The sequence below is a fragment of the Anabas testudineus genome, chromosome 18 (genome assembly GCF_900324465.2).
Source record: "Anabas testudineus chromosome 18, fAnaTes1.2, whole genome shotgun sequence".
NCBI classification, from domain to species: Eukaryota; Metazoa; Chordata; class Actinopteri; order Anabantiformes; family Anabantidae; genus Anabas; species Anabas testudineus.
Genome location: NC_046627.1, coordinates 18,152,095 through 18,440,452, shown reverse-complemented (window position 1 = coordinate 18,440,452; position 288,358 = coordinate 18,152,095). Strand labels below are relative to the sequence as shown.

Genomic DNA, 288,358 nt, shown 5'->3' with positions numbered 1-288,358 from the left:
CTGCTCTTTTATAAAAAGTCAGAGAGGTTAATCTTCTGAAGACAATGAATATCTAGACCAAATGTCAATCCATCCTTCAGTAGGTAAACTTTTTCACTTTAAAACGAACATGGTCCCTCTCATGGTGACAGTTGCGGAATAGCCAGTGGGCCATCAAAGGTAGGTGGCAATGCATGCATTTCAGCTTGTTTAAAGTTGTCTTAAAATGGCTTCCTTGCACAAGTAGCCAAATATGTTTGTTTCAAGCATAGCAAAGGAAGCTTGCATGTTTTTACATTTAAATTTGATTGGGCACTTTGGCAGGATACTGTAAGTTTGTGCTGTAGGGTGAATTTAAAATAGTCAGGACACAAAAAACAATGTCTATATGTACCCATTGTGAAATACTAAAAAAAAAAAAAAAAAAAAAAAACAGCCATCTTTCTCACCGTTCTTTCTACTTCCAGCTGCTTCTTCATGCAGACGTAGATGTTTCGCAGAGTGGAAAGCTGACGCTACTCTTCATATTTACAAATCCGATTCATTGAATCGATATTGAACACTGCGGGTGCTGCTAAAAGCCCCATTTACCGTAAACATCTCATTTCCTCCGCATCTAAGAGGTCGGAATTGGCGTTCCACGCGTCTGAGCTTGTCACTACCTTTGCGGTTCAAGCCCATCCACAGCACCTAATGCCTCGGCTCCTTCAATGGACCATTCAGATGTATTCACGTTGCTCTAGCAGGTGTCATTTACACCAAGCAGACAATGCTCAAAGGATGCAGAGAGCATTGTTAGATTGTGTGACTGGGTCATGTTGGAGCATGCAGATGAGGTAAAGTGTGGAGGTTATGTGAGGGGAAAATGAGATTTGTTTTCCTTGTGTTATGACTCAAAAGGAGATTTAGAACAGATGTAGAAATAGTTTGTGCTTATGGGACAAAGATAATACATCTCAAGATACTGAGAGAAAAGACACAGAAGTACAAAAGGCTATTACTGATACATTTTAGAAACCATTTCACAGTAGTCAGCTTTAAAAAAAAAAAAAAAAAAACGTAAAAACAAGCGAAAGAAATATGCTGTGAAGTGTCGTAACATTTTTGTCAAAGCATTTCTTGCAAATAGATTTCCAAGGGTAAATTCTTTCGCAGAATGGCTCCCACATATCCCCAGGTACACTCATTTGTGCAGAAGAAGCCATATGTGTTTTATATAAAGCAAACAGATTGTTAATGTACTTGAGATACTTACAGTTAAAACGATATAATGTGTGGAGAATGTATCATTAGCCTTTTTGTAACACCGCTGTCAACCTGTTTCTCAATGACAGTGTGCAAGTAATTTTAGACTCAATTTAGTCCAAGACATGTGCTCTTGTAACAAGACATCAGTTTCTCAAGACATCTTGTAAGAAGAGTGGACCTGAGACGCAACTGGAACAATTTGCACTGACTTGTGTTGCTTTTTTATTAGGACTCTGAGGAGTTTTAAAAAAAGTTATCAACTTGCATCAGGTTTGTTTTTTTTCCTCATGTCATCACATTACAGTGCCGGACACCTCCGATTCACCTGGCTTGTTTCCTGTTAAAACTTACACTAGGCAGCCGGTCGGCGTGCCCTCTTTCATGAGATCTTTACACACTGGTAGTGTCCTTTGTGATATAATAGCTGCAAAGCGGCATGTCACTTTAAATAAGGAACTATTTTGACACAAACTATGGCATAACCTCTTCAATGCAGTGGTAAATTATTATGAAGCACATCCTGAGTGTGTTTAATGCTAGCAGATATCTATCACAGATAACCTGTGTCTAGCTGAGGTAACATAGCAGAAAGCACAATGAAAGCCGAACCAAAACTCACATAGACATAGAATTAAATTCTTAATTGCCCCAAGCTTTCTGCTGTTGCAGACAATCTGTTCAGAAACGAACTAAAGATCCTTGAGCGGCTAGTTTTGTGACTCCAGGTCACACTCCCAGTAATTAATGGGGACCAGTAGCTCAATACTGCACCCACAGTGCAGAGGGGCGGGTGCTGGATAGAAACTTCAGATTACAGACACATTGATTTCTCCGAGGACACCAAGGTCCATCCACATGGGAGGATGTGGAGTTGGTGGTTGCCATAGCTACAGGACTTGTTTGCGAGAGATGTCTTTAATTGCTTGATTAGTCTTTGAGAGATCAGTGATAACAGCATGATGCAGCATTATGAACACATGACTTGTCTGCCAAGAGCACCAGTGATAGTCAAAGTCTGTATCAGTACTAATCTCCGACTTGAGGCTGTTGGCAGGATACCAATTTACTTGCCATGTATGTTTGTCAGGTTTGTCACACCATGCATGTATGAATGTTCACTGAACCCAATTTTGTGAAATGATGTGTGTATGGAGAGTGTGTGTGTGTGTGTGTGTGTAGGGGGTCTGTTATTGGGGAAAGTAGGACTTTGTAGCTGCTCTACTGTATGAAGGGAACTTGTTCACCCCACGCTGACCGACTCTGTCTGTTCTCCAAATACTGTTAAAACATAAAACACTGCTAGAAGCTAACGCTACTACTCACGACCTAAGTGATTTCCCCCGTCACTCGAAAACTAGCAGATGCTTTTATGCATTTATTCTCTCTACTGACCCTTTTTAGCACCTTGTTATGTTATTCGAACTCCTAATTCACAGACATGGCACTCCTCCAAAACATCCTCTCACACGTTCAACAAGTCTTTTTTTTTTTTTTTAACATTTGCAATTTTACCTGCACAAACAAAGTCTGTATATAACCACTATATAATGTGGTATATTTCAGCGATGTCATGTAAATTTAGTTCAAGCTCCTGTGTGCACAGTTTGAACACTGCTGACTTTAGCGTTTTTCCCCACCAGTCACGAAAAAAAGACAAGGTGGAAAACACTTAAGTATAACTAAGCCCTGAACGGCACACAATGAGATAAAAGTGCTGAGAACGTGTCCGTTTCTTTCCCACCAGCAAAAACACATGAGGATTCTCTAATGGCTGTTTTAAAAAAAAACACAGATCCACAAAAATCCACAACTTTTTGGTATTAGAGTAAAAAAAAGACATGACAAAACTGCCTAACTGTCATACTTGCAGAAATGCATTGTTTTTCCTTTTTACAATAAAGTCTACTGGCGATTTTTTCCCATTCCACCTAAGAAAGCACAGGTTGTATTTTTTTGCTGTAAAAGTCAACAAGCTATTGTTAATGTTTCCTACTGTGAAAATGAATTCTACTATTCGTTTCCTCTTAGATGATTAACATGTACACAACTTTTAGAAGCTTTAATATGATTTATAGCGGAGTCAGCTTCCTGTACGTACAGATAACGTGAACAGTTAGAAATAGTAGTTTTGCTTCACAGCTCTACTTTCCACATGAGGCGAAGAGCAAAACGAGTTTAACGTCTACTTACTAGAATCTCAGGTTTTTTCCTATTTTATGGTATTATACTAAAGATTTAAACTTAAAGCTGAAATATACAACCACTGGGAATCAGGGTAATCCGTAGTATTAGATATTAGGAAATTACAGTAAACTAACTACGAAAAGTCGCCAGTGAGGCAGAAATAAGTGCCCTTCCTTGATTGGTTAGAAGTGTGAGCCTTCCTCAGAAGACTTTAGAAGTGAATATGTCTGCACTGCTGCCAGGAAAAGACAGAGCTACAAGTTAGTAGTTGCTGATGGAGCAGGTTCTGTTGCATAACTCTAGCAGCAGCGTATTTGGATCCTGCTGAAATCTCTTACATCCTGCCCACTCTCAATAAATGACCTTCTGCTGCAGCTCCTATACATATATTCCAGCATTTGTCCAGAACAATGACAATGAGTCATGCGGGCGGAATAAGAGTCTCATTCAGCTGAATGAATGCATCCCCACTGAGCTTTTGGCTGCGGAGACATGGCAAACCTGAAGTGGCTAAGGCCTCTACTGTAAATCATAATGCCTCCCAGTGCTCTCTGCCTCCCTCGATTGTGTCGGCCCTGTCCGCTCTGCTACCCATGTGTCAGAATGGCTCACGTCCTCGGCATACAACATCTCTCCCCTGGCTGCTGCCTCTTCCTGTGAGCTTCACGCAGCTGTCTGTTTCGTTCCCTCTAACGCCCCGCATCACCTTCTCCCCTCTCTCTCTCACTTTGTCTTTGGCCATCAACCTCTCTCTCTATTCTCTCTCTCTCTCTCCCTCTTTTATTCTATTCTACTGCTCTCTTGCCCTCCACCTTCTAGTGATTTTCTGCCTGCTGAATATGCAGGGCAGAGTGACATACTGTTGTAATAATGTCTCATCACACGGCACTGTCTGTCCAGACTTAAAATGAGTCTGAAGAACAAGGTAGACAATCAGGGCTCGAGCAGAAGACAATGGAACATTGAATTGATAAAGATGATGTCATGTTTTTCCTGTTTTGTTTCGTTTTTTTTGTTGTTTTTTGTTCTGTTTTTTTGATGCATGTCAGCTCTTACTTGCAAAAAAAACTAAATAAAAAGAGAAGAAAAAGAATAAAGTAAAATTGCATGACTTAAAACGCAGCTGCTTTGTTTCATGTTGTTCGTACAGCCACTCTGCCCGAGTTTCTCCCTGCATCTTCCTCCCAAGAGATGATGTGTTCCACACTGTCCTCTTTTGGATGATTAAGAAACTGCATGCTCTGAGCTGAGCTCTCAAAGCCCACAGTGTTAAAAGCAGGAGAAGGAAACGGGAGAGATAGATGGACAGAGAGACAGCGAAACAATTCTCGCTCTCTATAGGTTCCTGATGTGTGCATCGCGATGTCAGCATTTGACTGTAACTAGCAGCATCAAAGCTAATTTTTTTTTTTCCTGAATGCACCCTTTTCATCTTCTTACACAGGATATAAAAAGAATTGTTTGTGTACAGTCAGCACTAAACAGATGGGTTTTGTAGCCTGGATTTCAACACTGTGACTGTCTCTGGTTCTGTAACTATAACAGACTGTTCCACAATATTGAAGCTCTGCTGTCTCGGCCTCATCCTGTGTATATATATCTGTGTGTGTGTGTGTGTGTGTGTGTGTGTGTGTGTGTGTGTGTGTGTGTGTGTGGCAAGTTGACCATATTATTGTGACCTCAGGATTTGTGTAGTCCTGCAAGGCAGTTGCAAGTGATAATCAGTGTCAGCGGAGATCATAGCGAAGGCTTCCTATCTGGCCGATGTCACTACCTTTCATCACAGCAGCAAACACTCTGCCTTGGCAGCATGATAAATGGCTCAGCAGAGAATAAAGAGTCACATCTGAGTCTTTGACTGTTTCAGCAGAATAGGAACAGAACTGCAGCTGTTTACAGTGCACTACACCTGAATGCAGACCCACGTTTGCGTTGTTTGTTTGTATATTATTACACTATTATTTCCATTTTACGTTATTTTATAATTCCACTTTATACAACTCACAGTCCAACACAGCACAATGAGGACTTATACACACAAAATGCAGGGAAACTGATTTATAGAAATCCATAGGTGGCTGGTTAGATTAAAACAGTAACATATCCATCCCCTGAGATAGGCTTGTATCCACTTTTACCCAACTAGATACTTCCTTTTTTTTTCTCGCTATTACCATTTTAGCTCAAGCACACATCCCTCATGAAGTGGCAGTAACAGCGGCTGACAGTGAAGGTGATGTCACAAACACACAGACAAAGCTTTTACCTAAAGCACGTAATCAGCGTCTAAAACATCTGTTGTGAAAAAGCAGTACTACAGTAGGAGTGAGCCAGTAAGCCAAAATAAACAAATCCGTGTGCAATCATTACATTGCCCAGCATGCTCCATGTCCATGTGCCCCTGGCTGGTAATAACCTTTAGCTAATTACTATTTCTCCCGCATCTTAATATCAGTTCATAAAGCAATGCAGTGCTAATTAGGGAAAGAGAGTGAGATGATATCCAATTAGGGGCTCGTCTCTTGTCTCAAAACAAGTAAGCTGACCCAATTCATCTTCACCTTGCATGCCCCAGAGCTACATGGTCGGAAGGCGAGTTTCTTTCAAAGGGTGCCCAGTGTTCCCTGAAGGTTTACACTATTAGCCAGTCAAAACATGTCAGCCAAGACAAAGTCACGGTAATGACGAGGACAATACTGACGGGGGGGGGGGGGGATCAGGGGAGCATCTTTTTTGACATGAGCCGAGGTCCTTCTTTTCAATGCAGGGAATCTGGCAAAGCATGAGAAGCTTTGTAGTGAAAACCTTGGATTTGCGAAATGTCGAGCTAGAGGAAGAAAGTTTCCCCATTGAAAATTACAACATACATTTCACAGAATCTGGAAGTCTCCCAGAGGACGGGGGACTTTGCAGTCATTCAATTCAAAAGCAACACAGCAGCGACCATCGCACATACTTTTCTATGGTCCTTGACCACCCTAATACCAAACTAATTACTTAAAATAATAGTTCTTCTTATTAAAAATCACCTCATCAAGTTAAGGTAATAAAAGTGAAATAAGACAAATTGCACACACTATAATTCTGTATGTGAACTCAAGGAGCAGAAAGAAAAATCCTCATCAGGTTCCTCTGTGAGTCACGCAAGGATGGCCTGCCCTTCTGGTCATTTCCTCTTTTAGTAGAGACTGGTGGGTGCAAAACAGGCCCTTTACAGACTAGAATCAGATTAGTGTCATGGGGACGGCTGCTGTGAATGGGAGTCATGTCGGTGGGTGTCGGCGAGGGGTCCGCCTGTCACCACCCTGTGTCATTTCAGCCTGATGGCCCCGTCCCCACAGACATCAGAGAGTAGCCGATGTAATCTGCAGTCATTCAGCAGTGACCTGAAGAAATGGAAACCAACGGTGGTGGTGAGAGGGAGGGCCGAGACAGAAAAGAGAGCGAGCAATCTGCTCAGCCCATGTATTTATCTACCTGACACTCTGAACTCTGCAGGACCTGCAGAATACCATCCCTCCTCCGCAAAAATTCAGACAGAATCCTAATGCAAGCAGCAGCAGCAGCAGCAGCAGCAGTAAAGATGTGAGATTGAAGAGCACTTGGCTAATTGACTGAAATGATACATTAAGACATATGCTTACCTAATTGCAGGAATCGCTCCAGCATTTTCTTAAATCACAGCATAAACACTTGAGATTCTGGTAAATAGTCAAACTAGCTTGGTCTGCTCCTGATCTGACTGATAATGAACTCATTTGAATAAATTTCTAGCCTGGTAATTACAATCTAATCGGAATTGATGGATCATTTGGGTCCAACCTGCATGAAACATTCATTATTACAAGCCCCAACACATGGTCAGAGCATTTCCCACATCAAACAGCAGCGTTTAGAATTAGGAATGGACTAATGAGGTGGACACACTATACAACTACATGAAAGTAGCTGCCGCATGTGTATTTTGAGCAGATGTATTGAAATTAAAAACATTTCACACCACAGTTTATGCATCTTCTGTATCTCTGCATGTTATTTTAAATTTTGTGCACACACTAAATCATCTATCATGGTACACCTGACCAGTGTATATATGAGTATATTTAACACAAACGCAAAGAGCATGGCACTGCTTTGAAGCCTGAATGTCTTATCTATTGACATATTAATGTATTCAATTTTCATCTGTTTTATTATTAGAACAAACATTAACATAATTCTCCTCTTGGCGGCTGTCCAGCCATCTCCAGTATCGAGACTGATGGCAGCTTGGCTTGGCTTTCTCCACATCCCTGACCTGCATTCTCAATGGCCTCGTAAAGAAAAAAAAAAAAAAAAAAGAAAAGGGGCTTAGGGCCTCTCAGTGGCAGAAGGGATTAGCAAGCACTTCCTCCATTTTGGAGATTTTGTTATTGAGTTGCACTTTGCCAATGCTAATTGCCTGAGCCCACGCAGGGTCAGAGAGGGCCACCTCCCCATTGGGATGGATCTCTCCACTTCATCTGGACATTATATTACCTCCGGCCATGATTTGCGTCAGCAGGCTTGAGTTTAATTCCCCTTAATCACATTCAGGCACCCTGGCAGAATCAATAAAGACACAACCGTCAGGGCCATCCTTTGTCCGACATTCCATTAAGCAGATAGGAGCCTCAGCACGCTGTGCCGGCAAACTTTATTGTTCAACGCTTACGTATGATATAAAACCAAGAATCACGCAATGTGAAGACTGGGAGGATGCTTTCTAATTTCTCAATGAGTTAACATGAAAATCGCTGACTTCTGGGTTTGCTTTGCGTTTGTGCAGTTGGCATACATATACAGTACATGTATCTATCCCCTGATCTTTGAGCAGTGCCAATACGTTCTCCATTTCATTAGGGAGAGACGATGATGATTTTTTTTTTCTTTTTCTAGTCTAAAATCTTAATAATTGCAACTCTAATTAGCTCAGAATAAAACTTTATCTCGGCATCTACACTTTAATGACAACCCATCAAACTCCATCCGCTAATGAAGATAATGTGATCACCCACAGAACGCTTGAACAGCCTCCAGCCTCGTGCTGAACCCTGAATAAAGCAGGTGGCTTACAAAACACGCAGTTTGTTATAAAGTTTGAAGAACACTGGATACTTCAGCGCTTCACGAGCACAACATCGCCTTGGCATTCTGAACTGGATCTGTCAGGAAATATTAGCTGCCAGAGATGCAGCAGGTAACGGAGACTTTTACAGGTCAAGGCCTCGGAAACTGACGCGTGGATGTGTATGTGCATTGCAAACAGTCAACATGTGAACTGATTTGTTTTGCTGATAATTAATGACAACAACATGAACCAAGCTGGGGGAAAGTTGAGAAGGATAAAGTCTACTTTATATCCACTGAGACCTACACACTGAAACATGCTGTCATTTGGCATTTTATCTTTCATTGTTGAGATGGTTTTTGGTATGCAAATTGCTTACTCATGGTGCTACACTGAATCACTATCAGCAGTTTGAGGAAAATCTAAATTAAAATTGTCTTGAAAAGAGTGTATTTTGTATTAAATCACTGGCCAAATAAATTGTTTTTCATGTTTCATGTTTTTCATGTGGTAAATAGCTTACAGTACCTTAAATACAGAGGTGCTGCACTTATTTAGCTGCGTTTTATGTGTGTTTGTGTATCAGAGTAGAGTCCATGCATATGGGAATGTCTTCTTATTGAAGTGCATGTAGGTGATTTATGTTCCAGAGGCAGTATTTTAGCAGTACAAGTATTTCCCCTTGTATTTATTCACAGTGGTGTCCCTGTGGTTCAACAGTGTGGCCAACCAAGGACTGGAGCACACAGCATTTTAATCCGTCAAAATGTCACCAGCTACTGGACAGGAGGGAAAGAGAGGGGGACAAAGTTTGGACGGAAAGAGAGAAATGACACTCAGTCAATGCCAGTGCGCCCGATTGTGAGAGTATCCACACCTGCACAAAAACACACATGAAGCCCGTCAGTCAGTCAGTCAATGTCCACTTGAGAGACTGGACGTCTGCCCTTTCTATCCCCACAGACATCTCTACACAATCCCCCGAGCCATACAACAGTCTGCTGGTAGTGCTCCACTTCATAGTCGCGGTACAGTTGTGAACCCGCGACCTCTGAGATGGTGAGTGGTGACTATGAGGTGTGGTGTGATTTGATAAGCATGGAGATCAAGTAAATTGACCTTTAAATCTAGATCAGCAAGCTTTACTCCGGTAACCTTTAATCAGCGTGAACGCTGCATCTGCTGTAACTTTAAAATTAAACTTCCCCCCTTTTTTCTCAGCGTCAGTGTTGATGTTTGCAGCTGAGGGGTTTTGTGGTAACAGCTGATTCCCCAGACATCTGCAGTGATGTTGTAGAGTGAGCTCTCGAACAGCTTTTATAGGCAAACATGCTAAAAGGTAAGATGTTAAATTACAACGTAGCTTTTAGCTTCAAGTTGAACCTTGTGTGTACAGAGCATTTGTGTACAGAACAAATAAGGTTTTCTCCTAGGAATACTCAAGACGGTATTCCTGGGAGATAACTCTCTTACTTCAGAAGAGTTAGAATGAAGAAGGCAAGAAGTGTTTACATAAACAACTTGGGCTTCTGTTGTACTGGATGTGAACTGACTAAGCACAGTTCTCCAGAAGTGAACTGATGGACACTTTTGTATTAGTGCTTCTTGTTTGATACTAAATGCATTACCAGGACCTGGAACAATAGCATATTTATGTCCTGCAATTAAACTAATTCCTGACTGCTTTGTGTGCGAGCATTACTTCAATAGATTAGTCTGATGAATATCCGAGCACACCCTTAGAAAAAGGTAAGATTACATTAGGTTGGGTACAAGTTACTCCTTAACCTCTTCCCTTTCTTCAACTCCATGTCCATGACAGAAGTTCAGTTCAATTCTCTAGTATTTACATCTAGAAATATCACACAGCACAGGATATAGCCTCTTTTGTATCAGATCACCCACATTTTTATCACTTAAGTGATAAAAAAGTACTGGAACATGTGACTGAATGGTGTTTCATGTTCACTGAGAATGATTGTTCAATTAATAAACATAAAAATAAATAATTTATTAATACATGTTAATTGCTTAGTACACCAGTGGTTTGTTTCTTTTTTTTTTTTTTTTATAAAGTATGTTTTTATATATATTTTTGTATCAGCCATTAATCATTTCCTCCATTTTATGAAATTCTAATGGATTCCTTTCTCCCATAGACAGCTCTTTGGTCTCAAATTGTTTTCATCACTTGAAAGGTCCCTTCCACTGCCTACAACTGTGAAACAAGCCACTAAAATGTATCCTTAATGATAAACACGCCGAAAGGTTAGAACAAGACTGTCAGACGGCACGACGCACGCTGTTGACCACCTCCTCGTCTGCATTCCCACATCAGCAGAGGAAACACATTTCATAGTTCAGTCCCTAAAGATGTACAAAAAAGAATGGGATTCACACAGTTCACACTGTTTTGCTATGGTTAGTTTTGCTGCTGACATCTACTTATAATACTTTTTTCCAGACATTATAATAAGGTAACAAGTAAGCCAGGTTCAGGTATGGCGCCTCATTATGAGAAAGCCTCATAGCACGGCGTGCTCTCCAACTTTTGCCTCTGCGCTTGCTTTGCAGATTATTCAAAATGAAGGAACTACTTCGTGCTACTAATTAAGAATCAATCTTTTCTTTCCTCAGGTAAAAGTGAAAGAACCACAGTTATCTCATGGCCCTCCTGTGCAGTTCCTGCGCAAGCATAAAGTTAGTGCTACCTGGAGAGAGAAACACTTAGATCTAACACTGGCCTCCATGCAGTGATAAATATATTACTTCTGAGAAGCGGTCAGCTTAATGGCTCAATGAGACATTAAATATACAGCAAATATTGACTGTCTGGGAATTTGAGTTGTGGGTGTGGTTAGGGGGGGTGATTTCTAAAGCAAAAAGGAGGTTTCAGCAACGCAGAGAGAGATTTGTGTGAGTGTGTCCACTTTGTTGGAGGCTCATCTCTAATGTACAGAGCTGATTAAGTATGAGCAGCGGCTGGGGCAGATAGACAGTCAGTTGAGTGGCGAGGTGCTGATAAGAATGAATGCAAATATACAGCAAGAGTGACAGATTAACCTTGGACAAGGTTGAGCATTAACGCTGTGAACAGGCAGGGAGCACTGTGATGCCCGCTGAGGTAAACCACACATATGTGCACACACAAAGACACTTTTTATGCCCACGCACTTTAAAGACAAGGGGTGTGGGCACGCATACATGAAGACAAAACTCAGTAATGCGTATGCGTACGCAAATCAATAACTGATGAATCACCAATCACTAGGTTAAAAATTGAAGTCCTGGACAACTCACTGTTTTAACGACAGCTTAAAGAATGAAACAGCAACTACTTGGTTTCCTCTCTGTATAATTTTAACAGCTATTTAACTAATATTTAGTGTCATTTGTATCTGTCCATTATAAACATTTCCCCTATAATAAAGTTTCTATTATCATTACCTATAATTATTATACTTTACTTTAATAGACTAAAAGTAAAGTAAACTTTAATAAAATCAAACTCCAGTTTTAACATTATTTATGGTGGGTAAATCTATTTATATTTGTAGGCATTTTTATTGGCGGTGGCGGGGACTGCCACACTTACCATCAGGAATAACTCCCAAAACATTCTTCAGTTTTAAAGGAAATAATAAGACAAGAAGAAGCAGTCGCAGTGATCTGTTAGATGAACAGTTGCAATGTCGTACACCTCCACCTGCTCAGCAAGGTAACAAACGTTACTGTGCTCTCAAAGCCTATTCACACTCACAGAATGAAATCAGATTGCGGTTGCAAATATTACAGACTGATGTCTTTAATAAAACAATGTACGTTTGGTTTGTTATGTTGCAAACAGATATGCAAGTGGCTCCTGTATTTCTAATAGTACAGCTGCTCCGTGAGTGTTTGCTGTATTATTAAACTGGGCTTGTTGTTGCCTCGGCAACCCCCGATGTCGCCAAGACTACAATCTCAAAGATTACAACTTTAAAATAGGAATTATGTTTAAATCTACATCCCTGGTGCATATGCAGCTGTGCATGCACAGAAATGAAAACCAATGTCACACGTAGGCAGTGACGGGCTGAGTTCATGCACAATAGCCACATTGTAATATATAAGTTCAATTTGCAGCAAGCAGTAAAAAGGCTGAGAAAAGGTACCATAATGCAATGCATTTACATTTGTATTAATCCCTGCTGTCATATGCAGAGATATGAGATTTAAGGGGCACATTACGATTTGACCAACATAGATCACGCTGTTACATAACTTCTGTTATAGACCACCGGCAGGCCCGACATGATTTTTACCCTACGCTTCATAATGAATTAGGTTTCAGCAGCACATGGTCTCTTTTCCAACACTCTGCCGTTCCATGCTGATTACTTTCTTGGAGGAATGACAGCAAATAGCTAGCTAACCCACACAGTAGATGAACGATAACATCTCTCTCCCTTTCTGTCGCTTCCTCTCCCTCCCTTGACGTCACATGCAGGGAGACAGTATCTAGGAGCAGGTAAAAATAGTGTGGCAGAGGTAGGAGACATCAGCTTGTGATGTGCAGAGCAGATGGAGAGAGGAAGCAGTGAATACCAATAAAGCAAATGGATTTGGCCTGGGTGGCTCTTACTGTACTGTATTTGTCATGTTGCTCAGTGTGGAGTCTTTCGAGGCCCCAGGATATGAAAACCTGGGCAAGTATGTGGAAAAAAAACAAAAAACAAATGGAAGTTAGGGAAGATGCTCCTCTTGTTTAGGTGACTTCATCTTGCTGAGTGTTAGCATGTTAAAAATAGCATCCCTATCAGTGATTGAACGCAACGTCAGAAAATGAGCCAGCAAACTGTCTCTATACATAATGCAGCACTGATTTGAGTGTGTGTGCTCTTAGACATGATGGCTGAGGAGAATAAAAAATGAAAATACATAGTTAATGCTGTCCAGTCATTCAATATGCAAGAAATGGATGCTACTGTAAAAGCCTCTCGAAAGATTTTGTGCAGAAAATATATTTGTTAGATAATATATACATATGTTTATTCTGACATACGCAGTCATGGGTTATAATAACATGCACGACGTATCTGCGGCGAACTCTGGATGATCTGATCCCAGTGCCTCTGTAGCTGCAAACACTCCAAAACTAGTCTTCGATTCGACATCCGAGCTCGCTCTCTGAGAGTGAGGAAAACGCGGTTCACGTACCGGGCCCGCCATGAAGACCCTTAGAACCAATTAGAGAACATTTTGCTCTCTGAACATTTCTCAGATCACTCCAGTTCAATTTGCGTTGAAAAGACACCACCCTAATAGGTGGTAATGAAGGAAAACAGAGTTTTCCACCGGTTTACCGTCCAGCTTAAAGATTTTCCTTACTGCTGATAAGAAGCTCACTGTACACGGAGCCAATAATAAAATTCAGCACGGAGAGATGCAACAGAATCAGGGAGAAAAAAACAACAACATGTTCACCCATTTGGATAGAGCGCCAATCCAGTTACACGCCGTGTCATGTACGACATGAAACTCACATCCAGACGCACCACAGAGTAAGGAAATCATAATTGGGATGACGGAGAGTGTGTTGAGCTCACATTCAAACCATGCAGTTTAATGGATCAAAACAGTGATAAGCGTTTGGAGAGGCTCTGCTGATGGGTAAACAAGATGGTACGATTAATTTATTAATTCTTAAAAAAAACAAACAAAACCGTGTTGTGACTGCTGAAGAGATGGAAATCAAAGTAAAAGGGCTGTTAGACTACCAGGGGGCTCGCATCATGTCACATTTAGCCTGAGGTAATGACACCAGCATTGCCGAGCCGGTGTTGAGGACGTGATGGCAGGCCGTTATCAGCTACTACACGGAGTCAACTATTAGAATCAGATGATCTTAGCATTTTAGCTGTCATTTCGACGACATCTTTAGTTTGTTTACATGTTTTGTGCCAGAAGTTCATTTTAGAAAGTTGATGGGTTCCATTCAGTCCAGCTCTGTTTGAAGAGGATTCCCGTGTACACTCCACATATTTTGATATCTTGACCTGTCTCAGAACCTCTGAACCGCCATGTCTCGGCTTGCTTTCTCATAATGCCTTGTGTTGACAGGTACATTTCCTGTCGTCATTGCACTTCCTGGCTCCATAAATGCTAAACAAACAATGGTTCACAGTGGTTTAATAACCACAACAGCAGGAGTGCAGCGAAAGAATAAACATTACTGCCAAGAGGGCAGACTAACTAGACTCACTGTCACGCAAACAGTGGGTAAAATAACACTGTAGAGGAAACATGCTATACTTACACTAAATAGGGCTTGCAAAATTACTACAGCCCTGATAGAAAACAAAAACAAAATGCATTGTCTGCTGATGAAACGTATTGATGCTATTCTCCGTTTTGAAGCTGTTGGAGGCCCCGGAGAGGTAAATTCTAATGTCAGCTGCGTTCAGGTTAAACTTCCGGGGACGATAAAACACGCTTTGGAAAACCAGGCAGATTCAAGACCACGGAAAGCTGGATCAACTCAATGACGCTGAGCGTAATCAACACCACAGGCGGCAGAGGCTGCAGATTTTTACTGTGTAGTTTTTCTGGTTATCTAATTAGCAAAAACTACAGAAAGGGGCTACATTTTTTTTCTATGGGAAGATTTATATAGTCAAGCTCTTTGCAGACTGACTTTTAAATCACTTTTCACTTTTTAGAAAACCACCTAGAAGTATCCTATCATGCCTCATTTATGATGTGTTACAAAACAAAACACTTTATTTAACCTCTTAAGACCCGAGCTCTACTTTGATATGCATTTTTTGTTTCTCTTTGCTATTTGATCTTATTGGAACCTGATAAGTATAAAAACTAAGCATCATCAACTGTTTCAGGAAGACATCATACGCCTATAACAACAAATTATAACACATTAAAAAACATTTTGCATTAAGAGCTACCAATGCCCTTTTCTTTACACACCTACTTGTGAAACGCTGTGTAACAGTTGCGATCAGCTAGAACGCACAAGAACCCAAAATGTGATGTACACGAATGTGTACGCCAGGTCCTAAGAGGTTAAACCTTTTGGCTCATTTTTCGAAGTGAACAAAATTGCCAGTTGTGACCTTACGCTGCAAAACAACACAGCAGAGGGTTGAAAAATTCAAATCAAACTATTCAGTAAACAAATAGGCACTTATTAAAAGGCATCTGCTAAAGGTTTGTTAACATGTAGGTTCAAATTCCTACATATTCTTTTGGTGACTCCTAATAATGTTGTCACTTCAACTTTTTAACAGGCAAGAAATAGAACTTGTGGGGTTTAGTTTGGTCTTTTTTCATGAAGGCATTTTTATTACCTGGACAATTTGATTTGGAGTGATTTGTTTATGCCAGAGCAGCAGAGGGTCTTTTTTAATAATCACAGGATACATCAGCACTTCATGGGTACACTCCACTTTAAACTCCAAGCTTGTGTGTGTGTGTGTGTAAGTGTGTGTTTAGGCAAACTGTGTAGGTGTGTATAATTATATGACTCAGAGAAGTGCTAGAGATACCGCTGCAGACAATATTATTCTCTCTCCAATGCTCCAGTTCCCCTTCGGCTGCTCGAGCGAGAGAAAGAGAGAGGGAAAAGGTTACACCAGCAAGGGTGGGTATTGAAATTCAAGACCACTTCACCTAGCCCAGGAGTGGCTGTCTGAAGATTAATGAGCTATTTGGGGAGAGTTCAGCTATTTCACATGCACAGGGTCCACATTAGTGATATAATTAATTTTACAACACTAGGGTGTTGTCACCCCTCAGTACCGTGCCATGCGCCTATGATAAGCATTCCCTAATTAAACAACACAAAAAAATAAATAAATAAAAATTGTCATTCAGAATCTTGGGAGAAAACACAGCTACAGTCAAGCTACATCTCAATCCATCGTTTCCTCCCATGGTGCCTTTGCATGAGCGAATCCAAACCAAGTAATTGTGCTAGTGGAGTGGTTGACCCCCACACACATGCATACATACCTCCCATAAACACACTCTTTAATGGCTAAAATCAAACTTAAATTAAAATGCATTTTTGCTTAGTATATGTTGTATACTGTATGTCCACCATTTGTGCTTTTGTTTCACATATTTCTATCGTGTGAAGTTGTCAAAGATTGTCAAATTAATATGAACTACTAGTGCGGTGGTCACCAACAGGCAGACTCCAGACTTCTACCCAGAATTAAAATGCTAATTGTTAATTTTAAGAGATTTTATAACAGGCACAGGATGGTCGACTCAGCAGACAAGCAAGTAAGTATGTATGGTGAACTTGAGCTCGCAAGACTCAAAAGCAGGCACGAGTAACTGGTTAGGTTGAGAATAAGGAAAGGATGAACACATTTCTATGGGAATACAGCACTCTCTTTCCATTAAAAAAATAATAAAAATCATTGACAGTGAGTGAGAGAAGCAGGTGGCTGATTTAAAATTAAGAAAAGTTCACACTGAAAAACATTCAAAAATGAATGGATACAAAAGCACTCTTTCATTTATTATTACAACAAACGCAGCAAGGCCAGTAAATCTGCTCTTACCTTGCTTTGCTTAGACAATGGTTTCAAAAAACGGTTTAATCAGCACCTGAATTCAGCAACAACAACACGGAAAACGTAGTATGAAAAGTATGAAATTCAATTCAATAAACATTACTGCCAGAGATTATTTAACATTGTCTGCACGAATGAGAAAAAAATAATATTGAAAGCAATGAAAAAAAAAAAGTTTTGACAGGTATTAATCTGGATTCTGACGAACACGTTGAGAAACGGCACATTCAGGAACTGGAGCTGAAGACCCCTTGTCTAGTTAGTGAGCCAGGGTTAACCTGAGTTTCATTAAAATATGTAAGCAAAGCTATGTGGAATTGTTAATAATGAGAAAAGAAATTGTGTAAATTGGTAAAATAAATAAATACAGCTGGCTGTACCTATAAATTATCGAGAGGTTAGCTGTTTTCATTTACTGTAGCGTGCTGCCGTGTTACACTTTAAAGGGGTAAACATTTTTTTAACATACTTGAATATTTGAGGCGCATACAGTCGAGGTTTTGCATAAACTGAACTTTTGTGGTTGTTTAATAGAAATGTAAAAAAACTACAAAAAAGCAAGCAGGACATGCCCTGAGAGGCGTTGCTCTCCAAATAAAGGAGGTATCCTACCTCTACGGTCTTAAAATGCCACGTGCAATAAGGTGCAAATAGAAAACAGAATTATTTATATTCTGCAGGATTTCAGCTTAATGGAAGTGTGTAGCGGCTGCCCGGAAGGAAAAACGTGGTAATGAAGAATTCATTTGTGTGTATAAAATACCATGGTGATTGGGTGATTTATGTTGCTATAAATTAGATGGAAAATTGCACTTTCTTTAAAAACTCAGCCTAATAACAAAACTGCAGGTCATACATAATCTGTATCTGGAAGCAAAGCTATTTTGTTTTCCAAGTTTCCTATTCGGTTGTGCTAAACAGGGAGTAAGCCACAGATATTGACTTCAGTTACATTAGATATTAGTTCACCCTCTATGCATTTACACATACACGATTACTGCACAGAGTTTCCAATTAACCTGAGATGAATCGTGCTGCGGTGATGCAAAAGTGTACTCCAGGATCCTGTGACATCACTGTTCGATGTGGACGTGTCACTTGGTTGCTTAGTAGTTCGAAATACGACTTTAAAAGCCAATTACTTTTCACAATGTTTTGACATCCTGTATATTTAATGTATATACACAGAGGGACATTACCACTTTTCTGCAGTTTTGCTGGGTGCATATATACCTTAAAAAGAATCAGGTACATGTGGAATTACTTTTGTTTCTTTCTGCATACCATCCATTACTATATTTAATTTTGCAAAATGTTCTGTTATGCTGCTTAGTTTTGTAACTTTACAGTGTAAAAAGTTTCACTGTTCTTTGAGTTTGAGTGTGTGTGTAATGATATGCAGCAGAACATGTTAACGAGCAGAAACCTATGTGAGAAAAAAAAAAATGCAATGCACAAGATTTACAAATTTCTTTCCTTGGACTAGACTCACAGTGCAAACCAGAAACTATGACTGCACTGGACATTCATCCACTGACAATGAGTAAAAGCAGAGGAACAGACAAATGCTGCACAGATTTGCAGCGACTCAATTTCACGGTCTTTTGCAACATTTCACACTAAGGGGTTATGGGCGGAGTCCATATTTATGTATTCAGTAGCTTTGAGACCGGTTTTGCTCTCAAGTTGTGCTTGTCAAATCTGTAGCTACGATGGCTGTGGGGAAAAATGACACTGTCTTTGAATTACACATTTTTGCATCAAACACCATGAATAATTTTGCATTTAAAGCCATTTTCACATTTGTCCTATTTTATGTGCAAAGCAGACTAAATACAAAATGTGAGACCTCAGAGATTGTGTCTGCACTTTGTTTTGTCCTTGTCATGCTTTTGAAGTTGTGCTAACGTGAAGTTTCTTGTTTGTGTGTATGTATATTTATGAGGCTATAAAGTGTGACCTCTGCACAATTACATTTAGGAGGATAAATGCAATTAAGTCGAATAACTGCATGGAAACTTGGTTTGATTCGGCCCACTTCCCCGTCAGCAAACCCAACATCCCTCCAAGTTTGTCGCTTTCCCTCACCAGCTCGCCTGATAGGTAACACAGTCAAAATGGGCAGAAGTAATGGGAGACAACACAGGCAGAGGCAGTGCCAACAGCTCGCGGGTCCTGCTTGTAGTGAGCTGTGCCCATGCGACAGATGGATGTAGTCTCTGGGCTGATTAATGTGCTCGCTAGCCTGTGCTTCAGTGGCCACAGCAATGAAGGAGTTCACAAAAAGTGGGCTGGATATTTGTTCTGTCTCCAAAACAGGTGTTACACTTGTTTGGTCTCCTCATTCCACCGTAGTTTGTATAGCTGGATGACCCAACCAAGCATGTCTGACATGAAGGTCAACCAGACATTATTCCCTACCAGAAATTATAAATGAATCTAAGGCGAGTCAAAACGCGTGTGTGTGTAGATTCATCATGAAACATAATGGAAAACTGCAACAAGATGGAAAAGAAAAATGCAGTCAGAGCCAAGGTTAAACTTATTTATAGGGCCTTTCAACAAACATCACTAAGTGCCTTACAGAGCACCAAATGACATAAACAGTGGTTTAAATTATGCAGGCTACACATGTGGTTTTTGCAAATCACAAACATGGCCCCACGGCATAGGCTTTGTTGCACAAAACACCACTTATTTATTTCTTCTATTTATCTGCTTTCCTTTCCTTGTTTAAATGCCACAGAGCTCCAGGATTTTTGTCAGTGGAATGCCCCCCCCCCCCCACTCTATTAGGGCACCATATATTAAACAGGGGAAAAAAAAAATGCATCCTTTCTCCCACGGCTGGACAAGCACTCCTCAATCACAGCACAGTGACACGGGGAGCTTGCCAGAGAGCCAGGACTAATAGTCATCAAAGCCAAGTGACAGTGAGGTTTATCTGTGGTGAGCCATATTTCCTCTGCATCACCAAAGATCTAGCTGGACAGTGTTTGTTATCCCTCCCTCCTGATAAACCTCTACTCCCACACAGGATCTATACTGAATGTCATATCCAGGCTATAAGCTGAAACCACTCCACTGTCCCCAAACAACAACCATGACAGCCATCCTCTCAGCTGGGAAAACCACTGTAGTTTTTGTTTATAGCCTAGCTAATACTCTGCTGACACACATTCACTCCCCCACTACCCGCTCCACATGCTTGTTCGTACATTTTATCCCATCTTTAAAGATCCCGTCTTCCCCCCTTTGAGATTAGCGGTGGGTAAAGAAGAAAAATAGCATTTTCAGCACAGTGACATCTAATCTGTTTGGCGAGCTTTAATTTCCCTTGACGATGTAAGTGCTGGTGGGCCACAAGCTCACGACAGACATTCTTTTGTCAAAGGACAAGGATGACACCCAAAGAAAATGTGGCAGAGTTTTTTTTTTTTTGTGTGTGTGATTCTATTTTCTTATCGTTGAAAGCGTCTTCATTTTCAAACTTAGATAAATTAGAAAAGGGAAGTTCAATTTGGAATCCCCAATTTTCAAATTTTGTACAGCCTATAATAAATTAATGAAAGTACGTGTTAGATATGTTCAGTTTCACATTCTTTTTATTGCCACGAATCCAATACTGACCTTATTAAGTGTAATACTGTAGGGAACAGATGTGACCAACGCACAAGCCATCAGCTAATAAACTTTTCTGATTTGTGCCAGACCGAAAGAGAAGCAAAACAACACGAGTAGCAGTCACTCTGTTTGTGGTCATTTTGTATTCATTTTCCATTTCTTTGACATGATTTTGTGTCTGCATTCACACAGGACAGTGTTCAGACCCCTCCTCATTTTGCACGTTAAACTGCATTTATTTATACATTTATTTTAAATTGGAAAAAAAAAAAAGTCAGTCTACACACAAAAACACATGACGTTTTTTTTTTGAAGTTTTTATTATTAATTTTGAAAATTAAATAGCAAATACTAAAACCTCTTACTTTTACCTTGTAATGTTTTCATTATTTTTCAGTTGTTAGCTGTTCAGTTCAGCTGTTATGTTCAGTTGTTTTTTTTTAGATCTCTAAGATTATTGAGGATAATTTGCAAAAAAAAAAAAAAAAAGAAAATGCAACAGAGCTCTCTGACTTTCAAACAAAAAGTAATAACAATTATCATGTTGCAAACATTTATTAACACATGCAAAACTTAAGAGACATGAGATTTAGTAGTAATTAATAAATGTTAATGTGCTAAACTGAGACAATCAAAACCTGCTAAACCTGCATGCACAAAGGTAATTGTTTACCTCAAGATGAGGGAATAAAGAAAAGAAAAACAGAGGAAACATTTTCAGATTTCCAGGATACTGTATGTATTGAGGGCATCAATGAGAAGGAGATTCATGGAACTTTTAGTCGTGGAGTCTGTTATTGGGTATTTCTTATTGTTGTAATGTTAGCTTTTTGCTAAACTCAAATATAAAGCTTGCAAAGAGGAACAGTCCAGGAGACAAAAGCCATTTTACATTTTGATGATTTAACAAGGAGCTACAGAAGTGCTTTACGGTCTGTCAAAGTACACGATACACAACAATAATGATCCAAAATCTGTCTAAAACACGAGCCAGGGTGAGGAATGTTTCGTTTTACTAAAACACAGGACATTACTTTTTTGGGATTCTCTTATTAAGTAGCACATTAGTGTGCCAATGAAGAGACTATAGCTTGCGAGGTTATTATTTATCTACACAAATAGAGGCTATTTTTCATCTTGACAGGTGTAAAATGGCCATGTCACTGGCATAATGTGTAAGTAAGATGAGGAACAAAACACAGAGTTTCTTATTGGCCAAGGTTGTCACTTAGGTTGAAATTAAATTATTGTGCCTGACACTTGGACATGAGAGTTCAGTCCCTCATTCCCATCTGCCCCAAAGAGTCATCTCTCAATTTTATGAAATCAGAATTCAGTTGTCAAATTGCTGCCTTGTCTCAAGATCCATCACTCTCTCCTTCATGTGGCAAGTGCCCACTGCCCCTCTGTGAAAAGACAGATTGAGTAATAGATTGATCTTAGCCAGAAATCAAGGTGGAGGGATGAAGAACGGGAAAGGGTGGCCAGAGAGGCAGGTGAGTGAATCAGAGCTTCATTTTCTACCACTCTGACATGTGTCATACTGGAGTTTTCTGCCATTACGTAACAGCGAGGACCAGCAGAGTTCAATGCCGGGCATCTGTGATATCTGCCTGATAAATACACTCAGGGGCCTCGAGTCAGGTACGCAACAAGGCACGTTAAAGGCCAGCGTCACATCAAGTGGTCACAAAGCATTAGCAGCTCAGCGTGTCCCAGGTAATGACAAGACAGCATCATGCACCGAATGTTACCATGTTCCACAAGCATTAAATATATGTCATCATAAAAGCTCACCTGCTGGTGAGATAATAAGTTCAGCTGGGAAACAGGTAAACCAATTTCATATGAACATGTGCCCATGGCTGGAATTTATAAATCTGGTGTACATACACAGAGAACTGACCAAGTTGTCATTGTCTTTAATACAGCAGAGGTCTGGTGCATTGTACATTGGGGAGTGAACCCACTGAATGGTGTGATAAGGTCCTAATCAGGCAACTACATAAAGCTTTCACATCCTAAAATGTACCATTTGCTGCTTTTATATGTTTTACTACATAGTAGATTTGATATTTAGACCACACAGCCAATTTTAAACATACCTCTGGATGACTGTGATTGGTATTTTTCACAACAGTACAATAATGGTCATTGATAAACAATCATGTGTAATAAAAATAATTATTAACTGTAGCCTTACTTCAGTCTCAAGTGCACAGAAAGAGTGACCACTTCATAAAAGCCCTATAGATTTGAAAATGTCTATGCAATTTTAAGAAAGTCCTCAGGGTTTTAATGGAACCTGCACGTCACTTCTGAATGGTCCAAGTCAATTCTGGATTCCTACAGCGTTGGAGATGTTGATGAAGGCGAGAGTGGTGCGATTGCCTCAGATTGGATACAAACGCTTCACCATCTCTGGCTGTCTGTCAACCAGCTGGAGACTGATGACCGGTTTCTGACGTAGCGCAGAGCATTAACCATAGCATGCATTTGCACGTAGCGGTCCTCCATCACCTCCCTGAGCACTTAGCCTGGGTGGTGGGGAGAGACCTGGCTCATCCCACCGATGAAGGCTGAGACTATTAGGATGATGCACGGCAGCCCATTCTTCATCCTACACTGGATGGTTGATGGATCCACTCTAGCCCTGGGCACCAAATGGGCCTACCCCATTTGGAACAGGAGGGTGGGGGAAGAGGTGTGGATGCCACTGTGACTGTATGATGAAGAGTTATGTGGTTGAGCCTTGTAAAAGGTGCAGAGGTACTTCCCTGCTGACCACCGGGGTCACAGGTTCAGCTCCTTGCCAAAGGACAATTTAAGATTTCATATTTATGAGCCGTTACGCTAAGAGATCCATTTTTTATGGTCAACATTGGGAGTAATAGATGTTGCGATAACGGCACTTTCATTTTAGATAAAGACTCTTTTTATATTTTATGATGATGGGAAATTAAACCATGCGACACAGAAGAAAAGCAGAGTAAAGAGAGTGGTAGAAGGTCTTGTAAAAAGCAGACGCCATCTGAATAAAAGACGCTGTAATGGACCAATTTTAGAATTCAAATCGGGCTAATGAGAGAAAAGTGATTTACGTTGTTAAACCTTTCCTGCATTGATAAAAATTCAATTAATCTGATTTGCTTACCCTCTCCCACTGTCTCCTCTAGGCTTTTCAACTGGAGTCTACAGCAGTAAGCATCCTGCATATTTGTGGACACTTAATCACCAAGGTGAAATTGAAAATAAATAAATAAATAAATAGCCAACAGTTAACGGCTTGTTAACACCAAAAGATGTCCTTTCAGCATAATCCCTCTCTGATAATGAAATATAAAATACTGCTTACTGTACATAGGCGCCGGCCAACACGCATTCTCATAAACATGTAGGCACGCGCACATGCACGCACTCAATGCACTATAATGAATAATCACAAAGTCATAATTACCTTCTAACAACCTTTTTCTCACTACAGTGCATCTTTGTGATTGAAGTCCACCCACATTGAGTTAATTGCATTTATTCCCCGATGCCACAAATACACAATTAAAATGCAGGCATTATACACAACCCTGCAAAATCATCAATACAGTACACAGTTAAAAATAGGGTCCGTGTTTGCCTCTCGAGTGCAACCTCAAATTAGTTTTGGAGAAGTGAGGACAGTCAAAGATGTGGCTCAGTGTTTGCACTCTTTGATGCATTTGTTTTTGTCTTCTGCATCAATGTGGCCGTGAATTTACTTCAGCCGACATTAAAAGGGTTATATTGTGAGATAAAATGAGTCTGGCGACGTGATAACACAGCATTAGATGTGGTTAATTTTGTTATCTAAAATTAGAAAGACATTACCTTTTTTATAAAAGTGTGTTGGTCCAAATACTCAGTTCAAGCTGAATACACACAAAAGAGAAAAAGTAGACTTCAGTCTTCTTCTATTATATCAAATTCCTTTCATCTTGTATTTGGACACTAGGCAAGTTTCTTTTTCAGCTGTGTTTTCACATCCCACATTTTTTTTTTTTTTAAACATTTGTTTAACTCAAGAATGTTTCCGCAGATGAAACCTAACAGGCTGCATTACATTCATCCTTCTATTTGTTCAACTGTTAAACAAGAAGATGGGGAGACGACTTTGATATCTCTCTTCTTACACTTCCTATTATGAGTGCGGCAGTGTCAGTTTACATTTTCAGTTTTACCTTTGACCACGATTGCCTCATAAACGGCGTAACCTTAAACAACAAAAGTCCCCTGACAGTAACAAAGAGCAGTGTGTACCCAGTGTATTAATACTACTGATGTAAAGTTCGGTTGTGTGTATAGGTAGCTGCATCAGTGGGATCAAAACCAAAAGCTCTCCCACCTCACTGAGATTTACCACCTCTTCATGCTGTAATACTAGACTTCTTTTCAGCTTGTACAAATTCTAGGTTTGCTCATTTTGAACATTCCTCACTATCAACCCACAACTCATCCGTGCTTTGCAGGACTTAAAACGAACACCCCCCCTTATGCGGATGCAGGGGGCGTACTTTAAACACAGCAACACTTACTTTTCAGACAAAACATATAGTCTAATTAATAAGAAATAATAAAAAGAGGGAAAAAACTCTGATGTTTGGCAAATGATGTGGTGTTGATTGGATATTGGATATTCAGCCTTATAAATCATACATCATGACATGTTCCCCTCCTTTACATGATAGTGTATTAACTGCTTTCAGCAGTAAAAAGTACCAGTATTGATTTGTTGCCACCACAAGGATAGTAAATTAGGAAATGCTCCTATGGGCTGTATCATAGGATGAGGACAAATAACCTATATGACCATTTATGTTGGAGGACTTGTTGACAAACTCCTATGGGAGAGAGACAGAGGCCAAAGCCAGAGCATAACTCCTCATTTCTTCTAATGAAACACAGTGTTTGTATTGATCAGAGTCAACCCCAAGGTCCTACATATTTGTGGATTTCTGTGTTTGCTGGAAAATCAGTCAAAGACAAAGACTTTGTGTATATATGTACAGCATGTGTCAGTGTGTGTGTCCACGGCTCAGTGTATGTACTGCGCTGTGTGTGTGTGCGCGTGTGAGAGAGCAAATACGGCAGACACTAGAGTTCGGAGGCAAAAACTCTTAATAATGCAGCGTGTCGAGCAGGTTGGCCCCTTCTCCATTCACTCAGGCAGGTTGAAAGAAATGCTGATGATGCAATGTGCTGACCCAAATACACTACCTGCTCCCAGCAGACAGTACCAGCTGGGGCAATCTCTGTCTCTCTCCCTTTCTCCCTCGGCCTCTTCCATAAACCCTTAACCCTCTTTTCATATTTTCTTCTGATTGTTAAAAAAAAGAAAGCTCCGTTCTTTCCTTATTGTCCTGCTTTTGCCCTTATCTTGCTCTCTGCTTAAAAGCACATCTCCATGCGCAACATGATCGCACTGAAAGGCCTTTGGTGTCTTCTTTCTGGTCTCATTTTTCCCCCTCACAATGCTGTCTGTAGCCTAGTCTGAAAAAGTGCCTATTGAGTGAGTAATATGCCATTGAGTTAGCCGGGAATCAAAAGCAAAGATGCTCGCTGGTGTAGTGCAAAAGAGCTGGAGACATAAAGGCTGATGAAACCTTTCACCAGCTCACTGACAGGGGGGAAAGTTGTGCAGAAAATGTATCACAGATAAAATAACAGAAGCCTTTTGATCAGCTACACAAGATAACGCAGACCAACACGCTGCCCGACCGTGCTCTCGCAGTGGTTAACTACAAATGTACCAGATGACCAATTTCTTGCTCGTTACTCTCGCTAGACAGGCAGATCAAAAAAGCCACTACAAAAACACACAGACCCGTTTTATATCGCCAATGTGTGCCCAGGGGAGCTGCTACAGTATATGGAGCTGCACCAGTATCCACACGTACACAGACTATATAGTACCTGCAGTGCATTTTACCACTGGGGGCGACACTGGTAATAAAAGTATATTTGTGACGGGAAAGTTTGAAAAGTCTCCACAGTGGACAAATGTATGCTGTAAATGTAGGTAGTTTTTTCAAGTAGGCAAGTTCAAATGAAATGTAAAGCCATCTGATACAGGTCCAAGTCACAATTCAAGACATTTGGGAGACAAATGCGTGTGACAAGGCACATCCTTTAATATCCCAAGCTAGACACATTAAATCCAATCAGCTGAGGCAAGATTATTTTTAATTGTTTTCAAGTCTCGATCAGTTATTAGCTTAATGTGACACTGAGTCAATTCTAAAGGTCTTGGTGGACATGATGTGTTGTTAGCAGTAGAGCTTGTGTTGTACTGGACATGTTTAAACTAACTGGTATTCGGCTGTTGCCACCGTGTTGGTGACTCTGGACATTAAAGCCCTGCATCCGTAAACCAAACTGAGTGTTGCCAGGATTCTAGCTGCACACACTTAATGCCACATTAGCTTCATCTGAAGATGGAAATGAAGACAAAGGACAGGTAATGGTTCATCTAACGCCTGCTCTGACTATATTTCCAGAGCGGTGGTTTCATCCCATACAGGCGTGACAGAGTACAGAAATGTATCATTGTCAGACTATCAAAACTCAAACTATACAGCAGAGATAATGCTGTGTAACCACAGCAGTTCTGAAACTTGAATCCTTTTTTGTGGCTGGATCAGTGTGGTTTTTAGCGAGGGGGCTTATGCGTATAATTACATAGACACACTTATTTTCTGCATGACAGCCTTCCTGCCATAATAGCTTCTGTTTTCAGGGGAAAAAGAAGAATGAGTATCAGGTAAATTGGAATTCTCTCATCATGTTTTTTCACTAAGCCTGTGTCCAAAATTACTTTCTCTTTCTTTTCTGAAAAGGATGATTGTATAACCAAAATGGAAAAAGGCTAAAAGGACAAGTTTATATGGGTTAGATTAGGACTACCATATCTTTCCTTGTAAATTTCCATGTTAGATGCTTCTCTAAATTCTCTGTATGATTCACAGTGCCATAGACCTCTGCATAGATGCGGGCTCCTTGATTCTCAGGCTGTCTGGCACCAGAATCAACTGGGTTAACAACAAATTATTTCGACATGGTGCATTTAATATCTTTATTTGCATATTTAATAGAGCTGGGAGTTTATTTCTACCTCACTTATTGACTAAATTTTCAATTTCCACTCTCCTTTCGGTATGATAACATTTACAGACGTGGATGGCAGCCGTTTGGTTTCTAAGGTGTTAATGAAATATAAAAAAAAAAAAACGTAATTAACATTTTGTTGTCAGGGACAACAAAATGTTAATTAATTTTGTTGTCAGTGACAACAAAATCTTCCCTGTCTTGGCCTGCATGTATGCTCTTACTAGAGGGGCAAAGGACATTATTAACACATTCAGTAGAAGGTCGTGGTTTACACTTATTATTCCATTATCGACCTTGATCTGAAATTTGCATCATGCTTTATTCTTATTCAGTGGTAATCGATGTGTGGTAGCCTGTTGAGTTTTAAAATTGGTGATTGACATTGATAAATGAAGGTGCTAGTTCGACAAAAACCTCTGCAGAGGAAACAAGGGGTGCAGAGAGGGAAAGAAAAATCAAACAGGGACTAAAATCATTAAAGCCAAAAGAGGAAACGTGGAGATGGAGAACATTTTATTGGAAAAGGAAAAGAAAATAGGGGATCCAAGTTTTTTGGGAGAAAGAAGAAAGCCTGGTGCTCATGTTGATGTGCAGACACCCAATCAGACAGCCCTTCATCCCTTAACCCCCAGCCAAGAGTAGAGTAGCAAGATGAGAGAAGAAAGAAGGAGGGGGAGGAATCAGCTTAAGAAAGTGCTGAAGCTGGATTTTTTTTTTCTTTCAGAGAAAGTAAGAACTATAGAGAGAAGGAAAGGGAGGAGTTCTAAGGAGAAAGGAGGTACAAGAGGTAATCTTCTAAAACAAGGCAAAGGAATGAGTCAGTCAGATGAGAGCAGGTGGAAATGTGGAGCTGATACAATGTGTTTTTTTTTTTTTCTTTTTCTCCTCTGCAGCCAAGCTTTCGAGCCTGTGAGACAAAGCTTAAAAGATTCAGGCTAGAGGATCTCAACACAATATACTCTGTGCTAAGCAATGAAGATTTCACTCCTCTAATTCAGTTGCACAGCTTGAGTTAGATTGAATGCGCAGAGGAATATGAAGGTCAGGTGCTGTACTATGTACACGCTCAATCTCGATGGCCATTAGTGCTTACTTATAAAGCCATTAATGTCCATTATCATAATTACCTTTACTAACTCGCTGAAGCCACTGCCACTGAGTGAAATCTGCACAAGTTGCAGAGTCTCCCAGAATGCTCTCTGCCAGCCATTAGAGCGGTTCTCCTGTCTCGCCGTCACTGGTTGTCTTCCGCTCTTCCACCTGACTGCCCTCACCTTCTTCCTGTTTTGTTTTTTTTTTTCTTTTCTTTTAAATACAACCCAGAGCCGCCTCATGCATATGTTCACTTGCCACGAAAAGGTGCGCCCATTAATATGCCAGTGCATGGCATGAATTAGTAATGCAGCCCTCCCTGCCAGCGTGGTGTATGTCAAGTTCAGTAAGAACATTGCAGAAGGAAGACATTTGGCGGGTTGTACCGATGCGCCTTCCTGCCGACCGTTGAACAAGCAGGGCTGTTGTTCCCCTTAAGGGGCAATACGGCGAGTTCCACCTGCAACTCAGCTCCCAAAGGGCCGCAGTTTCCAACACATACAGCACAATCCTTCCTCCTAAGAGAAGCGGCACAGAACTCACAAATAGAACTTTTCTCATTGTCTTTTTCCTCTCTTTTCTCACTAGCTCACTGTCATCAGGACAAATGTGGACTGTACAAGTTGTGCATTTTCAATGTTCTTGCTTATATTGCTCGGTGCAAAAAAAGAAAGAAACATCTCTCTATACATAGAATCCCTCCTAGACCTCATTAGTGACTGGCTCTCTAGTGACAGTGCGTCTCACTTTTCTTGCCCACGACGGACATCCAGTAGCACTATTTTATTTTCCCTTGAGTGAGTTTTCTTTTTCCCAGCTGCTGAATTCAACAAGAACCATAGTACTTAAGGTCAAAGGTTGATAATGGCCAACAATCCAATTTCACAGCGCCTGCCTCTGACAGACACCGTGTGATCTTGGGTGGGACCCCTCCCGATCCCCCTCTCTGCATATCCTCAAGAACACTTTGAACTTAATCAAACTTTAATTAGCCCTTTGCTTTGGTGATAATTGGCAGTCGAGGCAGGGCCGGAACTCTGCTCCTGCAAGACACAGTCTCTGAATGTATCCACGGCTAATCACCAAGGGAGAAATGTGGAGCCATTGGCCATATTTCTAAAACCCGATGAGATTATTGTATGAATGTTGGCATGCATAGTACAGTATGACTTAAATTACATTTAGATGAAAGGAAATGCATTCACACATACACAAACACTGATGTAAAAGTAACTACTCTGACTTTGCAAACAAAGAAAGTACACTTAAATCAGGCTTAATTTCCTTGATTGCATTCTTTCCATTCCTTTTTCCCCCCTTCATGAATTGCAGTCATGTGTCACTTTACACAGTGATTAGCATATCAGCAGCCATGCCAACAGGAAAGACAAATCAAAATCTGTCTTGAATGTTAACCCAAACCCTACCCCAACTCCAACCTCACCGTTCCTTTAATCAACATAAGTTACGCTGCAAGATGCAATTTGAGCTAATGCTAGAATCACTCCAAATCGATCCACTGTGCTCTGCCCACCCCTCCCTCTGCCTGCTCGGCTGTGCTCCACCACTCTCTGACCAGCACTATAGGTTGTTGTTGGAAATGAGTCTCTACTTTTAGGACTAGGCTTAAGACTTTCCCTTTTGATAAAGCTTATGGCTAGAGCTGACTCAGGTGGCCACCATTGCTTGCCATTCATTTTGTGTCTTCTGTCTGTGTCGTTCCCTCTCTCCGTGCTTTTCTTCAGGCCTCAGAGCTGTATGCTTTGTGCATGCAGTTACTGGCCCTCCCAATCAAATAATCAAATAAAAAGACATTTTAAAGGTACATACTGTGCTGTACCTTTAAGCATTTCCATAAGGCAACGTGACGAAACATCTAGTCGAGTCTGTAGAGCCAGTACATAAGCAAAGGAGTAAACAAATCATGATGCTCACCTGATGTGCTGAAAACCTGTCAGTGAGGTAAAAAGCCTGCCCTAAGTGCCTCGAAGCTTAAGGGCTTTACTTCACATGTGATATCTGCCTGGGCAAAACAAAAAAATACCATTCAGTGGGCACCTCCAGTGCACTTTATCCATTAAAGGTTCATGGCTAATCAAATAGAGAGTTTCTCAATATAAGACAGCAGTAAAGGTGTTGCATAGAAAAAAAACTGACCTAAGTGTGCATGATATTGAGCAGTAGTCAGAAACATGATACATGGGTGTGTTTTTAAAGCCAAAAAAGTAATAAAAAACAATTATGCTCTAAGCCTCTTTGACCTGATGGAGAAAATCCATGCCAAACCAATCTTGTTGTAGGTGCTATGATCTTCTGAATCGAATGCCCTGTGAAACAAAATCAATGGAGTTACTCACTCCAGAGCCACATCAATCTGCTGAGATTGTGGTGCCTGTGGATTTAGAGGCCTACTGTACCTCGTAAGAAGACGTGGGTCAATAGCATTAATGTGAAAAGTTTGAGAATAACAACAGGGCACATTCCCCTGTCAGGCTGGAAGACATTTCAAGTCAGTATTCAGTGTTTAACACCGGCAGTGGTGGGTGCTGAAATGTAGTAAGTAAGCAAAAGAACTCCAAGGTAACAATACTCAATTCACTTTTACCTCACAGTTAGTTACAGTAAGTGGCTGTTTCCACAAACAGAAATGAGAGAGAATGCAAACAACAGTGTATGTCTGTCATGATACCTATTGTTGGAAGAATAAATAAGTGCGACAGATGATTTTAAGACTATTTTATATCAATGTTGGGGAGCGTCTGAAGCATAAATAACCTGGGTTCTGGAAGGAACCCAAACACATACTGTACTGTAATGCTGCATATATATTATATATATATATATATATATATATATATATATATATATATATATATAATTTAATGATAACACTTTGTTGTACCTTCACTGACTTTAAAATGCAGCATATTTCATGTATTAGATAAAAAAAAAGCAGTGCTTGGTTAAAGTAAGCCCTAGCCAGGCTTTTGTAATTGCAATAATTAGAATTACATTCCATGATGATAGTTGGGCACTTCCATTGCTAAGTTAACATACTTTTCATGCACACGTGGGAAATCATTGGTTAACTGCTTTGTGTTGAGCCTTCCATGTTAATGTTCTGCACAGCAGTGGAGGAAGCAGGCGAGTGTTTGTCACAACTCATCTCATAACCACTCTGTATCCACATGTGTTCAACACAACGTGACGTCTTCACCCACTGTATTATGTTGTTGTGGGCCTCTCGTGACTAGACATGAAATGGCTCAGCTGACAGGTTATGTTACGAATGTTCGAGGACTTGTTGTGTACCATTACCACATATAACAGGATGGAGTGGCTGGATGGTTTAGCGGTAGGATCACTGCCCTCTTTGTGGGACACTGAGGTTTGAAGCCCAGTTGTGGCCTACCTCCAGTAGGGGGCCTTAGCCAAGACCTTCTTATGCTTACCTTGCATTTGCCTTGTATCTTGTTCCTCACTTCTAAGTCACTTTGGATAAAGCGTCTGCCAAATGTCTAAATCTAAATCTAAACACAGAGAGGCAAGACAGAGGAGATAGTAGCTCAACATTTGGATTTCTAATATGCAGTTGCTGCCCCTCCAACGTCCTCAATGTTTTGTCTGTTGGGTCTTGTGGCTGTTCTTTTCTATCTTCAATTTGCAGCCTCCCCAACCAGTAGAGGCACAATACTATCCACACAGAGCCAGGCTCCATCAGAGGTTTCTCCAGTTAAAGGGAGTTTATCCTCTTCATAGTCGCCTAGTGCTTGCTCGAGGGGGATTTGTTGGGTACTTCTCTATAATTCCATAAGGTCTTGACCTTCCTGTATAAAATGCTTTGAGATACTTTTTTGTTGTGATTTGGTGTTATATAAATCTTAAATCAGTTAAACTGAATTTTTTTTTTTTTTTTTTTTTTTGTTTTTGTTTTTAAACCAAATTGCAGCTCGACTTGATCACTTCCCTGCATTATTTCTGAATGCTGGATGCCGTCGTCCTCTTGGTTAAAAAAAAAAAAAGGAGACCATCCTTCAGAGAATGGTTTTGGAAGGCACAGACATCTGACTGGCATTATATCAAAAAGCACTTCCATGTGTTATTTCAGAGGCATGGACAAATTGCAATGTTTGTTATTGAATCAAATTAAAAATTTAGTGTCTTACATTTTTTTTGCATTTGGCTGCAATAAACATACAGTAGGAAGACAACCACACTGTATTTCCTATTAGTTCCGTTTCTTGACATAAGGTTGACGTCCTACTGCAGATTTAAAAGCAAATCATAACCAAAATGGATTGCACTCAAACTTTATTCACTTACTCAAATAAGGACAGACATGTTTGAGGGCTTGTAAGCTCTTGTATGATTCCAGGCTTTAGTGTTATGTCTGATATTTCATTCTGGATTATTTTCCATAATGTTTCTGAACATGTTCAAGTTCATTTCAGCTCCAACTCTGATACTGCTACGCTAATGTTAAGAAGTTTTAAAAGCTCAAACTCCCAGCGTCTTCGGCTTATCCTCTTCCTAGATTTAACCATTCTCCAGTTGTCATATCGGGACAAAAAGGAAAAAAAGAAAATCACCCACAAATCCATTTTGTCCATTGTCAGTGTCATTATATGGGCTTTCCAGCTTGTGACTTTGTCGTAGTGAAAATATATAATACATCATCAAATACAAGCTTTAAGTTTCGTTTTGCTTGTTTTTTTTTTGTGTTTTTTTTTGGTCTATGTTACTGTCGCAAAAGTGTTTGCTCAATGACATATTGACAAGGTGAGAGAGACAAAGAGATACCGGATAGAAAGACTGTTCAGACTGTGGATTATTGAAATGAATTCCTGATGCTGCTGCTGCCGCCCTTGGAGACAAAGCACTCTGACCAAAATACTGGCCATTAGTTGTTAACATCTGTAGCACTTTGAATGGCTCTCATTGATTATGAGTCTTGATGTTTACAGACCCTCAGGCTGCCAGACATCTTCTACATTGGATGGTGTTTGTGTGTGTGCATACAGGTTGTGTGTGTTTAACAAAGCTTCCCAAGGTCCAGTGCTCCAGGGACCCCTTTATGCACTGATTTGTGGTAGGATTTTGAAGTTCCCTTGTAGAGCACAACAAAGTTGTCTCCCAAGGACATTGCATTAGCATTCACAGATACCGGTTTGACACAAACTGGGCAGACTTGTTCCCTGCTGGGCTGGTAAAAAGGAAAACAGGAAAAAGGGGAAAGTCTTTGAAGTGCAGGCTTCATGAAATCATCAATAACCGGTATTGACCAGTCATGCTTTTATTTAATAGGGTTCCCATTCCTAAGGCTTGATTTGCTGGATGCTCATTGCTATGCTAGTTGTGCTGCAGCATGCTGTCATACTGCTGATGCCGAGTATTTCCACATTGATTACACTTCTGGGATTAGCTCAAATTCAAATGCAACTCTTTGTGTTTGGGAGCGTCTGCGTTGAGAGAGCTAGAGAAATGAGGGGGAAAAGAATATTATAGCCTTATTGAGACTCATTCACTTTAGATTATTTGAACATGCCTAAGTCATTTGTATTATACAATCCATGCCTTCATTATGTTATGCTTTAATCACATGTACAGAAATAACTATAGATTATTTACTGCCTACATAAAGTCTACTGATGTACAGAAATGCTTGTCTAAATAGCATTTCAACTGATCATATCCCACATACAACTTACCAAAAAACAGAGCTTCCAAACTATGAAAAATTATATTATGAGAATAGTTGTGTCTGTGAGAATCTGGCTTCCTTGAAAAGCCTGGGAAACATTACTCAGAAGAAAAAAAAAAAGCGAAAAAAGAGGCAGGGTGAGATTAACATGCAGCAAAGTCTCCTGTCTTATAATTACGCTGTGGATTAAATTGTGATCCGCCATTCTGAATTGGTGTTCATGAAGGCATCAGCAAGCTGCAGCATCCTTACACATTCTGGAGTGCCACAACTGTACACTCAAGCGTTTTTACCTTATTAAATAAATCCCATTCTGATTTTGTGAATGGCGCATGTTGACAGATGTAAAGGTCAGTACAACACAGCAGGATGATTTAATCTTACCGTCGGCGTGCGTTTGATTTGTTTTGCCTTTTTTTTGTATGCAGTATGTTTCAGCAATTGCTTGTTGTAAGGGGTCGTACTTCAACTGTGCATGCCATGGTACTGTTAGGCAGGTAAAGATTGCCCTTTTACACCTTTTTAACAGCATGATGGGTTAGTACCATGAAACCTTTGTTCATCCCTTCAGTAGCTGAACCATTGTCAATATTAAGCTTAGCTACTTCAGCAGCCCAATATCCCTCCAAAAGCCAATGACCTAACTGATGAATATATCCAAATAATAATTTATATTATGTAGTATATATAGTATAGTTTGTTTAACCAAGCGTACAACTTTGAAAGTAGTGCTCAGCTAACATACAATTTAGCTTTGTGGCAAAATTTTGTTATAAAACAGCAAATTGTAATAAATGCAAGCTATTAAACTAAAGTAATTTAACAGTCATCCAGGTCACGTTGATTCCAAACAATGAAGAAATTGACTCGCTTTAGGCTCTTGAAGATGTTTCACCTTCCATCCATCTTAATCTGTTCGGAACTGATGAAGCCTTCTGGATGATAACCTTGCCTTTCGGGATTACTTACAACCAGTTCTTCTGTATTGTCTTTAAAAATCGAAGAAATGGTAAGAACATTATAAATTTCAAGTAAGTAATATTTTTAAAGGCACTAGAAATTCTTCAAACCATCTTTTGTCTCAGCCTCTCGCCACTGTATGTTCCAAGTTGCTCCAGGTCCAGGAGGTAAATAGACATTTTGTTTACAGGCTGTGTTCATTTTGATCATGTCTGCTGCCAAATCATGTTTTTAAAACGAACATTTCCAAATGCGGTTCTGCCTCACACATGCAAGCCAACATGATATTCTTGTCTGGAAATAGCAAACTGAGCCCTTTGGCTTCCCAGGGGAACCACAATGCGATTAAATGCCATATGGAGGTGGGTGTATTGTGTCTGGTGGGAGAGCGTGTTGGAACTTCACAAACAAACCAGGTATGGAGGAGGTCACTATTAAGCGTCACCCTCCCAAGGGACGAGGCATGATGGGAGCTGTTCTTCGGCGTCACTCCATCTCACACCCCTGCTGCATTCACACAGCTGTCACAGCTACTTGGCTTGGAAGACAGGTGTAGGGCACCGAGGAACAAGATGTAGAGGACCGCTTTATAGATGTTCAATGTAAAGCTTGAACATCTGTCGCAATAAAATACGACGAGAAAAAAAAAAATCAAGCTTCAAACCACTAGATTTTGTCTCTCTTCAATTCCTGCTAAACACAATCTTCAGCCCTGAAACTGATTTGATGATTTTTTTAAACATATATATCAAAATAAAGCCTCTGATTTTTTAGACATTTAAGGCTGCAATGTACAACTTAAGCTAAAGCTAGCATGAGATTCACAATCGACCAAGCCTGCACCATCTTTGCTCTGATGTGCTCTTCTGCTAATTGCTACGCTCTGTGCAGCCCTCCAGGTGTTAGTCGGTATCAAATTACAATAAATAAGATGATGGTACTTGCACCTCAGTATATTAAACAAAAAAATACAAAACAAAAAAGGTAACACCTTTTTTATTGAAAATTATATGTGATCAAACGTACCTGTAGCTGTCAGACGTTGCTTCTTACTCAGAGGTGTCCTATGATGATGAATTTTCAGACAATTAATAGCTCTAAAAGACTAATCTTGGTTTTAACCTTGGCTTTTATTGAAAAAGGACTGTTGTTTTAAAAAGGACAGTTAACACCTAAATTTCTTGCAAATAAAAAATTTCCCTGCCAGAGCTCTGTGAGATGTTTTGTTGCCATACTGCAGTATTCAGTAAATAAATGAGCATAGCATGAGCGCCTAAGAGCAGGAGCTGAGGCTTCAGGCCTCCATCTGTACAGAATGTTTTCAGGTACAGCACTAAGTTTAGATCACATCTGACACATCTCAGAGTCTAGTGCAAAAATCTATATAGTTATAAAGAACAGAATATATGCTTTAACCAAAAAAGTGTAGTACAAATGCATGTATACCTCCTATGTACATTTGTTGGAATCTGGTAATGACACTTTGGATCAGCACAAGCAATATTTTAATCTTTAAGGTTTTTTGAAGTGTTAAAATGTGTATAAAGCAGGGACGAAGGCTGGAGTCACATACATAAAGATGTACAGTAAACACATTTTTTAATAAGCCATGATGTGGGCATGATGTCAGCTCATTTCATGTGTTAACCACTGCAACCCAAAAATTCCTAGGTGTACTGTATGGTGACAATCATGTTTTCGTTTCTAAATTGCGTTGTCATATTGTTACAGTGCACATCTAAGCAAGAGAGTGTTTGTGCTGTGTGTGCCAAAAGCAAGAGTGGTAAAAATGTCCCATGGCCCTGGGCTTGGGTGTCTGTACTGGAGTCAAACTGTCACAGCAGATGCAACAATATTCTGCTTGCAGTATACAGCTGGCTTGCACAACATTGTTTATGATGACTGTCTTGTTAGGGCCTGTGTTATCCAATGTGCTCTTGGCACTGTAAATCTGAAGAAATACATACTTTTCTTTTTTTTTTTTTTTTAAATCCTGACTCACAGTTGAACACCCTCTCAATGTAGTCCTCATTAGGGATTGTCCCTCAACACTGTCTCGTCCTTTTTGATTGAAAGAATAAATAGCTCATATATATATATATATATATATATATATCTCAACATTTTACAATTTCTTAGACAAACAAATTTTCAAAATTTCTCAAAAGCAATTTCCTTCCCTTTCTCGAAGTTGGGGACAGTCTTTTGAAATGCTGCAAGAATGAGGAAAGTCGAAATATTGAACTGACATCTACAGAATTTTAATGCAGTGGAAGACATATATTATCATAGAGTAGTTCCCTGCATGCATTCCCAGGTATATTGGAAGTAGATGTGCTACATAACAGAGAGATACAAACTTTTGCAAAACAAAACAATGCAATGTTGTGCAGATGTTTGTTCAGGGATATGTCTTTGTGCAAATGTGGTATGTGTGTGTGTGTTTAAGTTAGTGCAAGGGCGGATGCCTTGTGTGTCTTTGTGCATATCGGAGAATGCATACAGCAAGTGTGTGGACATGCTATAAGCGTGCGTGCGTGCTAATGTTTGTGTGAGCATGCTGAGCAAGCTCGATAACCAGAATACGCGGTCACCTTGCCTTATGATTAAAGGTTTGCGCTCTTTAGCAGCTTAAAAGGGGCTTGTTTGTCCTCAAAAGGGAGAAAGGAAGTAAAAAGCAAGGGGGGGGGGGACTGTTTTATCAGTCACAGCCAGAACTCAATATTTTGTTATTTTTCTCAGATTAGGCTTATTCACAAGGTCCTATAGGTGAAATGCCTTCAAAGATAATAAAGAGATTAAGATCACATTCAGAAATCCCTACCAGGGGGAGAGGGAAGCTTTTGAAATAAACAAAGCTGTCCAAGTTTCTACAATTTCACACTTTTTTCCCTGTCACCAAGTGCTTTGGATTTGGCTTATGCTTAACTTCTTAAATGTTCACATTAAGATCGTCTGATGTCTTCACAAAAAGGTTTTTTTTTTTCCTCCTCTAGGTCAACATAAAGGGTAGAATTGAGAAACCAAAGCCACGACATGCTGAAAGATTAAAAAGAAGAAGCAAGCCTTACTTAGAAAACATTCATTGTCACTGACAAGGTTCATTTTTCAACATGTGCTTGAAAAAAAACAATTAATTCATTTGTAAGAATTAAAGGAAAGTTGAAATTGGGACTAGTGTTTCTGGAACGGGGGCTGAAAAAGAATTGATTATTCCATTGGCCATCCCGTTGAGGCCGTGTATGGTCACACTCTCTGTCCAAGCTGTCGTCCATTGTCTTGCTGTCAGAGAATTTGGAGGGACTCTGGGTGGCCCCAGGTGTCAGTTTAGACTTGAAAATGACAATGCCACACTGCCAACATCCCTTTTTTCTGCTCACTCACGGATATTAACTAGCAGGCAATCAGGATTTCTATAAATGAATCAGAACAAATTGGTCTCAGAATTAATAAGGAAATACCAAAGTTCTGAAACAACACTCATTCCAAGCTGTAATATTTCGAGGACATGGGATCAGTGACAAAGGCTCATGGTGATTAAGTTAAAATTTTTTATCACTTTTTGTTATCTGAGAGGGTTTCTCAACCTCTATTCCTGCTCTACTTAATATTCCCCCAGCTCTCCAACCTTGTTCTTTTCCTCTATTCACTCCTTCAGGTCGAGTCAGAAAGGAGAGTAGTGTTGTCAGCATGCTGTCTTATAGTAGCAGAGTCGCTGAAATGACCCTTGCATGCATCCACTAATCAGGACTGTCACAAGGGAGGTCCAACTCCCATCGACACATCGATAGCCATTGGTGCAGAGTCACTGCCCTGCCATTAATAAAGAGCCACATTTACATAAGTTGACAGGTACTGAGTGCTGGAGCCCTGCCTACCCACAAGGACTCGCCATACATATTGATTCATTGTAGTGAAAGTTTACTCGTGATGCATTAGGAGCTCTCTTTTTATTTGGAAAACAATCCCGTTGTCTTATTACACTGAATTTAAAGGCTACACATGACTGTCAATGAGTTACAATATTAGGGGCTCACCAAATATTATTTTCAATAAGAATAATCACAACTTACAATGCAACAGGCTATTTACAACCACATCATTTTAAAACAAATCCACCTAATACAACTGAAAATTACTGACATTACTGCTGTCATTTACAGCGTTTTCATCTACTTTATTATTTTCTGGCTTCAAATCATTTCTGGGTCACACAGCACAAAATAATAAGAAGACATGAGACATGGAAGCATACAAAAAAAAAATGAAAAGATGTGCCAGAAAAATATAATCGGCACAAAATATTAATAGGACTTGGTGCAAACTATTACTTTCAGCATCTTTGCAGTAATGTGAAATATCTGTAACTCTTCAGTATGCATCAAGTGCGGCTGAATGTCGAAGGGTTTGTCGCCTGTGCCAAATTACAGTATCATCCACATAGAAAAGCAGTGGACCACATTATATTCATCTCAAAACCTCTGATGCTAACATTCACAGTGACTTCTATTTTTGCACTCTGACTCCATACATGTATCTAGGCATATAACGTGACTGTGGCATAAGTGTGAGACATTTTCTCATATTTTCAACTGTCAAATCTGCAATGTGCAACTGAATGTTATATTATTTAACCTCATTAACTGTTATCTGTCTAACCGAGACACACAAAAACATACCAATATGAGCAATAATCAGCGTGGCCATTCAACATCCCGATGGTTGACTCTCTAATGAAATGACAGAACAAGAAAAGGGGTGTTGAGGGCATAATTGTCACCGTCACACGTTGGTTGATAAAAGGGATGAAAGATGAAAGCCTCATAGCTTGACACCCAGTTTCTTCAGTAAAGAGTGGAATCATGGTGTTGTCATTTCAATTAATGCATTTGTACATTTTATTTGTCTGCTCACCCATGAGTGGAAATACTAAATTCTTGTTGGAGCTCGAAGGATGGACAAAGTGCAGTTGCTCTTCTGAATGTTGTTTTTGTTGTTCTCCTGTTTCTAAGGTAAAAACATTCCCGATGCCAACAGCGTGCCAATTAAGAGACAAAGACGTATTCATAAAATAAACAACTTTGAATTAATGCAAACCTTTTAAAAGTCAAAGAGAATATGAAAAACTGTTGACAGACTACCATGGGCTATATGCTGACATTTAAGGGGTGGGCTGGTTCCAGTGGGAGCATCCTGGTTGAGGGTGGTGAGCAGATGGCAAGAGGTTTTCAGGGAAAAACGGAAATCCTTTGATATGTCTGCGACACCTCCCTAACAAGAGGCAAAAGCAAATGTGTGCAAAGGCTGTGTTCACCATGCACGTGGGAACTGGTGAAAAATGGAGACTTGAAAAGGAGAAATGAGAGAGGTTAAGAGTCTTCCGCAAAGTTAATAATGCTGTCAGTACTCAAGACAGCAGCAGGTCTGTAGAGGGCCTTCTATCTCAACTTACTGTTAACACTATTTACATCAGTTTCATAATTCACCACCTCTACGTTTGTGTACCAGCACTATATATACGTTACCACTCTCCTATCAAACATAGACACTATGGCACTCAAGGATGGTCTCAATAGCAGCAAAGAACAGCTATGAGGTAGTTTATCAGATTAGCACCAGATTGTTGCTCAGTAGGTCATACTGCACTGTAATACCGTAATAAATACCTGTTAATTATAACATGCTGTGCCTACAGTATAAATTCTTATGTTCCCAATTCCCAGAGTGTTTCAAAAAGATTAAAGTCATGAGTTCTCCAACAGTAAAATGCAAATGTCATGCTCATTTTTCAATATAATGACAGGTGGAGTAATAAATTGTACGTAGACGCTGTAAATACCGAAGGCAAAGTTATTTAATTCCTCATAAATCCAAACCACTGTAGTGAATATTCCTTAGGGAAATGAACTCCTGCAGGGTCTTGGGGCCCACTGACCACTGTATAAATATTCACATTAGAGGAGATTGTGGTGGCTATAACTTCAATATACAAGCACCAACTAAATCATTTCCGCAGAGAGTTTTACAGTACATTTATGAGATCCATAGCTAAACTGATGATTGATATAATTCACATGTGGTCCGAGGTAACATGGCTTGATCAGGGAAAAAGCTGAAGAGGAAGTCAAATGATTCTCGGGCTCAACGTCACAGGCTGGAGAAATTAGAATATATGTGTAGAGCTAAGTGAAATAGGAGCACCTGCTGACACCTCCTGCAGTTGGCTTTCCCTACTCATCACTCCACTTTATTTCATCCGCTCATGCATGTCTATCACAAGCAAAATCCAACAACACAACAAACGGTGGCAAACAACAGCTTCGACTGTAAATGCTGCAAGGCTCTGCCATTCCAACTGTGGACTCATCGCTGTGGTGGAACCCCACAAATCGTGCTACATCTGCCTTGGATTGCAACACACCATGTTTGGCTTTGGAGACTCCGTTGGCATGCAAAGACCACTGGGCTTCATCAGTGGTCCGGCTGTGCCAGTGAGGCCCTATCTTTCTATCTTTTAAACCGTGCATCCTCTGCTTGTGCATAGATATGTTGGCTGTCACCGAAGAACAGCTTCAGGGGTATTTCAAGGACCTCTGCCAAAGACTAATGGCTTCCTGGAGGAAGTCTACAAGACAGCAAAGGCAGCAAAGTCAGATTCCATCCCACTGTGTATCTGCAAAGCGTGGGAGCTTGTGGGTACAGCATGATCTGAGCCCTTGTGTGCCAAGGCCACCATTTGAGGTTGTATCAATTTACTCTGGTGAATATGTAGACCAAAGATCACTGGTACATTGGCTTCACTCTGATTCCTTGCTTCTGTCTTGGTTCAAGAGTAAGAAACATGCAACAAGACTGTTTCTGTATTTTGTATCATCATCCACCAGTAAAGAAAGAAATATTTTACTACATGATGGAAAGCAGGGTTTGGCACTCTGTGACTCAACATGAGTTGCCTGGCAATCAAATGCTGCAAGCTGAGGGCATATAGGGATAATTATGTAGGTGAGGACAATAATGACCAGCATCAAAAACCTGCTGCGCGATTTTGCAAATCACTGTCTTTTCTCAGTCACCACAAAACTAAAGCACATTTACCAACTACAAAACTCTTACGAAAGCATCGCATAATAGGGTTTAAAACAACAAAGAACTCTAGTTTGAGAGCATTTTAATGTTTATTGTATTTAAAAAGAGACATGCATAGCACCTGAAAACAGTTTTGTGCCATTGTTTGTGAGCTCATAAGGAATATACAAGTTAATGGATTGTGTGTAGGCATGAGATTTTGATGTTAATAGGTGGAAGCTGTAACAGTGGTGTGGTATTTTGTAAATCAATATATGACATTTACATTACTATAAAGTATAAAGCACTACAAAAAACATATCAACATATCTTCATAAAAACAATTATTAATTATCTGCAGAATAGTTTCTGTAAATGGGTCAAATGTTGAGTACAAATCTTAAATGCCAAATTTCTAACCATTCACTTGGTCCGAGTGAAAGAAGCCATTAAATAATATAGTATCTAGCTGGCTCCCATAAAGAAGCTCAAAATCTTACCACTGCATCTGGAGAGAAGGCAGAGGCTGACATTTTGGGCAGCTTTTGACACCCCACTATCAAATCAATAAAGGAAAAGGTATTAGTGGCTCCCACTGAGGCCAGATCCTGAAGGCAGAATATACAGTAAAAACAAGGTTTGATTGATATGACATATAGCAGGTCTTTATGGAGTTCCACCACTGATAGCTCTGTCCTTGTTTACTTTATTACATACTGAAATTATTACAAAGAACTCCACAGAAAGTCCTATTCCTGCATGATGAATAATCATAGTAATAGTCGAGGGCAACAATGACACAGGAAACAGCGGTGGCAAATAAACTCTTACTGTTTTTAATAAGCATCATCATGTCGGTGTGTAAAATTAATCTGGAGTTGCAAAAAAATTTGAGTTTCCACAATCATTCCCCTAGAGACATTCATTAGTTTTTCCTCCCATCTTTCTATCCCCCGACCACTCATAACAATAACATTAGGTACTCAGGATTTTCCCTGCACAACACCTGCCACAATACGTGATGACATGAAGCATCCTACCATCCCAGTTCCCATCTGGCAGCTGCCAACATTATAACTGTTGGCTAACACGGGGGTTAATGAAACCCCCGTGTTAGCAAACGCACCTCAGCGTTCAGGGCTCAAGCTGCTTGGAGATCCACATGCAGCCCTGAAGGATTGGCTCCATTATGGATGCCAGCACGGGGCTACACACTTCCTGAATAAAATAATGCTCACACCTGCTACCTGGGCTCAGCTGTTGCCATGCAACATGGAGATGATGCATTCTGCTGTGTATTCACATGCTGTGTGCACAATGTCTGAAATTACAATGTGATTAGAGGACTTCCAAAAGTGTTAACTTGTATATACAAGGGCTATCTTTTATTGGTACTGGTCTACATTTTTTAACACACTTTGACTTCAGGTAGTTCTAGAAAGACCACATTTTGATACTCATGAAACCAGGGCTTTACCTAATCATAACTTGTCATCAGTGTCATTTTATAACCTTTGAAAATGGAAATTTCTTTGCCTCGACTCCTAACAATTTGACCTCTGTCTCTAAAGAAGTTAGTATTTCAAATCAAGAAGGCTTGCTCAATAATCCATCATGTTTTACTGATTAAGGAGGCATGCCGGGAGGTTTGATAGAGCAAGCACTCCAGTGGGAGTCCGACCACTTCCATCCAGCTTTGTGGGGCATGAGGAGGGGGGACATACAATATGTAGTTTGTTGCCATCAATACTGCTTCATGCTCTCTCACACCTTATGGAAGGCCAGATGAAAGATCCAGACCTTTACTCTCTGGCTTTTAAAACCCTTTGAGGATGTAACCCGACATTTATCACAAGTAGTGTCTTTGAAACAACATGAAAAGCCTAAGATCCCAACGTAATGCGGGGGGGTGGGGGGGGATCATTTATGTGTCTGGAAAATGGTCGCCAAAGCAGCTCTCAGGTACACAAATAGATGGTTAGTGGTGTACCTCCAACTTAATGTTGCGTGTCCTCCAAGCAAGCTTCAATAGTACACACATCAAATAGTGAAGCAGGCCACATTTTATCACAGTCAATAATGCAGTCAGCATTACAACACACATTCAACAAGAATACTATATTTCTGATCAATCCATTTGATGAAGGCATCTTGTGGACATTTTTTTCTTGTTTGTGATTTTTTTTTTTCCTTTCTAAAAGTGTAGTAGTAGAAATCAAAGCTTCAGCAGCTGCCTCGCATTGAGCCTCGACTTCAAAGGAACGAATATCCTGTGAAATTTCAACTAAACAACAGTCAATGCTTGATTACTACATTTTAATGTTGGTAAGTAATGTGGTTTACAACAGGTAGTTTACCACCCGATCCAGATCCAGACACAGTCCCTTTCGAAGCATTCACAATATTTCACACTTGCGTGAACACACTCGCACAGCGCCAGTGAGCTCTCACTGACCTTTTTCTCTTGTTGCCATCATTAAGAACATCGCTGTATTTTAAGCATATGTTAAAAAGGTGCACGAATAACCAGCAAATAGGGACTAAAAAACTGGACAATTGAAGCAGCTTTTTCAGCGATGACGTCTGATGTTAAGAGCTTTTACCTATAATAAATTGGAGAGGCATGAGCTCATGAGGACCTTCTGTATGTGTCTTTCCCACTTTACCTTTCCTAGCTGCCCGTTCCCTATAGTGTCTGCTTGTCTGCTGATTGACATCATATTCAAAGGCACTCAGAAATGTTGGCAGACCCTTATAGAAAAGTATCATGACATCCTGTAACAGAATTCAGGAATGTACTCTAGGTATGTCAGTTTCAGTAAGTTTGTCACATCAAAAACTCTAATTTGGATCTCCATTACAAGTTTGTGTTAATTAGCAAATGTTGGCTTGCTAACTATTCTAAGGGTTTTCTGACACAGTGGCCTCCCTGTCACAGAAAAGCCAAGAAAATTGCACCCACTACTCAGCCCTTTCTTAGGGGCCCCTTAAAAAGAGACATTGACAATTGCCATTTGTTTCTGCTGAGCACGAGAAACGTTTCAGGTGCTCACGTGAAACTTTGTGGTGGTCAGACAGTTTCTCATGCTCCCAAGATTTTTTTTTTTTTTTCTGTTCCTTCAGGGGCTCTGTACTTTCTCGTTCTAATACCGTTATTTTTCTAATATGTTTAACCATGCCTTATGAATGCCTACGTCGGTGTTTCTGTGTATTGTGTAGGCAACTTAATATAGGGCCTCAATTCCCTTCAGCTTGCTGAACTCTTCCACCTCTCGCTCCCTCTCTTTCTAGCTTTAAACACCTCCAGTCTTCATTTTCTTGTTTAGTGTCATAGCTCAGTAAATTTTTGCACGTTCGTATTTCAATTAATTCAATGCAATGTAATATTCAGTTTACATCACGATTAAACATCTATAATCACAAAGATATGCTCCTAATACCAGCAGAAATCAGTTGCTTGAATTCAACTGAATTGAAAGTGCTTTCACAGTAATCCTGTGATAGTTGTCTGTGCTGCAAAGGTACACTTCAAATAGGAGCTATAAATAGCTAGAAGCCCAAAGCTAATGGTCACTCAATGCCTCCATGGCAACATTATACTTCTTGTCCAAAGCCCCAAAGTATAGGAAGTGCGTTTATGGTTATCCTTAGTGACAAAGTCGAAGTAGGAAAAGGGAATAATGGGAGATAGCGTCAAGTAATTTTACTTGGCCAAAACAAATGACTAAACTAACTTTCAAATAATTTCCCTCAAAGCTGTCATGTGCCAATTCACCTCTTTTCCCCGGATGCAGTGTCTTGCACTTGCACGCTGCACCTTTTTTAAATGTCAGCATTTAATCATTGTGGGCATCTTGCTTTGTTGGCATCAGCATTTAGCTCAACACACCATGCTGCTACAGCCTCAAAGAGACACTAGCATGCATGTAGACTCTTAGTTTTGTTTTACTTTGTCCTCTGTCCTTTGATGGAAAATATATTTGTATGTATGTCAAATGACACGTGTGATTGATGAATAATAATATACTTGCTGATGTCCCTGACATGACCCTGTCTAAACAGTTCCTCATCCACCCACGTCTGTGATCTTAACATTAATAGTATTTATTATTCACATTACATTCAGCTTCAAGAGCCCCTACCAGTTTATTACTGCAGAAAACTCAAGTGCATATGGATGAAAACGTTGACTCAGTACAAGGGCAGTTGTGACTGATATCTTTGTAATTTGATTTATCCTGACTAGTCACTCCACAGATTGGATATGACAGTGATCCTTAAAATCTGTCTTTATGTAGATGACTCTGCATAAAAAAAAGCCTCCAAGGTCACCATGTTACCTTCACTCAAGTGCTATTGCTTTTTTACCTGATGATGTGTTGATTAAGGTAAGTTTTCAATATTAAACACTTGTCACTCAAATTTTTTTTTTTTTAAACATCAATTTCCTTTGGCAATGACGAAGTGTTTGATTTGCTAATTTGCCTTTGAATTGCAAATGGGGTCTCCTTGGAGCTTTCCGCGTGCCACCACTCAATTTAGTTCCTCTTTGTGTGACTTTTGTGGAGGTCAGCGGCAACAATGCCGCCGTTCCTCGGTGGAATCCTCTGACCCGATAAGACACAGAACATGAAAACCCAACAGAACACTATCAGCGGCGGCATGCACGGTGAAAGCCCGGAAAGCATAGTATGAAAGGATAAGCAGAGGAGGGAGTCTGGGCATGGTCAAAACTCCCACAGATGAAAATGCTGTGATTTGTTTGCATATGCAATAATCTGGAAATGTTGTACAGTACAATAGGGGGAATTAACAGGGAGCAGACTTTTTTTTTTTTTTACTTTTTATGTTCGCCCATTGTAAAATATTTTTCTCTTCTTTCAGAGCACTTGGGACTATAAAAGCTTGAAAATGTGAATACCTAACTCGGTTCATTCGCAGCTAAATTAACATGCTCCTAAATTCAACTTCACCTCCTCCAACTACCTGCGTGAAACAAAGGACCTGAGCATTTTATTTTCGTTCTCCGCAGGATCCTGTTTATGACTATCTCACAAGAGCATAAGTGCTCCAGCAGACATGGCCAATTACCTTTACTCATTAAAAAGCTTGAGAGGGAGCTAATCTAAGTTCAGCATCTTGACCTGGCAATAAATAACGTCACGTAATAGCACATGCCATTCAGCTGCTGTACACCTGCACTCCTGAATACGCCCAGTAAAGAAGGTCACCACGTAATTATATCAGCACATCACAGAAGCATTTTTAATCCGGCTAAATCATCAACAGATGGCTTGGAATGGTTTAAAATGGCTCCAGTAAAATAATGACACAATATAGAGATATGATGTTAATTTGTTTTTGATGGCTGCACCTGTCTTTTGTGATCAAGTCCCAGTCGGTGATGTTGCCTTTATTACTTGTTGACCTCTTGTTATCTGGATTTACTTCATACGGCCACTAGTTTCTGTTTGAGATTTGAATTACCTTGTAATATATGACGACTCAGGTGCTTGTCCTTTTTTGCCCCTCCTTGCAACCTTAGGTTGACACAAACCGTGTGTGTTTTGGCTTCCAGTCGAAGGACACACCTGTCTTCGCCAGGTGTTCATAACTTTCTTGCTCTCACTATGGCTCTTTTTACCTACTGTAGTCTTCCATCAGTTACACCTCTTATCCACTATTGTCCATTTAGATACTAATAAGGACAATTAAATAAATCAATTAGTGTACTAGTGACCCCTGGCTGCTAATATACTTCTTATTGTCTTACTCCTTGTATCAAAAATCTATGTCTGCAGCACAGCAATGAACATGACGTGGTCCTGAATCTTATCAGTGTTCATTTTGGTAATGAAAATTGTGATACAGTATATTAGTTAATGACTTTTTTTCTCAGCGACAAAGACAAAACCGATTGAAACAGTAACTTTCTCCTAATCGCCACACAATGTTTCTTGATAAAAACTGTGACTTCGCATTTTAAAAATAAAGACTTTAACAAAATCTGTAAATATGCTTGGCAGAAAATGTAGCCAAAATTTACATAGACCTTTTTTTTTACCCTCATTGAAACTGCACAATCCAGATGTCCTTTAAGTGTACATTTCCCTTCTTACAGTAGTGATAATTCCCCATAAACAGTACCAGCTTGGGAACAGCTGAATGGACATTACTTTAGTAAATTTGATAAAGCAGACTACTAAGGAAGTGGAGTGGCATCATATTAGCATCTCAAAACAACAGAACATAGTCACAGTGCTTTTTTACACTTGCGTCATATGACACCACCACTAATTCTACACCTAACACAAGATTTAAATGTTTAGTTTTCATCAACTACCAACTAACTAAAAACTATAAGGATGACAAATTAAAACCAAAACTAAAGGATTTGATTTTGATTTCAGGACTGAGACTAAATGTAAAAAAAGAAAAGGTGACACTAATGTGATACAATTGGTGCATCACAGGTACCAGTTGTGTTTGCAGATGCCCTTGGTCATACTGACATTCACAAGATTAAGCTATATTAGGCTAAAGGAGTCAGCTGCTACTGCCTGGGTGTAGCACAGTTGTGCATTCAGCAAGGGATCTGCAAGTCATAATGGGATATCATTACTTCATAACCCTCATTACAAGGTCCTCATCTGCCAGGGCTTGAGCATAATGTTAATTATTACAGAGGAGTAAAACAGAAAGCTCATAATGCCATTTTGATTGGATTTTTCTCCCTTTCGTCTCATTAAGAACTCAATAATAGCTTGTTTAGGTGTCAACAAAATGACGTGTAGAGGCAAGCGATGCTTATACGTGTCCTTCGAATATGGCACTTTCCTAGTTCTGGCCATCTTTCCAAAAGGCAAACACAGCACATACAGTTGGAAAAGTGGGGTGTGCATGTGCATTAGCTTCCTGAAAGCCATAGAGGAGAACCAGAGGGGAACCGAGATCCCAGTTAATTAAAATGCTGCACAGTTGAGATGCTCAGTATAAATGAGAACTAATCTTAAACCAGATAAATCTTTAAACCAGCAACAAACTGAGCCCAAACTGTTGTCTTGATTTACTGTGTTGTGACAATACATAAGTCAATATAAATAAATATGCTGTTTGTTCATGTCCTCCATAATCCCACATAGCATTTTCTGATCATACTCACCTATTGGCAGAACTACTTGATTTGTCTACTACAAATAAGATTTAAAAAAGAAATGAATTTTTAAGACTAAAGGCTCAAGGTGAAATTACTACTAGGTGCTTCATCATCATTGTAATTATAAATGCATGGGTAAGGCTCAGGAACTATGTGCACGTGTGCATGATTATGGTCATGCTGAAGAAGAAAACAGGAAGAGGACACAAACAGTGGTCTTTCACATTAAGGTCACACCACTCTCTATGTGCTGGTGATGGTAAAAGGTATATTGTATATGTGCAGATCACATGTATGCATACTCATTACCATATTTTAACATCAAGATGCAATTTTCGGCTACTTGCTGGAATGACGCTCTTGTTCTTGGTAAGAAAGTCCTCCGTTGGCACTTTCAGCTCAAAGTACAAATAAGCTGTGGATTTCCACAGCTTATTTGATGCATCCAATGAGGCATCCAGTTCTTTATGAACTGCGACACACGTTAAACAGCCCACGTAACTTGCATCAACACAGAAGAAAGTTACAAACAGTTGATAATTACTGCAGGGAGGCCGTCTCCATGCCGCAGTGCCTTGAAAAAGTGTTTAAGACTTTCACCAACTACTTTGTCCAAATGGAAAGTGTTTTGGAAAATAGCTTTAAATAACAGAGAATTTCTCACGCAAAGCCTGGTGAACGTCTGCCGTTAAGCAGTGATGTTCAGGTTGTGTGCTGTGCATCAAACTCAAGTTTTGTGTGTGTAAAGTAGTATCAGGCTGTCAAGTAGTGTCCCTCTGGGCCACTTTTCTCTTGTCTTCCACTTGTCTTGTGTCATTTCACCCGTTTGTGGCACTCCACACCTGACCCTATGCACCTTTGAAAGACTATCTGTATGACTGTGTGGGTGTTTTTTTTTCCTCTTTTATGCCATTTGTGTGTGCCTGTCACAGGCATACATCACATCTGAACTTATATGTTCGCTCTCCCACTCATAAATTGTCTCAATCACGCACACGCACGCACGGGGATTGATACACAAGCACACACTCGGGTCAGGGTCTTGCATGGAGAACCCACAGACAGGCTCGCATCCAGGCTTCTCTGCTGTCTGAGCTCAGCTGTCTTAGTCTTGTCTGCCTTTGAAGAGGATACAGACAGTTGGATGTTGGAAGAGCTGTGTGCTCCTCTTGCTGGGGAGAAAGCTCAGAGAAGCATCAGTGGGCCGAGGCTTGACATGGTCACGCAAGCACACACACACACACACACACACACACACACATACACACACACGTATACTGTAAATACATGCTTGGTGAGTTTCAGAGATGGAAAAGTACAGCAAAAAAAAAAACTAACTTTCCAGCAGAGGAGAACACACCCAAATTGCACAGTGTAAACAAAAACCATATGAGCCAGAGATAAAGAGTGGTGGGTGTCTTGACCTTATCAGTCGAGGGAAGCCCAAAGATGTGAGAGGAGTGGTGGGTCCCATTAGGTCCGGACAAGTCAAGCCCAGCAGAACTGGCATCATCGGAAAAGAGCATGAGGGTTGAGGCAAATAATGGGAGAGAGAGAGAGGGGGAAAAAGTTTGGGAATGACCATGGGGACGGTGCTAGAGGGGTCAAGGAGCAGAAGTGGGGGGAGATAGATATAAGACAAAAAGAGAGGGAGATAGTTTGAGATTAAGAGCAAGTGGAATTGGTGAACGGCAGTCAGGAATATACTGTACAGTAGCTTACAATGGTGTCTTTAGGCGTGACAAGGTGTCTTAGGGGAAGAAAAAAACACCTAAAAATACAGAAAACTGACTTAAAGTAATAACAGATGTTTGGCAATTTGTTTGTTCTCTGCTTCAGTAAGATCTTGTGTGTACTTTGGCAAAATCTATCCAGTAAATATATTAATTTTATTCCTAAAACCACCATCCAGCAGTCCCCGATACCAACAACAAAAAGCCAAACCATCTGTTATTTTGTTTTGTGTGCGCAGCTTTAAATCGGTGCTGAGCTTCATTCTTAATAAGAGCTGACAGGACTTTTCTGTGAGGGACGAAAGGAAAAGGAAAGAAACGCAAAGTAGGGGTTTCGTGGCGAATCCACAGCATCACGGTCGCGCTACATTCAGACACACAGTTAGCTAGTTAAGTCAGCTACGTGCTAGTTGGCATCAGATTTACTGTAACCGTGCACTTAGGGTTTTATTTTTAAATTTGATGACATTAAGGTGAAATACTACTGGAAACCAAACTGCACTATGACCAATTATTGAAAAAAGTACATCAGTAACCCTATTTTTTTTTTTATTTAAGCTACATAACAGCTAAAGACAACATGCTAATGTTGCCTACAGGTGGCGATTTATAAATACTGCTTATAAATCTCTAAATCTTAAGTAGCTATGTCCAAAACAAATTATACTGTGCATATGTTTGTCCAAACAGGACAGATGAGCTGTAAAATAGAGACAGGAAACACAATATCCTAAAGCAATGCTCCTGGGAGGATGATTATATGGCTATTTAATGAGAACTTTGCCCTGGAGTAACAGTGGAACAGTGTGTATATTTATTTCCTGATCGCACTATTTACCTTGATATATGGTTTATGTGGTCATCACCATCTGTCTGCCTTTTTGTCCAGGACCAACATAACCAGAAAGCTGACATTTCCCATATACTTGTGCTGCACTGAGGAAGAAACCTATTGATTCTGGTGACCCCACCGTGACCTTTTCTCAAGCTGTACTGTATGAGCCCATACCATTCACTGTCTTCTCGTGACCCCTCGCCCTCCTCCTCCTCACTCAATATTGGCAGAGTGGAAAAAAAAAAAAAAAAAACCTGTTGATTTTGGTGAGTCTGTGACCTTCGACAATGACGCCGGTGCAAAGTAGATGAAGGCAGTGTGATATCATAAAAAGCTGCAGAGAGGACGTCAGCTGCTCCTCTCATCCGTCACTAACACATATCAGTCTGAATTAAATCTGCTAATGAAGATCATGTCATAAGACCAAAAGCTATCCTGAATTGTTCCAACTTGAGCCCAACAGCGTTCCTTGTTTTAAGATGATAAATGTTGAATAAATGTTAAATAGAGAGCTCCACCCTCTCCATCCTCCGCCAATCAGACCCATCAGATTCTAGTGAGAACAGATTGTTTTCTTAGTTTGTGCCAAGCCTGTTCAACCCTAATGAAGACACAAGAGCGCATCGAAAAATGAGTCCTTGCGCCCAATAAATAATAATTACAGAAAAATCCAGAGTACTCCAGTTCCCTTCTGGGCTTAATTAGCCATGGATTTTGATCGACACTTTGGATAATAGCTCATAAGCCAGGAGTATAATTGGAACACATGAAATCACCTCAAAAACCAAGGAGGCTGTTCTGGGATGTACTGTATCTGGATTCTGTTGTTTTTGTCCAGCATCCCTCGAACGTGACAACATAATTGTTAACCAGGGTCCATTGGTAAATGTTTAATTTGCAGAGAATCAGAACTGTCGCCTTTTGTTTTTACCTCCACTCAGCTTTTATGCGTCCATTTTGGAAGGACTGATTTCTTTGCTTTCCATTGGGAACGAAGCTGACTTTGTTCAGTTTGTTTTGTTTTTTTTAAATTTCTAACATTTCTGAAAGTAGTGCAGAAAATAGTTTCTTCTAATCTACCGGTGAGTTCCTGTGGTTTTATCTCCATTTATATTTGTACTGCCTCTTCAGCTCTCCACTGAAGTGGGTCTGATCAGCCTTTTCTCTCTTTTTTTTTTTTTCTCATCTCTGTATGACCACTAACAGAAAATAGGCTTTTGAGGCCGTACATGAGGTGGGACACCATTAGAGAGGTTGCTAATTGCACAGCACTCTAGCTCTTGTACAGCATGTGGTCTTGGAAAATCACTGCTAAAAACCTTAATAGGACCGGATGATGGAGCAAGAGAGAGGAAAAGTGAAAATCAAAAGAAGAAGAAGAAGAAAAAAAAACTTTAAACAGATGTTATTTTTTTTCTTCCTTGCCATTTGACCAACCCTAACATTAAGTTACACACATACAGCCCGACAGTATTCTGAGTGAGGAAGTGAGAAAGGCATGAATTAGAGTTGATAGGCTGTAATTTTAGCATTAAATAGCTAGGAGCAGACATGTACATTGTAAAGGTTATGACTGGACAGACGTGCCTGTTTAAAACTGTAAGTGCCAGGACCAAGGAAACCTTTTGTTACCACAAGAACAGTTCTCACATCTTTACAACTCTTACAGAAAATGACATCAAGCATGTCTTGTCAATTTCGTTTTATCAATTTAAGGTATAATTTTGGTGTACAGTAGCTATCAGTCTATGTCTGTTATTCATAATTTTGACTTTTATATGCATTCGTTATAATGTTTATCTTTGTATATTTTGGACATTTAATATATCACAGATATTAATTGCCTCTGTGCGCCCACTCATCTGATGTTTGCATCGGGCTCTTACTAAATTCTTAAAGAGTATATGCTCCCTTAATTTCTATGAAAATATTTCTACCTGCAAAAGTGCAACAGATGAGGGTCTTAACTATTGAATTTATATATTTTTTAAAAAGCAGTTTACATGAAATGTGTATTTTCTTTATTAAAATAAGTTTGAAAGGTTGGATGCATTGCCACATCGGTAATCCAAATGCTTATCACCCTATTCATATATATAGTCTATGGGTTTGGGGGTTTCTCTAAAGCATTCTGGCAAAGATCTGACTTGGATGACCTACATTAATGTAGTTTTGAAGTGTTACTATTTTAATCAAGAAAAACCTGATGATGGAGTTCTTTGTTGTCTATTTCAGGAAATAGTATTAGTAATATTTCGCTGGTTTTACAGTTCATTGATGTTTTACAGTCTGTTTGATCAATGCCCAAGAGTCAAAGGTCCTAAGCCTGTTTCTCTCAGCCCAGTCAATATACCAGTGTAGTATTTTTAATTGTACCGAGTTCAATTCAGAGATGCAAAATGTTAAGGGTTCTAAAAGGCATGTTTTCTTGCCCTGTTAACTTTCCTTGATTTATGTGTTTTCATTCTGTGTTTTACCCATAAGTTTGAAACATCAGGAGACTCTATATACAACAGTATAATAAGACTTTTTTTGGTCTCTGTTGCCAATGAGGAAACTAGTGCTAAAGAGACCCAAAATAAGAGCCGCGCAAGATTCATAAAAGTGTTGCTGTGAACAAAACAGGGAATAGAAACCACACAGTAGATTCTGGGTTCATCCGAAACTGACCAGAGCCCACACGTGAATTAAGATTCACATTGTCTTAGCAGTTTTCTGAACAGAGTGACCTTTTGCATCCACACATCATTAGCAACAAATAACTCTGAATTTTAAGTGTTGTGATTCAAAGTTTTTTTTTTTTTTTACCAAAATGCACCTTGGGAGTTTCTTCTCATCTTAAGTTTATGTGCGCGCACAAGCTTGTACCTCCAACTTTTTATCAAAGAACCTGATATTTTTTAATGCCGTCATTCATCTTTTGTACTGATGATTCAACCGGGAGACTTTCATGTTTTCATGTTCATTCCAGGATTGAAGTGCTCCAACTGAGAATAACCTAAGATTGTCTATGGAGAAAATAAATAGGACTTTTACTTAATAGCTCTTACACTCGGCAAAATAGGTTAAAAATCAGAGAGTCAAGACACATGATTCTGAAAGTATTTAAGCATTTCCCAATTCCTGTATGTGAAAATACCATTCTACTGAACTGTAAATCTGTGCTTTATCACACGTCAGTTGATTGTGGTCATTACATTCCTGATTGGTATCTTGCAAAAAGCATCTATCTCTGTAGTCGGTGCTTAAAGTCTAAACTGCATTTTGTCATTATTCCCCACAAAGAAACTCTAAATGCAATAGTTGTGCGGGGGCAGGTAGTTTTCTATGGCTGACACATGGAGTATGTAAACCTTGGATGCTGTTAAGGTGAAGTAGTAAATGTGAGAAAGAGAAAGAGAGGTAGACATAGTAACTGAAAATGAAACTCTCCCCATGCTACAGTAGCTCTGTCAGCATGCTTTCCTTCATTCCACTCACACACACACACACACACACACACACACACACACACACACTGCACTTCTTCCCCTGCAGTTCCCCTCTGCCTTTCTCTTCTCTCTTTGCTTGGCACCATTACCTCCCGGCAGATTTCAGCCCTTACACACTGAATGCATTACATCTGTGATTTAAGATGGTAAAAATTTGATGGTGTGGGCAGCAGTGAAAGTCCGGTGCCAAGCAGAAGAAGCAGCGATTCCAGGTCCAAGCTCTCATTAAAACAAAGTGCAAGTCACCTGGAAAAGTTAGTGATCACCTAATGCAGATGGTATATGAATAGCTCGATGTCTCTCCATCCTTCAGCGCATGTTTCCCCTCTCTCTTTACCTCACACTCACCCCTTCTATTCCTCCATTATCCATTTCATTTCCTCTGTCTCCCTCTCTCATTTCCTCTTCGCCTCTTCTGTCTCGGGCTCTCTCCTCTTATTCCCTGTTTGCAGAGGCATTAACCAGACCATTAATGTGACGGCAATCTACATATGAAATGTAATTTGCAAGAAATTAATTTTAACCCTCCATCTGTACATTTGCTCTCCTTAATTTGTTTTGGAGGAGCAATTCCATTGGTCACCATCTGGGCATTTGGAAAAAGGAATAGAGATGTATTCATTTAACGTTAATGGCATATGTGACTGGCTCTGCGTGAAAATAAACCAAATAAATATAAAAAAAAAGAGAATAAAATTACATTGAAAGAACACAGATGTCATATTAAACATTTAAAGAGGGGTGAATGGAAATGTCCCATTAACAACACAAACAGCACTTCAAACCAGGGGAAAAAAAGTCAGTGACAACAGATGCGCAACATAATATCAGGTTTAGGAAACTCATTTTGGGGGTGATAGAAGACTGCTAAACTCATAATGCACTGCACCCACTTTAAAATCATCACAGTTGGTGCCTGCGTCAATGGCTCCCCTCTGCTGCAGACTGGTGTTTACCAGTTTGCGGCGCCAACCTCGCAAACGAGAAAACATTCTCTGCTGTCCCACTATTGTGGTTCTGGCAGCGAAGGTTTGGAGGCAAGAGGAAATGTGGGGATAGAAGAGCAGAGGAGGCACAGAGCAGAGGCACAAATCTTTGGCTTGTATCATCCCAGCCTCAATTAAAGCATTTCAATCAACTGGCTAGGCAGCGTTCAGGCGCGGGTGGAGCCAAAGTCAGTATGTGGGACAAAACCTTTAGAGAGGAAAGAAGAAGACCAGTAACAGGGCTGCATAACAACAGGACATGTTAACAAGTTAGTCTAAATGCAAGGTTTGGTCCATTGCAGGCTGGGAAGTGGCAAGTGTGGGCGAGTGAGTGTGGCTGTTATGAACAGTACTGCTAAAGAGAGCTAAAGTGAAAGAAAATATATGAAGAATCGTGAAGTTCATTCTACTAAAAAGTTAGGATGAAATCGGTTCTTTTTTACCTTTTCACCTTTATACTGAGGTAAAACGCCACCTCTCTTTGCAAGGAAAGAGAGTTTGTGGCAGATGAGCAGCTCCACTGGTACAGTTGGGGTTAAGTGACTTTCTCAAGAGCACCACAGTGGTGTTGACAAGTGAGGGACAGGTGCTACTTTTTCCACTTGTCTTATACACTCTGTAGGGGGGGGGTAGGTAGAAGAGACTAAGGAGTAAATAGGAGGTATAGTAAGATCTGCCACGGCTGGTTTTGTCTTGCTGTGTCCATCTGCTTGGCAAACACGAACACCTATGGAGAGCAGGAAGGAAAAGATAAATTTGGAAGTATGTGCAGCTGCAGCCACAACTTTAAACAACACATTTAAATAGGAATGTGAATCTTTTAATAGTCTTATGTGGGCTGATGTGTTTTTGTGAGGAATTTTCAGTTGAAGAAATAGCTACTGGTGAATACTTGTTTTTTTTACATAGACAATAATGTGCCTTCAAGAGAGCGCGCTCTAGGCCCTATAAGACGTTTGGCCTAACTTAATAGTGGCGTGCATGGAGGCCGTTAAACAAAATGCTTGCACGCACTATAACAGGAGGGCAATGTGTATTACAGTGGTTACTTCAGCATTATTCACCACAAATTCAACCTAAATAAACCAACTGAACCCTCACACAGCTTCGTTTTGAAACTCTTAACAATTCTAGGTTCACTACTAGAATTAGTCATTTATTTGTTTATATATTTATCTTGACATTTTAACCAGCTCCTTTCAGGTGACAACAACTACCTTTAATTACTTCTTCTGTTGTTGTTATGCTTTTGCTACAGTGAATGCTTTGCATGATTCTTTAAATATTTTGCACAGCATTAAAAAAGTATCAGAGAGGCTGTTGTTGTCTTTTAATCACTAAAATATCCAAGCACCACAGCACAATTTCCTTTTTCTTTCTCTACTAAATACATCTGCATGCTCCTTCAATATGTACACATTTGCATCTTCTCTGTCCTCCTGGGAGTTACGTTAGGATTGGCTCCATAGGGCAAGTGTGTGAACTAGCAGCGGGGAAATGTTACGTAGATATGATGAGAGGAAGGGGGGGGGGGCGCTGGTGAGGCATACAAGCTCACGTGCACCTGCAGAGTTTGATGAATGATGAGGCTAATGACTGATGATGTCTAGGTGGCCTAGGGGAGAACACCTGAGTGGTTCTATCAAACACACACACCCCCATACACACATAGAGGTATTCATTTACGCAGCCCTGTGGCTTACACGTGGTCAGTGCTGTGGTAAGACGGCGTCGTGTTAGATGAACCCGACCACAGTTTTGGCTCGGTTCATCAGCCGCAATGAGTCAACAATTACCTTCCCAAATGGCGAGATTCCTGACTTCCGGCATTCGCTTTTTGATCTGTAAACTCTAGCTCTTGGCTTTTTAACATGCCCTCATACACCCCGACCTACTCATATATATTCAACTGTTCAACTCTGAAGGGCAGTGCTACAAGTAAACTAGCCACGACGTCATGTTTAGAGGTTCTCTTCTTTGTGCCTGCTGTGCGAATTTGTGTAATTGCCAATATGGGGTTTGAAAAGGTCTGCAGACTTTGATAATGAACTATATTTTTATGTAGCATCATAGAAAGTTATCTCTTAAAGAAGAATATGACAAAAAAAAAAAAAAACTCTGGAATCTGGATGAAAGGAAAGGACACATTCATTCAGAGGATAACTCAACATTTGTTTGTTATTAATGGCGTGGTAGGGTGTTGAAAAATAAATGCACAGAGCCTAATCACTAATCTAATCCAATTCATAATGTATATGATTTAAGTAACTGGGATGCAACAAGAAATCTTTTTCTCATTCATTGCAAGAAGAAGGAGAAACAGACAAATATAAAAGTGCAATTGTGTGTAAAGTTGTATTAAATAAACCAACAATACTGCCTATGTTTTTGTCCAGACATGTTGTTGCTGTAAAATCCCATTAAATATTGACTTATTACATAGTTTTGATGCTGCCGAATGGGGAATAAGAGTCAGATTGTGTCTGAGACCTCTACCTCTGTCGAGGGAATGATTTCCCAGTTAAACATAGATGGCTTTTTTCACCTCTTCTCTGTCTAAAACACATACAGCTTTGTCCTTGAGATGAACGTAGGCTGCCGATTCTGATCCTAAGGTGTAACTCCTCTTCTGTAGAAGCTGTTTTGTCTCTTCAAGGCAAAGTTCTGGACGCTCTTCACTACAGCGGACATAATGTTACACTTTCCGCAGTTGCCTTGACTCAACTTCTGAATCCATTTACTTTAAGTCAAGTAGTTTTGTCATTTCATATGTTGAGAGTTCTTTCAGGAAAATCAAGTTGTGGTATGTGGAAGATAACTGTGTCTGTGATTAACTGAACATCCCAGAAGTTGTTGGGTTACAATAGCAATAACATTAAAATCACAGATTGGATGCAATAAAGACGAACTGCAATCTTAATTTCCTGGGGTTTCATGCATTTAAAGCACATGCTTATACCACCCCTGACCCCTTATCTAGCAGACACTGCACCATCATTAGAGTCAGTATAATCTCGTCTCATTTTACTGCAAGCCGTGCAGCAAAGACAATTAACCGACATACATGTTGAAATACAAGCATATGCGGGATGTGGAGAACTGACTTCAGCTCATCATCTTGTTCTCTCTCTACAGTTAAAATAAAATGTATAGGCCTACATTTGCATTTTTGACTGTATCCTGAGGAGGGAAAAGTTTCTGACTTTAATTATAATTTATTTATTCCTCATTAAGCAGTTGCTAAACATCTAAAGCAGAGTTGCTGCTGGTTACCTGGTACTGTGCTGAAACAGTCAGTGAGTCATTTATTTGATCAAATTAATTTAGGAGCAATTTTATCAACAATAAGCCCTTTAAAAAAAAAAAAAACCCTTTTTAAAAAGAAATACAGATCGCGATGGTTCCTTATTCATCTCTCTTATCAAGCAGTGCTTACTGCTGATTGTTTCCTATGATGTCATAAGGACATGCAAACATCCACCCAAATGAACAGTGTGTGCATTTGGCCTCTTACCTGATAAAAGTACTTTCACTGTGTGTACTTGCTGTCTGCATATACTTTTGGTTTATTAATAACATGGCACTAGTATATTGTTTGCTAGAGGGAAAAAAAAGTAGTTGCTGGACAGCACATATCATACCTTGTGTCTGGTTACCTGGGAACTGTGTTGCTACTGGACTCTCTCCAGGTAAGCGTGTGACTTTAACCTGTTACCGTCCTTTGGTCTGTTATTTCTAGGCTGATTTTATGATAATAATTTGCAACAAGCATCAGAGATAATGTCACATGCATTGAGTGAAAGTCAAACTTAATGCAGTGTCTACAGACATTGTCTGGCTACCACGTGTTCCCATCAACCCAGAGAAATTAAACTAAATACTAAACTAACTAAAAAAGGAGCTGGAGTCGACTTTAAATGGTGGAAAATGATGAAAACACTTCTGTGACACAAGCAGCTACATTAAACTTGAAGTGGGTAAACCTTGAGACACCATTATCGGCTGGATGTTCAGGTGAGATTGCTTTATCTCAATTTATCAGGTCAGAATTCCCTAAATTCCCAAATTAAATTCGGTGTCTGTGCAGCAAGATACTGACTTTTTTTTTTTTTTTGAGCACACTTTTATCATGATGGATTTACTTTACAAAGGAGCCCAGCTTTAGCTGCGGGGTGAGTAGCGGTGGGGGGACCTGGAACCATGTAAAGGGACTGGGGATTTGGTGGTATGATTTGTGCATTTGTTCAGTTTTTCTCTGGAAAGTAATTAAAGCCCGACACGAGCGCGAAAGAAAAACTCGGCCAATCACTCCTGCGTGTGTGATGTGATGTGTGTCACCCATGCTTACATTCCTAATTACACTTTAACTGTGTCTCTTTTGGAATATAATAAAAGCAAAACACTTTTGGTGCCACTCAGCGACGGCGAACGTGCTGGCAGCAGCCACCCTACTGATGGACATCTTTAATTAGCCAGCCCTGACACTGGAAGAGTTTCTCCAGCATTTCATTCATTTTGAACTGCTGCTGATTGGGTCAACTCCATTTCAGCGCTGTCCCAAATCTGCTAAAGGCCTGTTTAATGTTCTTGGCTTAAAGTCACGCAAAGTAACAGCCTCCACGAAATGTGTGATGAGTGAACAACACTGAAGAAGTGGAGTTCTTCTTAAATTGCTTCAACCAATTTTTTCTTTTTTTGCTAATTTTATTCCCATTTAATCTGACCTCAAGGGTTTTCTAGTCAGAACAATTATGGCTTTTTAACATTCATTTCTTGCACTAAACAGCTTTTAGTTCAAAGAGAATATGTCCTTGGATCTCGTTAGCGCTGCTTTACTTCACTTTAGCTGATACATCCAGACAGCAGACCGATCCATCTTAAATACACAAACTACAAGCAACGACTCTTTACACTGCTCTCATCCTGCCAGCATTGACAACTCATTAGACAGAGGGCTTTTCTGTGGGGTTTTTTTTTTTATGGTTACTGTGCTTACATTCTGGGTATTCCTGGTCCCCCTTATCCCCACATGCCTGTAAATTTGGCACGGGTAAAGGGGGAAGGAAATGGTGGGTTTAGGGGGGAGAAAAAAAAATCTTATTAAACAAATTCTCTAAAGCATTGAGACCAACTGGTGTGGAGTGCGCTGATAACAGCTGGCCATTTTGGAGTGTCACCTCGCTTGGCAGCTGCACCAGCAGAGAGAGAGAGAGACGGAGAGGGAGAGAATGTTTTAATGGCTCTGGCCCACAGATTTGAACACTGTTATTTTGGCAACTTTTTAATTATCTCCAAATGAATGGATTGATAGGAGCGGTCGTAACGAGACAGAGATAGGGGAACATTCTGTTGTGGCGGTGTTCATGCAAAGATATTTGAGCGAGATGGCCTCTAGACGGAATTGTCTGAAAACTTGGAGGGTAACTTTGCTAATGAGAAATATAATCAAACACTTTTTGGGGACTTTTTTTGCATTTTGCATTGCAGGGGTTCACATTGCATAACCATTAAGTGTAGTAGGCTCCACTTACTGTAAATGCCATGAAGCATTTACTTGAGTTGAGTTAGCACTGTTTGATCCATTTCATTCAAATGCAGAATGAGGGAAATTTTATTTGTCTATACTAAAGTACAATCTCCACTCGAACATGACTGACTTATCAGATATTAAAACTGTGCGTCTCCTCAGATGTTGAATAAAAGCCAAACTTAAGCACTATTTAATTCTGCAAAGCATTAAGAGTATGTTATGGACAGAAATGTTAAAAAAAACTAAATGGTGTGGGAGGAATATGAGTCACTTCAAATCTTTTCTACATCTCAAAGCTGTGCCCACAACTTTCCCAAAAACATCCAATCTAACACGAGATGCCCAGCAATTATTTCAGCGTCAACCCAAACATAAATCCACTCCAGCAAACTTCTAGAAACTGTAGAGACGGAACCAGAAACAATCAACTAAATGAAAGACAAAAGTGGGGCTAATCAAAAGGAAGCACTGGCATGGATGTGGCGTGGGACAGTCTTGCCAGATCCATCTGTTGTACCAATGATATTCTTTGTGCGATTGTTCGTCAAATGTGCAGGCGAACTAGAGAAAAACTTGCTTCTGTTGGACTGGAAGAAAGCAACACGACAGCCCACCAAACATGAGCCAAGTGTTAGTGAAAGCATTGCATTTACATTTTTGAGAGAGTTATTTGCCAGGCAGGGTCTGTCCAGGGTTAACGTTTCCTTTCATTCCTGGTCCAAATCTTTCCAGGGTTTGGCATTAGTAATCATAAAACCCACATTTGTGTAGTGTGTGTTTATGAGTCTCATACTCACACTCTCTTGTCAGACTCTTATAAGTGGTCAGAAGCATTTTCTCTGACAGCTTTTTTTCTTTTTAAGCTCATCATCTGACTCTGACTGACTGATTCCTGGTTCATTTAAGCAATGGAGACATGGAAAGATGCAAGAACTCATTTTCAGGTGCTTTCAGGTGCTGAGCAAACTCAAATAAGAAACTGGACATTAGTTACATTCACTTTCCACATTAAGTCCTCAAATATTAGATGAAACTTCATTTCCAGAAATAATATACTGTTCTCTGGTCAATTTGTTACTCAGGTTTATCCGTGGAATTATGTTCTAAGGTGCCCAATAAAGCTAAAATGACAATGTAAAAAGAAAATTCCTGTAGTGTCCCACAGAGAAGTAAGACATGAATGTGGACTCAATACAAAATCGAAACACGACTACATATGCACACTAAGGTTGCCACATAACTGCCGGATGTGCAAAAAAAAAAAAAAAAGAACAATTCACAAACACGTTTGCTACAAAAGGTGATGATGTGTCAGTGTTGCGTGAACAACACAACAATCAACCATTTGCACTGCTAGCAAGCTAACACTGTTTCTATAAGGTAGATGCAAATACAACTGCAGCTGAAATAGCTTCCCATAAAAGTCAGTAATGTAATGTAATTATTTGTAGTTACACTGATGTGCTGACAGATACGGTCGTGTTTTGCACACACTTCCTCGTGTGCAGCACTTTTTTGGCGAGTCATTTCAGAAAAATAATGTTGCATGATTAGAAGGGCTAAGCAGTCAGAAAGGTGTAAAATAGATCATTTTAAACATCTGAATGAATGACAGGTTTCTGGTGGAGATAGAAGACAGCTTTTTTACAGATTCAACTCTCCAGCAAGTCTTGGAGCAGTTCTGTTTACCCTTTTTCCAGTTTTGTAGTATTTATTTTATTTCTAAGTTAGTTTTTTCGCCATAGTCCCCTTTATCATTCCACATTTATTTTTTAATTCTCTTGTGAAAATCCAATTTAATTATCCAAAATAGTATCAGGCACAGAAAATAATGTATGTTATGTACCGTATATAATGATTCCTTATTCCTTTATATGAATGAAGTACTTTGCATTTCACTTTGTGTAACATAGCTACAAACTTCCTCTTCCATTTATAAGTAATGTACGGCCTTTGTTGTGCAAACAAGCACTTTGAGATGAACCCATTTGTTAAAGCACTCTATAAATACATTTGTCTTTATAAAAAAGAAATGTCACAACTGCAACCAAAGCTAATGAGCCAATTCTCTGTCAGCTGAAGTGTCACAGCGGAAAAAACTTTTCTTACCATAAGTCAAGTGTCTCATAAGGTGAAGTAACAGACCAAAAATGAAAATGTCATTGTGGTATCTCTTCACAGCTGACAGGTCCATCCGTACACCTGAGCTCGGAGCTTTTCAACACTCACTATATTCTGCAAAATCCTCTGTATATTGAGATAGCCTGTCTTCGTTGCCAAAAGTTTAGAATGTGCTCACAATATTGTGTCATTGTGAAGTCGAAAACCAGAGTGATTATATAATTAATTTAAAAGATCTATACATCAAATATGTGAGTAAGTTCTTCAAATTTTTAGGGGATAGAAAATTATATCTCTTAGCTAAGTGGTATTTTATTAACCACTTGATTTTTCAGTTACTGTGTAGGAGAGACTGATTGTCAAGTTCTGCACCTAGTAGAAAAAGTCTATATTCTCTAGTATGAGATAAAATCATAGTAAATGTACAGAACAATGACAGTGGAAGTAAGCAAAAGAGAAACTGTTCTAGCCACGTTCAGTGTAACTGTGCCGTATTTTCACTGTAACACTAATAACGTTAATAAAGGTGTTCAAAACAGCCACCTGTACACAACTGTGGGACAGGATGGACAATGCACTTGCAGTTTAGCATTCTTATGATAAAATTGTATTCTTTGTCTCTTTCTTTAGGTTATTATAGAAGGGTCAGTCAAAAGGTTTATGCCTCAGGTTCATTTCTCCGTTTAGTACAATACAAAAATTCAATACACCTCTCAAGAATCTTTATATAATGCGTCCATCACCACACATGTCGACCTCATGGTGGCGATTGGCTATCTGTATCAAGCATCATCACAGTCCATCGAAAAGCTGTTTCAACATTTCAGTAACGGTTTTAGCATTAGGGCAGCAACACAATGAGCCCGTATCAAAGAAGTAGCTTCATCTGGGTCAGAAATTGGCACTTGAACACACCACAAACACCACAACCAGCGAGCGTGTGAGAAGAAACAGCTCTCCATACCAGCGGGTGGCAGCTGTCTATATTCATTGGCCAAAGACCAACCCTCTGCTTCATGGGTCAGTCCTTAGATGACAAACAACCATGAATAAATCAGAGAGACCCAGCAGCTTGTCCACTCAGCGAAGCAGCAGAGGTGCATGACTGTTCAGGGTAAGGTCAGATGTGCAGCTTTAACAGGCATATTGGTAGTGCTCATATGCGTTAGCTATTATTTGCTTGAAATTAAAAGTGTTAGAGGGTGTTTTTTTTTTTTTTTTTTACTAAAAGCATTTAAGCCTTTTTAGGATATTGATGCTAAAACCTAAACTCAAGTGAGAACCAAAGACATTTGTCCTCGCCATGACTTTCCCCTGAGAAAGTGGTTAAAAAAGTGGTTGGTTCGTGATTCGTACCAACATCTTGGACAGATGAACTGAGCGACTACAATCCATGTGCCCTGCTGCTGGCCCAGTGCAAACTGCAATCACACCGCTAATGAAGCAACTTAATCGGGTTTCCTATTTCACAAACAGTTAATGTGCTCCCGCACCAGCCTGGGATTCATAAATTCATAAATAAAACATGAATAAACAACTCATTTTAAGATAAATATTTTTGTCCGCACTGTAAACCTCGAAAAGGATGATGCCCACATAGCTCACAATCAATGCAAAAAAAAAAACAAAAAAAAAAAAAAAACAATAAAAATCATCATTTTCATTCCAACATGTGGTCAGAACTGATCAACAACAGGGGTTTTAAAGCTTACCCTTGCTTACCTATGGCATGCCCTCTATCCTCACCACCCTTACAAATCCATTTCTGCCCGGGACCCACTTCAATCTCATAGCTCCAATGTCCATCACATTCTTTCCATTCATCCCCTCATCTAAGGCCCCAGCTAAGAACACTTGAGCATCATGTGTCCAGGCTACAAAGGCTCTCTCAACTACAAAGTCCGGAGATAAACCACAACGCCTTTCATCACATTCATTCTGACCACATATACAAGCTGGAGGGGAAAACACATACAGTGGTGCACACATGCAGACAGTCAAAAACACAAATCTTTCTTTCTCTCATCCTGACAGAGCAATCAGCTAAAACCCTTTAATCATTACAACAAAAGAGCCACGGACTCCCTCAGTTACCTCCCCAAGATTAGTCCAATCATTGTACTTTTTAATATCCCACCAGAGAACTAAAACCACTCCACTATTCTTTAGTCAAACCACTAGAACGTTTACACTGTCAAACTTTACAATGACATTGCTGTGGGTTGCTGAAAAGGAGGCTTTTGATGAATTTCTCAAAGAGCTAATGGTTTGTTTTCCTCAGTGCCTTTCTCATCATGGATGGCAATGTTTGGTTTGATGTGGCTTCGCTCCTATGGTAAAGTATCACAAGACCTGCTGAGATTTTCAGAGATGATCACAATACTGTATCCCCAACTTAACACGGCGTGTTTAAAAGAGACACACACAGCACTGATTCATTGAAACGCCTCAGAGCAGAAATTGATAGAAGTTTTCTCTTAAAAGAAAAACCCACTCCAAGATAGATGTCGGTGGGCACCCATCCAGTGACCTTGCATTTTAGCATCAGTGTCTACAAGCACAGACAGATGTCTCGGCAAGCTGGAGTTCAGAGTTTCGAGGCGTAATGGATGATGTCATCAGGTGACATGTTTTGGAGTGGGCCCCATTGCCTTTGAATTAACAGCTGAATCCTTGAACCCACACATACAGAATGTGTTTATTTTAATGTTGGTTGACTCCGAATTAGAAAATGTATCAATATCCATGTGTTTTATAACTTCTCTCATTATTCATCATCTGTGGGGCAGCCCCAGGATTTGTCATATCCATGCTTCATTCCGTGTCCCTACTGTTTGGTTTAAAGATACCCTTTGGAGATTTCATTGTAATCTAACACAGTTTTGTTTTGTTTATCATGAAAATGCATTGCATTGGCCCTTAAGGCCTTAAAAACAAAGCTACTCCCGCCTCATAAAGCTTTTGTATGAAACTCTTTTTAAATTATTTCCATTTCCCATTGTTTATATTGGCTTGTAGTCTTATTGTACTAGCCATAACACTGTTCTACAGCATAGTGATAAACGAAATTCACAAATCTAACTCATAGAAACAGTTACTTTACAATTATACTTTAAAGTGTGAAATATTCTTCCTACATTTTTCATTAAAATACTCACTAAATTCTGTGTGGCATGAAGCTCTGTTTGGCTTGATTCATTTGCTATGACATGCAAGTAAATAGCCTCACAAATCATTGCAGGACATTGGGTAACATAAGCATAGGATTGATCAGCGACGGGAAAAAAAAGGATTGGATGCAATTGAGGGCATAGTTTGCCTGTAAGCCCCACAGGTATTTAGGGAAAAAAATGACAAGTATAAATTGGGAATGAGGAACATTTTAATAGACATCTCCTCTCCACTGTTGCCCAATCCTTGCTCAGGTGGGATTGTTGGGTCTCTCCGTGTATAACTCTGTAAGGTCTTGACCTTAATATTTGAAGTGCCTTGAGATGACTGTTGTGATTGAGCACTTTATAAAATTGAATTGAACTTATAATAATAATAATATTATTAATACAGTTACTGTAATAATTCAATAAAATCATTGTTTTGCTCTATAAATGAACCCTTATGTCTTGACAATGAGCCAAAGCACACAGTGTTGGGTTAGTAAAAGCAAATGGAAAATGGTCGAATTACTATTATTGATTATAGAGCTGCTATGAACATGGTTTTTAACAACAAAGCTTCATGATAAACTTGAAACACATCAACAAACATGACGCAGAGCAGGTAGTCCTCAATAGTTCATAATCATAAGTACCACAAGGCTCTGTCTTAGTCATTTATGTTTTTCTTCTCTAAAAGCAATTTCGTGACCACTGAAATGTGCTCCATGAATAAGGTTTACTTGACTTTATTGAACATTTTTATATATATATATAGACCTATACAACATCTACTGTGCTGAGGAAAAAGGTAAGTAAAATCCGATTAGTGACTTTACTAGTCATGAGTTGGAAAACAAGCAAAGCAAGGGCACCTGAAAACTGGGTTTGAAAACCACTGATATTCTTCCACAACCTCTCTATAGGGTTAAAGTCTAGTATTTTGTTGTTTTGAGTCTTTCTATAGTAGCTTTACATTGATGTTTATGATCATAGTCCCACTGCATCACCCAAATGAACTTCAACAGGCCAACAGCTACCCAGAAATTATCCTGTAAGATACTCTGATGGCAAGCTGTGCAGGTCCGGTGAAAGAAAAGCAGCACTAAGTCAAATATCTCCCTCCACTGTACTTCACAGTTAGGCTATTTTCGCGTTAGTATGCTCTGCCTATTTTATGCAACTTGTAGAGCAGCAGTAGTTTTTGGAGGGCAGCAGCTTCCTCCCTGGTGTCCTGCAATGCAGTCATGTACACTGCACTCCATGCAAACATACACCATCATGTGAAAAGTCAAATGAATATCTAAACAAGGACACATTTATGATACATGCAAGCAATTCCAAAGGGCTTACATAAATGTTGCTGACCCTGTGTAAGATGTTGGCATTTTCCGGCAAGTCAGAAACAAGATGTCAGTGTGTAATTAATACAAATTAAGGAATGATGAAGTGAATAAACAAAAAACAAACAACCCTACTGGAAAAAAAACCCAGACTGAAAAACAATGAGGCAGAAAAAATAAATAGCAGCAAAACAAATATTCACTTAATCATGCATTCCAGTAAAATGCTACAGAGTTAGCAGCCATGGGGGATGTACAGTGTACAGGAATGGGTTAATGCACAGCAGCCATTACAGGAGGAATTGGGTAAAATTGCACTTTAATGATGATCTAAGTGCTCAGTTTTCTTTTTCTTTTTTTGTCCCAACCTGAAAAATAGCATGTTGTTCTGTCAAACACTGAGAAATTGATGCACTTAAGGTGCTTTGTATTTTCTTTTCTGTCTCGTGTTGTGAGGGCAATGCACCCCACGCCCTGCATTCTCCACTGCCAATGGCTTCCTGTCCCCTCTATTACACATCGCCCTTCTCTCGCTCAATCTCCAAAATGGCTGTGCATAATTTCCATCCCCCTTGCTGAAAAACTTTGACTAAATGGCAGGTTATTCAGTCACAATGTATTAAAAGTGGTGCACACCAAATTTGTTTTGCAATTGAGGAGAGAATTGTGTTCTCTCACTGCATTATTTTCTTCATAAAGTGCAAAGATATAAAAAGGGAATAAAAGAGGCAGACAAGGAAAAAAGAGACACAAACACAAAAGGTCCCTGGAAGTCAGTGAATGCAGAAATGTACAGTAAATCTCACTCGACATGATTCATGGCTTTGTGTTTCTATATAAAGTACATCTGAACATTGTCAAAGAAACAAAGGACTCTAGAAATTCATAAACAGAGAGGAGAAAAACTTTGGTTGGATTTAGGTTGCTTTAAAAAAAAATAAAGAAAGAAAGAAGAAGAAAACAGTTGGTCCCACATGAAATTCAGTTTACAGGGCAAGAGAAGAGAACATTTCTAACAGTGGACCACATGCAAACTATCTCAACACATTTCTGTGCCCACCTTATGGTACATTTGCCAAATACTGTGCGTCTTGAGCAAAGACAACACAGCTGAAAACATATTTGTCCCCTGTAAGTTTGCACGGTGACTGTATCCTCTCCTGCCATGTTCTTAATTTGCCGTTTCAGATATCAGAATTTTACTGTAAATCAATGAGGACAAGAAACAGAACCCCGCCTGGACACAACCTGACCCCATAACACCTTTCACCAGTGTGGTGTTTGCTTGCACGCAGTGGTGGAAATTAATCCAGTATATATAGTTAACTCCTCTGCAGTACAAAAAAACTAAATAAAAAATGTGTGGGCCCTCAATTAAATTACAGTCAGGAATTATACTGCGACTCTCCTCTATTTGTGCTACTGTTATAGTACCTCAGCTATCTACTGTGTTTAAACTCTTAGTCGTATGAAATTGACTGAAATAATAATAAAAAACAACAGAAATTCTAAGTTACATTTACCAAAACAGACAAACATACAATTAAGATAATGACATAAGATAACTTGAGTCCGCTTCCTGTTTGATGCTTTAAAGAGTGAACCACCCTAACTGCTTTATTTTCAGTAAACAACTTACATGTTAAATAGCTACATGAGAGACCAGTAAGACACAGTTCATAAAGGAAGTAAGGCTTTCTACCATTTAGTTTGAGCTTTGTGCTTGTGTCCAACAGAGGCACAAGACGGGGCACAAAAAATAAAGTTTTTTGGGGGAAGTGCAGTTATGCATGATTCATGGCACTGCTTGGAGAGCCGCTTACTGTTGTGTGAAATTTGACATTAAGCATCTTTCATGTTATTTCTGTTTTTAGTCTCGAAACCCAAGGGCAAAGAACGTGCAGTGTGTAATTTTGTACTACGGAGACACGGCCGGGGTGAACGAGGAGAGTGTTCACAGCAGCGTCTGGGCTCATTTTGAATGAGCGAGAACGCGATTGTGAAATACAGACAATTCAGTAAATGGGGGGGAAATGCAGAGCTGAAGCTAAAGGTGTTTATGAAACTGACGTTCACAGTACAATTCATTTCACTAGACTAGCGTCACTTTCGGAGAAGATACATAAACAGATAACATTAGCATATTTAACCAGAAAAACATTTTAATTTAAAGCTACTGACTGTGTTTTGTCTGGCAAATTGACGTCTTACTGTACTGGAATTTATTGTATATTTGTGTTAATGTGGCACTGGGTAACCTCGGAGAGATGTCTCGCAGATACCTATTTTATTATTTGTGCTAATGTTTGAAGGCTGAATCGTACATGATGATTCTCTAGGATGGATGTTTTTAACCAAGGATATCTGTATTGGCTAATAGACACACAGCGTGAACATGGTCTTGTAGAATTTCATCACTGTATTAATGACTTTATATGTCAGCATCTCTACTTTTGGATTTTTTTTCTGATGTTGCTGATTTTACACAAATCCCATTGCTGAGCCGGACCCTTTAATCTCTCGCACTCGCAAATGTGTCTCGAAGACAGCGAGTCACTGATTAATTGGCTGCAGCTTCATGAAGTCAGACATTTATTCAGAGATTGCAAACACAAATTTTATACACACACACACACACACACACATTTATCCATATGGGACAGACAGATTTGTGAACTGCTGATGTAATTTTACCCTCTAACTTTATTTTCAAAATAAATATTTCCATGATTTTAGGAAAAAAATAATGCAGTATTTTGTTGATTCAGTTACTTTTTTATGACTTTTGCATGTCTCTACCCACAAAACTAATATAGCTGCAGATAGAAATAAAAATAAGATCTGATTAAAAAAAAAAACTGTTACAGTCAGCACATTTAAGGGCGGCTGGATAGTGTAGTAGTAAGATCCCTGCCCTCCATGCAGGAGAGCAGGGTTTGAAACCTAACCCTAACTCCCCAGTAGAGGTCCTTAGCATGGCCTCCTTACACTTAGGCTGCCTTTGCTCTCACTGCTGAATGACTAAACACCGTCACAAATAAACAGGGCTCAACAAATGACATACACTGGTGAATTCTCTTTTAATCAGCTACAGTTGCACGTGACCAACATCAAACAAAGTGCCATTGTCATCATCTCCGATCACAATGTGGTCAGCATCTTACCAGACTCCTCTCTCATTAATGCAATTTAATGTGGTGTCTTTTAGCATTAGATTCCCCAATTGCCATTACCATGGCAACATGCATACAAAACATCTTGCAGCAGCTTGTTATTGCTTCATTACAACCACGTTTGAAGTTCCCTCCACCAACCCTCTACCCCCCCTTTTCTCCGTCTCTCTTTTTTTTTTTTTTGTTCCTTTTTTGCAAGAACCTTGGGTGGGAGATAAGCATGCCTCCATCAAAGGATGTCCTCCCCTGCAAGCAATTACCCCTCCAGGATAAGCTCTTGTTATTCCCTTTAAGAGTAGGGCTGATTCCAGTCCGACTGTAGACTTCAGTGGGCACCATGATTAGTAAATCACAGCTTTGTGTGACATAAATAATGTTTATAATAATTATTGATTACTCTGTTGGTTGTTTTTTTAGTCATTGTTATCTGAATTATTACTTTAAAACTATGTGAAATATACAATTTCCCAGCATTGCTTCTTCAAATTGCTTGTTGTATCTGAAAAAGTTTTAAACACGAAAATAAACAACATAGTTAAATTTATTTTCTTTAAGATGCTAGAACCAGCAATTTACGGGAACATCTGTTTGCAAATGGTTTTAAACAAATAATTTAATATTAAAAATTGTTTTGATTAATGAATTAATCAGCTCCTGTAACAAATAATGGGTTTATAATGTCTCCAACATGGCAACCCGGTGTCGTACCACTTCCAATCAGTGTCATAGTTCTCTCTCAAGCTGTCTCAACTTTTTTTTTGATTTCCTTTTTTTATAGTTAATGCCATTTTATGCTTATGTGGTTACACTTTGTTTGGTTATGGCATGACTATGTGACCATGTTCATCTTTTAGGAATTCACACTGAAAGTGGGCTGGAAGAATTAGTGAAGCAACATTCTTTCTATTCTGCAACGACTTCAACCTCTATTCAGTGACTCTGTCATGACAACAGTGTCTGTCTGTCAGCAGGACAGTAGCAGAAAGGAATCAATGATGTTTTTATGCCTGATTTTATTCATGTTACCCCTGGATGTTCCCCTGTATGTTAAAAAAATGGAAGAACACGTTTCTAAAAATGCTTATTTGTGTGAATTTGCCGTATCCATGCTAGCAGTTATGAGGCCGTTAAGGTCACATGGTGTTTTCAGCTACATGCTAAAATACCTAAAGTGTAAATGTTAACAAGTGGATGTGGAAGGTTACTAGAAAAATATTTACCAGGTTTACATTTCTGTCTACATCTAAATACAACATATACACTCCCCTGCAGAAGTATTGGGAAAAAAGTGAGGCCAGCTTCTGTACTTTTTGCTGTAGACTGAAAACATTTGGGTTTCAACGATGTGTCCTTTTATTATGACTGTTCAAACAATAAATAGCACTAATTGTTCGTGCTCAGTTTCAGATTTGGGTTTTGCCTGTTCAGACTGAATTCAGACAAATATCAAGACCAATTCCCACATCCACTAGGGATTCCACAGTTAATTACCCACTTCAATGGGGGTAAGCAAGTGATCTAAGAGGAGGGACTCTTACTACATTTCTGTCTCCCCTCCTCCTTCATCTCTTTGCAAACAAACTTAGAAATAAAAAAAGTCATAAAAATATTTGAACTAGAAACTACTTTAAATACTATTATGTAATAGGGAAATGATTTAGTATAGTAGTGCAACCAGATGATGTTTGCTGTTAACATAACAAGGATATACTGAAATAGTGTATAAATGGAAAGTTGCAAATATGTTAACACCGAACATTATTAACTACAATCCTTTCTCCAAATTTACCCATACATGTACATTCAGTATGGTAAGATACTCCACTATATAGTAACCTGTCAACACCAAATGACAACACACATTTCCCTTTGGAGGTGGTGCAGACTAAAAACTGAGCTAAAAGGAGAGTTAATAAAGGACCTAAATTCATAATTTTAACACATTTCATCAATTTCCCAGCCTTAGTAGAGTGTACTAATACTGTAGCATCATAAAAGTTTGTGCCCCAAACAAATACACATACTGCACATACTGTATATGGTGTTGTTTGCCATCTTATAGCTGTATGTGCATTAAAAATGGCAGTTAATAATTTTATACAGTGGCATAACGACATGAGAAACAGTGTAAGACAGATTGGAAATGTCGCGGTGCATGATAGATGGGATAGAGACACATGACATGAGAGCAATGCAGAGTAAAGGACTCAGGCGAGATGTGCAAATAAATCATTGTTGTCAATTCCCTCTGGAGATGGGCTTCTGTGTTTCACAGTAGACAATTACTGCATTTCACTGTGACACGTGTTTCAAGGACACACTGTATACTTTACTGTAACTGTCAGTCAACTCATTGTCTGTCGACTGCAGTATCTTCCGTCAGTCTTCAAGATGCTTTCATGGCACTGAGAGATAGCTATCTAGACATTTCAAAGTTACTTTCAATTTATCAATGTTTTCTCAAACCTCTATAGCCGGAGAAGGTCACTACCACATTCTCAAAGGAACTCACAGAAATCCTTTACTGTCTATGAGTGACTGAGCCAGTGAATTTCTTCTCCGTCGAGCATCTCCCTGAGGTAAAAAAACAGATATCAGCTACCTTTAACCCTAATCCGTGCAGTCCTGGATTCTACAAGACCCTCCACAGATGGCAAGACATCTGTACAGTTCGGCATGGAAATGCTGGACCGCTAACAGGAGGTTGGGTTGTTTGATTTCAACTGGCAACGGTAAATCCTCCCCTTTTTCTATTTCCTGTTCCATCTCGCTGAAATATTTACTGAGCGTACACCCATTCATCTGTAGTGATAACAGGGTCCATGGTTTCTTTGTTGGGTTTGCTTGGCGGTTTGCCGGGAGATGCACAATCAAAGCGAGAATCAAAGCGAGAAACAATTACAGTGGCTTGTGTGTTGGTGAATGGCAGCAATGAAAAGCTCATTGTCAGCTTTGTACACCAGCTGCGGCATGGGCAAAAGATTTAAAGGCTGAGGAGGTGGCTATAGAGGTGTAGGCCACAGAGGAGGGCGTCTGCTCTCATGCTGCCCTCCCTGGGTACTACTAACCTTTCTGCAGGCCAGAATGGCCAAATCACTAGCTTCCTACTGCCAGGGTGGAAATTTGCTTGGCTTGGAATGACTGGCTGCCACCATGTATATGTCTGCTGAATGCAAACGACTGACAGTGGGCAGAAAAGAAGGTCAAGTCTCCAAAGTGATCCTGCCCCTCTGCATCTTCATCTCCATCCCCCCCCCCCAACTCATTTGTACTCCCACTTTCCTGTTTATTCCCTGTCATCACCATAATACCAGTCATTTGCGTGACGCAGATCTCAGAACCTGTAATTTTCAGTAAGTCAGCCTCTGGAGAGAGTGATTTGAAGATGAATCTTCCCTATACATGTTTTTCATGGAGTCCATCATATACAGTATAAAAACGAACTGCAAGTGAATAACTGCTGCTCCTCATTACACAACAGAAAGCAAAAACCATTCGATGGATGAGAATATTTACTATTAGTCTGGCAAAAAAATATCAACTTTGGCCTTACAGTGGTGTCAGGAGATGAATAAAAAGTCAAGGGATCACTAAAGAAGTTAAATTGATCCTCTGGGCAACATGAAAACAGGCCAAAAACAATCCAGCAGTTGCAGAGAGATTTCATTTTGGCCTACAGACATTACCACACACACACACACGCAAACGCACTTCTGTAATTATGAGCACACATTACCGGGAAATGGCGTGAGCTCTTTATTTATGTACAATGCAGCTCCTCTGAGACGCTTCTCTTCCACGATGCTTATCTTGTTTTGTATGAATTTATCTCATCCTTATCATCTGCTCATCCAGAGCGATTAATCAAGGTTTGTGCTGTGCTCTTATTTTACGACTCCTCCACATTGCTGCTTTATTCATTCACCTTCTGGTGGGCCTCACATATATCTGTATGTTGAGAGGGAATTTTAATTTCCTGTATTTTTCCTGCACTGGGGTGTGAAGCGTGGCATCAGGAGAACACAGGTGTGGTTTATTTGGAGTGACAAATGAAGGACAAGTGTAAAATTGACACCTGAGTTTGCTGCATTATACGTTACGCATATTTCCCCGTCAAATGTCAAAGTGTCTATCGTATCTGGAAGAAGAATCAAAGTGTAAAAAGACTATTTTGGTTTTAATTCAGATGCACAGTGGTACTGTTGTAATTAGGAGACTACATTTCAGTCATGCATTGACAGCCACCAAAGACTAAAAAAGAAAAACAAAAACTAAAAATGGTTATTTTCACATTTTATGCACATTGCACCAAAGTAGAGCTGGTTTCTCTTCTCTGCACTACTTCATAGGAGCAAACATTCTTTCCAACTTCAGAGCGCAATGAGCATTAGAGAAATTGTCATGTATGCTAAGTGCTTTAAGTGCACAAAACAACTTTGAAAGCATTAGCAAGCAGATACTGTACTGCTCAGAGTGGATATTTTAGGGGAAGCTAATGAAATGCATTATCAGTCAGCATTTTCTAGATGTTTTTTAATCAAAAATACAGTGAAAACACTGTGATCAATGTGATACAGTATAAATGCAGATTTGAAAATGCAGATATTCTGAAACGCATAGGTTTTGGTTATGTGCTTGGTTATTGTGCCTTGTAAGTCATAAATAATAGAAGAAACTATGACATATGATATGATATGCCTTTAATCCTTGGACGAAAATCCTTTGAGATCAGTGACTGAATGGAATCCATCAACATGACCCAAATGTTTCCTTCATTGAGCAGCTTTGCCTTCAGCTGCTGCTTGTTTGTGAGTGTTTCTGCCTTCAGTCGTGTCTTCAGCAAGTTAAAAAGCTGCTCTGCTGAGTTGAGATCAGGTGACTAACTTGGCCAGTGAAGAGTACCCCTTTACTTTGCCTTTAGAAACTCTTGGGTGGCCTTTGCTAAATGTTTTGAGTCATTGTCCATTTGTAATATGAAGCACTGTCCCATCAGTTTAGCAGCATTTAGCTGAAAGTAAGCAGAGTGTGTAGCCCATACATTTCAGAATCTATCCTGATACTTCAGCTACTACTATCCATACTGCTATTAGCTGTCAGGTCATCAATAAACACCAGTGACATAGTTTCATTTGCAGCCATACATGCCCATGCCATAACACTTCCTCCGCAAAGTGTGACCCATGATGTGGGTTCTTTGAATCATAAGCCGTTTGTTTCCTTCTCCATACCTTTGTCTTCCCATAGTTCCGGTACAAGTTAATCTTGGGTTCTTTAGTCAAGAATCTTATTCCAGACCTGTCTGGTCAGTCTATTTTTGAGTGTTTTGCTGGTTGTTTAGACTCTTCGGTATTTACATTCATAAAGCATTTCTTGAGTGTAGACTTTGACAGTCAGGAGAGTTCCTCATGCAGTGAGTGTTTTTGAATTTCAAATGTGCTGTGGCGCTGTACATTGGACAAATTCCAAAAATCATTATATTACTTACAGAACTGACTGTATATAAGCAGCAGTTGTATCTTTGTGTTTTTCCTCTCTCGTTGTGTGCACGATGCATGAGAACACTCACTCCCACCTCACCTTGCCTTTCACACCCTCATCCATTATTCACAGCGAACGACACACTCATTGACCACACAGCCTTTTTTTTTTTTTTTTTTTTTTAAAAAAGCTTCACCATGCAGATAATACCTGCTTAACTGACTCTTAGAAAGAGAGTTGCATTAAAATATGTCAATATCCAAAAGCTCACAATCTTTCATGCTCGGGAACATTTTGAAACTTTTTTTTCCCCTGCCAGCCCTGCAGGGTAGGGGAGGAGGAATAGAGATGTTCCAGTTGCCTCAGGGGAAAATTTTCTGCTTCTATCACTTCTGTTGACATCGATGTGTGTAGTGCTTTCCTTTCATTTCCCCACTGGGCAAGGTCACCTGCATCATTTGCATTTTATGGAATTGTTTCTGAGGAGAAGATTCTGATTTGTATTAATGTGCATGTACATGCCACTTTGTTTTTTTGACATGCCTTGAATATTCAGCACCACACAGGGGTAAAGTCAATAAATTCATTCAGATTACATGCGAGTGGGTATGGAATGGCTTATTCCATGGAAGTGGTTTTCTAGGGTGAATGTGTAGATTCAGATATTACAAATAAGAAAGTAGTTGTCCTTGAGGCAAGTTTTTTAGTTTCTCCAAGCATGGGGCTTCAGATTGTGTGTCTGCATGCACACACATACTCCATGTAATTTTATTTTTACAATTGTGCATTTAAATCACATGCAAACTAGAACTGAAAATGTGCTGTGAGTGACTAACTAAACAAAAATCTCAAATCTTATGAATGTGTGTATGTGTAACAGTAATACAACAATAAAACACCGAACCCTGAAAATGCACTTGTACAGCTAATACATGCAAGTCACATCCAAAGAAAATTAAAAAAATGACTTGCATCAAACGGATTGACCAGAGCTGTAACAATCACTTAGGACACCAAGGTCTTGTCCTTTTTCTTCCCTTTCCATCTTTAACACAAAGGAACCATTCATTTAAAAAAGGAATAATGGTGAATTAATTTAATAAATTCTTAAAAGCCCACACTAGTGAGGTTTGTGCAGCATCTGCGCCCCACAGTTACTGCAAAATTACCACATAAAAGGGTCAAACCTTGGTTCAACTGTACCCTATTTACACCCTCTCTTTCAACCTCCAATGAAAATCAATTCAGCTTCAGTTAAGCACTTATGTATACTTCATAATATAAAAATCTGCCTCAAAAGAAATTGGTAAATGAGTGCAGATAATCTGTTTAAAAAGTTTCACAATGAATTTCAGACATTTCAAAGTGTCTTATGCTTTTGCTCTAATAAACATTCCTTTGTAGCATTTACGTTTGGGTAAACACAACAGTACTATAACAATAAAACACAGAACCCTGAAACTGCACATAATGCACCTGTACAGCTAAAACATGAAATTCACATGCAAACTGGAATTGAAATTGTGCTGTGAGTGACTAACAAAAAAAATCTCAATTCTTAACCAACTGTGTGATTAAATACTTGAATGAATCATGACTAGTGTTACAGTACATGTCTGGATGTATTCAAATCAAGTGACAAATGGAAACAAACAGGACACAGAGCGACACAAAAGACGACGTTATTGAATGTTATGGTTATTCCGGAAAATCTTCCATTGCGTCCAACCTTCGGCAATCATGGCTTAAAATGACACAAGCAGCCTCAATTTCACATCCCCAGTTTGACAGAAACCTTTTTACTCACAACACTGCCCCTCCTCTGCAAGTTCCTTGCATCATCAGAAAGTGAGCCCGCAGCGAACTGCGGCCCGGTCATTGTGCCACAACGAATGAATCCCCTGGCACCATTCACTCTGCGAGGCCCTGCTGGTCATGACATGCAAGTATTCGTCATACTGCGCTAATCGGCTGAGTGGTGGCTGAGACACCAGAGATGGAGCCAGAGGCCGCATGGTACCCTCTGGTGAAGCAGATTTTTTTTTCCCCCCCTAAGATGTAAGCAATCCCAATGCTACAGTTAGAGATTAAACACCCCACTATGCGCATTAGAATCTTTCAACGTGTTGCTTCAAATGCACCCATACAAGTGGCAAGAAAAAGTATATGAACCCTTTCAGATTGAGTGGTTTTCTGCAACAAATATAATATAGCTAAAGTAATAACAAAAAGAATCTGATCTCCTCCTGTCTTTATTTTATTTTTTTAAATTAGAGTCAGATATTAGCAAACCTGGAAGAAAATTATGTTGAGGGTGTAGACTAGAGCTACTTTGACTGATAAAAACCACTCAAACCTTTTGAGTTTGCTCTGCACAAGAAGATACGCTTATGTGAGCCATGCCGCACCAAATGGAGCTTTCAGAGGATTTACAATCAAGAATTGTTGATTTACATAAAGCTGGAAAGGGATAGAAAGTGATGTCAAAGACTTGTTCGTGATGTCTTGTGGGCTGATGAAACCATGTTGAACTATTTGGAATGAACACAAAGCATTACATCTGGTCTAAAAAGGTCAAATGTATGGAGGAATCTGTAGCAGGTATTAATTCCACTATCACTATGAGGTTATGTTGTTATTTTAGGCACATTATATTTGTGAATACTCTTGACTTAGATGAAGATCAGATCACATTTTATGACAAATTAATGCAGAAAACCATTAAATTCCAAAAGGTTGACATACTTTTTCTTGCCACCATTGCACAGTTTTCATGGTCTAAAGGGATAAATAACTACAGGGTTGTTAAATAATCCTGCAAATAACTACTCTGACTTCTCCACGTTTTAAAATTTCTCTTCACTTTACCTGAACATAATATTCATCATATTCTGAACAGATAAATTAGAAAAAAAAAATGACATGCATCAAAAGGACTGACCAGAGCTGTAACAATCACTTAGGACACCAAGGTCTTGTCCTTATTTTTCATTTCCATCTTTAACACAAAGGAACCATTCATTTAAAAAAGGAATAATGGTGAATTAATTTAATAAATTCTTAAAAGCCCACACTAGTGAGGTTTGTGCAGCATCTGCCCCACAGTTACTGCAAAATTACCACATAAAAGGGTCAAACCTTGGTTCAACTGTACCCTATTTACACCCTCTCTTTCAACCTCCAATGAAAATCAATTCAGCTTCAGTTAAGCACTTACGTATACTTCATAATATAAAAATCTGTCTCAAAAGAAATTGGTAAATGAGTGCAGATAATCTGTTTAAAAAAGTTTTAAAATGGATTTCAGACATTTTAAAGCGTCTTACGCTTTTGCTCTAATAAACATTAATTTGTAGTATTTTAGTTGAGGTAAACACAACAGTACTATAACAATAAAACACAGAATCCTGAAACTGCACATAATGCACCTGTACAGCTAAAACAGGTACATTTAAAAGCAATCTGTGCAGTTTCAAATTATATTTCACATTAAATTGCTGTAAGTTCTTAGAAAGTAATGCTGTTTTCTAGAAATGATGTTTAAATGCTTGGGGATTGGATTGGTGTCTTAAGTGCCAATCGTCTTGAATGTAGCAGCCTGTTCTTGTGGGGGATTAATAAAGTATATCAGAATAAAACTAAACCAGAAGAAAAATAAAAACCAGTACTGATAAAGATCGATAGTGTGTAGGTGTTGTGGAGTAAGAAGCGTAGTTCCTGACTGATTAATATGACTGTGTCACTCAACTAACTTCCACTCTTCGTAATAATATGAATAATAAGGGAGATATTTAGAAAACCTTTTTTTTTTCTTAAATATTCATGTAATTCATTTCCAAATGACAAAAATCTAAATTAATGGAGTCCAAGTGATCTCTAGCTCAAATTTCAGGACTCCGTCTAGAATTAATGTGGCATCTGCAAGGCTTTTTTAACTGTCAGCTGAGTTTCTCCACGAGGCTGTGTTTGAGAAAGCAACAGACAAACATTATTAACTCCAAACTATAATCCCTGCCACAGACGTGAGCAAAAATACATCTTAAAAAGCATCTATAAGCTCATTATCTTTTCGAGTGTCAATGGGAACTGAAAATCGCCTGAATGAGCTGCAGGTTCACACCCGGGAGTGTGATGTTTGACGCTGATGTGCCACAGATATCTATTTCTCTATGCAGCCGTCTCCATTTCAGCTCACGAGATATTCTTCGTTTTATTTTTTTTTTTATATTTATCTTTCGCCCTTTCTTTCCAGCACATATCTAATACTAATCGGCCTCTCTCTGCTGCCACCACCTCCGCTGGATTCAGCCAAGCTGCTGAATTGAAGGCTGTCGTTCTTTATAAAGCAAAATATAATAATTGGGTGGGAAAACGAAAATTTCTGTCCGAAGTTTACTCCAAGTTGAACTATTAAACAACGAGAAGCGTTCGACACAAACTCTGCAAATAGCTTGGTCACCTGAATCGCACCGGATGACACTCTCGAGCGACACAAGCAATTAAAGTATTGTCCAGTGAACTACGCTGTCTGGGGGTCACGCTACAATGAAAGCTCATTCAATTTGCACCTCACTTGAAGAGTGTAATGCATGGTCGTTCATCGCTTAAAGGACATTAGTGGATCCTGTGTTCATCCTAAGGTCACGAGTGTGCTTGCAAATTTATTTATTTCTGTGCATGTGCATGCATTAGGGGCTTGGTTTGTTTGTTTTCCAGCTTCTCTTCTACGTGCAGGTGAACCTCTTGAAAATACAGGATAATAATAATTTATTTCTACAAAATAGATCCATTAAAAACTCACACACTGCACCTTTAATAGAAAGAAGGAGAGAGAGGAAGAACTCTGGCCACTCGTGTCACACGGATGCCGCTTAACCCACAAGTGCAAATGGCGTTTTTGGCATGCAGACATGTACAGATTAGTAAAGGTTGTCGAATTCTCCGAGCCCAACGTGGCTGCTCGTTGTTATGAATCTGCTTTGCTCTGTATTGATTCTTAATGCTTTAGGAAACTTACACTCAGCATTTCTTCCAGCCTTTACCCAGGCTGTAATGTTCTCTAATGGTTTGTCCTGGGCGGCAGGTATTAAATTCAATCTAACAGGAGCACGCGCGCAGAATTTATGTTCAGCTGGTAAATCTGTTGTGTGCTTTACCTTTGACAACCCCCGATGCAGAAACGTGGGTACAGACGACAGGAGGGGCACTGTCGGGGGTTCCTGGAAACACTTGTGCTCTCACTATTAAGTGTGCGTCGTCTGTAGCGATTTAGAGAAGCCCTCTAAACACTTATAACTAATTTGCCAACATCCATTTGCATTTTTTTCCCATTTGCATAAAGTAGCTTTAACACAACAATGGACTTCATTAAAGCTCTGATAGGACGGCGAAGGGATAAGAAGTGGAGAGACGTAGGTGTGAAATAAACAAAACTTTTATTTAGCAGATGAGCTACAAAACTAGTGGAAGATCAAACCTGTGTATAATGTAATTCATGTTAAGTCTATCCATAGTGCTGAGTCGAGGCGAGAGGTGACCGCGATGTCATGGTGTGGCTCAAGCGCATCTCTTCTTTTTTTCTTAAATGATCCAGTGAGTGAGTCGCAGCAGCTGTGCAAGCTGAAGTGGGTTTGTTCAAATACAAAGCTTTGTGCTGCATCAATTGTAAAAAACCAGTTCCACTGAATAGTGGATGTTGGATTGAATGTTAATTACAACCTGTACCTAATGTTTGCAAAATACAAACCAGTGTGCCATTTGTCTGCCACTTATTAGATAACACTGCGAGGTGCACATATACACAAGACCCCAGCTCACAGTTTGGAATACTTAATGAGCTGAACCTCCCATCAGAACATCAGACACACACACAAAGAGAAACCGTGTTCCTACAATTACTAATTCATGGATTTCTTTGCTCAGGGTGCGGCGGTATTATTTGTTGTGAACATCCTTTCTGTGGTTGTGACAAAACAAGAAGAAGCGCGGCACTTGCTCGCAGATTTTTAACGGTGTTATATTGGGGTGCTTTTAGTGTGAAAGTTGTTCGAATGTGACGGTAAACATTTCCAACGAGTAAAAGCCACAGAATGCTAATCAACAGGCTTTTCACAATGGTGCCAGTGACAATGTAGCCATAGTAACACTGGCAATGAGGCAGGAGCTCAAAGTTGCTGTCAGTATGAATGATTAGGACTAATTACGAGGAACTAAAATGAAAATCAAACATATTTTTCACCATTTATTTATCTACACACTCCTATCCAGCCTGTGTTGGGGGGTACGTCTACGTATTGCCATTCAATCCGACACGACAGCACTGAAGCGAATCTGTTTCGAGGCTTCTGACGGTCGGTTTTATTCGCCGCTGTGATGAATTGAAAAGTTCTTCAAGAAGTAGAGGTGTTAATTTATTTCCCTATTTAATTTCTTAATCACCTTTTTGGAAGAAGCTCAATTTTGTGTGATCTCTTCCATGGCCGGATTGTGCCAAGCGACGTCTGTCTGCAGCCTGTCATGCTTGTGCAGCTTACAGTAGTCGTACAGTAGTTGAGTAGTTGGAGCCATTGTAACATCACTGCCACACACACACACACACACACGTACGAATAAACAAATGCAAGAAGAGAAACTCGAGCAGACAAACAGAGAACAACAAATTCACCCTGAAACAACACTATCCGCCACCACAGCAGGCCCATCCATACAGACACACGCATGCACACTGTCTGACTTGTCTCTGTGGTTCACTTTTACATTTACTGGGAAATAAACTGTTTCACTCTTAGGCACAGCTAATTATAATGCAAATATATGACAGCGCTGGTTGAGCGTTTGCCCATAGGTTGACAAGAACAAATGTGATATGGAGATTCTCCCTCATTCTGCTTCACCTAGAAAGCCAAGGGCAAATGGAAATGGTTTACTGGGGCGGAGCGGCCCCAACATAACCCTGGCAGGGAACTTTGGTCCCCCCCCTCTTTAATTAATGAGTGCCAGTGTTTTGGAATGTAAATACGCAACTAAGCAGACAGGGTGTGCAGTGAAGTGAGAAACCCCGACTGCAGGAATATGCATACACATGACTGTCTATTACATTTGGATTTTCTGTCATCCAGCACATGATGTCATTTATTCTTGATCAAGTGACGCATGTATCAGGCAGATGAGAACTGTAGCCTTGATCCGGCGTCGTTTTATTCATAATGATTCATACTGGAGGAATATTTTTTTGCTGCTCCACAGCTCACACTGTTGACTGTTCACTAAGCCCAATCCCCTTTAGTTACCATTTATATGCCTGCCGAGCCCTCACACAGCGCATATAGTTTAAAGATTTGCCAGAAATTCTTTGAAATATTGGGTCCTGGATTTCACAGAGACCCTCGAGTCTGCAGCATCGTTTTATTTCAGCAAGTGCTCCCCCCCACCTTCCGATACACTGTGCATTTAAATTAACAGTCAACATTATTACTGATGTCTTTTTCTTCATAATAATTTAACTACAAATATATTATTCAGTCCTCTGTGTCTGCTCAGCTCAGTGGTCCACATCGAAAGTCATCTCCAGTTTGGTGTTTTAACTGCAAGACCCACATTTTAATGTCTAATGTTCATCATCCGCGATGAGGAAACATTTCCACACATTCAGAGTAAGTAGAAGGGGTTTTTTTTTTTGCTCACAGCTCAGTTATACGTTCCTAGCGTTGTGCATTATCACGCTAAAAGAGCGCTGTTCATTGAAAGAGCACGATTTTGGTAGATGTTAAGTAGGAAATGTCAACTTTGGGGTGCAGCCTTAGTGAAGAAGTTGGCAAATTTGTCATCTGTCACTGGTTGGACAATTAAGTTAACTTAGCTCCAAGTCAGCTGAGAGCTATTGTTGGCACTGTTGGACTGTTGAGTGCTACTCTGTGTTGAAAGAAACTCACAGTAGTAAAAAGATTTGCAGGTTCAATACAGTAATGTCCCTATGTATTGGAGGTCACCATCAAACACAGTCTTGGAATACAGCAGCTAAAAAACTCTTGTGCGAGATAGTTCTCACCCGTGAGTCTCTATTAGTTACTGCACACAATAAAAACAAGAGCAGTGTCAAGTGGTTAATTATTCTGTGGGTCGAGGAGTGATGAGGACTTCCCCTCGAGGCCTATGATCACTGTCCCCAGGTATCGCAGAAGTCGACTGGGTGCATTAACATTGTTTAAGAAATATAATCTCCAAGCAAGCTGCTGACGAAGGCTTTCCGTGTGCTGTTTGGTCAGCACAGGCAGGCCTTGAATTTAATGCATCAAAATGAGACTGAATTATGGATCATCAGTACCAAAGGCTTTTAATGCACAGCAACATGAGCCAAATGAGAAGTGATCGCTTTTTGCTAAGGGACTATTAAAGTATTTAACGACTTACACGTTGTCCTTTTGGAGGCAGCTTAGTTTATCATTTAGTCGTGAGATAACTGTGAGGAGAATGAATTAGTTTTTTTTGTTTTTTTTAAAGTACAATGTTGTTTTGCATTATAAAACAGCACGAGTACGCTCTCAATAAAAGAACTTTTGTTGAATTTTATAAGTTATTTGTGTTTGTGTGTGTTCTCACCACCCAATTCTGCCTCTAGGACAGAAACTGAAAAATATGCCTCTTTATTATGCCATGTAAATAAGCAGAATGTGTTCGGCAGAGGCAATGATATTTGCTGAATATCTACAAAAACAATAGTCCCTTGTGCCGTATCCCTGTGAAACACATTTATTTATAAAATGATGATAATACAACAGTGAAAACACGAAGCCAGAAGCCAATTATTTATCCCTTTTGCAGAAAATGACCCTGCATGGTCAAACAGACAAAGTGATGAGGTCAATCGTTCTCTTGGAGGTTTCAAAGATGCTAAACGGGCACGGAGAAGTGGAAAAATTAAAAGGGGAGAGAAAGGTGTTTTTTTTTTTTACAAGTCAGCAAGTCCCACAGCTTCAGCCTAGGACTCCAGGGCCTGGCACATACCACAGAGAAGCTCACTAATGAGGCCACTATCCTAGGCAAGCCCCCCGAAAACTCCCAAGCAAGCATTCTGCAACTTATTTCTTCATGTTTTAAGGGTGTTCCTGCAGACAATGGACACCCCTGACCAATGTTCTCATTTGGCCAAGCAAACAAGGGCCACTTTAATGAGGTTTTATGTAGTTGGCTGTTATTTTTCAAATGCTGTCCGTTTAAACATATTAGGTCTTAACAGCACACTGACAAATTTCTTAAGCAAGCCACACAGCATTGCCGTCGTCATTACATCCAAAACGACACTGACAGAGAGAGACAGAGAGCTATTATTAGGATGTGCAATGACAGTGAGTGACACTTAACGTGCAACCAATCAGAGCATTTCAGCAAAAAGTCCCCCTAATGATTAATCTCCGTCAAACTTTTTCTTTTATTATGAAAAACATATAGCAGAAATACGCACATCAACAAAAACTTTCCCCCCTTTCAATCAATATTGTCTCAAGTAATGAGGTGTCAATTGGATCACTCCATCTGGCAGCAGAGAGCAGAACATATTCCAGTGAGCCCGTTGGCACGGACAGCCCATGAATGTCAACTAGGTTCAGATTGCTGCAACTGGGTGATCAACTCATTAGATACAGTATAATGGACACATTCTTCGCAAAAATGGTGATGGCCAATACCCCCCCCCCCCCCCCCCCCCTCCCCAACCCTCAGCGTGTACCAGTCCAGGCAGTCTGTCTGTTGATCCTTCCAACAATCCTAAATGATGTTCTCATAGGCATTAGCTACACTGGCAGAAGTCTGGGTGAGTAACTTTTTCCTCAGTCATTGTCACAGTGCTGCTTTTGTGCGGCCCTGACTGCAAATAGATTGTTAAAGTAGATGTATTCTTTACGTGTTAGACCTCTAAATAATGCCGTAGTTCGGAAACAATTACGGTTTTAGTGAACCGTAGCTTGTATCCTGGAAAGATATGCATAATGTATAGTTGCACTGAAAGACACAAACACTGTAGCTCAAGCTCTAACATACCTGCTCACAGAAAACCAACAGTTTGATCCTTTTATAACTCAGGATGACAAATTAAAAAAAAAAATAAAAAAGTGTCTGTAAATTCAACACATGTTGGGAAATATATGTTAATAAAAATCATCTTTTTACTCGACTGAAAACTATTGATTACAGTTTAGCAACTTTTTTCAACTAGCAAGTTTTACTGTGTAACGGATAAATGGAGTTAATTTTAAGATCACTGATTAACAGTGTAAATATGTCTGCTGGGTAAAGACATGAACATCTCTTTTTACCATTTTGAATAGAATCACAGCTGAAGTTTTCAAAATCAGAACTCGTTAGAAAAGAAGAAAGTGACTTGATTTGCTGCTAAAACTTCAGTAGTTGATGAAAATGGGGAAATTGTGTATTTCTAAGTTGTTTCCGAGTCTGCTTTTGTATCCAAAATACAAATTTGCATTTTATAGTGTTTGACAGAGGAGTTTTACACTCTGCAGAGTCTCAGCTATTTGGAAAACTGTGATTAGATGCATTGTAGGATCCCTGCGTTACTGACAATCGAGGAAAAGAATTATCATAAGGTCACTGCAACCTTTACACATTCACATGGAGACCTCATAGTGGTCCTTTAAACTACTACTGCATGGAGGACAGTTTAGAGGATAAAGCCAGTGTACGTCAATAAACTAAAATGACAGTGTTGGTGAACTCATTTCACCACACTCACAAAGCAGGGAGGGATCATTTAGTATCGCGTATCTTAGTTTGTACTGGTTTTGAAATAGGCCCAGATGCAGTAGCAGTAGCAGCCACAGCGCATCTAATAATAACAAGGCCTAAATATACACAGGTAAATCTCTCCTCTGTAACCACAGGGACCCGGCTTCACCGTCCACTGAGGGAGCTCGCTGACTAATGAAGTTGGGAAGCTTAGAGCAATTAGACACATCAAAGCTTGAATCTGAAAATTAATTAGGCTCGCCTGTCTTTTGGAAGGAGCATCCGCTCATGCTGCAGCTAATTAGCATACCGCCATCAAAACACACAGGTGCCCGCGCTGTTGCAGCTAAGACCACTTTGACAAACATGTGCACGTCATTTTTTTTTTTTGTTTTTTTTTTTGGGGGGGGGACGATTAACTATCCCAACCACAAACACGTGGCCTATCAGAGAGCGATGAATGACGCTTGTTGTGTTTAACAGCCATATTAGGTGCAATTACTTAAAGCTCCTGACTGAGTCACTCAATGTACAGTACACACTGGAATTTAAAAAAATAAAATCACCTGCCTTCTAGATCGGGGTCATTTAGATTATGCGTTACGGCTCCATTCGATGCCGAGTTCAGTGACATTCACTGAACCCGGCAGTCATTTTTAGAACTTCATTAGCCACCCCGATCCGGTTTTTGCCGTGTGAAGTCACATCAAAGCCAGGGCAATCACATGCTCATTCACTCTAATGAAGAGCTCCTTCAAACACAAGTGCTCATTATTAACGACACCTGATTTTAAATGCAAGGTGTATTATGTAAATTACACTTTTCCCCCCCATATTTTTTATTTTTTTTATTTAATCTCTTTGCGAGTCAGTGATTTGAATTCTGAAAAAAAAAAAAAAGTTTCTTCCTCTTTTACTGAGAAAATAATTGTATATTGAATATTTTGTGTGTTTCATTGTTCTTGTTCATCTTGTTAAAAAACAAGTAAATAATAGCAGAACTTCTCATTGATCTGTTATATGACAGTAATCGGGGCTTCTTAACCCGTTTCCTCATTGTAATATATTAATCATTTCCCTCAGCCACTCCACTGTGAAAATTAATGTAGCCCAGTATGTTTTCCCTTTAGGCTGCACTTTGATTAATGAGCCTGCTTCATTTTACGTTACTCTGCCTCAACAAGAAAAAAAAAAAAAAAAAGCCCCAATAAAGTTACAAAAGTTCACATCCATCAGTTCTGCACAAGTTGATTGCGGCAACGTGAAGAACGAGTCCTGTTGTTGAGCAGCGCTGTTGGTGAAAGACAGCACAGCACAGGGAAAGAGTCCGAGTGGTCGAGATAATCTCTTCGAGGTGATAATGATTCAAACTCGGAAGGCAACGGGAACTGAGACACGACTCGGGTTCTACAAGTGAACACAGCAGAAGCCCCCCCCAGGTAAACAAAGTTCAGACTCAGGGTGGGAGATAAATCCCAACTGTAGACAAAGCCTATATTTCTGTATCCCTGCAGTTTTGCTCTAATCTGTCTCTCTCAGCCCTGTGAGCTATTAAAGGCCAGACAAAGGCAGTCCGGAGTTAAGCACCCTGTGGGGAGATCTTATTTACAGTGTAACTGCCACTTTGACTGCCTGCCACCTCTGTCTTGCTCCTGTGCTTCCTCATTTTTTCCCTGCCCATCTACAATTTTTTTTCACCTCTCTCTCTCTCTCTCTTCTCGTTCTTTTACACTTCCATCTGCTGCTGTGGGCCTTTAATCTCAAGCAGCTGAAATTCCATCTTTCAGCTTGGCTTGCCAGTTTGAAAGGCTTGGTGTTCAACTTCTTGTTTCTGACTTGGCGTTTAATGGAACTATTGTTCAGTTTGAGGCATATCCCATTAGGCGAGGCTGAGAGTGCAAAGAAACATAAGAAATAGGAGAGCACTAAGGCCATTTCTCTCAGAATTGCCACCATTAAGCAGGTCTTCCCCCCCTCAACTACACATCTTCACAACACATAGCAACAAGTTAAATTTGTTTAACTTCTCTTGCCTCAATCAGCGACATCCTATTGGAGCTAGAACTGGCTCCAAGTCTTCACTTAAAAAAGTATTTCTAAATTCCTGCGCTTTTAGGTACAGTACACACGTGAAGGAAAAATAGTTTCAACCGAGGCCAGAAGCAAAAGAAATCAATACTGTGACACTCAGCTTTTCTCCAACCTGTCAGCAAGAAAATATACCTGGGGAAGAATTCATCATTTGCATAGTGTGGTACCTTAAAACAGCCTGACACAAGTAATAAAAATGTATTAGCTTGCCAGGACATGGGGGGCTATGTTGTGCTGAGTGTGTTACCTCGCAGTGCTGAATAAGCTAAGGCTACAAAACTGCCTCCTGGGCTCATGACATGATTCTACCAGGAAATGATCTTATAATTGTGCGACTGACACCTCGTGTAATGTTGCGTTATTGCCAACACATCTCCCACCCAGGCACCTCCTGCGTCACCACACTGAAATTGTTTTGTTGCTGCGTCGCCTCAGGCTCCAAACTCTGTTGGTAAACATTCCCATTCAATTATTACTGACAAAAAATAAGGTTGTCATTGCGAGGTGGCGTCACGGTAGCTGTACTGACAGTGCTTTGTGCATTTAGCATCAGCCCGAGCAGTTCCCCATAGGTAAAGTATCAACACCAAAGGAAATCATAATCGCCCGCTTAAGCCTAGTCCTCCAACATGCTCATTATCAGTGGATGTAGTAAATAAGTCAATTAGCATTCAGACTGGTGACTTGCAGCCACGGCCCAGCTGAAATTGGTTCATTATATCTCATATCTATTCAATAATGAACAGGTTGCTCGTAGCAGTTTTCAATATCTAAAGGGAACGCAGACACATTAACTGCACATTCAGCACAATGCTTACTTTAAATATATGTATTTTTGAAAATCCGAATAGTGGGAAATGATAGGAGTTGAATGTATTTTGTTTTAAATGCAGTTTTTAAAAGTATATTTACAGTTTTCTCCTATTTTATTTATGGATACGTTTCTGTCATGAGACATTTCTCAACAATATGCTCTAATTACTACTTTAGTTCAGCCACACACCGTAGACAGCATTATACCATGGTACAGTGCAGAAGGACAACTGCAAACTGTGTATTGACAGGCTTTGGTGAACAGATGTCAACAGATCAACCGAAGCCTCCGATGGAGTTGCTCAGAAAACAGCTTTATGTGGTAATCAGCTCTGCAGGCCTCGACAAGGATTCAGCACACGGTAACACAATCAAAACAACACACATCACCTGGCTCGAAGGCTAATGTATGGGCGAAACATAAATCAAGCCTGACTGCTTTTTAAAACTTTTTTTCCTCTCCTTTCCCTCCTCTGTGCACCTGAGACGTCCACGGTGGGCAAGGTCAGTCATTGTTCAAACATCTATCGCTCACAGGCTGACAGCAAAGTACTGCGACTCGCCTTTATTCTCTCAATCTGGCCTGTATGAGCAGAATGCACAAACAAGTCTGAAAAGTGCCATTTTTAAGTTTTTTCCTGTAGCATAGATGCAGTCGAGGATGTGTTTTATGTTAAAGCTTAAAAGGTGATGTGTGAAGATGGTTTTATATTTTTGATGAAAACCAATGTTGTACTTGAAAGCTACAGCTGACATGTGTGTGCACTCACCTGATGCACTTTTGCTTAGTATTATTTAAAACTAACAGGTTTTGACAGTACAAAATGTAGAATGAACCACAGACTGCAGGCTGTGTGTGTGTATCTGGGGAGGAAATGGGTGCAGACAACGACATTTTTAACCACTAATGTTCAGAATGACCAAAGGATGGCTGCATGCATCCTTTCAACAGTAAACATAATAACACAAACGTGCACAATATGGCACTTTCTCCGTCTATGACTTTGTCTGTGTCGTTGTCAAGCAAATCACATGGAGACAAATAAGCACAGAGTCAAAAATTGCTGCCAAAATATTAAAAAGAAATGAAATGGATACTGTGAAAGCCTACCATGATTAAATCACATGGAAAAAAAACAAACAAACAAATCATATATCATAACTTTTGTTCAAATTAAAGAATTTCCAACAAAGTCACAGTCAATTCATTTAAGTGATAGAATGGCAGCCAACATCGTGCAAATGTTACACAAAGAAAGACAATTTCGTCGTTGTTCAGTTTAAATGTCTTCTAACCTATTCCGCTTAACACAACACAAGTTTAAGAGAGCACGGCGTTCAGGCTCAGTTATCACACGGCAGCCAACAAACAACACAGCATTCCAAACAGAAAGAAAATAAAACGGACGCTTTCCATTTCAATCTGAAAGAGACGCCTTATCCCATCAACTATTTTAAATACATGTTAGCAGTGCAGCATTGTGACATGGGCCTGCAGTGCTTGACAACATGTTTGAACAGCCACAGATGAATGCAAACAATCCAACCAGAAAGCAAAGTAGAAACTAGCTGGATGGTTTAGAAGCTAAATAGCCAGTGTGTTATTACTGAACGCGAAATAAACCTCAAGAAAGGCACAAGCAGGCGTGAAAAAGACCAGAGCCCTGTGTGGCACAGAGAAATAAAAGGAACCAGAGTTCCTGGTAACACTCACATATATACAGTGAGTTAGTCAGGTTAATTACCGTTAGATTCTGAGAACTAAATGTAGGCAAATTACAGCAAATCACATCCAATTTCACAAAAGTGTAGCAAAGACTCGCTTGACATTTTGTCACCCCGAGGTGAACGAGTACAAACTCAGTCGTGGCGCCCCAGCTGAGAAACACTGCAGCAGACAAACTGAAAATGGTTCAGTTTTGGCACAGCAACCACTTGGATAAGCACACAAACACAATTTTAAAGACAAACATAGGTTCATTCATGACAACAATGCAGAAACACCTGGTGGTCTGAAGAGAAATTTTTTTTTTTTTTTTTTTAAAAGCAGCCAGGGAAGAAACCTTGATTGAAAAAGACAAACACGGTGGCTGAGACAGTTGAAGGCCCTACCTGGTATGGCAGCCATCCTGGTGTAACCAAAAACAAGCAGCTGTAGGCTCACATTAAAGATCTACGCAAGCGCGGGCTTTGTCACGACACGGCAGTCGAGAAAAGTCGAACAGCAACCAACTTAATGCAAACTCACGTTTTGTAGTTCGTCCTCTGTAGTTCTTCTTGAAGCCCATATTCTCTCTGTCCATGCAAAGATGGCCGCCGTCTCCCAGAATTAATTTTGTCGTTTGAAGTGAGTCGTTTGTTTCACCAGAGACTTGTTTGCCAGAGCTGCAAAGTGTGGCAGTTTATAAATGTTAAATCCAAAATGTGTTTTCCACTGAAAGCACTAAAATTGTAATTTGCCGTCACACAATAAGAAAACACTACTGTCAACATTTTGACATGAATGGTTTAGCATGTGGAAAAGACTCCATTCAGTTAGGGACCATAGCTTCTTGGGAAAATGTTATTTCCTGTCTGCTGTTAACCATGATTGGTGAATTGTTGCACAAGTGGGTCGACAGTGGGCCAATACAAACGTCTGCAAAAAGCACCACCCATGTGTTTGCTCCAATCAAAATTGAAACCTTTTGTGAATGTCCCACCCCAGCATCCTGTTTGAAAAGTAAATACTAACAAAAATGGTAAAGAAGTAATATTTTCTAGTTTGAAAATACTACAAAAGGAGACATTAGAGACAGCACTGATTTGAGGCTAACAAGTTAAATCTTTATTTCAGAAACATGCATTAAAGCACAATATACTGAAAAATAACAGTGGTTGTGTTTAATTGTTTCCATGTCTCACAAACAAAAGTACATTTCTTTCCCTCTTTTCAACAGTTTTTTTTTTTATTTGGCGGAGAAAGTTCACACTTGCAGTCACGTGGCGAGACGCGAGGCAAAGCTCCTCATTATGTCCGGGGGGACATCTCCCTACTGTGATGTGAGCAGACACTATCGACCTTCACTGTCTTGTGGTAAAAACCTCTGCATGGAGTAGGGACGGGTCAGTGTCAGGAGAGGGGCTGAATGTATACTGTAAGTGGATGGGATAGATTAAGAGATAGGAGGGGTGACTTCAAGGGCTACTGCCTGTCAATATGCGGTTGTGTGGCCAACATTGTGATGTTTCCACTCAGCGTCCGTGCTACACAGGCCGTGCTGTTGCTCAGGCTGGACTCATAATAAAATAACTTGCAGATTAGCTGTGACCGTGCATCTCCCGTCCTACTGTAGCTCTTACAAGAGTAATTACAGTTTTTTTTTCCGAGCAACATCCTCTCTTAAGAAGATAAAAACATAACAATCCATCTTATCCCAATCCAGTGCTTGACTTTGGACTGATACAAAAACATAAATCAAACTGTATTACAGAAGGGAGGGGGTTTGGCAAACTTCACATCCCGACTTTTGTTGGTTAATAGGTTGCATTAAGCCCATCAAGTGGTGTGGTGTGTGATAAGCAGTCTCGTAGGCCCAGTAGGGGCCTGAAGAAGCTCTTGTAATGAATGGTTGGAGCACTGCTGATGCACGGCAATCATTAACAGCCTGATAATTACTCTGGATACCTCGGTGGATTGTGTGCGTGTGTGTGTGTGTATGTGTGACGCAGATAGAGCTATTATGATGTGTGAGGCCTCAGAGAGAAACAGATAAGCGCTGTGTTTGTGTATATTTCGGTTTTCTGGTTGACATATCGTGTGTGTGTGTGTGTGTGTGTGTGTGTGTGTGTGTGTGTGTGTGTGGCCTAGAAACGTCCTATGTATTCATATTCATGCTCACATTTGCAAATACAAGCACATTCTGTGCTGCTTGCTGCGAAGGTATTTGAAACCGTCTCTGGCAATGCTGCTGTTAAAACAGAACACTGGCCTGATTAAGGAAGCTGATGATGGATGCTCGGTATTGGAGAATCTGTAAGGAATGATATATTTACCCAAAGACGCCCCTTTTTCTCCTCATCGCTCACTCATCAAGTCTAATTTTGACAAAGTCCACCAACAGCTGCGTGATCAAGGCGAACGTTTGGATCTCCTTATGTGTTCGTCCTCACACGCTGACTTGTTTGTTGAACGAGTTCATTATTATTCACTTCCTTTTTTTGCATTACTGACCGAGTGATGTCTCTATGGAAACAAACCCATCACCCGGCATTAGTGACAGCACAACATAATAGACTAATAAGAAGAAAAATAACACAATAAAGCTCTTATGTATCTCTCAAATGGCTCTAAGTGATACAATAGGCACCTTGCTCAGAGGATGCAAAACATTACGGCCCTCCAGTGGATAAACCCTGCGTATCCATAAATACATTTTCAAATGAGACACTAATTAGAGCACCATGACATCTACTGTGCTTGTATATACTATATGTGCTTCATGCTTTCTGTATGGTACTGCAGCTGTTGTGTTTGGTTTGTTTGTTTTTTTCGTTTCTGCCCCCGGCTGAAGTGACACTACAGCCGATTTTCAACATCAACCCAAGTTACTGCACCAATTAAACAGCACCAGCATTGCTGTCCACTGGAGAACACTAACACAAAATGCAATAGGAAGATTGAAAAAAGTACCAGAACTTCAATTTCTTAATTTGAGTTATTACAATTTTGACAGAAATACACAGGCCAAAACAAACAGCGAGGCTTAAATATTGATTTCAGATCTTTTCATTTTAGGAGAGACACTGAGTGAGGTTCGGCTTTGTTTTTTTTTTTTGCTCAGACAAATAGTAAAAACAGTAGATTGTCATATTACACAGTACTCCCTTCTCAATCACCTCAAGTCCAGATCAACAATAGAACAGTGCTTTGTTTTATCGTTCCAGGCGCCAATGTTTGGCCACTGTCCAGAGTGGTGTTTCAGTGATTGAGAGCCCAAACAGTCTTGGCCCGCCCTGCCTAGTTTAGTCTACCGAGGGGTAATTGAATAGTGCAAGGCTGCAATAGCATTGGACTGGAGGAATGCTGAGCTGCAGGGGAATATGGAGAAGGTTTCAGCCAGCAGCAATTAAACAGAGAAATGATGCATGAAATAGTAAGGAGGAGGGGGTGTTAGTGAAGTGAGAGGGAAAGCGCAGACTGTAAATGGGAGAAAGAAATGTCTAAAACTTAGCAGAATCAGTAGGAGGAGAAACATAGAAATGATGGTGAAAGGAAATTAAAGTTCTGGAGAATGGAAAAACAAAAGAAGAAAAGATTGTTAGTTAGTGGCCGTGCTGCAGTGCTAATGGTAAAGTGGCCAAGCGTGTGCGGCAGCACCTCGGAGTACGCTTATTTTTCTCTCCGAAAATACAAAGCAGGATGTGGAGCTTTATCTTAAACCTGTTAGATAAAGTTAGATATGTGTACTGGAAGTGCCATTGCCAAAATGTGTGAAAGAACAAAAAACAAACAAACAAAAAGAATTCTTGAAGAACATTTCTGTACAAAGGTCTTGAAACTTTTATCTTCATACTAATCAATATTTCCAAGTTAGTTGCTGAGTGCTATACTGCAGCACAAGCCCTTTTTGTTGACCAAGGGGAGAACATCTCCCAGAAACATGAGTTGAACAGCTCCAGTGATGTACAGTATTTCTGGCTCTGTCTTTCTTTCTGGTTGCACTGGGCATATCTGTTCAATTTGCTAGTTCAAAATACCTTGCTGTGATGACAAGGCGATCTCAGGACAACTGATACTAAATCGCCACCAGTCTCATGCTGTGTAAGATGAAATTTATTCAAGTCTTGCTTTGCTCATGCAGGACGACAGTTCAGCAGAATAGAATCTACCAAATCAAGGAGGAGAAAACAAGGCTATCTGCGGTGATTGTTTCATTTGTTGCTTTTTTTTTTTCAACTGCTGCCGGATTTGGGATTTGAAGTTACGACGTGGACGTGGACCATCGACACATGATGGATCCATTGTGGTTGCCTGAAACCCAGTGCATGCATCTGTTTATAGGCAACTATTATAGGCATACGTTGATAAAATAATATCCATAAAATGTGCTTTGTGGTAATATGAATGACAAAATTAGAGGTCCATGCAAATTCTTTCAGGTAAACAACATCAAATTTCAATGTAAGTTAACAATGAGTGGGACCCTGTCACTCAAAGAAACAATCAGAGTTTAAAACTACAGTACAGAGATGCTTTCAGGGTTTGAGCTTTAGTAAATGAGCTTCCCGAGAATGGCTGTTTTCACTTCTCCTATTAGGTTAGGTAGGTTACCTTCTTTTCTTGTTCTAGAAAATGACAGTTGTCGTTGATTTTTCTAAGCATCACATGGACATTTCGTGATTTACGATGAATAAACACTGTGGTGTCGATTGAAAGAACATCCAGGGTAAACTCCCTAGTTCCCTGTCACTTGTTGTAATCATAAAAAAGATCCTCCTAACATGGCACCAACATCTCTGGCTGCCATAGCAACTATTCCTTGTCCTATAAATAAGATACCTAATTACAGGTAAGGCTATCCTTTGTGTTGAGAAGAGCATCTGCCCTCCTTGGATGCTTTTCATTACTTTATGATACTAACTGCATAATTAAAAACGCTACACAGTTAAACTAAGATTAAGCTTAATTTGGTACTTTATTTGCGGTTTACTTTCTGGTGACGTGATTCCTTGCATAATAACGGCCTCTCAGTGCGCTGTAGCTGCCCTGTTTTTTTGTTGCAGGCATTTTAGCAATCAAGCTTTTGTCTTTTACGATGAAAGTTTTTTTTTTAAGTAAGCTTAAACAAATGTTAGTTTAATGACCCTTACATTCACCGAGCAGGTTCTTTTTAAAAATCTGATGGTTTCATGTGTGAGAGAAAAAGTGCTCTCACTTCAGTATGACTGAAAAAAATATTTGGAGTAGTCCGTTGCTCAGATTTTGACACTTGAAGGTTGAGTGGTTGTGTTGTCAACTCTCAACTGATGCCGGAGGTTGGAAGAAATGCCTAAGAGATGAGGGGCTTTTTCTGAAAAGCAGGAGGAAGTGATTTCTCGCCTGTTCCTGCATCTATACACACACACAAGCTTGTTAGGAGTTCATCTGAGCTCCTATCGGCAGCCACAGCTGGATATCTACTTAGAGCTTTCCGCACACACACACACAAGGTTCAGGGATTCAGGGATTTAGGAGTTGATAGAGGAAAAGGTTTTAAGTGTGGAGACTCTTGAAGTACACTCAAATGTCAGTGACCAGAGCGATGTTAAGGTCCTAGATGACTTCTGCATGGACTATAGCTGAGCCGCCACCGTACATGTGGCCTAATGAGAGAAGCTCTGTGAGCCTGCAGTGTGGAGAATCATCCTAAAATTGGTCTTCAACTTTCAAAATGTTACACGAGTTAGAGGTAACTTTAGCTGTAAATCAACTTCACACTTTTCCCACAAAGCTCAGCCCGAGTGTTCGGTTTATGTGCAATGGAAGGACGTTTTTTTTTGCCCTTACAGATATGTATACATGCATGAGCTCCCTCTCACTCACACGCTTTAATCCACTTTATGGGCATTTTGCAGAATTTGCTTTGTGTTACGGCTCCCCTTTGGACAAATGTTTTAGAATCAAATCAAACGTGCAGTAAAACAGAAGGAAAGCTGAAATGGAGACGTGTGGAATAACAGCAGATCCGTGACCTCTGTGAGCAGAAGCTCCCCAGCTGCCCCACATACTCATCCAGCTGCCCTCCACCTTCTCCTCCTCCCCCTTCATCTAATCCTGCCAGAGGAGTTTAATTTACTGCCCAGAGTTCCCCTCACACAATTTCTTTAAAAGTACATTTTATGAGACTGCAATTCCATTTTATAGGGGGCCCTGTACAGTAAATCCTATTTGCGAAGCGTCATATGCGGTCACATTAACATGACAAAAGTGCCAGTCTGCAGTCCTGTGCTTTGCTCTTGCCCATATTATCGCCTGCTGAAGCATTTTATAGGATACCAGAGTGCCAACTCATGTCCATCAGGAAAGCTGTAGCGGCCAGTGCTGAGGCATAAGTGTCGATGGAATGGGAGATAAAAGCGCCCCAGCTACACAAACAGCAGCAGACACCTAATATGAATCAATAATATCACAGCACTCTCCTAAAATATATTTACAGCTTAAATGTTGTTTCAGCAAAGTTCAGTGGGGCATCGAGGCATCAAAGCACTGAAGAGACTGAAGAGAGTGCACATTTACACTGGGCTGTTTGAATTAAGTCATCTTAAAAACCTTGCGCGCTCCAGACAGATTATTCCTATTTTCAGTGAGGGCCGATCTATAAGATAACAGTTTTTTTTTTTTACAATGGCACATTTCTTGCAATGTCAAATTCATTTTACATACAGTATCAGTTTACAACAAGCAAATCGACACCATCACACACCAACTCCAAGACATATGGATTTGCTTTTTTCTTTTGGTGCTACCATTTGGTTATTAAAATGTGTCACCACATGGAGACTTACCAAAGTTGAGCAAGTCAAATAAACAAGTAACAAGAGTTTGTCCCGCTCTTCTAAATCTTTTGATGAAACATTATCACCATATGCCCATTAAACAGAATCCAGGTGTGACAAAGCATCTTCACTGCAGTTATACGCTCAAACACCAATCAAATCTTTTCACTGGTTAACGCACTAATTATGAGTTTTCTCGCTGTATCTAACAAGGGTCAATGAATAAGTCTGTAGTTAAACTTAAAAGCAATTTAAAAGTATAGAAAGGATAAATTAAAAAAAGTATAGCCATAACTATTCAGGGAAAAGACAGGCACTGGAGTTTTTTTTATATGCAGGTTCCAGACGGGAGACTGGAGTTGTGAGCCGCAGCCATATGGTCCTGTTGCAGCAGCCCATTTCTCGTCATTAATGAGCTGTGATTGATTGGATCATCAGTGCTGCTGTGTGTGGAGCAGGTACTGGATGAAAGCAAAACAAAAGGTGTTAAAGTTTTCTTACCTTTATATCGATGCTCACTTTTTTTTTGTTTTTTTTTAAATGATCCCAACACTCTTTAAAAATCCCAATATTGTTTCATTTTGGTGGTAAGACTCGTATCTGTCCTGGTTTGGGATACCACACAATGTCTAAAGTGTTGTCTGGAGACTAACTTAAAGCTGCAGCATGTAACATTTTATTTGAGATATTTTAGTAGAAATTAGCTTCAAAATATATGTTTACATTGGAGAGATGTTGTCATTGGTTTCTGTGACCCAGACTCACTGAATAACCTGACACCTGTGGAAAAAAAAAAATTCTCCAATGCAAATAGCCCATAAACTGTCTAGAACTAGCTAGACTAGCTAACAAATCTAGCAAAACTAGTTGAACTGATGTTTAGTTTGGACGAAAACATATGTGCGTGAGCAACAACTATAGGAGTTTCTTTCTTAGTCGAAAGTAGACAAGGACTATCTATGCTAGGCTAAGCTGACTAACTGCTGCCTTAAATGTGAGCGTTATCAGTAAACCCCTACACAAAACGATGTTTGCTAATTTGCCTACGAAGTTTAAAGATTGTTTCATGTAGTACATTCTTTACAGATTAGTATAAAAGTAAACACAACACATTAGGCCGGCAATCAGAAGTTCAAAAACAGCTGTCTGTGCAAGTTTCCAGTGGTAACCTTTCAACATGTGACAGTATTTACATAAAGAATCCAGGCTTGGTTGGAATATTAATTATTGATGTGAACTGTAATGAATGATTTATAACTAAAGCCAATCAGGAGCTGCTGTCTGTGCCAGTGCCACCTGAGGTATATTATATATTTATAACTCAAGGACATGCTGTCATTGTTTAGACCTAGCTACTTACTCCTGGGTTACAGTGGCGCTAAGCTTTTGTTTCCTTCTCCATTGTACTTCGCCATCAAAAGACCGTTACTATTGGCTGTTCAGCAGAAAATATACTCGGGAGACGACTCGCGGCCTTCCTTTTAAGTGTTCCCTTGTAGGGTGCATACCTACAAACCTTAATGTCAACGTTCTTTTCCTCCAGCACACACTTTTCCTCTGTCTTTTTATTCAACAAAGAAACGTGATTTGATGTTCACACGTTCACTGGTGACCTTTACTGCTCACAGTTGTGGAGCATGTTTTATTTGCAGGTTTTTGTGTTTTTGTGTGCGTACGTGTGAAATTATTCTGTGCTAGTGGACAAAGAGTCAAGGGCACGTTATTCATTTTCAGTGGAGGAGAACATTTGAATACAGCCCCACCAAGGATAAGCAGTCACAAAAAAAAAAAAAAGAATAGGTAACAAAGTACTAGTCATAGTTCATTTGTATTGATCTCGATGAGCATGACGCTGAGCTCAGGAATGCATTTACCACTGCATTTAGAAGCACAACAATACTCAATAGGATTTAGTGAACATTTTCTATTAACAGAACCAGTAACATGAGGTAATGTGTTGATGTCAGTTGGCTGGAAATACATTTGCTTGCTTCAAAGTGACACAGTCACCTATGGGAGTGCTGCAAAATGATTGGGCCAAATTGATCGTCGCTTGGAATTAACCCCACTCTGATTGGTGCTATTGTAATTGGAGGTCAGGCGGGTTACTGTAATACATGACATACAAATGATAATTAGGAGCCTTCCGATATGCAGAGAAAATTAATTCCTATGAATGAGTTCCCACAATGGGCAGGTTCATAGGTTGTTAATCAGCCTAGCCTCTTCCTGTATGAGGCAAATGGATGAAGAACCAGTTGTACAGACGATTAACTTTAAACATAATTGTATGTAAATTAAAATTTCAAAACAATCTGCTGTCCTAAACTGTCATCCTCTATATGGATTTCCAGCTTGTCTGATGAAAGGTAGGTCTTAACTTATTCTAAATTGAATATGCATCTTGTTTTTATCTTGAAGTTTGTTCTAATCCTTCAATCTGTACCTGATCTCAGTCCCCATTACAAACAATGCAACAGCAAAGCCAGGTCTTTCCTGTTATTTATGTTACACATACACAACATAGAAATGAACACCCATATTTTAAATGAACTAAAGTGTTGGAACGCAGCTTACGTTTGTTTCTTTTACCCAGGTGTGTCCTGTGAGATTCAAATAGTATCTAAATTTTCTTTTTTTGTGAGTTTTACCTGTGGGGGTTTGTTGTTAAAAAGGATAAATCAATATGAGCACTAGAAAGCTGCCGATGAGAGGAATGCAAGCTATTTTAAGTCTAAGAAAAGAGGAAATCTCAATCAAAAGGCATTGTACAAACATTGGACACGGCCAATACAGCAAAGAGGAATATCTTGAGAAAAAGACGTGTGTAGACTGTACATATATGTGGAATACAGCTCATCACAGTAGCATTGTGAGAAAAACACAGAAAACAGTGGTCGGTGACGTCACCAGTAACCTCCACAGGGCAGAGGTGAACTCTGTGTGGTTTTTTTTTTGGGTCTTCTGACTGTGTCGGTTCTGCTGGATGTGATTGATTCCTCAGTAAAATGTAGCTGTTTGAAATTTTGGCGTACGCATACTATTACAATGGAAATGCAAATATGGTAGATGTATATTAAATTCATGAATATAAAACACAAAATCCTCACTCCTTCTTAAAGGAGAGCGAAGAAAATGTGATAAAAACACACACACACACACACACAGATTTACAAAACATGCCATTTAATTTTGAATATCCCAAACGCCTCAGTCCTATACAACATTTGCCCTCTGGGAACTATTCATCAACCTTGAATTTAATGTGAGGATTTAATTCTCAAATGAGCGCTACCTCTGCAATTTCAACAAAGGCATATGCAGTCTATCACACAAATAATGTTAAATCTATGGTATGCTCTATGTTGAAAAGATGCCCACTTCACATTGGATACTGTACAAAGGCCCTCTCATACACTGCTGCCTGTGTATTATCCTCCTACTCCCTTACACCCACACATACAGTAAACTATTGTTGAGTGCGATGTTTTTTCTTTTTTAAGGGTCCAGTTCTTAGGAAAGTTCAAGAAGGAAATCAACAGCTTTAGAGAGGAGTGGTATCGCTCCATCTCCACCATTGTGGTTGTTTTATTTTTATTCTTTGCATCTGCTCCATTACTGTGCTTTGCTGCAGCGAGTTGCTCTTCAGTTTTACACTCCAGATGGCCTTAGCTGCCAGTGAGAAGAAAGCACAAGCGTTGAGATGACGCGCTAAGACATCAGCTCATCAATCTCTTTCAGGAGGCTTCTTTCCCATTCATAAATCAATAATCCTCCATCAGCCGTAGTCACACAGTAAAACTGCATGATTTTCAGCATTCGGCTGAGTTCAAAGGCTTTGCATATTTTTGAGAATTATGCAAGCTACTCCCTCTCATGGCTAAGCCTCAGTCTCATAATGGTGCTCAAACCTATTCTACAGGATCCTGTCTGAAGTGGGGACCATTTGAAGTGGTTTTGGCAGCTGCTGTGGGAGCTAGGTACCCATTTCAGGAGATAGGCGGGCCCACTGTTGAAGAGCTGGCCAAGAGTTCTTGCTCCGTTTGTTTGGACATGCTCCGGACATGATTTGGCCCTTCATTTACCTTCTCATTTCACATTTCAGTCGGCGAACAGCAATTGTGTCTATGGCAAAATGACAAGCTATTAAAATGGACATGAAAAAATAATGTGTGAAGTGTGCATGAATAAAGTTTGGGGGAATCATTTTTCATGTGAGAAAGATGTAGAGCGTGTACTCTGTATACACAGTATACATGGTGCATACTGTACATAGTAAGCGATGTGTAGGATCAAAATAGGAGTGTAATTGCCTTAAGCAGGCAATCAAAGGCAAAGCCTGCACAGCACCAAATGTTACAAAGATTAAAGCCTAATGGGACATTGCTAGACATGCATGACAGGGTACGGTGTAATTTCTATTTCAACATAAAATCTTCATTGTAACAAATACACATATTAAAATCTTGTTCTCCTCCTTTCTCTCAACTGCAATGCATTGAAAACTACGACTAACACTCAGAGTAATGAAACAAAATGCAAACAATAAGGATAAATGAGTAAGGTAGGTGAAAGGTTTCACTACAAGCTTTGAAAGTATGCACTGAGATCTAAATAAAGCAGTGCATTCACACAAAATACACTGTATGAATTCCCTCTGTGTGTAGATGCTGTAAAAAAACCAAAACACTATAATGGATATTATCCTTAGGAGTGACTGACAGACAACGAGGCAGGAGCAAAACACCAAGGCAGAAAAATAGAGTTTGCAAGAGATTTAAAAAGTGAGAAAAATATTCAGTCATCAGCTCAACAGGGGCAGATGGGAACAGTGTCCTTGTAGCAGGTTCACGCCGTCAAGGCACCAAGACAAAAGCGTCTGTGTTCAAGACAATCTAAAAAGGAAGAAATGGCAGAGACGGTGTATACAGCATACTGGGGCAGAGGATTCAGACCAGGTGCACGTAGGTGTGGTAGGAGGAATGATGCCAAAGCAGACAAAGGGCAGGGAGGGCAAGCAGCGGAGGAGGTGGAGGATCTGTAGCAAAAACAGAGGGACAATATGGTGAGAGTACGGAAGCTCAGAGATGTCAAAATGAACATGATGTTTAAAGTCATTCAAAAGAGGATAGAACTACTGCAATGCACTACAGACTCTGAGATCTATGAATGTTGTTCAATCGTTTCCAATCTAATCAATCAATGCTAACATTAGTAGGAATGTGTCAGCTCTGGCTCGTTAGCATAACATTCTCCAGTTGGTGACCATTTCTCTTTTTTTAAATTTTTTTTTATTATGACGCAGCTCGATTTTAGCTGTCATTTTTTTGTTGTTGTGATTGCTGCATTATAATGAGGGATTGTCAACTGATGCGATCATAAAAAGGATTTTGGCCGCAGTATTATTATTGTTGCACGTAAATGCAACAAAATAAACACATTTGCATTGTAATGTGTCCAATACCTTTGATAATGTTCAACTGAAGTACCATTAGGCTTAGCATTGGCCCTCCTTTACAAAACATTGTTTGGATTATCATGGTTTACAGAGCCTCTGTGTGCCCCCTTTGCCTGGCATATGTTATCTGCAGTCGCAGCTGCATGGCACCAAGTACAGAATATCCCCCATCTGCTGATCCAGTCATGCACTCCTTTATTTCTATCCCTCTCATTCTCCAAAGCCCACCTGACAGCCCCAGCAGAGGGGCTAACCTGCTATGAACATGGCTGCTCCACAGCGCTGGCAAGAAACAAACCCTTTCCATTCCTGGAAGCGGCTGAGCTGTACTGATGTGCCATGCAATCTGCATGGACTGGCTGATGGTTGCACTTAGTTCCACTCATTTTTGCCAACATGAACAGCCCCTACTGGAACTGACTAGATTGCTTGCCAGTGTTCCCACTATCCCAAGAATGGCCGTGAGGGTATTGTGCCAAAATTGCTGGTGCCACTTTGAAGCATGGCAATTAGTTGTTCTGTTGTTGAAGCTGACGTCCAATGCAAGTGAATGAGACTATTCCATTTGTATGTTATTGGCTGAACATTTCTAATAGTCGCTACTTTACATGAGTAAACATCTCTACTGCCTCCGCAAAACTGACTGGAGATACACAGACGGACAGACAGCAGCAAAAGGCTCATCAATCAAAAACCTATGAAAGGCTCACACGAATATGTTGCATCTTGATGTGAATATTTTGCATTCAGACACTCATCATCATGCCATGATTGTTTGAATATGCAAAATCCTCTTTATAAGCTAATTGGTGAACACTGCTACTGCTGCCAAATTGGTTTTTTTTTTGCACAATATCACTGATTGGCATTGCTGCTAAAGTTTTACTTTTTGAAAATCCCAATTCGTAATTATGATGTATTGAAAAATTATAGTAGCTGTAAATAGAAGTGTAACACTCGAATCATAAACCGCATCAGCTTTATTTGTTTACTTTGACTTGCAAAAATAAAATTAAATAAAAGAATAAAAACTGTAAAAATAGAGCATTTGTTTTAAGTTTTTTCAGGGACTTCTTGCTAAAAATGAACTGTATAGCAAAAACTTACAACTTAAGTAAGATAAAAGAGCTGCTATTTCTGTTTGATTTAGTAACTTTGTTTCCCAGAAATAAATGTACAGCATAGACAAAAAACGTACTGAAACTATGGGGAACACAGGAGACCCGAGGCGAGGAGGAAGTCATTGTGTTTTTGCCTGATTAATCAAGTCTGTATTCACACTCTGTAACCAGCAAGACATTCTTCTATTAGCATTGTTTAACAGGAAATAATGTACTCAGGGAGGAAGGTGACAAAAGGGTTAGTAGGGGAAAAGATAGAAAGCGGAAAAAGACATGGAGCGAATGAGGAAGAAGAGCAAATGGCAAGTTAAAAAGGAGGAAGGTCCTGGGTGTCTGCAGAGAAGCCGGAGCCTTTGGGGACCCAGCGTGTACAAGGCAGCAATTATACTTGATGAAGTGCCTCCCTCCACAGGCCCCTTCAGCAGTCATTTCCCACTAGTGCACACCACACCAGAGCCACATACATCTTCCTGTTGCAAAAGATCTCATTAACGACCAGTAGATGGGACGTCACTTATCTTTATCAAACATATGCATAAGTGCCCCCTCATGATTCTTTTCTCCCACTACCATCGCTCTCTCTCTCAGACTTAAGATGCATTGTCTTTAAAGGAAATCAGTTTCATTTGGCAGCATAAAGGAAGATGAGAGGTTAGTCCACTGAAATGGAACAACTTTCTATATTACTAAGCAAATGGCAAGGCTTTCTATTTCTCTGGTGCAGGCTGGGATCAATGACACTGTAATGGGCATAATTAGCACTATAAAGTCCAAGCAGAAACCATGAGTATGGAAATGAATGCTTTTTTCAATGAGGTAAATTACTCCTTGAAGCATATTCTTATTACATGTTCCAACAAACCTGTTAAGTGGTTAAGTGTCCTTTATTTTGGAGTCTGGGTTTTAGTGGATTATTCCTTGCCTATGGTGAATGAACTTAGCTTTAGAAATTTGAAAATGCCCCATTTCCCTAAACAATAGGTCAATCTCCTCCTCTTGCTCAGTCACACTCACACACAAAAAGACCTCCAAGACCACACGAGCAAGTGGCGACTGTGAATGTGTATCTGACTGACAGCCCTACTTAGAGTATTTTTAAGGTGGATGATGTGCTTAAATTCAATTTCTATCCTCAAAAAAAAAAAAAAAAGGTTATTCAGCACATTCGGAACGGTAATTAACATAAGCCAAAAGAGAAATGTCTACGGCGCCTCGCCCAGAAAGCCAAATGAAAGGAGGTGTGATCAGACGAGGGCTCAGCTCTAGCTTTGTATTCCACAGAGTTCTTTGAACCACCTTTACACTTTCTCAGATAGCATCTTGCTTGCTTGGTTCCTACAATAAGGACATTTTCTCCTCATTTACAAGTCACGGGCTGTCTCCTGTGGGCCATTAGCTGCCATTTAAGCAGATTGCAGAATCCGTTGTCCTGGATGATAAGAGTCTCGTCAAATGTGTATCTAGAATCGGCATCAAAGAAAACAAAGATGTCCGCTGCTCAAAAGTAATCATTTCTGCCCTTATTCAAGAATAATGCAGTTGGTGTAATGTGTTTGACATTGCTAGGTTTGACAAGATGCTCAGAAATTAAAAGCGTCTCGGTGAAGCGAAGTCAGCTTGACATGGTGTCTTTTGTCAGAGCATTAAGGTCATCAACGTGTTTGTTACTATGTTTTGCAGCTTGATGTTGCACTGCTGGAAAGCGAATACACCCAATGATGCATAATTGTATTGGTTAGGCAGAAAGCATATTTCCAGTTTATAAGCTAAGCTAGGCTAAAATGCTGGTGTGTTATTGTGTATTTACAGTTTATTTAAAAATATACAACATGGCATAGATGATGTGGTTTTCTCATATTTATTCTTGTATGTTCTCAAGTTGTCTACAGCTGAAAGACATCATTCTTATTTTTTAAAAAGCAGGCTGCTTCTTCCTTCTCTAAAAATACCAAACCCTTCTATTTCCTGAGCAAAGTAATCATACAGCCTTCATCTCCTCCTAGCACTTCCCAGGCCTCTTCTCCATCTGCCTCTCTCCCTTTCTGTTCACTCTCCATCCCGTCCACCTCTCCTCTCTTCCCTTGTCACTCACACGCTCCTACTACAAAGGTGCCCAGATGCCTCAAATCTCCAGCACTGATCTCCTCCAGCAAAAGGGGTGACCCACGTGGGATCCGCCTCACTAATCACTGCCTGAAACCACTCTGGGCTCACAGGGCCGAGAGATAAAGACAGCCATGAGCTTTACTCAGCTTTGGCAGGCCTCAGTGGCTGTCTCTGTCGGGACTGACAAGCAATACCGTTTCTGAGGTGAAAAAACGCCGGCGGCCAGCCTACTGCGCGCTACCTTTCCATCTCACTATCCAAAAAAAAAAGTTCCAGCACAATCCGCAGGACAAACACAAAAGAATGTCACCTCTGAGCTGGAGTGACGCACACTACACAGCAGGTTAACGCAGCGCAGGGTCCGCATGCATAATAATTGTTCATTGTTTTTTAATGTTTATTATCATTATTATTTTGCTATTTTGTCCCTCTCTGGAACCCTCAAGAGGTGTGGTGTGATAAACGATGAACGGCAAGGCCTGGAGAGCGAGCTTCGCATGGTTGCGCTGAATCCACAATTAGCCATTTCATTAGCATCCATTAACATTTCATTTTTATTGTGTATATGGGAGCAACAGTAGAGGAGGTGAGGGCAGATGCTACATTTTCCCATTGACCCGTGAATACACATGAATGCACTCTGGTGGCACACTAATAGCGGAGCCTGTTTATGCATGTGATCAGCGAACGTAGCCAAGAGGGGGCTGATAACTATCGAGTAAGTTAAAGAAAGAGTTGCGGTCTCTGCAACAGGTAAATATGTGCCACTTGTTTTCATATGCAGGTTTAATCCCAGCATGAGATATTAATAAATAATTGGCATCATTCAAACAAAACAATTTTATGCAATCTATTACAGTGGCGTTGCTCACACAGCTGTCTTAAAAACGCACAGGCACTCTCCAGTGTCTGTGAACATGATTTATACGACTTCAATAAAGTCAAAACCTTATGCTAGAATTGCAACCATACCACACTGAAAGGAATTTGGGACGAGGTGTGTAAGAGTGTATATTTGTGCAGGAAATACTGATATGTGTGTGTCGGTGGTTTCACGTTTTTTGGCTCCAATAGTTTGAAGATGCTCAAACTACAGAGACGAGCTTGAGGATCTATTAATTTCAATGGAAGCTTGGTCATTACAAAGGTAAACGCTGACATTTCAGGCAGCATGTTATTTTGACTGACTGCCTATTAGAGGGTGTAATGCGCCGCGCAAATGTATACTTCAAGCCTCAGTGCTTCAGCAATGGTCAGGGAGAGCGAATGACTCAATCTACTGGTCTTTATTTAGCAAGGTCGCTCAGGACATTAGTAGGTTTGGACACAGCCAGTGCAACACCCCATACACACCGATACATGCAGACACACTGTATTGATGACAATACTGTCAGGAGAACTCTTTACCTCTGATGAAGTAGCACTATTAAGACCCTGTCTCCATTTACAGTAAAGTGGTTCTGTTTATAGAGAAGAGGGGTTATAAATCCACTGCCAGACTTTTTGCGAGCCTCTAACTTAGCGAAAATCTCTGTAGACACATTTTCTAATGACTAGTGCTTATCTGCCACCTAGCATCTCCTTCAGTAAAACTGCAGTTGGAAGATGTGAAACTTTAACTTCGCCCTACCAGCTCAGGAAATGTAAATTATGATGGTTCACGCAGAATGGCTCCTTTGACCCACTATAAAAACAATCAGTTTGTTTGAAATGATACGTTGCTCACAGTGAAGGATGACCAACAAATAATTGGCCTATCTCTTCCAATGCTCCAGCCCCTGTAATTTTGAAAATGAGAGCTCTGTGTATCCACGTTTTGATAAACCTGCCAGTCACCGCATCTCACAGAAACAAGCTTGTGTGTCTCAAAGCCTCGAAGGTTGAACTTTGTCTCTTACACTACAGTTCCCTGAGTGACAGTTACTGCTTTGTTTCCCACTGGGAAAGGAGAGCGCTTTTTTTTGTTCCTCTCAAGTGGCACCCCTCCGGGGGTGTCTTATAATTCTGGCCGGTTACCACATCTTGTGTTGCTTTTATAGCCACGTTGTTATTTTGGGTGGTTGGTGGGCCATGGAGGGTTGGGCAGACCCCTCATAAAGGTCCCCGTTCAGGAAAAATCGAGGACTTTTTTATGAGTCTAATTGGAACTTGGCAGTGCAGCCATGTGGGCTGCTGGTAGGGATTAGACCAGTGGCTCAGTTGGCTGACTCCTGATGGAACACTATGGGCCCAGTGTAGACACTTTCCTTGTTACCCTGGAGGGAAAAGGATGGCGCGTATGTGTGTATGTGTGTGGAGAGCATGGTGCAGGGGGAGGTGGTGGGAGGCTACAGTCCTGCTCCAAAGCGATTTGTCTCAGCCAAAAGGTTCCCTTGTCCTTCACAGATGGCTGGACTTGCACCCCCATTAGTGGTAGAGAAAGAGGAGCGAGAGGAACACAGAGGCAAAAGAGACACCTGTGTGTGTGCTTACAAATAAACTCCCGCTCTAAGCACCTGATTTGTTCATGATTTACACTCCATCACACACATAAACACATCATAGGAGATATCCAACGCAGGATCTTGGGATGAAAAGTTACCGAGGCAAGCAGAATTGCATGACTCCTTTTGAAAGAATTAGCATTTTTCAGCCCATGGGAAAAAAAGACAGTAAGAGAGAGACAGGAAAAGGAAGCTGGACAAAGGAGTGAAGATACCGGAGAAGGATGTAGAGAGGAATGGGATTTCCACAGACATCATACACATGGGTGTTTTCAAAGTTCAATGCTATGGAAGGTTATGAATGCCTTAAAATGTTCTCAAACCAAATGAAAGTGGTATTTTGGGATCAGAGTGTTTTGTTTTCACCCCGTCTTTCATTCTTGTGTTACGCTGTTTGGTTGGAATTGACACTGCATGATTCAGTACTTATAGTCTATCAATGTTTCTGGTTAATCCAAACAACCAGTTTCAAAAGGTATGACGATTTTATATATTTGTATATAATGGAGAATATATATAAATATTCTCCATTTATTATTTTATAAATGGGCGGCAAATCATTCAAATACAAATACAGCACATTCATTTCTGTCATTTTGGTAAAGTTGCTGAAAAGGAACTCAAGCACTATAGTTGCAATCTAAAAAGAACAAGTGAGCATTCACGACTGAATTATGCCCTTTGACGGCCCGATAACCCTAATTTATATTCGCAAGCTGAGAAAAATTGTGCAATTTTCAACTTTCTTAAAGAACCCAATCAGGAGTTCACTATCTAGGGTAGCAACCAGTGTGCTGATAGGCCAAGAGTTGAGAAATCTTGCACCTGAGGAAGTATAATTGGCATGCCACAAAGGCAAGAAGACAGCATAATCATCATCATGTTGACCAGGGTAATTTGAACTGTCTTATGCTCTTAGGCACAGACAGCCTTTGACAGAACACTTCTCCTGGCAATAATAGCACACAGTATGTGGATCACTCTTTAAAAAAAAAAATCTTAAGAGAAAGTATAAAGAGGGTTGCATGAAAAATGCTAGATAATTATATAGTTTAAAATATCTCAGGATACCAATCTTAGGAAAGATGTTTAGGTTCAGGTTAAACACGGTATATTTCTTTCCTTCAGGCAGCACTCCAATAAATTTACACATTGTTAAATTGTGAGCACAGCAAACTTGTAGTGTCAGCTGTTTGTTAACTAAACATACAGTGACAAGTCATCAGCTAGCTACATTTGTACCTGATGTTTAGGATTTTGCCAATAAACCAATGAACCCAAAATGCATCAAAGATATGCAGCAAATAACAACATTTGCTTCAGAAGTAGATAAAAAAAATATGGAAAGTTCTGGCTTATTGCTAATGTCCTGCAGTGCAGTCAACAGTATTCACTAATATTATACTATACTACATACTACTATATAGTCTGTAAACAGCTGCAAACAAATAGACAAATACAATCTGAGTTTCACTGACTGAGAGAGTACTCCACTGACTCTAAGGCCAGGAGCAGCTCCTCTCATTCAATAAACTGTGTTATATCTGAATCAGGAAGTGAGCAGCATATTCCCTCTGACCCCACTTACACATGCAACCACCTGTTCCAGAAACTCCCCTTTGGAAAAATAGGACAGTTCTATCAGAAACTGTGCCACTCGTCACTTGTGCCTGAAAGCAGTCTTTGCTGAACTAGCCCTCTACTTCAGTTATCTGCATGAACGGGGGAAACTACTCCTACTATGTCTGATGTTGAGCACAGAGCACCAGTCAGAAAACAGCATACTCTCAGAAACAAAGCCCTAATGTCATGCTTGACCTTATATCTGAAGAACTAATGTAGGTGAAGTGAATGTCGGAGAGTTATGGGCAGCGATGGCCCTAAATAGATGATAATCGAGAGCTCCCGAGTGGGGCTTTTTAAGACCATCAGCACCGAACCATGGAGACCAAAGATGTACAATAGCAAATCATGGCTGACACCTCTTAACTGCACAGGTCAGAGCGGCTAATGGCCTTCCCAGAGAGCACTGCAACCACAAACAACCCATATAGCAAAGTTCACATTCTATCTTTAGAGCGTTCGGCATGTGAGCATGGTGTGCTTTGTTGAATTGAGTGGGCCATTCCGCTATTTACTGGTCAAGTCAAACAAATTTAATTGTGCTCTCTGAGCAAAATGCTGTGACAGAAAGAGCACGCAGAAACACAATGTTGTGAAAGGAGAAAAAAAGGAGTTTGGAGGGGAAAGGACAAAGCATGGCAGCTGTTGAAAGGGAAAGGCAAAAGGAGGAGGGTGCAGTAAAAGTTGTGCTAGGGGAAGATGAAAGGTGGTAGGACCCTTTTATCCACAATTACTTTGCTTATCGTGTATCTGGCACAGTTGCAGACGTCCGTAGTGGCAGTGGCTCTGTCTTAGAAGCAGTAAACACACGTGTCAATTGAGATGCTGCAGTTAAAATCCTATTTCAGACCCAACAATCAGATCAATTAGCGTTATAACTCAGAAAGTGAACTGCAAAGGAATGGTATCATAACGCCAGGATCATAACAGCAATGCTGTAAAGACATATCTGACCATCTGTCAGGTTTAAGAACACCAACTTGATACCAAATAGAAGAGGCCAGAACACATGGTGGATGCAAGGTAACTAATTTGGACAGTGGATGTAAAACACCAGTTGTAGAAACTACATTAATTTTGTGCTGCAGTCTAAATTATTTTTCCCAGTTCTGATGTTAGAAAACTAAATCCAACTAAAGCCTGGCAGTAGATTGTTGAATGTTGAAAAGGAGCTCTCTGCATCCAAAATAACATATTAAGTTTCATCCATGTAAAACTGATAAGTTTACTAAATCAGAGTAAGCCTAATTGTTTATGAGATGGAGTAGTGTCAAATTCTTTTATTTGGCAGCAGAAATATCATGATCCAAGCAGAAAAAATCTCAAGCTTCTCTGGCTTCAAAACAACAAATCTAAGTAATTAACATTTCATTGTCATTCATACACATTTACCCTCATGATTAAGGGTTACTACAATGGGGAAAGACATACTTTTGTAATGTGAGCTAACCAGAACCAGAAATGTGTTTGGAGAAAAGGGCATTCGCATGTATCCTGATGAATGTAAGTACAACAGTCACTAAACTGGCTGGGCTAGGCTGTAGCATTATTTTGGATTATAATACATAATGAAAAATATCTGGCTATTTAGTTATTTCGTACAGCACAAGCAGCAAATTGCTAACTTTTTTCTGCGTGCAGTTTGGTGTTGACAGGTAGCATAAACTGGTTCTGTCAGATCTTTTTAGATGACGACTGCAGTAAAACTATAAGTCGAGGCTGAAAAACCAAAACAGAAAAAACAGCTCAAATCCACTAAAGGGCTGCGGCACCAGTGAATATTGTTGAACTGTAGAGACTGATAATTACTTTTATATGATTACATTCAGATGATACATCATCTGAGTAGTTCTTTATATAATAACAATGTTAGATGCTGCTTTAAAAACTATTTTGATCAGGCACAAAACAAATGTAATAATAAATGTTTGTACTCACATAGTTTATACTGGAGGTGGGCTTCCACTATTCGGGCTGAAAGCTTAAATCAAAGCAGTTCATTTCTAATTTAAGAAATACATATACTTTAACTGTTGAATCCTGCATTACTTTTAATGGTTAACCTGACATACAGTATTTAGTTCTTTAACTTTAGTCCTGCTGCTCAGCCCCCTGCTGGTATTTAGTCCACAGATCATTAAAACATATTTCCAATTCCGCTACAACTGCTGTGTGTGTAAGTGTGTGCATGGATATCCTTGATGGTTGCACCACTTCTTCCTTTAGAAGTTAATTCAAATTAAGCAGATATGCACCAAAACTTAAAGGCTGCTCAGCTGGTGGAAAAGGTCAAACAGTGGAAAAAAATATCTCTACTGCAGTGACATTAAGCTTTGCGAGAACACCCTGTAAGTCCCTAAAGATTTATCACATATTATGTACCGTGTGTGCTCGTACAATTGTACGTTTAAATAATTCTTAGTCAGTACCACAAGAAATAAATGTCTCAATTTAGAGTGTTAATAGCTCATTCTGGGAATATTTTTGCATACTTAGATATTTACTTATATTTTATGACAAACCAAAGAATGAATACAGTATTAGTAATGATAGTTAATTAATTTCCTTTATCAGTTTAATTACTTATATGTTTATTAATTTTATATGCATATCTTTCAATTATCTTTGGGTGTGTGCCTCATTAATTTAATATTACAGAGACATTTAATCAGAATTTATAATAGACTTAATGAAGTGCCTCCATTCCATTTAGGGTGAAAATTACTTGATATGTTTATTTGCAACAGGGACACTGTGAGCACTTCTTTTGTCACTGCCACATGATAAAACTCTATGAAAAGACACTTTGCAAATTTCCGGACATTATGTCAATGTAATGTTCTAATACCCTAATTTTCTCCTTTCATATAAAACCCAGTTAACAAATCTATAAAGTAACCATTTATGTTCCTTTTAAATACAATGTTTTTATTATTAATTATTTTCTTTTTTTGCATGATGATAATAAAACTTGCCTTTTTATAATATATTTTTGTGGGATTTATGCTTTGGTCAGCAGTTCATGATTAGTTCATCAAAAGCATCTCTTGGTGCGAGTATGACCAGAGGCCTAAACAATGAATCCATCTGTGTGATCTATCCCTAAACTTTAGGCTTCATATTCATGGTGGTTTTGTACTTCAGTACTTAAAAAATGAACTATAATGAACTATAAATAGTGATGTGCTTATTTTGCACATTTGAGATTTGGGGTCAAACATAGTTGATGTGTAACTACTACATGAGTGTAAAGGATTATGAACACATTCATTTTCCTGCAGCAATGTGTGCGTAATAATAAGCTGAAGGACATAGGTAGAGCTACTAGTAAGTAGAGAGATTTTTTACATATCACAAGTGTACCTGAAAAGCACAGTGATGTCTGGAGGTTCTCTGGGCACCAATACAGGCACTATAGAGTGTGGTTTGCATGGAAAAAGCAGCTAAGCAATAAGCTAATCAATGTATGTTTTGCTATTATCAGTAGTTGTTGGGTCATTTACTGTATTATTTGGGTATCAGAGAATGACACATGGCAAATAAGACAGGTTAGAAGTGAATGTATTGACAGACCAGACTACCTCAGTTCAGTTCCACATTTGGCAGAAAGAGCTGTAAATGCAGGCGTGTAGCCTCCCGGACCTGACCTTTATCTGACCTTTTACAGTAGGTAAAGTAGGTCAGGGAGTTGGAAAGAAAATGGAGGATAGAGTGATGATTTCCAGTGCCAATTTGGACCAGTTGCCACTTTACCCACTGTTGACACACTGTCCCAAAGGAAAGACCAGCGAGGCCAGATCTAATGAAGTTGGCCACAGTGCTTGAGTGAGCCTTACAGGTGGGATTAAATGGGGTAAATATACAACTAGGCAGCCTTACCCAGCTGCTGAGCCGACCTACTATTGACACCCTGGCTGCATCCATGCTTGGATGATCAGGTATAGCCTCACTGCCTCCAAAGTGAACAGTCTAGGCCATTTTGAAAGGATTATTTCCAGCATCAACAAAGCCTGTCTTCCTTAACCCCAAAGCCCTCCAACTGTAAAACAAGTGGAAGCACCGGCCCCTATCTGTTACATAAAGGACAATAGTGAGGTGTTAGTTCTAAGCTTTTGTTATGTTTAGCTTTCTTAACATTTTCAGGTGTTCCTCTGTAATAATTTTAGCACTACCTCAAGAACTTTTGTCCAACTTTACTTCATAAACAGTGTAAACTGATGTTAGTTTGAGGGGCTTTTGATGTGTGAATTGTGGCCAAAAGCAAGAAAAACAGCTTATGAGAAATGAACCCTGCACCCAAATGAGCAGAATGATAGTTGCAATTTAAAGACTTCCCCTGGGAATGCAAAGTAAACTGTTCAAACAGATAATAAGTCTTTGCTACTTATAAATCTTAAATACATGGAGCAATATGTTGGGTTGCTACCAAGTTTTGACTATGTTTTTTACATATCTCCCAAGAAAAGGTGGCGAAAAAAGGAACTGCTGTATTCCATTTGAGGTGAAGCCCTTATCTAATTTGGCAGTCATAGCTGATGATGTAAGCCCCCAGGAGAGGCCATGGGGGAAGAAGACTCCATAATAATGTTTTTGAGAGTTTTCTAGGATCCAGTAAGGTAAGCAGACACCAGAAAGAAATAGAAGGGTATCAACCAAAATTCTGAAATAGTAGTAAATAGTACCCTGTACCCTGCCAGCTCAGGACTGCAAAACCTGGCCTGGACACCTTACAAGACCAGAACATCCACCACACATAGCTTGCACAACTGAATATTAGGTCTAAGATTAAACAATGGTTATATAATAAATACGTTACCTGTGTTATGTTTAGGAAAAAAAATGAAAGCCATACTTTTTAATCAATTTTAATGGTTTTAGAATGAGGCAAATCTCCTGTACTTTATATGTTGGTGTTTTTGTGGTCCATGGTACATTGCAAATCCCAAATCTGCACATAAATCTCACGTCTTTGTTAATTACTATAATACTTATACCACTACAGCTACAAGTTAGCATGTGTTAGCTCGTCTATGCTCTTCACATCCCTTCAGGTATCGTTTCAAATAAATAAGAAGCTATGACGTTGTCTTTCTCTGATTGGTTAGAAGGGTGAGCCTCACTCATAAACCCTTAGGAATGACTATATCTGCACTGCTACCAGTCTGTTCAATGAGTGTGGGTCAAAGAAACCTTTAGCAGTAACTGTGCACATCCAGATATATGACAAAAGTGTTGAGTATCCATCAACTTAACCGCTCGTCCACTCAAAGGTCACAGGGGTGCTGGAGCCTATCCCAGCTGTCATCAGGAGTGAGGTACACCGTGGGCAGGTCACCAGTCCATTGCGGGGCAGACATACAGAGACAGGCAACCTTTCACACCTATGGGCAATTTACAGTCATTAACCTAACGTGCATGTCTTTAGAGGTGGGAGGAAGCGGCCTGCTGACCTGTGGATTCAAACCAGGGTCCTTCTTGCTGTGAGGCGTTTCTCCTCCTTAACTATAAAAAACAGTTTGAACAGGTTTTCACCATATGTGCCATAATTCTCTTATTTAGCTTTAAAGTGCTGTGAACAGTGTGACTGTCTGCTATAATTTCCAAACATTGTGTATTTCTTTGCCAATTGCCTTTTGTGACTAACACACTCATTAATTAGCCAGACTTTAGAGAATTGTTGCAGATTGTACTATAACATTTAAGTCATGCAAGGGGTTAAACATAGTGGAACATGGAGTATTTTTTAACAAAGCAAATAAAAAATAAGTAGAAATTCAAGTGTTGTGTTAGAGTAGAAATTGGATATTTACATGCAAAGTGCAAACTGTGTGCAAAGTGTTTAGTGTGGGCTGCAGCTCTGTCCTTGGCATTTAGTGAAATTTAGTATTAAGTTATTCCAATTAAATAGTGAATTGGCAGACATGCTGTCTTCTATATTGAATGAACTACAGAATAAAATGACATCTAACAGTTACTGTTGTAACTGTAGTCAGACAAGTAACATCAAATAGCCTGATGGCATTACCAAATTTCAAGGAACACACTGTTTTGTGCACATACACACCATACAGGTCTGGCTGTGACAGTCACTGCTGTGCTAATTGCATTTATGATGCCTGAGCATTTAAAACTTTTACTTTTTGATGTTTTTCGTAACTTCAGATGTCTTGCAGATCACGTAACAAATGTCCACCGTGTGCCATATATACAGTATTTGAAATTCGGCAATTTGCTGTTCTTCTTACCCCGACTCCCTCCTGCAAACCCATTCTGTCCACTAGTTTGTCCTTACTTTACTGCAGCGACATGGATTATTCCGCCTCACTTCGCTTCAAAAGCGAGGCAACACTGGCTCTGAGGTGGTGTGTCTTGAAAATCTGAACATGACCAAGAATATGTTGAGTAATCCAGGGTTAACGCGTGCGGTCAAATGGAAATCCTGCTCAGATTGCAAAGCAGCACGGGGGCCCGTCCGCCTCCTACACTGCCTGTCTGTAACATGACACAAGCTGCCAAACACTGTAAGAGCACCGGTGCATCAGGTCCATTATAACAACACAGCAGAGTCTGATTATAGACGACAGCTGGGTACAGGTAAGCGCATACTTTGCTGCACAGCTGTGGTCCTCAGCTCAGCCTTCCTTTTTATGTGTTTGGAAATAGGACGTGAAAGACCCTGGTTTCCTCGGGTCTGCAGCAACTACACCTGACGGGAAGTGAGGAGGATTAAGAAGCTTTTCAAATTCTTAGCATTTTCTAAAGAGCAAAGAAGGAAAAAATAAAAAATAACGGTGACAGCTAATTGTTAAGGGAATGGGAATCCTCACTGTTAAATACAACAGACCTTTCTTTAGCCTCGGGACGCTTCAGGCCTGTGACTTTTTCGCTGGAAAGAGACAAAAAAAGAAAGAAAAGGATCCACAAAACATCTCATAAAAAGCAGCTGGAGCCCCTCAGCCTTGCAGGTTAACCTTAGCGCTTTGTGATCGTTATATTGCCGGTTGAATAACAGCGGTGAAAGAAGCACGGTATATAGAATATATGGATTTTATACCTCCGTTCAATCTTCCTCTGTTATGTATTAAGTGGGAGTTAGATGAGGAGGTTGATGCCTCTTGAGTGTTGATGCATAAAACTGAGACACAGCTAGTGAGTTAAGCTGATGAGTTAGCTTAGCTTAGCACAAAGAGTGGAAACAGAGGACTAATAATGAATTTGTGTGCTTTTCAGGGCTAGTACGTAGATTGTTTTATTTCGGATAAAAGTCAGGCTAACTGGTTCTCTGTTTCCAGACTTGGTGCTAAGCTAAGCTAGCCGGAGTGCTCAGAAACCTTAGGTTAACGTCGTCTAACTCGCCACCATAAAGTCGAACTATGTCCATAAGTATGTTAGTAGCATTTACAAGCGGTTGAAGTTGAGCTAATTTTAACTACTGTACATTCTGTTGTCTGTTTTTTCCTCTGTGACAAACACATATTTGCACTGTCGTCCTATTTTTGTTTCATACACTCCAAATAAAGAAACACTCCAAATAGCACAGACGACAGAAATCGACAGTCTATGGTGATGAAAATTGAAGTGCCAAGTTTTCTAATTGTCTGTTTGCTTAGTAATGACATCCACACATATATATATATATATTTGTTTATATATTTGTTTTTTCAGTATTTGCTTTTTCAATTTCCATGTAGTCTGTGCTGTTAGCAGCAAGTCTATGTATTTGCATTGTTTTCTAAATGTGGCACATATTCTAATTATTTAAATTGTATTTACATTATGCAACGTATCTGACTTTCTACCTACAATGAGAGAACACGTTCACGTTTTGTTCAGTAATGTCTAGAGAAACAAAATCCTGTTGCAGGGGAGAGATTTGCGTGGGGCGTCTCTGGACGGCGAGTCCAAAATAAGCGGAATATTTTTGGCTGGGTTGCTTAATAAATCTTTATGTGCTACTTTTTTATTAAGAAGCGTCAAAGCCAGAGCGGGGGGTGAACCCAAAGGGAATCCGAGCTGCCTCGGCCTGGCCCTGCTTTTGGGAATTCCTTAGGTGACTGAAACTCGCTGGCGGCGTACGCCTACATCCGCCGGAGCAAAGTCACAGAGAACGCCGGCGAGCTTGATGTTCCGAATGACTGGAGAGAACAAGAGCAACACAGAGTTGGCTGCACCAGTACATTCATCATACTCCAGTACCCCCCGTGGACTGGGTTCACTGTTTACAACCTCCCACAGTAGTTGTGGAGTGCACTGATGTTGAGTTTGATGCAGAACTGCAGCCACTGTAGCAGAGCGAGCAAATTAACTTAAACGCCTTTTGCTCTTGCTGGTGTCACTATTTTTAGCTTTTTTTTCGCACCATGCGATTTTATTTTGGAGGCGATGCATGTTGAGGGTTTAATTAATTAACAAATGCAACACATATTTTATAACGGTACATTTTCCAAACAGATGCCCACCCCCCTTCCTCCCACTGCATGCATCCCAGCAGAAATACTACTAGTTAATGAATATCTATTTTCATACACACTTATATTGTCCCCATTACAGTGGTATTATTTCAAACTGCTCCATTTGCCTATATGGGACATAAAAAAATAACGTCTAAGCCAATTTTCTGTGGAAGAGGAGCCGCAACAACATGTCTCTGTTAGATAAGTTAATTACCTCATATCCTACGGCTACACACCAGCTTCCTCCTCTTTCCCCCACCCTAAACAGGAGGAATGAAAACAACACTCCTACACGATCAAGACGAACTATATGCTAATGCTAATTAACACTCTACTATTATCTTCATCATGTAGCGTGCACCTGTCAGGCTCATCACGGCACCATCGACTACGTATGTTTCGCATGTGCAACATACATCACAGACCTCATTTATTTCACCGAAGGGAGGATCTAAGAATGCAGAGATGTTTTTTTCAGTCGGCAGGTGAGTGTGTATCTGTGTATATGTGTGCAGGGGAGGGTGTTCAAAAAAGAGAAATGAATTACAGTAGTTTCACTTGCATGTTTTTCTGTTGTGACTTATGAGCTGAGTTTAGTACAACAGAAACGTGGAACAATTAATAGTGATTACATCTTTTTTTCTTTTCAGGTGGTGTAAAAACTTCCCAGACAACCTGAGTGGGTGGGCACGACTGTGTACTTCGTGGACTCACAATTAAAGACTGTGTGTCCCTAAATAGTTTGATATCCTCCTGTATGAATGTCATTGTAAATATATTGTAGCATTACAACAAGCTTTCTAAGTAAGAGCAGCAGCTCAAGGATACAAAGATCTACAAATTAAAAGATTATTATTAGTAGGTGTATCCATTGTGATGGAATATTAAATAAAAACCACTCTCAGGTTTGACCCCTTTGAATTTTTAATAAAGAAGTTCCTCCTAGACATATTTTATAAGATGGAAGAACTTTTCTGGCTTTATTTTGATTTTGTAATAAAAGTTAGTCTGACGGGGGAAAAAAGAGACATTTGCAAAGTTATTATATTGAAGCTTTACATTTTTTGAGTGATGCAATCGGGTTTACATTTTTCCTTAACAAAAAAAAAACTTACATGAAAATACTAAAGCAAGAATGAATTGAGCATAAGAAATTGTTACTTGTAGTTTAAAGATATGCCATTGAACCATCAAGCTTTAGTGCTGTCCAAAAGGTAATAAAAAATAAATACTGTCTGAGTAAAAACTACAATTGGAAGAAATGACTATTTTGTAATAATGATATTTTTTATAAGAACAAATGAACAAAGTGGCAACGGACTGAAGTTTGTTGACTTGTGGTGTTTTGACAACAGAAACACTAGAATAATCCTCTTTTAATGGACTATGACGCCACTAACCACAATGAAAAAGGAGGAAATAATGTTGGAGGTAGCTGCTGATATCATTAAGTGTCAGTATGGGAACACCTTGAATATGTTGTGGGAGTCTCTGGTGTAAGTATCTGCGTGTTGGACATAAGTACTATGTAGAGATAGTGGCCCCTGGTTGTTATGGAAACAACCTTTTTTTTCCCATCATGATAAAATGCAGTCTGAACAGTGCTTTTTTAATAAATAAATAAAAAAAAGAAGAAGAAGAAGGGACGTAGGGTGTCTAACAGAAATGAGTCCTTGATGTGACAGTGTTCGACAACCCCTGGACTGCACTTAGCCACTGCAGCCAGTCAGATCAGGCTGAGAGAAAAGAGCAGACTTAATAAAATAGTAGACTGACTTTCTGCTGAATCCACTTTTGAAAACACAATAATCCTAATTCAGTATATTAAGAAATGCCATATGTGCGCATATTTTTGCATTTTTCATCCGCTGCACGTTCGGGGGGCTGCTGCAAACGTTGCAGTTGAAGTGCCACTGATTCAGTGTTGGTTTGTTTATGGATGCGGCGTGAGCTTGAGCAGCACATAATCCTGCATGTCAGCACTGCTTTGCTTGAAGCTGTCTCATATGTTGTCGGTGTTATGCACTCCAGTCACTCTGCAAATACTCTAAGAACCCCTCCACACACACACACACACACACACACACACACACACACCTTTTCGCACACAAACAGGCTGCACACGTAGCCTACTCAGGGGAAAGTCTGCATGAGGGTTTGGCGGAGGCCCAGCGTGAGGCGTGTTTCTGACAGGATTATCCAAACTCCACCTCGCCTCTGAAAAGCTTTAAGTTAGGAAAATGCTCCTCCTTCCCTTGATATCTTGCTGGCTTAAGGACTAATAAACCCTCTTGTTGTTGCTGTTCAAAGTAAGCGGAGCCGCGAACACAGGCAAAACAAGCAAGTCTAATAAACACAGCTTAATGTAACCTTAAAAGTCACAAAGTGCAAGAGTTGGAGAAAACACAGGGGGCATAATTCCAGTATTTTCCCCTTAATTCCACATTTCTGTGAAACGTGGCTGCTGTGGAGTAGCCTCAGCCTCTTTAATGTATCATTACCCCCCTCTGCTGGCATGCGCACGGAACAAACCATGTGAAATCCACAAGGGAAGTATATTTAAAATCTTTACCACCTCATTGTTATGACCCAACACACTCTGCCTTGGTGTTAAACAAGGAGAAACAGTATAACACTTGCTGTAGATTTTATTAGTCAAGCAGAGTACTGTGACTCATTTTCAAGTCAGGAAAGGAGTTGGAGGAGCAGGCGATGTGCTCTCCTCACAGAACGACTCTCTCTCTCTCGCTCTCTCTCTCTCTCTCTGTTCTCACTGCCTCTCACTCTTTCATTCACAGCTGAATTCATTAGCTCTGCTGCCATGTTGCCAACACAGTGAGGAATGTAAATTAAGGTGACAGAGCCGTTATTAAAAGACGTCTACTAATAACGTCAACTGATGTTATCGGGCCGAAAACAATATTCCAAAACTCGCCCGTCTCTCGTTCCACACGCTGTCTCCTCCTGAGTTATAGCTATTCTCTCTATCCGCCGTCTTCCCAGCATTGCCCCCTTCTCCCTGTGGCTTCTCCATACTCTGTCACACATGACCTCCTCCAGCCCATTATGCTTTGTTTTGTGTCATGCCCGTGGACACTGAAGTGAGTGGCGTATGGATGATTTCAATCCATCTCAGAAACCCCATTCTTTCTCCGCCCGTCCCTCGGTTTTTCTGTCAGACAAAAGCAGCCTCTGTTTATCTCTATCTCCCTTAGCCCTCAATTCTCCACCTGCGCCACGACACGAGCGCTGATGGCTGGAAAGTAAAGTTATTAACAAACTTTCCTCATCCTCTGCCTGCAAAGAGCTTGATTAAAATCCCATTAATACCGGGCATTAATATGCAATATATATATCTGGGCCTCGTGGACGAAGATAAACCTGTTAATGCAAGGTGTAAATGTAAGCACAGCCCACTGCATCTGGAAATGGTCTGGCTTGGATTGTGATAACAATAAAGCTAGTGCCAGTGTTAATATTCAGTGTTAATATTCAACATTTAAGATGGGCCAAGAGATGCAACGCCATTGAGAGATACAGTTAATCTTTAAACCATGTTTTGCAACAACATGCTAGAAACTGCTGCCACTTTAGCTTCTGGTGGGCTTTTGAAAAGTTGTGGGCCATGTTCAATGTAAACTTTGGGTCACTGTCTTGCTGGAAGACCCGGCGGCCACCCAAAGCTCTACTGACAGAGTTCTTTACATTATCCTTCAAAATGTCATTTAGCAGACAAAATGTCTGTTCTTTTTACTGGATGCAGTGTACAAGTGGTCTAGACACTGTGAAATGCTTTAAAGTGGCACCATAACCTTCTCTTTTAAGACGAGCATTGACTCTCTTCTTTCTGAGCTCCAGACTGATGTCTCTGCTTTTTGCAATGATGAAATTACTTCTTACCAAGAATTTAAGAGTGGTTCCTCTCAATCAAGTTTCCAAGTGCCACTAGCCCTGTTCATTGGAGTCCCTTAAGCAAAGTTGGATGCTCGGGTGAATTTAGATTTTGGTTCCTTGGGGCCTAAAGGTACCTACAATAAACTGCAGCTAGAGATGAGATCACAACATGGGGGGATGTTGTCTTAAAGCCAGGTGTAAATACTGTTTAAGGAATTCTTGGCACTATTCTTCAATGTTACCTGAGTTCGCGTGTTGTAAGGTCATGATGGTACTGTAATGCGTGACACTTCTAAAGGAGCCCAGGATGGGAACGTGGTCGTCTCTGGAGCATGGTGTTAAATAATGAACAAGCTCGTGACTAATGAGTGACTCATGAATCTTGCCATTGCAGGAACCTCGTGAGCATTTGTCAGCACGATTTACACACTCTTGCAGACACGCACCCCTCCACCCTCACCTCTCTGTATCTTTCTCCTGCTTTTGTCATTGCACACTGGTTGCTTTCGGCTGCATGCGTTCCCTATTTCCCAAAGGCTTTAACTTTACTCCTCTTCTCTCAGCACCCTGCCTCCTACCCTCTCTGCCTCTCCCCTCATCTCGGGAATCAGACACAGGTTTGCCACTGCTGAGGAAGCAACAGTAGTAATCCTTAGGCTCAACTTCAAAAAGAGGCTCTAAAGACTACACTCTCTATGGTTCTGGCAACTCAGCCTGCTACTTCTGCTGGGGGAGGAAAAGCACACACACCTCCCCTCTCACCTGCCTGTTTCTCCTCTTCCCGCACTTCACTTCACTCAACTTGCTTCTTCTTTATCAGCATTAAATGTTCCTCAGCTCAACCCCTCAACTCCCCTTGCAGCAAATGCTCTCTTTCTCCCTTTCCATGGTGTCATCAACAGTCATCTCTGCAAGGCAGGGGAGAGCGGGAGAGGAATAAAAACCGAAATGAAGAGTAAGGAATGAGGGATGAGTGGAGAAAACAGAAGTATAGCAGAGGGAAAAGTAGCTGGTGAGTGAAGGAGAAAGAGATAGAGAGAAAGAAGATAGAGTTTCCCAATTCTACGGTTGGTCTCGCAGGGGTAGCTGGCACATTGTCAGCAGATCTTTATACAGCTCCGCTACAGAGAAAGTAGAGCAGAGGAGAAGATGGAGTGACACAAAGATTTGAATCCTTCCTGATTACTGATTTGCTGCTACCTTCAGGGTGGTGCTTGTGTGAGCACATGAAGCATTAGGGATAAGTTGGCTTCAGTAGTTGAAATTAAAGCAAGAGCAACAAATCAAAGCAAGTTGGAGCTATTGGCATAACAATATAGTAGGAAATGCCAGGTTACAGTTAAGTTCCTAAGGTTTGAAACCATCTTTTCTTAAGCATAACAACAGAATCAAGGACCCAAGCACAGAAAAATGTGCAAATTAGCAAAATTAAGGCAAATCCAACTTACAAAAGGTAGGCATTGATTTGTGGACCTGACCAAGGTTCTTATTTATACAGCATATTAGACAGGGACCCTACAGTATGTCATAAACCAGCAGGTATATACACTTGGAGGGTGGTTAGTTGCGATGTTGGAAGCCTGCTCTGGAAAAGATAGAGTTAATAAATACAAATATGGAAATTACATGTGGAAATGTGATACACATGTGGTAAAGGAGTAATCTCCTCATTCTTCGTTTGATTCCTGATTTGTTCCAGTGCTGGGTATATATCCCTTTTGTATTACTTTTTTTTTCTCTAATTGCTATTTTCCCAGTCTTTGTGCTAATTCTGTACATTTTACCCAGAGGTGCTTTGCTGATACACCCGGCTGCCAGCAAAGGAAGTGCAGCCCCGCCATTTCCCCATCCCACAATCACCCATCGCCTACGTGTCATTAACTTAATCTCTCCCCGTAGATGGTATGCTCGAATAGCATGAATTATTTATTTCATTACAACAGTCAGAAAGGAAAAAAAAGTCTTGAATTAAGTTGTTTCATTCTGCTGATACCACAAAGCAGAGGCCCTGTCTGAGTATTTCTTGCTCTCTTTGTGAGGTGGCAGCGACTTTGGAGGCAGAAGGACTCAGATAGGCACTACTTAAAGATTTAAAATGGAGGGGGCCCACTTCAAAGGAGCGGCCTTGCACAATCAGTGTAGCCCTTTCCTTTTCAATTAGCACACAGTCTGCCAGGCCGGCTTGCTCACCTAAGGGCTGGGCTAAGGCCGTGAAATATTGATGGCCCCATCTCAGGGAGTGAGTGGAGCGCTTTGTGCTCCGTTCCCCTGGGTAGGTTTATGTGTTTAAGATCTTTTGACAGCAGACAGCTGAGTGGGTGATTTGTTTGTGTGATCCAAGTGGGCGTGCAGTGACGCACTAGTAGTGGATTGCACTAAATTCAATCAAAAACTGTCTCAGCAAATACTCCTCTATTCTAACTCAGCAGCACATGAATCTTTTACAACCATAAAACAACAAATAGTTCTTTGTTCGATCAGAAGAATCCCACGTCTCTCCATCTCTCCTCCTCAGCCCGAGAGTGATGCTTAGTTATTATCTGCAGTGTTTTACAAATCACTCTACAGTAGTTCACCTGTGGCTGCGGCGGGGAAACTCAGAGAGGGCAACTTTTACGGAAATCAAAGCTTTTTTGCCTGGAACCTCTAGTAAACAAGAGCTCATTATTTTTAACTGTGTGATCCTGCGATCATCAGCGATGTAGAACAGGCATCTGCATTAGTAATTGCACAAGTTCACACACTCAACAAATGAACGGCCTTTAACAACATATTAATATTAAATAATGAACTTGAATTTTGTTACACAACTTTCAACCTTTACCTTGACTGTTTTGGTTTGCGAGCAGGACGAAGCACCTTATTAGTCTTGGTTTGCGTTTTGTTATTTATTTTCTAAAGACGTTTCCAGTTTTTATTCATCTAGAGCCCAACCATGGAGCTGAAAGCTTAAAGAAGAGGTAGTTACCCAAAAGGATCTCGTTTACAACTTCAAATTATGGAAATTTAAAGAAATGTTTAGTTCTCTCACTCTATTAAAAAAGATACTTCAACACATCCAGACCTACAAATTGAGCTTCTTAAGGTTTAAGGTTTGACTTGCATGACAGATCCCCGGAGACATTCGCACATGGTGTAGAATGTGAAGCTTAAAGACAAAAAGTGAGGAGAGCAGATTGGATTTTTATATTAGTTAGGGCTCAGATGAGTGGAGGGTTTCTATACTTAGTCATACAATGACACAGCCCGTAATGGGGCAGAGAAGCGATGCACTGATATTCTTAATTGATGGATTAGAAGCATATAATTCCCTACGGAGAGGGGATGATCAAGAGAACGGAGGAGAGGGAGAGGAGCTTGAGTAAGCACAGGGAGCGAGCGCTTGAACATGACCTGAACAGTTAATTGAATAGGGAAATTCCCAGGATACTTTATTTAAATGAGAGTAGAGGAACAAATGAGGAGATGATCAAGCGAAAGGGCAACGTAGAGCCGAGCAAAGCAAGGGTTCAGGAGGACCAATAAATAAAAGGCTGTGTCAACAAGTTGCGTAGAGTTCACCGTTAATGGGTATTAAAGCAAATCAGAGAGGTGTTTTTTTGTCAATGGATGGATATGTGGATCGATGACAGAGTAAAGAGATGAGGAGATGGGCCTGGGAGCAGATAAATGCAACAAGAGTGAAAGGTAGATCCAGAGCTGAGACTTGGATGGATAGGTGGAGGAGAAAGGAGAGACCTCTAGAGGAAAGCAGCAGATCCCTGTCGAAAACTCTCCTTTCATGTGGCCCACACAGTGTCAGATCAATCCAAACGCCCGCCCATCATTAGGCATCAAAGGCTTGTGGGAGGGGGATCCTGTCTGTACACAGCTAATCCCCTTTAAATGTGCCTTCTCAAGGAACAAAGCCGCCATTACATCCACAATGCATTTCTCCCGCGCCATCTACACTTTCTCCCCGTGACGCTCCACAATCATCAAAGCAAACGAGGTGGCAGGAAAAAAAAAAGTTACCAACAGGAAAGGCTTTGAAATTCAGCCATGATTTCCATGGCGACCACCAGGTAGCACAGGATAAATGGCGGCGCCTTTCAACTCGTCCGTTTACAGTAAACGCTCGCAAAATGCAAGCATCTCCAGCGAGACGGTGCTTGTGTGTTTGAACATCTCCATTTTTAGCTCCAAAACTCCTGGTTCGCATTGATAAATGTTCTGACACCGACTTAGGGGACGTGTAAAACAAAGGTCAGCCGCATTCAACGGCGAGTGAAATCATTTCCATCGCAACAGATGACAAATGGAGTCAGTTTCTTGCGCTATTGTCAAGAGAGACTCCCCTCTTCCCTTCAGTCCTCTCACTCTCTTCTCTGTACCCTGTGTGTCTCTCACTGTTCCTCCCTGAAATCCATGAATAAATAATTCAAGCTACAGATTTTTCACTTTATGACTGAATATAAAATTTATCCCTTACCCTATCTTGCCACCCACCCACCTCTCTGAAGGAGCACATAAAACACTGTATGTCTCTTTACCTGAGACTCAAAGAAGACTTTGTAAAAGCCCTCGACATTTTTTTTTCCTCCTCTCGCTGCTCCAGGATCATCTCTTGAGCCCCAAAAATGTTGTCTCAGCACCACTTGAGTTGCTTTGTTTCCTCATAAGCATCCATCCTCTATTCCCCTCCCTCTCCTCTTCTTATAACTCCCACCATCCCTTTGTTGCCCTCCTCGCCGCATCATGCCTCGAATCTGAGACAGTGACAAACTCCGACAACAAAGCCAAAGATCTTGATACCTCCCTGCATCTCAATAATGGAGCAACTTGATATGGAGGCCTCGTTATCAGGACCCTCTCGGCACGCCGCGTGTTGCTTTCCATCTGTCAATAGAGAAACGGGAGGAAAGGAGCAGGGAGGCTCAAGCAGGAGTGAGACGGAGGGAGGAGGCCGTGGTTATTACACCAATGGGATTAATGGATGTGTGGGGTTTAAATTGACTCTCAATGACAGCGGAGGCCTCGCCATTTTTCTATCAGATATCGGCAGGTTTCCCCTCATTACTCTCTCTCCCTCTCTGTGTCTCTCTCCCCTCCCCAACTTTTTCTCCCTCTTGCTGTAGCTGCAATTTATTCTTAAACCTCTTACCATCTCTGACTAAACCCCCGACTCACTCACACTCACACACGTCTCCTCCCCCCTTTCCTCGCTCTTTGAATCCAATATTCCAGACAGCATGATGTCCAAATTAAAGAAGGTGATGGAAGCCAATGAAAGTACACAGCCTAGTGCAGTAAGTCAACTGCATAAATGGACTCAAAGAGCATTTTCAATATTTGATAAGTGAATGTCCTGTTGAGCAGAGTCAGGTAAAATATATACGAGGCCAGAACTTCCAAACGTCTTTTGTCCAACATCTCCATGTGAGATGAGCTCCATTTGTAGTTTAAATTTCATACAGTTCAACTGTTCACCATTTCCACGTGTTGACATAGCCCATTATCAATTATTACTGTTTATCCACTGCTTAAAGCTATCAATGTCAACTGTTGATACATTGGTTTAGCTAGCTTTTTTAAACTATTAAATTTAGTTAACTACTGTATTTCAACATTACTTTTTTCTAAATGTTTATGCATTAATGTTGCCTAATCATTACTTTAACTATCTGCAATGTTTATCCTCTGCTTTTAGCTCTTACATTTGTTAAGCTTAGCTTTGTTCATAGTGTATACGTTGGTCAGTGACTTTACCTGCTGTTTTAGATGATTTATTAATTATATATCTATAATATATATATTTATTACCTTTGGCTAATTATCTTAAAAGTGTTTACTTTAGCTACCGGTTAATGTTCTGGCTGCTTTGTTCACTTGCTGACTAGTTCTCATGGTTTAAGGTCTTTATGTGTTTTTGTTTGTGTGTGTCTATGAGTCCAGAACCTGGTTTCAGCTTAAAAACACATACATGTGTCTCACCCCTGCACTGGGCCACATGTTAAGTCCTCAACAAAATGTGACCTTTTTATAAAAATGGGCTCCAAAAGCTCAGAGTGACCATCAATTTTTACTGTCTCTGAAATGGATTGCTGGAAGAAAGCCATTCTGAGGCTTTGAAAGGATACTAAAGCCACGTTTTTTGCTCATTCATCTGGTTCGCGTGCTTTCACGCGTGCACTGGAACCCAGAACTTCTCCAGACTTCACCCGGGTCACCCCCAGAGATTACCCGAGCTTTAACCTGTGGGCCACATAATACAAAGTAGGTAATTGTCCAGAGTGTTCACAGCAAGTGAGGGGGCGTTCCCTTCCAGTGGAGTCAGTGAGAACAACAACAAACAAAAACAAAAGCTGTCTGGATTCTGGAAAATTGCCAGCCGTATCCTTTAAGTGTCTACAGTCGCCTCAGGTCAGTGGAAGTTCATTGCCGGTAATTTACTGCTTAATGCAACAGTGAATTTACTAAACATCAGCACCAATTTGTACTGACGATGTTAGATAAAATAGTTTTTTAATCAAATCATCATTTCTGTTTTCTAATTAGCTGAGCTACTCTGCAGCCTTTCCACAAACGTCCCTAAAGCAGTGCAGAAGTTTCCCCTGGAGTAGAAGTTCCCCTTGTTGGGAGCCACGCGTGGCTTCCACAGTGACTGAATAGACACACGGCATCAGGTGCAGTACAGTATTATTTCATTTTCAACTTTTTTTTACTAAAGCCAGTCGCACATCTTGCTGTATCTTTTAGTAAGAAGGACTTTGTCAGACATGTTTATTCACTACTGAATTTGGTTCAAAAGCCTCATTCGTCTGAAAGAAACTTATGCTCATGGCAGCAGATGGGCTCGGAAGGAAGAAACACCACTATCAAAAAACTCCCCGCAACAGCCTAATTACTTCTCACCCTTGTCACTGTCAGTGTTTTACATTGAGAGAAATGGAGGAAGAGGCTTTAACATGGTTAAAAACCAAACTCAATTCGTGGTTAAAATTAAAAAAAAATGATTCAAATGCAGCCATTTTCCTGCTGCACACTTGGCTTGCAGTCACAGACGCTGCAAACTATGAGACATCCTTAGCCTTCATGGTGGGCCTGTGTTGTCAGCTGAGTCCTCCTTTTGTATGCTCTTTTCTTCATGTCCCACATCCTCTCCGTAGCAAAAGTCCCCTGTAGGTTTCCATTATCCCGCGTGAATAATATCAGCTCTAAACCACACACGGGGCATTGCGAAGATGTTTGGAAGTGGCTTATTTAATTTGCTTGTTTTTGTGGCAAATAATGTGAGCAGGGTACGCCATTCAGACATCCATGTGGATTCACAAACATCTGCTGCTGATGGAAATGATACCCCAAAAGCTTGACGGAATAAGTTACCTGCTGGGAGCAATTTACTGCTGTCAGTTACAGTGTCAACCTTCAGGAAAATGGCTTCATTCTAAAAAATGAACACAATGCCTTTTTTAAAACTATACAGGTGTTTATAAAAGTCTTTCACAGTAGAATGATATTGTGCTTTCCCTCAGGACATTTTGCTCAGGTAAAAAACCAAATCAGAGTTATAAGACTCTATCTAATAATAGTGAATTCCTAGAAACAATATGTGTCTTCTGTTCTCTGAAGAGTGCAGGCAGGTTTTCCATGACTGCTGCACAGTTTGATGTAACAGAGTCTGTGGCAGTGGAACCCAGTGTTTGCTGTTTGTGCTATGTGTCTAGTTGTGGGAATAGGGTGAGCTGCATCTTTACACATGGCTTCCCCTCAGTGAAGGCGAAATGAAGGGGAGCCCTCGGGGCAAACACAAAGACAGGAGGCTCTTAGATGAGCACACAAACACATCAACAAGCACTTGTGGAGACAGTACATTCACATGCATGCCAAGGCACACAATAATGAACATCTTCAGCTGTGGCGCGTTGGTCGTAGCGTCCAGGCCATTTCAGCACCATGGACAGCAGCCACAGTCTACACAGTAGTATACAGGAGGTTTAGTGGAGGCTGCTGTGCATCTTCAGCACCATTGACAGGACCCGTCCCTGGAACACTACAGTATCTGAACATAGAAAAACTTCAAAGTTATCAAATTGGAAATGTTTGTATTTAGAAATTAATAAATAAATACATTTTAATGTAGTCAGACTGCCGTTCTGTCCTCGCATGTCGAGTTAAAGTTTCATCTTGCCCATGTAAACACAGACAACACTAGCTGCAGTCATAGAGGAGGGAGGGTCTGTTGTTGATTTTCATCTGAGCCAAAAGTTGCAAGGAAATTAACTAAACTTTCCCCCCACAGCAAGCGGCAGAAAAAACACTTTATCGCCTCCATCATTATTTTTGTTTGTGGATTATTTCTCTCTGTCACCCCTTCATCCCTCTCTGCTGATGATTTGTAACAATTTCAAGAGACAAAACATGGAAATTGCACAGAGGGGATCAGGAATTTAGTTCTTGATAACATCTGTTACTAACTATTCTGCTCGGCATGCAGAATCAGATGCCCCTGTAGACCCGTTTTCCCCCTTTATCTTATTTATTTGGAGAAAGGCTTATATTGTCTCATACACCACAAGGTGCACCTAGGAACCTCTGTGCATGGCTAAACGGGAACTTTTATAGCCATCCCTACTCAGAATGGCAATTAGCTGCGGTAGACTGGGGAAAAACACAGAGCGGAGTTGGTATGCAGAGAGCTCTGCAAAGTTAATGGACTTTTAAATCGACACTGTGCGCCAAATTCCCTCATTAATGCCATCCCTGGTCCCTGCCTACGCGACCGTTTGATTCCAAAGGTCAACTCTCAAATGTCAACATAGGAACGGTAAATAGAGTACACTTTTATGACGCACACACTTTGTGTTGCAAGTATGTGAGGTAAAGGAGTGGTTAAGTGTCGAGGGGCCCTGAACATAACATGACATTTTACCTCTATTTATCGTGCTATATACAGGGCGTGCATTGTATTTTACAGCACTGAACTGCTTCATATTTGGAGGGCTAATGCAAAAAATACAATCACTCATCATTTATTATAGTTGTACAACCACAGTCCTTCAATGTCGGCCACTGAGCTACAACAATGCAGAGGTTAGTCAATTACTCTGTGTCTTCAAGGTAAATGATGTTTTTACTCCTTCTTCTTCTTTGATTTCTTCTATTTCCTACTTTAGCAGTTTTTCATAGAAAGAAACACTGTGTGGAATTTTTGTGGTTACTTTTCTAAGTTATACTCACAGTGGGCATCATGATTTGGGGCTGTGCTACTGCCCTGATTAAATGAACACATTCCCCCATCTGAAGTTCAGTAGAAGCTGGGTGATTTTACCAGGAGCACGGCCCTAAACATGGGAGTAAATCTACTACTAAATCTAATCTACTACAGACTATGCCTAGAGAGGCCCAGCCTAGACCTCAGAGCCCCTGATAGAGATGTTGTGGAGTGACCTGGAGAGAGCCCTTCACAGCAGACCACCTAAGAATTGGGCTGAAGCAGTTCTGTGAGGAAGAAACTCTGTTCCAGAAAACACATTAAAGATTACCCGTATGTGTGTGTTGTTGGCTTAAGCACATTGTCTTTGTTTGTTAATACATGTGATTTATTTTTCTTGCCACTATAGCTAAAACTTAAGTGGTGAAAAACATGTTTTCATGCGATATCTTGTCATTATTTCTGATTATTTATTTATAAACACAGTTCTTCGTCTGTGAAATTTTAAACAAGTGCAAAGTAGGATTTCAAGCTGTGATTGGATGTCACTCAAAGGTTATTAAATGGCTGTGGTAGTTATTACTGAAACATAATTGCACATAAATGCCCACCAAATTATAGGCAGCTGACACTCATATGAAAAGTGCCTTACATCGAGTCAAACAGTAAGTCAACATGCCATTAGGAGAAAATATAATGAATACCACTTCATCTATAACAAATACTCTTATAGGTTGAGAAACCTGGTTCTAACCAGCAACATGGTCCTCCATTAATGCAAAATGGCATAATTAGTTACATCTATGAGGAATTTGTTTATATTATATATTATATTAAGAGATCAAACTAGTCTCAGAGATTTAATGAAAGGTGCTACATTAACAGAGAAACAGTGGGGGAAATAAAGATGCACATCTCATGATGCAGACTTGTGCTGTGCCCTGAGCCTGTTCCACTGAGTTTGGAGCTAGAGGGTAGAATATGCCATACTGTGCAAATCTTTATGTTCAGCCTGAGGCTACGAGCTGTAAGTTTTGACCCTGTGACTTTGACGGACTGTGGAGCAAATAGCGCCACGGGCCAAAGTAGCTGGACAGGGACATGTACACTATAATGGAAACACCACATCATTTTGGGTTGCGCACGGAAAATATCCACACAGACACAAATCCATTAATCTGTTGCAGTGAAGATGTGCAGTGAAAAGGTAGCTCGGTATCGATTGCACTGATGTAGCTCAAGGTGCAGAGGGACACAAGAGCGGAGCTAACAGACTGATAGACTATGAAACGCGGGAAGAGCGGAGGAAAGGCAGAATTTCAACTTTGCCTCCAGCAAGCGCACTGTATCTGTTTTAATTTGCTTTCCTAATTATCTGATTACTGCCTGAGCCTGTGGATTCATTCCTTTCTCTAAATATAGGCCTGGATTGCTCCAAAGCTCTGCTCACGAATTCTCTTTGTTTGTTGGCAAAAACCTTCCACGCAGTGAAGGGGTCCCACTGCAAGAGCCCGCTCCTCAATAAGAAATGTGTTTGTCTGTGATGCTTTTAAAGCATTTGTTAATATGCCTGAGTTTCCACCCCCCCGTCTCCCACTTGAAAGTCCCTCGTCGGGCTTTCCAGATGTTTGCCTCTGCCCTTTCATTTGCTCGCGCTATTGTGAACAAAACAGCAAAAAGTTTAGTCTCATTAATTATTGTCTGCTTTCTACCTTTGCGTCTCAAATGCTGTGTTCTTCTGGGCTGCAAGGATGTTAACAAGCAGGGAAGCAGGGCTAGTGTCAGGGTGTGGTTGGAGAGTAAAACGAAGAGAGACAGTGGGAGAAAAAGAGGGATATTAAGAATGCAACCTGCTGGTTATCAGGTTGAGGGTGACAGGGTGAGTGTGTAAGTGGCAGCTGCGAACGCTTGTCACAGGAAATTTGGGTCAACACGTTGGCATCTCCCCGGGACATCGTCGTGTCCACGAACGGGGACAATACACACATCTTAGATTGTACGTACGTGTCCGATTCTTCTAAACATTCGCCCTGTGCTTATTGATTTCCTGTTCCGCCGGCTTGATTGATAAGCCGGCCACATTCATCTATTAGTTTTGGTCCTCCAAAGCAACTACTCAAGATGAAAGGGATGGCATGTGTTTGTGGTGTGACTCTGCATGTGTGTGTGTGTGTGTGTGTGTGTGCGCGCTCGGAGGCAGCTGCCTGTCTCCCATTGTCTAGACAGAATCATGTGCCTGCATACTGAGAGAGGAGGTGACATGCCGAAAGCTGCCCGTGTTGATAATTCTCTGCGACACTCATTTGCTGTGACAGAGACCTAAAAGTTAGTTGCTGCAGAACTTTAAAAAAAATAAAAATTAAGCGGTTCAGGGATTTAAAAGGAAGATCAGCTTTTCAGCATAAAACACTCAACAAACATAACAGCAATGAGTTAAGGGGATTATAAGACTTGCAAAGCATTCAATACAATACTATCAACTGTATGCATACCCCACTGTGTCCTTTTTTTTCTACCGCGCGAAGCAGAACTGATGTCATAAACTGCTCATTATTCACTGTATATAAAACCAGATACAGTAGGAAAATACTTTCAATGTTTCTGCATGAAAAGTCTGACACACTTTCCACGGCAACTTCTCAATCCCCTGCATCCGCTCTCCATCTTTAATGGAATCACCACACATACCATCAGCCAATCAGCCCCCACAATGCCTTGCTGCCTGCGCAGCATGCCCCTTAGTTATGGCTGCGCCATGCTATAATGGTTCCCTGCTTATCTGACACACAGTTATGCAAATATTAGGTTCCACACGAATATCTGGTGTCATGAGTTTCTCTTGCTCTCTCCTTTTCCCCCTGATTATGCAGCGATAGGCTTGCTCAGCCCGGGAATAGGCCGCTCGCGCATAATCGCGATTAGTCATATCTCATGTTCGCAGTGATGTAAAACCCATCACTGCCTGGTCTTTATTGTCGCCATGCCTGTTTCTGTTTGTGTGTGAGACGTACTGATGGACAGTCAGAGACAGATGAAGAAAAGCCTTTTCAAGCCGCTGCTTCAGATGTCGTATGTAATGTGCTGTGCGCTGTGTTTGCTAATGATGCTAAAACAGCTGAAAAAGCAGTCAGCCATTTCCCTGTTCTCCAGCTGATCAGCTTCTCAATCAGATCGCATTCAGGTAAAGTGATATTTAATTAACATAAGTCATTGCCTTGAATGCATAATTGCACCGCACATGCATTTGTTGGGCTTTTCCCGCTTCTCGGCTCTGTTGAACGTCATAATGTGAAATTAAAGACACTGACCCAGAGCGAGACACAAACCCACGCAGGGGAACGTGGGAACAACCCAGATTTACTCGTGGCATGAGTTGCCGTAGAGCGTTCAGATTGTGAAGCGCAGTGACATGTCGCACAAGGGGAGAAAGGCTTGAGTGATGTTGCCTTCAAGTTCATGAAGCTAACTGACAAAGTGAATTCTCTAAAGAGCTACTGTATTGATACCGTAGATGACTAACATGACTCTAATAAACTGATCTGTGTGGATTACTCTATGGCTGCAGAACACTATCATACAGTATTTCCATTGTTTTATGTCTGTTGTCTGTTTTCCGTACACGTGAAGCAGACAGAACAAAAAACATTTGCCACAATATAACATTATATTCTTTTTATCTCTGTTTGTGTCTCCACCAACTCGTACTCACCAAATCTCTGGCTCATGCTAAATGCTCCATTATGCTCATCAGCCACTATCTTTGTTTGCCATCCATTTGGCATTGAGCTTGTAGCCCGTAGCGACTTTATTGTTGCTTTTAATGGCTTGAAATGTAATTGATGTCAGTGAGGATGCAAACCAGGAAACACTGAGGCGACAAAGTGATGTCTGGGTGATAGTTCTCTCTAGAATGACTTTCAACATTACACATAGTAAATGTGATCCAGTGTTTGCATTAAAACAGTTAAGTGCAGCTTAAAATCTTTAAAAAAACGACTTATTTATTCATAATATCACATTAATTTAACTGTGTTTTACTTGCTGTGCACATCATCTGCTGCAAACGACTTGTATATTGGCAGAAAGGCGTAGCTTCAATCATGTGGTTGGTTGGAACAGGGAGCATAAAAACCCCACCAGGCACAAAAAGTGCACAGTGAGACCAACTCTATGTGTTAACATGTCAATATTGGCAGGCGGAATATTTCTGACTTTTGATACTCAGGGAATGTGCTCGTGCGACTTCTGCTGGTCAGGTGAAGCACTCATGTGGTTTGAGACGTTCAGGTAATGGTGCCAAGCGAGGCTGTTGACAGCAAGAGCGAAGAAGGTAGGTGAGAAGTACGTGAGAAGTAAAATAACAACCGGCTCGTTTTTTTTTTTCTCTCTCTCTCTCTCTCTTACACACACACACACACACACACACACACACCAGCTCCATCTCCCCGAGGGGTAGTGATCTGTGACTCCTCAATGTTCTGTGCACATCTGAGATGACAGCACACACAACAGGGCCAGTGCTCCAGTCTGGGTTCCACATGATCACCCACAGCAGTACTGTACAGCAAACAAGATACAACCACAGTGTGTACAGACAAGGAAACAGGCCAGGACTTCCACTGAATCCAATAGTGTCACACAAAGACTGGGCCACACAGACACTGCAGGAATACATTTGGTGGTTTGTCTTGGATTGCTTTGAAATCAGATGCAAGAGCTTTGTCTTAAAGCACAATAAGATGCTTGCTAGTCATTTGCGTGCCAGTTTATTTCTTTGCAGATGACATTTGCTTATTCTTACTAAACCGTACAAAATCCTTTTGAGCCCGTTACCACTGGAAATACACTGGGCATATGGTAAGCAGGTTTACGTGATGAGGAGCGAAAGCTGTTTTAATTTTTTAGCTAGATAATGTTTACAATGAAGATCAAAAGGATTCATACATTTACAATATTTCAAATAATACAAAATGTTAATGCAGAATTTGGATCTTGGCTAAAAAACAGTCATTTGTATCATTTAAAAAATTTTTCCAGATTAATGAAAGCATTCTGGCACGGAGATCAATTTTTCATAGATCACAACTTTGGCATGGATTTAACTGTAAACATAAATGAGTGTCAGAATGCTTTTTTAAATGAGTCCCTGCGATACTCATTACACTGTAGGAGAAACGCCGTGATGCCGACTGCTAAAGGAGGTGTGAATATAAACTCCATTCTGGCTGATTATAAGGAAGCAGTGGGAGAAGTTATCCTCCACAGATATGATCAAGTGTTTCGCGAAACGTGTTTTCATCTGTGAATCCAATGTGTGTCCCAGATATAAACGTGTACATTTATATCTCTATAATTTAGAACCCGAGACATCTTATTATCAGCTGAGGAAGAAGCAGACCAGATTCAATTTGAGGAGAGGTAGTGGATCATGAAGGCATTTCACCATTCGGGAACAAATTTGATATCCGTCTGGAAGTCAGGACCCGGAACGGTAGTGTTGTCAGAAAAGGTAAAATGTTGCTTTATTTGCAATTCCAACTCCAATTTCACATCATTGCTCAAACTTTTTTTTTTTTTTTTTTTTTTGATCTTATCACTTTTTCTGACTATTTTATATTTTTACTTCTACCTCCATCCCGACACTTACGAGTAAATCCTCATACATCTATTTTATCTTGTGAAACTCAGACCTATTACTTACCACAGGTGATGATGTCTGCGGAAAAGGGCAAACTCCGATTTTAAAAGACTTTTATCTTTTCATAAGATCACATTTTTGGCCAACCAATTTGCTGTTGGTATTTCATTACTTTTTTTTCCCCCTGCAGCTCGTTGCAAAAGTGAGGGATGAAACAGAATGATATTGACAGGGGCCTGTTTCATCTTGGTCATCAATAGCGGAATTGTGTTATTCGATGTTCGCCTCGCATGCTGATAATAATTGCTGCCAGTGCATGTACTAGTTGCAATAAAGACACTATTGAATTTCCCCCACGTTTTTACAAATAGATTTTTTTTTCATATCCAGAAGTGTGCAGAATTAAATAAAATCCCCAGTTCTTTCAGCTGAAGTTTGTTTATTTCTTTGTTTAATGCTTTTTCCTCTCGCTTCATCTGCCGAGTCGACTTTTTCTTTTTTTTCTTATCCAAGATTTCACCTCACTGCTTATGAAGAATCAGCTAATATTATTATTATTATTAGTGGTTTTATAATTGGTAGCCTCTCTCAGCTCTGCATCTTTGCCAAAGCACTTTTGCTAAAAAGCAATTAATAAATAACAACAATTAATAAATAAAAAGCTACCTTAGACCCGTGGAACTTCTAAACAAATGTTTTTATTCAACAGTACTGGTATAATTACAGACCAAAAGGAACAAACCACTCCTCCACAGCTCTTAAGGACCTGCCTTTGTGCTTTTATTCTATTGATATTTGCTCTAAGACCTTTTTGCTTTCTCAGATAAAGAAGAACTTATAGTCTTTGAACTTAACTGTACATCCCCTTATCATACTGTACTGTATATTGAAGTCAACTCAAATTTGAATTTGCCTTAAAGTCTTGAGCATGAGCTTATACCTTTGGAGTCATCTTCGCTGGCGGCCTCCTTCTAGAGAATCAATCTCTCCTATGAACAGTTTGTCAAATTACTCAGTATCTAAATTGACCTTGTGACCCTTTTAAGGTTTATACAAACAGACTATTTGTATATGTCTTAGTCTCTTGAGATGTGTGGTTCACTTGACTTTATTCTGATTAGTAAACTCTAAATATAAGTCAGTGCAGCTCTAACCCCCCCACACCCCTCCCGTCTGGTTTCATTGAATGGACTCCAGGTTTGCTAACTCTTGGCTCTAGTCAGCTTTTGTTTGATGTCATTAGCCAGGGGGGTTCCCATATATTTTTCATCCTTTGCTGTCTGATGTGTTCATTATGGACAATACAGTGATTTATGCTTAGTTAGTTTTAAAAATGTTCATTATTGTAGGACTGTAACATGGATACAAGGTGCACTGTATTTTTTCTTGTACATACTCATCTGAATTCTTTGTTTTGTTACTGTGAATCTGCTAGGTTTTTTTCTTCCCTGTTTTCAACTAATATTTGGCTATTTAAATCTGTCTTTTTTACTTACCTGCCTGCAATCCTTCTGTCAAAGCTTGTGAGAGCGATGAATGGCAAGAGCCGGAGTGAAGCATCAGATTGGCACGATGCCTGGGAAACAGCGAGAGGGGAAAACAGAGAGAAATACAGAAAAGATGGAGTGAGAAGAGAGGAGGGCGGGAGAAAAAAAATGTGATAGCAGCGAAAGGTGCCAGGGGAGTTCGATGATGCAAAATGAAAGCATAACAACAGGACAGAAAGCGAGGAAAGAAAGAAAGAAAGAAAGAGCGAGTGAGTAAGATGTGTTTAACTGCGGGAGCTTGTGTAGGAGTGATGGGGGACCCCGCGGGGCCCCCGACGTAATCTGCAGGTTTGTGCACTACCTCTCCGGTACCTCGCAGGTGTAGCTGCAGCAAAGATGTCACAATTGTTTTGTTGTTGTTGTTGTTTTTTTACAAAGGCACATAACAGATTGAAAAGACACACAGAGTATACAGAGCATACTGTAAGTACGCGTTCGTAAAGTTCAACTGCAGACTATAACCCCCGAGCCAGCTTCTCACCTTGTCCTTTCAGAATTTACCCATTTCAATAAAAACAAGCAACAAAAGCTTTTGTTTGCCACATATTTCTTTCTTTCCCCCTTTTGCTTCTCAGATGCATTTTTTTTTTTTGTCTCTAGCTGTGTTGGCTAGCAATATTCATGAAATGTCTCCGTAGCAATGTTATAAGGAAAGACCCGTAAACACCATCACTCATTAGGATAAAGAACTGGAGCGGCAGCGTGCAGCAGCCAAATGTCCTTTGCTGTCTGTCTTTGTGCAGTTTAGGCTATTTCATCAGCTGCCACTATGTGAGTTGTCTGTCTGCATTTTTGTTTACCCCCATAGTCACACACACACACACACACTTCACTTACAATCTCTGACAAAGTTCTGCGGAGAAGACGAACAGTCTGCTCTCACTCTTTACAGTAGATTCCTGCACTGTGACGGGACCCTGCTTCCTCTTTTTGCTTGTCTCGTCCTATTTCTGTGAGAGAGGCAGGAAAACAATGAGATTTAATCATCCCATTCTCCTTTTGCAAACAATTAGATTATGGGTTTGTTTTCTTTCAATTTGATAAGGGAATCTGACACCATTCCTCCCTGCAATCCGCAGTCATACATTATGGAGACGGCGGAGCGTGCTTCTGTTAATAGGAATTGACAGGAGCTACTGCAGAAATAACAAGAACAGACTTCTCCGGAGTCTCGGGCCCCACCCAAAAACATTGCGCTTCCACACACACACACAGACATACACGTGCACGCACACACACTACCATCAATACACAACAGCAATGGGACATCCACGAGAAATTCTCATCAATTATGAAGGAGCTCTGAGTACCATCCATTACACCCAATCAGCTGGAGAAATCACTGTTTTACCACCATTAGCATTTCTCTATTCATTACGAAAGCACACACACACACACACGCACATGCATGCATGCACACGTGCATCTGCGCACACACACGTGCAGACAATGCGCCCGAACAGCGAGGATGAATATGGAGGAACTAAACAGTTCCCAGAATGCAAAAGAAACCAGCTCCAGTCCCTAGTTTATTCATGACCTGAATAGCATGCCTGCACAAACAAGCCCCGACTAATGTTAATTAAGCAGAAAAAAGGCTTGTTAGAAAGGAAGGAGCGAAAATGGATTCATGCAAGGACGACTGAAAGGAAACATTTGATTGGAGTTGAAAGATGTTAGAGAAACACTGGCGAACTTTCATCAAGATCAGATGACAGGAGGATGTAGTTTCTATTAAGGGTGATAAAGGGAACCCCGGGCTGTTTGTACCTGAAAGTAGTGGTTGTAAAATAACAGTGTCTCCGTCGGTTCCCCCTGAAAAAACACAAATCCAAGATGCTAAAAGAAGCAGATTATTTCAACAAAGCATCACGATTGGTAGTAAATAGGTTACAGTGTAGAAACAGCATTGAAGTCAACACTCAAACACGTTAACCCCATGATGAGGGGTCACTTTAGACACGGCTGTGATTCAATATGAGAGTGCTTAAGCGGCCACTGTGGCCACAAGTGATATTCACAGGATGCAGCGATTGTACTGCAGTGGGAGCAAAGATGAAAAGATCTCAGACGAGAGGGAGTTCATCCTGTAGCTGCTCCCGTGGCAGAATCGAAGGCCCGTCCGCTTTTGTGAGACGTCAGGCTGCATTTTTTTTTTTTCTTTAAGTGACTGCATTGTGCTTCATTATGCATGCCACATTGAACCAAACCAATAGGTAATCAAGGTGAATCAAATATTCATTGGGACACATTTCCCTGGAGGGCACAGACTGACCCCCAGCCAGAGCAAAGAGGGACACATCAAAGCTAACAAACGGCGTCAGTCTGTGGGAAGCAGCGCGCCGACAGAAGATTCAGTTTAGCTTGGAAAACATGAATTCACAGAGCAATGGGCTCGGTAGGGGTTCCCAGCCGTGCTGCACGGCAAAGCAAATGGCAGTGATTTGAAGATTTTTATAACCATGCTCAAAAGCATGGTTAAAAAAAAAAAAACAAAACAGGCATTTACAGTAACTACCTTTTCATTTGATAAACTCATTTGTCTTTTAGCAACTCTTTGCATCTCCTAGCAACAGAGAGAAAACTTTGTGGGTTTCGGTGTCATGCTAGGTTGTGTGTCAGTGTGTGTGTGTATTTCTTTTTCTTTTTTTGACAGATGTGCTGCTGCATAGTCAAGTGTGCATGTGTGTTTTAATTCCTTTCTTTGGCCAGATGTGTAACACACATGTCCACTGGTCGGACTTGTCACAGAAGGTGTCTCCTCACTAAATATGTGAGAGTTGGCTTTAATGAAAAAAAAAAAAAAAGAATTGGATGTCTGTGAGCCGGAACAACTCATCATCACTGTCTTTCTTCTCATCCATCCCTTCTGTGTTTTTGCGTCTAACTATGTCTCACCAGAGCACTTGCCCCTCACCCTTGCTCTACCTCCATCTCTTTTATGCACTTTGGTGGGAAATCATCTACATGCATGTAAACAAAGCTGCACACACACACACACACACACACACACACCTCTACACTACTTCGCAGCGCCATGGGGCTGAAAGAAACTTCTATCAGCGCAGCTTTGTCTTTCAGGTGGTAATTAGCAGTCATTGTTGTTGTTCTGCTAATCAGGAATCTCACACACCAATGAGGGTCATTATCTTGCCATCAAGGGGGAGAAAAAAAAAAAAAAAAACAGACCAGCCTGTCTCAGGCAAGATGCAGACAGATGTGCGTGCATGTGTGTTACGTGATATGCGCAATGATAGAGTTCACAGTCTTATCAAATAAAATGGCGAGATTGGATCTTTTTCAATCATTTGCATATGGAAGAGCTTAATATCAATTATGAGATGGGATTCTGTGATTGTTTCTTCCTCTGGCTAATTGCACCTTCAGACTAGACACATTCTTGTAAGAAAACGCTTTGAGGCTAGCTGCAGTGCGAACAAAGAAGCGCTGAAAACGATGCAGTTCAAATGGTTAAACAAAGCTTTTTTTTTTTTCTTTAAAGGGTATAAATAATACAGTCGTCTCCAACAGCTAAAAGAGAACAGGGTGCAATTTGGAAAAAGACAAGGTTAAAAATTGATAGTGGCCCAGAGAAATTTAGCACAACAACAAAAAAAATGTGTTCTTGGCTGGTTTTATAGCTATTATAGTAAGTTACGCACACACACACAGACACACACACACACACTGGAGGAAAAATAAGATGATAGTTTGAAGGACACAGCAAGACGACTTGTGATTATGTAACTTTTGCTCAATAGTTCCCATTGTAGCAGCAATTGATTCATTTATTGGAAACTGATGTTTTGAAGAGCTACAACAAAACTATAGCGTTCAGAGAACTGTTACACTGCAGACTTACCAAGACACCCACCATGGTCACACTGTACCAGACCAGGCAGGATTTTAGCAGAGCGTCAGGAATTCAACTAAAGGAAGAAAACCGTTTTCTTGAAGCAGTTATTCCAGCACATACGCTTTGTAATGGAATACAATGGAAGTACAGACACACAAGCCTGATTTGACCACAATGTGGCAACTCGACAACTGATTTAATCAACTGTATGTGGGGAAAAAATACTGGGCTCATTATAGAACAAATGAATGCATGCAACATCTGCATGTTATTGATGCTGCTGCTGCTGTGACTTTGGTCTGAAACCTAAACAGAGCTTGCGACAGCTATCTGCTGTTCCTATTGACTCCCTAATACCACACAATTACTTTTATGCAATAATGATGAGATGTCTGAACTCTGCATATAGAGACAGTAAGTCAGATATTAGCCATGACAAACACCAACCAAGGACGTCCAAACTTCTACCAAGGACAACCGCTCCGCCCCCCTATAGGAACTCTATGCATCTTTAACAAGCAAATGTTTAAATCCCTTCCCGTTTGCCACTTCGGCACCCCCACTGTGTTGATAACTTAATTTAGACCCAACAATGTGGAGATGAAGGTTACCGTGGATGGACTGGCATTCTAGATTAGAGGGGAATAAATAAATAATGGACTTAGAATGAGGCAACAAATTATGCTAGTCCCTCCAATTCGAATCAATGGCGTCCAATCTATATCTGTGTCCTTGGGATGGTGTGGTTCGGAGTGCTGGGGGGCACGATGGCGCACAGCAAATTGCTGACAGTCTTCTGGTGTATGCTGCTGGTCACTCCAGGGAGCTGGCCGCCTGCTTTAATAGGGCAGTCAAGGTCCCCAGACATGAACAGCAAGGCAAAACAGGGAGTCCGGATTCAGGGGTCAGGAGATTGTCAAGCGTCGGCCGTCTCACGCTAATGCACTTTATCTCCGCGTTAAATGCTCAGGTATGCAATCTTGCCATTTCCATTAGGCACATTCTTCTCACTCCTTTCTTTCTACCTCGCTCTTCGTCTGCCCATTCCCGTCCTCACTGCCTCCCATTGGAGAGCGGTATGCAGAGGGTTGGCTCGGCCTTGCTTCTCATTCCACCACTGCGGTGGATTGCTAAATGGAAATGACTGCAGGGCATCGAGGCCCACCCCGATCAGCTCACATCTGCTTCCTTCCTTCTCTCTGCGACTGTTCTCTCTGACTCCAGATGCAGAACCTCTACCAAGTCCCAAAGACCCTCGTATGAAGCTTCCCAGCCTCTGGTTGTTTGAATGTACAAGCTAAAGTTGTGTCAATATTAGAATCATTCTCCTCCACTGCGGTGCACAATGTTCACAGTGAGGAGACAGCGTTTCTATGTGCTGAGATTAAATCTCAGGATTTATTTTTCATCTTAAAGAGGTACTCCAGAGATTTAGTACTGGATTTCTATAAAGTTGGGGGACTTGAAAGGGAGCCATTTTTAAGAGAATGGTAAAAGCTGTGCAGCACAGGCTGACGTGTTCTAACTTCCAGTCGTTAGACTGAGCGAAGCATCAAAAATGCAGCATCCTCAAGTTCCCATAATGCACCTTGATATTGTCTTTCATTTGACTCCGCGGGCCTAGTTACAATGGCACATATGACATTCAAATGCAGCATCATACTTGTAGTTGCCCAAAAGCCGAGATAACCCTGATGACATCACAAAAGGGATTTTCTGTGTAGTTTTCCTCCAGAGGTGCACGCGACTGATTGAGGTTTCAGAGACTCGTTCCCAGCTGTATCGCTCCAGCACAGGCTTTTAATTAGATAAAGCTCGGCTGGCTTCAACATATACTTTACAGCCATGTCAGCCTAAAAGGGTCCATGTGTCGTACAGTAAATATCACCCGAGACATTAATAGAATTGAGATTAGAGGGCAGTGTGGATCAGCGTAAAAAGGCAGCCAGCAGTGGGACGACTTCGTGCAGTGAGCTATTTATAGCTGCTAAAATGGACGGCTCCATTAATATAAGCCTTACCCTTTCTGGAAATGTAAATCACCAGGGCCACGGCTTGACGTCCATGTTATACAGCTGCAGTATGTCAGAGTTATCAGTGCCGTCTCTCTGATTTACAGTGCTCGGGAATGAAGCTTCATTTTTGTGTACTGTCCTCACAGACATCTGGTGCCTTTTACGTCAATATGGCATCTTAGCAAATCTTACTCTAACGCTAAAAATGAGTAAGCGTCTAATAAAAGGCATAAGGCTGCAAAAGATATGTATTTTAATTGCACGCCTGTTTCACAAATGGAGCACGAGGACAAAAACCCTGCTTCTCGGGCAGACTAGAATGTAGATGTTTAAAGTTGTATTACAGTCGTGTTGAGACCTGTCACTCATCTCCTCTTTCACTTCTGCCCTTGATGTTTGTATCATTCACAGACACAGACAAAGCGAGCCAACACCAAAGATGGAGAGAGACAGGCAGAGATCAGATCGCAGCCTCAGTGGACGCTTCCACAAGGCCGAGGGCTGATCAATAACATCCACATTTCAAAACTGCATCGGATTAAATCCAACATGCCTTGTTTAAAAAAAAAAAAAGAAAAATAAAGAAATGCAGGCTCCGGGTTTAATTGAGAAGCATCTCACGTCGAATCAGGGGGCTCATGTGTGCTCTTTTGAAATAACTTGTCATTTTCTCTCTCTTTCTCAAGCATATCAGCTCACTCCTTTTCTCTCTAATCCCCCCCTCCTCTCTCTCTCACCCTCCCTCTCGCTGTGATCGCTGTACAGCTCAGGTCTCTACTACTGTACACCTCTGCATGTGTGTGCTGTGTGACTCAGACCATGGAGTGGTGGAAGAGACATTCTCAGGAAAATGTCTTAAAAGGCTCACTGATTAACTGCATGTCCATGTCCATGCCGTCAGATCATAGCGTCGTTTTCTAAGATATTCTGTATGCAAACGTTGAGTTTATTGCATCACAGTGAACCTCGAACCTGCATTGAATTTGGTCAAAGTGGAGTTATTGCTGCTTGGCAATGTAATTTATGTCTAGACGGAGAAAGTCTGCAGTGACTTAGTGATTTTAATCATAATAAACAGAAGCCCATAGCTGCCTAGGTAGAAGACAAACTGCATCCAAATGTATCAGTAGCAGGAAAAGTATGAATAAGTTTAAGCTCTTTTAATTTCTAAAGTTAAATACAATTATTATTGTAACATTTTAGGTTAAGTTTTTATCAATGACCATTAGCCACACCACAACATTAGCAACACTTAGTGATGTATGTGTGAGAACAAAAGTACTTATTATAACTCAAACCACTTTTTACTAAACCTGTGATTATTTACATAGGGCTCCTATTTCAATAGACGAGAGTAGTTTATAGTTACTGCCGGTTCAGCATCTTATTTTACAAGCTCATCATACCCTCAGTGGCACCCACACAGCTTTGCCATAAAATCTACCGGTGCAAAGTTTTCAAAGTTTTGTTGACACTACCAGAGAGCTGTTAATTCACCACTTCAAGAGTCCGCATTAAAAGTACTCATTCAGCATGGGGTGATCATCAGGTCAGTGATACACGTTTGTCACATTTTCCTGTTGTACTGTAGCTGGAACTGACTGGAAATGCTTTATTTACATTCAGGTATTTTAGTCCAGTTGTTCCCAAGTTAGTGTGTACTTATATATAATTATATCTATTTACAGGTAAGGATGTAATTTTTAGTCTTATTCAAGACTCAAGTAAAGTACCTCAGAATAGCACTTAAGCATAATACTTGAGTAAATACACTTTTTTTCTGAACATGTAAATTTAAAATGTGCAAACTAGGAACTGCACAGTCGTAGAATTAATGCTGTGGACTAACAGTTTCAATGTTCGTCTCTTAAATATAAGTGTAGCAGATACAGTACATACTGTAGAAACTATACATTTGCACGCTAAATTGTTCTTCAAGATGCTATTTGAATAAACGTCCTCACCTCCAGCACTAGTAGTCGAAGTCAGTGCATATAATCATGTCATGACTGCGCAGAGCTTTTCACTAAACTCTCTCACGCCATATGGTGACTTTTGCACACTACAGCCCTCAGAGGGATGGTAAAAATGCTGAGGACAACCGAGGTAAATATGCTGATGTTAAGATGTAAAGATGCTTTGATGTCAATCAGTGGACATTAGATTCTTGCAGAATTCCTATCTGCACTACTCTCAAGAGAGGTTATATGATTTAGAAGGAAGCAGGCATTTAATGTGGAACAAATGAGTAAAAGGCACGCGTACCTGCATTATGTTATCACACATCAGAACCACTTAGCTGCAGGTCCACTGCAAGTGGAAGCTGCTTTGAATGAAAACGACTCTCAACAGGAGACTAAAGCAGCAACATGCTCACTGCTACTAGTCGGATGAACACGGCATACTGCTATAATAAACATAATTAATAAAGGCAAGAGGAGAAATCAAATATTTGCACAGTCCAAACGAATCCCTAATGAGAGAAGCCCAGACTATGAATGCACAAATGTGGCAGCTCTATGATTGGAATATGAGGACATGAAACAAAGGACAAGCAGCTGGTGTGTGAGGCATAATGAAAATAAAATCTTAATATGAATTTTTCATGGAGGAACCTGTGTGACAATTGCCTACGTGTGCGTTTTCTGACTGCTATACATTATTCAGCGAGTGCGTGTGACTTGGGGCTGAGAGTTTATTCTTACGTTTCACTTGAGGAAAAGCAGAATTTGATCAAATCTATGAATAAAATAAAAACAGAATTTTATATAAATAAGTCAAAGACTGAGTTCGGAGTCTTTTTCATACTGAAATCCAGTCGCTTCTCGTGTTTCCACAATTTCACTTAAGATTGTACCATTACTGTAAGATGGCACAATTTTGAATCATTTAACATAGTGATGTAGCACAGGGCTGCACTCGTCTACTGAGCAGATTTACCTGGTGAAAAAAGCCTAAATTACTGTGTTATATAAACCTGCAGAGAACAGGTGCAATATCAAAGTAGAAAAAAAAAAAGAAAACACAGATAAAAAGCTCTTTGGAACTGGAAAAAAAAATCCAATCATAATGTATAATAAACCTGAAAGCTATGCTAGTAATTATAATTAAACAATCACATTTATGTTTCTCCACCTATTTCCACCATTATGTAATGTTTCTTCTTCTCATATTATTTTAATGGCTTTACCTCCTGCAGTATTTTTACCAAACTGTAATTATCTGTTGGATCAGGGTGCAGCTGTAGCTCCATGGCTATAAAAAGTATAAAACTGGCAATTGCTCTCTCTCTCCCCTCGTCTGAAATTCGATGTGTAGCTTTCTTTCTGTTACAGATTCACACAGTGACACCTCTACCACCTCCATTGTTCCCACCATCTGCACTTCTGTGGAAACACAGGAAATATAATTTTTAGCCAGAGCTTTTGGCGAAGAGACATTTTTCATTTGCACCGCACAAGAGATGCACCAGCGAGAGACCTGTGTACAGCATTTGTGCTCAATTAGAAATAAACGGTTCAATTAGAAAAAAAAAGGCATCTTGAAAAGCTCATTTAAATATTTTACTGTACATTAAAATTACATTTGGTGGCAGCCAGAGCAAAGTTTGAATGACAGATTTAAACAAGCACCATAGATGTACAGTTAAAGCTCTGGTACAAAAAAATACAAATATTACAAATAAATAATTACACATGAGACGTCCCACCACTACCAGCTAATATTGCATCTAATATCTATAAAAACAGAAATACAGCAGCCACCATTAATGGCTGCACGTGTGCTTTTCTTTGCATTCTCGCACATGGCTGGACCTCGGCACTAACAAGGAGAGAACGCAACTAAACAAGTACAAAAAGCTTTTATGGCAAAAAAACAAAAAGGTAAATATCACAGTGTAAGGAATAAAAACAATCTTTTCCAAATGACCGTCAACAATAAAGCCTTTGGGTTTAGAAGAGTGGCGTGTAAATCATGTTTTGTAGTGCCTGGGTCAGCTCCATGTCCGGCTGACCTCTAATGTCTCCTCCTGCACCAGTTCTGCACATCCCCCTGTGCACTGGCATCTCTTTATGTAGTTCACACACAGTCTTCAGGCTATAATCCTGCCTCCTGAAAGCGCCATGTTCTGTCACTCGTTGTTCTTGGCACTGCGACCAGTCTTGTTCAGTACAGAGTTAAGTTCATTCATCAGACTGGGCGGCATCATACCCTCCCCTCCGAGAACTGGTTTCTTGGATTTGCAGCCAGTCTGAGAAGGAACGGGCAACGGCATCGGCTGCTGGTGTCTGGAAGAGGAAGGAAGCTGTATAGGCTGGCGAACATCTGCGGAGGTTCTTCTGCGTGGGACCTCCGGGGGCATTGATTGGTCACTGTGTTTCGGGAAACTGGCTATGGTGTTGGCATTGTGGTGCAGTCTAGCATCCTTGGGGGGCCTTGCATTGATATCACCAAGAGAAGTCCTCCTGTCTGTCTGCTGTGCTCAGAAATAACAGTAATAAATTGCAATGGAGTGTATTATAAACCACACGGGCCAACATTGCCACGTAACTTGACCCTTTTCATTGTAGTTCTTAGCTATATGTTCATCAATTATGTCTGAGAGTAAGAAAAATTAAGAAATAAAAGTGGAAGAATAAATACTATTCTCACCTGTTTGTTGGAATTGAGGCTATGTGGTGGGATCTTGGAGCTTTCGGTAATCACAGCGCCCCCTCTGGATGATTTGTGATCAGAAGCTTCTTTAAGGGATTTAACGGTCTTCGAGCAGAGGTCAGAACCGTACTGAAGACACACAGACAACAGCAGAAATGAACAGTAGAGCATAAAGGAACTATTGTGATCGACAAATCCCCTCATGTAAATTCACTTCCATAGAGCAGATGAGGGGAACCAGGAGTAACCAGTATTTACATTTAATTCAGCTTTTTCTACATCACAACTAAAATAAGTCACTATAAAGGCCGGGCAACACAGGCACCCTTAAAAATGAGGTAAGGTCAGAGGTTGAGGATCTTTCCTTCGCAGCGGTCCGGCTGCGTTTTGATCCCAGGCTAAACCTTCTCTTTAACAATGTCTTCTCTGGCGTCTCTGTAACACCTATAGAAGTGTCTCTCCTTAACAAACCCTTATTTCATCACCACTCGGACCTGTCCTTGGACCTTTACACCCCCCTCCCAACTCTCCAACAACTCACCACCGCCATCCGTTGCACCTTGCTTCACAACGAGGCCCTCTATCGCTAGTTGCTATGGAAACTGTTGGAGCCCAATGCTCGCTAACAGGTAAGAGAAAGGAAATCAAGAACACTCAAGTGCTCTCTACTTTCTCATCTATACTTTCTCTCTGCCCTTCCCACAAGTCCTGTGTCCTTCCCACAAGCCTCAATTGTTGGAAGCTGACAATCCTGATATTTAGAGGATTTGGGAGGAGAATCCTAATATTTTTAGCCGGCTCCAGTCTGCTATAGATTTACTCGTTTCAGAGCTAAGAGCTGCTCCAAAGAGCAGAGAAAAGTCACTGAGCTCACTGAAATAAACACCTTGAAACAACAGACAGAAATTGGCTTTGCCATTGGAGCAATCGCTCCCTGACAATGTTGCCCTTTTTACTTGCTAACCCACTCGAAGGCACTAAAAGGCTTTTACAGTAAGCACCTGTGATAAACAATTCTGTTCTGCAGACACATTCCCATAAACGAAGCAAAACAGAGGGGCTAATGCTGACAGAAATGTGCTGAGCATTCAATACAGAGCGGTGAAATCAAGGTTTGATCTTCACAGTGATGTCCCAAGTTTGAGAAAACGAGTAGGAAATGAATCAATGTAATCAGTTTAATGAGCAAAACGATTCTATACAGTAGCTGCAATGAATATGAGTGAAAGTAATACAAAAATTTGGTACATCCATCCATGGCTGTTCTCCTGTGTTTGCTTCGTCTTGCATTATTGATGTCATACGTGCTGTGTCAGCAACTGACAGCAGCAACACACAGCTGTATCTGAGGGTTAAGTACCACAATGTGATTGCTACAGTCGCCTTGACCTTATTCTCAGAGCTTTTCCACATAAAGTGATTTATGTTATTGCTGAGTGACCTCGAAAACTTTACAGTTCTTCCCCTGTTTACGTATTTCATCTGCCTAACAGCACAATGGAAACGGATGATTGTGGAAAATATGATTTATCATATCTCCTTGTTCTAAGATATGGATTGTAAAAGCTGATTTATTCCGGCGGTAATCTAGTTTATTTTTCATCCACATAAGAAAGGAGGCAATATGTATGTCACATTTCCTGTTATTTTTGGTTTGCAGCACAACAGTAAAAGGCTTGGAAATGGGAGACACGTATGTACTTGTCCTGCACGCTGCATGCTTGACCGCCTGCTCATTAAAACCCTTCATAATGCTTTACTCTGACTGTATTCCTCACTCTTTCTCTAATGTGTCCGTCGCACAGCATCTTACCTTCATCCTGATGATGTCTGCCACCCAGCTGACCTGCACCTCCTTCTTCTCACAGCAGAAATGCCTGAGGAGGAAAAAGCTCAGTCGCATCAGTTATTGATTTCCACCTCATTATTTTTCACACTGATTTCAAACCAGGTGACTGAATGTGGCGACTCGCAGCAGTGTCTGGATGCAGCTTCCTCCGAGGGGACAGTTCACTGATCACTCTAAACTTGATCATAGGTGGGCTGGCTGCCATCGACTATTGTCACATGGGTAGAGTATCCCTTTGAATACGTGAGTAGTGCTGCAAGCAGCAATCTGGGATGATGGTTTTAATACATATATATATGTATATATAATAATTAATAATATTAATATGTTCATATTATGTAGCCAGATTCAGCATTTGAATAGGTTTATAATATGTATCCTCTCTAGCTAGCTTTTATCAAAGAACGGCATTTGTGAACTCAGGCGTCATTTTAATGGTTTAATGGTCCAGAATGAAGCAACAAATAGAGAATTCATAAAATGCATATTATTTTTACTTTCTTTTTACCTGCATTTAACCAGACAGAGGTGTCTCAATGTGATCATTGCTGATATATTTTAACAGCTCGGAGGTTTTCATTACTAACCCACTTCACTACAAAAGTCCTTTAACTTTAATTTTTCAACTTTCTGCCCTCAGACTGTTTCTGTTTCAGAGATATTTTAAGTGGAAAGTGTAAAAGTCACACTCATCAATTATTGAAATGGAGAACTTCTACATGACACTCACCATTGTTGTTTATCAGTGTAGACTGTGAAGCCCCAGCTGTTGAAACCAGAAAGACACAGGTCAGAGTTTGACGTGTTGCTTCTGCAAACTGGAGCGTGCAGTGTCCCGCGCACCAATTTCATTTAGACACAGAGGTTATAAACATGTTTTTGTGAAAGGACACGTGGAATTTTTAAACATCCAAGTCAATATTTAAAAAAAAAAAAAAAAAAAAAAACTTTATGAGAAAACAGGTCAAAATCTTTTCATTAAAATGCAAAGAAGACGGGGAAAAAAAGCATGCACAACAAATGCTAGGTGCTAAACAGTGGAATTAATTAAGTTCATCAGTGCAGTTTCAGCCCACATGTTTATGCATGGGCAGACCTCAATATGCTCTGGGCCAAAGTATGCAGTACACCAAGCACATGCTGCTCACCTATAAGCAAATATTGAAACTCTGAAATGTAGTGATGCAAGTGGGAGAGTGATCCTCTTCCCACACTAATGCACCGTATGTATAAATGTATACAGTGTGTCTGTTTTTTAATTAACCCGCACTGAGGCAGTAGAAGGTGAAAAGACCACCTTCCCGGTGAACAGACCTTCCCCGAAACCCTGCACAGCCGTGGTTGAACAGGAGCAGAGAGGTAGGGGGAGAACAAAGTGAAAAGGAGGGCGCAGGGATGGAGAGCCTGCAGCCTGGAGCACCACTCCTGTGAGTTAAGGCAGCCGATCCAACCCTGCAGCAGACCGCTCACAGATAGACCTCTGCCTAATGAGGTACTGAAGCGCTGCATCTCCTAACCCTCTCACTATGACTCTCTCCATTCTCCTTAGCACTCTGTCTTTATTTCTTTATTCCCTCTATCATCTCTCTCACAGCCCACTCGCACTCTTCCCTTCTCTTTCTCTATCCCTCTTTCCCTTCATCTCCTACTCCCTGTGTCTCATCCAGTGTTCTCCCCTGAAGGACCGCGTAATGCAGACAATCGCTCGCCGGACTTATTTTTCACGCTTCTCCAGACTCGAAATACTGACATGGAGAAAATTATGAGGAATTAGAACTGGGTAATGTAAAATATAGGCTTTGGCTTCTCAACAATATCCGGCTGCAGGTTTGGCATGTGTCATAAATTATAATAATAGAAGATCATTAAAATAAAACAGTGGCAGTGAGGGCTCCTATATGCAGAAGCAGAAGTTGATAATTTGTATTTGTTAAAATGTAATTACATTTAATCAATTTCATTACAGTGAAAAATAAGATGGGGTCAAGAGTGGCTCGGGTATTTCCCTAGGTGTCGCAGCACTTTGAGGGAACAGAAAGGCCAATAAATCTTTGGGGACCAATATCTTGGACAACAGATGCACAAAAGAAAGGGAAGTAGACTCAAAACGACAGTGGCTACAGTAAATAGTCAGTAGTTCATCTTAATAATACATAGGGGTTGATTTGCTACGAATGTGCAGCACTTGTTTTTGAGTTACCATACGCATTATTATGAATCTGCACCAAAGTTTTGCACTGGAAAAATTCCAAATCAACTGTTTGGCTTAATGCAGTATTTATAGCACCATCAAATATGCAAGGAGGAAATGGAAATTTAAACAACTGGCCACTAAAAGTGGCTCATAATTGTTGATTGACCACTAGAGCAGAGGCAGATGTGTCTGGGAATTAAAGTGTAGGCAGAAGCAGGTATAAAATGTGTGGCACGGTTGTTTTATTGGCCACACAGAGAAGGAGAGGAGCAGAGGAGTACTATATGACTTTGTCTCTTCTTACCATCAACATTTCAGTAACATCTAAATGACAATGGAAACCCCTTCAGTGATGGCAGCAAAGCATACCGCGGCAAATGAAGTAAATCAAATAGAGTAAAGTGCACTTTACAACAGCTCTCTTTTGAAAAACAAATAGAAAACAACAGATGCTGTAAGACTAAATTTGTTTGTTTTGTTTTGTTTTTTTATCCCAGCATGTAGCAGCTTATAGTAGAAGCGGTCTTCTGTGTTATGATTGTAGCAGCCATTTGAGAACAGTAGTTATTCAGATAGTTTGTGAAATTATGTGACCTTGGAAACTGTAGTTAAAATACATATAAAAAACAAAACAACTTAACTCAAGTATCCGACTCTCGTACAGCACGTTAATCTGACAAAGTGGATGTTGGCTGTTATATGCATCTAAAAAACTAGATTATATAAAAATCACTAGTCACAGATCTTCATGTTCTGCTAAATGCACATTCTTGATGTTGCACAACGTTGCCCAGTGTAAGGTGTTTCTTGTCAGACTCAAATAATGTCACGTGTAGATGCATTCGTTAATATGAACAGTAATTCTGAAAGTATCCAGTACTGCAGAACATGCTTTTGAGATGCTAGTTTGGGTGTTTCCTCTATCACAGATCTACTTTAGAGATTTCAGTCCATCTCTCATTCAGCATACAGTAAATTTCGGAAAAGACATTTGCTATGAATGTGAGCACAGGTTACCTGGTTGGAGGTTTGAGCTTCCTCTTGAGGCCTAGGTAACATTTCACAGACTTAAGCTGGATCACTTTCTCTGCCTTAGCGCTCTGCAATGAAAGAAAAACATTTTTAGACTAAAAAAACAAACAAACAAAAAAAAACTACCCCAACTTATTCATCAAACATAAAATAAAATGCCAACAAATGATCTGTGCCATTTCACAACATCACAACATGACAATTATTTTGAATCATTAACAGCAAACCGAGGAAGAGAGAACAAAGTGAACAAAATCAAAGTTGCCTCTGACACCTACACACCGCAACCCACCATCCATTCGCTGTTTCTTTCAACATATTCTGTCCTAAAGACAGACCTGGCAATAACTGCAGAGGAGAAGTTATATCAATTAAATTTCAGTAATGCTTTCTAATTTCTTATGAAGTAATTACCAATTGTTGTGCAAACTGATATTTAGAAAAGCTATCGGTGAATAAACCCACCCCACACGCGTATGCGACGCCGACCCACATCAAATTCATGCCCGCTACACTGCCAGAATTACTGCACCTCCATCAATTATTTACACTTCTTCACACCCCTTTACGAATCCCATGTTTCAACTGCAGAAATGTGGTGAGAAGAAAAACCCTCCGGGGAACTCGGGCCTGCTGGTCCTCTGTGAAACACACACTGTATTCTTCCTTTTTTTTTTGAAAGGGAGTGGGAAGTCTGCTGCTATCACTATGTCGAATTTTCTTCCTTAATTCCAAGTTTTTGAACCCTCAGACAGACGCGCTGCCAGGAATATGAAGCAGCAGTTGGGTGGAGTTTGGTCTATGTGGTCTTGCTTTTTTTTTTTTACCTCTCTCTTGGTTTTTTAAGCAAATCTACAGTATAACCTTTAAAACTCCCTCGTGATACAAGGCAATCTCTGTTCACCCGATACTTTGTGTTTGCATGCAAAAACCCACGGCAGCAAGTGTTTACAGTAGATGTAGCAGTAGATTATACTGAAAATAAAAGTGTACTTACTTTGATATCTCTGTAGAGCAGCAGCATATCTGCACGGAGTACAACGTATTTGTCCTGAAATTTATGCCCTGACAGCAGTTTGGAGGATCCGTCGTTGAACTTCAGATACTCAGATTTAATAAACTGCTTCTGGTTTCCTGTAAGACACAATGAAGTCAATTAAAGGCTGCTATAAGCCCAAGGTGACCACACAAAAGCAGTTTCCACTGTTTTCAGTTGGGAGGCATCAACACCCCTGGTAGATGTTCCCTTATTTGCTCACCTCATTGATTTTAAACTGGATGTGATTTAAAACTATTACATCAACAAAAGTGTACATTGTTACAGACTGTAGCAATGACTTTTTCTAAACTAACATCTCAGATTTTTCACTTAGCTTGAAGCTTTATTTTAAATTTTCTTCAGCTGCTCAACAGTTCACGGTCACCACTGTCTGCTTCTCGTCTTTGTGCTTCGTCTTCTCTCGTAGCACACGTGGAACAAAGTCTGGCACTGTCCTGCTGTAATATCCACTGGTTTCCAACAAAAGACACTGCTGTAGACGATGCTGTTGATGGCAGCATGTCTCAAATCACAGCAAAAGTAATCTCAAAGCACTTTACAATGTACGGTTTTAGACCTTAACAACTTATATAGAAATTTGTTTTTTATATATGTAGTTTTTTCTATAATTATATTGAAAACCCAACAATCTCACAGTGACAGTGGAGGGGAAGGGAAGAAACCTCCAGCAAAACCAGGCTCAACGTGGTCAGCCATCAGCACTATTGCACCCCAAAAGTCTGTCTTATCTTTGACACTATGAGATCAGTGTCTGGGTTTCCTCAAAGCATACCTTCAAGTTGTTGAAGATGTCTGAACATAGTGATGGACTGTGTTAAGTGACAGCCAATGTGACTATAATCATCAAAGTGTAATGTTTTTATGCAATGCTGCTTACAAGCTCAAAGGTCATACTCGTTCAACACTGGCTTCTGTGGTTTCTGTTGTCTTTTCCCGCAAAGACTGAACATTTGGTGAATGCCCCTTCTCAAACCCATTTGAGTTTAACTGAAACATCCATTGTCTTAACCGCTGGTCATGTGAAGGGTTGTAGGAATGCTGGAGCGCTTCCCAGCTGTCATTGAAATCATAGTTTTTCTTGTATTTTAGAAAAAGTGCAACAACATTTCTGGAAGTGGAACTTTTAAGCATGTTGGTTTGCTCAGGTTTGCTAACATATAACTACACTTGATGAGATTGAGATTGAGAAGCTGGAAATTTTGTTTGGTTTTATTATTATCTGGTCTTAAAAGGTGAACATTTGTGATGACGTTCATCGAGAGCACAGTTTACCTTTTGCATCAGTCTCTCTTTTGGCCACTGCAAATTTCTTTATAACAAGAAAAGCAGAGCTAGGATAGTCCAAGTTACTCCACTCCAGCACCTCCTCAAGAATCTTCTCACTGTGGTGCAACGGTCGCTCTGTTAAAAATAAAAGACACTGGGTCGGTGGGAGGATTAGCATAGGAAAAAGCAACGGTCAAACAAAAATGGCCACGTATATTCTGTCCTCTGGCTTTACATGAATTATAGACGCACGGAACGACTGAAACCCATTACTCATTAAACCCATGACTGATTCTACTTAACCAAGTAACAAAATGATGTTGTTGTTCTCCCTGTTTTCATCACAGAGCATTTTAAATTATCTCGAGCATATCAGGACCTGATTATAAAAACACACTCATGTGCAAAATAGACCTATTATCTCTCCCTAACTGGTGAACAGGGTACATGCTATCAGCCAAAGAACAAAAAAAAAAAAAAAAGTGGATAATTTTGTAGCACCACGCCTGCTCTGATGCCTCCATCTCTACACTCCCGTTTTTCATAATCGAAGGATGTAAAAAGAGCCACAGTGGCATAACTTATTCATAACAGTGGGCTTATCTTCTCTCTGGAATCTCAGCAGACCCAGGCCATGGAATTAGTTCCTCATTTCCCAACAAATATTAGCTCCCCTTTTCTGCCTATTGTCCTTGATAACACTGTTTATCTATAGTTATCCTCCAAAATGGCTAATTAACGCACTTTCCCTCCCTTCTTTAGGGTTTTATGAGCAAAACCTGTCACGCTACCGCCTTCAAAATAGCTTGACTGTTTACTCTTGCACAAACATATTGTCTTGCCATGGAAAATATGCTGAACCGTCAAGCAAATACATTCAGTATTCAACACACCTTCACTTTTAGAAGAGGACGCTGTGTCCTCTGTAACTTTCTGAAGAGAAAAACAAACATAAGAGCGCAGTGTAAACTCTTAGTGAACTGATGAAAAGTGCACGGGGACCGCAAGCTAAGCAACTTCGCGACAAACCTCAACTTTGTCTCCCCCTTTGCTCCCCGCTTCCTGTGGTGTGATCAAATGCAGGTGCGTTTAAGGCACAAGGTGCCGTCAGTGCATATTAATGCAGGATGAGGTGGGTCAGCTCTCTTTCAATCAAGCAAGATGAAGGTAATTCATGGCATATGATGGTAAAGATGATTAATTAATGTGCATATCATCAAAACAAACGGTGCTTGGCTAATTTCTCAGTGAGTTTCCATGTTCGCAGACACTGGTTCATTAGAGAGATACCATAAGCTTTAAATCACAAGATCCTTGGATGAGAGCAAGTGTGATCTTTGTTTATGCCCTCAATGAGAATAGCTATTTAAATGGTGGTGATGTGATGCATCCATCACTACTTGGATGTACTTGTGTACAGTGTGGGATTTGATAAGCACTTTAACCTCTCATGTAAATTGTGAATTAGAGTTTGTCATTTAAACTGTGCCACAGTGCAAAGTTTTTCTGAAGAAGTGCTACTGTCTTTAGGCTTCATCTTAAGAAAAGCTTTTAGCCAGGTGATGAGCATTACTTACAATTCTGCCCAAAGACTTTTATTTTGTGTCATCAGATCAGAGAGACTTTGTCCTACAGCTTCCATCTGACACTTTATCATAAAGGTTTGATTGAGTGATTCATGTTTGCCCTTCTGTCAGATTCTCCAACCTCTAAATAAGTTCCCAACTCTGGTAAAGTGAATGTTGGGTCTACTCCCTGATCGTATTTCTTTGTTTTCTGGTTATTCAGTTTACCTGGAAGAGCAACTCTAGGAACAGTCCTGGTGGGACTTCCGGTTCAGTGTTATTGAGGCTATTGAGCTCCTGGGAACACGGACATGTTGTGCGCACTCTAGAGCTGCATTTAAACCAGCCACAGCAGCCAATGCAGTGGTCTACAGTTGGGATTGAAAACTTTGTTTGTGAACATTTAAAGTAATTTACTTTAATGATTCACAATCTTTGAAGTGAAGTAAGCAGTTTAACCGTAGAGCGATGTTCTTTGATTGTTCATTTGAACGGATTTTAGAAGAATGAAGAAACAAAATTGTGTCGTTTTTCAAAATGAAAAAGCAAAGATTAGAAAAACACAGGAAACAAAGGAAACATAAATTTACGCTTTGTGATTTTAAGCAACACTGCGACTGGAGGAAAACCCTCTTACCAAGCTCTCCATTCTCAATGACTTCAAAGATGGTCCAGCAGTCATCAGCAGTGAAGGTGACATTCCTCATAGTCAGGGCACTTTCTACAAGCTCCGAAGACCGCATGCTGGGAGAGACCTGCCGCAAGTACAACAAACAGATGCATGCACACTGAGGCCAACAACAAAATGACTAAAACAGAAAATAATCAAACAAAGTTAACACATCCTGCATATAGAAGCTCAGATCATAAGCTCTTTGGATCGATACCTTCTCCTTTCATCCATCTCTCCCTTTGAAGAGTCATTCAATATTTAACATATACCATTAATTGCACTGAAATCTGACTGGCAGCCATGTACACAGTGCACTGATTAAATACTTCATTCTATGTCAAGTTATTAGGGCTATCAGAACCTAATAACCAAGCAAACGTGCTGCCTTGCTCCACAGAGAGAAAGCAGAGTGTTAAAGTCAAGCTGTGCTGCTACTGAGCAGTCCCCATCCCTATTCTAGTGCAGCTGCCGACCTGTGAAAGGAATCCGTAACCTACAGCGGCCTGGACGCCTTGTAAAATGCAATTACTCACACAATTAAATCAGACATTTCTTTGATTAGTTCGGTTTGATTTATTTCAGTGGCGGTAATCCCATCAGGTTAAACCACGAATGTCTCGGCCCTATTCTATCAACATCTCTCTGCCTCTCATTGTGCCCCCACCTTCATCCCTTATTCTTTCTCCTGCTTCACCTGCTTTTATCCCACTCTTCATCTCCCCTCTCCCTCGCCGCTCTTCCACCGTACAACCAAAGGATCTATGAGAAAGCAGGCGTGCCCACATGCCTGCTGAAAATACAGATGCACAAAAACACACTTGTACCTTGATTAAACAGCAGCTCTCTGGCTCCCTTTTTTCCAGGTACACCTCGAAGATCAAATCCCCAGCTGGAGAGAACTGGGGAGAAAGAGAGAAGACAAAAAAATGAGACAGAGAGAGATCAGCTGAATTACAAAAAACAATGCTGTTGGATTAATTGGCTTTTCTGCTAAATTCCTTCTCCAGTGTGGCATGAATCTAAATGGAGAAAAGTGAGAGACACAGTTAGAGGATTTGTGAAAACCAGAGGTCGTTCTCAGAGCTGGAGGCAAAATTAAATCTGGTAGCCTTAATGGAATTCAAAACCTGGCTAAATAAAGAGAGCACGTGTGAGACAGACACATTGGTACAGATGGAAGCGCAGGGTGCATGTCTCACCTGCAGTAAAATAATAACTTTATTTATAGCACTTCTCTTAACACAGAGTCACAAAGTGATTCAACTATAAACACAGGATTGTACAGTAAAAATCTAACCACATAACAAACTTAAAATGAAATCAAATTCATCATGGAGGAGAAAATCATAACACTCGGCTAAAAGCTGACATTTAGAAGTGGAAAGAGCTTTTTTTCTGCTGACATTTGTACGTATAGTATTTTCTCAGCAGGTCAGAGATAATAACTTGAAGCTTTATGTGATTAAAAGAACTTTGTTTTCTGGAAGTCATGCTAATTTATTATATCATTATAAGATTAAAGGTGTGCTCTGTGTAGGACAAAAACCACGTTGAGAAGAATTGGTAAATGTATAAAACGACTCCAGTGTGTTTTAGAAAGAACAAATCTGACTATCTCCAGAGAGAATACAGCGGTCAAATCTGATAGTAATCAAGGATAACAGATTAGAAAGTCAGCAGTGGCATTCTTTTCAAATTGAAAGAGATGATAAAGCACTGTTCAGTGAAAAGGCTGGGAGTTAGAACGAGGTGAGAAAACCAAGCTTCATTTCAGTGAGCTCGACTGAGCACAGCAGACCTTGGCTTCGGTAAATAAGAGCAGCACAGAGATGTGACCTGGACTCAGTCAACATCAGGAAATCACGCTTAAGATAGGAGAGAAAATCATTTAAAATACGCGCCTTATTGTTGAGAGGTATGACATTTAAAAGCCCAAATCAGAGGTGGTAACTTAAAGTGTATTGTTATTTTTGTGACATTTTTGTCTTTGTAGCAGTCGCATCTTAAAGCTAAACCAGGAATACACTAATTTGCTTTCTTGAGAAGTTGATACCACTCTAATATCTGCCCATTTAGTTTGACTCTAGACTCTAGATTCATCTTGTTTTGTTTGTATTTGACACACATTTTGTTAATTCTTGCTGTCAGATATTGCAATTTGTGGTTGGAGTTAAATGCTAACTTTTTAACCACCTTGTTGCTACAAATTTGCTAATAACTTAGTTGCTTTAGTGTGCGTGTTCACCTCGATTGTTACGTAATGGAGGCGAGTCCAGGCATTTGTCGGTGGAACACGCAAATGCAACAAAGGGGAGCGTTAAATGGTTTAATAGCTGATGGGGAAATATCTCCGAAACACAGAAAAAGAACCCCAGCAATGATCTATCCAAAGTGAAGGCATTTCTAATCTTTACCAAAGTCACACTCTCTCTGCACTCACCCTGGCTGTAAATGGAAGTATTGATTTTTAAGTGCCACTTCTAACTTACAAGGCATGACACTGTCTTGCACCTCATTATATCACTGATTTACTTACTCCCCAAGTCTAGCCATACTTTCCCCACTTAGCACCTTCGTGGGTGCAAGCGTCCTTATCATTCTCTCCCTTTTAAAAGGAAACAGATGAGGTCGAAACCTTCACCTGCAGCGCCGAAGCCTTCTGAGACAAACGTCATGAGAGCACACCGTCTACATCCTATACCTTTACTTCTACCTGTACCTTCCTCGAAGGTTCTGCATCGTTCGCACTGTTGTATGAATAACTTGATCTTAAACCTTGGCATGCAATCCTGCTAGTCATAGCTCCAGTCTGCTGGTTTGCTGGTCCAGCACTAAAATATCTCAGTATTGAGCGCATTACCATGAAGGTTTGTACAAATATTCACGTGTCCCTGTGGCATTTCTATGGTCAATTAGTTTGACTTCAGCCCCAATATTTTGAGCCAAACCTTGAATATCTTTTGGTTGTCAAAAACTGGCAAGTAGATATAGCATAGAAGAACTGTATGTGGAGCACTGCATGAGGGGGCGTGCAGAGCACTCATGACAAGACATACCAGCAGTGAAAATTCAGGAGTTGGTAGCTTCAGACAGTGAACTGCACCGTTTCCACTGCTGCACCTTTCAGGGACATTGGTTCATGGACATTACACACAACTAAACCCATTACTTTAGTTGGCTAAGTGCAACAATGTGCAATAAGCTGCTAGAGTGGCTTGAATCCTCGTCGTTATGTTAGACGCCTGCCAACCCAGACGTCGGTTTGCTTAATGTTGCTCAGTGATGGAAGTGGAGCCATTTACTGAAGATATAGCGCTGACATTTCTGAGCCTACCAAGTAATTTCTCTCTATGAGACAAAAATGTACAGGATGAATGTTGATGGTTTGAGAAACATCCAACGCCATCTTTATAAAGGGTTTTTTTTTATTGAAAATTAGGACAAATGCTCTATTTTAAACAACAGAATTACATTATTCAAATAAAAAAGCTACTGATGTAGCATTTTTACATGATAGCATAAATAAACATGATGCTCATGCTACTAGAAATATATTGCTTGTACACATAACCCCTACAGGTGCAGGCTTTATAAATCTGTGGGTGGTAATTTACCTTTTTACCTATTGTTCCATTTTTCTTCAGGTTGTGAACGACTAGAAATCAGCTCTGCATGGAATAGATGAAAGTGATGGAAGTGATGGAAGGCTACAACTATTAATTTCCCCTTCACTTTTGACATCTAAATCAGTAGTTACCGTGAGCGGGTCCAGTTGCTCCTGAGATTTGTAAAGTGATAGTCAAATAATGGCCTCTACAGTCCAGTGAGTGAAATATTGTCATGGTCCAAAGTATAAATAAGATCGCCTGAGTCAGTAAGTAAAAGCACGTGATTGAAGTAATATTTTAAAGACATTTGACTAATTATCCCCAAAATAAGCTTACCCATTATCTTAGGAGAGCAATCTTCTCCATGTTGACTAAATGATTAGATTCATGATGAAAAAACAAACACAGTAACATTCCTAGTTTAAAACCCTAAATCGCTCTAGTTCTTATCCATAACCAAAATGCTTTCACCTCAGACAGGTTTATAATAGCACCGACTCTCCACTGAGTAGCCCTCCCGCCCCACAGCAGCAGACATGTTGTGAAAGCCTACGGACACGGCGAAGAGCAGGAAGGAGTGGGCATAAACAACTTATTTCACATTTCAACAACAACAGCAGCAGCATGTGCTTTAATTTTTTTTTTTTTTTTTCCCCCTCAGTTATCTGAATCGAATGTTTTTCTCGGCTGAGGCATCCAGGCAGAAAGTACCTGCCGTAAAGGTTAACAGGAACAAAGCCCTTTTTTCGTCCCCTGCCTCCTCCTGCCTCCTCCGCCTTCCCATTATCATCCCTCATGCCCTTCATTTTTGCCAGACAAACCTGTTCAAATGAAACCCTGATTTGAGAGACCCTGACACATGCACGCAAATCAATATACACACACACACTTACTGTATATAGTTTTTGGTGATTTTTATTTGAGCTCTGCGGGTTCACTTACTGTGGTGTCCTTCTTGTCATTCCAGCGAGTGATGAAGCTATTCTCTCTTTCCATCTGTTGCACTTGGTCTTCATTGACCTGTTGGAAACAAACACACACACGCACACACACACACCAATACAAAGTCAGCCAAAGTGAAACTTTCTGATCGAGTAAACTGTCTGACAGAATCATAAAACTCCTTTGATGCTTATATTAATTTCAGCATTTAAATATGACACAGAAGACTAAATTAAACCAGGCAACAGGGATCTTAAGCAAACTGCACAATTGGGTCGCTCAGCTGGCACTTCTAAAACGAATTTCGAAGGTGGAAGTTGGCTGTGAGTGTTTGACACAGCTCAGCACAGAGTGAAGACTATTTCTTTCACGGAGCTGTGTCGGAAATGACATTTTGTATTTCCAATTTTTTTTTTAATATCATTATCACTTTCACAGAACAATGTGCTTTGTTAGAAATATTCTAATGGCAGAGAAGATTGGTGGAGAAACAAAAAAAAAAAAAAAAAATTCACAAACTCATTGTGTGTGTTTAGGCCTGATAATGGGCCCCGTCGATGACATCCCGCACAGAACTGCCGCTTTAATTAGCGATACGTCTCACTCGTTTTATGTTACAGTGTGTGTGTGTGTGTGTGTGTGTGTGTGTGTGTTCGCTGCTATTGGGCTCATGATTGGTTGAGTTTAACGGCTATTTGTCATGCGAATGACGGCGTCCCGAACCGATTTGGAGCGAGTGCTCTTCCTTTAACGTCAGAACAAGTCGCAGTCGCTCAGGCTGCATTATCCATAAGCCAGGCAGCTCTCCGAGCATAACCTTGATCCCACACTCCTACCCAAACACACATCGGCAAAGTCAAGCCTACTGTGCAGATTTGGCAACAACAGTTTCACTTTCTCACTTCAACCATCTGTTGAAATAAGGTAGCGTAAATAAAGTTGTGCCTGCAGCTTGGTTTAGATTTGCAATATGGTAATATGCGAACGCTTTCACTGTTATAACTGCTTTTCATTGATTACTGGTTGGAGAGCAATTCAAATTCAGTGCATTTCATCTTTTCTTGTACAGCGAGCAGCGATTTATCCTGAATAACTTAGCCAACATGTGATAACACAAGCTATCACGGGCTAGCTTCGACCTGATCTGATAAACACATAATGGGTAAGAGATACAAAGCTCAATAGCTAAAAGAGACAGTGTTGAGATGGAGCCAGAAATCCTGCACATCATTACTTGTTTAAGTAATTTAGACATTAATTTGTTACATAATGTAACCATCAAAGTATGTATGTATGGATACAGTATATACACACATAGTGCTTAATAACAGATAACTACATATAAATAAACTATAACAATATTAGAGACTCCTATTTATTGCTTAGAGCCGACTACAGGCTTGTTAATGATTAGCTGTGGGATCTCTCCATCTCCATCTATCAGATTTTAACTAGAAACCTCATCTTCCCGTGATATCTCACATTTTAGCATTTATTTTGTTCTCTGTTTAGTGCTGCACGTTGTGTTTCACTGGGTTGGAAAATGTGCTATAGTAATGAAGTGCATTATTATTATTATTAATGCAATTGTTTAGTATAGGTGATGTAATCACAGCTAATTTGTTTAATATGAGAACAACACATGCAAAAGAAAATCAGACTTTGCCAACATGGTCAAATATTTCTCTAAGTTCTGTATTTGTACCATCACATTGGCTGCTCACATATAGAACAGAGTCATAAACCTGGCCCCATTTTGCCTGAAGCGAAGGATGTCCTGAACAAGACTCCGCTGTTATTTTTTGTTCTAGGTGACCTGTTTTTTTAATATAATCTCTGTGTTTTCTGGAGATGTGTGCTGTCTGTGTGTGCAGTGTAGTGCAGTCTGAAAAGACACAGATTTCCATATTTGACTGTTAATTATACCAGAAATAACCCAAGAAGGAAAGTATACCAATTAGTTGTGTATTTATTTTTTCCAAATGACGTAGTCTATGTTAAATTTGAATACACTTAATGTTCACAAATGTCAAATGGCAAAATAATAAATACTACAGCTCTGACTTACGCTGAACAGAGGGACGTAGTTGCTGATGAGGTCACGGACCACGCTAATCTCTTGTGGGGTTTGTCCGCGAGTCTGGAACAAGCAGGAGGAGAAGACGGAGGCCAGTTTTTCACTCGGCATGTGGTTGAGGTGGGAACACTGCTGAATCCTGAATCACAGGGAGAGGCATGTTTAGAAATAATAAAAAGGAAAACGTGTACACAGTACCTACACACAGAAAAAACAAACATTTCATATCGACTGTGACAATCTCTCATGCCCACACACACTGTACATTCTGCTATGAACCAAATGTAATGAAACTCTAGGCCTCAGTCCAAATTCATGTCGTCTCCAAACAATTCAAATCATTAACATAATGCAGCTAAATCCCAGCTATATGTTGCAGGTTTCTGAGGAAATGAGGTGTAAAACAAGCTTCAGGCCCATCTGATCGTGTGGAATGAAGAATGTGCTTATTCCCACTCCTTGTGTATGTGTACTGTTTTATTTCGTACCACATGAGTAGGTTAAGGGCTCTACTTTCCTCCTGCAATTAATTCATAATTAATTACCACAATAAACCACAATAAAATAAACTCTAAGTCTCCAACACTGTAATTAAATGGCTGCCTGAGAATAAATGTGACATAGGTGATTTTCAACATATAGCCAAAAAAGAAAGAAGCAGCGCCATTTGTTTTATGGACAATGAACAATTATGTGTTTGCACATTGACTGAGCTTTTGATAATGAGTCACTGGAACAGATTTCCCTGGGAAATGCCAGCAAAAATGGTGCAAGAAATTGATTCCTGTCAGTGTCTGTGAGGGTTTTCTTTTCATGACGGTCAGTTGCAGTTATAAATACCACACACGTTCAGTAGTAACACACACTTAGGGACAACACACTAATCAGTGGGTGAGAAACCCTTGAGGGCACTTTGAGAATCTGTTCCTGTTCAATCACGAACATGAATTTTTGTTGCTGTTTAAAACCAAAGAATTATGATGCATCATCTGGCAAAATAAGAGGCTTCTACATAAATTAAGCAATCTGTTGCATCCCACTGAGTGCTGTCAAGTTGCTGCACAAGTGTCCAGTAGCTGCAGTGACGAGGTTAGCTTTGTCCTTTATCGCATTAGCTCGACAGACAAACAGAGTTAGTTGGCTGGGGTGTAGCATGAGCAGAACAATACGGAGAAAAATTAGACCCCTATTTACTAATAATATGTAATATTTATCTATATAGAGTGCAACACAAATCAGTGTACATGACATTTGAGGTAAGTTTTGAAGGACAAGTCTGTTAGTCTACAGAGTACGTTGCCTGTTTATTAATGCATGTCGTAAACAACACTGTTGAATGTTGTTTTGACATCTTCTTGTCCTCTTTTTAACATCTGAAACACACTTTACACTATAAATGTACCCTTCAGGGTATTAAAATTTAACTTGACAGAGGCCTTCAAATAGCCTGACTACTGCAGTACTGCTCCGTTCTAAATGTGTCTGCAGCTTGTTGCCAGTTGTTTGCGTGTGCGGAGACCTGTACAGATGTCGCAGCAGAGCATCGAGCGTTGATCTATTAATCTTCGGCAAATTCTGTATAAAAGTGGAGTACATCTTTACTCTCTGCCTCTCGTCCTTCTCATCTAAAAAAAAAAACACACACACACACAAACACACAGATGAGACAGATCACTTCAAACACTGCCAAATATAACAAACTCTAAACAGGGGCGCAAAAAGGGAATAAGCATCATTGTGCACTTTTAAAACAGTTCGGACAGCAAATTTAAACATTTGACACTTTACATAGAGCTTCAACATTGTAATATATAAGAATTATGTTACTGGACACCAGTTCTATGAGTGTCCTTTATTGTTTAAAATAGTTTTGCTTATTATGCTGCGATAAGAAACTAGCTATTACACCTCTAGTAACACACACTCACATACCCAGAACCGACACCCAGTATGGATAGAGCTCCTTGGTCAACAGCGCATCCTCCGCTTGAGATAAGAAGCTTTTCAGGGTGTCTGTCACGTCCTCGAGATGGTGCTCCTTCTCCCTCAGCTTCACGTTACGGGCGTTGTGGGTGAATTCCTCGAGGAGTTGCGCCACTCGTCCAGGGTTCCCAGGCTTCTGGTAGACCCCCTCGTGGCACAATCCTGGATACAATGTCGCAAAGAAATGAAAAAGTTCCTCCATCTAAAAGTGGCTCTGGCAGCTTTCCAGCCCATAACTTTATAAAATCTATGCACTCTTTGGCCATATAGTTACTGACTGATGATTAATACCTTCTAATGTGTAGTGTCTGCAACAGCAAATGACTGCATATTTTTCTATATGACTAAATACAATTATAGGGCAATAACCAACCCTGTGGACACTTTGAATTGTGGGCTATAACAATGTTACATAAGCACATTTGAATCTAAATTGCAGGTGGAATAAAATTGGCAGTGCAGGCTGTATTAACCTTCTGTACCACTTTACAGTTTCAGTCAGAGTTAACTTTAATGCCAGTCCCTCATTGCACAGCACACTACTTAGCATGGTGGCGTATAAGTCCCCCTTCTTTGCATTTATGATGCATTTCTAAGGTGACAGATATTACCTAACAGAGATTTTCTGTGTGTGTGCCTATTTTTTGGATGGAGCAGAAGTCACACAGTAGAAAAGTTGCACTACATTTTCTACGTTTCCAAAAATATGGTGAAAAGATCGCTGGGATAATGTCACAGCATACGTCTAGACAGCATCAGAAGCCATGAAATTCTCATCACGACGCAGCATACTGGATGAATCAGCTCCTCAAGGGGGAAATCATAATAATAGTCCTACAAAGCTTGCTTTTTTCCCTTTTTTAAAAAACTTTTCTGCCCATAATTTCCAAGGAACTTACCATATTGAGTGACAAAGGCAATACAACTGTCGACTATAATGGGGACGCCGTTTTTAGTCAGCTGTTGGTCGCTGAGGGCTTTGCCATCTGTGCCAGCAGCCAGCGTGATGGCAGAGTGCCACAGTGTAAAGTCCATCTTGTTGAAGCCATGGATGTAAACTGTTCTATTAAAAATACATAATAGCATTATATTATAAGGAATCCCATGACACAAAATCCATTAGCAATATGGTGGCTCTTATTTTAAGCTTAAGACCTAAAGTTGTTCATACATTTGCAAAAAGCACTGCTAAGTCATTAAATAAACAGGCGGCAAGATTAAAGGAATCCAAAAGTGCTTGTACAGAACACACAGCTATAAACAACCACTAGGTTCCCATGAGGTTTGATCAAAAAAAACACACACAAACACACTGCAATTAACGAAGCGAGCGCATAGTCTTGTTGCGCTACTCTTAAAAAGGGGAGCCCAGAACTGTTGGCTCGTGTGGGGCCTGCAATGTGTTTGTGCCTCTGTCACCTCTCCTCTCCTACTGAAGCATGTAGTCTAGCGAGGTTTTAATTACCTTGGACGGTAACAGTAGGTAAAGTGCAATCCGACTAACAAGGCGAAGGCACAATCAAAGCTAGCAGCGTTGCATAATGCATGGAGTGGCTGTATCACAAGCACGTCCCCAATGAAGCACACCTTTTATTTACATTACTTTCTTCGAAGAGCGACATACCTTCTGCCCTCCACCATCAACAGCACTTGGATCTTGTCCTCGCCCTCTGTATGTGTGGAGACAGCTGGAGGAAAAGGGCAACAAGTAGTAATATGTAGTAAATGCAGTGTACTGTGGAAAAAAAGTGGCAACACATTCAGTGCTAATGCAAAGTAATGTGCTGGGAACAATTTAGTATTGACATTTGCAGTTGTTCAATCTCTGTCAAAAGCGTGAACTCATCCGAAGCCTTCTGTCACGAAACGTGAAGTCGATGCAATCGTTACCCCTCTAGCTGAAAGGTCTCACTTCTCTTAAGTATTCATTTATGTCTTAAGGTAATCGTGGCAAATAACACACTGCACAATACGTCTAGACTTATCTAACTAGTCTTTTCAAATGTGCAGACGCTCACTGGAAAGGAAAGTAGAGGGAACAGTACAGGGGTGTAAAATGCCAAATGCATCCCCGTTGGAGTTAATAGCTTTTTCTTGTTGTAATGGGAAACATGAATTCAGTTTTTGTGTCACCGACTTACTGAAGGTGGTTTAAACAACAGAGGGAAGTGGGCGCACACACACTAGCCTGGCATCGTCATGCTTTAGTAGAAGACTGCACTGAGGGCAGCGGTTAAAAGACAAGAATAAGAAAGACACTGAGAGTTTTTGACATCTTTCATCTGTTCAATCAGCCTTTTCAAAATCAAAATAACAGAGCAAGGATACAGAAAAACTGGGCTGCGGGACTCGAACGCTCCGCCATAATCTCTTCTACGGGGTTCAAACGGCCGCTCAGATCACGGCAACAATCACACAAGGCAGATAAAGTACAAAAAAAAAAAGATATGAAGCTCTGCAGTCAAGCCGCAAATCTTCTAGCTACGACATCTGGCACTTTCATCATATTCAAGTTCCCCCTAGTCCCAGTCCAAAAAAATGGACATATACACAGTAAAGAAAAGTCACCCCACACCTTGTGAGCTTATATTATCCTCTAATTGTACCAATCAGTTGGCACTAAGGTCATTTGGATAACAGGAAGATTTCTAAGACTATCAACAACAATCCTTGCACTGTGTTTTTTTAATTTTTGCATATAAATGTATAATTTCACAATCACAGCACAGGAAGAGGAAAAAACAACCTTTTCTATTTCCCGTACCGCACCATCTCTACGCACGCGGCTTCAATAAACACATCGATTGATAATCTGCTCTGACAGGAAATTTAATTTGATTGCTGGCACAAAGAAAAGTGCCAACAAGGAGAACTGGTAGAAACGTTCAACATTAAAGTGCTATTTTGGCAAACAAATCCTTTGAATGCTTAGCTAAACAACAAAAACAATTAATTCCCAAAAGTCTCTCTTAAGAAATAATTTGCTTTTTATTTCATTTGGCAGATTTTCAAGGGCAAAGTATTTCATTCTGATATAAACAAGAAAAAAAAAGGAAGAAGAAGGCAGAGAACGTTAGAGACTGATATTGACTTGAGAGAGGTTTATTAACAGCGTTATCAGGTAAATGCAAAACACTTGTCATCGCTGTGTGAACAAACACACCAACAAACCTCTTTCATCCACCTCACCGCTCAGAGGGAATATTTTTATTACTTAATATGTTTGTGTGATAAGGAACTAAGTCTGTGGCCTTGTTCTTTACATAATTTGTACCGGCCGTCCTGTAAGAGGTTTTCATTTGTTTTTTCCTCTCAGGTTTTTATTTTTTTATTTTATTTTATTTGGAGTGTGCACATTTTCAATAGCAGGACAAAGAGTTGTTTATTTTGACAATGCAATAACCTCATAATACTACCAGCCCCATTATGCACCTCTGCGGACACCCGGGCTTGTTTACCAGCAGTGGTTATTTTGGATTGAACAAAGACTCAAATGAACATTTGTGTTCATGGATGCGAAGCAGGTGAGGGATCCAAAGTTGTACAGACTGGGTAGAGGCCATGTAAAGGTGATATTGCATAAAAACGGCCAACTGATGTGAATTTCTGGGGCTGTTATATAAAAATAAAAGCTAAATTATGTGTGTCCTGGTTCAAAGATAGGTTTATAAGCTTAAATTGTTGATTATTATTGTCAAAGTGTAGTCTACTGTAGTCAAACGCTGACTACACTAGTGCATGTCAACCAACAAGTTACTAATGGAATTAATGTTCATCTATATTTATGATTTTAACCAGTGAATGCAGCTGTCAGCACTAGAAAATTCAAGATAACTATGGTTAATCTGCCTGCTGAATGTTTTGTACACTACCATTCACCTGTTGGAAAAGAAATACAGTATTAATGAGAAAATGAAACAGGAATGAACGTCACAGCAGTCCTTATTCTGAAGTGTTACTGTAAATCTCAAATTGACTTTGAAAACATCTGATTTCGTGGTTACGTTTATTACCTGAAGCCACTAGGCTAGAGCCAATCCCGGCTTTTGCTAGACTGCATCGTAGTACTAGTCTATCACATGGCAGGATCAGAGTCATTTACAATTACATTTACACCTATATGCAATTTAGTCACCAATTAACTTTAACTGCATGTCATTGGATTTTGGACTAAATAAAATAAATAATAAATCCACTAAATGACTTCCCTTTGAAAAACATTCATTTCCGTTTCATTTAATTGGTTGATTTGTGTCATTTTCACCTCGTTTTACTTTGGTGGTTTTTAAAAAATATAAATCCTCTCTTAAGTAAACAGCTGCGCATCTTGGAAGCCATTTTGAAAAGTAGTGCACTTTGAGATAAGACATGTTTTTTTGTGGTTTATTGTTTCATTGAATTCATTTTTCTATCTAGCACTTTCTAGAAGAAAAGTTACAGGATTCTTTATAGCCAACAGAAATGAAAACTGAACAGGTGACTAAGGTGACAATAAAACAATCTCAACATTAAGTCGAAGGCAGTAAAAACTGTCCAAGTTATGGGACTGAGTAAAACAAAGAATAAATGTCAAACAAGAAATGAAGGAAAAGTAAACTAAAGACACAGATTTATCTATCTCTAAGAAAAAGAATGACCATAACTGTGTCAGCCTGAGGCCCGAAAACCAGGAGCAGGCAGCATCAAACTTGCAGTGAACTCCTGATGAAGACTTAAGTGCTGCTTGTTGGAAACATGTATTTATTTTAATTGAAAAGTCTATTTATTTAATCCCTTGATGCTACACAGGGCCACCTTTCATGTGGTGGTGTCACTGTAAAGAAAATAACAGTTAATCCCATGTCACAGACTGCGATTCCTAAAGGGATCCTTTTCCAAGCTCCAGAACCTACCATCCTCCAACAAAACACAGCCCCTTCTGGCGCTAACAGCTCTCCGGCTGTGACAAATATGGTTTGAGAAAGCCGGGGAATGAAAATGAGCACTACTGCAGTTCCTTATCCTGCCCCAGGTGAGAAGATGGGGCGACACTTTGCATGATTGGATCCACGTCGAGCTGTAAATGGATTAAAAAGATCCACTGATTCTCGCCTCCCCTTCTGTTCACACGTCAAACGAGTGCAATCAATTGACATGTCCTAAAATCTTTATTATCTGCCAAAGTGTGTGTGACTCTTTGAACCTTCCCCCTTAAGAGAGAGACTCGCTTCACTCGCTGTGAATATTGGTGCCAATATACTGGCACCAACAAATATCACATTACTCTGTCTGAAATCATTTTGTTTGTAAAAGATTTAGTGAGGACAGGTTCGGGTTATCTGAATCGTATTTTGACTGATGATCGTTTGTTGACGCGTCACATTATATTCTGCCTCGACTGACCTCATATTAACACAACGCCTTCTCACTTACAGGCCCGTGGCACCTTTTCACTCTTCTCCAGTCCCGTCCCGAGCGTGTTTTTTTGTTTTTTTTTTTCTCCAATGGATGACTAAGCTAGCCAATTAGAGCAGAGACCTAACAGAAATGTGTAATGGGGTGAGAAGCTGAAGTGTCTTCAGACACCACATGCATCCTCTGACATCATTAAGTGGCAATAAATGCAAGTAGTAGAAGAGTGAACCCAGAAAATGCATCAAATTTATCAACCACAACAGATACGGTCACTTTGTGCGATGAGATTTTAAATCTGATTTAATGCCAATTAAAAGCTCCTATAAAGCTCTTTAAAAGGGCAGTTTGCCCATGTAAACTGTGGCAATTTGGGAAATGTGCTTCTTCTAAGCATACAGTCTACTAATACACGTTACATATCTAAGCAAGAAATCGAGCTAATGTTTAGATCTACTCAAGAAGCAGAAGCAGAATTTTAGCCTAAATATAATATTTTAAAACAACTAGTAGTTTTACTGCTGCTAGCCAAGCAGGTTTCCTCATGCAGTGGCTTCTCATATATTTGTACAGTGTTAATTAGCAACAACAGACCCCAGCCAAGCAGATTCTCTGATGGGTAACGTGAGGTGTTTTGCTGCTATGGCAGAAATAAATTCCTGACAAGTGAAAAACAGCGGAAAGTGTCTCTAGACATCTGCAGAAACTGACTTTTGACAGAATAATCCATCAAGCAGCCAAGAATTACTCCTGTCACAGAAAGCCACGACGAGAAGAAAAGAACAGCCAGAGAGAAGCCTGAGCAGGAGACTGATAAACTGATCAACTTTTTTTAACTGTAGTTATGTTGTTGTTCTTTAAAATGTTTGCTTTAAAAAATATATGCTCAAAATTTTTTTACTTTACAGTAAAAAATGTGTGCTGGTGTGTCAGGGTGTTGTCGGAGCCTCTTGTGATCTTGACTCGCTGAACAGCAGTACAGAGACATTCAGGTGCCTCCTAGTTTATTGTAATTTAATAACAGCGACTATGTGAAACCTACGCAGCAGAGCAGGAAGAGGCTGTATTACTCTCACTGAACTCGTTGATGACCTGACTGTGAAAAGCTTGTCCACATTTGTTCCACGTGTCCCTCTTAAGGTTTCTACAGATATCTAAAATCAACCCATTCGCACCGACGCACACATGGAGGAACTAATTCTAACTCCTTTATCTGCTGCCATGTTGTTAATCCATAATAATACCTCTCACAACTACTGACACAGTGACAAAAAGAGGAATAATGATGTCGTGTGACAAGCTTACTGAGCTCCTGTAGCTGTTTCAGCTGAAGGACTTCTACCTCCTCCTCTCCCCGGCTGATGATGTGCAGGGCAGAGCCTTCCAGCATAAACCAGCCCTTCCTCCAGTGGTACAGGTCGTGGCCTTCTTTGTAGTATAGTATGCCGATCAGCTCGCTGTGCTTCTGCACCACTCCCGCCACTTTAGGCGGGACGAAGCACTGTGAGTCAGACACATACGGATGACAAAGAAACAGTTTTGCAAATTAGGAACTTTTTCACTCTGGTGTGTAACAAGACAAAAAACCTTTGCTCGGCTTCTGGGCCCCTGGCTGAATTATTTTCCCATGCACCTCTCTCTCATGCCCAGTTCTGGCTGGCCATTGTTCTGGGATTCAAACTGAAATACGGAGGTGTGGAAGGCCTATGCTACAGATGGAGAGACATATGGACTGATGCAGCTACACCTCCCACTATCTATGACTGGGTTGCCTCGGATTAAAGAGATTAAAAAAGGGAAGAGGGGACATATTTATGTAGGGTGTTATTACATCAACCTGTGAGCATGTGGGGGAAGAGATAGCAGCACCACTTGTCTTATTGAAAGAAATGCAGGTAGTACAGGTCTCACTGGCGAGAACTGTGTGTGAAACTGTGTGTGTGTGTTGCAAAAAAGTGTGAGATGGATGGTGATGTAGTTCTGCAGCACTTTCCCACAGCTTCTTCTTTGTGACTTTAAGTGCAAAACAAACTTATAAAGGAAAGCGGTGACAATAAGTGCGTTTTTAGTGCACGCTGTATGCAAACTGTGTCACCTTTGTTAGCGAGTGGATCCAGTCATTCTGCGTTTCCTGTGTTTCGGCTCCGACAATCAGCACTCGCTCTGTCTGCAGGTACAGCTCCACGGTAAACACAGCCCTGCCGGGGACACATGGCTCACGATTAGATATGTGGAATGGAAAACATCCCCACAAACGCACAGGAAGCAGGCAAAAAAAAAATATGTGCATTTACCTATATAGGATAACAAAAAACTCACACACACACATACAGTTTGTACTTGAAAACAACTTGAAAAAACAAGCTTGGCCCTTCTGAAAATTAGATTGCAAAGAGGTCAATTGTAAAACTGAATAAAACATAATATACAACTTTTTTTTAAATATTAAACTACATTATTTCAGAGTAGTTTCACTGAGTGCAAAGACATCCTTTTTTTTTATTATCAAGATACTTTCATGCATGTGCTATTAGGGGAATTCACCCTCCCGGCTATGGATTTGAACATAAAACTGTGGTTATGTACAGTACATATCGAATATATAATTCTTCCAAACATAGGAGCACACATGCAGTACCACACTCGATCATCCACACGGAGACTCAGACTCGCAGGCAAACCCCGCTGCTGTCGGAAGCAAAAGGGCAGCTATTAATCTTTGTTGGTCTTTCTCCTCCTGTTGTCTCCACCTCCTTCCTCCTTCCTCCCTCTCTCTCTCTCTCTCTCTCTCTCACTCTGTGTCTCTGACTCTCGCTCTCAGCGAGGGTACCGAGGTCAGAGTATCACTGTCTTAATGGTTTGAACACACTGGCAAGCTCCTTTTTCAATGGTAGCGCTGCAGTGCGGTGGGGGCTCTAAATGCTCGTTTAAGGCGGCGTGTCACGAGGGAGGGTCACGGCAGCGCTCAGTCGCTCTATTCTCACGCGTGTCAAGGGGAACAGGTGAGACATGGGTGTTTGTGCGCCCTCGCATGACCCCACCCTCCTTCATCTCCGCCCCCCTCCCCTTTACGTCTTCACTAGTAGGTGTGCAAGTGCTTGTTAGAGAGGCTCCCAGAGGGAGAGCGAGAGAGGTCTGTGCAGGAGGGGGGTACAGGGATGTGCTGGGCAAATGGTATTATAAAGAAAGGATAGGAAGAGACAAATGCTGCATTATGAGTGTCCCAGAGGGAGCGAGTAGCCGGGGAGAGGAGCGAGAGCGAGAAAGACGAGAGCGAAAGGTGCTGAAATAATAGAACAACAGAGCAACGTGAGATAAGATACAGGACACAGGGACATCACCGCGCATTCTTGTGTTGCGTCTGCCAGTTATTTCAAATAGTTTGTGTCTCAAGTGCACAGTGGTGCGGTGGTTAGCACCTTTTCCTGTGCATGCGCTTTAAGTTGAATTTTTCTTACTGCCACGGGGGAAAATGAGTTTAGTTGCTCATGCACAGTGACAAATACACAATGCAGACAAGCCAGACGAGTCACACAGGCTCATTAGAAGAGTTTTTAAAAGCTTTTACGTGTCCAACACATCAGGTTTCTAACGAAGGATTTCGTGATTTGATGACATTTTTATAAAATCATACACAAGCGCCTGTGTTTATTTAGGTGTGCTGCAAAAGTAGTTTTGGTTGTTGACTGAAATCTGACATGAGATACTTTTCCCTGTGGAGGAGCGTGCTGCATAAGATCCCGGTGTTCAAACGTGCATACAGTTACCTATATGTATTTCTGTAGCCTTTTCATATTCTCCTTAAGGCTTTTGTGTGCACAGAGAAAGTCTTAATTCCCCAGACCTCATGTATATATATTTATAACCAATTTCACTGGCAAAGTTAGCATCTAAAAGTTTTTTTCAAAAATCTATTATTTTTGGTTGGTGAAATGAAGTGATAGAGAGTGAAACTGTGCAAAAAGCAGCCAAAAAGATGAAAAAGAAAGTGCAGAACATTTTTTTTCTCGGGTTTTTACTTTAATTTGAAGGTCAGAATTGACTTCTCTTTTCGAGATAGGCCAACAAGACAAAAAGTAAAAAAAAAATCTCCCCAGAAAACGTGAACTTATCACCAGCCAGCATGCTCCCTTTGCATTAATTCCTTAAGTGAGGGTTTGTAATATTCATACAACTTATGTGTCTGGGCCGCGCAGTAATTCACGGTGTCCTCTGCCACGGTGAAATTACCCAAACGCTGTGTTTAATGGAAGCGACACCTACGGCCTCCTGTAGCATGGCGATAGGCTGCTGGTGGGAGTGTGTCATCTGCATACGTTAATATTCATGAGAGGCAGACAGTCAAGGGGCGAGGCATCCCCGCTCTCTCAGCGCGCCGGCATGCTGGGAACTCTGAAAGTTCCAGAAGTGAGAAGGAGTGAAGCAGAGTTTAATCTAGTGAAACGCACGGCCGTAATGAGTGTTAGCAATGGAGAATTAATAGCCTTTCTGGCGGTGAAGCCATGACCTGTAACTGGCATGTATGCACTTAGCTAAAAATGGTGCATGTCACAGTTGCTTTGCAGAGACTGAGCACACACACACAGAATATTATCATTGTGTTATGCGATGGTTGTGTGTATGTGTCCAGCTCATGAGAAAGGTCACGGTTTTAGCTGGACAGATGTGTTTCTAATGGCTGTATAAATAACATTTACAAATAAAAGCATTGTTCCTTCTTCATAACATCTGCTGCCGTCATTAAGGACCTGGCTTGTGCTTTATTCATAAGCCATTATCAGACTCCTCACTAAGGAACAAAGCACACACACACACACACACACACGGGCGATCCAGTGAGAGCGGGAACACTTTAATGGGAAAGGATCGAGACATCTGTTTCTTCATTGTGTGTTTGTAACACTTCCAGAAGAAATAAAGAAAAGTTTGTTGTCGGAGCAACTTTTTAAGTGAATCATAATCCGAGTGAGGAGTGAGGCAAGTGGCACGGTAAAGAGAACAGAAAGGGGGCTGTTAAAGATGCATCGCTGGCCCGCATCTCCGCCAAAGTAAACAGGAAATATAGCACTCATAAAGCCCTGATAGGATCTGTTAAATTGAATAATGCTCAAGCAAAGATTATGCTAACGAGACATATGACAAGAAAGAAATACAACGCACAGGCCTGTGTTTACATGTGTGTGTTTATGTCCTTACTGCAGGTTGAAGCTCTGTTATTATATGAATTACATGTGCAGCAAATTGTGCATCAGCCAAATAAAAGGAAGATAAATAATTAGTGTGTGTCCATAGAGCAGGCTGAACAATCAAACGTGAAGGATGATTTAGTGCAGGGGATACAAATCAGGTATTTTAAATGACTGTGTCACTGTTTGTGTGTGGGATTTGAACGTTGAGTGTTTAGACCCTCAGCTTTGTTCATCTACTGCACTAATGTTTGATTTAAATGTGTAAATGAGATTCATATTAACGTTATTTATTAATATTGATTTTCAAACTGTTGTTTTGGTACTTTGAGTTCAGTTTGTTGTTGAAATCTTTCCTGAACCTTAAAAATACTTTAAATAAAAATATTTTTCAAATCAAATTGATAAACCAAAGCAACAAATCTAGCTCCAAAAGTTTAATTTAAGGCTTTCACTAGACAGCAGTGAGTGAAATGTACATCATGCATTGGTGTGTTTTTGTGTGTGGGTGATCATACCCGGCTCCGGTCATTGTCTCTGTATTGCTGATGGCCAAGCTAACCACCTCCGTGACGTCAACTCTGCCAATAGGTGACGAGCTTCGCTCGTTCTCGTAGTAGCTCAGGAAGCCGCCCTCCAGGGTGCACCACCGACGTGCCATGTCTGAAATACACACATCATCAAGTAAAAAACATTTTAATATTTTACTTAGACTCATCAGTGGATTCCAAAATGACCAATACAAGTGGCTGATCCAGTGCCGCAGCTGAAAGGACAAAGACAGACCAACATTAGTTAACTAAAATGACTTCGATCAAGTTAGGCAGAGATTACTGGATTGATGGATGGATGGATGGATGGATCAGCAGACAGACAGTGTCAGTAAACTCTCTGTCTGCTGATCCATCAATGCCAAGCTTTCAGTTCTTATGGTGGCATCTGATTGTCACGCCACTTTTAGCTTAGTTGCTAAACTTAAACATAGTTTCATTTTAAGTTGTCTGAAAAAAACAACATTTAAATTAAATCATTGCTTGAATTAAAAACAGGATCATGTTTGTATGGTCATTCTTTCACCAGTGAAACACACAATACTCTCATTTAAATAAAACCAAATGCACCATGTTTGTAACACTTGTTTTTCTTAGTAGATCATTTGCAAAACATCCAACAATGGAGCATGCAAGTTTCAAGACTGTGCTCGTAATGCAGTGCTCGCGATTTGGGATCTTAATAAGCCCCTTGGTCTTCTGTAAAATGTGCAATATTTTGAACACATTTAGTAAACTGATCTGATGCTAACGTTGTAGTTAATTATGGATGCACTTGGAACCCTCCAACATGTCTACTGCTTCTATTGGATTACTACAGTAGAACCGTGCATTTGCATACTGATAAAATGGAGCAAATTGGCTATTGTTTGCAGCGTACGGAGGAGAAATTAATTACAGTCTGCAATGTTAGTTATTGGTTTGTGAACAATTAGCACCACTCCAACACTATTTAACACAGCTAATGACTCTCTACGAGCAACGACAGCACTGCCAAGAAAATCGTTTAAAAGTTCAGAGATAAGACGCTGCACTCAGCTTTCACACATGAACGGATGTATGGAGATAAGTCAGTGTCATCTGCCTTTCTCATACACTACCTGGTTCAGGCTTTGTTGTTCTATAACAACTTGTTTTTTTGTTTTTTTCTTATCCAAAGCCAAACCAGGCAGAGATAAAAAGATCACTCCACCTGAAACCAGGATTTGAAGGTAACATCGTTCCAGCATTAACATCCAAGATACAACACTACTGAAAGAAAGAACATCTGTACTCTAATTAGTAAAAATACACTCTAAATAAGGCTGGCAGACGGTGTCATTCATTTTTAAATTGACAAAAGAAGTACTGGCAAGGGCCGAGAGAAATTAAAATTTCTGATGAAGATCTGAAGATTTGGTTGTGTCCACATCAGAAAAAGATGTCGGCAAGTGCGATCACATGACCATACTTCCTCTGTCTGTGCATTAGAGAACAAACGCAAGTAAACCATATGAGGGTGCACGTGTGCACACACACACACACACACACATGCACACACAGAATTACAATATAGTTAAGAGACTCCAAGTACTGAGCAGATTTCAATCAACAAACATGATCTCAGTGGAAAAGCTGGAAAACACACAACGTTGTCTTTCATGACTGTCTGACTGTGCGATTTACATAGCCAATGAGCATGAAGTTCATGAAAACATACCTAATTTTGGATTTTCAAAGTCATCGTGCCATCTGCTTTTTTTGTTCCGCAACAAACACACACACACACACATGCGCATGCACACAAACAGCCCCCGAACCACCCCCCCCACCCCCTGTCGCTTGCGACTCCAAAGTTTCCACTGTATTCATCTCATGAATATGCTAATTGTGCATTCCTCTGCCAACTGTGTGTGATGTTTTTGAAGGAACAGATATAGTTCCAATAAAGGAGGAAGTGTCTACAACTGGCTGGTAAAAGAAAAAAAAAAAAAAGATGTGATAAGCATAGGAAATGAGAAATGTCAGTTTCACTATATTCACCCTTGCGCTGCCTCTTTGTACAGCCCCTTTTTGACTTGTTCTTTTTGTCTCTTCCGTCTTAAATAAATAAATAAATAAATAAAATTTGGACACGATTCCGCAAACAGCTTTCAAACTGGAAAATGACTAATGTTTAGTTGCTTACTCTGGCATTTAAAAAAAAAAAAACACTGTTCTTCTGACCTCTCTTCGCTTAGCTGAACAATCATCATCTCTATCTGAAACCAACATGTGCATGTGGTACATTTGTACGGGTCTGTGTATGAATGTGTGTGTGTGTGCTCTGAAGATACAGAGACCAGCTTTGGTATTTAAAGCCATTACCAATCCAATCCAACTGACAGGACGTTGTTGTCTTGGTGACAGGAAAGATCGTAAAGCACTACACTTGCGCAGATGTGTCCCCGGGTTTCTAAGGTTTTGCAGAAAATGTCATGCCCATCATTTCTCGCCAGAGGATAGTTAAGTTCTTGTTCCGTGCCATATTTTGCAGTAATTTTGCCTCCCTTTTCCTCTGTCCTCCATCTAATAGGATAACAACTGAATAGTTTAATTTTCCCATCTGAAACTCCCACATCATCATCTTCTTGGGAGGCACACTTGATTTTTCTAACTGTGGTCAATCGCTATCATGAGCCGCTTCAAAAGGTGTAATGTCACTGATTATCTCGACATTTTAGTTCTTAATGGTTCCTAGCTGCAGAGGTTTAGGTTATGTATGAATTAATGCAGAGTACTGCCAAGTGCAAAAAGGTAATGCAATGCTGTAATGGATCATAAACAGGATAAAAAAAAGCAGAAAGAAATATTTCTTCCCAACATATTTATGTTTTACAAACTGCTTTTCAAGAACAGTTGAGTTCTTCAATAGAAACTAAAGTCTGTGATTTGCTAATTAGCTTGAACATCAATGAGCCAACTTTCTTACTGAGTGAAACCTTGAACCTTGATTATAATCTGACATATTGTGAAATAGTTTTATAAAGGTATTCATTGTCCGCAGAGGCTGAAGCCCACAGATTGTAGTGAGCCCACTTTGTCGTCCAGCTAAGGATCCAGATGATCCAAAATGCAGCAGCACGTCTCATTTCTGATCAGCCAAAAAGGACACGTTACTCCACTTGCTTCTTGTAGCTGCCTGCATGAGGTTAAAAGCCCTGACCTAGGCCTACAAAGTGGTCTCAACTCACCAGCACCAGCCTACCTGAACATGCTCACCTCACGCCCACGGCGCTCAGCAAGCACACAACATCTTGTGGTCCCATCACCTCACCTCAAAACTCTGAACTTTCAAAAACTTGCTGAAAACCGAACTGTTATGAATCGTTCTCCGCACTTAAAAACACCTTTAAAAAAATCTTGCCCTTATACCCCATGTACCTGAAGCAGCGCTTCCCAGAGCACTTTACTTTATAGTTCTTCTCCTTGGTTTAAATATTTGCTTGCTTTGTACCTCGCTTGAAAGTTGCTTTGGATAAAAGTGTCTGCCAGATAACTAAATGTAAATGTAAATGGTGTTTCTCTGTAACAAGAGACCTGATTGTGACTACAGCCTGGCTAGCCTCTGGTAACAACAGGGCAGAAAGAATTAGAGAAAATGAACCTGAATTATTTGGATAATTGAGTAATTCTTTGAGTAACTTTTCGAGTATAAATCTCCAAAACCAGCTGGGAATCAAAGGCCTCTAAAGGCCCTTTGGTCTTCTAAAGTCCCAAAGGGTTTACAACTTGAGATATACTGTATATATGAAGACACTCATTTTTCCTAAGATTAGAATTTTAAATCTAATTTTGATGTTGGAATAAATGCCATGTAGCTCCTGCCTCCTTGAATGGGCATTCGACTAAATCTCTTTATCCACACTGAGAAAAAAGAAAAAAAAAATAGTTTAGTTCTCTCCCAATTCCAAGGACAAAGATGGAAAAAAAAAATCCCTCTGTGAATCCGGGAAGCAAATTGCTGTGGGATTGTGGGTTCAGACAGTGTGGACATGCAAATGGGCTCAATACTTAATCAACCAGTGTCTGAGGAATTATAATCATGGTGAGCACACCCCAGGTAAAGATGCCCATGTATTGTGCTGCCTAAACATGCCTAGAAAACGGGAACTTGGGAAAGGAGTTTTAAATGAGGGTGTAGTGAGACTGAATGTTTGACAAATGTGATTTCAGATATACAGTAGTTTGCTCTTTTGGGTTTAAATGTGTGAATATGAAGGATTCTGTAGATTAAAGAGAACGTGATAGGGAATAAAACTATTTCTGCCAAATCGCTGTAATGATTTGACCTGAGCTATAACACTTCCCAACAATGCAGTTGACATGTGGAAGAGATGCGATGAATTCGACTCAGATGAGTGTATCTATTATTTAGCTATGTTAAAATTTGTGGCACGAGTTACTTCCTAGCACAGAAATGAGCGCCTTTGGATCTCTTTAAGATATTCCACAAGGAAACTGGCTTTATCAAACATACTGCACATACATCCTTCTTCCTTCTTTGTTTGTGGTTCAGCGGGTGGGATACCACTACAGTAGCTTCTACACAAGCACCAGTGCAATGGGGGCAACAATAGTGCTTGATTTACAATCAAGCAGCTGCGTCCATTGCCAGCTGTTCCCCACACACACACACACAGCAACAGCCCTGTGGCCCAGCCGTTCTCCACGGGAGTCCACAACCATCCGCCAGAGACAACGCTAGCGGAAGCCAACCATGGTACATGCCTCCACCAGTTAAATTGGGTCAATTAGCTTGTACACCAAGAGTGCTCCCCATGTAGCAAAGGAAAAAAGGAACGGCTTCCAAATCTACAATGTGGAATCTCTCTAATTTTTCAGCTTTTTTTTTTTCTTTTCACCTCCCGTCTCACTTCAACAACTTGTAAAATTTGCTAAATGCTCCAAATTTGCAAAATAAGCATGTTGATTGACTTATCAAGTCATCAATGAGGTAATTAAACTGTCACACTGTTCATCAACTAAATGGACCAAGTTCTAAAATAACATTCTCTAAAAAGTTCTGGCTCTGATTGTGTCTCAAGTTTTATTTTTAACTACATTTTTCCAGATTTATAACCAATGCCCCCCTAAACTTTTTTATCAACATTGCTCAGACACCCATTTCAGTATAAATCAAAACAGCCGGCTGTGCCCCTTTCCACTGAATCACCCTCTTTCCTCGCTCACGCTCCCACCTCTCCCCTTTCCCGCCAATCTTCTGCCTATCTCGCCATCAGACTAAAATATCTGTGATGAAGACATCTGCTGGACAGCTTGTCAGGGGGGCTGGAAATGGAAATCGAGAAACTGAAAGGATCTGTCTGTGCCAGAATTACAGCCCACTTCATTACAGGGAGGAACGGACAGATATGGCATCAGATAAAGAAAAAAAAACCCTATGTGTCATGTATTCCTGGCCAAGTAACAGCACTACTAACTCATTTAGGCAAGTAGAGGCACAGTCATATGAACAAAGACACTAGAAACAAGTGGTTTAAATAAGCTTTGTGTGCTTCTCATAAAATATAAAGCAAAATAACTAATTCTTAATGTAAACCATAAAGAAGATTTGGTTTATTATCAGAAACTTGACACGAGCTTTGTAGCTGCAAGTAATTGAATTGTTCATATGGGCTCGGATTTGTGTCCTCAATAAAACTGTTAACATAATTCTGCTTTTCTCGCTCCCGCTCTCCTCTCCACACCCCCTTTCTCCCTCCTATCTCGCAGTCGGTGGTGACTTACTGTTGCAGCCAAAAGCAGAGCGCTGCTGATGAGGAAAAGACAAAACTAATCAGAAATTAGGGGTGCCATTTCCCTGCTGCCACTCACCTTTTCAGGCAGTAACTGCCTACTGTCCGACTCTCACAAGCACACAGGCACAGACGGATTTGCACAAAAGCAAGTACACACTCTTTAATGTGAGAGTAGCATGAGTCACTCTTCTTAATTTACCCTGGAATCAACTGCACAAACCGGATATGGAGTGGAGACTGCTAGAGAATAAACCAGTTCAACCTTGATTTTGCTACAAATAAACAAAGGAGGGTTATCGTTTTGCTGATACTAATCTCCATTCCCTGTACCATCTAGATGGAACGTGTGTTGCTAAACAACATGTTATTTTATTTCATTACGCTGGCACCAGCACAACGATCCCCAAAGCCGCCCGTGTCAAGGTCATTACCAGAATTGCTTGCTAAATCAATTTATGTCATACTCTGAATTTAGTTCTCATCAGTGGAGCTATTGGAGTTGTCTCTATACGAAAAAAAAAAGAGCTAAGTTTAAGATGCTGTAGCAGAGTGCTTTTATTAAGCCCTGAGCACAGCCTATGAATTATTAAGAACTTGGGTGTATCTATAGACCATCAAACCATTAGCCTGGGAGCGAAAGGCATCCTGGAGTACATTCAAAAATACCTCACCGCGCCATGCTCACAAAGTCCTGACAATGCTTCCTCACGATTGTAAAAGTTGAAACACATTGAGTTTTAAATCCAACCCATTTAAATTTTTCAGCAGGCGCAGCTGCTGTTAAAGCGCCATTAAAGCACAAAAGGCAAACTTGTAGGGTTCTTCATAATAGATGAAATAACAAGGTATTTATTGGTCAGAATCTTGCTAGCACTTAACTGAGGAGAGACAAATTTGGAACAGTGACTAAAATGGACCTGGACTAAATGCTCACCTGTGAGGCTGCTCCATCTGAAACAGGAAGTCGAACATACTGTCAAATCAGTGACATTACAGCAACAGCAATATTACTCTTTTTACCTGAGCACAAGAACCACACATATTTAAACTTGCTCCGATGAATATTTGAAATATCAACAATGGGTAAAACTACTACTTTAATGTAAAAGTGTGGTACGAACAGGTATTGATCATTTAACTCTGCAGCTTCCCTCAGTTCTGCAGTGCAGCTTAGCATCTTTAAGGTCATTGTTTTAGTTTTACAGTCACAAAATACTACATTGGTTTACTCTAATCTACTAAACAAAACAGCAAATGAGACTGAACCAGACTAGTTTTAAGTCCCAGGATGGTGTTTTTAGTGAAATAAGTTCCTATAAATATATTGTACCCATTGTGATCGAGGCCAGAATCAGCAGTTAGTCAGTGAGCACAGTGGAACATTTAGCAGTTAAAAAGGCAAATAGTTATTGTAGGAGTTGGTGGAAAGCCAAACAGTCATCCCGAAAAGGTAAAGGCTCACTTTATATTTCTCTCTACTCCTTTATTTGTTGGCTAATTTAAAACTTATATTGACAGAATGTTTTTCCAAGTAAAATAACCATTAGAAATGGACAAAAATCTAAAAAAAAAAACTAAATTTTGCAATACCTAAAAATCAATCCCATTTGTCCAAATAATGAGAATTTCAACAAATGCTAGTAAAAAAAATCCTCCATCCCCTTTAAGAAGCAATTTGCCAGACCTCAGCCCTGTTCATTAGCCACCATATACAACCTCCAATGCGAGCAGAGTATGTGTGGGGTGATGGAAATAGAGATGGATGTCTTGCCCAAGACGAGAAGATTTCATTCAAGTGGTTGGTAGCTGCAAGCTGTCACCTCCACCTGCACACCTTCTCTTCCCCTACTTTCTTCCACCAGCCCCCACTCTCCCAATAACCCCCATCCCCAGGGGCAGCATCCACAGCCATCTACTTCTCCTAATTACCCATGGGCCCCAGAAACAGTCCAGCTGTTTGGAGAAGTGGGACCATTGCAGAGCAGGAGGTGCAGCAGCAGCAGCAGCAGCTGAGGAGTCTGAATATAAAATGGAGCCTGATTAAAAGTTTTAAAGTGCACTGGAAGACAAAAGAGGGAGAGCGCAGAAGTTTTGAAGGAAACATCTCTCAGGTACATTTAGAAGAGTGTTTCATCCAAATTCTAATCGATTTTTAACGTGGCCCTAATTTACCCTTTGCTTATGTAGAGTATTCACTGCTGGGTAGTCTAAGAACTTCCTTCTGTCTGACAAGTATTCCCAGAGGAATCATGAAAGACAGATTCATTGATAGTTTTGACTGGACTGTTTGCTGTACGGATTGGCAGTTTGACAACTGACAGACTGACACTGATTGATTGATCAGCCCATAACTGGAGTAGACCTCTGACAAACATGCAGTGTAGATTGCTTACAAATGGACTGATGGATTGATTGGCCCTGCCAGGGGTTTGGATAAACGGCATTCACACTCACCATCTCTTCCGCGGCGATCCAGCGTCGACTTGGAAGGGCCAGAGAAGATGTAAAGGAAACCATCCATGAAGAGGGAAGTGTCTGATGGAGAGGCTTTCTCTGACCAATCCTCAAGTCTGGGGAAATCTATAAGGGGGTGGGAGGGTAGAGACACAGTACATAAGCAAAGAAATGGTTTTCCCCAAAGGCTGTAACAGAGATTGTACACCATTCCTATACTTCATACATCTATCCGTCCATCAATTGTCTTAACTGCTTGTCCTCTGAATGGTGGCGGGAGTGCTGGAGCCTATCCCTGCAATGTTTTACTACTAATTTTAGGTACAATAATTTCTTTACTATTTGTTATTGCCAGGAAATGCTTCTTAATCCAAACAAAGCATTAAAATCACACCTGCTTAACCAATAAGTGAACTGTTACAAAGCTGAAAAAACAAACAATACATACATGTTATTTAAATAAAAAAATATAAAAACAATCCACAGTAGTAAATTTGTTACTTCAACTGTGCACAGAGCACACTGAGGGACACAGCATTACGCCTCTATTTCTGCAGCAATATCGTGCTGTATATTACATAGATATAATCTGTTGTTTGTTGTGCAGTTTCCATCATGTATCAATCACTGCTGGCATGCCGTAATGTTGTCCTAAAAAACAGGTCTGGAATGTGGGAATATTTCCAGATTAAGATAGTGCTAATCCCAGTTGGATTCTATCTTTCTATTATTTTAGTTTCTATTTCCACAAGCAGCATGAAACATGTTTATACAAGCTACTGTTTATTTAGTCATGACTTTGTCACATGCTCATTTTATGGCAAAGTCAAAGATAAGTTACTCTGAACTAAATCTGTAAAAAAAAAAAAAAAAAAGACTTTTACACTCATCTTTTCATCTCTTCTCATCTCATTTAAATTAGAAGCCTTCTTCGCTCATTTTTCTCTTATTTCTTCTAAACTCCCTCTACTCATCCTTTTCTTGCTAGCTTTAAGAGCTCCCCACATTCAACCTTATCATTCTCAAATTCAATTAGCTTCAATTCTGGAGTTCAATTTTCTGCCAGAGCCTCGGCAATATCTTGGAGATTTTATCTCCACTACCTCCGGCCCTCTCATCAAGCAAGGTAAAATAACTTTAATTGAAACCACTTTTAATTGAAGCAACATTTCCACCCTTTACTGACACTGCCTGTGTCTCATCTCTGGGCCACGCATTCCACAAAGAGTTGGGGAAAAACAATCAGATAATTTAAAACTGCTTATTCTGAATGTGTCTGTGCTCCGTGTGTAGATTAATTGTACAGTATGAAACTAATTAATTGTGCTCAGATTCATGTGAACATTGTGTAAGTTACTGTGAAATATTACTCATAAATTAATGTATAATTAAAAAAATGAGCATACACAGATCACAGCACCTAAATAAAATGTGTCTTGATACCAAAGATTGTGAAATCATGGCATGGAACTAAAGACCAATATGGTCAAATGTTTGAAGTGTCTAAGAACTTGGGTTTAAATCTTGCGAGATCTTAAATGAAGCAAAGATATTTAAGGTATTAATTACAGCTGTGTCTGCTCACATGTGGTCTCTCACTGATACTTTACATGTGCTATAGTGCAACACTACCACTACAGCCGTAGTGGTGAAGAGTATTTACTCATCACTTGTGAGGAGCTGGGTTGCATCTAATGCTGTTCATTATCAGTTATTGGACCAAATATCTCGCTTTGTGTTTTCCATCCACAAAAGATTCTTCCAGAGTTATTTACAAATATAAATATCATTTTTCTTGCCACTGTATTAGCCATAGCCAGAGAGACCTTTGGTTTCTTACACATTATTCTGGACTTCTTGTGACCTCTCAGACTAATATTATCAACACCTTGCTCTAGGTGTGATCTTTGTTGGTCGACCACTCTTGGAGAGGGTAACTACAGTGTTGAGTGTTTTCCCTTTGTACATGTTGTGCCTGACAGTCGACCGGTGGAGTCCAAACTCTCTTCGAATTCTTTTGTACCCCTTTCCAGCCTGGTGAGCATCAACAACTTTTCTTCTAAGCTTGTCAGAAATGTCCTTTGTTGTCAGAAATCGTATTTACTGTCAAGACCAGACTTTGATAGTGAAGACCAAGATTTCTCTCAGAAGAACTAAAAACACCTGACTCAAATTTCTCCTTCAAATGACTTGACAATCGTAGAGGCGCTCGCACTTTTGCCACACACAAATTTTTAAGTGTACAGTAGTACTAGATCACTACAAGACTGAAAAACTGAAAGCAACTTTAATACAGACATTACAATAAACATAATAAATAAAAATAGGAATTTAACACATGCACCACCACCATTAGCAATCTAGATAATACTGTAGCATGTAGCAAGCCAATCAACAACAACATCTTTCCGCCTAGCATGAAACAGGCATTATTATTCTCCGCAGTCATTCTACCAAGTGTAATATATTCTTGACGTGATGCCAAGGATGAAGAGCCAATCTGGAACAAAGTGACATAAAGTCTGGGTGATGTTACTTTGCAACATATGTAATCTTGCTTTGAATCTAACATGGAGAAGCTGTACGCCAGTAGCAGCATCATAAATACATGGAACCTGACACAGAATTCAATCAGCGGACTGCAGCAACACACAAACGTGAACGCACACATGCACATTTTCCTAAACCACTCAGGTTGAGAGAATGTAAATAAGCCACTGGCTTGATGCTGTAGCAGTTGTAACAAGGCTCTCTCTGTGAGCTTTCTAAACAGTCCCCCTGGGCTCCTAAAGCTGGACTCTGTTAAGATGGGACTGTGATGTCTGTGGGGGCGTTCAGTTGAGAAGTCTGGCTTGTGCTGATTGGCTCAGTCCCCAGTGAAGGGAGGTGACATGACAGAGTGCTCAATTAGCCATCTGGTCGCCCACGGCAACGGTCACAAAAGTGGTCCCCGACAAGCCCTGGACAGTGGGGTAATCAGGGCCGCTTGCACGCGCAACGTACACGCGCACGTAGCCCCATGTAAGGAATGACAACACAAATGGCTAACGTATGCAAGACAAGCACAGATAACACGTACGGAACACAAAAGGGGCTTGAGGACTAAATTCTCACGTGAAATAACATACAGTAATTTGCATGGTTACAGAAACTCGTTTATTCATTAAGATTTGCTACAATGTGCATGTGCACGCTTTTACCAATAACACACTCCAAAAAGAAAACCATCCACATACTCTAGCAGAGGAAAACCATTCATTTTGCCAGACTCTCAGCAGCTGCTCGTGACCTCCTGACTCTCTCACAGTCCTGTGAACAAGCCTGTGCATTGGTCAAAACTAAAAAACAACACCAATAAGAACCAAACCAAGAAAAACTGGAAGAGCTTGGCAATGTGGCTAACAACAGGGTGGAAATGAGGCCTCACAATGAAGCGGGGCCTTTGATTTAGTGTTTGTGTAAGTGTGTGTGTCTGCGTTTGTGTTGGTGTTCATCTTTTTATTATCCACAGTTTGCTGGATAAATTTTTAATGTACCGGCAGTTTCAGAGATTTGAGGCGTCAGGGATGCTGGGGTGGCAACAATAAAACTTCTTTGCCTCCAAATCCATGGTGTTTTATTTAAGAAGAAGCTCACTGATGTCAACAGTAAGACGCATTGCTGTTTAACTGGGTTTTACAGAACATTGGCCTCATGGGTGGAGTGAAGAGCTGCCAATAAATACAAATTACATGTTCACATCGCTCTGTGTACAGTTTAGGCCTTAGCTGATGTTTTCACAAAGCTAATAAGGTTCCGGGGTCTTGCTGCAAGGCAAATAAGTTGTGCAGTACAAAAACTGAATTGTAGCCTTAAAGCTTCTGTTTGTACATGTTTAGCCTCTTGATTGTTCACTGAGATGTACGCTACAGCAGCTAAGCATGAATTTTAAATATGCCATAGTTGACTTAAAGCTGCAACATATGATATGTTTTTATGAACAACAGGTCAAGAAGCTACATTGAAAAATGCTGCTTCAAGTTGCAAACTCACAGGGAACAGGGGTGCTTTTTAGCACCCTTCAGCTCATTGTTTTGGTTTTCAGGGGCAGTTCAGTGTCACTACTCTCATCTGTGTTTTTTTTTAGATGCAAAATACAGTTGCATTTAGTATATGGGGTTTCATAAACGCACTGTTACCTCCTGCTCAGCTCTCAACATTAACACAGTTAGCAGTTACCTAATTAACATGGTACAGAATTTACAGTTAATGAACCACATACTGTATTACCTTAGTAGTAGATGGATCAAAAATGAGAGTGAATTTTTGACTTATTTTAAACAGTCAGACATAAACACCAGCCTTGTGTTGTCTTGTGTCTCCTGGATGTTTAAATAAGCAACTGTTTGCCAACACCATTCACCACAATAACTCAATAAAGAGACAGCGAGTGTTTTGTTTACGGCACAGCCAACATTGGTTGGTGTATAGACGCTTGAACATATTTGTAATTAGTGATTTATCATTACATACATACATGTATCCATCTACCAGATTTCAAACATACTGTTTGTCAGTATTTTACATTTTAAATACACAATTTATATTGCCTAAACAATAAATAAGGATCTCACAGATTCACTTCACCAGCCTGGTAAGGAATGATGTATTGTGAACCCAGGCAACAAGTGAACAGTAATAACTACAGAGTTGGTGACATTATCTCATGACTCTCAAAGTATGAAAGTAAATTTAAAGGGTATATTGAGGTGTACTGTGTCGGTATGAAGTGATTCATCTCAACAAGTATGGGGGTAATAAATTGGCAAGGATGCCAAATGACAGGTGGAGTCCACCTGCTAATATTCCACACCTGCAGCACTTAAAAGCCAATTACTGACTCGTCTTCAGAGTCGGACAGGGACCAGTGGCACCAGCACATGGAGTGACAAGTCCAAGGATCAAGACCTCTTTGGTGAGTTAATAAATAATGCTTGTTTGTCATCCAGTCAAGCCACAGATGTGGACGTTAGAGCATCACTACCAGGACCGTCCGTTCTCTTTGCTCATTAATAAAATCAGCAGGATGTGAGATATCGACATATACTGTGATACTGTATTGAAAACATTTTAAATCTACTTTTTTTATTCTTTCAATTGCTGCTTTTATCAAGAAACTCTGACAGTTTAATAGGGTTTTGTAGAGATTCTGACACACGGGAATTTCAAACTTACTTAGAGATTTGTTTCCTTAACCTCTAGGGCTGAAAATTAGCATTCAAAAGTGATCTCAACACAAATCAAAGTGCAGGATCCTCAGTATTTGGTGTGTTTTATTATACCAATCACATTTGCCAGTATGAAGATGGTGGACAGCCAACATGGTTAGACATTAGTTGTGCCAAAAAGAGACTATTTTGAAAAGCATTCAACATTTTCGCCTTGCTTCAGTCTCATTTGAAAAAAATGTGTTTAGTTGTGCCAAGACAAACTATCCAACACCATATGAGAAAAAAATGTTTTCAAATACTTTCAAGGCCTTCTACTGTATACACTTTTTTGACAGATAAATGTATTTGTCTGTTCAATGTGGCCTCTTGAGTGTAACATATGCGTATACACTGGACATAAAAAAGGAACCTAAAAATACATAAAAACCACCACAGTGGAGCCTTTGACTACAAGAGATAGAGCCATCATTGCAGCCACCCTCAAGGGTTCCTAAAATGCAAAAAAACATTGCCTCCGAGAGCTGCCATTGGCTTTTTAATGGAATGTGGAATGGGGATATGTAAATGAACATGGCCCTGGAGTATCCCAGGATGCTGTAAGGTGAGCAGGTATGGGTGGAGAATGAGGTCCGTTGTGGCCTACGAGCATGCACTCACATATACGCAGAGAGAAGCAGCTAATGAAGTGGCAATGCTCTGCCATCAGTAGATGTCCTAATGCTGGAGCTACAAATGAGCTGCTGTGGAGAGAAGGGACAGAGGAGGGGCTCGGGGAGAAGGAGGCTGGCAGCTTTGTTTTGATTCATTATATCCAGGGGAAATGGAGGGTTTTCCTATTTTTATTTTTACAAACTGGGAGCGTGAATCACACTGTGAAGAGATGCGCCACACTAAGAGCTACTCCAATTTAAACTTTAGTTGTTAAGACTGAGAATTGTTCAGGGTGTCTGACAATTCTTTCTTGTGCTGGCTTATTCCAACTTTCCCAATGGGGGATTGTGAATTTGTTAAAGGGCCGCGTTCCGTCATTTCGTTCAATATAGTGTCTGGTGGTGGAATGAAGGTCTGAAGTGCACCCTTGTTGTGGAGGAACGCTTTATAAAACAAACAAAAGGGAATACACAGGAACGTTGTCACCACAGCTATGCACATTAAGCCATGCTGTTGTAAACAAATTATATACAGACATACCCACAGTATATACTTGCATATATACTGTACATATACATGTTTTGAAACTCGGTTGAACTCCCTGCTGTATGGCTCCTTCTATTCTTCCCACTGTCAACTCCACGCTATACAGTAGGGATGATGTCATAGGGGTATTGAGTTGTTCCCAGTTTCTGCCGGATCCAAACACTGCAGACAACAACCGAAAAAGTTCAATTTCTGTTTAATCAGAATTTGCACAAGAGTTTCTGCAAACTCAAGGGGGCACATGCAGAAAAACAATGCAGACGCCATTCACCACAGCGTCGTGCGATGTGTTTCCAGCAGTAGGAAAATGTCAAATAGAGAATGCTAACAGTATTTTGTCTGGAGCCTTAATCTTCTCAGCACACCACCATAGTTTACAGCATATTCAAATGTGATATTTATAGATATATGTTTTCATTAATTTACATGGCAGTGTTCCTCAGCAGGTGGTTCACAGCAGAACACTCATCATATGGGATGTAAGGTGCAGCACCGTCTGCTCATCTTATACAAATCCTGCTGTAGAAGATACTGCAGACACACCTCATAGTACTGTGTACAAAAGGGTGTAGTTATGCTAAGCAGTACTCATTATAACATACTGAAAAATAGTATGATTGGTATTTGTTAACTGTATCAAGTTTTGGCTTGTGGGAATGAGCGGAGAATCACCAGACAGCTGATACAAGATTGCGCTCTGCTTGTTCAAAATGTCTGATGAAAACAAAGCAGAAATAATGGAAAGTCTCAGATTCGTTAGAAGGGTGAGACTTCTACGACTTTTTGGTGTGAATATGTCTGCGTTTCTGACAATGCTGTTCAAGGACTCTGGGTCACACGAGGTATGGACAGTACCTCTGCACATTAGAGACACATTTCAGAGCTTATTTCTAGTAAATAGAAACTACTGAAATATGATAGGATGTGATTACTGGCTTCCTTCACCTCAACTTCTACCTTCTAACATTCTCCAAGGCTAAATGAAAGTAATTCCTAGAGGCAATGGCGTGCACTTTCAGGAGCTGACTGTGGTTGAATAAACATATAAACATATACAGTATAGAGATCTTGTGCCTTTAATGTTAACTATAAAAGACACCATTTATAATGTGTGGGTTACTATCATGTGTTATTTCCCTTTGTTCCCTCTGTCGTACAGTCCCAACTCGCCAAGTCCTGCACTGGCTCCTTTTCCCTGAGGCGAAAATCCACTGCATACAAAGAACACTAGAAGTGTGTTGGTGTCCGAGTTTGGGTTCTTGGTAACCTCCCTGACCTGAGCCTGCAGTAGTTGGTCAGTTTAGTTGGACATGCTTCTTTACAGAAAGATTTAGCTCCATAGCTCCATATTGGTCTATTTGTAATAAACTCCTACAACTCCCAGACATATAATGAGGATATAGAGGCTGCCTCTATGCTACATATCTGAGACATAAATGTGTGCGCATCCGTCTGTCTGCATGTGTCTTCTAAGTAATGGCTATCACCATGGTGACCAGGTGACCCATACTAGCAATTAGAAGACCCTAACAGGCTTAGTGCCGGTGAGTGTGCACAGATGCAGCGCATATATTATGTAAAATACAGTCCCCAGCAAAGGGCCTTGCTCGTACCTTTAATGTAATACATTCTTATCATCAGCCCTGTGTGGAACGACACAAACAAAACACACCCGTCATGAGGAAGCCACACGACACGGCACATCTGTGCCGTATTTTCGATGCTGGAAACATGAGATGTGCAATACAAAGAAGAGTTGAGGGAGAAAAAGGAGAGAGAGACAAAGAAAAATGGGAGAGAGAGAGAGAGAGGGGGGATTTTTAACTTGAAAGTTGCTGGCTTTAAAATTGTGTGTTTTGCTGCCTTCATTTCCTATTCATAGCAGTGGAAAAAAAACCCTCCCACTGTGGTTATATAAACATGGCAGCACAGCAGTTAGTGTGAGTTTTAAACATGATTGGCTTGTTAAAGTATAAAGACATTGGGCTGAAAAATGAGGCGCCAATGGTTGTAAAAGTCCGACTCACACACCTAGTTTAAAGGTCTGTTCACACATTTGTGTGAACATGTCAGCTTTTTGTTTTTTAAAGGTGCTTCGTAGCAGCTTTCCGTGGTCCAGTTGGTTCTGAAATCTATCAGTGTTACCTGTAAACATGTGGCAAGGTTGACAGATGTAGCAGAGGAGGAGGGAACCCGAAGTTGCCTACCAGTTAGCTTGTTCTGGTGCAGGAACTCCATCTGTAGCTTTTGTCCAGCACGTTGGGCCAACAGGTACGGGGTGGAGTACGCTGGATCCCCGGTGGCACACATTACATTTGCCCCGCTGAATACTAGTGCGAAGGTCCGCAGCACGTCAGGAGTCACCACAGCTGCACACAGTGCCTGAACACACATAAGACACAATAACAGTGTGCTGTGCCTTCATTTGGGCTGTTACTGCTCCCTGAGGGCTCAACACCATTTATAAAAATGTTCAGTAGTGTATGTTTGGGATAAGACTGTATTTCTCATTTCTACATGCCTGTGAATCAGATTCCTGAGAGTGATTTTTAGTGATCACAAATCTTTTTTTTCCACCTGTCTCTTAATGTTTCCTGATGTGACAGGAAGTAAGTGCGTCATGTCTCATTTAATTTCTTCCTGTCTTTCTATTGCTGGATAAATACCTTTGAAAATCTCACATCCCATACAGTGAAGCTGTGAAAATCCCTGTAAATGCGAGTGCCGTCTCTCTTCCTTGTGTAGGAGCAGCCGGCTGCCTCCGCGTGTCTATGTGGGTATGTCAGGTTGATAGAGGACAAATAGTCTATAAAGCGGCATCAGAAAACCATATAAAGTTTCGAATTGAGTTCCACCCACTGATCTCAAAAGAGAAGTTAAAATAAGATCAAACTTTAATAGTCCCTGTGGGAATCATTAAATCTCTAATCCCAGTGAAAAGAGGAATATAGCAAATAAGAACAGGACAAATGGGCCATGTTAAGTATAATGAAACAAACTATTTCAAATAAGAGAACTGAGGGAGTAAAAATGAAAAACAAGGAAGTGATCAACAAAAGCAGTAGAGGATACCGAGGCGGAGGGAAACATGCTGCATGAAAACCCATCTAGACCAGCGAACCACCCAAAATGAAATGACACATAAAAACCATATATTCAATATACGTCAGAACTGCACAACTTAAGGAGCAGTTTGAATTGTGTTCATTTAGAAAAAGACTGAGGTCAAATTAAAAATGAAAATATAGCACTCGTACTGAGCTTTAAACTGCTCATAATCCTAAATTCTGCAGAAATTAGTAATTCAATCATAGAGGGAGACACTTGAACCTGAGAAACAAACCTTTGCTTCTTTAAATACATTGAATTTCTAATTTAATACCAGCAGACAACAAAAGAGATCACATCACTTCGCTAAAAACGGTAACAGGGTCTACTTGTAAATTCATTGTCCCCAACACCTTTTGCAAACTTTATATCTCCATGTTTGGCTGTCAGCTCTATATAATCACTTCTATTTCCAGAGGTGTACTGCCGCATGCTGTACGTAGTGTCTAGCCATGCAGACGGGTTTTGTTTAAAAGATTCACCCGATTCACACGGTGAGCCAGCTAAGAGACCAAAGATAAAAGAGCCAGAAGAATACAGTCTGACCGAGGAAAATATTTTCTCTTTCTGTTTGTCTCTTCCTATCAGTAAAGTCAATTGATGTGACATTGTGCATGATGACCTGCAACAAAGTGGATCAACAGAGAAGTCGAGTGGCAAATAGCAGAATTTCAACGAGCAACCTCTCCTTTCATCGGACTTGGACCAAGTCGGTAAGCTGCATCGATCGGTCACAAACAAGCAAGATCCGTCTGAAAGTGAGGCACCACGGTGAGGCTGCGCAAACACACACACACACACACACACAGGCAGAGTTCACACTCAAACAAAGTACCTGTCAATATAAGCTGCCCACCCATACAAAGGACCTGCACGGAGATAAAGATGCTTAAGAGTGTATGTTCCAAGCGTAGCGATGAATATATCACATAGCCACAAAAATGTGCAAAAAAGAAAAAAACAGCTAATCTTCACCAACAGAAAACATCTTTTTTCTCTCACGCGCACACACACACACACACACGTGTTCGTGCACAGGAGACGGTCAGATTATGCCAAAATAGTCCCATGCAACCTGGCCTTATTCTGTATCATCTCTGGAAATGACCTTCCGTGTCACAGCAATTACTGCAGCCACTAGAGGGTTTGTGTGTGTGTGTAATGATATAAGAAGGTCCTTTGACACCCTCCTCTCTAGGTCATGTGGCCTGCGGAGACTCTGTGGAGGTCACTGGGATATGAGCTTCTAATGGGGAACATGGGACTAAGAAACAGGGAGAGAGCAGGATAAAGACAGGACGTGAATTGAGGAAGCCAGATACGGCGGACGGAAAACAGAATACGAACGCATGGTTGAGATTATATAAGGAGCCGTATTAACGCAGTCAGGTATAAATCACCTCACTACATTTATATTTTTATTTCATTACCTGAACTGACACTTAAAACAGTGATTTACTGTGTGTGTTCAGTGGGTTTCATGACCCCTGGGCCCATAAAACCTGTTAAAATGCCATCAGATGATTTCAAAATTGCGTGAATGTCAATGAGGAAATTGCCAGTATTATTGTCTTTGCTGCAGACAAGACTCCCAAAGGAATAGGTTTTATATAGCTTTTATTTTTTCATATTCATACAGTAAGTATATGTGACACAGAAGTGGAACAACATGTCCAATGAGATTAAGCTCAGTGTCCTTGTTTACAGTATGTTAAAAATACTTTTACTCTCCTTAACTACTGTTAAGAACTATTGGTTGCTTGTGATTTATTGCTTTATGTTAAAATAAGTGTAAATAACAGTTTTGAAGAGTGTTTTTTTAGCACGCACACACGTTACCTGGTTTACCAAAGGTTTGCGTGTACAAATACGTGCAAACTCGGCAACAACCGCAAAAAGTGGGACAAGCTGATCTACTGAGGCCTGCATCTACCACATGAGCACAACAGCGCATGCTGTGGATTTTGCACCTTGTGCCTTCATAAATATGCAAAGGGAGGAGAAAATGCAAATACATGAACTGAGCACAAGGAATGTGAAATAGATTGAATTGGCTGTTATTGCATCTGTATTTAATATGTTTGAAAGACAGGTTGTTCTGGAAACACCTGCCTTGCGTTTTTTCATTTGGGTCACTGCAGCTTACTGTAGCGGTTGCTGCTGTGGTCTCCCACGAGTAGGTTTTCATGTGTATTGTCCCATATCTCGAAAACCTTTAGTGTTATTATGTTGTTACATAAAGTGTCTGTACACTGAGGATTCACTGAATGAAGCCAAACTCGGCTTTTACTGTATGTGCATGCTGGTTTCCAGAGAGTAAAAGGAGGGACTGACTATCCACATGTACAACGGTTTCTCTATTGCAAATTAAGATGTGGAATATGGAGATGGCTGCTTTTGGGTGATTATAATATTTGTAAAATCTGTGTTTGCATTACAGAAAAAAAAGCATGTCACCAATGAAACATGCAATTTACTACTCGCTGTTTGGTATCTTAGTAAATAAGGCTCATAATGTTGAGTCAGAGTCTGTATGATCCCAATCACATCTACTGAGCCCGTTTATAAAAGTGGAGTAGACAGAGAGAAAGCAAACCCAAACACCCACTGCCGCCCACCTCTCTCATCTCGCTCACACACACACACACACACACACACACACACACACACACACACACACACCGACTCCACTGGTCAGACCCTTTCAAGCAGCTACACTCTCTGTCACTTCCTCTGCTACACCACCCCTCAAAAAAAAAAAAAAAAAAAAACCCTCGCTACCCAGCAACTTCACACTTCTCTAGTGGAGTGGGAAGCATGTTCGCACGCATGCACACCACACTCGCCACATATATACACACACAGACACGCAGAAGCCAGCAAAGCTGCAATAAAACCAACCCAAGCATTTCTGTTGAGGATCCTAATCCACTTTTCCACTTAGCCAGCTAGTATATTTTTTCCCCTCACTTTCTCCCTTCGTTCCCTTTTTCTCTCTACATCTCCATTCCTCTCTTTCTACTCATGAAAACAATACAAAGGGGCAATCTGCGTACATGCTGACGCAGGTGGAAACTGTTCAGAGGCTCAGTGCATGGTGCTTTTAAGACCCTTTTTTTTTAGGAGGAAGATAAAAAAAAAAAAAAGGCACTCTTTTCCACAGCAATATAACCTCAGCTGCAAACTGACAGAGAAGGCCTTACCACCATCCTGATTATAAGACAGTGTAGTTTCTAAGATGGAGAAGTTTTGCAGACAGTCAAAAGGTCAGGAAAATATGTTCTTTTTCAGGATCAGTGGGTTTAGCTAATGGAGTAAGCCAAGTACTATGTTTAAGAAGAACAGATAAGGGTATAGTAGGTGCCCACTCACAGCCTCGTGCTTGGAGAACTATTTGCACTTTGCGATTTTTTATAACAGAAAATTAGTTAGATAAGTAGAGACAGAAAAGAGAAGACATTGAAACTTGACTTACTGAGACAATCCTGTTAGCAGGTGAGTCAGAAATATAGATTTTCATCCAGTCTTCGTTGTCTGAATAAGAGAACAGCTGAAGAACTGTGTCTGAGCTTTATAGCTTAAAATATGAAGCAGAACGACCGTTACAGCAAATGAAGGAATGGTTCTTTTAAACAATGGATCTTTTGCCTCTAACACCATTATCTAATGTCATTATCCAGTGGCTCTCATAACTATAGATACTGGGACACTTCCAGTCAGGAATACACACTGACTTTTCCCCACACAGTAGATACAAGAATTCTTTCTTTTGGAAATTAACTACAACTGCCAGTTGACAAGAGTGGCACTCCACTGATAAAATAATGTTCTGTCACCAGATTGATCTAGTTGTTGTCTGAATACACTACGGTGTAAGCATGCAATGTCTCCAATTCAGTGCTTTTTCACTCTTAGTTCTACTCTCCCACATTACAAATTGTACCATCACCAAATGTGATCCAGCAGTACTTCTTTGCTCTTTATTGCACCTCCCTGAAAGAGACAGGCCTGACCTTGACATACACTTTGGCTTCTCTGTTTATTTTGTGCAAAGTGCACATGGTGGTGCACAGGTGGACTGAGTGTTAAAAACATGTGGGAGATTTATTCACACAAAGCACAGTCGGAGTGCAGTGGCATTACGTTACAGCTGTCGTGTTTATCTTGATAAAATCATGTGCACATGACACCTGGTTTGGATCCTGAATCAGAAATGATCCATTAGAACCAAGTATTCTTCCTGTGATACAGAAGATGTTAGATTACTTGAGCTCAGTGTGTGTGTAGTCCAGCAGTTTCCAGCAGTTTGTTTTTGCATTTTGCTCAATTGCTCTAAGACTATTGTTCAGTTAAATAGAACAACCTTGGAAATGGGCATAAATACAGTCTGAAATTCTTTACAAAACCTCCCCCTAAGAAGAAGTGGTTGTCGCAGACTCTCAATTCATGTCTGCAATATATTAAGAAAGGTGATTGTGTAGTTTTTTCTGTCTGAGTAAAATTTAGTGCACTTCATGTACAGCCTTTCATGGATTTGTTACTGTGTACACTGTAAGCATTCATATAGCATATTTTTTAAAATTTATTCTGATGTGTCTTCATGAAATCTGTACCTGATTGAGTTGCTCCATGTCATGAAAGCCTTCCAGGACCTTCCTATATTTCCTCTCCCTATACTTCCTGCGGATGAATGTGGCGCGTTGCTCGGCTGTAGCCCCACTGTAAAGGTCCTCCTCCATGGGAAGATTAGCAGCCCAGAAACCATTAGCATTCTTGTTCCCCACCTCGAGGAAGAGCTAACCAGTTTGAGAACAAACACGGGACAAAAACAGGTGAGAATCCTTCAGCTTTCATTCTTCCATCAATTTTTCACGTCCCATAATTCAAAATAGAGTTACACATTACACCCATGATACATTATGTCGTACATACCTCGACTAGTTCATTGCTCCAAATACTGCTGTCCAACTTCAAGCTCCGCACTTTGGATACACTTGGACCAAGAGAGCGGTGGTGGCCTGACACAGGGAAAGTCATTAATGCACAGACACATTTAAGTCACACATTTAAAACCCTTATAATTTATGAAATTCTGCTCAATTACATTTATTAAAAAATCCAAGGGTTCAGCCTATGGCTTTAAATCTTCAAACGTTCACAGGAAAACAACTACATTCAAAATACATGTATGCATAGAAATCTACTCAGTTTGCATAAATACACACCAAATGTCAATGATGGAATAAACAAGCAGTTACAAGATGGAGAAACAGAGCACTACTGCAAGCTCATTCTCTCACTCACAACAGACATATTTAGTCCCCTCAGCACTCCTAATTGGAAATGAAAGCAGAGAACGAGGGCCATTAATTGCTAATGAATCATGAGTAATTCATTGTGTTTGTTGGTCGGCCTGTTTATTTGGGTGAACGAGAGGCTTCTGGGGTTGCTTATGGCCAAAGACAGAGCATACATGCATAATACATTAGACAGAAACACGCTCTATGTGTGAATGTGAATTATTGTCCTGTGTATAACAGCGGATAATTTTAGATTTAGATTTGGCATGATCTCATTACTGTCGTCTATGCTCAAGTAGAGCAGATGTGAATGAAAATGCAGAGCCGAGAGCTGTGAAAGGCTGTCTAGAGACAGATCTAGAGAGCACAGATGCCAAAAATCTTTGAATTATTTGTCACTTAAGATACTAAGAAGACAATATAACTAGAAAATATGTTTTGATAACTGGTTATCACTATTTACCCCATTTACTTTCTGGTGTTTTGTCTACATTGAGCAGAACAATCTGTAAAATTGAGGTCTTTAATAATGTAATACACTCTCCCAGATGTGTTTTCATGATAAAACTGTGACTCTCTTCCAATCATCTTGTTGTGTCTTTTCGAATCGAACACATTACCTGACAGGCCTAATTGCTCCCAAATTGGATTTTAAATCTTGTAAGCCCAGTCATGTCACATAGTGGTCAGGCTTGATGTGATCAGATGGTGAATCAAGGACAAGGAAAAGTCAGTTTTCCAGCTGCAATATTTCTGGACCAATATTCTTTTCCCTCTTTCAAGTCAACATAAAATTCTGTATCTTTTAAAACCTGCTCTATTAACTGTAACATTTTGTAGTACCCTGATATCAAATGTTTGATTGGGAGAATATAAACACTTAAAAACACAATAATTGATCAATAAATAAAATGAAAAAATAATTAAAATTCTGCACTATGTCTAGGCCAGCAATTGAATTGCTTTCATATTGATGCACATGGGGAGCTAAGGATAGTCCATACTGGTCTGATCCCACAGAAAATTTTAATGATCAACAGGTGTAAAAGCTCTTTTGGCAGCACAGGAAGACTTACACAATACTAGGCAGGTGGTTTTAAAACCATTCTCAAAAAGCTTTTTGGAATATCAGTTATGCAGGCATAACATCAGGTTTTTCACAAACCTTGCTGAGTTCATGCCAGCTCGAGTGCATGATGCTGTTAAAGCAAAAGGGGACCAGCAGTATGATGTTCTGAAATTCATGCACAGTTTTTCAGATTCACAGTTGAACAGTTGTCTCAAATTGTTAGGCTGGTGTTATTGTTTGTGATAAAACAAAGAAATAAATTTGTACAAAATGTATATATGTAGATGAACATTCAGTATTTTGAAGGGGGGGTCTGTTTAGCCAACTAAAACTGATTAACATTTACACTACAAGAGTGTGTCTGCATTCCTATGACGTGATACAGTGTTTTCAGATAATTTGTTATATATTGTGATATATTGATATTGCACAGGATAGTTAGCTATACTGAATCATATAATGAAAATGAAGTGGACCAAGTCTCGAACCTTGTGGGACACCATTTGGGATGTGACATGTATTAGACATCTTTCACTCAAAATATGAAATAAACAGCTGAATAAATTATTTGATCTATTTTATCAAATGTTTCCAAGAAGATTCTCAGTCATCCAAAGAGATCTTCGATACTCAAGGGGAATTATGTAAATGCAAACAAGACTTCTTTCTTGCTTGGTCATAATATTTCACTATTCTTCAAGTAGCTTTATCAGTCTGAGGAAGGCTCATTATCAAACATTGTAATCTGAGACTTTTACTAGCACAGTTGAACATGAGCAGATCAATTATTAAACTTCTTCAGCAAGTATGGTAAAATGGGATCCAGGGAGTAGGTGATTTTTTTTTTTTATTCTTAGATAAAAAAAAATACAGTTAATTACTTAGCCTATCTTATTAGAAAAATTAAAACATCTGTCCTAGGGAGAGAAACACTGTACTTTTGTTGTACTCCCAGATGTTTTCTCATTTCTTTCTAATTAATGAATTTAGAAAACCCAAATTTTAACAAAGACCCAGGAGCAAGTAAGACTGCTAAGTACAGATTTATTCAGTAGTTCAGTAGTAGCAGTAATGTACAACAATTTGAAGACTACAAATGAAATGCTTTCCTTCTTTCCCACGTTCCCAAGGTAATTATTTTTTGGTCTGAAAAAAATATGAGTGTCCAGTGTGGATGTACAGAATGTAGTTCAGACATCTTTCAACCCCTTTTTTAACCGAACAACTTAAATATTTCACTTATGGTTGCCTGATACTTTGCTATAACCACACTCCACCCACTGAGCCATACACCATCACAAGACGATTTTCACTTGTGTAAGTGTAATAAAGCTGAAAAACATGTGCCTGTGCATGTGCCAATGTGTATATAGTGAAATGTTCCCGTAAAGAGACGATTCTTAATGTCTTCATCTTTCCTTTGGATTCGAAACACGCAAAAGGGCAATCCCATCACAGCAGTTTTCACACAAAAAGTGCTCAACCCGCCAAGGATTTCACCTCCAATTAAAAACTTTCCCAGTGACTCCAGCAGCAGGTCATGGAGCACTTCTCTTACCCTCCATAGCTGTGTGGCATTTTCCCCTCACTCAGTGACGAGTCAGAAGGAAACAAAGCACAGCAATGAGCACTGCTTTTTTGTGTTACCATAGCAACTGTTGCCAGCAGACGTGTCTAGAAGTTGCATCCTGGTTTAAAGGAGTTTATTGCAATTACATGTGTGGAGAGGGGCCTCTGAGTCTTTGGAGTAATGCCATTTCCTCTGGTGGTTGTGTAAGATAGCAGGAGAAAGGGCAAAGAGTGGGAACAACAGGAAGAGTGTAGAAAGAGGAATGGCTTCAGCTATTAGGAAAGTAAAGTTTCTGAGAAAGGTGAGTTTGACCAGTAAAAGGCTAGGAAAAGCATTTATATCTCGAGTCTGCAGTGTAAGAAAAACAAGGGCTATAAAGGTTGGAGGAGGTTTACCTCAAAATATACTGTATAGACTAGTTTTTAGGCAGTAGGTGAAAAATGTTTCTAAGATTCCTATGGACCAGGAGACAACATATATTGTAAAACCAGTCAGTTGTAGTGACAAATCTGGCACCAATGCCTGCGATACATCCACTGTATGCTCCTTTTAACAGCATCAAAGTGCAGACAGATGGCAGCAACTACATAAAGATCAGAGTGGAGCATTTAGCATCTATTGTGACAAATCTTTGACCCAGGAACTCGTAGAGACCTCCAAGGCTTTTGAATGTGTAAACAGGCAGTAGTTAGCAAACCTTATGGGATGATAATGCAATATGTTGATGGTGTGATTACATGTTCTTCTTGTGGTCAAAAAAATCCTATTTAATGTTCACCTATTTTAGATTTAGCTAATTTTACCCAAATAGTACCCAGAAAAGAGTATTTGTTAAAAGTAATTATCTGCAGACAAGGATCCTGCTACAGGAAGGCACTGCAGTTTTAGTAAATAGTCCCTATCATAACAAGGACAGCTAAAAATATGCCCCAGCAATAAAAACTAGCTAAATAAAATAGTTTTCTTACTTTTTAATAAAAATATTGGGGGCCACATTTTTGTATTATTGAATTTTTGATCAGATTCATTTGTTTTCTAATATTTAAAATAAACACATATTATTATATTTTTAATAACACTGCAAATATTGTGCCCTAAAAGTCCCACATATTTTCAGTCTATGCAAACAAAGACAAAATATTACAGTATGAAGCTGGTCCACATCAGAGAGTGAAGCTGCAGACTATTAAAATTCATTCTGTCTTGGCATGAAAAGAGGAAAGCCAATCTGGGATCATTTTTACCATTACCCTTCTCATTACTTCTTTCCTCTTCCTCTTGTTCAGCATTTCTCTTTATTGTCCATGACATGAGATCACTAATTAAAAGCGTGAGCAGTCATTGGTATTCCAAATGACCCACTGCCTAATTTAAGGATAGCACAGAGTGAGGACAGCTTCCTCGTTGCAGATATTCACTCTCTCCTTCCAGCGTGTCGACAAAATGTAATATTAAAACTACTGCAAATGAAATCATTTAAGGGTGTTTGAAAAGGGATGTTGGATATCTGATGCGTACCAATTACACTGGCTTTGCAGAGGTGAGGTGAAGAATCACATTAAAATGTATGACTCTAGGAGAAATCTCGAGCCAGGAGAAACTCTAGAGGGAAGTGTATAGGAGCACACAAAAGGAAAAAAAAAAAAAACACACACACCAACCCGAAATCCCTCTACGTCAAGCATGGCTGCTGCTTCTCTCTAATCATGTTTAGCACGTCAAGAAGCAGTTTGGGATCCCCCAAGTTCTCGCCTGTGGCTTAATCTTTGTTGTCATTTCATCTGAGCTATCCAGCATTGCCAAATAGATTAGAGAGTCCAGAGGCCACACGCCAACTCCCATAAGTGGCTTATCACCTGAGATCTTATTCCAGAAGAACCTCGCGGTCAGGCTATATACTCACACAGGAACACATACAGTTTAAGAGTACCAGCATGCATGCTGTTTTAAATTTAGTGTGCCATCAATAGTTGATATCTTTTCATTTGCAGCATGGTCTCTCTTTTTTTTTCTCTCTACAGATCTGTTTTTCAGCTATAGTATTAATTGATATGAGCAAGACAATGATGTGTGTTGCCATTTCCAACTGGTTCCCAACCACTGTGGCTAGCCAAGCGGCTCTTTTTGTGAGCTCCAGTTCATTTAACAGCAGTTCAGTCAAAGATTAACGTCCTCTTTTCAGATGCTTTCATTTTCAGCCCTGACGAAGTTCTCTCTCCAAGAAAGAGGCAACCATTTGAGAAATGTTGTTTGCTGTCAAGAACCATGTACTTTAGTAATAATTATAGAGAAAATAGTATATACACGCAGCACAACTGCCACATTGTCAATAAAGAAATTACTGTAAGAGGCTGGCCTTTTCTAGCATCCTTCTGTCAGTGTGCAGCAGGTCAGTTAAATATGTGTATGTGGGAAAGTATATATCTAAACATTTATGAAGAACAAAATTTCTAAATTCCTAAAACAAAATAAAGTTTTCCTGAAACCTGTGACGACCTGGGTGCCCCCACTCACCTAGGAACTATCAAAAGTATCATTCTCTGTCTCTTTCTTCCATTCACAGAAATCTGTGGGTGGGTGTTGACACAGTGGGGCATTTATTTCTAAGGGTAGACTATTTAAAGTATGTTGTTTTTATGCCTGTATCCAGCACGTGGGTGTCCTTCAAACTGCAGAAAAAACATAAAACAGCAGAGGGAGGACGTGTTTGTGTGTCCCTTACCTGCACATTTCTTACAGATGACCACACCCAGATTGACAGACGCCCATTCCGGCTGTGCGGCGTGACAGTCGGCGCAGGTCCTGTTGGCCTTGTTGAACCAGATCTTCTCTGCCACTTCATAGTCGGAGAGCGTCTCAGCAATCGATTCTTGGACCGCTTCAATCCACTCCTCTTTCTCCCGTTCTGACTCGGCCGTGAAGCTGCAACAATTGATTTTTTGCCCCCCACCCCAACACATGCCTCGCTGTTATTGATTTGATTTGAGAGAGCAATTAAACAGCATACTATCGCCTGGCAGGGTTATGGGCGTGTGCAATATTTGGAGCGGTTTTGGGGTGGATGTTGAGTGGGTATGCCAATGTGTGATTGCAATAGATTTGATGAAATTGATAGGGGATGGGGAGAAGGCGACAGGGCAGGTAAATCAATCCGTCTCAACTTGCACCATTAAAATCTATAAAGTGCTAATGTGGGCTATTTTTTCAGGATATTATGATTATTAGTCATAAAAAAAAAGTTAAATATAGTGATGAAAAAAAAAGAGTATAAAACATTTACAATTACAATTTACATTTAAAAAAAAAATCAAGCTTAACACTCATATTTCATCCAAACTTCCATTAAGAGAGAAAATGAAAAAAGCAAAGCACTGAGATAAGCTTGGTAATATTCTGTAGATGATGCTGCTTCTTCTTCGATTGACATGGGTGAAGTTACAGACTTAAAAGTAACTCATTGTAAAGTTAACTTAAACGCAACATAAAAACTATTAGAAACACATGACAGTAATTTGTCAATATTAGCAAACGCAAATTAGGTATGTGATGGTACGCAAGAAATCTTTGCAAGAAAGTATTAGTGACTGAAATGCTGGAATGCTTGAGACACTTGATTAAATATTATTTAATGTAACACCTGTAAATGATACTCCAAGTGAGCATAGTATTGAGTAGATAGAATTTAACATGTTGTATATTGTGTTCATCCTAGGTTGCAATGCCCATAAAAAGAAGTCCATAACTACACTGTTCTCCCAGTTTGGTATTGAAGAACTTGACAGGTGTGTACAAAAAGCTGATCTGAACTTCATCCAGCAGTTTGGGATGACATGCAACGCCAAATACAAGTCAGGTCTCGCTTCCCAATCAGCACCCTTCCTCACTCGTATGCTAAACAGCAGCAAGTCCCTGCAGCCAGGCTCTAAATAAAGCCCTCCTAGTAGAGACTGGTTCAGGTGTCCACATACATATTAACTACATGAATTTGGCTACATCTGCTAACTAGGCCTCTGCTGCTATGCAGTCACAGTAGCAGCTTCCAGAATCAAAGCTATTCACTAAGCTAGAAGTATACATATATATATATATATATATAAAGTATGAACACCACAGACACTTGCAGTAAATGGCCAAAACATTAAAACCTTATTCTCAAGGGTTCTTGTTTCATACACAAACACACACACATAGAAGGAACTGCTTATGTCTATTACAGTACAACAAGAACTTATACGAATACTTTGCAGCGACAGACAGATAAAGTTTCTAGGTGTGTCTTTTGAAGAAGTATCTCCAAATTAGCTAAATGTATGATAAGCATCTGTGCACGTGTGTGAGCGTGTACGAGAGAAGAAGATGTGCGGCGAGCACGACAGAGTTCGACGGGGATATAAAACTGAGAGGAAATAGGGAGTCCTAGCTCGAGTGAAAGAAGAAGCACTTAGAAAGAAGAAATGGGAACAGTGGTTTCTATGGCAACCAGGCGACCGGTGTAAAGTAAGATAGAAGATGAGGAGGGGGGGAAGGAGTCGGTGAGGAGGGGGAAGCTTTCGCCCAGAGCAGAGGATGTGCACCGGGTCAACCTCGCCCAAGTAACCCAGCAGAGATCAATAGGTTGATTGGGTTCAGCTGTTCTGTGCCCACAGATCTCTGCCCAGGGCCCGTCTAGAGAGACGACTGCTCACATCGTGTGCTCAACTACAGCATGGTGGAGCAGAGCGAGGCAGGAGGCAGCGCAGAGGTATGAAGTGAATGCTGGTCACAGACGAGGTCGTAAAATAAACCACAGCTACAAACAGCTAGTGTTGAATAGCAGAAAAAAAGAAATCAAGCTAAACAACTGAGATTATAGGAGTAAAGGCCTCAAACAATCCATCCAGACGAATGGAAAATTAGGAGAAAGGAAGGAGGGGGAGCAGAGGTAGAATTACAAGGTTAATAAAATCCAGATAAAATTGTTGCCTGTGCTGTGATTACAAATGTGGTTATGACTAAGCTGCTTAAATGTGATCGTTTCCATTCGAATTCCCACTATGAAGCAGTCGCTGGTGTTTAAATATGTGAATCGCCCTCACAACTGCAGGTTTCAAGCTTCTTGTCTACACTTTAGCTTCTTCTTTTATGTTCGGGTGTGATGTCAAAACCGCTCATTATCAAGTCAGAAATTTCTAAATTTTAAATAACTCAAAAAGAATTAAAATCACACAATTAAATTAAAATATGCTTCCCCAGTGTTAAAAGGTTTTTTTTTTTCATCAGTATACCTAGTATGAGAATATTGAATGAATTCTGTTACCTTTGGACAGAACCTAGCTGGCAGTTTCAAATCTTTATGCTAAGCTAAGCTAATCACCATAACTGTGTTTCTCATTCCCTTTGATTCGGTCAAATGACCTTCACAGGCTACAAATACTATTTTTCCTAATCAGTTTTAGTCCACTTATGGGATTTAGCTTCAGTCTCCACTCATAAAAATGTATACTGCATAAAATGTAAAATTACAAATTTGGTAATCCAATTTTGATGAGCGACAGCTCGCCTTTTGAAAATCTTCCTTTTTTCTTTAAAATTCTCTCTGTTATAGTGAAGCTTTAAATCTTAAATTTACTCCCAGTCGTGTTTCTTCATCCTATTTGGTGTGCAAAGTCCTTATGCTCTGCTACCCTACATACTACATGTAAATGAAGAAATCTAATTTGTCTTCAGGAATGAATAATGGTCATGCAGCTCCTTCTGCATGCATACATAATGTAAATAATGATAAAATTAAATATAAAGTAGGTCATATTATTAAACATACGTTTTTATAATGCTGACATGTGAAAGATGAGTTAATATATTTCAAGCAGAGGGGCATTTCTTTCAAAAGTCAAAGGGACATGTTGGAATTAAATACAGAGGTATGGGTATTGAAGATGAGCGTCTTTACTAACCTTAATGTAAATCAAATATATCATAGTGCACTTCTAAAAGCTGCTCCCTATACACATCATTTCACAATGTAAAATGCTAATCATCTTCAAAGTATCTATGACTTCAATTTTCATAGCTACAGTTCTCCAAAAAAAAAAAATGCAGACACAAAATAGATAAATCTATCACTTCACTTTAAGAAAGACATAGTGAACGTAAGAAAGGTGGATACAAAAAACATTTTCGGAAGTCATGAAATTACAAAAATGCATCAAGAGGCACAATCCCTCCGCCCTAGCTTCTACACACTGCTGTGGCCAAAAATAACAAATTGAATGATCATAATAAATCAGGCTTAAACAGTACTACCTTCAAATGAATGTTAAATAAGATAACTTCAATCTGTAAAGAGAACTTAAACTGGACAGGCTGTTCACATTAACACTGTGCCTAAAATTTTCATTTAATTTGATTTTAATTACATTTTTTATTACATTTTCTGTCACTTCTTTGGTGTGCAGGGACTTTAAGGGGTGGGGCTAAAGATAGTGTGATCTAAGAGAGCATCTAAGAGAGAATCATCCTCTCTCCGAGCCACCGTCCGCTCTGAAGCCGATGACACCGTTACAACAGCACCTTCCCTGTTTATCTGCTGAGCTCAAACCACAGTCTGTCTCTCCATTATATAGAAAATTAGACTGTAAGTCTGTGAGTATATTTTTAAGAGCAGCTTTCTCCGTCTTCATTCTTCCGTACTAATACTCTCCTCCAACAATACAAGTGTGTCAATGCCAGCGTTCGCATTTTCAGTTCAGGTTGAATTTTCATTTTAGTGAGTGCCAAATTCAAAGTAATTGCCCTGTCTCCATATTGTCTAGTTTGGGATGGGAGACGACCAGCATTACAAACTGGGGGTACAAAGTGTGACAGACATGGACATTAACCAGGCAGAGAACATCAATTCACATAACACCATTGTAGGAAATGTGAGATCCAAGGGTTTCAGAGCTTGACCCGTCCCAAAGACACAAATTCAGCAGCTTCTATCTCTGCCTGTTGCTTGGGTTTTGATTGTTTCTTTTTCCAATCTATGTCTTTTGAGTCCTCCAACTTTACTAAAGTGCAAAGGGCTGAAGTGTCCCTGTGAGACCATGACCTTGATCATCTGTTAGGTTTAAATTTCTTGTTGTAAACTGATACTTCCTGATGGAATCTAAATTTGGCCTATTTGTTCTCACTACTTTAAAGGATATGCGCAGCTCCTACTGAATGTGTCTTTCCTGCATAGGGAACAGCAGAGCCGTCTGACACTGAATGGGCAGCTAGCCGTCCAGGCTTTTGGAGTTGTGTGTGTCAACACACCCTAAAGCCTTATAACTTCAGAATCCCAACCAGGAGCATCAAGTATTTATTTCATGAGAATACAATACAAGTAGTGTTTTAAGATGGATTTGAAAACTGTGGGCCTCTCATTCAGGTCAATATTGTCAAAAATACATACAGTATGATGATATCTAGCAGTGCAGATCCAATAGTTTTCGGGGTTTATACGCTTTTTTGCAACTATCCTTCTCTGACTTTTCCGCTATCACCATAATATAATACTGGTGAATTGAATCAGACTGTTTGAGTTGCTCAGAGCTTTGGAAAATTAAATTTGAAAAACTCAACAGCAGCACGTCCTTCCAAAAACAATACCCTGAAAACTGAGGATAATCCACAGACCTTGCTGCCACGAGAAATATTTTCATTTGAAAAAAAAAAAAAAAAAAGGAAACTGTCCACAGGTTTCAATAAATAACCCAGACAAACATTGATTTTCTCCAATATGCCCTTGAGCTGGGCATTTATCTGCAGCTTTACTTTAGCAGAAGTGCTTTCTGATCAAGAGTTTACTTCTCTCCAAACTTCTTTGCCTGGTAACGTCTTTTCTCCTCTCTGCCTCATTGTCATTCCCTCTACTCATAAAAGTCTGCGATTGTATCTACCACAACGGCCTGAACACTCTGTCCATTTAACAGCAGCAAAACAATGGAAAAGCCAAAGTGAGTCTCCACAGCTTAAAGTGATTAGATGAGTTTCTCACTAATCCCCACCTTGAGCAGGTAGGAGAACGCTCCCAGGGCTACCAATCGATTTGATCCACGCACACACACACACACATGCACGCACACTAAAACACCTCATCAAAACAATTCGGGAGACTTGGGCTCATTTTAATTCCACCTCTTTTTTTTTTTTTTTGTTCCACACAAAATGGCAATTACGTCCAGCGTATTAACGAAGCCGCCAAACAATGGGACCATTAAGGGGGCTGACACAAACAGATCGATCAGACATACAACAGACAGGTTGAGGAATGAGGGAAAAAAAATCTCTACACAAGGCAATGGACAAAAATAGGAAGGGGTAAAGAAGAAGAAAAAATAGTGAACAAGCACATACAAACAAACAAGCCCTGCTTTGTCCAGGCATCTGTGACGGTTGTATTCTAAATGGGCCATTACAGCACAAACAAGCAGCACGCTCATTGATTGTAGGCCCTCTGGGACTGGAGTCACCTCAAAGGCAGAGGAACCCACACAAAGCTCCCAAGGGAGACTTCATAAAAAAATAAAAATAAAATCCTGATCGATAATTAGTGATTTTTGTACCGCATCCTGCTCTCATGTAGCACGTGTACTGCGATGACCAATAAGTCTGTGAGGTGTTAGTGCGTCCAGTGGTCAACACGGTGGTTTGTGTAACTGATTTGACAAGAAGAGTAAGTGCTGTTAAAATACAGACATATAAAACAAACTTATAATAAGATTCTCTTTGTCTCATTAGAGCTGGTTCTTAACTTTGTGACATGCCCGCTCATTAGTTTCACAACTTGCACTCTCAAAGGAAAACATACAAAATATTTTCTGTACAGGCTAAAAGGCATTATAGATAGGGTTAAAAAAAAAAAGTTGCCAATAAAAGTGAATTTCACTGAATAATTTAAAATAACTCATTATAAAAGTGACTTTTTCTTTTAATTGTGACATTAGGGTCATTATCGCACGTTCCATTTTGATGCACTTAGACATTGTTGCATAAGTTCAGATCCATTTTGTGCTCACAGTGATTCAAGAAGTGAAAGCCTAAATCGTTTAAATGATGAAATGGTTGTCAAATGTATAGATAATGTCTGTCTATGTTCAAAATAAGCTCACAATTAAAAATTATCATTAAGGATTAAGACTGTAACTGGACCTTATGCGTCCTAAATACAACCTGGAGGTACAAATCGGCCTAAAGAGGCGTCTTAAATGACAGGGAAGGTATTATTGTCATGTGATTGCTAGATTTCACCCACTTTTAATCAAATAATTAAAAATAAAGACATTTCTGTTTTTAATTTATTTCCACTTTGTGATCACAGTTATTCCTAAAACAAAAATAACTTTTAACCTCCAATAAAGAATTTCTCTTTCTTGGTTACTGTCTTTAATTGATACAGAGCTAATTTTGTTTATACTTCCTAATTTTATATTTGCAGAGTAATGACAAAAAGAACACGATCCTCATAAGTAACCTGTAGGTCAAGAAACAAACAAATAAATAAATCATCAGTGTTTTCTATGCACATAAACCTAATTAAAAATACATTTTAAGCCTTTACAAAATTCTGTTTTGAATTAATCTTCCAACTCTGCAGCTAAACAAAAAAAAAAAACAGCTATAGTTATGAAAACTAAAAAGGCTAATATACAAAAATATTCTTTCACAACAAGAATCCTGTTCTGTTGCTATAATTACTGTATCTCATACTAAATTGTTTCTGATTTTTAAATCTTGTGTGGTGTGATGAATGATGGAGCAAGACAATGATCCAAAAGCTGAGAAACAAAATCTACCTCTCAGTGGCTCAGAGGAAACCAAGATTTTGAAGCAGCCCAGTCAAAGTTCTAACTTGAAGCCCATTGATTTATCGTGACAGGACCTTAAACAGGCAGTTCTTGTTAAAAAACCATCCAGTGTGGTTGAATTCAAGCAGAGTGGACAAAATGTTATTTGCTTTAATCATTAAAACTGTACTCTATATCTTTTGTTTATGTGCATTTTGAGATCAGAAACTATTTATTATGAGATAAATACAAAAAACTGAGCAACTAAAGAAGGGAATTCATATACATGTGGTTGTGATCACAAGATAATGCAGTGGAAATGATGGTGATGAGAAAGAAATAGGAAAAAGGAAAGAGCTGAAACAGGTAAGAGCTGTGAGATCAAACAGTGTGAGTACACACAGACACAACCGCACACTAGACATAAATTCATACACATGTGCAAACACAAAGGAAATTCACACGTACCAGAAGTTCTTGAACGGTGTGTTGATTTCAAAGCTCCTGCGGTCGACGTCTCTAATATTGGCAGCAGTCAGTTCCACTTCAGTGATAGCCAGGCCAGCTTTATAGTCCTGAACAGAAAGGTGAGATGGAGATCCACACATTTAATGACGATTAATCGCGAGGTAGTTGCAGTACAGCTACTTTAAATCATCATCAATGAATCCCCGGGTCTCTGTCGAGTGTGCAGGCAGGGCTGTGAAGTGATTAGCCTAGCATAGCATAAACACAGGAAGCTAATCAAAGCTAGCTTGGTAAAGTTCTTCATCTGGCCACTGTTTGCCAAGAAGTGCTTACAGCAAAAGATGATCCTTTTACATCTATGTTATTGTAAGCCATAACTGTAAATTAGTGAGCTTTAGCAGTGTCACTTGTTGAACTTTAAACAGACCCAATCTGGCGGTTTCTACCACGCTAAAAAGCTAATCACCGTTACGCAAGATACGTGTGTGGTCGTTTTTCTCGTGTACTGGACGTTTTGGCAAGCACGTGAGAAAGTGCATTTCTCAAAATGAGAAAGTGAGCGAAAAGAGCTTCTTGGGCTTCCATTTAGAGACATGCTAATTAATTCAGGTGGAAACAGCTTGCCTCTAAACCTCCAAAGCCTGCTAATCTCATTTGCTTAATCAGAACAAAAAACTGTAAGTAAGAAATAAATCGTATCTTGTTTGTACAAACACGATTATTTATTAGAGCACTTTAGATGTGCTGTTATGTAGATTTTGTTACCTGTAAACAGGGCCTGGCTTACTGAAATGTTTAACTTAAAAGGTATAACAGTTAACGTGGTTCAGACATAAATTAGATGCCTGATTTGGATTGAGACCACTGGACCCTTTGGAGGAAATCATAGGGAAAACTTTACTTACTGTATTGCATGCAGGGGCTGACAACTAACACATCAACTGAGAAGTTTCAACATGAATCTACAAACTAGTCAAAACACCCAAAGAACGAAAAAGTGTGCTCCCAAAGTGCCCTGAAAATGTTAAGCTCCTTCGCTAAAGTCCATCATTCCCATTTCTGGCCAAATCAGAGCCGCTCCTTAATAAGGTGGGATCAACAGGTCACCTCATTAAAGTCCCAACTTGTTTATCACGAGGGGCTTGAATGTCATTTAGTGTAATGAAAATGAACCAACACTGAAGAAGCCATGCAATCAGTGCAGGGGCATTCTCGGTGTCTGCTGCTCTGCATCCAGTGGACTCTTTTTGTTTTTTTTAGGAAATGACACTGAATATAGAGTTAGACCTGTGAGAGAGGCTTTGCTGAAAATAGTTTGTGACAAACCAATAACAAACCCCACAGTCATCTGCTTTTTCTCCCTCTCACCAATGACGCACAAACTGAATTTGTGCGTGTTACAGGTGTGTGTGTGTGAGGATGTGTTGGAGAGAGACAGAAAGGGATAGAGAGGCTATAGCGTGTGTGTGTGTGTCAGTGTGTGTACCTGCGTGAAACAGCAAAGCTCTGCAAAAGGCAAAGGTGCATCTGGGGAATCCAAACCAACCTAAGCTTTCAGCCTTGATGTTTTCTGAGGCCCAATTCAAAAATAGGGGTTAGATGCAGAGGCACAGTTTTCATAAGCTCCCCTGTATTGCAGTGCTCCCCTCCCTACTCCCCTTCACCCTCAACACTCGCAGCAGTTAAGACCATTTTCTATAGCCTAAAGCTCTGCGCTGAGACAGGAAGACAGAGTCCACCTACACCCACACACGTAAAGGCACATCATCAAAACAGAGCAAGGCGCCCAACATTACAAGACAGAAAAATACACACTTACTCCATCACTGAGGCACAAAGACAAAGCCAGAAGACGTAAGATGATGAAAGGGGACAGACAGACAACGAGACAACTCAAAGAAAGGCGACAGAGGGAGAAAGTAAGAGTGAAAGAAGGTCTTGGTAATCCTCACGGAGTGGTGGTGATGGTCGAGGGGGTGAGTTGAGAAGTTGAAGTGTAAAAAAAGAGCCAGTGCAAGACAGGGTGTGTGGCAATACTCAAAAACTCAACGGCGAATTACAAAATCCAGTCTTAGCGACGAGCGCTACATGCTGCCGTGCTGTGCCAGCTATTCGCAAGTGTGTTTTCTCTGCTAACTGTTCTTCACCAGCAAAAACAATTTGCACTAATTACACTAAACAAAGAGAAGAAAATGAATCCACAGCATCTTTGTTGATTAGGCACCTTTTCAGGAAAACATGGTCTAGCGGTGCCGATGGTGTGTGTTTGATTATGTATGTGGCGGAGAGGCACTGCAGCATCTGTTGCTAAATTCTTTCACTAACTAGCAACACAATCCTCAGAGCAGCCAAATTTTTGCAGATTACAACAAGTGGACGAAGTCACTTAAATATTTGCGTGCTGCAGGATTTCTGACCTCATCTCTTCTGTGGGTTGGTTCAATTGGGGCTAATGCTGTCAAAATCTTCATTTGGCCATCATTAGCCCCAATTAGACTACTTCAAACTAATTTAGAGGACTGTGGTGGAGAAACTCAAGCAATTATTCTCCTTTCCTGACAGTTCTGCACAATGATACTGAGTCAGAGCGAGTGGAGTAGAGACAAAGCAACATGCTAGAGTGGAAAAGTCCTTTGAAACGCTGTGAAAAATTAAGACACCGGGCTCAGAAGTGGATGACATAAGAGGCAGATAACGATAACGAAGAGTAGAAGGCAGCATGAGTGAGACATGTGAATTCACTGTATGGCCAGGTTCTAATTGAGCTAAAAGTTTTGATGTGAGGGCTTTCAGTGCTACAGTCGCTCCTCTATCCTATCAATTATAACTACAGCACGGGCAGCCATTGCTCTTTTAAGTTCAGTGTGGTGCGAGGTTTGAAGACGCATGACGGGATAATGAGAGCGCAAGGGCTGGTCGAGTATAAAACAAGCTCATTCAAAAGCTCATTTGGGCTAGCCTTTCAGTTCAGCTGAAGTTCTCGTCGCAGTAACGTGCAGCGCTAATTCAAACACAGAAGGACAAATGGTATACATGTAGTACTGTAAAGCTGTTCTGCTTCACACAAGGAGGATATTGTATACGGATAAGGAAGGGGTGCATTCCCGCTTGTCTGAATGCGAGCGCATGCAAGTGTGGGACTGTGTTGAGAGGGCAAAGCAGTCACCTATACCTAATGACCCTCATCCCTCTCAGGCAGCCAATTATAGCGCTGGGTGTGTGCGGCCGGCCAGCCCTCGCCACTCGTTACCTACCCAATATGTGCTGTGGCCTCCTGCCCTCTCCAATTAATTCACCAAGGATTGAGGGAAGGAGGGATGGTGAGCGGAAGGAAAGGCATTGGGGGTAAAAATAACTCACCCAATTACAACAGTCAAGGGGTAGGTGGTAATAATGGCGCTTACAGCAGGAGAGAGGAGAAGGCCCTTAGGTGAATATTTGAACACTTGCATTTTAGCACTTTTTGGCTACTTTTTGTCCACATACCATTTAACATAAAACATCTCGAAGACCTTAAAGAAAGACAGAAATAAGAATTCATCAACTCAAAGAGGAAAAAAAAAAGCAATGCAAATCAAGCAAACGCCCCTTATTCCTTGCAAGATGTGACACCGAAAAGGATTTCTCTAACCTAAAATGAATAACCTTAACCTGGTAAGAGCTGAGCAAAGGCCCACTCTGAATATGCTAGTCATGCATCCAATTATAATTTATTTCAAAGCTTTCCAGCCTTTTATTGTGTGAGTCAGTCGCCTCACAATGCTGAGCTGCTCTAAAAGAAGCCTCTACTTATATCTCCAGCTCCATGTGTTCTCAACCACTTAAGCTGCTCTAAAAGCATGCAGCGTAAGACTGCCTCACAGAGGGATAGGGGAGTTTAAAAGAGCATCCACTCAATGAAGACAAAAGACTTTTGATTATTTTAAACATTGGGCAGTGAGACAGAAAGAGTGAGAGTGAGACACGACATAGAATGAAAAGCAAAAAATTACTAATTCAATAATTTGGTTGAACACATTGGGACAAAAGCAGGAAACAGAAAGATGTTGTTCATGTGTGTTGTTGAATAAAATAACTTTATATTCAATACAATATTTTATGCAAAAAGGTATAGAGGAGAAAATCTGCACCCAGCAAAAATCACTTCATAGGTCTGTCAGTCATATGGTCAAAAAAGGTCTCATAAAACTTTACTGTGCAACTATAAAGACTTTATGACTTCCGCTTCAGTGTATTAAGTTCAGTTTGCATTAAGGTTTAGCAAAATGAAGCTCCTGAGGATGAGTTTCAAATCCAAAATGAGTCAGTTTAACAGGTTCGTCCATTTTTTTTTTCTCCTAGTTCTAGTTATTAAAATGCCCAACACAGTCAACATGACCCCTGCTAAACACTGCATGTTGACATTAGCATTTAGCTCATATATCACCATGCCCAAGGACTACCTCACAGTGCTATGGATTCAGACGTACATTAACATCTATTAATAGTTGATTAGATGACCAATAAATGAATGAAAAATTATATTTAACGTTTTATCAATCCTATAGTTGCATTAAGGTTTTGTGTCTTTCAGCTGATTGTTTTGTTTTTTCTTTTCCTGCACTTGACTTCTACTTTTTTATTCAGTCCTGTGCATTCAACAACCTCACTTCCAATGCCGCAGTAAAAAAGCTCTGTTAAACACGCCATATGTTATCTGCACAGTAAAAAACTGAAGACTGATGCCTTGAGCTAACAGCTAATGAGCATAGTCGAAAATTTAATAGAAAAAAAAGAAAGTAATTATTAATTTGTAGTGCTGCAAGGAGTTGTTGGAGACCAAAAGGCAGCTTAAAGAATCCAAAAACATGATTCCATGGTCATCAAATCAACTGAACAATATGGGGTTACAGTACTATAGCAAAAGTATTTTACATTTGCTGATTACCTTTGAGTTGTATAATGTGAAACAGGACACAGTACAAGACTTGAACCTCGGTGGAAGTAACTGTACTCATGTCACAAATTCTACAAAATGGCCTTGTAGTCACTGGATGCTGCTTATTGTTACAAAGTAGATCTTGCAAATGAAAAGGAGATTAAAACAAAACAGAGATGAATTAAATCCCCAATCTCCATAATAATCTCCAATTATTAAACAGAGTACCTTTTCTCTTGTGTAGGCCCTAATTGCTTGTGTTTTGGATGGAGAAAGAAATTCTATTGTTGAAACTGGGTTTGACTAAACTTGTAGAACCTGGTTCATGGCAGCAGGAAATATGATAATCCAAAAATCAATCAGTCAATCAATCAGCTGTGGAGTGAACATACTGTAATCCAGAAAACACTGGTGGTGTATGACATAAAGAAGAGAGCCTATGCATCTTGTCACAGGGAGCTCATTCTCAGAGTAAACGTGCATATGTGACACACTTTGCGCAGTGTCTGACTTTCTTTACCTTGGTGTTTAAATTACCTTAAACACAGCTCCATCACAGGGGTTACGGTCTGTGAAAAATGGGGTAGGGGTGGTGAAGGAGGAGGAGTTGGAAGGATGATGTTTCCAATAGCTCGTTCATCATGTTAGATTAAATACTCCACTCCAGTGAACTTGAACGGGGCAACGGTCTACCTTTCTCCCTGCGCTCTCGCTCTTCATCATCCCTTTTCTTACAAACCACCAACGCTTGTTTCTCACTCACCTCTGCATCTGAACACTCGCTCCATCTCTTTAACTTCATCTCTCTACTTCTGTCTCTTTGTTTCTGTCTCCGACTCTCCTTTTTCATTTGCTGTCAGCCTTCCTTTATGCAAAATGCACTGCTGCTGCTACTGCATTTATGTTGGGGATTTATCTTGTAAGCTGAAATAATACAATTAATTTGTTCTCTCTCTGATACTCTCTTCCCCCAGTTTTTTTCCCCGCTGTCTCAGATCAAGGAAGTGGAAATGTGCTGACATGGAGTGATACCCAAAAGAGAATTCTAACAAAGATGTTTGTTCACACTAATGAAGAAAATAATGAAAGGCAAACAACAAAACTACAAGAGTGAGCGAAACAAAATGAGAGCCATGGAGAGATGGAAATGAGTTGAATGTGTGTAGAATTATCAAATATGCAGAGAAATACATGCAAGGCACTTTAAGAAACACTATCACTGCTACTACGTATCTTGCAATCTCAGGCAGAATATCTGCTGCTCAGAAAGAAGAAGGCAGAGAGAACAGTCTCTGTATGTGAACAGGGACTATCGGGGCTTAATTGGACGGACATCAAATAGGAAACACTCAAGAGAAACTATGAGTAAGAGGAAACTTATCTCTCAGTTATTTCACAGCTTAAAATAGTTGTAAGTCATGAAAAAGAGTTTAGTCTGTAATAATGTACTCTAACTAAGAGGCTACTTAAAGAACTTCATTGACTTTGGGGCTCTTTGGTCATTTCACAATAACAGTGTCCAAGGTTATCACTGAAACGTGTACATTAAGATGCCCTGGCATGCTCATACAGAATAATAAAGGGGAACACACTGTACATTCACAACAGAGATGTAAGCTTGGAGCAAGGGTGGCCGATCCTGGTCCTCGAGGGCCTACTGTCCCTTCCTTACCTACTGCTCATTATCTGGATCAGGTGTGTTCAGCCAATCAGAAGCTGTAAGTGCAGGCATGGTTGGACAACAAGCAGGACAGTGGTCCTCGGAGACCAGGGTTGGCTCACAAATAAGCATGATATGTATCATTTGCTAATTCTGTAAACAGAAATGTAAACTAACAAGTTTGTGTCATGGATAGTATCTCTTAGCAAAAGATACTATATATCGTAGCTTTACATTTTTCTTAACTGTATAACCCCACACTGCTGTTTCTAACAAACATGAGTGTACCAGGAAGGAAATATGACACTGAGCAGTTTGATGGGCGATGAAGTAAATATGAAGTCAGAAGTAATGGGAGGAAGGGCGCATGCAGTTTGAAAGGCAGTTGCAGCGCTGTCGATATTTGTGAAGCTCGGCTCAGAACTGAAGCTCAGGATTTCAAACCTCAAGCAGAAAACTGAGAACTGTGGTAAAGACAATAGTAACCACATGTAGAAAGGTTTTTGCCACATTTTTCTCTGCTAGCAGGTTAGCTCTTTCTGTCCAAAGCAGTCAGCCACTCATCAATCAGAGCTTAAATATCCACTAAAATAAGAAACAAAACCATGATTAACAATGATTTACTGCAGTAATAGTCAGTGAACTCACTGGGTGTGTTTAGACAGATAATGCTTGCGAATCCCTAATTAGTGTCTCGAATCATTGAGTAAGTGTAGATTTAACAAAAGGGGAACATAGGCTAAAATATAATTAAATACAAAAGAAAAATACAATTCCAAAAGCCAACACAGTGCACATTTTAGTCTCCCCAAAATCAAGCTGACTCTCCCACCTATTTTGTCTTAACTAATTAAAGCGATAATAAGTTGCATGCAAATTTTCTCGGTTGAGTAATGATTTTTTTTTAAGGTGATATAAACAGTATGTAAATGTTTTCCATTCAGTGTGAGAATTACTGTGGTGAATGTTTCTGTCCTGCAAATATTTTTGGAAAAACTAAACTAAAATGAGTGAACAGCATCAACTTCTCTAATTTTGGGGGAAATAAAAATACACTGTTTGCAACCGCTTGCCACTTCCTCCCTCTATAACTTGCTGTTCTGCACTAGTATTTGCATTAAAATGCGATTGGACGAGGCGCTGCAGTCGGAGGATCCTTGCATACTAATAACATTGTGACACCTGTCTGCTTCTGACAGCTCAACATTCACTCAGATAAAACTGCAGTTGCACAGAGACAAGTGTGGGTTTCAGCTCGCATCAAGAAAATAACACAGCACTGACAGCTACTGATAGGAGCCACAACTAGTGTATGGACAGATGGTCAGTACTTAACTTTATGGATTTCAGCAGGCAGCACACCAGACTTAGTGCACCTCATTTCTTCTTCTTTAATGTTTCTATCTGTCTCAATCTAAAAAACGACTTGAATGTACTTTTAGAAAACAATAAGAAGAATTACATGACTGCATGTGTTATTACAATCTGTCTTTAGCGAAAAAAGAACTTCAATAAATCTATCCTCCAAAAGGCCCTCACCCTGCCACTCACTCCTGTCATATGAGAATGGATTATCGCAACAGTGACTTAGAAATTAAATGGAGATGCTCAAGCTCTGAGATAAAACCTCAGACATAATGCTCGCAACACGAAAATACATACATAAAACACATGTTCACCAAACAGCAAAATTATGGCAGTTTGCCTCAGAGAATCCAACACAACAATAGTAAAAGTCTAAAACACAACTGCTGGATTGATGCTTACCACCACTGAGCTGAAAAGGCAATGTTTTTCTAATGACGGCTGAGGGGTGAAGCCCTATGTGAAACATAAGATCCAGAGTTTTCAGAGTTTTCTTGGGATTAATACAGAGGAGAAATAGAAAAAAATGTTTATACATGGCAAAAGTTGCAGACGAAAGCCAATGGTCTTGCTCAAGAAAGAGTTTATCCTGTGCTGAACATGAAAGGGCTCAAGGGTTGATAAGGCCTACGATCACACTTTTTGAGTTCTCATAATGTGTAATGACTGAAGAAGAGGGCACGAGAGAATGGTTCTACAGTTTGAACCAAACGCTTGTTTGGCTACATGTCCTGCAGTCTAGGAGTACGTCCAAAAGCATTTTTATTACCTGGATCCCAAATAAGTTAATACAGCAATGGAAAAGAAGCTGACTTGTTTTGCCACTACTGCAGATCACCCTAACTCCACCTGATTATAGGGCCACAATACATATATTTTATAGTATTCAGATTGCTCTCGACTAGCTGTAGCCTGCAACAAATGCCCTACATGCAGAAAATAATGCGTCTGTAACCTCCAAAAATCGAGCACCGTACATCTCAAGGTTCCCTACAGCATGTTCACACATATATATTTACTTTCTGCATTACACATGCATGAACATCTCCATCTCTTTCATGAATAGCTCCGTCTTATCTGATTCAAATAGGCTGTGATTATTATCTTCCCTTTTCAAACAGGAAGCTGTCATCCTGTAGAGAGGATGTCCCCGTGGTGCTAGAAGTACCTGTTCTGTTTTGCAGAGCCTGACTTTGCTCCCCGCCAGGGACACCAGCACTCTGCCTTTGTAGCTGCGGAGCTCCAGCAAGCCTCGTTTGTTTGTGGAGAAGAGGTGGGAGAGGCTGTCTGAGCGCTTCTGGGAGCCGCAGGAGGGGGGGCGCGTGGTCGTCTGAAGAGTTTCCATCCACTCCTGGCGCTCCCCTGTGGACACGAGCATGAGTGAGAGTCAAAAACAGAGAAAAAGAAAAAGGTAGATGGTGGATGTAAGTTTGAGTGAGCGCAAGAGTGAAAACGAGACGAAAAGGAATCAAGCAAAGCAAGACAGAACCAAAGAAAGAGAGATCAGGGCATTTTGAAGTCTTTGAATCATAGTGTCAATTCATCATTTTACCATCCCTTCAGTGAGTTACGCTGGCTCGTCGGCAGCTAAACCTCCACTGCATACTGATACAGAAAATTCCAGACCAAAAGAAAATTAATTAAAACACAAGAAGAGCCACGACTGGTGAAAATTAACTTAGCCCCTGGAAAAAGAATATCTTGCCAAGCTCACAAGTGCAAAGTCCAGGACTAGAGATACAGTACAGAGTGGCAAGAAAAAGTATGTGAACCTTTGGGAATTTCATGGTTTTCTGCATTCATTTGTCATAAAGTTGTGATCTGATCTTCATCTAAGTCAAGAATTAACAAATATAATGTGCCTAAATAATAATGCAAAGAAAATGATGTGACAAAGTATGTGAACTCTTGAAAACCACGATATTACAAAAGGTTCACATACCTTTTCTTGCCACTGTAAGCCGCTGTTTCTCTGAGATTTGCAACACTCAAGCAAGATGTGGTGGGTGTAATCAGAGTCAAAGACAACACCCAATTAAGAGTTATAAAAATATATAAGACACCTTTCTGTGAATGCACTAATTTGCTGCCGCCTTGTTTTGTGAACAGAGCGACTGACTGTTAACTAGGCTCTGTTCCCCTCGTGTATTGTTGCTATTCCTACATCTGTCGCGCTTTACATTGTCGCACAGTACAGATCCAGTTTGTAGTGGTAAAACTAATAGATTTGCCACTGTAAATAATTAGTCATTTCAGGAGTCCTTCCCTTTCAGTCACACAATGTTGCTACCAGCTGTAGCTAGCAGCTAATTAAGCTAATATTAGCTCCATAAGTTAAAAAAAACTACGATCACCACCATTTGCTGATCACTTTAGAATCCATCGAAGCTAAAACAGTATTGTTTGCATTTCCATATCATCTTTTTAAAGTGTGTGTTTTCAAGTTGAGAGGAGAAAGCGTATTTTAGCATGAGAACAAATGATGTGTGTGGAAACTGTAGTGCCATCACTGGTACAAGCATCAAGGAAGGTGTTGTCTACAACCATTCAGCATAAGGTGAGAAAATATTGTACTACACCAAACATATGCTAGTTGTTAGTGGTCCAGCTTGAAGTCATTTATCTGGCAAATGAAAATGCTTCAGAGCTCACGAATCCAGCAGAAATAACTGAAATACCCCAATCAGATAGAAAGGCGAGCCTCGTTCCAAAACCTTTAGAAGTGAATTCTGCTTTTCTACGCTACATGCTAATAAAATAGCAGACAAACACACTGTTCGGTCCATTTTGCTCTTGTGGTTTTGGAAAGACGACACCCTACAAACGTACATTCAGGTCTAATACAAACCCATGCAACCAAAACTTGACAGGCTTGTTGCACCGTGTGACACTTTCTAAGCTCTGACTGGACAATCTCTGTCCGAACAAGGGCTTTAACCGTCCTACAAGTGGCATCTGAAATGTGCAGTGTCTTCTAAAGCTATTTGTCCTTGAGTAGGACACTGAATCTCTAACTTATTGTAAATCACCCCGGATTACAGCACAGCTAAATGGCTCAAGTGTAACACAATGCATTATGTTCCAACCAGGGTTTACGTTCAAACGATGCACACTCAAAAGGGCCCTCAGATATCTTCCTCTGCAACGTTTCAAAGAGGACATGGAGCCGGCGCTGTAAAGCCCATTCCCCTACCACCCGAGACACTGTGCTATCAAAGCCGGCAAAGTGGAAACACAAGAGAAACCAAAGGATTGTAAACACACAAGCACACATACTGTACAGTAAACACATATCACAGGTCTACAGCAGCACCCACCCAAGACAGAAAAAAACTGAGAGAACGAGCAAAAAGAAATCAAAACAATCTGTAAACTCGCACACAAAACCGAAGCAATCAGTCGGGGTGGCCCTGCAAATTTGAGAAAAGATGATAAAGCATATTTGTTTCTGAAACAAAAATCATCAAAGTCAGTGCACTTGAATTTGTGTGCCTCTATCAACTCATCAACCAAACAGAAACTAACAGCCCTCTGACAGAATGACAGACACTTCTCTAGAACACACAGAGTGACGTGTGTTGCTCTCAGAACAACACTTGTGTGGTCAGACGGTGGCTTCACACTCTTTTTCTTCAGGAAATGTATTTTTGGATACCAATAAAATCAAGTAAACAACCGCACGGAGGATCTCATGAGCATCCTCCGAAGAGACGACCGGATGCCTGTGGTTCAAAAGGGTTTAATTCAAATTAGAAGTACAGAGGAGAATCAACTCAACTATTAGTAGGCCACGCTAAAGACGCATGACGAAATGTTTGTAGGAGTTTAACAGATTATACTGTGGAAGCATGCCAATTTAAGAATACAGGGATTAATTGTTTTTGTGATAACCGACTGATCTATTTAATAGAAAGGAGGTGTCTTTACACTTTCCCCCCTTGCAGTTCATTTAAAGAACAGAAGGCCACAGTGTCTTGCTCAGATCAGCTGTATTAGTAATACGAGATTTATAAACTCACTCAGACGTCCTATCTCAATCACCTGTGTCTATTCTAGATGGCCAAAATAACTGGAAGCAAATATGACATTCCTCCAACACTTCTAACGGTGCCCCTTTCTTTGTACCCGTTTAAATCAGCATATAAATCACATCCTAAAAGGCAATGCTAGGCTATGATTGTGGAATGATTGTCTGAAACGCAGTGACAGTCATGCAAGAAATGATTAAAAGAAGACAAACTATAAAATAAAACATTTCTAACAAGCCAGCGTACAATGGTGTGCCAAGTGAAAACGTGAACATTTGGGCCAAATTTAAAGAAATTCCTTCAAGGCGTTCTCCTTCAACAATAGGACAGACAAGCCAAACACATAATGATATAAATATAAATATCAATGCATTAGTGGAATGGAAGAAACTGCACATATTTTATAATCAAAGGAATATTTTGCGAGGCTAAAGTCTGTTTGACCCAAATGGATTGTCATGGCACCGCTGTGCTTTTTAGGTTCACTTGGGTTCAGTTGGTTTCAGGCAACAGAGAACAAGCATCTGGTAAAGTCCAAATTCTATTTAATACGTGTCAATGTGTCAAATACCCGAGTGGAATCGGAGCCGACTAGATACATCTCTAATCCTGTGATTACAGATGTATCTAGTCTGAGAAGGAAAATCAGCTTTTCTTCAACTGCACCACATATTATTGTGTTTGTGTGTTAGCTACTGCCATTAGGTTATGTTATTTCGAGATTGACCTACTGCTGTGTCCTCAACAATCTCACCCTCCTCACACTGACAGAGGGAGGGGGGCTTCTCAGAAACCTGTCAATCATTTTGCAGCCACTGTCAATCTGACATTGTCGTCAATTGACCTTTATTAGCTTCCTAACCGTGACCTCCTGAGCCTACTGCAGCCTTTTCCTGACATGTTCCACTACTTGACCTTGTCCTTGTTAACCTATGTAACACATCCACCATCGTCTTAACTTACTATATAGACAAAAGTCCTCTCTAGACATCCTGTCCCTACACACACTATCCACAGGATCCTAATATTGTATCCGCTGCATGGTCCCAAACTCAGCTCTGGTCTGGCTGCCCCCCAGATTCTTATGAATTCACAAAGAGCTGGTATCAATAATGAATGCTCCGCTGAATTATTGACTGCTCTTTACATCACTAGGCTTTACTGTTCCCACCCTGCTTTCTGAGTTCCATTACCTGTACTGCGCTCACTTATTTGCCTGTTCATTTATTCAGGGCCTCCATCCCCCCTCTCTCTCTCTCTTTCTCTCTCTCTCTCTCTCTCTCTCTCCCCTCGGCTCTTGTCTTCGCCCAAGCTGTCACTCCGAGCGCAGGAGGGAGGGCTGGAGCGAGAAAGGAGGTGGGAGGATGGAGAGAAACTTGAGAAAAACAGAAGAGACAGTGGCATGCCCATATGCCTGTGTGTTAGCGTATGTGTGTGTGTGTGCATCTGACTCGTGCGTCTGAATATGGCTTGCATATGTTAGAGTATATGTTTTTGTTTACTTACGCACACTGCTTCACAAATGAACCTCCAGCGCGCTTGCCAAAGTTATTTTTACTCATTGCAAACATGCCCTCACCTCTACACGCATATAAAAAGAAAATCCGACTACTTTCAGCCAATGAAGCCCAACAGCCACATCTAGCTTCTTTGCTTGTCAAGGAATACATGTATACCTAAGTATTTGAAAGACTATTCCACTTTATGTGGCGAGAGATGCGGAGAGAGGCAGATAATCCTCACTGAAAGTGGATGAGATGAGAGCCAGGTCCACTCAGAGCTCAACAGAGATCTTAGAAGCTGCCCACGCAGTCTCCATCAACAGGAATGAAACAGAAAAAATAGGAGAGAGGAGAAAACATAGTAGATGGATTGTGGCTATTTGTTTTTATCTTGTTTCAGTGCTCTTATTGTTAACGTACATGCATGGAGTGAAATGTTTACATTGCCCTTCAATGTTTAACCTACACAGGTTGGCATCAAATGAATATTCTTCCAGCATGAAGACTGTCAGCCAAGTTCAGAAGATCAGTGACTGGATGCACAGGAAATCAAGTAATTAAATATCAAGATATAGTAGATACAAGAGCTGACTTTCATTAAGAAGTGTCATATTACATTCAATTGTCCACCAGCTATTCCTGACTTTAGTATTTTTAAATGTGAAACAGTTCAAATTCTTTAAGAGTTACCTATTTGTTTTGTTAGTAGCATTTTCTCATTGTCTTACACAAAAACTGGCAAACTTGCTTGGCACACTCGGTGTTGATCAGTGTGGTGCTCTCCTCTGTTGGATCTACCGTGAATTGTGGCCCACTCGTTCAACATGTTTCAGCTTCTTTTTTCTGCCCTTTCCAGAATGCAAATCAAAGTAGGACGTCGTTGTCAGATAGACGACGACACCCCGGGATACATGCACGCTCAACTTGATTGCAACCCTATTCTTTACAAATTAAACTTGTTTGTGCTTACTTGGACCAAAACGCACCAACGGCAAGTTAAAGTAGTTTGTAGAATGTAGAATGTGAATTGCATAAAGAGCCTTTAGCTATCAAGCTCCTCTCCTGTGGAACCAGTTCAGGTTCTGGAGGCAGACACCCTCTCTACATTTAAGACTTAAAACTTTTTTTTTTTCATACAGTTAGAGGTGGACTCTAAACCATCTCTTAGTTATGCTGCTATAGGTTAGTCTGCTGGGAGATATCTTCTGATACACTGAGCTCCTCTCCTCTCCTCTATCAATTCAAATGCTACCATTGCAGCCCATTTAACTTTGTCTTTCTCTTTCACATGTTGTGCTTCCTCGTCTCTGTCTCCCTCTCTCTGTACTTTTCTCTGCAGGCAATGTTTTTGCTGGTTGTTGTTCTTCTTGTTGTTTTTTGTTGCCTGCTGTTCTTTTCACTCTCCTCTCACCCCAACCGGTCGAGGCAGATGGCCGCCCACCCTGAGCCTTGTTCTGCTGGAGGTTTCTTCCTCTAAGGGGAGTTTTTCCTCTCCACTGCCTCCTAGTGCTGCTCAATTGGGGTTGTTGGGTTTTCTATATACAGTAATTCTGTATACAGTTATATTTTGTAAGGTCCTAACCCTTCAACACTGTAAAGTGCCTTGAGATGACTTCTGTGGTGATTCGGGGCTATACCAATAAAATTGAATTAAATTGAATGGAAATGTCAAACAACAAAAAGTGAAATACCCACAGCACAGTTACTAGTTCTGCCATGATTTCCCCTCCACCCTGTTTCCAATCATTTTGTTCTTCTCTTTGTCTACTTATCAATAACCCTTTCCTGTCACCTCAACCGAACCAAACCTGTGTTATGATCAGGCCTGTGGAAATGCAATTGCCAAAGCATCACAACACAAATCAATATTTTCCACACAATAAATCTTCTCTCTTGTAGCTTGTTTGTCTGCATCTCCTCCACATCTCTTCAACACACTCCCTCCTTGTCCTAACCGTTTTCCATCACTGCTCTTCTTGCCAAAATCTCCTTACCTCTCGCTTTCTTCTCCCCTACTCCCGCCACTGCTCTCCGCATCACTCCCTCTCACTCGTTTCTTCTCTCCCTCCCTCTACCTCCCCGCCTGCCTGCCTGCCTGCCTTCCTTCCTCCTTCCATCTCTTCTCTCTCAAGCTGACAGTACCTGAGGGAAGAGGCCACCTGCGGACCAAGCGGAGAATCAGCCGACAGCTGTGTGCACACTCTCTCCGGTGGCCTTCAATTATTCAACTATTCTCCCTCCTTCCTTTTCCTTCCCTCCATCTTCACTCTGCCCTTTTCATCTCTCCCTGCCGTCTCTGTCTTTGCCTCTTCGTTGCTTTTTCACACAGAGATTGCGTGTCTGTCTCTCTTGCTCCATTCATTCCCGTCATTCCCTCATTTAATCCCTGCCTTCTCTCATTGCTCCTATCCCCTCCTCTTTTACCCTTCCTGAATTCCTTTAACACTCTTCCACAATCCTCTGACCATCACTCCATCAAACCCTCCCTTCTCCTCCTCCCCCCACACCTACTACATCAGCCCACCAGCTCCTTAACTCCACTTCACTAACCTACTCCTTCTCTTTCCCTCTGTCTCCTCATGTCTCTTTCTCATGTGTTTCCCCAAAGATTGATGACTCTTCTCCACGAGGCGAGTGGGCCTGTTTAAAGATGCATGAGGTGATGAGGCCAAGTTTTCTCCTCCTTCCCTCGCTCTCTCTTCTCTTTCTCTTCGTAACTCATCCTTCTGATGGCAGCAGCCACCTCTGCGAGTAGCTTCCCACTGATCTCAAGCGGTTCAGAGGCCACCTCCAAATCAGACATCCCTCTCCAGTCCCAGCCCTTGTCAGGATCGCTGAGTGTGACGTATGACGATCAGCCGGCAGACAGTGTGATAAATGAAGCAGCTGAGGACCCGCGACTCATAAACTGACAGAAAAAGCTAGCAGTCATCGATATGATGATGCACTGAATCGACAGGGTGAGGAGGGAGGACCACTGATGCACCGCTGATGCTCAGTGCTCAGTGTGTTGAAAATAAATGATTAAAGTTTGAAGGGCAAACTGTTTTTGGTGTTTTGGTTTTGTCTGTAACAGTAGTGATGGAAACTTACACATACATTAATAAATATTTTCCAAAATCATCTACAAGACATGACATAGAACTTAAAATTATAAAAAATTACAACCTGCCACTGTGTCTTTCTCAAAACCACCAACAGGATTGAGGTTGATTTTCATTGAATCTGAACACTCTTCAGAATCTGCACATCAAACTATGTAGTTAAAAACTACATAATGTTTTTTTTTTACACTGTGCACAGTGGCAACATTTTAATTTGTGTAACAAAGAACAAACAGTAATGACTTCATATTGAGAACTTTGCTTCTTCTAATAAATTAACTGACACAACTGTTAATTGTGATTGTGATTACAACTTATCAATTTGCTTGTTTGCCAGACAAGAATGACAGAAACTTATTAAAAAAACAAACCTTAAACACAAAGTTTGTACTGCGCCGATGGTAGTGCTCCAAACATATCTTTTATCAGTGTTCTAGTCATTAGTTGGTTATGTTCATTATGCCTAACCCTTCCTAGTATAAAAAGGCTGTACTACAGCTTAATCTTTATCTATGTTTTTCATGCACTTAATGCAACCTGAAGGCATAATGACAAAATTGGATGGCTTTGAGGCCAAAACTATGCTAATACTAAAGGCACAGTAGACGCCATCATTAACAGATGCACAGGAATGTCAACTGACTGATTGTGAGTTGTTAACATGACTGTTTTAGGATGAATTTTATCTTTAAACCTAACATTGGCCTGGTGTTTTTATCTGCCTAGCCCTAACCCAGCTGTCTTTGTTCATAAAATCAATCAAACCGTGATGTGTCCACCCTGTCACTGATCCTTTTGACAAGAGGTCTGACAGACAGCCACTCACAGCCGTCATTCCCGTGGCATCAAGGGGTGACGTACTCCGTGCGTCAATCTGTGATGCCAAAGTGCACGTCGACAGCGTCAGCATTGAGACGTCACGTGGGAAGCGTCATTATGTGACAAAGTAGGAAGGGAACGTCTTGAAAAATGTTTTTGGTGTTTTTGTTTTGTTTTGTTTTGTTTTGTTTTGTTTTGTTTTGTTTTGTTTTGCCAATACTTTAAGGGAGATGCAGAAAAGACCAGCTAGAAGTTTGAAAAACAAAAAAACAAACAAAAAAATATCCTCCATATCCACAACGTCTTTAAATAGTCTAATGTAAGCAAAAAGTCAAGATTTCTGGGCTTACGTTAGCAATTCAGGGCATCTGGGGCAAACTTTTAAAACTATTTCTCCACCAAGCATTTTGGAATTAAGAAACACATCAACTAGTGGATTTACGTGTCTGGCCAATGTGTCTTTAATGATTATAGGTTGTTAGGTTAAGTGTGAGATTCATGTTATTTTCGTCATGTTATTTATTGTTACTTCTTATTGTTGTTCTTTTGTTTACATGTAATTAATTATGAATCCATCTGACTGTAACTTTGTTACAGTATAGGATTTTCTATATATTGCAGGAAATCATAATGTACTTAACTACTCACGAAGGCTTTCTGAATTACCATAAGTGAATGATTGCAGTGTAATCAGCTTTTGACAATGTTTACCATTCAACTTCTCCATAACAGCAACTAGAGCACTTGACTGCCAAGTGCCTGGCTCAAGAGCAATTCAACCATGTCTTGTTGATCCTTCCGCAGTGGGAATTATAACTCCTATTTAGTCTGCTCACTATATTGCTTCACTAACCATTTAACTCAAATGTCTTCAGGCCAGACACAGCTTTGGCTATTTCCAGCTGAGCACTGAGCACTAAACAACCCGCTGAACTTACCAGGAAGAGAAATAAGCCGATCCTCAATACCAATGATGAGTAGGTCAGATATTGATTATTCTGCTCCTAGCTCAACAGATGTCAATATGTCAATGATTTGCATTGAGGTCTCAATACTTTGGTCAATCACGCGCTCTAAGTCTATCTCCTCTCAAATATTCACCCAGTGCCACACAATGAATCAAAGGCCATAACCATACAAAACTCAATTTCTCATTCATTTGAATCGAAGGCCGACCAGCCTCTGATCCCAGAAATGGACTCCCGATTAGTAAATGAGCAGTTTGACCTGAACTGCCTAATAGACTGCCATCAAGCAGGCAGGAGGTAAGGAGCTGAAAGTATCCCTTTCCCCTCTCATTAAGGCCGACACAGACAAAGCTTCCAGCTGAAAGACGATAAGCACAGACAACGCTTTCTCCGCTTTGTCTGACAGAGGGATGAAGTGAGGACGGAGGAACAAGACTATTAATGGACAGTTCCTGGGAGAGTTGAGATTTTGTTCATTTATTCTAACCTTTTAGATTGACTTCATACCGTAGGTTCAGGGCAGGGACATTGATTCCTGCCACCACGAGTACAAGAGCAGTCACACATCTTAACATTCATAGAGCATTTACTGGAATGCAAAGAGATACCTTAAAGGAGCAACATTTAATATTTAGGCCTCTCTTCCAAACGTGAGATTAAACTATTGTAAGTTGTATTTGTATGTAATTGTATGTAAGTTTGTTAAGTAGCCTACAAAGCTCGAGTCGGAACATTTTGGCCCAGCTTTGCATAAAGTTTGGTTCTTTTGACTGAGCTAGGCTAACTGTTTGCCCAGTTTCCAGTATTTATCCTAAGGTAAACTAACTGGCTGCTGACAGTAGCTTCATATTTGCCATGGATACACACATCTACAGTATGCATCTTTTCTCAAAATGTAGAACTGTTTCTGTGGACAGGGACCTTTTATTATTATTAAATTATTATGAATGATCTCCTTTAGGAGAGAGTAGCAGGAAAGGGAAATGAAAGAGAGAAAACTGTACGTGGAGAAAAAGGGAGAAAGAGGTGAGTGGGAAGATTACCACAGAGGCGTTTAGAGATAGTGAGGAAAGAATGAGGCAGACGAGAGAGACAAATACGAAAAGCAAAAGGACACGGAGACGCAGGGAAACGGGGGAGAATGAGAGAGAAAAACAAGGTGAGACAGATAATGAGATCATCAGAGCAAGGCAGACAGGCGAGCAGACAGAGCCGAATGAGTAGCTGACAGATAACTGCCAAAAAAAAAAAATGAGTAAAGGTTTACCTTCTTTTTCAGCCCGAAATATGAAGGTCCGAAGGGAGGTGATTACCTCAAACTTGTTGTCACCCAGTCCTCGTACTTGTCTGATAGCACTGGCCAGGATCATACCTTTGGAGTACATCTCCTAAACAGCAGATGCACAGACAGATAAGAGCAACGCACACTAAAACAGGTCCACACACACACACACACACAGAATTGTTTAGTTTTTTTGCTTTTATCTGCATCTATTCACCCAAAATTATAGTTTTCAAACACTTTGTTTGCTCCAATAGATGTATAATTCTCAGTTGTATTACCGTGGGCTTCAGTCGTATTCAATTCAAAACTGACAGACGTCCTCATCAAACTAGAGACACAGCCCATCAAAACAGTGTCAGATTTATTTGTAGAAATAGCTTTTCCTGTTCCAATCAAGCACTAACTTTGATAAATGGCACAGAGCTCCGGGACAAGAATCTAAATCAAAAGGCTGTTGCAGGTATATAATCATAAAACACACATATTATGTAGAGCATATCTTTCCTATGACCAGCATATTATTTAACAAGCCAGCACTAACTTGCACTGATTTCATTAAAAATAAAAATATAATTATAGACTTAAAACATGCACAACCTTAAATAATGTTTCAGAAAATGGTTCAGACCAACAGAAATACAAAAAAAAACATTGCATTAAAGATGCCCAAACACAATAATAACACACAAAGTGTCTTTCAGATGTTTGGTGACAATAAAATAAATCTGCAGGCTTAAAACAAACTTCTCAAATATTTAAAAAGAGACATTCACGCTGTACTGGGGATTTGTGCAAAGCACAGGAAGTGCTTGTTGGGTAAAGTGGGATTTGGCTGTGTGTGTATTGTTTCATTAGCCCTGTGTTTTCCCCCAGCTCCAGTGGAAGCATCTAAATAAGGAGGATTTTGCACTGGAGACTTCATGACCCTCTTTACAGTCTCCCTTGACAATGGCAATTAAAGTACTGGGTCATTGTCAATGTGAAAAAGAGACAGAATGAGCAGAGAAAAAGAAATCAAACCTCAATATTATTGCCTTAGAAGAAGCTTGGGGAGAACAGGACCACCACTGAATCAGTATTCAAACCATGATGCGGCAAGTGTAACTTAAAGTAGTTGGAAAAAGCCAAGAGCATGTCAGATTGTAATGTTCTTGCAATAGAGGGAACTGGGGGACAGTACATTACACTTCTGCAATGGCGTAAAAATCAATGGCTTATAAAAAAAAAAGGAAAAAAAGGTCGTTACAGACATTGCATAATTCATGTTGATAATATCATTATCATTGCAAAGTAAGGAAAAAAAAAGACCCGTCTCTTTTTTTTTCCTCCTCTCTGTCACTCTTCAACTGGCTTGACCTGAATTTTGATTCTCTGCTGTCATGTGCACTGTGTAATAGCTTGTGGTGATTGTCAGGCACAGTATTGTGGGTTTCCTCTACTGTAGCTCTGCAGTCGTATCCTGCAAAGTAAGCGAAGCGAGGATGAATGGAGGAAGAACGCGGAAGTGAACTTCTGACTTCCCTCCTGCTATTCTTTATTAAGCCAGTGACCTTGCCGTCCACAAAATCCTATTTCTAGACTATACAGCCAAAAATATACCAGCCGGCACAGTCAGTTAGGGAGCGTGGGGGTGGACGGGATGGATGGATGGAGAGACCAAGCACTGGAAAAAAAGAGAAATTAGGTTTGTGTGAAAGGCCAAGGAGAGGACTGAAAGAGAGAAAAGGGGAGAGTGCGTGAAGAGATGCAATGGAAAGAGAAAACCCAGAGTCAAGCGAAGAAATGGGTGAAGTAAGGGTAGGAAGAGAAGGAGTCACGTGGGAAAGAAAGACATCATGCAGAAATGAAGATGCCGAAGAGGGTCAGGGAGGGGTCCTTCTCATATTAAAGCAAGATGTTAACAATGGCAAGAAGTGGCTCAACCTAATTACCGACAGCCAGCATTTCTCTCCCCAGGAGCTTCACACCACTATCTCCCCTCTTCCTCTCTCTAAATTTAGACAGAAGTTAAGCGAAGGTGAGGAAAGGAGGCTCTAAGTGTGCGTTCATGTGGATGAATTAGCTCGGTGGCAGTGCACGGATAATTATACCGCAGCACGGGCTAACAGTAATTAATTGTTTTAATTCCAGTTTTGGGGTCATGAAGGAGAGAGTTGTTTAATTGCGAGTTGTGCATCTGTAAATACTCCGACGGCAGAGTCGGCGGAGAGATGATGAAAGGAAGCGGTCAGCGTGGAGAAGGTGGATTCTTAGACACGGCGCCGTGCACAGCGGCCGCCCCCACACACACACACACACACACACACACACACACACACAACCGTAATGTTTATAGACTAATCTCAAGAGGACGGACTGCCAAGGAAGCAATGAGGCCTAACTATCTCTCTTTCTCCAATAACAGACACACCTGACTCACTCCCGCTGCCAAAGATCTCCACAAACAACCCCCTACTTCACTCTGACCCCCTCCCCTCCACTCAGCTCCCCTCCTTTTAGCTGCTCCCATATCACTAACTCTCCTTTCACCCTCCCAACACTTGTCAGTCGATGTCATTTTGCTCGGCACTCTCACTTTTTTGTGGAATTGCCAATCCTGCGTGGATAACTGTGTCCCTTTTCTTTTTAAAAACAACCTGGTAAACTTCAGGAAACAATTAAAGCAGAGCAATGGAGCTAAAGCCTACAATAACAGAGGCGGCGTGCGGAGAAAGCGGGGATGAGGGTAAAGAGAGTGAAGAGAGTTTTACCACCAGGCTGGAGTTAAGGTTCAGACGTCTCCAAACCATCAGGTTTACAATGGAGGGATGAGGACACCAACTGGCTGTAGCAGGAAACTGCACCTACGTGCAAAACCTTTGTGAGCATTATAGTGATGTAACCTTGATCAGTGTATCGCTGGGTGGGCTACCTGATTTTGAGGATCCTTAGGGCATCATCGTGAAGGTAAAGCTAATAAATTAAGGTCAAGACTGCTCAAAGCAAGGTCTCAAGGCCATTTTAATAATAGTCTCTCAATGCATAGCACTGCATCACTTATGATAATGCACCAATTTATTCAATTGCACAAACCTAACAATTGTATATCAAATGCAAGTGGCCTGCCTTTTTAGATGTTACAGGATTTAACAAGGTTAGAAACAGAGACTTCTGCATTGAAGTATAAAGTCAAGTCTTAAGGGAGACACTTCTCACAGCAGGAAAAAATCCAAGCCATCCATTTTGGACTTAACAGTGGCACGACTCCTAGTGTCAGGTTTAAGATTACTCTTAAAGCTCCAATCATTCATTTTGGGCATTTTCGAGGCAGTAAGCAAAATATTAAGACAATAAACGTGTTTATAGGGATAAGGAGCCATACTTAAACTGACTTGATTTCCTGTGTGTGTACATGTGACCAACATAAGTAACTGTCACGGTCTGTAGGTTCTGCTTTCTGTTTACACCCACTCCACGTAAAAATATCGGACTTTTTCACATTCACTAGCTAAAAGTATGTGTCTGTTATCTGGTCTTGGACAGTGGTGGTACCTAAAGTAGCATACAGCTGCCTAGTGAGACTGAAAACATAGCAGGTGAGAGCAGTGGGTTCGGGTAAAAATAAAGTTCAGATGGAACTTTCAACTATATCTATTACCAGATGTCTTATTGATGGTTACTGGTTATTAATCATGACTAGATATCCACATGAGTAGCACGTATCTGACTGTAGACATTTGGAAATGGACGAAACAGTGCCACGGATTCTGCCTGAAGTTCTCACATGTTTCGGGGAGAATTTTGATGATGAAAATAAAAGCAAATGTATAAATAAAAAAGAAAATCTAAAAAGCCACATGGGGTCTTACAGTAAACGTCACACACGGGCATCTTGGGAAAACACAGGAGGGAGTAAGCAGAGGAGCTTTCAGTCTTGACAAGCGAGTCAGGTAAACTGACACCCTCAAAAGACTGATCCCCAATCCTAAAACCTCATCTCCCCTTTGGCCTCCTATCCAGCCTCATCCCTTCATCCCTCCCAGCCATCCTCCTCACTTCCTCCCGTCACTACCTTAAAGCCAGGCTTTTCGACTGTATTCACAAACACACACACACACACACACACACACACACACACAGACCCACACGACACCGCGTCAGGACCCTGAAGACTACACCTCTCAGGCCCAGAGCTGCTCTCCCAAGTCAATCCCAGTGTTGACGAAATCAGGCGAAAGGGGTGATTGATGAGACGGATCGGATGCAACGCTGCGGTGAGGGAGAAGTGAGACCGAGGATCCTGCTACTCTCCCACGCCACCTCCGCTATCCCACTGATGACATCACTGTGGCCAGAGAACTTCAAGCTGTGAAAGTGATTAAGTGCGATTAGTTCTGTCTGGCGCTGAAAGATCCCAGAGGATTTTAAACTACAAAAGAGTCTTTTTTTTGGGGGGGGGGGGGGGGGGGGTATTGAAAAGTTTGAGAAAGAGAACAAGCATGGGAACGTTTCAATGTGTAGGTAGTTTTGTTTTTGTGTACAGGTTAAAAAAACTGAGCATGAAAAACTGATGAAACCATGCAAATATTGATCCTCGCAAACTAAATTCTAGTGTCAACTACACACATTTTGAAAAGAAGAAAAATTTTGACTATTCATTTGTAAATATATATTAAACCATTGCTAATATGCTTTGCTGCGCTGTTTAAGTGCTAAAATGCTAAGATGTGTATCACGGTTAGCATCGTCTTTATGACTATGTTATTATGGTGAAATTAGCATTTAGCTCAGAAGTGTCTAAAAGCCGCCTGTGCACATAGCCGCTTGAGTAACACTCATCTGAGTTTTGGCAATCTTGATATATAATAAATGTTATGTAATTATGTCACATACGCAAATGAATGCATGAACACCTAGCATTACTTTCCACCAAAACTAGTTAGCAAATCTGCTGATATTTGCTGGGCCTGAGAGACGAGGCTGGAACAGTATCTGTTTAAAGTGCAACAAGGCTTGGGGGGATTGGAGGAGGAAGGAGCAGGCACACAAACACACACACACACACACACAGAGTGAGTGTTTGCTTGTTTTCATTGAATATTGCAGTAATTTGCTCCGGTTGCAGATCTCTCCAGTGGACTAATCTTGTAATCAGTACAGCTCTTCTGACATCGGTTGTGTAGGTTGTGAAGCCTCGTGTCAACTTGACAAAAAGGTTATGCAGTGTGAGCTGCACATCATTTGCTGTACTCTCACACATACACATGTGCACGGCTCTGCACTGTGAGGGGAAGCAAGCCACCAGCTCATATTTCAATATCAGACATAAAGCGGCGCTAGGAGACTTCCTCGCAATCTTCTTCTACCCCCGTGCTCACCCTGTAGAGGTGGCACCGGGTGGCACATTGGGTGGTACAGCTGGCCGCACGAAGCAACGATGGCAGAGTGATTGTACTTGACCTCTCCGCTCACCCGAAACATGATGAATCCCTCCGCTTTGTCAGAAGGGAGAGTCACATTGGCGCACACACAGACACACACACACACTGTCAAACTTTCCAAAAACTGCCATGCCTATGCCGACAGTGACACAGAGGATAAAGTGCTGACTCGCTAGCACCCCCCGCCGACTCCCGCACTGCCGGTGATGGAGCGAATCTTGATAAATAAAGCAACAAATGCAATGGAAAGAAAAAACAAGAGCGGAGAGAGAGAGAGAGAGAGAGGCCGAGGTGGTGAGAGACCATGGAGGGCTATAATTAGTAAGTGATTAACGAGCAGGCATCAGACAGGTCCCACATCATTGATTGTGATGTTCTGCAATGCTGCTGCAGCGAAAACGAGCTGGCCCTGGGAGGGGGCACCAAGGTCAACACTCACACACACACACACACACACACACACACACACACACACACACACACACACACACACACACACTTACAAACACACAAGCACACAGCAATGTGTTTGTTCTCAGTGCAAGATACATCCAACGGTCATTAGTGAGGACATGAAGGTAAAGCACATTATGTCAGATAGGTTAGAGCCACTTGAGACTGAACTGAAAACACAGGATAAACTGAAAGTCACTGTGAAATAATAAAACAAGGATCTTTACAAGTTCTGTCATATATACTTTATGTTTCTGCTGACAATTTGGGGCTTTTTGTACACTTTGATCAGATGTTTTGTGCATAGTGGTGTAAGAAATGATACTCTTATGCAATGTTGTGTTGTGCAATTCTCAAAAACAACATATCTTTTTTTTTTTTTAGTATTCATTTACATGCAAAGAGTCTTAGTGGTTCAGTTGTGTTGGGTTTACAATCCACACCACTAGATGGTACTGTTGAGTATGTCGTGATCTGTTTTTTTACTTAGAATTACTTTTATTAGTAGATTTAATTTTAACATATGTTGATGTGTTCCTTAAACTTTGCTTACATTATCGTCTATATCAACACATATCATTTTACCAGATTCTAATACACATCTCTTAATCTAAATCAGAATACTTTTCCCTACTTTTCCGTTTTGTTATTTAATACTGATGCAAGGGGCAGTTTGGCAGGTTATCCTTATGTTCCTCCTGTGTTGATCTTCCTGAGGTTTCTTCCATGTCTTCCCATCTAAAGGTTTTTTGGGGGTTTTATCTTTATCTCATTCAGCGGTCTAAAGACAGTGGGTGTTGTTTTACAAACTTCTACTGACAGAAATTGTTGTTTGTCTGGATTCGTATTCTTATTTGTATTTTGTTCTCAGGTCTCTCTTGCAAAAGAGATCATCTGAATGAGATTTTCTGATGTATTAAAGCTTAATTAACGAACTATTTTAAACATTACACCCCCACCACACACACACACACACCTAATACCAGCACGCCAATAATAATGCAGACTTGACATTTACCGTAAATGGAGGACATAACTCAGATAAATCCAAGCTAATGGAGCATGCAGAAATTTACCTCAAACACCAACACGTTAGTAAATCGATAATGTGTGGATTGAAACATGCAAAATCACAGGTACAGTTATTAAAAATTTCACAAGGGAGAATTCGAGAGAAGGCAGCACAGTAGCCAAAGAAGGTCCACTTATTTAAACAGAACCCGTTTACAGATGTTGGTAAAGTGTAAGAACATGGTCCATGCTAAAAAGGTGGAGGTGACAGCCACCTCGCTTTAATTTGTGCTTTCTTCATACAGTACCGTACGCTTCTGCCTCTTTAATTGCCCTTCTCTTACTCTACTTCAACCCTCGCTCCCTCTTATCCCTCCATCTGATAGCAAGGCGGACAGCGATAAGCCGAACTTCAAACTCGTCTGTCAGACAGAAGGAGAGTGAAGACAGTTAGAGGGAGAGAGAAATGCTGAGGAGGCAGAAAGAGAGTCCTCCCTCTCCCCTTACCCACTCCCTTGTTCTTTCTCGGAAAACTGGTCAGGTGCCAGCACTGGTGAACTTTACTGTGTGACTGGGCGGACGCAGAGAGTACCGCCCCGTCACGCATGGTGTAATGTTGCTCCGTCCTTGCCCCCTCATTTTTTAGCCTGCCAAGCTAATGATGATGATGACAATAAGGAGGAGGAGGAGATAGAGAAGGGAACACTTAGGAACTTGGCTCAGCTTCTTATGATAAAGATTTCTGCGATGGAGGGATGAAATAGAGTCTGCCAGCGTGCATTGTGGAGGCTGTGGGTGTGAGGGAGGGGACGTGTGAACACACGCACAACGCTTTATGCTTTGGCATCCATTAGCGAGAACCCAAAAGTTTTTCCTGCACCCACCTTGTCATTGTTGTAGTAGGCCAGACTGTTGCCATCAAATCTCACCCACCTCCTTTGAAACATACATTTTCTGCAAAGAGAGGTGAAGAGTGGAGGTGAAAATGTGTTTAATACAAATACCAAATTCAACCAAACTAAACTTCGTGTGGGCGCAACAAACCAAAAACTGTCAAAACAATACACCAACCAAAAAAAAAGATATTCCGAAAAAGATATTCATATTTCATCAAGAGTGCCATTGATTCATCAATGCCAAGAGTTGTATCAACAGCTGTCAATTAGCATAATCCAAACAAATGGCCACTATCAGTTTGAATATTCAACAGCCCGAGGGCAGCTTGCCAAACCTATGCAAATACGGTGGCACAGGTGAGGAATTTAAAAAGGAAGTAGATGATGGATAGCTCTGACTTTAATCAACTATGAAGCATGCAGCACCGATAGTCTGTGGAAAGAAAATCTGGTTTCGCCAGAAAAGAAAAAACTAAATGAAAGTTGATCTAATGTGCATCTTCATACTACAAGGTTATCTCCCAACTTCCATTCGATAGTCCTGGGCATTATACGCAGCAACACCTCTCCAGGCATCTGAATCTAATACCATTTATTAGTTTGAAATAATCATCAACAGCGTGGAAGCTGAGTTCGAGTGGCTGATAGAAATAAACAGGAAGCAGTGTTGGGATGCTGAGGCAGCTTTGCCACTTGGCTTGAAGTGGCAAAGCACAACACATATTTCGGGTGGTTAGGGTGAGTGAGAGCACAAACTAATCTTCACAGGAAATAAATATTCACAACTAAATAAATCCAATTGCAATTTAGGACTGAAAAAAAAAATGGCAGATGCACGCGTTATTATATCTGTCTGTCCTGTCTGATAACGTGAACTGATCAGCTTGACCTACCCTTGAGGGGACAGTTTGTCCAGCCATCCCACTTTGAGCACCGGGTTTTTGGGGGCTCCATAGAAGCACGCATATGGAGAAATATCGGGCAATGCCTTTTTGCCCACAGCACCCTGAGCTTCTGCAGGGGCGGAGTAGAGGTCGCATTCCACCATGATCAAACCTCTGTCCTTAAGGCCAGAGGCAGCTGGCGCAACAGCAGGGGTGTCGTGGGTCGCTGCAAGACTTTGGTCCAAAATGGCTCGTGGCAAAACACTGGCGCACTCGTCCACTGTGGAGTATTCGTCTTTGTAGGGGTCTGAGCTCGTGGGAGCTGGTGGAGAAACCCTTTCCTTGGGCTGTTTTTGTTTAGGTGTATTACTTCTGTACAGACACAAACAACAGTAGGTTTAGTTAGTAATCAAGCAGCTCCAACCAGAGTTTAAACGGTGACTTAGTGAAGCCAGCACTAAGAGGGTTCTTTCACTGCCCTTCATTGTGGAAGTCTTTGAGCTACATCACAACTACAGGTAGTTGTGGTTTGGTGTCAACTGAAGTTTCACATGTAACCCCGACATGCAAAGTGTTGTTTTGTCTTCTTCACACTGCAGTGTGGTGACAGATTAACCACAGAGTGTCTATTATTAGCTGGTGCAATGTTACTGTTTTAAACCTACTTTTATCTAGAAGGTACTATTTCCATTGTAGGGCAAGCTGCAAAAACAACTTATACACGTTGGACAAAAGCATGTGTGTTGTGGAACATCATCAATCTTTAGTATTTGTGTTCAACAGGTGCCTTCAATAAGCGGTGTGCAGCATTGTTCTTTTTTTAGATCAGTACTGTCCTTCTTCCAACTCTAATCACTATTCTTCTACTGCAAGATAAGTCTGTAGCTTCCTAGACATTACCCCCTTATGAAATCCTGCACTGTTAGAAGCCTTGCTCTTGGTGGGACCTTTGTTAACTGATCATTCCTGGGGAGAGCTAGAAATACTGTTGAATAATCATGTTGCCACACACAAATATGTCTGATTTGAATCAATTAGTCCTTAATAAACAAATAAAGTGTATTATTTTGCCTTATTTGTTTAATTTAGTTCTCCTTGTGTCAGTTTAGGACTTGCATGAACACATTTCTGGTCATTTTTTATGTGGACATTCCACTACTGTTAAAAAAGATGAGAAAACTGAAGTGAAATCCTGTCTAATTATCATTCTGTAACTAAGAATACAGCTGAGTGACAGTAAATGGATGACTGGTTAGCCTATCTTTCTGTCACTTTCCACAACATCAGCAACCAGAGCTCCCTGTGTGAGTGTTTTGAATATCTGAATGGGACAGCATCCTCAGACAAGTCATCCTACCTATGGGTCTTAAAGTAAGTGACTGCACTAATCAGCTCCAACAGTAGTACAACCCCTTGGTTTTAATGTCGGGGTGGAAAGGGTTAGCATGAGGAATATTAAACACTGTCCATGTTTGACAGACACTGCATAAAGTGTGTAAGGCTGAATAGGTGATTCACAACACAACATTAAAATCACACAGTGGTGTTGCAGCTCTTTTTGTGGGTTTTGTGGGTGCAGAACAGGTTTGCAAAGATGGCGAAGTGTCTCAAAAATAACATTCAGACATGAAATGTGGCATTAATCTTGACACCTTAACTGCAAAATAGTCTAGCTGTCCTTTAAACAAGACCCAATAAGAGAAGTAGTTGGGGAGATTTAAAATGAATAGTCATTCATACATTTCCTGCTTTACTGTGATTATCTTTATGCCCTCAGGAAGTGTATCTGTTCTGTGGTACAAGATAAGTGTATATGCAAATATTCACCACTTTAAAAATAAATTACATCAACTTAAAAAGATCAGTGTAAGCAGATGAAATATTTCAGTGGCTGGAGATCAAGAGTTGAGTACTGGAAAAGCTCTACCCTGAGAATGCTTGTGTACATTAACATACAGCTACATTCAGTTTCTGAACTCCAGCTTACCATACCTCTGTTTCTTCTGTTTCGTCTTGTCCTTTAAACCTCTCTGTAAATCTTCCTTATCACCTTGGTCCTACAGAGCACAGAAGAGATTAGCATCAGGTGGAAAAAAAAGTGTCCATCTTTCTGTCAGACACCCGTATCACACTACTGCAGTAAAACACCAACTTTCGTGGGTTGGTGACATTTCTATTAACCTCAGGGGGGGAAACTGAAACAAGTATGTTTTCTACTCTGCTGTGTGTCAATGGTGGCAACTTTAACACTTAGAGGGAAATGGGTGTACAGACTGCGGCTGATAATGTTGAAGATCTGAGAAATGTCTGTTCCTCTTTGGTAAGCTGCTACTCACTGTCCACTAGTGGAAGCGTACGCCGACTTACCGCAGTGCTCTCAGGGTTGTTGTACAGGAACATTTCTCCGTAGGGAGCAATAGGCGTCAAGGTTCTTTGAAGTGAAGCTAAAAAGGACACAGAGAAAGGACAATAGTGGTTTTGTCATGGCGTCGAGACATTCTGAAGGCCTAAACACGATGCATGAGAGTAAGGAGCTTAACAGGATTGTTCCGGTTAAATTTATAGTCACTCAGATGTTTTAGTGCCCTTTGATTAAACCAACTCAGTGATCTGAATAAATTCACCAACCCTCAATCCATGCATGCAGTAAACCAATTAAATTTTGTTTTAGCAGGCCTATCTCTCTGCCTCGACCCTTTTTCCACGGCGTACTGGGAGTATGATCCTCTTCAGTCTGTCTCAAACAGGCAAAGTCGCTGCCAAGGCCATTTCTCTGTCTCAGCTCCTGCGGGGACCGTGGTCGGTGGTCTTTGGAAGCGAAGACGAAGACAAAGAACAGAGAGATGCTGGCCAGACACTATTAGTCTAGAGACCTGCGGCCACCCTGCGTGGGCTGTGCCTGTCACTGTGAAAAATGACACCACCCTCTCCTGAGGATTGTGAGGGCCAGAAGACAACGCCACGGGGCAAGACACACACACACACACAGACACTGGCGGAGAAACAGATAACGCACGCAGACGGTGGCGTTCAAAGATCGAAACGCTCTTAGACGCAGAAAGACGCCCTGAGACAAACACAGACATAAAAGGATAGACGGTCAAATAAGCAGACACTCGCGCCTTTACAGCTGCGAGTGTAGTACTTTTTAAAGGGTTACAGGCACACAAACAATGCAGGCTATTACAGAGGAACACAAAGGGCATGTACCGGGCATGGTAGGCTTTATGAAGGGGTCAGTTTACTTGATAATAGAATACACTCCAACACAGCAGCTCGCTCTATGGAAAGGCCTGGTGGGCAGACATCAACCATCAATCATCATCTATCAGCCAACCTTCAGGCCACACACTACTCTCTCCAAGGGCCACCACACGCGACTGTACTCAGTTCCTGTCTGATTCTCACTTGCAATACGTAGAAGCTTTCAGTAGCATAATCGGGAGCTGGCTATTGAGATTTGTAGGCTATAAATATTCAGGTAAACAGGATGTGATTTCATAGATGTGGAAATGATTTCTTTTTCTATTAAATGGAAACCATGTAATATTCTTGTGAACACACGAACAAAAATTTGGAATGGTTGTTTAGCTTTGATGCATTTAATCAATAATTTATCAAGTTGTTGGCCTAACTGTTTTAGTATGAGTATATCGTACACTGTACAGTATTTAATCTGATCTGAACCGTGCACTAAAAGTGAAGCTCTGCTGTCAGTGTGATCAGTGTGCACCACCACCACGGCACACTCAGTGAAAAACATACACCCACACGTTTATTTTGCCTAAAAAGAGAAGTGGATAAACTGAGCAGTGTGTGTTCACCGCTTGCCATTTCAGATAATGTATATATCTGAACAAAGGTCCTATAAAGAAAAACTCATTTTTAACAAAGGTATATTTGGCCTAGACTGCCGTGTTGCTACAGAGCTTTTGAGGAAACACGTATGTTTTAAGATATTTATATTGTACAGCCTACATCATGATAACAGTCATAGTGTTAGCTGGAGGCAAAACAAAGAAATCTGGAGGCAGCCACTTTAGGCCTACTTTACACCTCCTGATAGTATCATCTTGCTGTGATGCTGGGTGCCAGGTTTTTTTTATTTCTAATGTCAGCCTATGATGTTCTAATGACATTAGTCAGTAATTGGGAAAACATAACATTCAGCCGCAAAGGTTAGCTAATGTTAGCTAACAAAATTAGCTAATGCACTCAATGCAACTAATTAAACTTCAAATTAAATCCATAATCCTTCAATTCCAGCAACACAGTAGGCACCAGCTCTTAATCTCATCTCGAAATAGCCTCTTCAAATTTTCTAGTGTACAATGATACATCGGATAACGCCTTGCTAGACCTTGCTGTGAAGGGAAGTTTAGTTTGCTAGTCGAGCTCCCCGTTTCCCTGTTGTGGGACCACCGTGGTTCCCACTCTTCCTGCATCTCTCAGCCTGTTTTGCATCCATCTCCTCTTCCTTCCTCCCAAACTCACATCTCTGCCTTGCCTTTCTCTATAGTTTCATTCCCTGCCTTGTCCCATGCAGAGAAAAAAGTTTGCAAAACAAGGCCTGCCGAGGGACTACAGCAGGTACACGGAACAAGGAAGAGGAAACCAAAGAAGGAACGTGGGGGGAGATTAAGTGTTAAAAAGGACCAAAATCTATTGCTATGCTGTGGGAGCTCATGTCACAATGTGGTCAAATGTGGTCCCAGAAAGACAGACATGTTCACAGGTGTTCACCATGATTTAATACATTGACGTAAAACTGTCAAAAAGAAAATGCACCACATAATCCTGGGAGAACACCTTTCAACACCTCGGCACAGTAAGCAGCTCACGTAGTATCTCATCAGATGAGACATGAGGGTCGACTAAGCCCAGTAAATAAAGCCGGGGGAGGGGGGGGGAGGCAAAATTCAAAACATATTTGTACTGGTTGTACTACAAGGTTGGGTGTTGTTAGCAAAGTTAAACAACTCTCAAAAAACTTTGGGCGAGCCAGGCGACAGGAATACACACTAGGGTCTCGCTGAGGGACAAGATGTGAGAGAGCATATTCCCTGTGAGATGAGCGCTTGAGAAGGGAGCGATGCCATTTCCCACGACACAGCCACCAAATACCCCCCCACCCCAACCCACCCCACCCTTCCACTACCCTCATCTCCTCTCCAGTCTTTCATCCAGGCAAACAACAGCACTGCTAACTCTACTGCCGAATAAAATATTCATGGCACAGATGAAGCAGATGCAGCTGAAAGACTGCGTGTACCTTTCTGTATGCCGTCTGCACCGGTGGGACCTTCGGAGACGGTTTGGTGTTGAGGGCTGGCTGTTTGCGCTGTTGGTGCGCTCCTGAAGAGGAAGAGAAATCAGTGGATTAGAAGTATCAATGCCACGTGTGGGGAAATGACTGTGGGTTTCACCATTTAGATGTAAAGGTCGTCAATAGGGAGACATGAAAAAGTACCCACACAGTTCAAAAGTTCAACAATGTATAGTCTTGATATACATGAAATGGAAATCTGAATATTAAATTAGAGTTCACAGGTTTGCTATCAGATGGAATATGAATAAATATGAATTTCTTTTAATATATATATTCATTTAAGCAATAGCGGTGCACAAATTTCTCCTAACGCTGTTCACCTTGTTGTTTTAAACTTGTTTAAATAGTTCTAGTGTGGTATAATAGTAGTTCTCAAGAAAACAAGAACTGTCGAAACCTCAACCTCTATGCTTGAAGGCATAGTTCAACATTTTGTGAGATATTATTCACTTTCTCACTGAGGAGTAGATGACACGATTAGTACTAAGAAACTTGACTACGTAAGAAAGGTCCATGACACTCAATACCAAGGCAACATCAGAAAGAAAGAAAGAAAGAAATGTGTAAGCTTGATAGGAGGCCTCAGTTATGGCTCAAAGCAAACCAGGCTGCAAACACAGCTTGCTAACACACACACACACACACACACACACACACACACACACAGCTGAACGTTAACGTAGGTTTCCTAGTAGTAGTTATGAGCAGCCCCCACTTCATGTTATTAACTGTCACCTTGTTAACCTCAACAAAGCTAACATTAGCGTCTATGGACGTTGTCTGTGGAGCAATGATAAAACAGATGCAGCTAAGGTGCACACACTTTTCTTCGGGTCCAAAAGCTCAGAGACAACATTTATGTACCAAAAAACAGCCCTACTATGTATGCAGCAAAAAAACCAATGGAGTAAGGAAAGTTTCCATGACTAGAATTCCTAAAACTAGATCTAGATCTGAATGACCATTAAGGACCTTAAAACAAAAAACTAACGAAAGAGACAGTTATTTAAGGTAGATATCAATAAAATGAGAATTTGCTCTTGTTATTATGCTAACCTTAAGGATTGATCCATTCATTTCAGATAAATAATAACATCTCATTTAGGGTTATAATAGGCATATTCAACTATCAATTTTATAGTTTGGTGCAGTTGTGAGAGATGAGGCAGCATCACCAACAGTGCATTGTGGAAAACATCACAACACAGACAACTGAATGACTTTGGTTTAAAAATTCTGGATATTTGTGTGAGCAGCTAAATGAATCCACACCCCCAACATTCATGAATATGCATTATTACAGCAATTATAAAAGCAACAAGGGGACGGATTAATTGGACGGTTGATCCAAGTAATTTGTCACATAAAACCGAGTCCACAGAATTAGCATAAGTACAGCTGCTACTGCTACTGAGCTAATCAAAGCTGCACCACCTGCAGGCTCCACCGCTCTCTACAGCCTCCAGCTGCTGTAGCTGACATCACAGCAACAGCACAAACATGTGCAAACTAGCCAGTTATTATACATCCGAGGCGAACGCTGCTGCTGACCTGTTCAGCAGACAGAGCAATGCGGACGAGTGCACTTAGTGTCAGGAGAGCGTTACGGTGAAGGTTTAGGTGCATGTAGCCTAAAACACTGTGGACATTTTTTCGAATGGGCCAAGGCTTTTGCAAAACGTTCGGCTTTTCGTTCAGCACCGTCGTGTTGCGCTGGGTGTTTGTGTGTGTTGTGCAAAGCAGCTCTCTTAATAGTAATAATGGGAAATGTGAAGCAACAGGTTCTGTTGTCTGACGTGACTTTTACTGTCTTAAAGCGCTCACGCTCAACATGAATCAATATAAATAGATGGACAAACTTTAATAGATGAACAAAAATCAAGAGATTCTTAGACTGGGAAGCTGCTTATTATACTAATACTATATAGTAAACTATATTAGCTTATATCACCTTTTTAGAATTATGGTATCAACTTGGTTCCACATTATTAGTTCTTGTTGTGTCGTATGATAGCTACAGCCACCACTCAGTTAGCTTAGTTTAGGAGTTTTAACCGCCTGCAGGCAGATAAACAGCTAACCTAGCTCTGTCCCAACTTAACAAAGTTGGATTAACATCCAAACAGCTAGCTTGGTGGCTTTGCATTAATACAAACTCCAATAAATTGAAGGCTTATTAGCATTATTTGAAAAGGTGCTTTGTTGTTTCGTAGCTTAAAGTATGACACCATTCTGCGTAATATTTGTATAATATATTAACTTACCTTGTGCCTGCAGATGAACGTTAGCATTTTAGCTCAATCTGACACATAAGATAACACGTATAATAGATACTATTTTGACTTCCCCAGTCTTTAGGTCTGTGTACTAAAGTTGGGCTAAATGCTGGTTACCACTAATTATTCTAAGCATGATAACAATCAAACTAATCTTGTCAAACTAGCTGTTTCCATGTTTACCTGTTTTATCATCTAGCTTTATACATATCGTACTGTGTTGTCAGTCTTCTTATGTCACCCTCTGCAAAAAAGTATATTTGTGCATAAGTCTTTAACTTAAATTGTCCTCTACCTGTCCTGAAGTAGTGGTATGGTCGGGTTCGGGATTTCAGGAACAGGCCGGTGCCTCAGCCGGTACGAGCGAGTGAGCCGTGGACCTCTAGCAGGATTAATACTGGGCTGTGCCTCGTATATGGAGTTTTCCACCATTTCACCATGAAACCCCCCATGATCTTCAGTCATTGTCGGCTGGGGCACTTCAACAGGACCGGGGACGGAGTGGGTACTTGAAAATGTGGGGCAGTCTGGGGAAATCTCCCAATCTGATGGCATTTCAGAAATAGAGAGAGACTCACTGCTGCTGCTCGAGGACACAGAAGGAGGAATGTAGGTTGTATGTTCAGGTAAAGTTGTCTGGATGTTCTGGGGATTACGCGGGGCTGGTTGAGGAGGACGGACGTGTCTGCTCCCTGTGATATCCTCGATTTCTAAACCCAGTCCTGCTCCTGGAGGCAAAGTCTGACTCCCCTCCAAATTACACCCCATCTTCTCCTTTGGCTGGGGGTGTTGACAAGAAATCCCCCTCTTTTTGTCCTTTAGGAAAATATACCTCGGGTACGGAACGGGCTTCCGCTGCTCCTCACCATCTTCTCCGTCCTCACCGCCGCTCTGTGGCTTCAAACCTAATGCTTCCAAACTGCGGAGGATGCGCCTACGATGGCCCGTTGGAAGCACTTGGAGCTCCAGGAGGCGCTCATCTGTGAGGTTCTTGCAATCTTCCAGAGCCTGGTATCCTCCCTTCTGGAAGCATGAGGTATAGTGCGACAGGTGGAGGGAGGACAGCCACTCCACAAGCTCCTGGCTGGGCTCTGGAGGCTGCAACATAGTGCTCTAATTCCACATCTGCAACATGGGGAAGACTGTCGTAGAAGATGTAGTAGTCCAGTTTGAACTGTAGGCACAGAAAGAGATTCAAGAAATAAGTAATGGGAGAAGGAAAATGCAGTAAACTCAAGAAGCTGCACACAAACATTTTGATTGTTTGCACAATATGAACAAAATGTTAGAATGATATTGATCCTCTTAAACCCTCTTGGCAAGATAGGGAGCAAGCTATGCTATGTAAAATGTATTTTCCTTTAAGTTTAACGTGACAACATCAAAACACACGTACTGTACATTCAGATGTGAGCAAACGCCAGTCAACATAACCAACATACATTTGCAACAGTTCTGGATGAAACAGCAGGAAACAGCAATAGCTATGAGGAAATAACTTGCCACCCTCATAGCGGTACAGTGTGATCAGGTTTTAGTTGGAGACTCACATTATAAGTTTTGACGTTTAAATCGAATAACACACACACAAACAAAAAATGAATTTCTGACTAAAGCCAAGCTGACATCTTTGTTAGAGCCCCTTTTTCTTTCTTGCAGCACTTACCACAGCAGTGACCCACCTAATGACAGGCTACTGTTGATCGCGCCTTTCCTGATGTTTTCACATGAACCGTGTGGAAGAACTGCTCTCTCTCTCTCTCTTTCTGTCGGTCTAATCTATCGATCTCGACCTCTCTCCCACACACACACACACACACACACACAGAAACACTTATAGCTCACAGGAAGATACACCATCATCAGTATCTTGTCACTATTAGTCCACTTCTCCTCTTTGAAGTACGGTACACAGGCGACATAAAGTATTACTTCTGCTTTCAACTAAGTGTAATATTGTGCCATTGGCAAGTACATATACATTTTAATGTTTCATATTATTAGTACTGTAGTTGGTAAAATTAGAATGAACAGACACAGATATTTTATATAAGAGGACATAACAGTATCGTCCTCCTGATGTATTTCTGCACACTGGTCTGACATAGTGGTCTGTAAAACATCTGTATCTTTGGTCAATCAGTTGTGCCCACATATGTCCACATACATTTCAATCTGGTGAACACACACACACACACACATCACATCTTTGCTCATACATTGCTTTGCATTTTTTGAACACGGCGAACGCAGTCCCACATACCCCAAAGTCCCCGCTCCACACACGACCGCGTTAATACAGTCAATCAGACCGGCCCAGCTGTGCAGTGGAGTGTTAACATGCAGGGACTTGTGTTGGCTAACGGCCAGCGCAGACACACGCCAAAGCTTGCAAGCATATTTGACCTGGCACCACTCACAGCATCTTGGCCTTTTAGAGTTTTTTACGCCCACACGCAATAACACACCAACACAAGCCACACACTACAGCTCTCTCTCTCTCTCTCTCTCTCTCTGCAAGTGAAGTTTGCAAAAATAAAAAATAGTAGCTCACACACATGCCCCAGTGGCCTGAGGACATGTGGAGGGATGTGCATGCAGTCAGAGAGCATGATGCAGCGCCCATGAGCAACATATTTGAACCGACTGAAAACAACTTGTCAGTGCAACCAGTTGTTTCCTCTACATGGCTGCCAGCACAGCAGAGCTTGGGAGTCTGCGTTGCCACCCACTATACAACCTTCTGCTACACTGCAGGTATGGCTGTACAGTAAAAAAAACGAGTGAGTCACGGCATGAACGCCCATGTGCACACAGCAACACACACACACACCTGCCTCCTACTTCTGCATACCCCTCAGTCACACAACTTGAACAAAGTCCAAAGTGTCCCCTTCCTGGTTTGAGAATTTCAAAAAGGAAACCTGTGCAACTCCCTGATGAGACGGCGCACAGTTGAATATTAAATGAACATGACTGGGACTCTGTCACCCACGTTTATTAAAGGGTGTCATGTGAAAACTTCAGTTAACAGAGTTTCATGGAGTTAGAAACTTTGTTGGTGCAGTCGCCTGGATGCGTTATTGAAACCAAGCAGCAGCGATACACCGTGTGTGACGTGTGTAACGCGCTCGTCTGCGTGTTTCACCACTGACGATATAACGCAACAGATGACAATTAAAGTGCGGGTGACGCAACTGAACCTCCCTCACTTTGGGTTTTTAACCCGCGTTTCAATCACACAACTTGCTGGTGACGTTAAATCACAGATAATCGCTGCCAAACTCCTCCAAATCCGAACGCGTGGAAAACAACTAAATCATCCTAATTCCACTTTAATCCAGCCCCGTCCCGGAGACACGAAGTCAGGATTGTTGACGTAACGCGCTGCCGTGCGTTTGCAAAACTTACCTGCAGGTTAAAAAGCGGGGAGCAAACGTCACCCGCGCACCTTTACGCGCGCCTCGTGTCCACTCTCCGTCATGTTACGCCGGCCTCGCTCGCGTTCACCGACCTCGCAGCGTGCTTTTACGCACTGCTTCTGTTTCCGATGCCCCGACTGCTCAGGCGCTCAGAGGAACTCCACGCCCCATTTCAGCGGCAGGAATTCGGCACCAGCGGTGGTGCGAGTTGCAGAAGTGAAGTCACCAGCTTGCCGTCCTTTGCGCACCCTGTGCGCGTAAATATTGCGCGCTGCAGACGGCGCTGAACGTCCAGCTGGGCCTTGTTGCACCACTCCCCGGTTTGTTTGACAGAGGAGTCGGTGTGTCCGAGCTCAGATTGTTGAAAGGAGTCTGTTTCCACACTGAGAGCACGCAGATGATGGAGCTCCAACACGACGACAGAAATGGAGGCAGTAGTGATGCGTTGCTGGGAATATCGGCGTGTCCCAGCTTGATCCAGAGGCCGCAGGCTACGTTGTTTTTTCCACAGGAATGCAACAGCCTGCCTGGCACACATGATGAAGCCAGCTCCGAGGAAAACCGAGGAGCACATTTAGTTATCACGTTATGATCACCACCGATGATCATTTGTTCTGTTACTTCATGTTTTTTATTATGTTATAGAGCTGACAAATACACAGCTATTTGATATAGATGAGACAGAATAAGTACTGAGAGATGATCACCATTGTAAACGTGTATGTTATCAGGAAGTTAAGTTGTGACACACTGCTGGTAGTAGCAGTATTAATAGTAACTGTGTGATAACAGTGATCACACATGTGATAGCAATAACTTTGCTATAACATATTTATATGACAACACCATTGTTGTAGATGTGCCTCTTCAATCTAAAGGTCTTTATGTCACTGAATAACAATGACACATAAAATTAAATATGAGTCATAAATCAATAACATAACAATCAATACAACAATAACAATCATATAACAACTTGAATTCATATTTAGACTATATTTAGGGTTGTTGTGTCACAGCCCGTCCTTTTCCCACCAACTGACTTTATCAGTGCTAATAAAATCCGCAGTGATACAGTAAATATTGAGCAATGTGCAGAAACAACCACATGATGGTGACAGAGCATTGTAGTAGTGTGGTTGTCTGTTAAACAGTAACAGGCGTTGGACATGTCACAGTAGTAAAAACACGGGTGTAAACAGAAGGATTATTGATTCCTGAATTCTATTTAGCAGCATTAGTTGCAGGGTCCTGGTGTCTATAAGTTATCCCCCCTACAGGGTTAGTTAGGATCCAACACCGTAACATTAAACCTGCATGTGTCAGCAAATGGATCATTTTCATATTTATACTACTTTAAACTTAAGTTCCACTACTTTATCCCACAAATGCCATAAATAACATTTCCAATTACAGCTTTACAGGCAAAACGTACAATGATCTTAAAGAACACAACGCATTTCTTTTACACTTCAACAACCCAGTGGTGTGTTAAGAAAGGAAGCACACCACATGTAGGCTTTGAGGATCAGTCAAACAATCCGCTACGCCTTCAAGACAAGTGACTCTCCTAGTATTTAAATATAAAAATAGTATGCAAAATCCATCCCTGAGTAGTTGCCAGATGTGTTTTATTGATTAAGGAGTGGGTGCAGTTGAAGAGCAGGACATCTTTTACTATGTGGACCCAGCAACAATAAAAATGAGTGACAGAAGAATAGAGGAGCGGGCCAGGATATCTGGAGGACAGCACTCTGTCTTCCTGTGAGTCTTTTGCTCTGTGGCTCCTCTTTTGTCCCTCCCTACCACGCCTCCAGGGGTCGCCTTGGCAACATGTTTTACTACTGGCAGCCCCATAAATACACCATTGGCTCTTGTAAACTAGAAAAGCTGTACACAGTAACACTCAGTGCCAAGGACACAGCAAACAAGGGGGCTGCAGCTTCAGATCTAAACCGAGGTACACGAAAGGAATGCTATAACTTTATAGTTCATATTTAGTAGGATTCACTATAACTTTGTATAAAGTAGGATGTTGCTTTTGAATGATGCATAATGGCCTGACAAAGCATTAAAAGACAGGCCAAATTAGCTACTCCTGACCCCAACCTGTGCTGTTTTTCAGCTCGGCATGGATGCAAACCTGCATGTGAATAAAGAGACGGATGAAACTCCTCGCGGCACGAGAAGTGATGACAGCCTCCTCGAGGCGTTGACTGAAACTATTTGGGGACTCGAAGCTGTCAAACCCAGGGATCTAGATAAGAATGAGGCAGTGGGTGGAAGGAGATACAAAGGAGGAGAACCACGTAGAAACGGAGAGGAGGACACACAGAGAAGGAGCGACGAAGGGACGCTCAGTCCAGCGGAAGATGACAAGGAAGACGAAGGGAGGGAAAGCACTGATGAGGAGCAGGTGAAAGAGTGCAAGAAGAAAGTACTGAGAGCACTGAGGGAGCTGAGTGTCTTTCATTCAGACAGAGTGAGAGCATGGAGAAAAGCCCTCAGAGAATGTGGCTGCATGTTCAACACGTCCCCACCAGAGGGCAGCCGTCAACAACAGTCGACCACAGCCGGTAAGGAACATGATCTCACCTATCAAAGTCTTTTAGAGAAGTGAAAACATTTCATTTGTGTTGTTCACAATAACTAAGTAGCTCAAGTGTTAAATGTAGGCATCAAAACCGTTGGCAGGACTGTACGGACTTGTACTATGTTTCATTAAATTTGTGTTTTAGTGCTTAAGCATGAGCTGAAATGCCAATTTATTGGAGATAAAGTTGTGATGTGCCGGCTGAAGGTAAAGCAGCTAGTTCAAAGAGTGAATTGACACATGACTCTGAAGACGGCAGTCAGTGGATGTAGAAACACTTGAAGTAAATCAAGTGTTAGTAGAAACAGATGTTAGTACATTTGGAAGTCGAAATGTAAACATAGGAGGAAGTTTAGTCCTTTTTTAAAGGAAGTAAGTAGTTTAGGTTTTGGTGAATTTAAAGTGTCTTTGAAACACTGAGGAAAGTGGAAGTGAAATTTAAAAGCTTAACAAGCTGTTTTCAGTGTCACAGTAGCTCAGGGTCTTTATGGAGTTCAGGTTTCAGTAGAATATGAATTTGATGGTGAAACCAATAGAGACAGCTGAATGGCGCTGTGTGTGCTGAAACCTGTCAAAGAGTCAATAAAAATGCTCTTCCTGAAGTGTCGTTACACGTGTTACACACTGTTTATGCAAATCATGCAGGTTATCTGTAAATCAGCTATTTTCATAGTTTTTAACAATCCAGAAAATTACCAGCGGTTTGCCAAATAAACATTTTGTCCCACTACTCATGTTCAACACATCTGTTTTGTTTCAGAACCAAAAAGTGAAGTTGCACCTTGTTCGGACTCCTTCAGCGATACTTTGAGAAGTGTTGGAGAGGACGTACAAATAATTATGGACAAACTGAGCACAATCGTAATCAAGCTGGATACAGAAGTCACCCAGTTATCCGCTGGGGAGGCCTTCACTGTGGATGCAGCACATCAGGAAACCTCAGCGCAATCTGAAGACGGCAACAATCAGCTGAACGCCCGTGATTCAGCTGTCGAGGATGGAGGTGATAAAAGTAATACAGACGTGTCACCAGACACTGATCAAATGTCAGATTTTATATCCAGCACTTCCGTCTGTAACAATGTGGAAGAAACTAAGAAGGAATTGGAAGTCAAATGTCAAGTGGATTACAAAGAAGACTGTGTTTCCCTAGAGAATCACATAGATTTACCGGAGGAAACGGCAACAGGCGCGGGGACGGTAAACGACAAGTTCAGAGAGCAGACAAAGAGCGAATGGATCACAGTTGGGTACGTTGATGAAGACTTTAACAGACAGGTTCCTCTTAGGTTGCTGCTTACAGTGTCTGCATTAATCTGATCTTCATCTAAGTCGAGAGTATTAACAAACATAATGAGCCTTCATTTCAGTTACATTTCTCAAATGTCAGCTTTACATATTTGATGTCTTTTTAAAGTTTAGCATCAACACTAGGACTCAAACTAAAGTTCGGTCCGTTTGAACAATGCAACAGCACAAGATTATGTTACAGTTTTCCACTTGTTATGAGCAGCAGTGTAATTCACTTTGCTACCACCTGTGCTGACATCATAAATACTGTTTAACATAATGGATTTTTAAGACAGTGTTCAGCTTATCCTTTTGCTTTTTATCCCACGCGGGGCCGGATTACGAATCTGGACATGATTTAATTTAATTCCTCTCATTTTTCTCTGCTCACTGATTCAGAAGCAAACCCTGCTTCCTCACAGAGTGCGCTCGTTTTTGACCGCCTGGCCTCCCTGTAGTCAGCTGTGGTTTTCCAGTTCACTGTCAGGTCAATGCCCATGTTTGTCCAAAAGCCAGAAAATGAGAAACAATTCACATCATCACAAGAGGCCAGATCTTTGAAAGGCTGAATCACATCATATTCTTCATATAAGTGCATATTGTTGCTAGAAATGTTTCCAAAGACAATAACAATGATCATTTTCTACTACAAATTATACTGCTCCTATTACAGCTTGTAATATTAAGAGATTAAATAATCACATAAATGATGCTATGAGCAAAACAAGTCATTTGACTCATCAACTCTGTTTATATTCTGTGTCTTTTATCTACATAATTTCTATTTGACCATAATATCTAGGCTCAATGCTAAAGTGGAGGGCGGCCAGTCACACATACCAGATGCATGCTTTATCACGGCGTCTACAGGTGTGGCGGAAGTCCTGATGTGTGAAGAGGCCGACGCCTTCAGCTTCCTCATGGTGACCGGCTCAGAGGAGCTGGCCAGCAGAGTGATTAGGGTCAAAGTTCAAGAGGGAGCCAACCTGCACTTCCCCGTGACTGTGGCGGTGCCTTTCTGCACACGCTACCGGAGTAACTACAGGGACGTCGCTGTGAAGATAGTTGACGAAGAGAGAAGGACGAGCTACGTCACTCCAGTAACGACAGAGGGTCCACGCGGTGGGCAGAGGGTGAAGTTTTCTGTCGCATGCACCAATTAATGACATCATTAGTAACAGATAGGCCTCCATGAATTGCTCTCTATCTTGACCTAAAACCTGATTTAACATCACGGGGAGTGTTGCTATCTGTCACAAAGTGCTAATAAAGTCACAGTTCAATAAGCTTCATGTACTAAATGGCTCATTTAGTTTGTGTTGCATTTGTGTCTTTGACAGGGTACGTTTGCAGAGGTGAAGGTGTACTCGTTGGGCCTGTTTGCAGTAGTTTCCTGTCTAAAAAGAGAAAATTACACTATTCCCAGAAGGGGACTGTCACTCAAGCTCTCCGTGGACCCCCGCATTTCTCTCAGCTACCTCCCAGGATCCTTCACTGCTCCAGTGATCGCACAAACCATGGTATAATAACTGTGATCTAACGATTTTTCTTTTATCCTTCTCAGTCCAGTGTATATATTCTTGTATCCGAGAAGAGCCCCCTTATAATGCTGAACAGATGTTTACTCGCCTGCTTCAGGTGCAGCCAGTAGACGCCGTCCTCCTGGCTGCTGTCAAATCCAGAAGCGATGCCTATTACTCGGTGGTGTCCACCAGCCCACTGCTCTACCTCACCCACCCGAGCTCACAGCCCCTGAGAAGGCCCCTGAGCGTGACCCTTCCCTGCCCCCCGAACCCTGAAAAGAAGAGGGCTGCAAGAGGACAAAAGGACGAGTCAGAGCATCACCACACCTGCTCGGACAGAGCTGCTCTATCAGAGGCTCAACCTGCTCCCCACAGAGTGAGGTATGCTGCTAAAGCCTCTTTTTGTTTCCTCCTATTTCTTAATACCCTGCATTTGACAGATTGCAACTTCAACAAGCATATTTTGTGTTAGAACTTTGAAATCCTCTCAGGAGACGTCCAATGAGCTGCTGACTGTTCTGGGCTCGAGGGACAAACAGTGGAACGTCCTGGAGAAGGTTCATGTCAGGAACCAGCAGAACGGACTGGTGTCGTTTGAGCTGACAGAGAGCGTTGAGAGGTTTGCAGCAAAATGAATTTAAATCCTTATTTTAAAAAAGTGTTGGTCAGATGAATGACAACAGTAGTTGATGTTGTAAGGTGATAGTATATCTATAGTGCTGCTTCAACAGGAGCACAGCGCCACATTATATAGATGAATACTAAAAAGCCTAGACATGAAAAAGCCTAGAGGATTTTCTCCAGGTTGTTACTAAATTAAAAGACTTATTGTGAGCAGGCCTGAGTGCAGTTTTTAACTGTGTTTGGTTTTGACGTATGATGAAAAGCTGCACACGCTCTGAGCCGTTGTTATTCAGCCATCCTGGTTGTGATAAAAGAACAAACTTGGTCCCAGACGAGTGCAACCCCAGAGTCAGACTGGTAGGGTGATGGTCTGTCTCCCAGACTGTCTCATGGTGTCTTTATACGCTGGCTGCTCACACCACACAATTGTGGATGTAGTAAACCCTGCATCTGAGCACAGAACTGAAAACGTTCTCACGCGCATCAGATTAATTGAAGTGAAATCAAAAGGTTTCTATGTATCTCTGAGATGAGAAGTCTTGATTTAGAGGAACCATGAAACCAAATTAATCTTACAATCACGAGATGCCGGCTGTGTCACTATTCTCACAGCATGTGTTTGGGGTCCTCCACGTTAAGTAGTTCCCGACAGAGCAGAAGATAAGCACTCACACAGATTGTGGTTTTACACTGCTCTCAAATTGCATAACGATTTTACTTAGCAACTATGCAACTCCTCGCCAGTGCTTTGGCTTTTCATTTAGACATTTTCAGTCAGCGTGATAAGAAATGTGGAACCCCCGCAGTCAACACGACTTAAAACAAGAGTTAGAGTACGAGTATATGGTATAAAAGTAAATGTTTGAGATCACCTTTCTGTTGTAGTCACCTGTGTAAAAACATGAAATGTTGAATAGTAGACCTAGTTGTAAATTGTGAACTGTTCCTTTAATAAGGATGGATTCTCAGTATTTCCCCCCTGAGCTCTAATTATTTTCCTCTTTCTTATCTAATACAGCTTTCTTAGGGACTGAGAGATGTAGAGTAGGTAACATGAATTCATTAATCTGTCTTAAGTACAATAATTCCTGATAACACACTCCTCTCTCTTCAGCCACAGTGTAATCTCTTCACTGAGCTCCACCTCTTAACGTTGTCTCAGTGTCTCAGTGTCTGTCTCTACCTGTTCTCTGCTCAGACTGCTGGTGGTTCGCCTCCTCTCCCCGTTGCAGCCGCTTCATCTCCCCTCCCTGGCGGAGGAGTTGGAGGAGTCCGTCCGCAGCCACAGGGTCACCGTCGTCCTCCAGCGCCGGAAGGACGAGCCCCACACCGTCCTGGTGGCTGCCCTGCCCAGCAGAGACCTCAGCTGGGAGCAGAACAAACTGCGAGCACAGGGCTACAGTGACGTCCTGGAGACCTCGTCAGAGTTCCCGATGTGCGAAGGGGATCAGCTGCTCTTACATTTCAGTGGCAACGTCACCTCCACAGGTAGGGTGCAGGTTAGTATCTTCACACACTTTTAATTAATTGTATGTCGTCATAAAATGTGTAACTATGTCTTTTTCACAACAGGATTCAGAAACAACCTGAATGTTGATCGCATTACCTTCCACACCCAGCGCAGGAATCATCTCTTGGTTCATCTAACCGAAGTGGACCCATTCGGGAACTACAGCTCTCCTCACTACAAGGGAACTGTCATGTTTCATAAGGTCACCAGAGGTCAGTTGGCACTAAGCGACAAAGCCGCCCCGACCAACACGACGACACTCGGAGATCCCGTGTGTAAGCTGTCGCTGACTTTACCCAAGGTGAAGGATTCACAGAAACTTAATTTATCATTAAATCTGACCTCCACAATGAAATAATATATTATTTCATTTCAGAAAGTGAGAAGCATCAATCGGCCCATTACAGCTAGAGTGAAGTTATGTGAGGAGGCAGGTGAGTGAATTGTCCAAAGTTAAAAGTAAATCACTGTCAGTGCACCAGGAAATTCTTTAAGCACATTCTCAGCCTCTCTCTACCACCCACGGATTGCCCACCCACCAGATTCCCTGCCAGACTCTCTTCTTCTCTGGCTTTCTGGGGAGCTTTCGGAGGAGGACACAGCCCTGCTGGTGCTCTCCCTGCGTCTCCGCCGTAGCACCGCCCAGCTGGTGAAGCTCCGAGCCGGGGACAGCTCGTCCGCTTGGGCCTTCCACGCCCTGGCCATGTGGAGGAGGGGGCTGCCCGCTGCTCCACGCCAACCCAAGGCCATTCAGCTGGCGCAGAGCTTGGCCAAGAGCGGCAGGCCAGATCTAGCCAGAGAGCTGCTGCTGCGTCAGGCTGCAGCCACCGGGCAAAGCTCGCTGAAACAGGAAAGCTGAAAGTAAAAAAAAAAAAAAAAAAGCAAATGTCTTGCATGAGCGTGGGCGTCAGAAAAACTGCACGCAGTGTTTGGTTTAATCCACAAGAGGTCGCCATTGGATTGTAAACCATCAATAACATTTCAGGTACATGGTTACAGTAGTTGAAGTCAACAGTGTAGTGATGCTTGAGTAAAGTCAAAGGCATAAAATGGTGTTGTTGTTTTTTGGTTTTGTTTTTTTTTTTGTTTTGTTTTTTATCTACTAATTGTACTTTTATGCCTTCCTGCCTATAAACTGTCTTGTTATGTTAACACTATATAGAAATAACCTATTTTTAAATAATTAATAAGTAAAACTGGTCAGAACACGACCAGCGGCTAGTTCCTATTACTATCGGGCAGCTAGTTGCAACAGTGTTGCCAGCAAGTCAACATCAGATCACAACAATCTGTTTAAGATAGAGCCGTGACACTTCCCACATATTCAGTATGTGCCTAGTATTTTTGTGCAGTAATAATGTAGTTATTATGTAGTAGTAAATTACCTACAGTGGCTAGGATCAGACTTGAATGATAACTTAGAAATAGCTGTGTGCCGCGTAGCTGATTCCTAAACACACGTTGACCTTTATGTGCTGCCGCACTATAAAACCGGGGAGTTTTCTCAGATACAAAAACTGAGCCTGAACTTTTTGGAAGCATTAATCTTTGACAGCGCCTTCACATTCTCACTTTATTTAGTAGTTTGTCTCCAGAGACAGGTAGGTGATTTACACAGCCAGTCAGCCGCCTCAGCGTGTAAACAAACCCTGACACTGAGCCACGACCTCTTTTCAGCTCCCTGACACTGAGTCATCTTTAGGACTTGATGGAGTCTGTTGATAATTGATTAGATAAAAGCTCATCTCTCAGCATACTGAAGCTATATTTCTGGAAGGAGTGTGGATGCCGACATGCACACGAACACTCTGCATATTTTAATGTGTGCAATTTCATTAATTGCTGCTGGAGTTCACACAACTGAGTCTCAACTGGTCTATTTTTGGAGTTATTCACATCATCTTCACCATCACATGTTGGCCTCCCAGTTGTCATGGAACTGACTGTTCACTAAATCCTTCACTCACGTTGAACCTGTCACTAAAGCAGCTGGGCTGCTGATTTCTCTGCATAAAAAGCAATAAACACGGTCCCCTTAGATTAGCTGCTTCACTATTAGATCATGTGAACGTTTGCAGCTCAGTGTCACTTTATGACTTTGGGGAAGTTTACATTCTTGAAATAAAAAGCCAGTGTTGAGATGAAGTCATCTTTAAAGCCTTTTTTTTTTGTTGTTGTCTTAAGCATGAACACCTACCAGTAGGGTTTGTACTGGGGGTGGAGGAAACACACACAGGAACCCACAAGACTAAAGGTCTAGTGAACACACAGGCTAAACCTATTGTTATTGGCAGGCGAGTCTACATGTTTGTTTGTCTGTTATAATAATGAATTACACTTTGTGCCACTTGTGTTATTTCTTTAACATCATGTCAATATGTATGTTAAAGTGTCCAGCAGTGGTTGATCAACTGTTAACCAGGTTACCATAGTGTAAACAAACACGCTACTGTAACTGACCCACCAAGACGTCTGCCGGCTTGATGTAGTGAAGTCATACTGTAGAGTTGGAGCGACTGTTTCTGTAAATCTAGTGTTTATCAAGTCTAAGTATTATTTTTAAGTAGTTAAACAGATATCATAGACATTTTATATAAGACTAACTAACACGATGCTGTTTCTTCATTCCATGTCCTCAACCTGAACTAGAGGGAGGCATTTTAACATAACATAACGTTTAACCTGGGGACGCTCTGCAGCTATGAATTGCACATTTAGGTCCATCAATAACTATTGTCTTATTGATAAAACAAAAATAAGAATGGCACACATTTACCGTGAGAACAGATCTTGGTGAGAGGCTTTCTGAATGACCGCGTTGTATTAAAGAGCGTACACTGAAGTCTTTTTTTTTTTTTTTTTCTAGCTACAACCCATCCCTCCTATAAACGAACTGCAGGCAGCAGATTGTGCATTCTGTCTTTAGGATGACATTCAACTGGGTTTTTTGTTTTACATCTGTTTTCAGAGCCTTATGCTCCAGCTGTGTGACATTCTGCAGGGCCGGAGCTGATGCAGGGAGGTAATGATAGATGCCATGTGTGCAGGTGGGGACGCCAGGGGGGGGGGCTCCCGGTGGAAAACAGAAGAGACCACCCAGCGTTGCAAATGAGTGAGAGGGAGGGCAGTTAATGAAGTATGAGAAGGTAGCATGTGGAGCTGATGGCTTAACCAGAATGATTGCGTCACTCCCAGACATCCTTTCTTCATTGACCTTTTCTCGTCCCTTTATTTCCACCACCCGTCCACCGTCGCTCTTCTGTTACGCTCCTGAGCTATTCTCTTCCCACCTTCTCGTTCCCCTTCTCTGCGATTCTAAAGGACACGTGTGGCATCACTTGCAGGAGAGTTTTGTGCCTCAAGAGTGTGTGCCAGAAGGGGGTATCATTAGTCTGGCATAGGACCATCAAACACACACACACACATACACACACACGGAAGGCCTTGCTAGAGGTAAATGTCACAGAGGGGGCTCCCACAGCGCCAGGAAATCGTTTCCCTCTCTTATTTTATCCCCCTTTCCATGCCCCTCTACATTATTGAAAAGGCCATGCAGCAAGGCACTCTGGGAGGTTGCCCGTCGTCCAGTGGGGGGGGAGGAAAGCGAGGGCTGATGAGGTGAAGAATTCCCACAGAGTGTCGGCATATAGAGGTTCTGATTATTCACCGTTTGGTGATTTATTTCATCATCCGCCTCTTTGTTGGGATCTCTCTCTCTCTCTCTCTCTCTCTCTCTCTCTGACTTATTTTCCGGAAATCCTCGCTGCCTTGATCAGTCGCAGCTCTCACATGTTTTTAGCTGTCAAGGTAAAACTGATGTGATTGGGATGCAGAAACGGTTGTGAATGAACATGTGCGCTGTCACAGCTCATCCCGGGAGTTATCAGACTGTAGCAATCACATCTGGGCGAAAATACTTCTTTTCTTATCTCTCACATTAAAAAAAGAACAGAGCTGCTAGTGTCAAAGCAGAGAAAGTGGAAGGCCACATTAAGTTTTCTATTTGTTCTACGTTGCTCATTTTTAGGAGTCTTGTTTAATTACCAGGCTTCTTGTGTACTAGATTAAACGTTAAGCAGCCAGAAAATACAGATCACATCTATGGTAATTAGTCAAAGTGGCACTATACTATAAATCAAATCCTTCATTTTAGTTTTTTTACTTACAACAGAGGAGCCTGTATGGTGGCAAATATGAAGCTACATTTTGTGCATCCATGATAGAAGCAGTCAAATCAGAATAAAGATCAACTTGTGTCCCAGAAAATACAAGTAAATACAAGTATTGGAGTCCCTCCAAGGTCCAGTGGGTGATGCGGGTCAGTGTGCTGTGGTGAACCCTGTGATGAGTGAAAAATAGAGACAGCTCCAGTGTGGCTGCCCATTCATACAAAACAAGGATGGATCAAATCTCAGGGGTCATTCTCTGATTCACACCCTGGCCCCTGTTCCAGTCCTCAGTATGTGTGTGTGTGTGTGTGTGTGGGAGGGAAATATAGAGATAGAGACCTCTCAGGTGTACTGCTCACCGATCCGTGACAAAATCTTCATTTGTCCCTCATTTCAGTGCCAGACAGGCTCTGGCCTGGGCATCCATGGCCCGAGTTTCCCTCGCAACAGGCCATAGTCACAATGAGCGAATACTTCAAGCTACTTCAGTGTTTCTGTAAATGGATCAACGCCATAAGCCGTCGTCATTTTACAGCCAACAACCAATATCTGGGTTTATCCTCATTACATTTCTGCTTCTGCGAAGACTGAATAACTTGAAGTGACTCTTGTGAGCATAGCTTTGTCCTTGTGAGTCAAGGGTGAATTATTATCTTAAGCATGGAGTTCACCTAAAAGAAGCTAAATGATAATGCCATTAAATTACATTGCATTACATCTAAAATCCATTCAAAAAGAACTAGTTCTCATTATTTAAGTCAAAATGTAAGTGTTTTGTGCATCGGCCTATGATTCAAAGTGTACACACCCATGCACACAAAGACCCTATCGCACAGATGCAATTCAAGCAACCTCGCTGTCCTTGTTGACCACTTTCTGATGGAATTAAATTGGTATTGTTTACTCTAGAAATCCTCCGAGATTGAGTGAGATGTTGTGTGACGGAGCAGGAGGACGACAGCAGCAAGTGGTGAGCAAAAAAAGCTGGGGCGGTGGAGAGAGAGAGAGAGAGAGAGAGAGAGAGGTGACAGCAGGGGTGAAGAGGTGTGATGGAAGACCTTCTGAGGAGGGATGCGAAAAGGGGGGAAAGCGGAAGAGAAGGTGTGACATGATGGGAGAAGCTGATACGCGAGGGAGAGAAGGTGTAGCAAGTGCAACCACTGGCGTGTGAAACCAGCCTGACATCTGGTGAAGTGCGTATGCAAGCGTGATCGCGAGGCGGGAAGAGTGGCACAGCCTGGCTCGATGTCTCCTTCACACATCCTTAAAACAACAACAACAACAACAACAACCCACTAACACTTCTAGTTTGCCTGAAATGATTTTTTCTTCTGGGTTAGAAGGTCAAAAAGGGTTCATAACTCCACCGAAGGTTTCATCTCAGAGCGACGCCAACCCCGTAGAAATACTCCATGACCTTAACTACAGAATGCCTACAAGCATCAATACTGCATAGAAACTAGCTGAGGTCACATAATCTTACTCGCACATTTTGTAAATCAAGCAAACTTTTCCCATCTCCTAGTTTTCTTGAGATCGCCTGTTGCACTTATACCCACAACCCATGATCAGTATGTCCTTCGTACTTACCAAAAGAAGCACTTCTCCTCTGTCAGATTTAGTGTCAGTGTTGTTTTTGTTACAGACCCTGTAGCTCCAGACACCTCAATGCCCAGTTTGGTATAGCTGTCAGCCTATTATCCCTGTTTTCAAATGTGATATTTATTGAACGTTGAATTGTGTCTCCCTCTATATTTCTTTACCTTCTTAAAAAGATTTAAGGACATTTGAGCAAGCAAATAAAACATAAACAGATTCAGAAGAACTGATTTGCCATTTATCATCTTACATTCTTTTCTTTTTGCAAATTCAAAGATCGCTAAGACACTGTTGACATCACTGCACAAGCGAGGCTCTTGATATTTTCCTAACCCTTCCTTATTCTTTGACATTACTCCTCTGCCATCCACACGTGTGTGACAAGAATAACTGATGCTGCTTCTATTGGCCATGAAATGTCTTAGACAGGATCTATGTACTGTTTACACTGTATCTTGTAATTGTTAATGCCAGTGGCTTTCACAGTTGAAAGGCTGTGAAAGACTAGGACTTGGTTTTTTCAATGATGGCTTTGCCTAAAACTACAAAGATGTTTTTTGTAACTTTTTTCTCCTCTTTATTTATCTTCATGTGTATCTCATTTCTACCTACACAGAGATGAAGAAGAGAGATTAGAGGGCGTGTGAGCAACTCGTCATGTTACATAAAGCTTGATGTCCTCATGTCCTATAAGCTGGGGCAGGAACAGGGGCAAGAAAAAGTATGTGAACATTTTTGAATTTCATTTGCATTAATTTGTCATGAAATGTGATCTGATGTTCATCTAAGTCAAGATTATCAACAAATATAATGTGCCTAAAATACACAAAATGAGAAAGGTATGTAAACCCTTAGAATTAATAACTGGTTGACTTTGTTGTGCTCTTGGCTGCTCACTTCTTGGGAGCCACAGTGTGTATTTGTGCAGCTGTAGCTGCCAACTCAGTCAACTCAATCTGTTACGTCTTAATGTCATTTTTCTGGAATTTTGTTGAACATAACTATGTGATATCCTATAGGACTATAGGACTTATTGAGAGTACCAGCCTTTACACAGAGATATTTCCCCATACAAAAATTAGATTTGAAGCCTCATAGCAAGAGTAGATAACAGATGATATTTTTGCACTGCGGTAGTCTCACAAGTCCCTCTCACTCTTTAAAAAGCAGCTGTCTACTTTCCTTGCTGTTTCTGCCAGTCCTTGTTAGATGTTGCACTGCAGATGACCTTGCAGTGAAGTGGTCTCATTTCCTTCAACGTGTGGCCACTGAAGTCTAGATGATAAAAAAGCACTAGACTTTAGTTTGCAAGATATTGGACTTTCACTCACCGCCTTCAGTAAATTAGGTATTTCATTTCCTTCAACTGTATACGCACAGTTTTTACCGCCCCGTACCCCAGTGGTGCACGACAATGATGCACATCCTACTATGACAGGAGACAAGAAAGAAAATAACAAAAGAGACGACTTGAACACAATCACAATGCAAGACAAACATGCCACATTTCTCCCAGCAGACAATGATTCACTGTTCCCCCATTTTTCTTCAAACGACTGGAGGCAATAATGTGTCTTCCTGGTCACAGTGCAATATATCCACATCCTAACATGCGCTTGACAATGTTTAGAAACACTATATTCGCACTGTACTTCAAAATGGGACTCCTGTGTTTGAATAAACAAGTAATATTGGTCCTTATGAGACTTTAGTTACTACAGCAGAGTATTATACAGCTAGCAATATTTTAGCACCATGCAGCAGTGCATTTAAAATCTTAGGCTTTCTGTGCCCAGGGCACTGGATTCATGTAGCCATTTACATTACATGAGCATCTTGTTAGTCTCCCCACTGAAAGCAAACAGTCTGTCTGGTTGGCTGACCTCTCCCTGGCCTCTGCTCTTTACCCCTTAGCCAGCGCTCAGCACAGCAGTTGCAAAGCAAGATGAAACAAGCCTGCAAATATTCACAGTGAGTCTGGCTGACAGACAGATGGCCATGAAAAGTTCGGTCTGCACTAGAACTAGTTCTATCTTCTGTGGTAATGGTGTGCAGAAGGCAACTGTACCGGTTTCAAGGCTATAGGTTCTGACCGTAATGTCTGGGTGAACAGCAGGAAATAGTCTGGAGTATTCACAGCGAGCGAAAGGGTGTTTCCAACTTTCTGTTGCTATGTTGCACTTATTTCCCTCAGGTGTTATAAACACAAAGCGTCATGTGACTTGCCGTACTGATGCACTGTAATGAAAACACGATTGATTTGGCCTGTGTACTTACTGTATTGTGTCTCTCCTGCACGCTCTACACAGTGACCACTCCCCCACCCTAATATCGAACTCTTTGGTAACCTCTTTCTCCTTTCTCCTGCTGTGTGCTGCATGTGTACAACAATTGTGCACAACTCTGCAAAATGTCCGTACCTGATTCTTTGGAGAAAGTTGGGAGTGCATGAGTGAAAGTGGCTTATATGAGTCAAGTCAATGTTTTTTCTAGTCCAATTAATAGCAGAATCACAGACTACAGAAGTCCTCTCAAGGCACTTTACAGTGTTTAAGGTTTAAGACCTTACATAATATAACTGTATACAGAATTATATAGCAAAACCCAACAACCCCACTTGGTGACAGTGGAGAGGAAAAACTCCCTTTAGAGGAAGAAACCTCCAGCAGAACCAGGCTCAGGGTGGGCGGCCATCTGCCTCGACCGTTTGGGAAAGAGGAGAGAGAAAAGAACAGCAGGCAACAAAAACAACAACAACAACAACAAGCACCAAAAACACGGGGCAGGTTGGTAGGACAAGTAACTGCACTCTGGAGATATGCAACTCCTAGGAGGAGGATACCAGCAGAGGACAACAGAGAGGAGGAAGCACAACTACTGGAGAGAGAAATGACAAAGTGTATCAGTAGAGGTTTAAGCTGTTTGTTAGCAATTATAAATGAGAGATGATAATGCAGACATGAAAGTAGTATCAGTTTAGTTAGTTAGTTACATAAAATGAATATGTGTTGGACCTTCAGAAGAGTTTTCACTGTAAAAAGGGCTCTAAGCTAAACATTGATTTTTTTTAGCAGCATGCCAAACATGGAAGTAAGTAGTGGTGTTTTCTAGGTACAAATTGAACATTTCTTTACAGCTTCAATTGCTTGTCATTTACCAATCTTCTCTCCCTTCAAGTTGATGCTTCAAGTAGCGTTACGTGGGACAAATGCTGTATTTTGGGAAGAAATTTTAAAAAATATATTTATATCCATAACTGTAATGCTTGCGGTAATTGGACACATGCTCACCACATGGGGTAAGTAATTATACTCTGTGTGCGCTCATGCATGGTGAATCTAAACTGACATGTACGAGGGCTTGTACAGCAAGCTCAAGTGTGTGTGTGTGTGTGTGAGACTAAATGCCAGTTGAGATGTTAATAGCTGCAGGCTATCACACAGCAAGCATAGTAGTAGTAGCAGGAGAGCAACAGTAAATATTCACATCGTAATCATCTTAATGAGCAGTGGCACCAGAGCAATTTGGAAGAGCTGTAAGGGCTTTCCCTCCTCCTGTCTGCTTATTCAACATGTTTCATTTTTTATGGTTTCTTCTCCTGCATCACCGTTCCCTTTCTATGCCACATCCCCAAACAGCCATTTATCTCCCTTAAGAGCATCAAAGCAGCTGCAAGCTTTTAAATTTTTTTAAGCGATTGTGATAATGCCCATAGACGCCTGGACACACACACCCTATATACAACCTGATGATCATGAGAATGTATGAAAGGAAGTTAAGCATGCTGTGTTATCGCATGATCAGAGCTACCACATTATCATAGACTTGTGTTCTTTGGCATGTTTGTCTGCGGATGTGTGCGTTAGACGTCTGAAGGGTTTTTTTTTTTCTTTTGTTGGTCACATCTAATATTCACTAGTATGGTGCCACAGAACATGCCATATTCTGAAGTCTCAATGAACTGTGTCTCCACTCTGAATTGCCCATACATCAGTCAGTGCCACTAACTACAGAGAAAGATTATGAGGTAGAAACTGTCATTCTACTGCAACTGTTCAGCAGGTCTGCAACTTGAATATTGTTTTTGCAGGTGAGAGCATTTCATTACTATTGGTTGTGGCGTGCACCACAGACGTTAACAATATCAGGTAGTAATTGCAATTGTAATCAATTGTAAAATCAGAAAAGACAAGCAACACAAGCAGTGACATGAGTTGAGACTTCCACTAAAAACTGCAAAATACCTGGTTTTCTCTTTCAAACTAAATGAGTTTAGATCGAACTAAGTTACCTGAAGTAGTGAAGAAAAGAAATAAGCATCTAAAATGCCATAAACCTACTTCCATATCATATCCAACCTTCAGGGGGTGCCTATTTGTAGTTTTACCACAGGACCAATCAAACAGTCCTGCAAAGAGTTCTGCTTTAGTGAGGGAGTTTAAGTGTCTCATGGTCTTGTTCATAAGGGAGGGATAAATTAAACATGAGACTGATAGATGAACTGAAAAGGTATCAGCAATAATGTGTTTTGTCCTTGACTGTTGTGGTAAAGACGAAGCTGCGCCGGTAGGCAGAGCTTTCCATTTTTGACTTACATTGTTCAAAACCTCATCTATTGTCATGAACTTTGGGTCTTGACCAAAAGAACAAGATTGCAAAAGCAAGTAGTCAAAACAAGAATCCTTAAAAAATGGTTAGGTATAGTTACTCTGTGTCAAAAGGACCCAGATGAGGGGAGGCGATCTGGTCAGACTGCCTCCTAGACGCCCTCCAACGTGGGTTTTCTAGGCAACTCATAGGTGACGCCAGCACACTGGAGAGATTGTGTAGCAAATCAGGCCTAAAAACACCTCAGGATTCCTCAGGAGGTGCTGCGAAATGTTACAGAGGACAGAAATGTCTGGACTACCTTGATTAGCCTGCTGTCATCACAACCCAAGTGTCAGAAAGTGAATACAGTAGATGGATGGAAACTGGCTGAACTGAGGGGATGTTTACGCCATATCAGAATAAATCATTGTGTTTGTTGCCCTGTCAGACTTAATTTTATTGATGTTGCCTTGTTTTTCAATTCCAAGCTATTGTTTTGGTGAATACATCGTTATAACTGATAGAGTTACAGTTTAAATCAGAGACTTCTTCTTTTTCAGAATTGATTGTTTGGTCAGAAAAATAATTAAACATAACAAAATATGCCCCATTCTTTGTCCAAATCACTCATCGTTGTCATTATTATCCAAAAGATTTTTTAATAAACTGTCACACAAAAGAAAGTACAGCAACATACTTCTTTACTTCTCTAAACCAGGGTTCCTACCCTCAGGGACAAAAACAGGACATAAACATGAAACTACAATCATGAAATCATTGTAATAAAAGCTCAAATGAGACTCCTGAGCTTTACAGCTTTGTGTCTCTCTCAGTTCCAAGTAGCTTAAAGTGCTCATTTTTTTCCCTAGAGAATAGTGCCAGCACCCTTCAAAAACGTCCCCACTACAGCTCAACGGTGTACTCAGTAACCCCAGAAACTCTCCATTAAATGCTCTCTCACTGTTTCTCTCAGCTCCAAGAATCCTATTTCCACGTGTTTTAGCAATGGGCACAAATGAAACCAAAAGAGACAGAATTGGCAGTAATTAAACGAGTTATTACTGTATCTGCAGATTCTTTCATACACATGTGCAGCCACAAATAGCCCAGACACTCAATGAATGAGTTAAAAGGATTTCTTCCCGAAATCAGCCAGACATATGATCAAATTAGCTGGCTTGATAGAGAAAAGTCATGTCTGCTTAGTGTCTCCTATAAGCACGCACATATGCTCCCTCATCTGTAGCTGGCAGTAGTTGCCATCCTGTGTGCACATGTGAGTGTGCACGTCTACAGTACATGTAATGGAGGGTTAGTACGTTTGCTCGTGTGCACATAACAGTGCAAAGCAGTTTTAATCCCACGGGCTTTAATATATGTGTCTACATGTGAGCATTTGTGAGTGTGATGAGTGGTTTTTGCGAGTATTTTGGTGATGGACAGAAAGCTAGTGTGTGTATTTCCGTGTGTGTGTGTGTGTATGCGTGTATGTGTGTGCGTGTCTCATTCTGCCAGCACCATTTGGCATTTCTCAAACAGCTGTCAGCTTCAGCCAAAGTGTTTCAGCTGACTGATCCTTAAACTGGGCCAATAAGTTCCTACACAAAACCCATTCCCTATGTGTGGACACTTAGGGTATATTGCTGCATCAATCTCAACACATCAATCCCCATCCTGTCATCCATTACTCTCTCTAACCATCTCTCTTTTGTGCACTCAATTCCATATACAGTACTTTCTCTTGTTCTACATTCATTTCTCTTCTCACTTTGTATTTTGCTCTCAGGCTACTAGCTTCTATGTGATGGTGCTGGGTAACTTAAAATGTGCTTTATTTTCCTCAAATCAGACACTTTTTGAGCGCTATTTATGGTCATTGTTTCATACAGTATGATACATTAACATTATACATCTATATACGGCATATATAGCAAGCTTTGTTAGTAGCAGAGTATTTGCATTCAAATAGACAGGTGTTATTATGTAAATTACGTGCATCAGCATGTGCAGATCCATGGCACAGCATGTGGAGATTTAGGAGGTGTCCCAAATCAAATATACAGAACTGAAACTATAGTCCTTATAGAAGTTATGATGATGAAGATGGAACTTATGTTACAGTTACCTATTAACAGCGTGTTTGTTTGTTTCACTGTAAAAAGATACACCTGTTGCTCTTATGTAGTATTACTGACAAAGCAGTTGCTTAAGGAGTTTTTACTGTAGCGTTAAACTGCACCTCTTGTGTTCAGTTATCAACAGCGACCACAAGTGTCACCAATTCAACCAGGACGTGGATCGTCAATGTTATAAGGGGCTTTTTGCTAATTCTGGGATATTGCCGAAATGTAATTATTATGCGTTGTCTCTGTCAAGTAAATAATTAACCAAAGAACAAATAAGAAATTGGGTCAAATTCATAGGAGAATTGTTTTGTTTATTGCAGCAAGTTGTGTGTGTGCCTATTTACAACATGAGCACTTGTTACTGTATGAATGATGCAGTGTGTGTGTGTGTGTGTGTGTGTGTGTGTGTGTGTGTGTGTGTGTGTGTGTGTGTGTGTGTGTGTGTGTGTGTGTGTGTGTGTGTGTGTGTGTGAGAGAGAGCATGCACAGGAGACTACAGCACATACTGTATGACCACATCCCTTTAGAGTGCATCCATTTTTGCATGTGCGTGTCATCTGCTGGAGGCATAGAACCATGACAGAGCTGAACTGTACAGCATCTCCCCTGGTCCCACCCCCTGCCCTCCAACTACCCCCCCAAGGACAGCCAGCCCATTACAGTAATTAACTAGAGAGGGGGTTGATGGGATGGAGAGAAAGAAAGAGAAGGGTTAGGAGAGGGAGTAGAAGGAGGTATGAGAGATAGAGAAAGTGGTTTTGAGTGAGAGAGCAAAGAGAGATAGAGGTTAGGCTTGGGAAGGAGCAGAGGAGAAGGGAGGGGTGCGCGTGTGTGTGTTGGGGGGGTCTTTTTCTGCCGAGGCAGCATGTGGGTGGCGGCTGTTGCCTTCCTGCCTGCCGTTAATCCCTGAGTGACTTTCACTGCATACAGTAAGAAGTGCAGTGCAGGCCATAGCCCCCGCAAATTAATCTAGCAAAGAGCCTGGAATGTGGACGCGCTGAAACCCCTACTTTACAACCCCCCCACCCCCACCCCGAAGGCAAGAAGCAGAAAAGGAAGGGAGAGAGTGAAAGAGGAGGAGAAAGAGAGAGAAGGAGATAAGTTGCTACTGTATTGTCCAGTGAGTGCAGGAAAAATGTGGAGGACGGGAGGTAAAGGGGAAAAATGTGTGGAGAAGGGAACGAGAGGAGGTGATGAGTAAGGAAGAAGTAGAGAGATAGAGGGAGAAGAGATAAGGAAGACTTCAAACTATAAAGCATGACTGTGTGCACTAGCTCCGGTGACATCACTTAGGGACATGATGATGTCACTGACTGTAGGGTGCTTTTCTGCCTCGCCATCATGATGTCATTTAGCTCCAGCTCTGCCCTCAGATCTTCATAAACAAATGTTGGGTGTTGCTTTTTAAAGGTCCTCTGTGATTCATTAGTTGAGAATTTGTTTCAGTATGTTTGCTATACAGCTCATTTAGAGTCCATAATATTTTTTTATTTAATTTGCATCTTCAGTACAAAGCTGAAGTCATGGTAGCTGGTAGCTCTGGATAAGACGCAAAGTTATACAATGTTACAGCAAAACGAAGCAAGTCTTCATGCTGTAATCCATCTAGAGCAATTGACACTGTTGTATTGCTAAAGCAAAGGCTCCTTAATTTTCTGAGCAAGCAGTAGGTTAATGTCCTTTTGTCAGATATGGTCTAAGAATGTGTAAAATTTAATTGATGCCTGATTGTCTTAATGCTGTTAATGGTGTGCCCCAAGGTTCTGTACTTGGTCCACTTTAATTATATGTTTGGCATAAATAATTTAGGTGTTTTTTGCTGCCGCTTTCTTGCAGGTTCTTCATTATGGTGACTTGTTATACATGAATGCACCAACATTATGTCTTCATAAGTTAAACTTTCTTTAAGACATTGCATAACTGGAAATTACCACATCACTGCTACTTATGCAACGGAAGAGGCTAGCTTTCTCATTATTCATGCCATTTGAGTTATCTGTTGTTGTTGTTTTTTTTTTTTACTTAAAAATTAATTTTGCATAAACTCCCTACATATCTTTGCAAATTGGTTACATCATCACAACCCCCTCTCATAATCTTGGATCGTAAAACATATATCTACTATCAGTGCCTGGTGTGCAGACTGAGATGGGTAAGAATTTTTGCTCTAGGCTCTTGAAACAACCTGCAGAGGGAAATTAAATTAAGTCTTCTGGTATCACAGTCTACATTTAAAACCATTGTAGACTCCTTGGTGACTGATTCTGTTTACCTCTCTCTCTTAATGCTTAATGTCTCTCAGTCTTGTTGTCCCTGATTGCTGCTATTCTGTCCATGCCTAGTATCTGTGCCTTTAAATGCTGCTCTTTGCTAATAAATTGTTTTGTTTTTTTATTGTTGACAAGCTGAGCTTCCTCGTTGCTCAGCAACGTAATGCTTTCTGTGTTCGGCTGTGCTTGTGTTTCATCTCATCTCTCTGCATTTCTAGATGTTAAATCTCTCCTGCAGCTTCTATGCCTTGTTTTTGTCAGTGTCTTTTTTGTCTGCCATTAATCTAAATAAACAACTTGAAAAACAACAAACACATTTAACATCGTCTGTGTAGGCTTTTTACTTTTGAGTAAACTAACAAGTAATTCTACTTTTACTTGTCTACAATTTCACATTCAACAGTGCAGTAGTTGTCATATTGCTAATACGATGGACCCAAACAAATTGCCAGATTGGGTTCTATTGTACAACTGAATAATGATAAGAGATGGTGGCGAGGTCTGGAAACATTCTGTTTGGGAACTGGGATCTGAGAAGGAGAGTGAGTTAAGTAAAGAGCCAAATACAGAGAGTGAATTTCTGGGCATGAACACTTCCATAACAGTTTCAAGGTCAAGATGTCAAGGTCAAGGGGGACAAGGTCAAAGAGCCGAGCAAAAGGTGTAACAGAGGGTTTTACCAGGTCACAGAACTAGAGACAGAAACTGACGTCCAGAAGACAGAATACAAGAAACTCACAGTCCTTCAAGGGGGAGAAGGCAAAGGCAAGGTCCAGATGAGAGGCATATACAAGCAATGTTTTGCAGAGTAATCAACGAAGGTGGAGAGTAGAATAACATCTTATAATCTCACAGGAAAACAAAGAACTGGGTGGTGTTTAAATAGGAACTGGCAGTGCATAAATGAAACTAATTGATGTAATTAGTGAAGCTGGTGACAGGAGGAACCAACAGAAACTGGAAGGGGAGAAAATAAAAGCACAAAACAGGAAGTGAGGCTAGGATCATGAGTAGTTTTACTTGAGTAAAATCATTTTTATCTATTTACACAGGTTAAATAAAATTACATCTGCTTTTAGCTCTAATTTGGTCTTCACCACCTCCTCCAGGGAAATATTATTCTATTATTTTATTTTGTTATTAAAACATACATATAAAGGGTAATAGATCCCTGGTTGAAGACTTGCAGGCAATACCAGCTCTTCTTTTTAAAATCACTTTTAAAATGCATAAATATCTGTTGTGTGGGGAGGGGCTGTGCCAACCATGACCAGCTGTTGTGGGAAAATTACATTTAACATTTGTTAACTGGGGTGCATTTCATATTATGGAGTTAAATGGGAATAATTCTGAATGTGGCTCTTGACCTTTACCACATGCCACCCTGTCTCATTCTCTGCATCCTTTGCACATCTTTTTTTTCTCACCCTTCACTGTCTAACAGCAGTTAACACGGAGGGGGGACGTTGCTATTATCCTGATGATTACATCTTGACTATGGCAGCTTATCATACTGGCCTCGTTGAAACCGAAAGGTTTGTCATTGTGGTTGCTACAAGGTTGCATCTTTTGAGGAACGCGGTAGTGGCTGCAGTGTTTTGTTATTGCATCAGCTCACCAAAAAGAGGGTGGGTGGTGTTGTCTACGATGGAGTCGGTTTAATCCTCATCCTCTCTTCTACTTCTGCTGCTGTTGCCTCCAGGGTGTCCAGGCAGAATCGGTCCATTTCTTCTCCCTCACCACAAGTTTGTGTATATACCTGTAGCTACAGCTAATTAAAAGCAACATCGCTGCGCAGAGATGGGGATAGTGATGCAATAACACCCGTCTTTCCTCTCATTCATCTCTCTCCTCACTTCTTAACTCATTTTTTTTTCCTTGTCTGGAGCTTATTTCCCTCCTCTTTTGTCACAAATCTGTCTCTGTCATTCACTTCTATTACCAACAACAATTTTTGTCTCTCTCCCATCCATCCTGTCAGCTCATACATCTTTATCTTAGGCAGCTGCTAGTCTTCCTCGTGGGGAGTACAATAACCAATTGCCATATTGCTACAGCCAACCAAGGAGCGATGATGAACGATGATAATACTAAACAATCTCCCCAATATCCTCTTTCATTTAGTAATCTGCCCCTGAGGCCAACGGGCATTTATTGAGCCCTGTACTACAACGTTTGGCCTCGGGGAGCTTGCACGTCTTCCCTACAGTGGACTTGATTGACCTGATGCCTCATGAGGATGCCAAGCGGTTCTCTCATTTGTGACTGCTGTTCTTTTTTTTTGCCTGTGCTGATTGCCGGACCAGGCACAGCGGGGGTGAGGGAGGGGGCGGCATTTGTTTTATCCAACTATGAGAGCAAATGTGGGAAAGCTAATCAAACTGTGAACACACACACGCACACACACAAACACGGCTTGCAGCCGCCTGCAGAGTCATGTTATCAGGCATTAAACTGTGCACATGTAAGAGATAGGCTAACCCAGAGCGAGGAGTGCACTGACCGAACGAAAACAGGCCCAGCATCACCATCTCACCCATGTCAAAATGTGTCTTCCCTTCTCATACCTCTTGCTTTCCAGTCACCATTCACATGTACATTATATTGTGACGCTGCCGGCTTAAGAACAGTATTTTAAGCTTTTAAATAATGTGATTAAGAAACAAACGTTTGCCCAGAAAAAGTCTAGATACAAGCTGAACAGTTGCCAAGCATAGCTGAAAATACGTGTAGTATAATCACGTGTCTTCAAAGAATCTAAAAAAAATAAGTAAATGTCATTTGATAATCATGGTACTGGAGTGGCAAAGTTTTTTCAAATGTTCAAAATGTTACTTTGAAATGTGAAAATTATCCACAACAGTGCATTTTGTTTTTCCCTGTGAAAAAAGGGCACAGAATAGGGATTTATGAGTGGATTATTCACTAAATAACAGTCAGGCATACAACAAGGAGCATCTTCAAATGTAAGCGTAGACAAAAAGTACAAAAGATGAAAAGATCTGCAGCCTAGTCTCCTTCAGAAGAGTTTACATTAAAGAAATGTCCTTGTACATAGTTAGGATGTTAAATGACAAGGCTAAGTAAACAACAAAGAAGGCAAGGTCAAGTTAAGCAAAAATAAATGAAAGGAATTCGGTTTATTGACTTTGAATTTCTGCAGATACACTGTACAAGCTGAAAACCCTCATTAATTTCATAGCTTTTAATTTATGTCACTGATGCTGAGCAAAGCCATTAATTGCAACTTAACTAAGTAGATAAAAAAGATTCTTCAAGATGAAACCCAGAGCTGTAGTGACCTTCTCTGATACTCTTACAATAACCATGACTTTCTGGTGTGTTTCTATTTTTCTTTATTTTTCTCAAGAAGAACAAATGCTGACAAAGTCAGATGGCTTCCTTTTTATTTTGAACAGGTTCAATTCACGCACTTATTAAATAAGCAAACAAAATAACCCAAGGACAAAAGGGAATTATTTACATATTGGCCTAAATGAATATGCAATTCTCTGTTTGTGTGTTTTTCATCTGGACTGTCGAAGAGGTCGGAAAGAGGTCAGAACAGAATAATTTAATGTTTATTGGGATTTTTGCTTTTAATCAGCCATAAAATGCCAAAATACAGTTCAGTACTTCACAATCTAGGAAATGATGTGTAAAATATCAAATAAACACTGTGTCTTTTGAGAAGTATGTTCGATTTTTATTTCTAAAAGTGATTAATTTTTCTGATGACTGACTGCTGGCGGTGTTTATGGCTAGGCTAACACTGATGCTTACAGGAAAAAATATGTCTCCGCTTTACCACAGCGCCCAGTGCCAAAAGTTTGTAACAGCGATTACTTTTCTTATACATATAGTACCGATGAGAAGATACAGTGCCGCAAATACTGTATCTCGATATGAATCGCTGGGAAACAGCTAAAGCTAGATAAATTAACTTAGCTTAGCCTGGACTGGAAATGAGGACACAGCTAGTTTGGCAGCTGTTCTTTACAAGTCAAACAGCGTTTGTTCAATATGTACAGACCCTAAAATACAACATTACACACCCCAGTTTCATGGGTTTATGCATATTTATTTTTTTATTGCCTATAAGTTGAACTAGATAGCTATTCTCCCTTTTCAGTAAGCACTGCACTGTACATATATCGTCCCGATCAACCACCTACTGACCATGTGCCATATGTGGATGTGGATCACCTTCAATAACACAGATAATTGCAGAGACCAAGACTCAAGTCAATTTTGACACCCGCTGATGGCTTTGTACAGCAGAGTGGCATCGGACAATAACTGCGGATCAGGTGTCAACAGTTCCAGCCGAGAGCACCCAGCAAGCACTCGAGACTAATTACAGCCAAAAATTGTCTCCACAGAACTGATTAGCCGCTGCTGACACCATACGAGTCTTCCCATGTAGCTGGGTCAAAAGGTGGTGAAGCTTCCTGGACTGTTACCAATCAAAAGCTTAGGAGATTTTTTTTCAGAAAAGCTATTGGTTAAAATTAAAAAAATAAAAATAAAAAAGACACAACGTCAAAATATTCAACAAAGTGCTGAAAAGGTTCTTCTGCATGTTTTCTTAGTTAGAGACTTTGGACGTGCAGAGCGGAAAAAGTGGATACACACTATGGGTGATGGAGAAAAAATAAAGAAGCCCTGGATGGTTTCGTGTGCTCTAATTGGCTCCTCTGGCTTACACCTTCACAGGTCATCGAGTACAGGCAGACACAGACTATAGTGGTGTGGATAGCTGGGGTCAAAAGGTGATATAGTGCTCTATATGCTCTGTGCCTCTGTGTCGGTTCATATCTGCAAAGCATGCCCGAGTGCAAGTGTGCGGGCAAGCATGTGTTCATGAGTTTTATTTAACTCCACATTTTTGTTTTTTTTGTAAAAGTCAAGAACAAGAGAAAAGAACTAAACAAATGGAAGCTAGAAGGACATGGAAAAAGCTCTGCAATTTGCTGGCTGCTTTACTAATTGAGCTACCGCAGCACTTCTCAAGAGGCTGGTCGGCTCGGAGATTGGATGGATTGATACGGATGCACGCTCGCACAAACACACGCAGAGAAAAAGGGAGGCAGAGCTACAGAGACAGAGAGGGAGAAAGAGAGAGAGATAGGAAATGCCTCAGACTAGCTTTCATCTGTTGTTTTCTTCGACAAATTCGATTAAGTTCTGCACGGGCAAAACAGAAGAGATGGTTGCCTGCGCTTAAAAGCTCAGAGAAAGCCAGCACTGCTTCACCAAGTGCTGTTTTTTTAGTCCAAGGATGCCTCTCAATAAGAATCCATTCACTGCCAAAGAGACATTTACTTATGTTTGACAGGTTTTCTTCTGAGCAGTTCAAGGGAAAACTATTTCCACACAACAGTCCAACATCAAAGTACTTTGGAAATAATGGTTTCAAAAAGGTTATAACATGCACTCAGACTGAGGGCATCCTTCTTATCTATCTTTTGCTTCTGCCCAAGCGCTGTCTTAGGATGCAGGAATTAGTCATATGCTGAAACCGCTAAAGAAAGCCTGGGAGAGCCAGAGAGCGTTCGAAAGCAAATAAATCTCCGTTTTGTTGCCATTAAGCCTGTGTCAAGCAGGAAAGCGCCAGCGTCATCCGGAGAGGCGAATGGGCTCGTCTTCGACTCAGCTTTGCATCTCAATGCGGACGATCCCTCCACATACAGCAGCGCTCAGATTAGCACATCATTTAGGATTTTTAATGACACCCTAAGGCGCTACCATACTTTTTTTATTTATTTTTTTTTTTAGTCATGATGATGAGGCACACATTTGATTCCTGCCCATGAAGAGTGCTCCCATGTGAACCAGCTAATTTTATTGCTGTAATTGTGAGTTTACTTTACTAGAGGTAGTCCTGTACAGTGTACGTCTATATAATAGAGAATGTTTTTACAATATGTTCTGTTTATAACGTTCATCGGGGACCGTGTTGTCACAAACCTTATTCTGAAACCAAGAAAGCTGCATTGTTCGTTAATTAGACAGTGAAAAGGATTTTACATCAGCAACATTTTTACTTAAGATTCAAATGCTTGTTAATCCCCCTTCTACTGGAATCTCGCAGAGTATTATTGGGTATACAGAAATAATGAAAACAACTCATCAGCATTAAGTTATTGTTTCCCATTCTTGGACTAATTTAGCTTCTAGCCACTAGCATGAATAGCTGAGGACGCTAATTAACAAAACCAGTTCAAGAAGTAATTAACACAACGGCCGAGCTGCAATTTGTTTCTGAATTAGCTGAATTGAAACTGAGCTCGTCAGACGTTCGGTAACAGTCAGCCTGACTAAAATGACTGAGCTGGCCTTCATTCCAGCACAGAGACTATGACACACCGTTACCTTTCCCCATAGGCTTGTGAATGACATTTAATACAGTCTGAGCATCATTTGGGGAAAATAATGCGAGTTGTTTAACTAAACCCAGGGGCCGTTTCAGACTACATTTGTGATGACAGCCGGGCCTCAAGGCTCACAGTGGAAGTATTTCCCCCGAGGATGCTGGGAAACAGGAATACTAACAAGCCAGGCCAGCACCATGACACAGATTCTCCACAAAATGTGTTTTGTTCACTGGATTTTAAAACTAAATTCACACTGAAGTAAATCAGCTGAATAAATTACACCTCGAACGTTGTGAAAGTAGAGACAACAATATAATTATAACTCGTCAGGGCTACCTCTTGGCCTTGTTAGGCATGACGTAAATGCATGGACATCCCAGCAGTCCAAGCGTGTCTCCAGGATGCATGCGTCTGGTTCGGGGGCAAACGTCTCTTATTACTTGAATTCGCAGACGGGCATAATTAGCGAGCTCCGCTTTGCTGTGTTCTCTGTCTGAACTCTGCTTTCTCCAGCAGCACAAACAAGGACCATCTAATCATAGTCTCCTGTTGCAATGATGGGTTCAGTGCATCTAGAGGAAGCGCCTTTAAGCAATTAACAAGTGTAAACAAGTCAGATTGGCACATGTCAGAAGGAGCACCCTGCAGTGCAGGCAGCTGCATTAAGGGACTGAGCACAGGGTGCGTTCAAACAGATGTGTACATACGTACATGTGATTAATTCATTTGCATATGTGGGTGCTCATGTGTGTTCTTCTTTCCTTTCACAGTCATATTTTAATAAGACAAAAGCAACACAGAGAAATCTGTACATTCAGAGATACAGTTATAATTAATGCTAGAACAGTATTCTGTTAATTTACATTTGGTTTAGTGCTGCATGATATTTACTGGCATAGAGTGGCCAACCTAAAAAAGCCATTCAGACTGGTTAACTGTTCAGTTTCGAGCAGCTTAGTTTTACTTCAATGTGCACATCAGAGAGGCAGACTGTACTGTAATGATGATGCCACCCAATGACAAATCCTTGAGCTGCTCCACTGACAGTAAGTAACAGAACAACTCCAATGACAGCATGACAGCACCCACTGTGACTTTTCTGAATGTGGAGACATTTTTAGTTCAGACCGGCGTTCCTGCAAAACCAACACTGATGGAGCCTCTCAAAAAAATAATTGCCTTAGTAATTTCTTGTCATCTGACAAGATGAAATCGTCAATTCAAGTCAGATGTCTCTCTCAGAGATAGAATTTGTGGTGTTGTGTGCTTCTAAATAATGATGTATCTGTCCAAAATCCCTTCAACGCCACCATTTAAATTCTCCTCAGACACCAATTCAACATAATGTTAAAGATGTGCTGTGATGTGGAAGTAAATAAGGAAATGCACATTGCCCACAGTACTAAAGGTCATTATAACATTATAAGGTGAATTTGGAAACATGATGCAACATGTGTTAGTTTTTAAATGTACTGTATCCCGGTGGCAGCAGCATATAGCTTGTCATAGCAGCAGACGGACTTTGTGTAGGACAGACCTGTGAGTGAGATGGTCAGGCAGTCCACAGTGCAAGCAGGGGTGAAGTGGCGCTGGTGGCAAAGAAGGGGATTTTATGTGTGTACACCTGCGTTCAGTGCTCTCGTAAAATAGTAACTACCTCGTGAAAGTGGGCTGCTCACAATCAGTAAAAATGCTGACATTACCAAATTTGTCATTGACCAAAGAAGCTGTTAGTATCTGCTAGAAAAAGCCCCAAGATCACATGTTTCTATTCAAACTGCCCGAGAAAACAAATCCCTGAATACGTGTTGTTAGTATTTGGAACAGATTCATCATTTATTTTAGTTTTCCATCTCAGGTTGTCTGTATAAATTGGTAGCTTTGGAAATAAAATAACACAGTACGTGGATAAAATAGGGGGAGTACATTTTATCAAGTGTTACCTTCCAGTTTGACACATTTTTAGTCACAGTTCACAATGATTGTATGAGACACGTTAGTTATGGTTTAGTAGGACACCTTCTGCATTCCAGTAGGTTTTACTGTATAATCATCAATACATTTATATGGGTGACAGTTTGATGACAGGGCCGGACTGGACACTTTAAAAGTAGACACACCACTTAAATTTCTGTGTCAAACTGAGAGCATTATAACTTTAATCACTGTACTTTAACTTCAACCACCATCTCTTCAGTCAGCCTAACCAGGTCGTTTTCAGGCCGAACCATAATCTTGTAGATTTTGTTCCTGTTGTAGTTTTTGTGTGTAAATGTACCAACGCTGTAGCTCTGTATCTGTATCCTACTATCACACTGCTTTAAAGGAAAGACATGCTCTAGTGACACGTTCTAGCTGTGAGACGGGTGCTGTTCCTCTTAATTTTTTTCCCACGGTGCATTTCATCATTCTTCCATCACCGCATGTGAGATATCCAGGCAACAGGATTCCTATTAAAATTGTATGACTTTTCATTCTAGACAGAAGGAATTTGTCAACACGGCTGCTGTAGCAAACTCCTGGGAGCCATTAGGGGCTTGTGTTCAAAGTCAGAGTGATTAAAGGATGCTTTGTTGGACACATAAAAGGGAGAGGGAGCGAGTGAGAGACAATGGGAAACAGTGAGGAACCTTCTCCGTATGTCCTGCTCATCAAGGTGATCCAGCTAATGGATGTTAAAGCAACACCACAGCTTCTTGGTTTGCCTTTTTCTACCAGGAAGGATGGTATATTTGTGCCTGTATCATCTTGAGGCTTTAACAAGGATTGATACCATAGTACCTTCCCTACAAAAGTCTCATCTGTGTGTGCTACGTTTGCCTAAACTGAATTGTAGCATTAATGACCTAAATACCTTAACAACTAAAATGCTTCTAGTGCTAATTTATATTAGCTTGTTAACTAGTAGGCTGATAAATAAGGTCAACGTGTTACATGCTTTTCGCGTTAGCTCTGTGACTGTGAGAAAGCTCACCTGTTCCTATGGTAAATCCAGCCTCAGCTGATAGAGGTGTTCCACATGATGTTGTCAGGTCACACGACACCTCGACGTTTTCCACACTGGACGTGTCACCGTTTGCTCCTTGTTGTCACATTTTTCACACATTTGTCTAATTGATCAACCGCTTCTTTGGCCTAGCTTTATCCAGCCAGGGGAAAGTGTATG

At 40.7% G+C, this 288,358-nt stretch overlaps 2 protein-coding genes across 7 annotated transcripts; one reads left to right on the top strand and one right to left on the bottom strand.

The window, feature by feature from the left end:
- Window positions 1-150,753: 150,753 nt before the first annotated feature.
- Window positions 150,754-256,741, bottom strand: zmp:0000000660 (arf-GAP with Rho-GAP domain, ANK repeat and PH domain-containing protein 2). Of its 3 annotated transcripts, none has more exons than XM_026352671.1 (33): window positions 256,511-256,741; window positions 253,395-254,273; window positions 250,767-250,849; window positions 247,862-247,938; window positions 247,487-247,551; window positions 245,504-245,866; window positions 244,599-244,668; window positions 236,813-236,933; window positions 226,293-226,486; window positions 217,182-217,288; window positions 209,648-209,847; window positions 203,919-204,004; window positions 203,600-203,782; window positions 198,086-198,260; window positions 189,472-189,597; window positions 181,205-181,349; window positions 177,596-177,698; window positions 176,806-177,001; window positions 171,734-171,797; window positions 171,009-171,172; window positions 170,059-170,271; window positions 169,646-169,751; window positions 168,118-168,265; window positions 166,050-166,127; window positions 162,324-162,398; window positions 161,464-161,581; window positions 159,268-159,396; window positions 157,933-158,069; window positions 156,921-157,003; window positions 154,440-154,475; window positions 153,674-153,737; window positions 151,858-151,989; window positions 150,754-151,681 (listed from the first exon to the last, which is right to left on the bottom strand). In XM_026352671.1, exons 2-33 carry the CDS (start codon window positions 254,204-254,206, stop codon window positions 151,337-151,339), a joined length of 4,998 nt encoding a protein of 1,665 aa, XP_026208456.1. In that variant the 5' UTR covers window positions 254,207-254,273; window positions 256,511-256,741; the 3' UTR covers window positions 150,754-151,336. The 3 variants fall into 3 exon arrangements, with proteins under 3 accessions (XP_026208456.1, XP_026208457.1, XP_026208458.1); XM_026352672.1 differs by lacking the exon at window positions 256,511-256,741 and adding an exon at window positions 254,766-254,987; XM_026352673.1 differs by lacking the exon at window positions 256,511-256,741 and adding an exon at window positions 254,782-254,987.
- A 290-nt stretch (window positions 256,742-257,031) lies between these two features.
- dthd1 (death domain containing 1) lies at window positions 257,032-266,170 on the top strand. Of its 4 annotated transcripts, none has more exons than XM_026352674.1 (11): window positions 257,032-258,481; window positions 258,647-259,097; window positions 259,875-260,364; window positions 261,207-261,537; window positions 261,745-261,924; window positions 262,022-262,308; window positions 262,400-262,546; window positions 263,750-264,039; window positions 264,124-264,362; window positions 264,438-264,495; window positions 264,568-266,170. In XM_026352674.1, the coding sequence occupies exons 2-11, from the start codon at window positions 258,653-258,655 to the stop codon at window positions 264,918-264,920; spliced, it is 2,820 nt and encodes a 939-aa protein (XP_026208459.1). In that variant the 5' UTR covers window positions 257,032-258,481; window positions 258,647-258,652; the 3' UTR covers window positions 264,921-266,170. The 4 variants fall into 4 exon arrangements, with proteins under 4 accessions (XP_026208459.1, XP_026208461.1, XP_026208460.1 ...); XM_026352676.1 differs by having other exon boundaries at window positions 257,035-258,481; window positions 264,604-266,170; XM_026352675.1 differs by having other exon boundaries at window positions 257,037-258,481; window positions 262,043-262,308.
- The last annotated feature ends 22,188 nt before the right edge of the window (window positions 266,171-288,358 follow it).

Coding starts and splice junctions, on each gene's coding strand:
- zmp:0000000660 (XM_026352671.1), bottom strand. CDS start 254,206: ATGTTGCAGCCTCCAGAGCCCAGCCAGGAGCTTGTGGAGTGGCTGTCC. Junction 189,598..198,085: donor GCACCAGAACAAGCTAACTG/GTAGGCAACTTC, acceptor ACCCCCTTATAG/ATTTCCCCAGACTTGAGGAT. Junction 151,682..151,857: donor GCCTCAATTCCAACAAACAG/GTGAGAATAGTA, acceptor TTCTGAGCACAG/CAGACAGACAGGAGGACTTC.
- dthd1 (XM_026352674.1), top strand. CDS start 258,653: ATGGATGCAAACCTGCATGTGAATAAAGAGACGGATGAAACTCCTCGC. Junction 262,309..262,399: donor CCTGCTCCCCACAGAGTGAG/GTATGCTGCTAA, acceptor ATTTTGTGTTAG/AACTTTGAAATCCTCTCAGG. Junction 262,547..263,749: donor CTGACAGAGAGCGTTGAGAG/GTTTGCAGCAAA, acceptor TTCTCTGCTCAG/ACTGCTGGTGGTTCGCCTCC.